This window comes from Acanthochromis polyacanthus, chromosome 20, assembly GCF_021347895.1.
Source record: "Acanthochromis polyacanthus isolate Apoly-LR-REF ecotype Palm Island chromosome 20, KAUST_Apoly_ChrSc, whole genome shotgun sequence".
Classification (NCBI taxonomy): domain Eukaryota; kingdom Metazoa; phylum Chordata; class Actinopteri; family Pomacentridae; genus Acanthochromis; species Acanthochromis polyacanthus.
In genome coordinates, this window is record NC_067132.1 from 3,648,568 (window position 1) to 3,884,084 (window position 235,517).

The window sequence follows — 235,517 nt, forward strand, 5'->3', positions numbered from 1 at the left end:
TTGTGACCTGAGACTTACACTGTTTAAAGTGAAAGACGGTAAATTACACCTGTATATACGATCACTGTGAACACATACATCTGAGCACATAAGCAGAGGTGTAAAAGGGAGCAATCCTTTTTTCATGCCCTCCACCTCTAGCTCTGCTTAGCTGGCTGCTCTCCTTCCTTTTCCCCTTCCCTAATCTTGTATACACGTGGTTGTGTGTGTGCGTTATTCTGATTGGATAATCAGCTGATCATTGACAACTACAGTGGCTCACCTACCCATTGTCTACTCCCTGCTTAAAAGAAGGGCTTGGATCTACATTCAGTCATAGTCATTCTGTTGAACCCAATTCAGTCAGTCAACTCTAGCCAGTCTCAGTTCTGCTACAATGCTTTGATCTGTTCTTCTTGTGTCTAGTTTTCCAGTGCCACTTCCTGTTTGGACTCCTGTCTCATGCTGATCATCACAACCACCAGCACCTGGATTCTGACTCCGCTCTGTCCTTCATTCACTCCGGTCCCATTCCTCCCTGCTGCTCTGGGGTTTCATAGCATCCCTTAGCAGTATAGCATGTTGTGCTTAGTGCTACCTGTGTCTTGTTCTCTCCAGTGTAAGTTATGATTGTCTCTAGAGACAACATGGCGCTCTCTCCAGTGTAGAGTATTCTGCTGTCATTTGTGGCAACGTGTTTTCTCTGTCGTCACGTTTATGCTGTAGTTAGCCGTGCTGCATGTGCTTTAGTTCTGTGATCTGATTTCTTATGCATCAGACAGTGTGTGCTTTAGTTCTGTGTTCTGATTTTCTGTCTATTGCGCTGTGTGCTCAGTGTAATTATATTCTGCCTGGATCACTAACTTTCCTAGCAGTGTATTCTCAGTTCTGGTTACTTCTCAGGTTCTGATAATTCTAGATTCCAATGATGAACTCTGTAGTTTTTTTCTGTAATCCATGTTAGGAGGTCACAAAAGGTCGCAGAGGACCCTCAAAAGATCTGTAGATCGCACTGAACTTAAGGTCCGTCTACAGGATTCTACAATAAGAAAGACTGGGCAAAAAATGATATTATGGGAGAGTTGCCAGGTGCAACCACTCCTGACCAAAAAGAACATCACAGCTCATCTGGCATTTGCAAAAAAAATGTCTGAATGAGCCCCAAGACTTTTGGGTTAACAGGCTGTGGACTGATGAGTCAAAGGTGGAACTTTTTGAAAGACAAAAATGGAGTAATGCTGTTACATCTGGTGTGAAGCTAATACTTCATTCCACTAGATAGAAGAACATGATACCAGCAATGAAACATAGTGGTGGTAGTGTGATGGTCTGAGGACCTGATTGTAACTGATGGAGACCTGAATTCTGCTCTCTATCAGAAAATCCTCCTGGAGAATATCCACCATCAGTTCATGACCCGAAGCTCAAGAAAAATGGTTTATGTAGCAAGACAATGACCTAAAGCACAGAAGCAAGTCCTCCTCTGAGTGGCTCAAAAAGAACAAAATGAAGGTTTTGGATCGGCCAAGTCAAAGTCTGGCTTGCTTGAATCCAACTGAGCTATGGCAAACCCTTGAAAGGACAGTTCATGCTCGTAAAACCATCTAATGTGACCAACAAATGAAAATTATTCTGTAGAGAAGAGTGGCTCAAAGTTCCCCCATGGAAATATAAAACACTGATCGCAAGCTATGACCAACATCTGACTGCAGTTGTTGTTGCCAAGGGTGGCCCAACCAGTTATGAGGTTTAGAGGGGGCAATTACTTTTTCACAGAGGTGATAAAGGTTTCATCAATTTAAAACTGTATTTGGTGTTTTGTGTGTTATCTCTGTCTAATACTAAAATAAGTTTGATGAACTAATATTTACGTATGACAAATATGCAAAAGTACAAATCAATCTAAGTACATGTCTTTTTGTTGTTTTTTTTAATCTCACAGTCCCGGCTTGCTTGAACTCCCAGCAGTAATTGTTTGCTCTCTAAATACATAAGGAGAATTTCCCAGCAGCAAACAAAACTTGAATTAAAAATAGTTGTCATAAACTGAAACTACTTTCAGACACACAGATGTGTGTATGTCATTACGTAAAGCAGCTATATAATTGCAGCTTCTCCTGTGTTGGGCATGGCGCTTTCTTCTCCATCCTGTGTCACCACCCTCATTAAAGTGGCACTGTGCAGCCTCCCTGAGACAATCAAGCCTGCCCTAACACACACGCCACCTATAAATCACCTCGTGAAAATCAATGGGCTTTAGTTAGCCTGGGACCCATTGTGTCCTTGGAAAAGTGTGAGATGAATTGAGATGAAGCAAGAACAAAACAAGAACAACATGCCCCGAAAGGGTTGGAGGAGGAACACACCGACAGAGAGGAGCAGTAGGGTGAGGGTGATAGCGGGTGAAGGGTTCATGACACATTTTTATTTTTTCAAAGCTGACCAATATTCAGTTTGGTAACGATGCATTCCAGGGTAGCGTTCATATTTCAGTCGACTCTTTGCCTCACAGAGACCAACTAAACAGCTGAAAGGTAAGAAAGGATTAGTCATGTGCCATTAGTTTTAGCTCTGTCTGAGACAAGTAGAGGTCTGAAGTTAAGACTACCATTGTGTTAAATCTTCACTGACCTCTGTGTATGCCCAGCTTTCCAGAAAATTCTTCCCAGCTTCCTATTCTCGTGAAATCCTCCTAAAGCCCTTACAAATAAAAAGCTTCTCCCACATCATATCAAACTAGAAGGGCGCTTTAACCATGTATCTTTCATTGAGGCCATTGCCCTATATGTTAAAAATGAAGTGATTCTGCTCCACACCAAAATTTAACACATGGTTCCCTCCTCCATGCTCTACCAGGTTTGATGAAATTCAATCCTGTAGTCTTTGCATAATCTTGCTGACAGCAAACAGACAAAAAAACAGAGCAGCACGGACAACATGCATATACATATATTTTATCTGTGTGGTTTTCTTCATGCTATCTTCAGTGAACATTGACTGAAATGATCACTGATGGAGGTATATTATGACACAGCTTCATAAAGGAACAAACAAAAAAATGTATTGGCTCATGAAGTCTTGTCTGGAATTTGCAAAAATCTTCACTTAGGACCCACTGCAAGTGTATGATGGTGTATTTATCTGCAGAGAACCTGCTCTCTCCTTGTATTTTTCTCTCTTGTTATTTTGCTGTCATGCTGATCTTTCTGCTGCCATCTTTGACCAGTTGTTAAATTTAGCCCCTAGCCTCACCTAGATGGAAGTAATCTGAATAGATTTCAGCTATTGGATGGGATTCCATATTGAAAATGGGGTGTTTAAAAAACAAAATAAATTCTAAAGGTCATGTAGTACAGTATTGTTTATTTTCTTTCTGGATTAAAGCCCCAGGGTGTTGTGTATCGAACAAAATGCAACAAAACTTTGGAATTGTTCGGATTATTAATTTGCATTATGAAATGTGTATACATTTTTTATGTGTTCTTGACTTGTGTACCAGTTAGACTGTTAAAGTAGACTTAAAAAGTCAAGTAAAAAAAAAAAGCTTAAAAAAAGTTAATGAAGCCTTTCACTCCATCCATCCATTCTCTATACACCACTTAATCCTTATTAAGGGCACAGGTGGGCTGGAGTCTATCCCAGCTGACTCGGGCGAAGGCAGGGGACACCCTGGACAGGTCGCCAGTCTGTCACAGGGTTACATATACAATCAATCAATCAATCAATCAATCAATCAATCAATCAATCAAACTTTATTTACAGAGCACCTTTCATACAAAGAATGTAACGCAAAGTGCTGTACAACATTTAAAAACATTAAAAACAAAAAGACCCATCCCACCCTCCCTCCATGTAGGCGCACAACTGCACAAGCACACACACACACACACACACACACACACACACACACCACTGGCTGTAGGGAGACATGGCATGACACTGACGATTGTAGAAAACGCCTCCATTGGGCCGTCCACACCGGGAGGAGCTTTCCTTCGTGGTGTGAGTATTTCCCCTTAGTTTTGTTATATTGAGCATTTTTGGTTCCATAGCCTTAGTTAATTTGGTTTCTGCCCTGCTTCCCCAGTTCTGGTCACAGTTATTGTGTTTTTGGAGTTCTTAATAAAACCCTTTCTTCATTATAATCATTTAGCCTGTCTGTTTGTCTGCACTTGGGTTCTCCACCCCCTCCATCCTAACATACACTTTAAAAGGGTAACTATTGGCCCTGTGTCATCAGGAGACACAGCAATGTACAGCTGTGTGTCGTCAGCGTAGCTATGGAAACTGATACTGTGTCTCCTGATGACGTCCCCAAGAGGAAGCAAATAAAGATTAAAAAGAATGGGACCTAAAATTGACCCTTGGGGAACCCCACACCTAATTTCATGGGTTCCTGAGGAACACTTATCAATACTTACATAAAAACATTGGTCTGTGAGGTAAGAATTGAACCAGTTAAAAACAGTACCAGAGAGGCCGACCAGTTGTCTGAGTCTGTTTAATAAAATCTGATAGTCTATTGTATCAAAAGCGGTGCTTAGATCCAGTAGAACCAACTCTGTTAGTTTTTTACTATCTAAATTCCACCTGATATCATTTAAAATCGCTGTCTCTGTACTGTCTATACAGACAGACAATCACACTCACATTCACACCTACGGACAATTTAGAGAAACCAGTTAACCTCAGCATGTTTTTGGACTGTGGGAGGAAGCCGGAGTACCCGAAGAAAACCCACGCATGCACAGGGAGAACATGCAAACTCCATGCAGAAAGATCCCAGGCCCACCCCGGGATTTGAACCGGGGATCTTCTTGCTGCAAGGTGAAAGTGCTAACCACAACCCACTGTGCAGCTCCTTTTCACTCCAGTAAAGTTAAAAAAATAAAACAATAGAAAGAAATGGGTCTTGTCACTAGAACATAATCACCATTCATTAGTAAAAACACATGGTCATTATACCTTCAATAAACAGAGCTTCATAAAGCTGTGTGGTATACTTTGTAATTGATGCATGTGATCCAATCCAACAGATGAGCTACTGTTGCTCAAATCACTGAAGAAGTTACTGCTGGTTCTGATAGAAAGGTGTCAGAATACACAGAGCATCAGTTTGTTGTGTATGGAGTTGCATAGCTGCAGACCAGTCAGGGTGTCCATGCTGTCCACTGTGCACCCCCAAAAACACCAACAATGGACATGTGAGCATCAGAACGAAACCACAAAGCAAGGGAAGAAGGTGTCTTGGTCTGATGAATCACGTTTTCTTTAACATCACGCGGATGGCCGGGTGCATGTGCGTTGCTTACCTGGGGAACACGACACCAGGATGCACTATGGGAAGAAGGCAAGCTGGTGGAGGCAGCGTGATGCTTTGGGCAATGTTCTGCTGGGAAACTCTAGGTCCTCCATCCATCTGGATTTTATTTTGATATAAACCACCTACCTAAGCATTGCTGCAGATCATGTGCACCCCTTAGTATTCCCTGATAGCTGTGGCCTTTTTCACCACAATAATACGCCATGCCACAAAGCAGAAATGGTTCAGGAATGGTTTGAGGAGCACAACAAATAGTTTGAGGTGTTGACTTGGCCTCCAAAGTTTCCAGAAGTCAATCCAATGGAGCATCTGTGGGATGTGCTGGACAAACAAGTCTGATCCATGGAGACCCACCTCACAACCTCCAGGACTGAAAGGATCTGCTGCTAACATCTTGTTGCCAGATACCACAGCACACCTTCAGGAGTCTAGTGGAGTCCATGCCTCAACGGGTCAGGGCTGGTTTAGCGGGCTAGGCAGCCTGGTGGTTGTGATGTTATGCCTGATCAGTGTACATTCCTTTACATTAATCTCATGGCTTCTGAATGTGTCAGCATCACGTCTGAATGAGCGCCTTCTTTACTTTCCTGGAAGAGTTGCAACTAGCTCAGACATAACATTAGCTGACAGATTCCCAAAATTATGCCACACTTATGAAGAAAATGGTTATAGCATTAACAACAAAACAGAATTTCTTTTGACTGTTTTATTCAATATGATCATTGGAAAGACCTCAAATATCTTTCTACATGTTTTGACCTGCAATAAAAGCAAAATGCATTTAAAAATGGATTACATTCATTATTTTTGCAAAATGCTGAAATGTGGTAAATGCATAGTAAAGCACTGAAAAATAACAAAAGAGAACGTGAAACTGAAGGCACAGATTCAAACTTAAGAACAGTTTAACTGAGGCTTAAAGTGTTCTTCAGTGGAATGAATGCAGGTGTCACTGAGCCTGCTTCCTCACTCTTGTGAGTAAATATCAGCAACTGTATCTGAAATAGACGACCAGAAGTTCCATTTTGTTGACAGTGAAGAGCATTCCACTATCCTGCTCAAATGCCTGTGGTGTCCACCAGCCCACCAGCCTGCTACAGACAATATACCTCCATTAGAGCTGGTGTGCTGACATTCATTGATGGTGTGTCTGGAATTTCCCACTCGCATCTCTTTCCTTAGCTGAGCTACACAGCATATATAGAGCAGAACAGCTTTTTCTGATTCTCAATAGAGAGAAGGGTGTGTTATTGTGTTATTCTGGAAAAATAAAGACAAAGTGGTGTGTAAGAGGGTGTAATTAAAGTGAGTGAAGTACAGCAACAACGTATGTGTAACCATCATTTCCTGCATATTAGAAATGTGGCATCCAGTAGAAGCTGGAACCACGACGACGTGTTGGAGAGGAAGGACAGCTAGAATAGAACAGCAGCATCAGGGAAGCATTCTGAGTGTCTGCGGGGACAAATTTCTTTTCCAGGTTAGAATCTAAATGGTAAAAGAGGTAGCAACAGAGAGGTGAGATTATCTCCATCTTGACGGAGACAAACTATAGGCAACAATTTTAAAATAACAAATATCAAATGATCAAAATGAGAAATAACAGCCAGTGGCACACCTCTCTCTGCATCTGTTCTGTTCTTATATGTGATATATATTATATTCTTACTGGCATACAAATGAGAACAGGTTTATTAGGATTTTATCTGTGTTAAAAACTAGTATGTGTGAGCACAGAGGGCAGGAGAGAAGCAAACTGATGGACACCAGCTGACACTAAGCAGAATGCTAATATGTGGAATGATGTCATCAATATGCTAAGTAGCATATGATGTCATTTAGCAACATTTTGCACCGTTTAGTGATTCAGATTTTAAGCTACTAGCCGTTAGAATTAGTTCTAATAAAATAGCATTACGATCTTGTCCAGCTCTGAGTTTTGGCACTGATTGAGTGATACCAACAAGTGACTCTGAAGTTGCTCAAGATTCTGTATATTTTTGTGAATTTACCTCTGAAAATTCTCCACAAATCATGTTTCTACTCTGTGTGATGATATAAACTTGCTAGATTTGACATTAATATTCCATACTCGGATAGCCAGAGACGATGCATCCAGAAAAGGTGAGCAACAGCACCAAAGAGGCAAAGAAAGCATCAAGCTTTAGAATGAATGTAAAGCATTGCTCTGTATCTGCTGACTGTGTTTTCACTGGAAAATAACACAAATGTAATGCAGCTGTTTTTCTCGTCTCTGTGAAATGAGCTCTGGAGGTACAAAGTGGCAATATGTTATAAATGAAAAAATTATATATAACTCTTATACCTAACATTATCTATCCCCTAAACTACTGGGTGCAGGACTTCTTTGCAGAGGAAGCCAGACCCACCGAAATTCACTGTTGGCCTTTGATATCTGCCAGTTTACTGTCACTTTGCTGGACTTCTCAATACTATTGTCCTCCAAATTTAAAATCCTTGTTTGCTGTCTGGGGCCACCAAATGTAAAACAACTTCCTAAGGAAGGCACTGTAGTAAAATTTTAACTTTGCTTTGGTCTGATCAATATGCAGTCATTACTAATAGTTAACTCTGTTCAGGCCCTGTAAGAAAACATGACACATACAAAGACTCACCAGTTAATAAGGATTAAAAAAATCCACATGGGCTGAATTCAAACGAAACTTAAAACTATACATGCAGAAACACATATTTGCATATTTAAATGTAACACTAAATGTTTGTTTTTTAAGAAACAGAAAGGCAGAAGAAGAAATGCAGATGCAGTGAGTTTGGCTTCGAAGCAGTTTTGGTTGTCGTCTTCTCCTCTCTCTTCATTTGTTCTTTGCAGTTAGTGGTTTGCGGCTGATCTTCTTGCTCTTATCGTTGCTCTTTTTGGGAGGTTCTGGGTTTGCCTGCATGTGTCTGCCATAGAGACTGAGGAGGGGAGAGGAAAGGAGAGAGAAAAGACACTTTCATTATGCACAGACATTTTTTGAACTCACACACCTGAGAGTGCTGATGTAGTTAGATGTCAACAAGTAACAGACGCTGCTAAAAGCCTCCCCAGTGGTTCATGGGCCCGTAACGTTTGTGAAATGTCACAAATGATTGATATAGTCTAGGCGATTTGTGCCAAATTGAAGGTGACATGTTCAACGACATGTTTCATGTTATGAAAGTTAAAACTTGATAACATTTTCACAATTAAAGACCCTGAACATTTCTGGAAATCTTGTAGTGGCTGGGCTAGCTGTTTTACTTTGTGCCATAATGAAATGATGTATTTGCACCATATCTCCTGAACCAAAGTTTATAACAGAGAAAAGGTGAAGTGTGCCCATATTCTGTGGTGGTCAAGGATTACTACGACATAGTATGAGTATGAGTTTGGGTTGCCTATGGACACTTCGGCTGATGGACAAGCCGGGGATTGAGCTGGTAAGCTGACGGTTAGTGGGCAACCTGCTCATAAACTGTCCATTTAAATAATTGATGGTAAATTGAGAGACATTTTGATGAGGTAATTGTATCTGAGTACCTAGGCAGAACTTTGTAATATCAGGACTGTGGCACGAATGTTGTGTAGGGTCTAGAAGCTTGAAGCATGAATCCTCATAAAACTAACTGTTCAGAGTCAAAAAATTCTAAAAATAATCCTCTTAGCTTAACAATAATGTCAAACAAAAAGACTGGCACCAAAGAGTTTACCTGACTGTTTCATCATTTAATCTATTCTTCCCTGTCTCCTTAACAGCCTTTTCCATACTGACATAAAGAAAGGTAGTTTTTTGAGATTCAGTGCCACTAGCAGCCTTTCTTGCACCCATCAATTAGAAGAACAACTTGTTGGTAGTTGATCTCCTCAAGGTTCCTGGCCAGAAAGTAAAAGAACTTTGGTTTGTTTTCAACCATTCTAAAGAAGCCTTTTCATCGCTTCAAACTGTTTCTGTGCTGTTGTCCAAATGTCAACTACACGTATTGCGTAGTGTACAAAGGAGCAAACCAACAGTTTTACTGCTGGATGCCTTCCAGAACCAAACACACAAATCTCCAGTACCCTTTCACAAAACTCCAGTACCCTTTCAACAACTCCAGTACCCTTGTCACAGCAGTAAATTTGGGAGAGGAGACCATTTGAAGGCAGGTAAGAAAGATTTTGATCCATAAGAAACATTTGTTCCCTGCATCCGTTTAGGACCAGGTTGGATGTTTACAACCAAACAAACAATCAATTCTTACTTGAGGACAACAACAGGTGTCAATGACCCACTCATACCACAGAACTGTATTCCTTGTGATGACTTCTACAAATGTTTCTCTTCCTAATACCTAGTAGTTGATACAGAGGAAAGACCTGAGTAGTTTTGAAACTTAAAATTCTGAAACTCTAACATCCCACCAATTAATGTCCCAAAATCTGGACTTAATAATCCAAAATATTTACATCAGGACAAGTACTGAAGAAAACACCTTGGAATCTGAGTGTGTGTGAAGGATGCACAGACACACTCACAAGAAACAAACCTCTGCTCCATTTGTCACATTCACAAGAAGAAGACACAGACAGACCCCTAATCAGATGTGTTTCAAAAGTCTCGTTTATTTTATTGTAGAATGTCTATAGTCAGATTCATAATATTTGGACATTGACTCATTTTCCAGCATTTGGGTTCTGTACACCACCACAATGGACTTGAAATAAAGCAATCAAGATGTACTGTAAGGCCAGACTTTCAGCTTTAATTTGAGGGTATTTACATCCAAATCAGGTGAACGGTGGAGGAATTACAACACATTTTGGATGTGCTCTAAACCTTTTTAAGGGACACATAAGAAATTGGACAAACTAACATGATCATAAATCCAATTGTGACTTTAATGTTTGGTTGCAGTCGATGACAGCCTAAAGTGTGGAACCCAGAGACATCACCAGATGCTGGGTTTGGTTCCTGGTGATGCTCTGCCAGGCCTCTACTGCTGCAGTCTTCACTTCCTGCTGGTTCTTGGGGAATTTTCCCTTCAGTTCAGTCTTCAGCGAGTGAAATGCAGCTCAGTTGGATTCAGGTCAGGGGATTGACTTGTCCACTGCAGAACATTCCGTTCCTTTTCCTTAAAAAACTCTGGTTGTTTTGGCAGTTTTTCTTCAGGTCATTGTCCATCTGCACCGTGAAGCACCTGTCCAATGAGTTCTGAAGCTTTGGCAGAATATGAGCAGATAATATTACCAGAAACGCTTCAGAATTCATCCTACTGCTTCTGTCAGCAGTCACATCATCAATAAATATTAGAGAACCAGTTCCATTGGCAGCCATCCATGCACACAACATGATACTACCACCACCCTGCTTCACTGATGAGCTGGTATCTTTGGATCTTGAGAAGTTCCTTCTCTTCTCCAGACTCTTCTCTTCCCATCTTTCTGCTACAGGTTGATCTTTGTCTCATCTGTCCATAAGATGTTGCTCCAGAACTGGACGGGCTCTTTCAGATTTTTTTTTTTTTTTTTTCAAACTCTAATCTGAACTTCCTGTTTTGAGGCTCATTAATGGTTTACATCTTGTGGTGAACTTTGTGTTCTTGATCTGGTGATTTGTTGTTGAGGGTTTTTCTTGACCAGGGAAAGGATTCTTCTGCCATTCACCACATTTGCTTTCTTCCGAGCTCACCAGTGCAGTCTTTCTTTTTAAGAATGAACCAAACAGTTGATTTGTCTACACCTAATATTTTGTTATCGCTCTGATGGGTTTGTTGTGATTTTTCAGCCTAATGATGGATTCCTTCACTGGCAGTGATGCTCTTTGGACTTCATATTGAGAGTTGACCTCACCAGATTCCAAACACCACACTTGAAATGAAATCTAGACCTTGTATCTGCTCCTTGTAAATGAAATGAGGGAACAATGCACACCTGGCCATGGAACAGCTGAGCAGCCAACTGTCCAATTACTTTTGGTCCCTTAAAAAGGTTTAGGGTTCATTTAAAATGTGTTGTAATTCCTCCACCATTCACCTGATTTGGATGTAAATACCCTCAAACTAAAGCTGAAAGTCTGCACTTGAAGCACATCTGGATTGTTTCATCGAAATCAATTATGGTGGTGTACAGAACCCAAATGCTGAGAATTGTTGAGAATCAAATATTTATGTACCTGACTGTATGCCTGTATTCTCAATTGTAGTAGAAGTCTGCGACCACATATAATGAAATTCCATGCTATATACACATTAACACTGTTCCTTACTTCAGGAACCATACAAGATAAACATATCATGTTTGATATGTTTGTGTCATTGCTGTGTTATTATTTGTTGTAGCAGTAGTGAATAAATGCTTTGTGCATACCTATCACCTGTGCTACCATGTAACTCTTTGTATGGGAACAGGAGATCTATGAAATCTGAATCTATGATTTCCGATTATAAGATGAATTATTTATAATTAAAAATTTAAATATTATTGTTCGGTAAGCTATTCAATATCTGAGTTAGGGCTGCAACTAAAGATTATTTTAATAATTGATTAACCGGTCGATTATTTTGTCATCGATGAATCGGATAAAAAAAACACATTTTTTAATTCTTGATTCAAAAATAGAAGATTTGGACTGACAGAGCAAATAAGATCATTGTAGTGAAGGCTTCATCTTCAACCATCAACAGAGGCCTCATGTCAGTGATGGTCATGTTGAGGATGCTCTCAGTCAGACAGCTGCTTGCTGTAGTGGACATGATGTCTTTCTCATGAAGCTTGTCAAAGCAATTCATCCTGCCTCAGTCCAACACAGACCAGTGTCTTCACTCAGACTTTGTCAGAAAATTAAAACTTGAGGCTCAATCTTCAAATTATTACCACCCCTGTGTGCAAGTTACGTTTATTTATAATGCATATTTAAACCCTGATTAAGCTGATTGAAGTGAAATAAAAAGTATCTCTCACACACACGTGTCCTATCTCTGTCATTAATCAGCTAACAAGCAAACACTAGCATCAGACGAGCTACCAGAGAGACTAACATTACATTTCCTCACTTTAAAACGGAACAAACATAGGATAATGTAGAGATTTAAGGTTTGTGTCCATTAGATGTAACACACCGCATGTGGCATTCTGGTATGGTTGCGGTGTGTTTCCAGCTGCGATCCGGTGTATTTACCCGGAGCTCATTTGAATAAATTAGACTTTTCTTCTACATTATGCAAATTCGATGTGGCGTGCGGAGATCCCACACATCGTGAAACTGTCCTCAAACTTCTAAACTAGCCGTTGGTGAGCTAAAATCAGGACAGATTCAGCTGCTGCAGCTTATTTCTTACCTCAAATACTTTCAGAAATACTTTTTGCTTAAGTGTTTTCAAAATGAAAGGAAAAGTTTGCAGTCGAGTCGCTGTGTTTATCTGAGTCGGCTGCAGGACCATCAGGCTGAAAGCTCGATCACGTGACCACGTAGGGGTTCACTGTTGCTCAAACGCTGTCATGTGACAATGTTGTGGTCTGCTACTGACCGCCCACATCCGTGCCATTTTCAGATGCATGCATTGCCATGTGGGAAAATGGCAAGTCGTGGACATGCTGCATGTTTTTCGTTTTGTGAAGCAGGAAATGCTCCCACACTTTGAGTTCAAACTGTTTTATCTGTGTTGGTCATGTTTCATTTGTTGAATTTACTCCTTTGAAAATACTGCCTCCGCTCTGCCTCCACCTCGCTCTGTTCAACTCGCTCTGCAGGTAGAGTTTTTTTTAAAACTTTATTCAGTCAGCCAGCATTGACAAAGCTCTACAAGTGAAGTAGACGGCTCCGTGACATGGCGAGTGACGCATGAATCACACGACATAACGAATCGAAAATGAAATTCGTTGCCAACGCTTTTAATAATCGATTTTAATTGATTCGTTGTTGCAGCCCTAATCTGAGTTGTGCCATTATTAAAGCTAGCATGCAATTGCCCCAGGACAATGTGCTTGCTCACAAAGCACAGGTGGCAGTGACAGAAGCAACCTTCTTCTTCTTCTTCTTCTTTTCCCTTCAGGGGTCCCCACAGTGAATCAATTGCCTCCATCTAACCCTGTCTTCTGCATCCTCTTCTCTCACACCAACTACCTTCATGTCCTCTTTAACCACATCCATAAACCTCCTCTTTGGTCTTCGTCTAGGCCTCCTGCCTGGCAGTGGGAAACTCAGCATCCTTCTACCAATATATTCACTCTCTCTCCTCTGGACATGTCTGAACCATCTCAGTCTGGCCTCTCTGACTTTATCTCCAAAGCCTCTAACATGTGCTGTCCCTCTGATGTTCTCATTCCTGATCCTATCCATCCTGGTCACTCCCAAAGAGAACCTCAGCATCTTCAGTTCTGCTACCTCCAGCTCTGCCTCCTGTCTTTTCCTCAGAGACACTGTCTCCAGACCAAACAACATGGCTGGTCTAACCACAGTTTTGTAAACCTTTCCTTTCATTTTAGCTGAAACTCTTCTATCACACATCACACCTGACACTTTTCTCCAGCCGTTCCAGCCTGCCTGTACACGCTTCTTCACCTCTTTTCCACACTCTGCATTGCTCTGGACTGTTGACCCTAAGTACTTAAAATCCTCCACCTTCTTGATCTCTTCTCCCTGTAACCTCACTCTTCCACTTGGGTCCCTCTCATTCACACACATATACTCCGTCTTGCTGCGGCTAACCTTCATTCCTCTCCTTTCCAGGGAAAACCTCCACGCCTCTAGCTTCTCCTCCACCTGTTCCCTGCTCTCACTACAGATCACAATGTCATCTGCAAACATCATAGTCCATGGAGACTCCTGTCTAACCTCGTCTGTCATCCTGTCCATCACCACAGTAAACAAGAAGGGGCTCAGAGCTGATCCCTGGTGTAGTCCCACCTCCACCTTGAACTCCTCTGTTACTCCTACAGCACACCTCACCACTGTCTTACAGTCCTCATACATGTCCTGCAACACTCTAACATACTTCTCTGTCACTCCAGACTTCCTCATACAAAACCACAGTTCCTCTCTGGGCACCCTGTCAGAAGCTTTCTCCAGGTCTACAAAGACACAATGCAGCTCCTTCTGACCTTCTTTGTACTTCTCTATCAACATCCTCAAAGCAAATATTGCATCTGTTGTACTCTTTCTGGGCATGAAACCATACTGCTGCTCACAGATGTTCACCTCTGCCCTTAGTCTAGCTTCAGCTACTCTTTCCCATAGCTTCATCGTGTGGCTCATCAGCTTTATTCCTCTGTAGTTGCCACAACTCTGCACATCTCCCTTGTTCTTAAAGATGGGCACCAGCACACTTCTCCTCCATTCCTCGGGCATGTTCTCACTATCTAAGATCCTGTTGAACAACCCAGTCAGAAACTCTACTGCTACCTCTCTGAGACACTTCCATACCTCCACAGGTATATCATCAGGACCAAGTGCCTTTCCACTCTTCATCCTCTTCAATGCCCTCCTCACTTCATCCTTACTAATCTTTGCTACTTCCTGGTCCACAACAGTCACCTCTTCTACTCTTCGTTCTCTCTCATTTTCCTCATTCATCAACTCTTCAAAGTACTCTTTCCATCTTCCCATCACACTATTGGCACCTGTCAACACACTTCCATCCTTATCCTTTATCACCCTAACCTGCTGTACGTCCTTCCCATCTCTGTCTCTCTGCCTTGCCAACCTGTACAGATCAGTCTCTCCCTCCTTAGTGTCCAACCTAGCATACAAGTCATCGTAAGCCCCTTGTTTGGCCTTTGTCACCTCTACTTTCACCTTACGCTGCATCTCCCTGTACTCCTGTCTACTCTCTTCAGTCCTCTCAGTGTCCCATTTCTTCTTAGCTAACCTCTTTCTCTTGATCCACTCCTGCACCTCCTCATTCCACCACCAAGTCTCCTTATCTCCTTTCCTTCCAGATGACACACCAAGTACTCTCCAACCTGTCTCCCTGATCACATTTGCTGTAGTTGTCCAGTCATCTGCAAGCACCTCCTGACTATCCAAAGCCTGTCTCAACTCTTTCCTGAAAGTCATGCAACACTCTTCCTTTTTCAGCTTCCACCATTTGGTCCTCTGCTCTGCCTTTGCCCTCTTCATCTTCTTCACCACCAGGGTCATCCTACACACCACCATCCTATGCTGTCTGGCTATACTCTCATCTACCACTACTTTGCAGTCACTGATCTCCTTCAGATTACACCGTCTACACAAGTAGTTTACCTGTGTGCTCCTATCTCCACTCTTATAGGTCACCCTATGTTCCTGCCTCTTCTGGAAGAAAGTATTCACTGACAGAAGCAACCTAAAATAGCTTTAAACTGTTGCCACATGCACCTTACTCACTCAACCAGGCACCATGTGACGAGGAGGATCAGTAAGAACTTCCAATGATCTGGTCAACTAAGTTAAAATTCAAAGCATCCATAGAAACCAACAACCAGAAACCCAAAGCATTTGCTTGTGGTCACAAGGAAATCCAAGCAGTGTATTTTGTTGTTTGTTTTTTCCTGTCAGTCTGTCTATATGTTCATGTATTAACTGATGGAGCATCTGTTAAACAAAGCTATTGAAAAAACATAAACACAAATAAGCTTATGAACTGATAATCAGACCGTAGTCAATGCATGCAACATTGAAATTGGTGCATCCTAGTTCAACTTATTCTTCTCTCTCCTGCCCCTCATTACCTCCCCCAGCACATGCACTGCCACAGATTTAAATAAACAGTTCCATATGGATAAAACACAGCAGGGTTCCCACTCTTTCCCCGAAATGATTTTCCAGGACTTTTCCAGGACATTTCCAGTCGGTACAGACACACGTTATCACATCATCCACTAACACGTTCCTGTCCCCCTCATTCTTTGGAAGTATTCTTTACTACAGCTGTAACTTGCATTTACCCAGATTGTATCTATATTTATTACTCAGACATTTGATGTGCATCTATGGCTATAATTTATCTATGAAAAATAATTATTGCAGATGTATCATAGAATAATGCAAACAACCACAGATTACAGCGTAACAGTTCACTAGCATGACAAACTGGAATTACAGTGTTCAACTGGGTAATTCCCAACTCTACTTTCTCTTCTCTCCTACTTTCTCTGTTGCAATTGATTTTAAAATATTAGGATATTTTCAATAACTCACTGACCAATTTCCTTTGTTTCTATCAGTTTATTGCTTAACTCAGATTTTCTGCATATCTGGCACCTGCATTTCTCATGAAGATAATGTGTATAATGTGTTTTTCTTCACCCTCTTAAGCCCATATGGAGCCTAATATGGCTCTGCTGGCCTACTGGACAATTTAATGCAAAAATATGGACAAAAATGCCACAATGTGCTTCAACTGTAACAAAATGTGCCCAGAAAATGACAGAACAAAGCCAAAATGTGGCCTTAATACGAACCTGAAAAATACCAAAATGTGCTCTTGGTATGCCAGTATACACCTGAAAAAATGTGATCAGATTATAAAACAAATTACCCAAAAATATGCCACCTAGTGTTCCAAAAGACAGCCCTAAATATGCCAATATCCAGAATATACCCAAATGTACAGCCATGGCCATAAGTTTGGACACAAGTACCATGACGCTTGTGAATCTTAGAAAATACCACAAAATTGTCACTTACAATATACTTATGTTCTGTAATAGACATCAAAACAGACATAAGTCATGCTGTGTCCAAACTTATGGCCATGGCTGTATATTGTAAGTGACAATTTTGTGGTATTTTCTAAGATTCACAAGCGTCATGGTACTTGTGTCCAAACTTATGGCCATGGCTGTAGCTTCATTTTCTGATCAGGGTTTAAGAGGGTAAAGTTTGGTTCGGTGAGGAAAAAATGTGCACAATGACATGTAGACAGTAGCCAGGACAGTTCACCCTCGTGCTCATCTGGTCCTGGTCTCTCCTAGTTCCATCATTTATAACCTCGTTTATTGAGAACCTCTGCCCTCTGATATTCTGTGTTGTGTTTGCTGACTGACATGTTGATTGTTTACTCTGTAGTAATTGGACATTCTTGCTTATTAGCGTGTGCACGCTAAATTCGCATTCTAGTGTCTGCAACTCGACCACCAATTGAGACGTAGGAGGTGAAGTGAGCGATGTCAACGTGACGTCACCATCATACAGCCATGGCCATAAGTTTGGACACAAGTACCATGACGCTTGTGAATCTTAGAAAATACCACAAAATTGTCACTTACAATATACAGCCATGGCCATAAGTTTGGACACAGCATGACTTATGTCTGTTTTGATGTCTATTACAGAACATAAGTATATTGTAAGTGACAATTTTGTGGTATTTTCTAAGATTCACAAGCGTCATGGTACTTGTGTCCAAACTTATGGCCATGGCTGTACGCAGGCGGACTTTTCGCGACAAAGACTTTATCTGGGTTGACCATAGACTGTATTCTATGGGTTTGACCGGCGTCATCGACTGAAAGTTTGATTTCAGACATGAAACGCTCAGCTGCACCTTCCAATTGTTATGGGAAGATGTAGTTTATGCGGACGCCACCACACACCTCGGCAGTGAGGGGGATGAAATGACGTTTCAGTAAAAGTGCGGGCGTTGCAATACCCACACCATCCACACAACAGAATTCCTAATGTTGTTTTCATTCCCTTATTTTCATCAAACAATAAAACAACTGTGAACTACTGAGTGAAATGCGGCCCATACCTGTTAAGCCGCCGCTATGCCGATATCAGAGTTGTGTTTCATCTCGCAAGTTACAGCCAACTCAGGGGAATGCAAATTTGATTGGCTGGTAGCGTCACATGGGGCGCTGCGACTCGAAGCAGAGAAGCGCTACTTTATATATATTATATGCCTTAATGTTGCCCAGAAAATACGGTGACAACAGACATGCATGCGCATAACTTGTAACCCGTATGCAATGACAGGGGTAGGATAAATATTTTTCCAGGACAAGTTAACCGTTTCCAGGACATTTGACCTTTTTTCTCATTTTCCATATGTTTTCCATGACTGGAAAATTGGTCAGTCATTTTCCAGGTCTTCCAGGATTTCCAGGACGCGTGGGAACCCTGCACAGGTGGATAAAACGCGGTCAACAACATTAGTGGCATACAAGCACTGTGATCCTCACCAGCACAGTCGCGGCAGACATTTTAATTGGAAGGAACAGACCAGATATTCACAGAGCACTCATCAACAGCGGACACATACAGCTGTGGACTCTTGTTAAGTAATGATTGTCCTCTTTCACTGTGGTTCACTTAATATCAGCAAATACACATGAAATACCACACATACACATATGCCTCTCACCCCACCTCTGTCTGTCACTTTTTCTCTCCCATGGGTGTCTCTTGCTAGCACAGAAGCTAGAGAGATCATTGGAGAGGAAAAGTCTATTTCTTCAACCCAATCTGTGTTTCTCGATGCAGCCTATTTCCTTAATATGCTGTACTTCATTCTTAGCCTTGGCTTTAAACAAGGTTACTTGAAAAAGGAAAAATGTTTCTGTGCATGTGAATGATCAGGACCTCCCAATCACATCATACAAAAATCAGTCAGTGGAATGCACAGTATTTGTACGGATCGTTCATAGTTCGCTGAATGTTTGTTCAAAGTTTCAGGCCTGACCTCACCATTTCTTTACCATTTTTGTTGTGTGTTTGTGGATGTTGGAACACCCAGCTGTGCCTAAGACCCAACCTTCTGGCTGATGATTTCAGGTTTTTGTGAGGAATGTGGAGGTAATACTCCTTATTCATTATTCCATTTACTTAGTGTAAAGCACCAGTTCCAGTTAAAAGACCTGACTTTCTCACCTCCAAACATGTTTCTGGTCATTGTGGCCAAATACTTCATTTTTTGAGCTTACTATATTTTCTACAAACAGTTGTTTGCACAGATGATCTTAGGATCTGAAGCCTTGAAATTGCTCCAAGTGATTTTCCAAACTTATTCAAGGAGATGAGTTGCTTTTTCAGATATTTGCTGAGGTCATCAGACTTTCCCACCGTGGTGTACAGTAGGACCTTGGTTTGTGACGTCCTCAACCTACGGCGTTTCATCATTACGTTGTAATTGGCTACTTCGAACTAGCTGGCGAGTGGAGCGGATGAACACGTCACCGTATGGTGCTATAAGAGGAAGATGGCTTTGTTTTCATTTGCTGGTTGTATGCCACATTGGAATGTGCTATACGAAGGGGACGCGCAGCAGAATGTGATTTTCAACTTATTGCGAAAACCAACTTATGCCGTGCTGTATGCATGGAATTCTGACCCAAGTCAAAGACCCCCTGCAAGTGTATCTCAACAGCTACATTTAAACTGGCTCAGAGAAATCAGTTAATCATAATTACACAAAGTTTAGACGTCTTACCACTAGGAAACTTTGACTAACAGTTTCTACATGACCAAAACTGATAATTCAAGTTGCTGTATGTATATTTCTGATCCAGCAGACTTTGTAATTTTTCAGAAGACCTATAATGAATCTATCAAAGAAGCCAGAAGGGTGGATCTTGGATGCAGTTGGGTCTCCCAACAAGACAGTGACCATAAACACACCTCAGCAAGCGGTAAAGAAATGGCTGAATCAGAATAGAATTAAGGGTTTAGACTGACATCCCTAAAGTCTTGACTTAACTGCATTAAGAACCTGTGGACTGTGCTGAACAAACAATTCTGTGTCACAAAGCCATCAAATTTTGTTGAACTGCATCAATCCAAGAGAAGTGGTTAAAGATAGAACCAGAAAGTTTCTAGAAGCTTGAGGATGGCTACCAAAACTGCCAAACTGGAGTACAAATGGTCTAGGGACATTGAATCACATAATAATAATAATTCCAGCTTAAATCAAACCAGCTCACACTCACAAAGTCTGCCAGAAACTTGGCTGGCATGATCAATGACCAACTAACCTTTAAGGCTCATGTGGCATCTGTTGCTCGGTTGTGTTGATTCTCCCTGTACAGCATCAGGAAGATCAGACCCTTCCTGTCTGAACATGCAGCACAGCTCCTGCTACAGGCTCTCATAATACCACACATCGACTACTATATCTCCTTACTGGCAGGCCTCCCTTCATGCATGGTCAAACCTCTGCAGGTGATCCAGAATGCAGCAGCACGTCTGGTTTTCAACCAGCCAGAAACACCACATAACACCCCACTGTTCAGATCACTCCACTGGCTTCCTGGCCGCATAAAATTCAAAACTCTGACACTTGCATTCAAAATTATGATGACAACAGCTTCCTCCAACCTGAACTCTATCATTTACACACGTGGACAAAATTGTTGGTACCCCTCAGTTAAAGAAGGAAAAACCCACAATTCTCACTGAAATCACTTGAAACTCACAAAAGTAACAATAAATAAAAATTTATTGAAAATTAAATAATCAAAATCAGCCATCACTTTTGAATTGTTGATTAACATAATTATTTAAAAAAACAAACTAATGAAATAGGGCTGGACAAAAATGATGGTACCTCTATAAAAGATTGAAAACTATTTGACCAGAGTGACATGATTAACTCAGGTGTGTCATTTAATTGACATCACAGGTGTTTCCAAACTCATAATCAGTCAGTCTGCCTATTTAAAGGGAGACAAGTAGTCACCCTGCTGTTTGGTGAAAAGGTGTGTACCACACTGAACATGGACAACAGAAAGCGAAGGAGAGAATTGTCCCAGGACATCCGAAAAAAAAATGATAGACAAACATCTTAAAGGTAAAAGCTATAAGACCATCTCTAAACAGCTTGAAGTTCCTGTGACAACAGTGGCTCATATTATTCAGAAGTTCAAGACCCACGGGACAGTAGCCAACCTCCCTGGACGTGGCCGCAAGAGGAAAATTGATGACAAATTGAAGAGACGGATCGTTGGAATTGTATCCAAAGAGCCCAGAGCAACCTCCAAAGAAATTAAAGGTGAACTCCAAGGCCAAGGTACATCAGTGTGAGATCGCACCATTCGTCGTTGTTTGAGCCAAAGTGGACTTCATGGGAGACGACCAAGGAGGACACCACTGCTGAAAAAAAACTCATAAAAAAGCCAGACTGGAATTTGCAAAAATGCATGTTGACAAGCCACAAAGCTTCTGGGAGAATGTCCTTTGGACAGATGAGACCAAACTGGAGCTTTTTGGTAAGGCACATCAACTCTATGTTCATAGACTCAAAAACCAAGCATACGAAGAAAAGAACACTGTCCCTACGGTGAAACATGGAGGAGGCTCAGTAATGTTTTGGGGCTGCTTTGCTGCATCTGGCACAGGGTGTCTTGAAAGTGTGCAAGGTACGATGAAATCTGAAGACTATCAAGGCATTCTGGAGAGAAATGTGCTGCCTAGTGTCAGAAAGCTTGGTCTCAGTCGCAGGTCATGGGTCTTCCAACAGGACAACGATCCAAAACACACAGCCAAAAACACCCAAGAATGGCTGAGAGAAAAGCGTTGGACTATTCTAAAGTGGCCTTCTATGAGCCCAGATCTGAATCCCATTGAACATATGTGGAAGGAGCTGAAACATGCCATTTGGAGAAGACACCCATCAAACCTGAGACAACTGGAGCTGTTTGCTCATGAGCAGTGGGCCAAAATACCTGTTGACAGCTGCAGAACGCTCATTGACAAATACAGAAATCGTTTAATTGCAGTGATTGCCTCAAAAGGTTGTGCAACAAAATATTAAGTTACGGGTACCATCATTTTTGTCCAGCCCTATTTCATTAGTTTGTTTTTTTAAATAATTATGTTAATCAACAATTCAAAAGTGATGGCTGATTTTGATTATTTAATTTTCAATAAATTTTTATTTATTGTTACTTTTGTGAGTTTCAAGTGATTTCAGTGAGAATTGTGGGTTTTTCCTTCTTTAACTGAGGGGTACCAACAATTTTGTCCACGTGTGTAGGTCTTCACTTCCTCCTGCTCACTACACTCGGCCAACAGAAGCCTCCTGATCCAACCACCACAACAGGGTCGGTCCATAGCTAGACTCTTCTCCTCTGTGGTTGGATGGTGGTAGAATGGGTTACCAAACTCTTCAATCTGCAGAGTTCCTCTCAGTCTTTAAGAAAAGACAAAAAAAACTCAGCTCTTTATTGAACACCCTTGCACTTGACAGACCGCTAAAAAAGGGGAAAAAAGAATCCTACTACATCTACACTCTCTGTAGACACCACAGTCCTATTATCACACCTGAACTTGTTTAATGACACTTATCCAGGTTGTTTTCTCCTGACTAGATGCTTGCTTGTGTCGTATCTACTCTCAGATGTACATCGCTTTGGATGAAAGTGTCTGCTAAATGAAATTGTAGAATAATAATTTATAAAAGAAACAAAATTTAGAATTGTTTGAATGATTCCATAATAGAAAATGATAGTTATAGACACAAACAAATCATGTAGCTTTCTGGTTAGTGTTTTAGACACACAAGGCCCTCCCTGTTTAGAAAAGAGGATGCACAGTGGTCATAGGGAATTAAACACACTGATTATCCATTATACGTCCATGTACAGAACTCAACACGGCAAATATTAGGAGACATGAAGGCAAACTGGTAAATCTGAGCACTCAGTGTAAAAATACTTTAGATACACAGACACACACACATATCCTGAGAACAGCAGCAGTACTCCCAATGATTGTCTAGCTAAATTTGGAATCTCTGTGTATTAGTTTGCCAGTTTGAGGTTCAGAAACTACATAGTGTTAAGATCTTGTCTGCATGTGCAATGAAAAGTGTGTAGCAAACTGAAAGGACATGACATAAACGAAAGGGGCTGAATGATTTTTGGAAAGGTGTGGGTGCTAATGCTCCTGTCAGCAAGCTGTGAAAGCCCTGAGTCTGTATTTGCAGTAAGAAACGTTACTTGCAGATTTTTAAACAAAGGTGTTTTCTTGCCAAAATGGGCATCAAAATTAAACTGTAACAGTGCACTTTGTGTTTCTTCCACCATGCCCGTGCAGGCCAGCTGGTTTGGTGAGAGAAAATGACCAAACAGGTGTTTGTAAAAACAGACTTGTGACAAAGGAAAATTGCATATGAAGTGCAATTGGCAAGATCTTGTCCTTGCACTGTGAGCCTAATTAGACCTCCAGTGTATCACCAGCAGTTGTGTGGGTCGACAATCACTTGTCTCTGCTCCACCCAAACATCTATGGCCAAATCAATATCTTCTCCACCAAAGTAGCTTATGGCTCTTCAAAGATCAAAACTAAAACACAAAATTTTAAACATCTTTTTGAGAACCTTTGATTTTACAGACCCTAGAAAAGCTTGGCCATAATGTCCATGCATCTTACAGTCTATGTTGACATGCCGGTGTGTGCACGCACACACAACACATGCACAGACATACACACAAAGACTCCGTGTATGGTGGAAAACTGTCAGTCTGCAACTGAAGTGTCTTGCATTCTCCTGTCTGCTTCAGTCCCATGTCCACACTCTCAACTGGGAATTAAATGCTGCCAAGCCTCCTCTATGTGCTGCCCATCAAAACCACAGCAGGCTTGTGCAGAGTAGCACACAGAAACAGAGAGAAAGGGAAAGAGAGCAATCAGTGGACAAACTGGTCCCCTGCAGGGGGTAATTCCTTCCTATTTCAGTATGCTGAGAAGTTGGACTCAGAATTTCTTGCCCAGTCGACTGGGCTGTTGGGTCTCAGTGGAGTGGGTGGGGCAGGGGTAGGGGCAGGGTAGCAGGAAGCTCCTGGGAGTATCTGGATGCAACCAGACCTTGGGGCAGTTGACAGTTTTTACCCAGCATGGCTCAAGGGATTCTGACATCAGTCTTTTGTTCCACAACTTTGTTCCAGACTGAGACAGCTCTACTTCTTAAGGATGAATTACCATTCAATTTGGGTATTCGTATCACTCTAGTGATCCCTTAACTTTGCATAGTCTGGTTAAATTTTTGTATATCTTTGCTTATGATCAAATATTTACAAAGCTAAAGACATTCCTATTGGCATAATTTGCATTTTGCGAACAGTAGTGATTAGTAAAGCTAACTCACTCACTCAGCACATTCACAGCACACATTTTTAGACAGTTTATTCATAAGACATTCTTTGTGTTGCATTCAATTGCGCACTTGAAAAGTGACAAAAACAGTTGTCAAGAACGAAAAAAGTGAGCTCTGAGGTAAGGCAATATCCTTTTCGTACTTCTGTACATACAGCCAATCATGTTAGAACAGTTGGGGTGAGTAGCTTTTATAAGCTATCCAAGCTATCAAGATCTCTGATGTAATATACGGGGGGTCCTTGGTTTACGACATCACCGACCTACGGTGTTTTGTTGTTACATTGGAACTGGTTACATGAAATTAGCTGGAGAACGGAGCGGACAAATAAGTTGTCATGCGGTGCTATATGATGGCTTTGTTTACGCTCTCCGGTTGTATACCACCTTGGCTTGTGCTACAATTGCTAACTTTTTGCCCTTCATTTTGGAAGAACTGATGGATATAGTGATTCATGTGACGACTTTGTTTATATTTTCGTCTTTGGTCCGACTTATGGTGGAAATGGACTTGTAGATCAGTAGGAACAGAACTCTGATGTAAGTTGAATACTTGTAGCTGTGGCCTCACAGATTCAATCGGATAAGAATATCATGACTAATGGCATGATGATCAAGGATGTACTTCAGACACATTTTTCAGTTGTCCGTCTAATGGTAGACATACACAGATGTCTATATAGGTTGTGCAGAGGCTTACAATTTACTTATTATACCTGCTATTTGGTGGAAAACTTGACCCAAAGCATGTTTTTTGGGTTTCAAAACTCCTTCTTACCTATGTTTGGGTTCTGGATGCTGCTAAATGACAAGGCACCTCCATTTAATAACTGTGCCTGAATGCATCCCGTGTGAGCACAGATGGGCTTTGAAGGTGCTCCTCTGCTAACATTCTTTTCACGGTATGACTTCTGTGTAGACACAGTGTTAGTCTTGTTAACACCGTATCTGTCAGCACAGGCACTCAACTCACCAACTCATGAAACAAAGAAGACAGAGACCACAAAAGATGAAGCATCAGTTTGCTTCCTTTATCACATATCCCGTCAATGAAAGTGTCTATAATTTGTTATTAGGCGTCTTGAAACACATTTTGACCTCAATTAGACTTTCTGCAAGTTTTCACTCAACTATTGATAATTGCCTATGAAATCATTTTAAAATGCCACATCACCAAAAAAACAACAACTTATTTCTTTAAAACTTAAATATTTTCTTTTATATTTTTCTATTTTTAATGTAACAAATATAGGCATATTTATGTAATGTATAGCAATTCATTTTTCGTTGTAAGACAGTAGAAAAAATAACATTTTACAACACAGAGATCTCCTTTTTGTCAATATATGCCATGTTATTACAGCTCTACGTGAACTGGAGGCAGAAACAAAGAACAGCAGCAGATACTGTAACAGTATGTGCGAAGCTGCTGGAGGAGTTCAGGATATTGGTGACTGATTGTGTATGCTACTTTAAAAAAAAGTGATTACTCATTTAGTCAATAAGTGCCATTGCAGCACAGTTGGTATATTCATAACAAGCTCGCGTTAGCATAATTGTGGGTTCCCAGCATTGATGGATGAGTGGGGAAAAGATCTGCAAGGAAGAAGAGGAATGAAGGAGGGAAATGATCAGGCACTGTGTCAGAAAGAGAAAATCAAATCAGTGTGAAGAGGGAAGAACAATGCAGCCTTCTGAATCTTTTTTTTTTTTTTTTTTTTACTACTAGCGTGTATAATAATGTTATTGTAATGTTAAATTAAACAGTAGTGGAATAAGCTGCAGTATTGGCAATAGTCACAACTGGAGAGTTTCAAAATATTCAGCTCATCAAATGAATATGCATCAAGGTAAATATGTCAGTCTCGACTACGCTTTCTGTGCTGCAGGTCATATCTGAGTATTCCACACATGCATGCTACTGCTGAGCATGTGCACTACCATTCTTGTAGCACAGATGTGGACACAAAATGTGGGCTGCATGTGGAGAGGAAACAGAAAACATGAATAACCAGCAACAAAAACACTATGTCCTTTTCAGGGGTGATTATGAACAAGAGTAGTCACTCACTGTTTAACAATTGAAAAGAAAAAAATCTGCCTATGGTGAAAGAAGTAAATATAAAATGGGATTTGAACATTTCAAATCAAATCAAATCAAACTTTATTTATAAAGCACTTTTCATACAAAAAAAGCAGCGCAAAGTGCTGAAGTAGCGCAAAGTGCTGAAGCAGCGCAAAGTGCTAAGTGCATGTTAGTGTTCAGAAAAACTGTATTAAATAATAAAAGTTTACATACACTTTTAAGGACCAAGTACACCCCCTGTCAAAAGTTTTAGGACACTTTCTCATTCAAATAAAGTAGAACCTGTCCTACAACTTTTGACAGGGGGTGTATTTCATCATATGGATGTGATCAGGACAGGACTCTGATCATACATGTAAAGTTTCAGGCAGTTTGGAGCATGTTCAGGGCATTTACACAGCATTTGAAATTTCATCAAAATTCCATAGGCCGCCACGGACACGCCCTTTGACTTTGGAAAAAGATTTTAATAACTTTGGATCATTAAGGCCTCCTGTATGTACTGGCCCAATTTGAAGTGAATTGGAGTTTCCCCCTAGGAGCAGTTCGCTCTAGAAAAAAATGAAAAATGGGCAAAATCTGACATTCAACGCAAAATAGCTCACTTCCTGTTGGGTTTGGAATGTGGTTGTCACTGACTTTTTTGTTCAGCCTGATGTGCTGCATATGTGTACCAAATTTGGTAGATACACCCCCTGTCAAAAGTTGTAGGAGAGGTTCTACTTTATTTGAATGAGAAAGTGTCCTAAAACTTTTGACAGGGGGTGTATATCAGGACAGTCTTGACTTTACAATGATCATTCTAAGTATGAATTTTCCATGATGGAATCATTGAACCCAATGTGTCTGTTACAAAAAACAATCATACATTTTGGTTCTTTCATGGTGTTATTGATGGTCTTCTGGAAATATGACAAAAGCTGCTGGGTAAAAAATAGATACAGCAATGATAAGATCTCATGTACCTCGAATATGGTGGAAAACGTTCCATCATTTTCATTAGACGTTGCTCAAGGTGAAAAATACATATATTCTCGATTCAGTAACCTTAAACTGAAATATTTCAAGCCTTTTTTGTTTTAACTTTGATGATACAGGCTTAAAGCTCATATCCATGGAAATCTGGATCTCCGAAAAGCTTTCCAAAATCTGCTGGTAGATGGCTGCATTGATTTTGGACTTGATTCTGCTGATGAACCAACACCAGCAGGTAACATGGCATCCCAAATCTTCACTGACTGTGGAAACTTCACACTGGACTTCAAACAGCTTTGATCCTGTGGCTCTCTTCCTTCAGACTCTAGGATGCAACTTGTACTTTCATCTAAAAGGAGGACTTTGGACCACTTAGCAACAGTTCAGTTGTTTCTCTGCTTAGCACAGGTAAGATGCTTCTCACGTTGTTGAGTGTTCAGGAGTGGCCTGAAAATAGGAATTCAACACGTGTACCCCATTTCCTGGACACATCTGTGCTTGGTGACTTCGGATGTTGTGGTTCTAGCCTCAGTCCATTGCTAGTGAATTACATAACATTCTTGAAACTGCTTTTCCTGACCGTCCTCTCAAGTCTGCATTCATCCATTTTGCACACTTTTTCCCTCCAGTTAACTTTCCATTCATATGCGTTGTGAACAGCCAGCCCTTTCAGCAATGATTATGTTCTGGACAGTTGTCAAGTCAGCCAGTATCAATTGAGTCAAGTTCAGTTGGTACTAAGGGGCCTAAAGTCTGCCAAGAAAGCATCGCCCACACCATTACACCACCAACACCAGCCTGAATCATTGATACAAGGCAGGATGGATCCATGCTTTCATGGTGTTTAAACCAAATTCTGACCATCTGAACATTGCAGCTTAAATCAAGATTCATCGGACCAGGCAACGTTTTTCTAATCTTCTGTTGTCCAGTTTTGGTGAGCCTGTGTGAATTGTGGCCTCAGTTTCCTGTTCTCAGCTGACAGGGACCTGGTGTGGTCTTCTGCTGCTGTAGTCCATCTTCTTCAAGGTTGGACATGTTGTGGTTCAGAGATGGTATTCTGCATTCTTTGGTTGTAACCAGTGGTTATTTGAGTTACTGCTGCCTTTCTATCATCTCTAACCAGTCTGCCCATTCTGCTCTGAACTCTCACATCAAGACATTTCCGTCCACACAACTGCAGCTCACTGAATATTTTCTCTTTTTTGCATCATTCTCTGTAAACCCTAGAGATGGTTGTACGTGAAAATTAACGAAGATCAGCAGTTTCTGAAACACTCAGACCAGCCCGTCTGGCACCAACGTCCATGCCATGTTCAAAGTCACTTAAATCCCCTTTCTTCCCCACTCTGCATTGTGCCCATTCAGATTTTTCATGGGCACAACCCACAGACTTAGCTCTGCTGCTTATACCACAAATGCATGTTCCTTACAAATGTAGCACCACTTAAAAAGGAAATGAGCAGGCTTTCCAATGGTATAAGATTTACTGCCCAGAAGCATCATTACAACAAAGAAATTATCTGTCAAACTCATATTTCCTTACTGTTTGTGATATGTTCATTGTTAATATATTGACATAACTTTTTAGAAATCTGTTTTCACTTTGTGATTAGTCTTTTTTTGTAAATTCTTAGTTAAATGAAGTCAAATTAATTTAACTGTTGAAAAGCAACCAGAGGGGAAATCTTCCAAGGGTGGCGTGAAGACTTTTTGTAGTGCATGTACATGTATGTTTTGCCTTGCATTGCTACACTGACTGGCTTTAATGTTTCAGTATGGGATAAGTACGAGCATCTTCTTATTTTAATCTAACTGAAAAACTATGTGCTGTAAAGACAAACAGTAGACATGTGATCCCAGTGGTCGCCTACACTCTTTTTCTCTCTATCTTTGAGTGCTGAAGAGGCCAGAACCCTTGAGAACATGCGATATCCACGTGGCCATGCACAGACACACACACACATACGCACACCAGTGCCCAAGACCATTACATTATGCTTTTTTACAAGCTATATAGAGCACTAACGGTTCTAGCTAGAGATCAACATAAAGATTTCCCATTTATTGTGTGTGTGTGTGTGTGTGTGTGTGTGTGTGTGTGTGTGTGTGTGTGTGTGTGTGTGTGTGTGTGTGTGTGTGTGTGTGTGTGTGTGTGTGTGTGTGTGTGTCTGTGAGTCTGTGTGTGTCTGTGTTCATGTGCTGCTCCAGTGATGAACTGTTAGGGCCAATTAAAGGCAGAAGAAAAGAAGCGAATGGATTCAGATTCCTGATGATGTCTTTATGGAGTTGTGCTATTCCACACGGCTTAATTAATCAAAGCACAGTTGTGTAAGTGTATGAGAGTGTGCATGTGCGTATGCAAAGACAATGAAACTTGGCATTTGCTTTCATTTTCCATGTGTGTTAAATAGTTAAAAACTATGTATGTGTGTGTCTGATAAATGTACAAAGAGGCCAAAGGCCATTGATCTGATAGGGGCCTTCCTCTCACAGCTAACTCATCCTTACCAGAGCTGCCAAGCAATTTAGTGGTATCCTTTACAAGTACTGAAACATGCATAAGAAGAAGAGAACGAACAGTTTAGATAAGGAAGGGTAAGTGGGGAGGGGGAGAAAAAGGCAGAGGAAAGGCATGGGTGGAGAGAGGAAAGGAGCAGAAAAGATCCTAATTAAGATTCATGACAAACAACTAGGGCTTTTAGTCAATGGTGGCAAAGTTCTCTGCACTTATCATTAGTTAGTTACGTTTCCTGCTGACCCACCAGTGCTCTGAGGGACATGTATGTGTGTATGAGAGCACCACTTTACCTGCAAATGAAATCAACAAAAATAACCGTAATAGTCAAATGGCTTCCTCTTACAGTTCAAAGACATGCTTAGGTTCATTGATAATTCTAAATTGTCCGTAGGTGTGATTGTGAGTGTGGCTGATTGATTGTCTCTATGTGTAGGCCTGTGATAGACTGTTACCTGTCCAGGTGTCCCCTGTCTTCACCCTAAGTCAGCCTACAGAGGATATCTGCAAAAGCTGATTTTATATGAATTCTTTATTCTGAATGATGATCTTCCCCATAGGCCAATGCTTTGCATGTCCAAAACTGGCAGCAACTACCCCAACATGTGTCCATGTCAGTAAATGCATCTTCTCAGTATAACAGTACTGGGAAGAAGGCTCAGAAAAGAGGCATCATGCCAGGAATTTGTCAAGCAGATCATGTCAGTAGGTGGTTTGTCCACTTTAAGTCACTCATTGGTGAAAAACCTTCAGTAGACAATGAAAATGAAACTATATCATTAGTACTCCCAGATTTGACATAGAGAACAGGGCCCTTTAACAAAAAAAGAGCGTAGGAAAGCCAAAAAACAATTCTGATCGGTGTAATGTCCGTCCAAAGTGAAAGTGAAAAGTTGCACAGGACTGACTTCAGATGACTAGGAGCTGTGGTTCAGGAAAAATGTATTAATTTAACCTGACACCTTGTTCATGTGCCACATTTACTGTAACCACAATAACTTGTAGCAAGAAATGATAAGAATGTACTTTTCAATCAAGTGCATAAATAGGTACATCGAATACAAACATAACCAATAATGATTTAAAGAAATAACAACAAGACTCAAACCGTGCTGCTGCTCACCAGTGCCACCCAACCCAACAAAAATGCTGTCCTGATCTGATATGACTCATCTACACTATACTGACAAAGATATTGAGACACCCCCCCAAATAATTGAATTCATGTGTTCCAGTCACTTCCATGGTCACAGGTGTATAAAATCCAGCACCTGGGCAAGCACTGCTTCTACCAACAGTTGTGAAAGAATGAGTCGCTCTCAGGAGCTCAGTGAATTCAAGTATGCTATCAGGATAGGTGGCCACCTGTGCAATAAGTCCATTTGTGAAATTTCCTTGATCCTAAATATTCCATGGTCAACTGTTAGTGGTATTATAACAAAAAGAAAGCAATTGGGAACAACAGCAACTCAGCTACGAAGTGGGCGGCCACGTAAAATCACACAGCGAGGTCAGCGTATGCTGAGGTACACAGTGTGCAGAAATCCCCAACTTTCTGCAGAGTCAATCACTACAGACCTCCAAACTTCATGTGGCCTTCAGATTAGCTCAAGAACAGGCATAGAGAGCTTCCTGGAATGGGTTTCTATTAGAAGAATTATGTTTAGAATACTTACAGTACTTATGTTAGAAGAAATATACTTAGGATACTTAGAATAGAATACTTGCTTTTAGATTATCATTAATTTATCATTGAGTGACTGTGAAACATATGTGCCTTTTGAACCATGACTCTGTATGTACTTTAAACCATGATTCTACGTGCACTTTATGGCAGAAACATGTAGACACAGCACATACCGAGAGGTGACCAGAACTAGGCCTTCTAGGTGATGAAGATAACAAAGAAAGCAGACACAAATACCACATGTCTGCCTCTGAAGGTCTTTCTGTTAATATCTTACTGCTTGTGAAGAAAATTTCTTCCATTGTCATCTCATGCTGAGTCATGGTACCACCCTCTATGTTACATGCCTGTCTGAAGCAAATAAAAAGACGCAGGGGAGACAGGCTCTTTGGAGTTGGGTGGCTGATGCTACGGTGTGTACAGCCTCTCTCTCTCCCCTTGCAGCAAGTAAAATACAAGAGCTCGAGTACTGTCTCTCCTTCCTTTTGCTGTCTCTGTGTTTATCAGGTTTTAAACCCAACAGTTTCCATGGCCGAGCAGCTGCACCCAAGTCTTACATCATAATGCAAAGCGTCGGATGCAGTGGTGTAAAGCACACCGCCACTGGACTCTAGAACAGTGGAGACGCCTTCTCTGGAGTGACCAATCACCCTTCACTGTCTGACAATCAGGTGGGCTTGGTGGTTGTCAGGAGAACGGTACTTGAGTGACTGCATTGAGCCAAGTCTAAAGTTTGGTGGAGGGGGGATTATGACCCCTTCCTGTTCCAACATGACTGCGCACCAGTGCACAAAGCAGGTCAATAAAGACATGGATGGATGAATTTGGTGTGGAGGAACTTAACTGGCTGCACAGTCCTGACTTCAACCTGACAGAACACCTTTAGGATGAGCCAGGTCTTCTCATCGAGCATCACACATGACCCAGTACGGACTGCAGAAAACAGTACCCTCCATCCAGGAACTGTACTCTGCTAGAACCAGGTAGAGGGTAGGGAACATCATCAGAGACCCCACTCACCCTGGACATAAACTCTTTTACCCCTCCCCTCTGGCAGACACTACAGAGCCCTGTACACAAAAAACACTGGACACAAAAACAGTTTCTTCCCCACTGCCATCACCCTGATAAACAGCTGAGCCATTCCTACACACCTGTACAATAGACAGTATTCAAAAGCATATGTACAGTATTTATTGCACCATGTACATCATTCTCTGCTTTTTGCACTGCATCACGTAATTTCATTTGTGCTACTGTGTTTATATATTCCTTTCTAGCTGTACATTTCTGTATATATTGTATTATATTTAATTTTATATCACCACTATTTATTTCCTCTCTGCTCCTCTTTCTGTAGCTTCTTTATTTTTTATTATTCTCTTCCATATTCCTAGGGTGACACCAACAGCCGAAACCAAATTCATTGCATGTTGTGTACGTACTTGGCCATTAAAGCTGATTCTGATTGGTGCCTGACCTCACAAATGCGCTTCTGGAAGAATGGCCAAAAATGTCCATAAACACACTCCTAAACCTTGTGGAAAGCCTTCCCAGAAGAGTTGAAGCTGTTACAGCTTCAAAGGGAGGGTCAACTCCATATTAAACCCTACAGATTAAGAATGGGATGTCATTAAAGTTCATGTGCATGTAAAAGCAGACCTCACAATACCTTTAGCAATACAGTACATATACTTGTATGTGTTTTTTTTTCCATCTGTTAATTATAAACTGTCCACTGATCATATCTGTGATGAATGCATGGGATAACACCAAGGAAAATACTTTAGAATATCATAATGTTATTTCTACTTCCAGTAGATAGAAACTACAAGTGGACAGATGTGTGTGTATGTGTGTGTTGACACAGTTGAAAGATGAAGGACATTTAGTCAGGTGTAAATTAAGCTGTTTAAATATTCACACCTGTCTAAAGACTGTTGCTGCTAGGAGTCTGTGTGTGTGTGTGTGTGTGTGTGTGTACATCCTTTCTTCCTCTGTTGTAGTTTTTCAGATATATTTTTCTCACTTACGAGTTTTCACCATCTGTTCACAACAGTGACACATAGACACTAAGGCAATGTCTTCAGCGCGATGGCCATCACAAGAGAACAAACTGAAAATAGCCACAATTAGAGGTATGCTTGTGAAAGTGATGAGGCCAGGCTGCTCCTGTGCATCACCACAGGAATAACTGAGGAATGCTGAAAGTCTTATTTTACTTGTTCAACACAGCAACATGCTGCAGTGATGAACAATAGTGTAACATCACAATTTAGCTGGAGTTATACTTTTGGCTTGAATCTGTGATGTACACACCATATGCTGTAACCTGACTAGCGTTTCCATAGAAATTTAACTGCATGATGTGGTCACTGTCTTAGGTTTGCTCATAATACAAACACAACAGCCCAGTGTCTGGCCTATGCCGCCAGATGCTGTTCTTTAATCCTCATAGTTCTGTCAATCTACGTATAAAGTGAATCATTTCAGGGGTCATACAAACCATCTTCTCTGTTTTGTTGAAATAATTTCAGACTGACTTGTTCAGCAAAAAATAGCACCAGCTCCAACATACCTTTTGGTGAAAAAAATATGCAGACACCTAGCTTCACTTCCTACTTGGATGTTATCAGTTACTTTGTGTCCTTCCCTAATTTGTTATGACATCTGCCTTGACTACTTAGGCTAATACAAAATAGAGAATTAATTCCTTTGCGAATTACTAAGTGTTGTCAAGCTTGTTCTCTATGGTAGCAACTGTTGGGAAGTTAAATTCCACATTCTGCACCAACAAATGTAATTCATACTGTGATCTTGTTTTGTTCTTCTCTCCCTTTGACCTTTCATGTTGTGCTCAGGGAGTGGTTTGGCTTCCTCTGGCAGTCTGATGAGGCACACGATTCCAGATCATCAAAAGCCTGGGCTTTGCCCCACTAAATGCTAGATTGTTCTGCGCCTTTAGTGCAGCAATAGTAAATCCCCAGTGTCTCCAGTGATTCAGCTGAATATTCTACTTGTAGTTACTTTGAAATTCCTATTTCCTGACTACTTGTGATCTCCTGTGTAGATCCGCCTCTGTGCCTCACTGACTTTTTGTTAACTCAGTTCATTGTGCTTCAGCATTCCTTGGTCCCTGTTCACCAGCTGTCCCTGACCAAGTCATCCAGCCCTCAGCCACCACTGTTCATTCTGAGACTTTTGTTATAATAAATCACAACTTTTCGAATAGAAAAGAAATACTTTATTTTCCAAGGGGACATTCTGCAAATTTTACAATAGCCATCTACTGTGGGCTCGCCGGTCATTTCATGAGCAAATGTCCTTCACTGTCAAAAGACCAGGCTCACCAGCTACCTGGGGGGTTCTAATAAGACAGACCTAAAGGTCTGCCAACTTACCCATAAAGACTTCCTGACCCCAAAGAAATTGTTGGTTTTGAAAGAAGGCTTTTGGTCAATGTGACTGACCACACTGTCCCAATTAGCATCCACCTCTGGGTAATCATGACAGTATCTTCTTCTATGTAATCCCCTCACCCATGTTTCCCCACATTTTAGGTCTTTTAGGACCAATATAGACTGGTCCGCTGCCTATGTCACCACTTGGAGCACTTTCTGTCATTCATATTGCCAATTCAGCCATTGCCCCTAGCCTTATACACTTCATGTTCCACACAACTACTATGTCCTCTGAACTGTCGTTAGTAAAAAAAAAAATCATGTTATCTCTGTTGGTTTACTAGGCTTCATCATAAAGAAAGGGCAAGTAAAAGCAAACTCAGCTTAGTTGAGGTGGTGGACAATGGTCCTGTCCCTGCAACCCACTGGCAGCTTAAGGTTTTAGGCTTTGCTAATTTCTACAGGAGAGTCATCAAGAAGTACAGCAAAGTAGCAGTGCCACTCAGTTCAGTTCACATCCTCTGAGGTGCCATTCACCAGGTCATAACAACAGACCTAGCTTTCTTATAACTTACAAAATTGTTTTTCACTGCACCTGTTCTCTCTCAAACTGATCCAGCCAAACAGTCGGTTGTTGAGGTAGATGCCTGCAGTTCTGGAGTCAGAGCCGTTCTTTGTCAAAGATCCCCAAGTGATTGTATGCTGCACCCGTCCCATCTTCTCTTGTTGTTGGTTACGGTTATCCTTCGCTGCACTCACCTCTTTGTGGTCTGTACCGACCACAAAAATCTGTCCTACCTATGGTCAGCTCATAGGCAGGACTTTCATCGGTCTTGGTGAACATTGTTCCTGGAAAGATTCAGTCCTCACCTAACACTCCGAATCCCAGAACATTGAACAGCTTTCCCACCAGTCTGTCTCTTGAACAGGACTCGTCTCTGGTAGCTATTCTCACAGGCAACACCATCCACGTCCTCCCAATCGTCTGTTTGTTCCTGAATCTATCATATCCTCTGAGCTCTAGTGAGAGCCTTCCTCCAAGATCGTCATAATAGAATAATTCTCTCTTGCAACAACGGTTCTGGTGGCCCACCATCTGTGTGTTTGGGGTCATTGTTCTGTTGGGCAATCCAACTGCATCCAAGGCCCAACTTTCAGGCTGCTGATTTTAGGTTTCTCCAAAGAATGTGGAGGTAATCCTCTTTTTCATTATTCCATTTAATCTGTGTCAAAGACCAGTTCCAGTAGCAGCAAAACAACTGCAGATTACAATACTATCACCATTGTGTTCAATGTTATTTTTGGTGTTTTTGGGGTTAAGTGCCTCACCTTCTCTCCTCCAAACAGTTTTCTGGTAATTATGGGCAAACAGTTCAATTTGTGCTTGATTTGACCACAGAATTTTCTTCCAGAAGGCCTTGTCAGTGCAATCAGCAGCAAACTTCATTCGAGCTACGCTGCCGTTTCAGCCCGCATGGTGATGTAAAACACCTATGGACCTGTTGATGGTGGCCAGTTACACCTGTGTTCCAACAGCTTCAAGTTCATTACAGACCTGCTATTTGGTGATTCTGGGTTGATTCTGGACCAGCAGGTCTCTCAGCAGCAGGCGATAGCTTTAGTTTTCTTCCTGATCTGTACCATGCACTTTACACTTTCAAACAAATGTTTGCACAGATGATCTTAGGATGTCAAGCATCTAATCAGCTGAATTACATAACATTAATAACTACTATATTTATATAACAGCAGTTTGAAACAACATCATGATGACTTAAGTTCTCTCTAGCCAGGGTACGCTGGCAACATATAAAAACAGTGACCAGTAAAATCAGTAACATTGATCATCTTATAAAAATCCAACGTTCTGTTAGGAAACCTTGAGAATTTAGCATTCCTTTGGATATTACACATACCACAAACCTAAGTAATGAACCAGACCAAGCACACTCCCCCCGCAATCACAACGGCAGTCCCTGGTGACAGCAACTGGACAGCAATCCAACCAAGCATTTGTTGAATACACTTTATCTAAACAGACCCCTCCCTGCAACCCACCGGGCACAAAGGATTTGCTGCCAACATCCTGATACCAAACAACACAGGACACCCAGAGAAGTCCCATGTCTTCACCCGTACTGGTCTGAACTGTTTTGGTGGTACAAGCATTTGCACAATATTACTCAGTGCCTAATATTGTGCAGGTGGTATCAGATACCAAGATGCCAGCAGTCGATGCAATTAAGAAAGGGCAGTCTGAGTGGTTCACAGCACTATATTGTGTATATTTTGTGTTTTTTTATGTACTGTTTTGTTCTTATCTGGACCACTGTGTCTGTAATAAAGTTTAATAATAAGTTTAATATATGTGGCAAGTTGTGATGCTCTGCCTAATCTGACATTTTTAAGATAGCCAACACTAGGGTTTTAAGCATTTTGTGCTATAGTAGCTCTTCTACAGGATTGGAGCACAGGGGCCAGCCTTTCCTACCTATACACATCAGTGAGCCTTGGTTTAGGTTTGGGTTAGGTTGTCCACGATGAAAAAAAATCAATGCAATGTTTTAACAATGATGGCTGTGCAAACATGCGTGTATGTATGCTTTCTATACAAGTTTACAAATGAAAACTTTAGATAAATTATGGATGTGTTACTGCTATGAATGCTGACTTCAAAGTTAACAGTGATTGATAGCATAGATAGAGTGACAATCCATGATACATGAGTTTCTAAACACTCCATCATCCACCCTGACAGATACAAGTGAAGGGTCGATTTGATCTGCTTGTCACTAAATATAATGCATAAGCTTTCATTCGAACATGCATACTGGAAGTTCCTGGCAGGCAGGGCTGAATTAAACCCTTATGGGCCCTAGTGTTCACACAGGAAAAAATAAATAGATAAAAAAATAGAAAACACATTGTGAACATTGAAAGTTAAAGATAAATTGCCAAATACTGTTGAAATAAGCTGAATACTTGAAAAATACATGAAAGATAAGAAAGAAGCTAAAAAAAAACTAATAAAAATAAACACACATCCTGAAAGAGCTGAACATTTTGAATTTCACTAAACTAACCCTGTTGAAACGTTGCAGTGTGAAAGGTAAATGCTAATGTCAACAACAGCAACAATAATCATAATAACAACTAGCTGATTAAAACCAGCAGACGCAGACAGTGGCAGAAATAGTGATAACACAGAGAGACATGATAAAGTTTCCCTCCAGCAAATAAAACTCCAGTCAAAAACCAAACGTCATACTGCTTAAGTCTTTCACCATGAGCATCAGGACACTGTAGGCTCTTTATAAGTAAGCATTAGAATCACTGACAAATAGCAGGATGTTGTTTCACATTAGTTTTTCCGACACATGGATGGCATTCCCATTACTTACACTCTCATCGACATACACACATAAACTCAGAAGTAGGCGTAAAGAAAACATACATCTTAAGCTATGATAAGTCAAAAGCTGTGGCATTTATCAAAAAGCCAAATATATGTGTAAAAGTTCAAAATCTTATGGCCTGTTTATGAATATTGTCTGTAGTTCTAAATATCTGGATTACCACAGTGTGAATGCCAAAATGCCATGCTTGATAACTAGTCACCCTAACTGGCAAAGAAGATGGATTCTACTATGCTGCCAACGACTGAATAAGTGCTGTGCAGTGGATGCTAAGCTAATGCTAGGTGAGCATGGCCGACAGAGAGCTTGTCCAGTCAACATTTGACATAAAATGAACTAGTGAAAGACCATCTTTCAGTCTGTTATTGTAGAGCACAGGGAATGCAGCACAGCCTGTTCATTTAATATTGAGATAGAAAAGAGTAATACCTGAAACAAAAGTGATCATACAGAAGGAGAGTAACAGCTGCAGGATTGAAACATTTAGATATTCAAATTTTAAGCTGATAGCAACTGATAAGAATTTGCTTTGCTTTTAGATAGATAGATAGTTAGATAGTTAGATAGATAGATAGAGATAGAGATATTAAACCTTTATTAATCCCACAGCGGGGACATTTACAATGATGACAATAACTAAACTAAAACTATTAAAAAAATCAAATTACTGAAGATTTGCCAAAGCTAAAACTAATTTTCAATGAGAGCAAAACTAAAGTGAGCATCAGGTGCCAAATTTGACACTGATAGCAATACCAGGTTTCAGACAAATTCTCAGATTTACAGTAAACAGGGTAAATACTACTATTTGACACTAAACTGTATGTATTTAAACATTATTTAAAACATAACTGCCTTACTGATTTACCTGGAATCAAGCAAATCCCTATATTCCCATGTTAGATGAACAACTTGTTCATCTATAATGCATTTATTGTTTTGTTCATTCATTCTGATTCATGCTGGTAATTAAAAAAATATGTGCAGATCCTAACTCCTGTAAGCAAGTGGCTACAATAAATTATGGTAGTGTCTTTATTTTTTATTTTGATGTGTTTAGAAGTAGCCTAGCAAAGCATTTATTTGTGCTGCTGTAGGACCGTACAGCAAGATGGTCATACAAGTATGCAAACCTAAATTGGACTGGGACATGGTTGAGGCAAGGCCGTTTGTCTCTCACACAGTCACACAGTGCAGGGATCAGTTCCAGGGCATGCCTCAAGCAGCAGTTTGAGGCATTCACTCAGAGGATTTTCAGCATGTCCTGTTGCCTGGAACAAAGAATTAATAGCAGCCTTCTGCTTCACAGTGCAGACTACAACACTTTCTTCTCCACCAGAGAGAGAACTCTTTAGACTTACATATTTGTATTCCAACACATACATGTGTGCACATGCACTTGACACCTGAAATCACAATCGCCTGACTATTTGTTCAGCTAGACATATAAAAGAATTATATTAATCCAGTTATATTCTGGTTTTGTTAGTATGAACTGAAATGGGAGAATCTGAGCCAGTTTCTTGTTTCAGTGTTCTGTTGGTAAAAATGTGTATTTGAGTTTGTACATCAATTCATGAAAGAAGCCAAAAACAATGTTCTATGCTGTGAAAAGCAAAAACCTTCCTATATAGTTTTGATACTAAAGTGACTGATAGAAATTCATCAAAATTAAGCAAAAAGTCTTTAAAAACTAGGTGGTTTTGTATGGTGATCAGGGTTATTCTGATGCCACTATACTTTATCTTTAAAAAGACCTTATAGACTTTTACACACTAATGACCATCCATTGCATTCACGTACGTACCAAATAAGTTACTACAATGGTGATTAAGTCTATTAGTGACTAGTACATCTTGGTGTATTTGGCAGCCTACCTGAGTTTTAAATCTGGCGAGGCATATGTCAAAAAATACAGTGCTTGTGCAACTATTCTCACTGCCAGGAAGTCAAAATGAAAGTTTCACACAAGTTTAAGACCATCGAAAACAAAACAAAGAATCCAAATTAAGTATTATAGTACAACCAACATGTGTGAAATTATTTACAACATACAGAACAAATCCAAGGCTATCAAATGTTTTCAAAATCAAAATTACCCAAAATATTGCACAAGTCAGGGGAACATAGTGACCAGTGCTGTTTGCCCATAACCAAGAACTGGGAGCCATTTAATCAAAACCTGAGAATGACAATCAAAAATCTGTAAGATACAGCGACCAGACATAACATAATGACCACCTGTCTAATACTGTGTTGGTCCCCGTTATGCTGCTAAAACTCCTCTGACCCAGTGGTTCATGGACTCAGGACCTCTGTGGATGTCCTGTGGTACCAGGATGGTAGCAGTGGATTCTGTAGGTCCTGTGGGTTTCAGGGTGGGACCTGCCTAGATCAGGCTGATCCTGGATCATCCCACAGATGCTCAGTTAAATCTGGATCTGGAGAGTGTGGAACCGGGGGAACATCTTAGCACTGTCGTGTTCCCCGGGTCACTCCTGAGCAGTTTTTGTGGTGTGTCGGGGTGAAACGTCCTGCTGAGGGTGGAAACTGGCATCAATGACTGCTGCTGATACAGGGGGTTGAAGGTTTTGGGGTTACTTGACCTGCAAGGTTTAGGTGGGTGGTACAAGTCAAGGTTTCCCAGCAGAATGTTTAATTAAAACAAGATGATCGATGTCATTCACTTCACCCGTCAGTGGTCAGAATGTTGTGGCTGATCGCTGTATCATGTCTCATTGCAAGTGCTTAGTGTAGTAAAATGTTGCCATAAAATAGTGTATATACTGGATCTTTTTTCTTTCTCTGGCCATTTTACGGCTCTGCAATTGAGTGTACAATCCCTCACTTGCTTGCACGAGAATGCAGGTCCTGAGTATAGAAAATACTGCAGTGTATATGCATGGAAATGGTTTGTACTTACTACTTATAGGTCTCTGAGCGAACATATTCAAAAACATGGGAAATTCCAAGCTGGAACTGGTCTGCAATGGGAGTGACCCAGGGATTATTCTCTGCTTTAAACACCTGTTTAGGACCAGTCAGATCCAGATTACCTGCGGACAGGGAGACACAAACATACCAGTTAACTGACACATTTATCAAGTGTCTTATGATTATGTATGAACATATATGATTGCAACCTGATCATATTCACACAGACGCATACATTCCAACCTAATGCTGTGATTGTGGCTACCCTGCAGAGTGACTAAGCTGTCAGGTTAAGGGCACTGGAGGAAGGAAGGAAACAGCACTCATTATTAGAATATGGCAGAAAAGGTTTAATAATTTTCCATCACACATTCCTCAAAGTAATATATAATCTAGACTCAGTAAACATAAACTGAACTCTTTCAAGTCTTTTTTTGTTTTAAATTGAGTGATAACGGCTGACAGCTCAAGAACCACCCCTTGAATATTGTACAGAGGGCCACAGAGATGTCAATAAAGGGCCACAAGACCCTCCCACACAATCCCGAGAAAACCTCCAATCACATAATTAACTTAAAACAAAACACCTGCAGAAAGCCTTTATTTTCTCAGTCTGGTTCAGTACACGCAGCCACAATCATGGGGAAGACTTGACGGTTGTCTAGAAAACAACCACTGACAAAAGGAGGGTAAGACTCGAATGTACGTTGCTGAAAGGGCTGGCTGTTCACAGAGTGCTGTATCAAAGCATACAAATGGAAAGTTAACTAGAAAAAAAAGTGTGGTAGGAAAAGATGCAGCCATCTACCAGTAGATTTTGGAGCGCTACATGCTTCAATCTGTTGAGGAGTTTTTTGGAGATCCAGATTTTGTCTTCCAACAAGACCTTGCTTCTCCCCACATTACTAAAACCATGGCATGGACTACAGCATTACAGTGTCGGAACCCCGTAGAAAGTTTGCAGCTTGTTGTCAAAAGGAGAATGTGAAGGACCAGAACAAGCAACAAGATAAGCTGAAGGCAGCTATCAAGGCATCCTGAGCATCCATTACACCTCAGAAAGGCCACAGGCTGATGGCCTCCATGCCACGACACACTGATGCATTGATTCGAACAAGGGGAGCAACAATCAAGTATTGCCATTGCCATTGCATGCGGCTCTTTCAGCCCTCTGTTGTGGCTCCCTGTAACTTTGGAAAATAAATTGTTCTGCCTTTCAGGCGCGTTTCAATGCATTTTAATATAGAGAGTTTTATTGTGAAATTACCACTCTTATTTTGACGTGTCACTCCACCAGATGTGCTGCTGGGTTTTTTTTCCCCTGGGACATGAGAGCGCAAAGTTGTTGCAGAGAGACAACACGGAGCTTCCGATTCCCACACGTTTCATGCCTTTTTTTGTTTTACTCCTGGAGAAGCAACGTCTGGAGTTTCACATCGTTTTGTACTCAAGAATGGCAAGTCTGTATATTAAAGCTCCACTCCAAGAAAGACACGTCTTTGAGTCAAAAGTACTCATGATAGGGTAATACACGTTACTCGCAAGAACACGGCTCGATGTCCAGGCAATAGGTCAGAGAGTCAGAGGAGTGTCGTCTTGGAAAATAGGACAGCAACTTACCAGAGAAAAGTTGTTAGCTTAAGATAAATAGATTTTACAAGTTAAATAGACATTCACAAAATATTGATTTCCAGCTAACATTACGTAACATATGAGGTCCAGGAGCAAAAATGACATTAAGATAAATATTAGTGGAAGGACACAATTTAAAAAATGAATCTAATTAGAGGCTTTGTAATTAATCACGACTGATTAACAAGAGCATAGAGGTAAAAAAAAGCGATATATGCAGTGTTGTCTTCATTTGAAATGCCAAAATAATTTTGCGGCTCCCGGTGTTTTTTTCTGTGGGAAATGGGTTGAAATGGCTCTTTGAGTGTTAAAGGTTGCTGACTCCTGGCATACATGAACATACTTTTTAGAGTTTCATTGGTCATGAGCCGTAAGCCATTATCATGCAAGTATACACTGTAGATACCTTGAGCAAGGTCGAATGAAAAATAATTAACAATTCTTACCATATTCTAATAACATGAGAGGCACCTGTTATTCTGTTGGATATGCAGATTAAACTTTTGACTTTTTTTATGAAAGTACACAAAAATGTAATTCGAGCCTTAAGACCGTTTATAAAGAAGAACCAAGTTAAAGACAGAGAAAGGAGGAGAATACTTCCTTTTTTGGATGATGTTGGACCCAGTGTTTCTCCTGTGATTTGTGTGCAGAGGTAAATACTCCACGGTTAATGGACACATTAATGCAGACAGATTTAATGACCTATATTCTCAAATTCTCAAAGGGTGAAGAATTAGGGCAGAGTTAGGTTTAAGGTGAAGATGAGGGTAACGGAGAGGTAAGCGTGGTTCTGTCGGAGGTCCTTCCCAAGTAAAGAGAGGGGTTTATTGTTCCTTCCTACTGTTGTCAAGTGCTTGTACAAAGAGAATTTAAAGGAAAGTGTACATTTGTTTCTCTGTTTTAAATTGGTAAGGTCTTCACCTTACTATGTGAAGTGCTTTGAGATGACATATGTTTGAACATAGTTTTTTAAGCCTAAAGAAAGTTGTTGTGCCATTTGTGACTCAGAAATCATAAGCAACCAGAAAATTAATCTAATACCCTCTGAAGTGATGGACAGGCACTGCATACACAACAGCATGTGTGCGCATACATTTGTGTGTTTGTCTGCGTGTGTTCAGTACCGAGTTCAGGAGGCAGAACGGTCAGTCTGTTGCCCTGGATGTGAAGCTCTTTGAGCTGAGCCAACTCCCCAATCTCCTTAGGCAACGAGATCAGATCATTATCTCTGAGACTCAACTAAACGGACAAAAGAAACAAGAGAAACAGAACACACTCACTTATCATACATGATCTCACACTTACATAGATACAATACCACCATTAATTTCTTAAAGCACGAATTTACAAGTCAAGGGTTTCTCCTAATAGTTATTATTTGCAACAGTCTGTAGCAAAATTAAAGACAATAAAATGATAAAACACAAATGGAATAAAGCAGTGAAGAAAATGTAAACAAAGCAAAATATGTTTCCAATTTTAGATTCCTCAAAGTAGCCAAACAGTATTAGCAGCTAATATTACCATAAGCTGAATGCAGTGAAGTCCAGTTGTGATTACTGTTTGAAGGTTAGTACATCAGAGAACCACAAAGCAGTGAACCACAATGAGTTAAGTTAATGCTAAGGCCTCTAAAATTAGACCCTCCAGAAAAACGCAGCCAAAAATCCTTGATTATGCGGGCTAAAATCCTTGATTATGCGAATAAATATGCGGGGTTTTTATGCCATTTTATGCGGGGACATTGCGGAAAGTTGCAAAGTATGCGAACAGTTGTGAAATATGCAAAAATATGCGCGATTCACCTGCCGTCTGGTCGCTGAGTGATGTGTCCTCTAATCAGACACTGGGACTGCTACGGGGTTACTGGACTGACAGCCTGTGCTCTGGGAGGGGGAGGAGCTCACAGCAGCACCTGCTGCTTGTTGAGGACAGTAACTGCAGAATGATCCCAGTTTTCCTGTCAGCCTCCAAAACGGCAGAAAAAGTCACTAGATCTGTGGCTAGTCGCTTTTGACAAAAAAAGTCGCTAGGAGCTTTGGAAAGTCGCTAGATTTAGCAAGAAAGTCGCTAAGTTGGCAACACTGGCGCCGCGCTCTGCATCAGCTCGTGCTTCTAGTGTGTGTGAATGTGTGAACTGATGATGTCAGGCCGGGCGTCACATAAAAACTCACAACTCCATTTATATCAGTTATAGTTTTCTCATTTTATGCGGAAATTGTGAAATCAAGTGGGACCCGCATATTTCTCTTTTTTTCGTGGAAATGTGAGATTCTTGTGGGAATTATGCGCTGTTTTGCGGGGATTATGCGGCCTTTTGGGAAATAATTGACCCCCACATAATCAGCGGCATTTTGGTGATGAATGCGGGAATTCATGCGATTGTATAATTGCGGTTTTTTGGAGGGTCTATAAAATACTTTTCACATCAGCAAGTGAGCAAGGGCTCAAGTGATACAGTTTTCACCGTCCGCTCAGGTCTGGGAGAGTCTATGTGGACCTCTCTGAGAAAGCCCAACATCTGCATACCTACGCTACAAAGTTAATACTGCATATGTCAAACTCTGAGCGGGCTACAAAGCAGTTGCACCCCATGTGGAAATTTTACCCTGTAATTCTTTTCTTTTTTTCCTGTTTCATGTTGTGTTAATTTGGCTTTTTGGACAAGGAGTTAAAAGACTAAATGTAATGTAAAACAAGTGATTGCCAAAGTGTTCACCCCTTTGAAAGTGACTCAGTTAATTCAACACAGGTGTATGAAGCCAGAGGACGGATTAAAGAAAAACTCCAAATTACTGAATTATCATATGGTACGACTGACTATATCATTGAGAAATGGAAAGAATATGACACGTGTTAATCTGAGCAGGGCAGGCTAACCTGACTGTGCAAGAAACAGTGAAAGAGGCCACCAAGACACCTACACACGTGGACAAAATTGTTGGTACCCCTCAGTTAAAGAAGGAAAAACCCACAATTCTCACTGAAATCACTTGAAACTCACAAAAGTAACAATAAATAAAAATTGATTGAAAATTAAATAATCAAAAACAGCCATTACTTTTGAATTGTTGATTAACATAATTATTTTAAAAAACAAACTAATGAAACAGGCCTGGACAAAAATGATGGTACCTCTATAAAAGATTGAAAACTATTTGACCAGAGTGACATGATTAACTCAGGTGTGTCATTTAATTGACATCACAGGTGTTTCCAAACTCATAATCAGTCAGTCTGCCTATTTAAAGGGAGACAAGTAGTCACCCTGCTGTTTGGTGAAAAGGTGTGTACCACACTGAACATGGACAACAGAAAGCGAAGGAGAGAATTGTCCCAGGACATCCGAAAAAAAATGATAGACAAACATCTTAAAGGTAAAGGCTATAAGACCATCTCTAAACAGCTTGAAGTTCCTGTGACAACAGTGGCTCATATTATTCAGAAGTTCAAGACCCACGGGACAGTAGCCAACCTCCCTGGACGTGGCCGCAAGAGGAAAATTGATGACAAATTGAAGAGATGGATCGTTGGAATTGTATCCAAAGAGCCCAGAGCAACCTCCAAAGAAATTAAAGGTGAACTCCAAGGCCAAGGTACATCAGTGTCAGATCGCACCATTCGTCGTTGTTTGAGTCAAAGTGGACTTCATGGGAGACGACCAAGGAGGACACCACTGCTGAAAAAAACTCATAAAAAAGCCAGACTGGAATTTGCAAAAATGCATGTTGACAAGCCACAAAGCTTCTGGGAGAATGTCCTTTGGACAGATGAGACCAAACTGGAGCTTTTTGGTAAGGCACATCAACTCTATGTTCATAGACTCAAAAACCAAGCATACGAAGAAAAGAACACTGTCCCTACGGTGAAACATGGAGGAGGCTCAGTAATGTTTTGGGGCTGCTTTGCTGCATCTGGCACAGGGTGTCTTGAAAGTGTGCAAGGTACGATGAAATCTGAAGACTATCAAGGCATTCTGGAGAGAAATGTGCTGCCTAGTGTCAGAAAGCTTGGTCTCAGTCGCAGGTCTTCCAACAGGACAACGATCCAAAACACACAGCCAAAAACACCCAAGAATGGCTGAGAGAAAAGCGTTGGACTATTCTAAAGTGGCCTTCTATGAGCCCAGATCTGAATCCCATTGAACATATGTGGAAGGAGCTGAAACATGCCATTTGGAGAAGACACCCATCAAACCTGAGACAACTGGAGCTGTTTGCTCATGAGGAGTGGGCCAAAATACCTGTTGACAGCTGCAGAACGCTCATTGACAAATACAGAAATCGTTTAATTGCAGTGATTGCCTCAAAAGGTTGTGCAACAAAATATTAAGTTATGGGTACCATCATTTTTGTCCAGCCCTATTTCATTAGTTTGTTTTTTTAAATAATTATGTTAATCAACAATTCAAAAGTGATGGCCGATTTTGATTATTTAATTTTCAATAAATTTTTATTTATTGTTACTTTTGTGAGTTTCAAGTGATTTCAGTGAGAATTGTGGGTTTTTCCTTCTTTAACTGAGGGGTACCAACAATTTTGTCCACATGTGTACGACTCTGCAGAAGGAGTTACAAGCTTCCGCAGCTGAGATGGAAGAGACTGAAGAACACAACTATTTCCCAGGCTCTTCAGCAGTCATAGCTTTATGGAAGAGTGGCAGACTCATGGAAGGTTCTCTGATCTGATGACACCAAAACTGAAGATTAGGCCATAAAACTAGATGCTATTTTTGGCACAACAAACACTGCGCATTATCACAAACACCCCATTCCCACTGCCAAGCATGGTGGTGGAAGCTTCATGATGTGGGGATGCTTCTCAGCAGCAGGCCCCTGGAAAGCTTGTAAAGGTAGAAGATAAACTGAATGCAGCAAAGTATAGGGAAATCCTGCAGCCTGATGCAGTCTGAGAGAGAAATGCAACTTTGGTGAAGACTTTTTTCTAGTAAGACAATAAGCCGATGCAACAAACCAAACTACGCAAATATGGTTTAAAGACAATAAAGTACAAATTGTGAGGCTGAATACTTTTCATTCTACCTTTGTAGTGTCTGCAGCTGCTTGAAAACTATCAGCCCACACCTTCTGCTTTCGTTCATAATAAATGAGTATTGTTCTACAATTTAGAAAATTATAAGATAATTAAATGCCTTTAAATGAGTGTTCTATCGAAGTCTAAACTTTTGACTAGAACTGCAAATTACTTTTTTTAAAAGGAAAAAAACCCATTGTTTATTAAACTCAGTTTTCTTCTTTTCCTGTTGCCATTTGAGGTATAGATATTTCACAGTTCAGGTACAATACTCATAGCACACTGAAATAGTCTTCTCTACCTTTGGTTCTAGTCACCTAATTGATTTCCTTAACCCTTGTCTTTCAGGATATCCATTTGTTCTGGGAAATTCACACACAGTGTAAACGGTTTCTGCTTTAAATTATTAAACAGTACCTATGAAAACAACAATAATGTCAATAGAAAACTGTTGCACATAGGTACAGCCCACACCTGAAGAGGCTTCCGAAGAAATATCTCAGCTGATTAATTTAGGTGCAGTTAAACGCTAACAAGTAAAGATCTGTTTTATGTTGACTCCAATCCAATAAAAGGGTATAGCTGTCCTATAGGAGGTCCTGTCCCCCTGAATATTGGAAAAGATATGATTCCTTGTTCAGAAGATCTCAGGTTTCTGGCATAATACAAAAAAACAATGTAGTCACAATGCTTTAATACTTTGAAGACTAACAGCAAGATGTTAAACACAATGTTAGAAAACTCGCTGCAGCATTCAAAACTAGATGAGATAGAAAAGAGAGAAGACTGATTGATACCAAACTGTCGAGACTTACAGTTATTATCATGGCAGTCACATAGATATAAACTTACTATTTGCAGCTTGGTCAATTTCCCGATGTCAGCAGGAAGTACCTCAAAATCGTTGTCACTCAAATAAAGAGCTCGGAGAGTGGCTGTAAAACAAAGGTCTGTGTTAGTCTTAACGTTTCAGCAATATGTGTACTTAAAAACTCTGACTGTTGACTGGAGGTTCTGCAACAGGCTGCCACTATCATGTGGCCATTCTATGATGTGGCCTCAGAAGCTAGTATTCCCAGAAATAATTTCTTTGAAGTGTTTGGTGTGACATTGGTCTCTGACATTAGCTTGCTGAAAGCTTTGACCAATATTCCAAGCAAAAAATCAATAGAAGTATGGAATATTTATGAAGAACTGTTTTGTTAAGGAGATGCCTCTGTTTTGTTTTTGTTTTTTTAATGTTATGTAATTGTCAGAATTCTTTTAGTTTTATTTTATTTTTTTATTTTTTTTTCTTCCCTTGTTTTATTTTTCTCTCGTTCTTTATTTGAATGTTTTATTGTAACAAAAGTTTGAAAATTATCGAAATGAACTGTCTGTATTTGCTGTAAATATGTATGTAAATAGAAAATTCACTGTAAATATGTATAATACGCAATTAAAAAAACATATAAATATATATATATATATATATATATATATATATTCCAAGCAAAATTCCTTCAGTTGCCAAATATTTAAAAATTTTCTTACAAATTCTGTCCATGTCAAATCCCACCATAACATTTCAATGGCATTCACATCTGGCCTTTTCCTCCATGCTTTACCCCTGCATTTCTTCTTTCTGAGCCATTCTTTGGTGAATTTGTGTTTAGGACCATACTGTAACAAGGATCATTTGTGGTTCAACTTCAGCTTTTGGTCAGAAGAATTCGCAGTATCTTTAAACGCTCTTTCATATGACTCAGAACTCATAGCTAAATCAGTGACGATCTAGTCCCTGACACAGCAAAGCAACTCCACACCAAAACATCTCTACCGCCATGTTTCACAGTTGGCATGAGACTCTCCTCATTAAAATTTTGTCTCCAGATCTGCCTTCACCATCCTCCCAACCTCATTGCTGGCCTCCCAAAGGGTTCCATCTCAGCCACCCGGCCTCCTGCCCGGCCTTCAGGTGGCTTGAGGTTCCAATGCCGGGGGCTCCATCACCATCATCGCCCTCTGTAGCACCCTCCCACCAGATATTCTTACTTTTGGACTGGCCTCCAGACTGTGTTTGCCTGTTTTGGACTCCTTTGTCTTGTTTAGCCTTGTGTTTTGGCAGTTCCGTTTCTCAGTGCCTACTCAGCTGGTCTTTGTTATTTCATTAGCGTTATTCCCAGTAGCTCGCTTGACTGAGTCACCAAAGCTTCCCACCATATTCTAATGATATGAGATGAATCTGTAATTAAGTTTTTGGCTACCCATTTCAGCCTGAGGTCTTGCTTCCATTACTAGTTCACGAGGAAATCATTGGAGACTCCAGCAAGAAAAGCAACTGTATAATGTAGGTTGTTTTTTTTAATTCCAGTAAGACGTCTTTCTTCTGTTTCATTACCATTTAACTTTCATGAAGCACATAATCTGCCAGTAGTGCACATGGAGACATTAATAGGATTACAATTGAATTAAATGGAATACAGTTATGTCCTAATCAATCCAGAAGAGTTCAAACATTAAAGGTAAACAACTACATTCAAAACAGCAATGTTTTGGAGAATGTAATCATTTAAGTTTTTAAGCATTGCTTTTTAACAGTAAGTGAGGTGCAACTCTTCTGTGTGTTTGTTTGTGCACTGACTGAGGTAGAAGAAGTTCCCAGGCAGAGAGTTCTGGGTCAGGTTGTTGTAGGTAAGGTCCAACACCTCAAGAGCTGGCAACGAACCAAATCCTCTGGGCAGGCTGCTCAGGCGGTTCATCCTGTACTCACAAAGACACATACAAAATTTGTTACAGACAAATAGTTCCCAGGAAAATCCAAATAGAGGACCATCCATCCATCCATTCTCTATACACCGCTTTATCCTCACTAGGGTCGCGGGGGGTGCTGGAGTCTATCCCAGCTGACTCGGGTAAAGGCAGGGGACACCCTGGACAGGTCACCAGTCTGTCACAGGGCTACATATACAGACACACAATCACACCACATTCACACCTACGGACAATTTAGAGTAACCAATTAACCTCAGCATGTTTTTGGACTGTGGGAGGAAGCTGGAGTACCCGGAGAAAACCCACGCATGCACAGGGAGAACATGCAAACTCCATGCAGAAAGATCCCAGGCCCAGGCCGGGATTTGAACCAGGGATCTTCCTTACTGGTGAAAGCTAAATTTGTGGGAATTAGACAGCTAACAACAACCAGGAATAGCCTCTGTGGTATTAGTATGTAGCAGGGCCAGAGATTTGCATCAAGCACTTGATGAAGGCAGAAATGTTGCCACCTTAAAAACATGAAAGTCAACAAGATGTGGATATCAGCAGTAGGAGACAAACGATGACAGGACGGATGCTCAGCTGGACTGTCCTATTAAACTAGGGAATGTGTAATGGTGGGGAAAGAGTTGGGAGGTGTGATAGAGGCAACAGTCCTGAATCTTTTCCATGATGTAAGGGGGACAAACCGTCTGTGTCATGGATGGGTGAGGGCTCTCGCGATTCTGTGGAGTTTTTCCTGAGCTGGTTAGCATATACTGAGTCAAGGCTGGGAAGCTGTCCTTCCACAATCCACTGTGCAGTCTTTGCGATGCAGGTCAGGTCCCTTCAGCTGGAGAACCAGACCACGCTGCAGTAGCACAGAATGCTCTCAATCGTACTCCTATAGAAGGTCACAAAAAGTTGAGGGGAGCTTGGACTTTCTCAGCCTCGGGAGAAAGGAAAGTCCCTGCCCAGCCTTTTCACCAAATGGGAGGTGTTGATGGTCCACATGAGCTTACAGGAGATGTGAAGACTCAGGAACTTGATGTTGGTGACCCTCTTTACTTCCTCTACATTTATGCGGAGAAGCATAAATTGAAGCAAGCGAAAAATGCCTTCAGGAAGCGTGGCATCGCTGCTGGTCAATGGCGTGCTGCCCTTGTAGTCGTTTATGGTCTTAATACCTCTCCACAAGCTGCATGAGTCGTTGGTCTCAAAGTGACCCTCAATGTGCTGCTGGTACTTGCGCTTAGCTTCTCTGATACCTGACTGTAGGCTAGTCTGTAGAACAGAGGAGCTGTATTCATTTAAGTCTGTGCACTCAGCAAACAACTCTCAGTCTGAGTTTTCAAAACAACCTTGTAGCTTTGAATTTGATTATTCCAGACGTGGATAGTGCCTTGATAATGTCCATGGATGTGTACCAGGCATTACTGATGTAAACACACACTCCCTCAACTCTGTGTTTGCCAGAGTCGGTGGTCCTGTCAGCTCAGTAAACAGAACGGCCTGCTAGTTCGATGGCTGTGTCGGGAACGGTGTGGTCCAGCCAGGTCTCTGTTATCACCATCACACAGCTCTCCATGCTGCCGGAGGTTATCCTCAGTCGTATCTCATCCAATTTGCTAACAAGTTACTGGGAGTTGGACATTAAGAGACTCGGTAAGGCTGGTCTGTGGGAGTTAGCATGTAGCCTAGCATGTAGCCATGCTTGTGCGCCGGCCCTCTTGCCCCGTTTTTGTTGTCTTTAAATGCGCTGCCGCCATCACCTCACGGGTTGAAAGACTGCTACTCTGCCTGGCACAGGACAATGTAGTTCTGGTGGAACGGAGTTGATGTCCTCTGGAGTAACGCTCTGACAGTTATTTCTAAATTTCAGCAGTTTGACCCATCCATAATGTAAATGCTCACTCAGAGCTTGCGCAAGTAAATAAAAACTCAGAGCTCTGACCCGCTGTGTCCATGCGTACTGCCATCTTGTGCAGTCAGTGTAATCAGTATCAACACTGAAATATGAATGTTATAATGTTTTCTATTAATCAAACATATTAAACATAAAGGTGCTTTTTCGCATTCTTTTCCTGGTTCAGCTGACACTTTTTTTCTGTTCCTGAGGCTTGACATCTGTCTTGTTCTCTAGCATATTCCTGTTGCCTCACCTATTGCTGACTGTCAGTGACTCTTCTGTTCCCAGGTCTGTTTCAATGTGTGAGTTAGTCTACACACTCCTGTTTCTGAGCCTAATCCTGCATCTTTGAAGTGTGATGTCCCTTCTCTTTCTAAGTCAGTTCCTGGGTCAATCAATGCCAAACCTTAGTCTAGGTCAGCTGACATTTCTCATACTCCTCTGTCTGAGTCTACTTACATCTCCCCACTTAAAGAGTCTAAGACAACTGTCAGCTCTCCGGCTCCTGGGCCTAAGTTGAGACTCCATGAGCATAAGAGAATGCCTCTGCACCTGAAATAGCGCTGCCACTTTCATGTGAATGATGATGTCCATGTTTGAGGATGAGAACTTCACGAGCCTGTTGTGCTACTTGAATAATCTAATGGTCTATTCTCCATCTGAACTGGTTGCTCTGAAGTGTCTACAAATTACTTTCACACTCCTCACTGCAAACAACTTAAAGCTATCAGAAAAAAATGCAACCGTCCTCTGTGATCTGTAAAGTTTTTGGGCCACATCATATTTACTGATGGTGTAAAGACAGCAATGTGGAAGGGTCTGATGGAGGGTCTGATCTGATGGAGATTGATGGGACAACACTATGTGCAAAGAAAATCAGATCCCTCTTAGGTATTTTTCTCTTCTATCATCATTTCATTGAGCGATGTTTGGCTAAAGCTAAGCCATTGTTTGACCAAGTGTCTGAACCTTCTGCTCTGAGCAAGAGACAGAAAGGCAATAAACCTAAATTTAAAGTAGGCCACGTGAGACTGTCACCGTCTGACTGGACTGAGGAGTACAAAGAAGCATTCAGAACGCTGAAAAATCAGCTTGCACATAGTGTCAAGTTAACTCATCCAGATCTTGTTGCACCATTTATCCTTGCAATGGATGCCTCCTTTGATGGCCTTGGAGCCATTCTCTCACAGTTGCCTTCTGATGGAAAGACTGATAGATCAGTGACGTTTGCCAGCAAGACGCTGTCACGCTCTCAGCTAAACTACCCTGCACATCGGTTGGAGTTTCTGGCTCTTAAATGGGCAATTTGTGATAATTTTTTTCCCACCTTCACAGCAGTGACAGATGAAAATCTATTGACATACATCCTGACCAAGCCAAAGTTGGATGCATGCGAACAAAGATGGGCTTTAAACCTTGCAGCATACCGTTTTGACCTCAACTTTGTCTCAGCACAAACAATGCAGCTGCCAACATGTTGAACAGAGCCACTTGTCAGATCATGTGTAGGCCACTGCCTTGTGACTGTCTCTTATGCCTCTTCTCTGAAACAAGTGGGTGGTATGGTGAAAAGGGCTGTACAAGATGCAGTTAGATGTACTTCTAACTGTCACATTAGTTGTTGATCAGTCCAAAGTGGAAACTGTTGCCACCCCAGCTGCTCAACAGAGTTCCTTCACTTCACAGGATGATTTTGCTGTGCTGGCCGTGCATGATTCTGGAGGTCACATGAGAGGCACAAGACCATATATCCCTCAGCTTGCTGGTGTCCGCGCCTTTGCTAAAAAGAGAATTGGTTAATCTTCAAGAGCAGGATAATGTTTTGTTAGGGTTTTCTTCTACATCCAGCATCAAAGGAGACCCACATGGCATGTATGCTCTGGCAAATCAAGGGGTGTGAATAAATGTTAGGTTACATTTTTTGTTTAAGTCTTTTAAGTTCACTTTTAAGTTGTTTGTTGGCTGTATGTGGTCGAGGTATTTTTACATTTTAATCATTATATTTAAAATGTAGCAGGCCAATTTTATTATATGTCTGTAAATATGTTTACTATATAGCTTCTATATTTTCTATTGTATAAATTTAGACAGGTGTAAATTCTTCTTTTTAGTTTTATTAAATTGTAAACCACTATCCCTTTATAATGACTACTGTAAGTATAATCCTGACAGTTTTGAATTAACCCAATACAAAAATAGATTAAAAGAATTTTGTTTTTTTTTGGTTTATTTCTAAATGCAGACTGTCAAATAAATTGGCTGCGACCCCATCCATCCATTGACTGGCTGTGAGCTTCACTGTATAGTGGAGGACATCACACAGTGGTCGCATGAACACTAAACTTTCGTGTTAAAAATCAAAAACAGTGAGTCTCTCTAACCTGCGACCAAATCTGTACATTACACAGTATATATCTAAAAATACATCACCATGTTTAAAAGAAGACTGTGGTTCAGACAGTGAAGTCATTTTTTTTTAAACATACCGTATATGTTCAAAGGGCTAATCCTTCCTCACTTTGTCTGCCCTCTCTCTGCACCCAAACCCTGTGTCTTCCCCCCCATGCCCCTGACCCTGGCTGATTGATACTGGTCTGAGAAAGAAGCACTCCAAACATGGCTGCTTTCGTCACAAATGTATATTGATTTTTCTAACAGCAGCTTCAAGGCAAATTTATATAACCAAACAAATAAATAAATCAACACAGCTGGTACTGATAACATTACCAAAGCCTTGATAAATGTTCTAGCATGTTCTAACATGTCTCAGACTAATATCTAAATCATAAAGTGTTCAGTGGCTCCACATCTGTTGGGTTCAACTTCTAAAGAACAATCTCTCCCAGTGGTTCAAGGATCTATAGCGGCTGCATATCAGTTTTCTCTGTAAAGGTACAAGACTCCAGCAAGGCTAAAGGAAGGAAGTTCACCTATGTGGGCTTTTCAAAGTAAAATCCAATAGTTTGCTAAAAATCCAAACAAAAAACATTTTGATGGACAAACCATCTGTATGCTTGGGCTCATTTACAAAATAGGAGTCTATAACCAGTCACAGAGCTTAGCGAGCAGCTCTAGTGTAATCTAAGGAGGTTTTTTTTGTTTGCTTGTTTTATTTTTGAAATGTTCAGTTAAACAGTCCACAAAAACTCTGGTATTTAGAGGAAGTCGACGGGATTCTGTGAAGTATGCTACATTTTCAAAGTAAAAGCTCAGAGATGTTGAACTGATTGGAGTTTGTGAAATATACTGGCTTTTTAAAAATAAAATGCACTTATATAAATTATACCCAGGGGTGAAAGTAGTTTTCAATTCTTGCCGGTACTATTACCAAAACCCTCATCTCATGCTAACTTCATGCATTTTAAAACAGCAAAGTTAAAATGCAAACAAATCAAAACATATTAATATTTTACTGTAGGCCAATGGAATAGGTAGGAATTAAAAACACTTGAAAATACGGTAAACTTTTTGCTTTAATTGAACACTGATAAACATCCAGAACACAAGGCTCTAAGAACAGACATGAGGTCACGAGCAAACACTCAGAATGGAACTAAACATCAAAACAGATCACCTAAAAGATTTTACACAGAGGCCTAAAGTAGTTATAGTAGTAGTAGTTTCTGATTTTCTGTGGTAACCCTTCTTCACTGTCCCTGTCTTTTCTTTTAATTAAAGAGGTTTTTTTTTCTCTGCATTATGACTTTGACAAAAAAAATCTTGACTGTTTTGTAGTGCTTCTCTCTGTTTTTATTTAAAATATGTATCTGTCAATGATAACCTTTGTAAATTCTGTTGGGAGTTTTTCAACCAGACTAGTTGTGGAAAATGTCCCAGTGCAATAAATCAAGTGCACCTATTTGCTATTTGGCTGCTACTGACTATAACAATCGCTGTGTTACGGAAAGTAGACACGCATGCGCACTCACGTACTGCTGAGTGAACGGTCGATGGCAGGCAGCCGGGCGGCGTACTGGTGGAAGAGCGGCGTACCACCACCAGATCTTTTGCCGGTACGCGGTACCGGACCGTACCAGCTTACTTTCACCCCTGATTATACCTTACGTCGAATTATAGCAGAAGCTGCTTTGGCATACTCAAAACTTCTTCAGAAATTTTCTAGTTTATTTTTATGAACTTTCCATTACACTTAAACCGTCTCTGATTGCTCCCTTTGCATGTTTGCATATTTGGATATTTGGAAACAGGTATTGTTGTCTTAGTCCGCTCCTCAGGTTTTTTGGCTCCCGTATGTTGTGTTTTGCATCTGCTCAAATTGGATCCTCCCTCTCTCTGACAAGATCACTGTCAAAACAATATAACTGAAAAAATAAAGGGCATCACTGGAAAATGTGTCGTGTGAGTTAATGTGTTATACAAGACTACTAGAATTTGTCTGGGGGACTATGATACCTACACATGAATAGACTATTCTGTCAGAATTTTTGACAACTCCAGGAATAGCAAACAGAAGCCTCATAACTACAAGTACACACCTAAAAACTGAAGCATTCAGGTACAGAAATCATTTAAAAGAAGTAACCTCCAATACTTCATCTTGATCACATTTCCAAAGTTATAGTCCCCAGTGGAGCACGTTTCAGTCGTGGGTTTGCTGCTTGTCCTTGTAGACCAACAATCATCGACATTGTAACCAAATAAGCAGAAAGCAGATTAAAAGGCAGAGAGGATTTGATCATGGATAAGACATCAGCTGAGTGGATACACATATATGCTGGTATGTAGAAGCAACTGATAAGAAAATCATTTGGTTTAAATTTGTGTTTGTATGACAAATTAAAATAGGCACTTACAGGGTTCAGTCACAGTGATGCCTGTCCACTGATAAATACACACAAACACAACCAAGAGAAAAATAAACAACGAAAACTGAACACACAGCCTGAATAGTAGTATGAGGCTTAGACTAACCAGATGATGTTTGTTTGTGGATCAATACACACCAAGGCTCCCTTCCTAATCCTTCTGTCGCTGACATCCAGCTTGTGTGAGCCTGCACTCATATCTTAACATATTCATACACTTGGCCAATTTGTCACACACATGCTCAAGCACACAGTCATTTATGGCTGAGGATGGGTTAGTTAGATTAGATTACTCTGTATATATAAAAATAAATGACATTATACTGCATGTACACCGGTTGTCTACATTTGAGTACCTGATCAAAGTAAGAATTACTGGACATGCATCAGTGAAGTGTGTTTCAGTCGAGGTTTAGACATGAAGCCAAAGGCTGACTTAGCCTGTGGTTGGGACACTAGAAAGTTCCAAAACTTATTGGGTGCCTTTAAGTCTTACAGTCAAATTACCCAAATCAAGCAAAAAGCCTCAAAGGTTCAAAATATGCTGTAAAAAATTATAGCTGAAATAGCCCAGGGAGCAATTTTGATTTTATAGTACAGAGACACTGCAAAGATGGAAAGCCAATCTACTTAGTGAGGTAGAATATGAAACCTGCATCTGTGTGTGTGAAGAAAGCAGGAGCATGATCTGACAGTAGATAAGCTTAACCTGAGGCCTGCAGCAAATCAACAGGAGGCAACGCACCTATCTACTGTTCTATCTGGGTGCACAGCTTCCGAGAATGACAAAGAAAGTGTGTGACGTTTATGCTTATGTGTGTATGTACACACTGAAAATGCCACATACCCAAGGTTAAGGTGTTTCAGCTTCTGGAGACTACTGATCTGAGTAGGCAGCTCCTCAATCTGGTTGTTGAACATGTTGAGAACTTCCAGGTTCTTCAGTTCAGAGACGTTAGCAGGCACAGCTGGAAAACACCAACACAAAGGAGAGAAATGACAATCATTAAGCAAGCAGTAACTCCACTCGTTACTGTGGCCCTGCATTATACCAGGCTTTGCAAAAGCTCCGTTACACTCGGTTTCATGATCTTTAGAGACGTTTACAAGACCTGAAAGATCTTCACCATTCTTGAGCCTCTCCGCAACTCTGGACGGTCATCCGGCTGATGTTCAGCTGCTTGGCTCTGTCAGACTTGTTGTGGCCAGCATGAAGGAGAGCAGATATCTCAACTCTTTTGACTTCTATCTTGATACAACTTCACTGGAGAACAAATTTGTATTAATGACACCTGCCTATAAGGTAGAACTTTCAGTTTGTTTAATGGAATTTTTCACTCCGACATGTAAACGTCTCTAAAGATCATGAAACCAGTGTGTAACAGAACTTTTGCAAAGCCCGGTACATGCTGGTATTTGAAGACAACACATTTTGTAGTTTCTTTCTACAATTTTATTCCTACCACAAACCAAAGGCCAAAGGTTTATCAGATTATTGAGCTGATTAATGGAAAAAGAGAAAAAAAAGTTAGTAGGGGAAAAGAGTAAACTACCAGGGCCTGACCTGAATGCTGGCAGGAGGATGAGTGTTGGAGAGGTGAGGTCTAGACATACTGACATGGTTAGCTGAGCCTGTGTGCCTCCGTGTCAAAAGACTTATTTATGCCAGTTCAGATTAGCCTCTGTAGACACACACACACACAGTTTTTTTCTTAATTCCTTTTGTTCTGTTCTTTTTTTGTTATTCTTGACAGACATTTTCTCCCGTATAAGCTTCTTTTCCGCATATACAAGACATTTGATAATATAAATTTCAAGTCCATGCATTTGTAACTTCTATTACAATCCGACGAAGAGTTTCGTTCAGGATTTAGAATGCATCATACTACAGAAACAGCACTAGTGAAAGTCCCCAATAGCCTGCTAATAGCCTCAGACAGTGGACTAGTTTCTATATTTGTTCTGCTGGATCTCAGTGCTGCATTTGATACAGCTGATCACAGCATCTTGTTACAGAGAGTGGATCATATCATTGGGATTAAAGGAACCTCACTAAACGGGTTTAAAACATATTTATCAGACAGATTCTATTTTGTTCATGGAAATGATGATTCATCCACCCACACCAGTTAGTTATGGAGTTCTACAGGGTTTTGTGTTAGGGCCAATACAATTCACTATTTATGTATAAAGTCAAATGAAACCAAGCAGTCAAACTCCAGGTACAGTGGGTATGGAAAGTATTCAGACCCCTTGAAATTTTTCACTCTGTCATTGCAGCCATTTGCCAAAATGAAAAAGTTCATTTTATTTCTCATTAATGTACACTCAGCACCCCATCTTGACAGAAAAAAAAACAGAAATGTAGAAATGTTTGCAAATATATTAAAAAAGAAAAACTGAAATACCACATGGTCAGAAGTATTCAGACCCTTTACAGCGACATTCATATTTAACTCACATGCTGTCCATTTCTTCTGATCCTCCTCCAGATGGTTCTGCTTCTTTATTGGAGTCCAGCTGTGTTTAATAAAACTGATTGGACTTGATTAGGAAAGGCACACACCTGTCTATATAAGACCTTACAGCTCACAGTGCATGTCAGAGCAAATGAGAATCATGAGGTGGAAGGAACTGCTCAAGGAGCTCAGAGACAGAATTGTGGCAAGGCACAGATATGGACAAGGTTACAAAAGAATTTCTGCAGCACTCAAGGTTCCTCAGAGCACAGTGGCCTCCACAATCCTCAAATGGAAGAAGTTTGGGACGACCACAACTCTTCCTAGACCTGGCCGTCCAGCCAAACTGAGCAATGGTGGGAGAAGAGCCTTGGTGAGAGAGGTAAAGAAGAACCCAAAGATCACTGTGGCTGAGCTCCAGAGATGCAGTCGGGAGATAGGAGGAAGTTCCACAAAGTCAACTATCACTGCAGCCCTCCACCAGTCGGGGCTTTATGGCAGAGTGGCCCGACGGAAGCCTCTCCTCAGTGAAAGACACATGAAAGCCCGCATAGAGTTTGAAAAAACACATGAAGGACTCCCAGACTATGAGAAATAAGATTCTCTGGTCTGATGAGACCAAGATTGAATTTTTTGGTGTTAATTCTAAGCGGTATGTGTGGAGAAAAGCAGGTACTGCTCATCACCTGCCCAATACAATCCCTACAGTGAAACATGGTGGTGGGAGCATCATGTTGTGGGGGTGTTTTTCAGCTGCAGGGACAGGACGACTGGTTGCAATTGAAGGAAGGATGAATGCGGCCAAGTACAGAGATATCCTGGAGGAAAACCTCTTCCAGAGTGCTCAGGACCTCAGACTGGGCCGAAGGTTCACCTTTCAACAGGACAATGACCCTAAGCACACAGCTAAAATAACAAAGGAGTGGCTTCAGAACAACTCTGTGACCGCTCTTGACTGGCCCAGCCAGAGCCCTGACCTAAACCCAATTCAGCATCTCTGGAGAGACCTCAAAATGTCTGTCCACCAACATTCACCATCCAACCTGACAGAACTGGAGAGGATCTGCAAGGAAGAATGGCAGAGGATCCCCAAATCCAGGTGTGAAAAACTTGTTGCGTCATTCCCAAGAAGACTCATGGCTGTACTAGCTGAAAAGGGTGTTTCTACTCAATACTGAGCACAGGGTCTGAATACTTCTGACCATGTGATATTTCAGCTTTTCTTTTTTAATAAATTTGCAAAAATTTCTACATTTCTGTTTTTTTCTGTCAAGATGGGGTGCTGAGTGTACATTAATGAGAAATAAAATGAACTTTTTTTGATTTTGGCAAATGGCTGCAATGACACAGAGAGTGAAAAATTTCAAGGAGTCTGAATACTTTCCGTACCCACTGTATGTCTTAAAGACGTAAAAGTCTGGATGACAAAACTGAAGTTAACGTATTTGGCCCTAAGCACCTCACAAACACACCGTCAGACCAGATACTTACTCTAGATGGCATTGCCTTGGTTTCTACTACTGTCAGAAACCAGGAGTTATTATCAACCAGGATATGGCCTTCAAACCTCACAAAGCATGTCTGTAGGATGGTGTTTTTTCACTTTATATCATCAAAATCAGGAACATCCTGCCTCAGAGTGATGCTGAGAAACTAGTCCATGTACATCAGGTCCTCGGTTTACAATTTACAATTTCGTGGTTACGTTGCCATCTCCCAAATATTTATTAAGAAAGTCTTGTTCCATCATTCTGTCTGCAATGTTAAAACAAACTTTGCACTTGAACTAGTTGGCAAGTGGAGCGGACAAAACAAAAACGTCGTCATGCTGTGTGACCAAGACCGATTTGTTTACATTCTCCGGTTGTACACCACATTGGATTGTGCTACATTCACCTTCTTTCGTTTGTGATATTTTTTAGGAAACTTTTTTTCCCTTCATTATGACACCCAAGTGTAAGTCACACTCTTCTGATGGCAACAGAAAAAAAAAAGGAAAGCCATCCCCATGGAAGTGAAATTGGATAGAATAAAAAGTTACTTATGTATGCAAGTTCTGACTTATGGTGAAAATTGTGTTACGTCGGACCATAGGAACTGAATTCCAATTTAAGTCGAGGAGCCCCTGTATTTGTAACTTCTAAGCTGGACAATTGTAATTCCAAATTATCGGGATGTCCCGATAATTCTCTTGAAAACCTCCAGCTAATAGAAAACAATGCACCAGAGCTCTGACAGGAACCAGTAATTGAGATCATACGTCTCCTGTATCAGCTTCTCTTCCCTGGCCACCTGTAAAATCCAGGATAGAATTTAAAATCCTGCTTCTCATGTAAAGCCCTGGAGCAACCCTGTTTGTCCATGATGCTGCAGTCGATGCAAGTTCTCGGTCAGATCCAAAATAAATAAATAAATAAAACAATGGAGGACGCATTTCAGAAAGTTGAAAGGACAAAATTAGGGAAAAAAAGGGGGGGGGGGGGGGGGCAGCTGGACGCAAATGACTAAAGTAGCTGAGACAACATATACTCTGAGTGGCTTTAGAGAAACATGCATATTAAAAACACTAAATTTACAAATATATGAACAATGCAAGCTGCTCCAGATTTCCATTCAATGACACGAGCAGCGACCCGGAAGTTAACACCATGTAAGGCACTGTTAAGTTGGACTTCATCAATTCATTCAGCATTTAGGGACTGAGCATTGCTTAAAAAATTGAAATTCCTTTTGTAAATATACAGGACAGAAGCATTATTTTGTGGAAAGGTGCAGGAACTCGGCAGTCCAGGTCTCATTGCCAGCTGTGGTGTGACAACAGTCAACAGAAAGATGTGTGTCAGTGAGACTGTCAGTAAAAGCCTCCCCCATCCCTGTGGACCACTGAATAGACCTCAATAAACAGAATACCACAAAATCCAGGTGGACAAGCTTACAGTATTTATGAGGTATTCTGTACAATATGGAAAAGTGATTTTCATATGGTCTCCTTGACTCTTTTGGGAGCTGCTGGAATATTAGTGTGCATGTTGGTGTGTCAGCCCTGTTTGAAGACAATGACCTCAGAGGCAGCACTAAGTCTTGGTGTGTGGTGGTGAAGGTGTGCTGCATGGTACACTGGACAGAGGATCCCACAAGTTTTTCCTTTTTCCCCTTTAAGTGGGTAGAGGGACATTTTCCAAATGAGATATTTTCCTATCTGACATGGTGTAACTGTATTTATAGGATCAATTTGAAAATGAGAGAGGAGAGGAAGAAACAAACGAAAGAAATAAAACACAGCACAATTGCTGCTTTCAAAGGCTGGTGGCAGGACGGCACATCTGACCGTTAAATTGCAAGGCTGGGGTTTAGACAGAACCTCAAGAGTGCCTGCAGGTGGGTAACAACACAAATGATGTTATCCCCATTTCTGTCTGATATGGGCTATAAATAACAGAGCAGAGTGACAGGTGATATCTTCCCATCTACAGCATCAGATTAGGAAATACACCAGAAGGTGAACAAGTCACTGAATAATCAAGCACTTCTAAAAAGGTGCATCTCAAATGCTTTTTCCTTATGAAAATAGAAATCCAATGCCCCTCTCAAGAAGTTCGTTGATGTTTTGATGCACCTGGTCCAATGATGTACTGTACCTGAGAAGTTTGTTTAAAGACTAATGTGGATTAAGAAATAGTACATTTTAGTCTCATAATTCAGCAAAATCTTTCTCTATTGTACAGCCTTCTCTTAGTATCTGTATCATCATAAAAATGTGTGTGATGACTGAAAATAAATGATGAATTATAAAATCTAATGAAGTTATCTAATTTCCAGATTTTCACTTTTGAGACTGACGTGTTTGTTATGTTACATCCTAATACATCTGTTTCAATGGACAATGATGTCCAATGTTCCCTCATGGTTTGCTTTTACATTTTGCTTAGAACGCTACTTTCCAGGAGACTCGGTGTAAACTGACAACACAACAGACTAAGTGATTCTGTATTCCAAGTTGCTAGTGTAGTTTTACAACAATACAAAGTTTAAGAACTTTCTTTCATGTGTCTCAACAATAAATTGATTCAAACACATTAAATAAAGCCAAAAAGTGATTTAGTTAATCACTCAAGCAATTTCTATTTAATAACGTTGTAAAAATGCAGGATGAGTCTTTGCTGACCTCTGCTGGTGCAACACAGCATCACATCACTTCACTGCTCTCAGGTGTTACTGAAGTTGTTTCATTCACTTCCATTCCAAATATTAATAAAAAACTGTCGTCACTAATGAAATAATGCAGAGATAGTGCTATAAATACGAGCTGCCATATTTCTGACCTAAACTGTTTCACTATAAGACATTCAATAACACAACAAGAGAGTGTAAATCTCACTCTCACATTGAAGCTGACTCAGGTGTAACACATCAACACAGTACTAAGTACTTACTGGGATGTTTTACAAATGCCCCTCAGAACAAAGCTAACCCTCCCAGGACAGGCACTGATAAACTGTCTGAACCCTCTGACCAGGAGTCACCACTTAACTCCAAAAAATACCACAAGATACCTGCTACTATACCTTAAAGAGCAGCCAAGATAAGAATCAGGGTTCCCCCATATGCACTCACCATGTGACCTAGCTGACACGCACGCATGACTGCACGCATGACTGCATGACACGGTTTCACTGCCTGAAGAAAATGATGCGATATGACTGAAAGCTGCAAATCAAGCAAGTAGAGCTGGGAGCACGGATTATTTAGTTTGCATGGATCATTATCCAGGTCAAGATTATATTTCAGTTTGAGCTGAGCTAAACACAGAATTGAATGTATTTCAATTAGAAATCAAATAAATTACAATGAGTATATTCAACTGGCAAAATATAAGACAGTTTAAGGACTACTTTGTTGCTTTCTAATGGTTTTTTTACTGGCTAGGGAGGTTTGACCTTAGTACAGAGAGACCATAGACTGTATAAGAATGACGGCCATAGTAACCCACTGTGAAAAATGAAGCCAACCCAGAAGTTTTAAAAATCTGCGGTACCACTCCGTCTGACGGGCTGCCTCCAAAAAGCTCCGTAGACCCCAGTTCTACTCAGCAAAACACCAAACCATGAAAGGCTGCTTTTCTACAGCTCTGGATTTATTTATTTTTGTTGTACTTTGTTTTATGGTCACACCCAGAGATCAGCTGCCCAACCTGAAAATAATTCAATATTGAAATTTATATAAAAGCTTTGGTGGCATGAGGGGGCGGAGCTACTTGATGGACAGTCTGGTCTGGAATGATCGACAGATCATGTGGAGGAGGCAGCCATGACACACCAGGAACTAGAGCTTCATCTTCGTTTGATTGAATTTTGATATAATGACTGTTAGTATGACACTCTGTCTGATGTTTTGAAGAAGGAGGATTACCTCCATATTCTGAAACAAGTCTGTGCTGGAAAACCAAAAAATTAAGTTCAAATGTACCAATTTTTACCTCTCCACAGGTGCTTGATGGAGGCCTGCAAGTGGGTAGCTCCTGGTTGTATCTTTGACCACACTTCTTGACAGATTATGCTACATTTGACTACATTTGTTGGCTTTCTGACACAGATTTATCTTTATTTATTAATCTGTTGTCTATGAGAAAGCAAAGGATGAAGGTATCAGCTTACCTGTGAGCTTGTTGTGGCTGAGGACCAGCTGAGTGATGTTAGACAGAGTGACTGAAACAAAATGGAAAACCAAGTCAATAAAGCACTGCAGATAAACAGCTTAGCTTCTTCACTTATACATCTTACTGCTATATTATCTGAATTTGACCAAACCTGTGGGTGTCACTAAAGCAATTTCTTTAAAGAATCACACCTGAAAAACAGCTTATCTTACCTGGAATCCAACCTTCCGTCACGTTCATCTGCCCTCATTACATTTTCTACAGCAGGCAGTAAAAAATGTAAGAAGAGCAGATGACAGTATGCCAGGTCAAGGATATAATCCATTTTTAGTGGAACTGTCATTTGAACAAGACGGGTGTGTGTGCATAACTCCACACTAAGTCTTCATTTACAGAATTAAATTAAATGCATTTCTGGATTATTCCTTGATGAGCTACTTGTCTCGGTGAACTGTGACACAGCTACCTTACTAGAAAAGGCAACTGAATGTAACCAAACAGGAAATAAAATGGTGCATTCAATTTTTGATCCTTCAGTGTCGTTTTTAAATTTTGTAAAATATTTTACAGATAAAATATACATGATTTGAATAAATGTCTTGAATCTTGAATCTCGTGTGTTTTTCAGCTTTCAGTAAAATCCATAACATGCAGTAAAAAAAGACACATGATGCACCAAAAACCATCAGAACCAAATAGTATAAAAACAACTACAAGCAAACCAAGGAACAGATGCAGCAGACTAACTGTCGTATCTAAAATTTTACATACCAGTTTGAAAAAACCGGTATGTACCAATTTTTTCCCATAGAGAAAAAAAAAAAAAAAAAAGAGTATGACCTTTGGAGGTCATTTCTGCAACTTGTCATTACCGTTTAAGTGCAATATATTTTATAATAACCTTGTATTTAACAATAATAATAAAAAATATGTAGAGATAAACTGACCAGCCACAACATTAAAATCTCTAACAGATGAGGAGTATAGCATTGATCGCATTAATAGAATGCAACGTTCTACTGGGCAACAAGATTCCAAGATGGCAGCAGCCTCCTAAAGTAGGACAATGCGTTCTGCCACACCGCAAAGAAAAACACTGCTCAGTAACAGCTCAAAGGTTGAGACAAAGAGCCCAAGGTGTTGACCTGGCCTTCTAATTCCCTTGGTTTCAAACCAGTTCAGCACCAAAACATACCTGATTAATTCACTCTAGAACATCTGTAAAGAAACTCAATTAAACGTGCAGTCTGACTGTACATTTAATGGGGTTTGTCTGTTTGTTGTGTATAAAATTCAATCCGGAACTGGAGGACATTTGATCTTCAAAGTTTTTGAAAAATAAACCTTCTCTTTTACAATTTTCTGCTCTGCATTCATCAATGATAGATAATAAAGTATCAAAGGCTTGATTGGCTCAGCTTACACATCAATGGTACCATTTATATTCCATGTTTTCTGTGTTGTTGCTAACCCTACTCTAATCCATGCTAATGTGATCTTTTTCTCAGCAGTAGAAGCTAGATATTTAGCTAGCTGTTACTGCTGACCACTGATGGAAAACAGTCCAAAGAATGAGTCTGATCCTGATGATATGAGGTAGAGAGAGACGTTCAATCAAGGCTGACAATGTGAGGAAAAGATGGAAAATAGAAGAGAGGACATAGCTTTGCTCTATCCATTCTTTAGGAACACTGTTGGATGATGTTGACTACTAAAACAAGACACAAAATGACAATGACAAGACACAAAATGACAGAGACACAAAACGACCAAAACAAGACAAAGTGCAAAAACAAGGCACAAAATGACAAAATTGAGATACAAAATGACAAAAATGGGACAAAAAAGTCATCAACAAGTTACGCTAACATGTTGTGGGACACATGTTCCATGCATAATAACTATTAATTAAAATATTATGCTGATTTTAAAAATTCCCACAATTCTAAGACATATCAATTAAAAAAAATTCCAAAAAAGGAGATCAAAATTAGATTCATGCCATTTTAGAGGGAACTCCAGACTTGTTTGGTATTTAATAAATGTTTTCAAACATTCTTTTCTCCTCGTTTTTTCTTTTTTTAAAGATTTGGGTTCAGGACAAATACACAACTGCATGTTTTAGTACTTTGTACATGGATTATTTGAATTTGACGTAAATTGTCGTCCTATTCTGGAATGAGCCGTTTAGACATTACACTACAGACATTTGCATTTTTCAGCATAATTGGCATTTAGTTGCAGTGATCCAAAATGATGTTGACTTTCATGTATTTCTGTTACTGTACTACGGAAGCCTGTTTGAGGTAAAGCGACTGTGATGTAGAGGACTTCCTCTACGTGGTTTGTGTCTGCTGTACGTCACATAAAACAACTCAGGAGCAGTGGCACCCATCACAGATTAACACAGTCTGGAGGTGAAATGGATTCATGAGGTCTTACATAGTCCCGGGATGTCCAACATGTTAGAAATCCCCCTGTCGCACATCTCCACCTCTGGAAGGTTCTTATCCCGGCTCTCCTCCACTATTTTCTTCAAAGACTTGGACATTTTTCTGAAACACACCGATCCAAAAAGTGCTTAGAAAAGTCGTCGTTCCGACACCATAACATTTGATTCAAACCACAAGTTCACGTCACCACAACTCTGCTGTTTAACTGCAAGAGGAACTGAGCTGAGCGGAACTCCTGAAGAACTTACCGTCTGTAAAGAGTCGAAGAACACAAAACTTGGCTTGCTTTATAATCCTCACACACTTTTCCTTCACACACCCTACCGGAAGTTTATGTGAGAGGGATTCCTTCCATAATAGGGTATTTCGATTCCTAGATGTTTTCAGCCACGCCTTGTGTCCAGTTCCTCTTCTTCTTCTACCACCACCACTACTACTGCTGCTTCTTGATTCATTGACAAACCAGTTTAAGGTGCAACACCGCCACCTACTGGACCGGAGTTTAGGACAACAAAAACAAATTACTAAATTCTCTCTTCCTTGCATTTTCATTATAAGAAAAAAAGTAATGTTTATTATGATCAGGTCTTTGCAAATTCCATAATTGCCATACAAATGATTGCTCAATGACCATCCAAATTCAATAACAACCACCTTCGAATTAGCTAAACAATGACAAAATGAGCTTATTCATAAATAGTTTTGATTGTGTTCTTTTTATTGAGATAATCATGACAGATATTTCTTTTTTTGAAATATATTAAATTTCATATAGAGAATGACAATTTGTATCTGTGTCCTAGAAATCGATTTTAACTAAGTTCTCCATTACAAAAACACCTTTCCAGATCACATGACCTGCTCCACATGATGTCATTTCCTTCTGAAGAAAAGACTGGCCAGACTCCAAGGCTTTCTGACTTATTTAATATAAAGTAGTGGCTTTATCACATGTCAACAGGTTTACTACAATATCTTTATAAATAATTTTCAATTTCAATTTTACTCATGTTGTTTTTAGGCCTGAAAACAATAAAAATGTCATGTGTGATACAAAAAGTCTGCCGCTTATATATTGACCCAACTTTTCTTTATTTTTACTCCGCCATGGAGGCCGAGCGTCGGCAGAGTTATTTGATAATCAGCCTTGGTTTGTCTGTTTGCAACATGACTTAAAAAATGTATTTGGATGAAAGTCAGAAATGACATAAGAACCGAGTGATGAGATTTTGGCAGTGATGCAGCTTATAGTCTGGATCCATGGATTTGTTAAAGATTTCTGTATCATTGTGAGATAGCAGCACAGCGTCACTGTAACATGACAACAACTGAACACTACATCAGCTACTACAAATCCACTGCTGAGGACTTATCAGGACTTATTCATCAGAAATGACAAAAGGAACAACTGATTAAATTGTGGGGGTGATTCTGAGTCCCATCAAGTCCCATGATTTGGTGTCCGTACATAACATACACATGCATAACACACGCCTGTGCTCAGCACCAGGTCATTTTGTTAGTGGGTACATCTATATTAAATGGACACATTCTATGTTGCTGTGATTTCTGCCACTATTTTTCCAAGATTTCAACTGTCAGAAATGATAAAACAACTAGGCAGCCTTTACGGAGTACTGCACTCTCTGAGTGCTTTTCTTGTGTAGAGACTTTATACATTTACAATACAGTGGGGAAACTAAACCTTTTCTTTAATAGTTCAAACTTTAGTTTATGTGGTGTGGTGAGTAGGATTACTACACAGATGTGGAAATGTCTGTTGGCCACTATGACTGAACAGCAGACTGAAATGGAATTGCAACATTGAGGCTGTTGACAGAGCAGACAACATAATATATTAATGTAGATAGATAGATAGATAGATAGATAGATAGATAGATAGATAGATAGATAGATAGATAGATAGATAGATAGATAGATAGATAGATAGATAGATAGATAGATACAGTGCCTTGTGAAAGTATTCGGCCCCCTTGAACTTTTCAACCTTTCGCCACATTTCAGGCTTCAAACATAAAGATATAACATTTTAACTTTTTGTCAAGAATCAACAACAATTGGGACACAATTGTGAAGTGGAACGAAATTTATTGGATATTTTATACTTTTTTAACAAATAAAAAACTGAAAAGTGGGGTGTGCAATATTATTCGGCCCCTTTACTTTCAGTGCAGCAAACTCACTCCAGAAGTTCAGTGAGGATCTCTGAATGATCCAATGTTGTCCTAAATGACTGATGATGATAAATAGAATCCACCTGTGTGTAATCAAGTCTCCGTATAAATGCACCTGCTCTGTGATAGTCTCAGGGTTCTGTTTAAAGTGCAGAGAGCATCATGAAGACCAAGGAACACACCAGGCAGGTCCCAGATACTGTTGTGGAGAAGTTTAAAGCCGGATTTGGATACAAAAAGATTTCCCAAGCTTTAACATCTCAAGGAGCACTGTGCAAGCAATCATATTGAAATGGAAGGAGTATCAGACCACTGCAAATCTACCAAGACCCGGCCGTCCCTCTAAACTTTCACCTCCAACAAGGAGAAGACTGATCAGAGATGCAGCCAAGAGGCCCATGATCACTCTGGATGAACTGCAGAGATCTACAGCTGAGGTGGGAGAGTCTGTCCATAGGACAACAATCAGTCGTACACTGCACAAATTTGGCCTTTATGGAAGAGTGGCAAGAAGAAAGCCATTTCTCAAAGATATCCATAAAAAGCCTCGTTTGAAGTTTGCCACAAACCACCTGGGAGACACACCAAACATGTGGAAGAAGGTGCTCTGGTCAGATGAAACCAAAATCCAACTTTTTGGCCACAATGCAAAAACGATATGTTTGGCGTAAAAGCAACACAGCTCATCACCCTGAACACATCATCCCCACTGTCAAACATGGTGGTGGCAGCCTCATGGTTTGGGCCTGCTTTTCTTCAGCAGGGACAGGGAAGATGGTTCAAATTGATGGGAAGATGAATGGAGCTAAATACAGGACCATTCTGGAAGAAAACCTGTTGGAGTCTGCAAAAGACCTGAGACTGGGACGGAGATTTATCTTCCAACAGGACAATGATCCAAAACATAAAGCCAAATCTACAATGGAATGGTTCACAAATAAACGTATCCAGGTGTTAGAATGGCCAAGTCAAAGTCCAGACCTGAATCCAATCGAGAATCTGTGGGCAGAGCTGAAGACTGCTTTTCACAAACGCTCTCCATCCAACCTCACTGAGCTCGAGCTGTTTTGCAGGAAGAATGGGCAAGAATTTCAGTCTCCCCATGTGCAACTGATAGACATACCCCAAGTGACTTGCAGCGGAAATTGCAGCAAAAGGTGGCGCTACAAAGTATTAATGCAAGGGGGCCGAATAATATTGCACGCCCCACTTTTCAGGTTTTTATTTGTTTAAAATATCCAATAAATTTCATTCCACTTCACAATTGTGTCCCAATTGTTGTTGATTCTTGACAAAAAATTAAAATTTTATGTCTTTATGTTTGAAGCCTGAAATGTGGCGAAAGGTTGAAAAGTTCAAGGGGGCCGAATACTTTCACAAGACACTGTAGATAGAGCAAAGAGGTGACAGAGCAAAGGGTCATGCTGTGTTGTTTAATGTACTTTTGTAAAGACTATATAATGAATAAGAATGTTATTAAAGTTCAGTTGTGTAGAACCAGATCTACAGATAGTTCACAAATCTTGATCTTACATAAAGGAAGTTAAAGCCCAAGAGTGACTTTGTAAATAAACAAACCCAGCACTTTAATCTGCAGAACCAACTGACCTGGGTGCACATGTGAGAGTCCAGCTGTTTGTCAGGAGTCTTGCAGCTACATTCAGACATTCACAGTCTCTGTGGTCTGGAATGTAGAAATAGAGACCTCTAGTGTTTCATTCGTGTTATCACACCTACACCACTCATGTATGTTCCTATTGCTGTTTGCTTCTATGCTGAACAGAAATGTAAACACTTTTGTTTTTGCTCCCATTTTTTTATGAGCTGAACTTAAAAATCTAAGACTTTTTTATGTACGCAAAAGGTCTATTTCTCTCAAATATTGCTCACAAATTTGTCTAAATCTGTCAGTGAGCACTTCTTTGCCGAGATAAGCCAAGTCAGTCATATGTAGCGATTCAGCAGCCATGTTGACATCACTAAACTTTCTATTAGAAATATTTCAAGCATTGTTGTCACAAAGCAGGATGTGAGGTGGGTTTTATTTGGGTTCCAGCAGATACCTTGGCAAAAAGAGCAACCAAGGAGAAAACTGTTGAATTTGATTTACCACATGGAAAGTTAGGTTATGACTCTCATTAACAAATCAAAGAAATGTGGCAGAGGGTTTGGAAAACAAGAAAGAAGGGGAGGACTTGTTTTATTCAAAGGAAAGTGGGAAAAGTAACAAGGCACTCAAGTGGCAGAAGAAGAGATTTAGTTGTAATCTGGCTAAGACTTGGACACTGCAGACTGAAAAGAGAGATGAGGACTGTGTGTGTGGCCAACTATAAGCTGTGAGGGATGTTCTTCTTCAGTTCAAGCTCTAATCATCCTAACGGAGGAAACTACAGAGACCTAGGAGCTGCTGGACTACCTGTTTTAATCTTTGCTCTCCACTTAACATGGAGTGGAGAAGTAGAAGATTCTCTATGGACTATGAATAACGTCCAGTAGGTGGCAGCAACACGCCAGCGATGTCTGATAGTCTGCCTCATTCAATGAAGAAGAAGAAGACGAAGCAGCAGCAGCAGCAGCAGCAGCAGCAGCAGCAGAAGAAGAAGAAACAGAAGACTAGCATGGGGGAGATGAGGGTGTTGGAGCTGTACAGTGGGATAGGAGGGATGCATTATGCTCTAACGGGTGAGTGAGTCCATGTCACACTGATCTTTACTTCATTTTACACTGTTTTAATTGAACCGTGGTTACAGATAGTCTATTAATAAAACGGACTAAACCAGATCCACTCGTTCCTCTGTTCCTCGTTGACTTCCTTCAGGAATATCTTTGACTTTAACACCTGTAGAACTTTGAACACAGTCCACATGTGAAGAGACCACGATTTACAGAAAGATTTTTCCACATTTCACCATCAGTGTTCATCACATGACACAGTTTGTGTACCAAAATCACATCACAGAGAGCAGATCAGTCAGAACCCGGACCAGGTCCCTGTGTAGACCTGCATGTCTTCACATCAGACAGGAGAACTGTTACACACAGAATAGTCGTTTAGCTTCCAGCTGTTTTAGATGATTTATTAGTACTTTGTTGCAAACCTGCAGCCTCAGACAGAAGTAGGATCCAAAGAGAAGAGAGAGAGAGAGAGAACTAACTTCATTTAATTAGAAATTATCCCAACATGGAGAAGGAGACAATCAGGATCTACAATCCATCCATTATCTACACACCACTTAATCCTCATTAGGGTTATGGGAGGCTGGAGTCTATTCCAGCTGACTGAGAGTGAAGGCAGGGGACACCTGGACAGGTAACAGTCTATCACAGGACTACACATAGAGACAAACAATCACACTCACACCTACTGGCAATTTATGGTGCTCTGCTGAATGAGAGGAGCCTGTAGTACTGTTGGATTCTCATGGAGCTGTAGCATTTAGTTTTCTGTCAGGATTCATTTCCCACCCGTAAAAGAAAGCTCTAGAGATTGATAAATTGGAGACTTTCATGTTGCGCTTAAAATTTGAACATGCAATATTTTTTTCTTCCAGAGAGTGGCATACCTTCCCAGGTCGTGGCTGCCATCGATATAAACACCACCGCCAATCTAATCTACAAGCACAACTTCCCTGACACCCCCCTCTGGAACAAGACCATCGAGGTTGGTGATGGTGTGGAGTTTAGGCATGACTGCTTACATTTGAATAGAACAGTGATTCAGACTAACATGCAGTTCAATCAGTTTGTTGCTTTGGAGTAGACTGGCAACCTTTCAGGGTGTTGGACTGCCTTTCATATCCCATTTTTTACCTGGTGTTAGCCTGAGTTCAGTATCTGGATGATGATATCTGTTCCACGAGTCTTTGCATTTTCAGTCTGTTCTTATTGCCTACCTTCTGGCAAATTAGTTGGTCTGAATGTGTTCACTAGCCAACAATATGGATCCTTCTGTATTTCCATGGATTACAGGCTTTGTTCTCCAAAAGTGAAGCCAAAATATTACTGAAATGGATCAATTTTTGCAAGTGTTGTCACAGCTGGAAAATGGCAGCACATCGCTACTTATGGACAATAGGAAGAGGGGCTGAGGCATTTTTATAAGATGACCTTTATCTTGTGGGGCAGAGTTTTATTTTTTTTCTCCCAAAAAGTGGTAACATGTGACCTGCACACATGGGTGCTCTCTGATCATAATAAAGAAAATGCCTGAAAACAAAGACAGCTTTTGTGCAGAGAGAGGGACAGACAGACTGACAAACGATCGCAGCTCAATAGCTAGAAGTCTTATTGAAAAAGCTCTTCCACCATGTCAACCACAGTCTGGGTTTGAACATGCTGATGTATTTTCATGTACATTCTGTGTATTTTGCAAATTTGATGGCAGGTTTGGGAGATTAACGGTTTCAAAATTTCATCTGAAACCTGGAGGTTGACATAGAGGATATCCTTAAAGTCTGGACACATATGGAAAGATAACAGATGAATTTAATTCACATCATCCAAGGAGGATTCCACTTGGGTTTTCCACAGTGGTGAAGGTGGTTGAAAAGTTTAAAGAAGCGAGCAGTTTCATGGACAAACCCCGTTCTTGGACAGCTAAATGTATCAGAACAAACTAAAGAATTGGTCATGATTGCCCCAAAAATGACTTTCCTATCCCTAACCTTATCTTTCCATATGTGCATCCTTCACGTCCTCTGAGATGTACCAGTTCAACAAAGCCGTATTTAATCTGTGGACGGAAAAAAATTATAGTTAATGAGCTTTACTGTGTGTCCTGACTTTAGGGACAAGCGGCACATTGTGATATATAATTTGTAGAGGTTTTCTGAAAGCTGCTGGAGGTGTTAGACATCGAAAATGATGTCAGAAGACTCTACATGAATAAGCCCAAGGAAAAGTGAGTGTGCTTCAGTGTTTAAGCAATCTAATCATCAGATGGTTTCTGATTCCAATGCAGTGCCTGTGCACTTGCACTTTGAAATAATATGCCTTTTCCCTGATCCAAAATAGTTCTCCTACACAAACTGCATGTTAATATACCAGGTGCTAAGTAAGGCTCCAGGCTCCCGTGATCCTTAATGAGAATGAGTCCATATCGAAAATAAAGGCGACACTGGCCGGCATAATTACAGTAATTATTATTAATTATTATGTTTGTCTGTCTGTTTGTTTTCAGGGCATATCATTGGATGACTTCAATAAATTATCTTTTGATATGATTTTGATGAGCCCTCCTTGCCAGCCTTTCACCAGGTAGATTATGTTTTGTATAATGGACACACACACACCCACACACACACATACTATGTTTTTCTATCTTTGTAGGGACTTACCATTGACTCCCATTCATATCTAACCCCTAACCCTAACCCTAACCCTAACCCAAACAATGGCTAACCCTAAAGAAACGTTTTTGCACTTTTACTTTTTTCAGTAACAACAACATGGCCAAGAAAACACTGTTTAAACTTGTGGGGCCCGAAATGAGATCCCCACAAGTGACATAGTTTTCGGTTTTCCTACAGTTGTGGGGACATTTGGTCCCCACAATATAGCAAAAGCTAAAACACACACACACCTGCTATCAAACACATCAGTCCACATCAGTGAAAAGAAGTCACGATTGTGAGGATTATTCCCATCACTGTCATCAAAACATTCAGTGGCCTCTAGAGTCTGATTGGTGGAGACTTTGTTATCCTGTAAAATCTCATTCCAGTGAGGACGGAATTCTTTCATCATTTAGAATAGTTTTTCACAGAATTCCAGTGAAGAATGACTTGCCTGACCATGTCATTTTTTTCTGCATCTCTAGCCAGTGCCCCTGGTTTTTACACCATGGAACCTGCCAAGTTATTCAGGTTTTTTCTTGTGGAAATTCTAGAGTAAGACCATTTTGGTGAATTACAGTCAGTTACAGCAATGGCATGCTGATCAAAAGCTAAATTGCCATTTTGAGGTTTTTGAGGTTTATTATGAATGGTGCACTTGTCTGAATGGATGCTTTTTAGTTCTTTTATGCTTGAGAGTAAATGGTTTATTCTTCTCTTATTGACAGTATGCAGACCAGTGGTTGAAAATATAATCAAACTCACAGTATGGACAACTGCAACATCCAAATGTAGCTGTAAATTTATGATAAATGTAAAATGCGTCATAACGTATTACTTTAAATGACGTATTCTGTTGTTATTGAGCTTCATCAGAGTAAATTGAATTCTCCAGACCTAAGGGAGTGTGCTTTTCTAGTACAGACCACAGAGTAAACAGCATGTGTAGCAGCAAAAAATGATGTTCTCTCTGTTTCCTTGTTTTTCCTCTGTGTAGGATTGGACTTCAGGGGGACATTACTGATCCAAGAACCAAGAGCTTCCTCTACATCCTTGATCTTCTGCCAAGGTCTCGAATAAGTAGGCTTTTTATTGCCTTCTGGCAATAACAGTTTGAAAAGCAGTGCAGTTTTCTGCCTAGACAAGCTGTTGTTAACTGTAACTTATACTATTCAGTCATAACATTCAAACTATGTGTCTAACATTGTGTAGCTCCTCCGAGTACCAGTAAAATAGCCAAGACCTGCCAGTCCATGGGAGGGTGGGAGTGTCTTTTGGTACCTGGGCAGTGGATCCTTTGGGTCCAGTGGGCTACAAGGTGGGGCCTCTATGGATTGGAAATGTTCCAGCTCGACCAAATAAGTATCTGTTGAGCTTGGAGGCCAAGTCAACGCCTTGCTGTTCATCACAGTGCAGAAACTGGTGTGGAACAACTCAACACAGCTGTATTCATGTCACCTGTCTCTGGTTTTAATGTTGTGACTGACCAAAGTTCTTATCATTAACAGTGTTTTCTGTGACTGCTGCACCAGCAGTTGTTATATTGTGGTCGTGCTTGTCGTAACTTACGGTTGTGAACAAACGCTCGTTCAGGCCTGGTATATCATGGCAGTCTTGAGTTTCCAGTGACTCTTATAACTCTTTTTTTTTTTTTGTGCTGAATCAATGAAACACGTCTTTGCTGTGCATGTGACTTTTTTGTTATTTATAGTTATTGTAGGTCTTCTGAAAATTGAATTGGCTGGGTCAAAATTCTGCATACAATCAATGAAATGTCCCCTAGACATTTTCATCTCAACATAGTGCTTCTGGAAAGTTTCTACCTGCATCTTTGCCCATTCATTTTGATAGGTTTGGTGCAGTTTAACTGAATTTGCTGGCTTTCTGACACAGATGTTTTTTTCAACACAGTTTATAGATTTTTGATGGGGTTTAAGTCAAGACATTTGGTCAGCCTGCAAACTTAATTCTAGATAATGTTGGTCTTTAACCACCTTTGAATCATTGTCATGTTTGAACACCCAACTGCCTTCAAGACCCAACCTCCTGGAAGATGATTTTAGGTTTTCCTGAAGTGTGGACGTAATCCTCCTCCTACATTATTGATTATTCATACAAGTTCCACTGGCAAAAATTCAGCCCCAGAGCATAATACTACCACCATCATGCTTGATGGTAGGTAGGTGTTCCTGGAGTTAAGGGCTTCACCTTCTCCCCTCCAACCATATTTGTGGTCATTGAGGCCAAATAGCTTGATTTTTTTTTTTGTTTCATATGACTACAAACTTTTCTCCATGAGGCATTTTCTGCGTCCATGTGATCAGTAGCAAACTTCTGTCAACGCTTAAGGTGGCACTTCTGGTGAAGGGCTTCCATTTTGCATGGTAGCCCCTCGCCCATGGCGATTTAAAACATGCTTGAGTGTGGACTCCAACACCTGTGTTCCAGCAGCTTCTCAGACCTGCTTTTTGATCATTTTTCTTCCACTCTTGACCATCCTGACCAGTTGTCTCTCAGCAGCATGTTATAATTAGGGTCCGAGCACCGAGGGTGCGAAGGACAGGCGGTGCCAGGGCACCGACTGTCCAAGGCACCAGCGGTGCCAAGGACCCTATTGAAACCCTAGGGTTTATTATTATTATTATTATTATTTTTTTTTATTTTTTATTTTTTTCTCCCGTAAAGTAAATTGGCTTTTTGGCGGCCTTATCATACTCCAAAACGCGTGAAATTTGGCATGCACATCAGGACTGGCGAAAAATTTGATATTTTATGGGAGTTGCGCATGTGCGTGGCAAAATGGCTCTATAGCGCCACCTGCAAACTTGAAAAAGTAGTCATTAGGCCAACTGCCACAATGTTTCATGTACAGCTACAATATTTGGTGGGCATATGCAGAACATCTGGACACACCAAAAAGTCAATTACAGCCACGCCCTAAACCCAACAGGCAGTCGGCCACCTTCAATTTGCTGTAAATTTTTCAAACTTAATCGCTCCTCGGGAAATGACTTGCCTTTTTGGCGGCCTTATCATGAACCAAAACGCGTGAAATTTGGCGTGCACATCAGGACTGGCGAAAAATTTGATATTTTATGGGAGTTGCGCATATGTGTGAAAAAATGGCTCTATAGCGCCACCTGCAAAATTGAAACAGTGGTCATTAGGCCAACTTCCACAATGTTTTATTTACAGCTACAATATTTGGTGGGCATATGCACCACATCAGGACACACCAAAAAGTCAATCACAGCCACACCCTAAACCCAACAGGAAGTCGGCCATCTTGAATTTGCTGTACATTTGTCAAAATTTATAGCTCCTAGTGGATAAGTCTGAGAGAACTGAAATTTGGCCAGTACATGCACCAGACCTTTCTGATGAAAAGTTATCAAAAACTCAACCAGAAGCCAAAAGGTGTGGCCATGGCGGAGCCTCAAACAACTGATCCTTCGCCATGAAACAGGAAGTGGTGTCTAATTCTTCTCAACATGCTCCAATCTGCCTGAAACTTTACATGTATGATGACAGTCCTGTCCTGATGTCATCCACATAGGGATATTCATTGACAGTCATAGCGCCACCTTGTGGTTTCAGGAAATAGACATCTTTTACACTTTCATGCCCTATTGTTACCCGGTTGATCATATTCACTTCAAATGCAGTGACAACAGCCTAAACACATTGATGATGCATCCCAGTGAAAATGGTGACTTGTCATCAAAGGGCGTGTCTGTGGCGGCCAAACCAATTTCGATGTTTCGCCATGAAAATTTAACGATTCATATCTCAGCTGAACAACATCCTATCTGCCTCAGACTTCACATGCTGGATACCAGGTCCAGTCTGAACACATCCACACTCATAAATTTTGAAAAAGTCATAGCGCCACCTGTTGGTAATAGTAAGTTTAAGGCCTTATATTTTCAGGTACAATGGCCCCAAACTTGGTGATATCATGCTGGAAATTGGTCAGTCGAGTCTTCACCTCTTGACAATCACACACTGTGAAGGGTGTGACATTTCATGCAACGCTGTTGCCGTAGCAACCAAATATCGCCATGAAAAACAAAGCCCTTTCTGACAGGTTAGGAATACTCCAATGCTCACAAAAATTACCACACACATCACCATTGACCCAAGGAACAACACTGTATGCATCTCGGCACTGCACATGCTATAGCGCCCCCTACAGTATTTTTAACAAACAGCCCCCCCAGCACGTTTCACCTACATCCATGAAATTTGGGAGGCTTATAGAGCACATCAGGACGCACAAAAAAGCCTCTTGGAGCCATGTCCTAAACCCAACAGGAAGTCGGCCATCTTGGATTAATTGTGAGATTTTTGATGATTTTTCTCATTTTTGAGAGTTAATACCTCCTAGGGGATAATTCCAGGAGACCTGAAATTTTGTCAGTCCACACAGCAGGACTTGGTGATGAAAAGTTATCAAAAGTTTAACCAGAAGCCAAATGGCGTGGCCATGGCGACCATCAGCGTTTTGATGCTTCGCCATGAAACAACAACTGCTGTATAACTCTCCTCTGCATGCTCCAATCTCCCTCAAACTTTCCATGTGTGATCACAATCCAATCCTGATCACATCTACAGGCCAACAGACACTCTCAGTCGCAGCGCCACCTGATGGAGGGACAGTAAATGCTGTATAACTGGCCTCTACATGATCAAATCAGCCTGAAACTTTTCATGAGTGATCAGAGTCCAACCCTCATCACATCCACTGTGTGAAATACACTCTGAGTTACAGCGCCACCTGGTGGATAGACAGGAAATGCTCTATAACTGCTCTGAACATGCTACAGTCTGGCTGAAATTTTAAATGTATGATTGGACTCTGGTCCAGATGCGATTCAGAGGCCGACATACACTCTCAGTCACAGCGCCACCTGGTGGACGTGCGTGGATTCACGACCAGCGTGGATGCGAGGACCCGTCCATCGCTGCTTGCAGCTTTAATTATTATTATTAGGGTCCGAGCACCGAGGGTGCGAAGGACAGGCGGTGCCAGGGCACCGACTGTCCAAGGCACCAGCGGTGCCAAGGACCCTATTGAAACCCTAGGGTTTATTATTATTATTATTATTTTATTTTTTTTTTTTTTCTCCCGTAAAGTAAATTGGCTTTTTGGCGGCCTTATCATACTCCAAAACGCGTGAAATTTGGCATGCACATCAGGACTGGCGAAAAATTTGATATTTTATGGGAGTTGCGCATGTGCGTGGCAAAATGGCTCTATAGCGCCACCTGCAAACTTGAAAAAGTAGTCATTAGGCCAACTGCCACAATGTTTCATGTACAGCTACAATATTTGGTGGGCATATGCAGAACATCTGGACACACCAAAAAGTCAATTACAGCCACGCCCTAAACCCAACAGGAAGTCGGCCATCTTCAATTTGCTGTAAATTTTTCAAACTTAATCGCTCCTCGGGAAATGACTTGCCTTTTTGGCGGCCTTATCATGAACCAAAACGCGTGAAATTTGGCGTGCACATCAGGACTGGCGAAAAATTTGATATTTTATGGGAGTTGCGCATATGTGTGGAAAAATGGCTCTATAGCGCCACCTGCAAAATTGAAAAAGTGGTCATTAGGCCAACTTCCACAATGTTTTATTTACAGCTACAATATTTGGTGGGCATATGCACCACATCAGGACACACCAAAAAGTCAATCACAGCCACACCCTAAACCCAACAGGAAGTCGGCCATCTTGAATTTGCTGTACATTTGTCAAAATTTATAGCTCCTAGTGGATAAGTCTGAGAGAACTGAAATTTGGCCAGTACATTCACCAGACCTTTCTGATGAAAAGTTATCAAAAACTCAACCAGAAGCCAAAAGGTGTGGCCATGGCGGAGCCTCAAACAACTGATCCTTCGCCATGAAACAGGAATTGGTGTCTAATTCTTCTCAACATGCTCCAATCTGCCTGAAACTTTACATGTATGATGACAGTCCTGTCCTGATGTCATCCACATAGGGATATTCATTGACAGTCATAGCGCCACCTTGTGGTTTCAGGAAATAGACATCTTTTACACTTTCATGCCCTATTGTTACCCGGTTGATCATATTCACTTCAAATGCAGTGACAACAGCCTAAACACATTGATGATGCATCCCAGTGAAAATGGTGACTTGTCATCAAAGGGCGTGTCTGTGGCGGCCAAACCAATTTCGATGTTTCGCCATGAAAATTTAACGATTCATATCTCAGCTGAACAACATCCTATCTGCCTCAGACTTCACATGCTGGATACCAGGTCCAGTCTGAACACATCCACACTCATAAATTTTGAAAAAGTCATAGCGCCACCTGTTGGTAATAGTAAGTTTAAGGCCTTATATTTTCAGGTACAATGGCCCCAAACTTGGTGATATCATGCTGGAAATTGGTCAGTCGAGTCTTCACCTCTTGACAATCACACACTGTGAAGGGTGTGACATTTCATGCAACGCTGTTGCCGTAGCAACCAAATATCGCCATGAAAAACAAAGCCCTTTCTGACAGGTTAGGAATACTCCAATGCTCACAAAAATTACCACACACATCACCATTGACCCAAGGAACAACACTGTATGCATCTCGGCACTGCACATGCTATAGCGCCCCCTACAGTATTTTTAACAAACAGCCCCCCAGCACGTTTCACCTACATCCATGAAATTTGGGAGGCTTATAGAGCACATCAGGACGCACAAAAAAGCCTCTTGGAGCCATGTCCTAAACCCAACAGGAAGTCGGCCATCTTGGATTAATTGTGAGATTTTTGATGATTTTTCTCATTTTTGAGAGTTAATACCTCCTAGGGGATAATTCCAGGAGACCTGAAATTTTGTCAGTCCACACAGCAGGACTTGGTTTGGAAAAGTTATCAAAAGTTTAACCAGAAGCCAAATGGCGTGGCCATGGCGACCATTAGAGTTTTGATGCTTCGCCATGAAACAACAACTGCTGTATAACTCTCCTCTGCATGATCCAATCTGCCTCAAACTTTCCATGTGTGATCACAATCCAATCCTGATCACATCTACAGGCCAACAGACACTCTCAGTTGCAGCGCCACCTGTTGGAGGGACAATAAATGCTGTATAACTGGCCTCTACATGATCAAATCAGCCTGAAACTTTTCATGAGTGATCAGAGTCCAGCCCTCATCACATCCACTGTTTGAAATACACTCTGAGTTACAGCGCCACCTGGTGGTGGATGGGCAGGAAATGCTGTATAACTAGTCTGAACATGCTCCAATCTGGCTGAAATTTTACATGTATGATTGGACTCTGGTCCAGATGCGATTCAGAGGCCGACATACACTCTCAGTCACAGCGCCACCTGGTGGACGTGCGTGGATTCACCGACCAGCGTGGATGCGAGGACCCGTCCATCGCTGCTTGCAGCTTTAATTATTATTATTTTTTATTTTTTTTTTTCTCCCGTAAAGTAAATTGGCTTTTTGGCGGCCTTATCATACTCCAAAACGCGTGAAATTTGGCATGCACATCAGGACTGGCGAAAAATTTGATATTTTATGGGAGTTGCGCATGTGCGTGGCAAAATGGCTCTATAGCGCCACCTGCAAACTTGAAAAAGTAGTCATTAGGCCAACTGCCACAATGTTTCATGTACAGCTACAATATTTGGTGGGCATATGCAGAACATCTGGACACACCAAAAAGTCAATTACAGCCACGCCCTAAACCCAACAGGAAGTCGGCCATCTTCAATTTGCTGTAAATTTTTCAAACTTAATCGCTCCTCGGGAAATGACTTGCCTTTTTGGCGGCCTTATCATGAACCAAAACGCGTGAAATTTGGCGTGCACATCAGGACTGGCGAAAAATTTGATATTTTATGGGAGTTGCGCATATGTGTGGAAAAATGGCTCTATAGCGCCACCTGCAAAATTGAAAAAGTGGTCATTAGGCCAACTTCCACAATGTTTTATTTACAGCTACAATATTTGGTGGGCATATGCACCACATCAGGACACACCAAAAAGTCAATCACAGCCACACCCTAAACCCAACAGGAAGTCGGCCATCTTGAATTTGCTGTACATTTGTCAAAATTTATAGCTCCTAGTGGATAAGTCTGAGAGAACTGAAATTTGGCCAGTACATGCACCAGACCTTTCTGATGAAAAGTTATCAAAAACTCAACCAGAAGCCAAAAGGTGTGGCCATGGCGGAGCCTCAAACAACTGATCCTTCGCCATGAAACAGGAATTGGTGTCTAATTCTTCTCAACATGCTCCAATCTGCCTGAAACTTTACATGTATGATGACAGTCCTGTCCTGATGTCATCCACATAGGGATATTCATTGACAGTCATAGCGCCACCTTGTGGTTTCAGGAAATAGACATCTTTTACACTTTCATGCCCTATTGTTACCCGGTTGATCATATTCACTTCAAATGCAGTGACAACAGCCTAAACACATTGATGATGCATCCCAGTGAAAATGGTGACTTGTCATCAAAGGGCGTGTCTGTGGCGGCCAAACCAATTTCGATGTTTCGCCATGAAAATTTAACGATTCATATCTCAGCTGAACAACATCCTATCTGCCTCAGACTTCACATGCTGGATACCAGGTCCAGTCTGAACACATCCACACTCATAAATTTTGAAAAAGTCATAGCGCCACCTGTTGGTAATAGTAAGTTTAAGGCCTTATATTTTCAGGTACAATGGCCCCAAACTTGGTGATATCATGCTGGAAATTGGTCAGTCGAGTCTTCACCTCTTGACAATCACACACTGTGAAGGGTGTGACATTTCATGCAACGCTGTTGCCGTAGCAACCAAATATCGCCATGAAAAACAAAGCCCTTTCTGACAGGTTAGGAATACTCCAATGCTCACAAAAATTACCACACACATCACCATTGACCCAAGGAACAACACTGTATGCATCTCGGCACTGCACATGCTATAGCGCCCCCTACAGTATTTTTAACAAACAGCCCCCCCAGCACGTTTCACCTACATCCATGAAATTTGGGAGGCTTATAGAGCACATCAGGACGCACAAAAAAGCCTCTTGGAGCCATGTCCTAAACCCAACAGGAAGTCGGCCATCTTGGATTAATTGTGAGATTTTTGATGATTTTTCTCATTTTTGAGAGTTAATACCTCCTTGGGGATAATTCCAGGAGACCTGAAATTTTGTCAGTCCACACAGCAGGACTTGGTTTGGAAAAGTTATCAAAAGTTTAACCAGAAGCCAAATGGCGTGGCCATGGCGACCATTAGAGTTTTGATGCTTCGCCATGAAACAACAACTGCTGTATAACTCTCCTCTGCATGATCCAATCTGCCTCAAACTTTCCATGTGTGATCACAATCCAATCCTGATCACATCTACAGGCCAACAGACACTCTCAGTTGCAGCGCCACCTGTTGGAGGGACAATAAATGCTGTATAACTGGCCTCTACATGATCAAATCAGCCTGAAACTTTTCATGAGTGATCAGAGTCCAGCCCTCATCACATCCACTGTTTGAAATACACTCTGAGTTACAGCGCCACCTGGTGGTGGATGGGCAGGAAATGCTGTATAACTAGTCTGAACATGCTCCAATCTGGCTGAAATTTTACGTGTGATTAAACTCTGGTCCAGATGTGATTCAGAGGCCGACACACACTCTCAGTCACAGTGCCACCTGGTGAACGTGCATGGATTCGCCGACCAGCGTGGATGCGAGGACCCGTCCATCGCTGCTTGCAGCTTTAATTAGCATTTACTACCTGACTGTGGTACTGATACAATTACACTCTGCACTTTATACTTTGTAATTGTTTGCAGAGATGATTTTGGACTCTGTAGCTATTTTGAAATCACTCTAAGTAACTTACCTGACTTGTTCAAGTCAATAATTTGCTTTTCCAGATTTGTGCTGAGTACCTCAGACTTTCACATTGTAGTGTTTCAGGTTGAGTCTGATGAGTGTAATAGTCAGTGGGTGGCAACACTGGAAACCACCATAATATACATAGTCTTTTAAAGTGCATGTAAACTGTTGTTTAGAACTGTATATTGTAGATATAGCTATCCAAAGAAATAGGTTATCCAGATCTTAATCTTTCACGTCTTTGTTATAACTGTTTGTTATACAAATCTTAGATCTCATCAGATACTCTGAAGTACATAGAAGTGAATGCAAATAAAGAAAAGGGGAAAATACCATCACTTAACTCATGGCAAAATTACAAGGGGCAATCATCTCATGAAGTCACTGCTGAAGTTGTGCAGAAATGTGTTCCTTGGCATCCGTTTTTATGTTTGACTTTGTTAAAATATACCACGCTGAATCTGCTCAAATGTTACTCAAAAGTGTCTTATTGGTTGTGGTAGTTTGGTGTGCAGTGGACAGGGTGTGGGATTTGAAGTCCAAACACAGCTTTATTATGATGCCATGGATCGCTGTTTTCTGTAAATGAACTCTCTCATTGTTTCTTCCCCTTGTTCATATACCAATGTGTGGCTAGGCTGTCCAGGCTGCCCCGCTTCATCCTCCTGGAAAATGTGAAAGGCTTTGAGACGTCCTCAGCCAGGTAATGATGGGAGTAGAAAAAGTCTCTCAAAAGGCTTGAAGATCATTGTATTAGTAGGAAACAGCATGCACAGTAGGCAAGTAGCATCGACATCTTGTAAACTACCCTGTCATCAACAGGTACAGTGCTGTGAAAAATATTTGCCCCCACCAACAATATTTCTGTTCTTGCATATTTGTCACACTTAAATATTTCATATCATCAAACTAATTTTAATGTAAGACAAAGATAATCTAAGAAAACACAAAATGCAGTTTTAAATGATTTAGTTTATTGAAGGATAAAGACCATCCAGCCCCACTTTGCCCTATGTGAAAAAGTAATCTAAAAGGCCACGCCCATGTGTGATTACTGCCAGGCTTGTTGAAACTAAACATCAGAAACTGCTGTACTCAAGGTATCTAATAAACCTCTCATCCAACAGGGAAGAGGGCTCTATTTTAATTCTGTTAAATCTAAATGCAGCCTTTGACCATGCCATTTTAATTCTCCATCTGGAATCCTGGGTTGGCATCAAGGGTACTGCACTTAGTTGTATTATTGCCTGGTCACCACAGGTAATTGATCTTCCACGACAACTGAAGTCATCTGTGGTGTACCACAAGGTTCTATTTTAGGTCCAGTTTGATTTTCAATATATTTGCTTCCATTGGGATAAACCATCCAATAGCACAAAATCTCTTTTCATTGCTGTGCAGACGACACGCTGATACCGGGCTTTGCAAAAGTTCTGTTACATGGTTTCATGATCTTTAGAGACGTTTACATGTCGGAGTGAAAAATTCCATTAAACAAACTGAAAGTTATACCTTATAGGCAGGTGTCATTAATACAATTTTGTTCTCCGGTGAAGTTGTATCAAGATGGAAGTCAAAAGAGTTGAGATATCTGCTCTCCTTCATGCTGGCCACAACAAGTCTGACAGAGCCAAGCAGCTGAACATCAGCCAGATGACCGTCCACAGAGTCGCGGAGAGGCTCAAGAATGGTGAAGATCTTTCAGTGATCTTTCAAGAATGGTGAAGACCTGAAAGATCTTCACCATTCTTTAGCCTCTCCGCGACTCTGTGGATGGTCATCCGGCTGATGTTCAGGACGAAGGAGAGCAGATATTGCAACTCTTTTGACTTCCATCTTGATACAACTTCACCAGAGAAAAAAATTGTATTAATGACACCTGCCTATAAGGTAGAACTTTCAGTTTGTTTAATGGAATTTTTCACTCTGACATGTAAACATCTCTAAAAATCATGAAACTGAGTGTAACAGAACTTTTGCAAAGCCCGGTATACCTTCTGCTGAGACCTGGTCACCCAAGAAGCTGAGCTGCTCTATCAGATTGTCTCACAGATATCAATGGTTGGATGACAGAGAATTTCCTACAGCTCGACAGTTCAAAATCAGAAGTACTTTTATTCAGTACCACACATAGAAAATTCAGTCTCGGTTGGTCCACTGTCAGCCAACATAAAACCCACCGGCAAAAATCTGGGAAGTTGTTTTTGATTCCAATTCAACTTTTGAACACCACATTACAGAAGTCATCCAGTCCTGTTTCTTCCATGTCCCAGCCATCTCCAAACTAAAAACAGGTCTTTCACACTCAGATCTGGAAAAAGGTACTCTTGCATCTCCTCCATCAACCACAAGGCTTCTTACTGGTTTACTGATCCTCGCTTACATCCACTGGCTCCCTGTTTGTTTTAGAATTAATTTTAAGATTTTTATTTTTTGTAAATATTTTGTCTATTCTTACAGTCAAATTGGTTTTGGACTTTATTTCATTGTTCATTTTATTCTCTTTTACACTTTATTTCCTTATTTATGGATTTGTTTTACTTCTTTACTGTTGTTAAGATTATTATAATTTTTAGCTTTTTTCCCCAACTTCCCAAGCAGTCTGCTCTAAACAGTTCTATAGTTGGATTTGGGCACCCACAGACCAAATTTTGATCGTCTTTTTAGTCGGCACTGTTCTCCTTCTGACTGGCGTGTAAACAGGGACTAGCACAACGAGATACACAAAGATGGCAAAAAGCCGGAGAGCCACAACACGTGTGTCATTAGTTAAAGTCCAGACTGAAAACCTTAAAACAGCAATTCATGTTCAAAAATCATCATGTGTTACCGGTGAAAGACTGATCAAAAGCTCTGGCAAACATTTCCCTGCAGTTCTTGCTTGCCCAACCAGTTCTTAGGTTTGTGGGGGCATGTACTTTATTTACAGGGGTGACATAGGTATATAATCATTATTTAAAAACGGCATTTAGCATTTTTGGGTTATCTCTGTCTAATATTTAATAAATCTGACCATTACTTTGATTTAGAAAATTTACATCTGAAAATATGAAAAAAATAGAAGACATCAGGAAATACTCTTTAACAAAACTGTACATTGTGGTGAGTGGAGCATTTGGTGAATGCCTCACTGACACGTCAATATCAACTTTTACTATTTCTCTCTTCATCCTTTGAATTGAAAAAATATAAGTACATCTATAGACAGGCACCACTCTATCCAGAAAACAGCACGGGGGTTTAGTAGCTTTGCTTTTTGTATTTTTGTTTGTTTGTTTATGCCAGAGGGAGACCGGAAAAACAGTTTATTTTCAAGTTCAAGCCGTCTTTGATTATGAGTGAGTTGTAATATGAAGCCATCATAAAAAGTCCCATCTTTACATAAAAAGTTGGTAATGCAGTACTCAATTTGGGATGTTTTCTGGGCTATATTTAGTTACTTGTATGAAGCAAAATGTATAAAATGCTTTTTATTATGAAATACTTTGTCTAAAAAGTGAAAACATGGGTTTTTGTTAAGCTTTTATCACTGATTGGAAAGTTGTGGCACATTGCCCAGTCCAAGTGTAACAAAGTTCTGGAGTTAATATTGTGCTGATTGAAGAAAGAATGACCCAAAATCATTTTATGCTTTCATTCTTTAGGGAACGCTTGGTGATGACGCTCATGGAATGTGGGTACGAGTTTCAGGAGATCATGGTCTCACCTACAAGTGTAAGGAAGACATACTGTAGAACTCATCTGAAGATATGTGTTAATAAATGGAGGGAATAAAAGGTGTAAAGTATATTTGTATTTTTCATTATCCAGGTTGGAATCCCTAATTCAAGACTGCGTTATTTCCTGATTGCCAAGATTTCAACTGGACAGTTGAGCACCCAGACAAGTTTAAAGGTGAGGCTTTCAGACCACAGGCCTGCTGTCATGAAATAGATCAAAGAACCCTCTGTGGTAGTCCCCAGTAGTAGTATACCATAACTAGTGATCAGTTAGTGAGGGACAAAAATGTATGCAATTAAAATGACACAAAATGGGGGAAAAGTGAAGGGATTATTTTCTGAATCTTCTGAGTGTCCTTCTGAATCAACTAAAGCCTTGGTAACCATCAAAAGAAAGTTTATTGTTGTATATCTCAGTGGTTTATGAGCCATTTTCAGATGTAGAACCTGATGTTTCCTTAGGCTGTTAAAGTGACACCTCTCTGTATATCAGACATGGGTCGCTGTCCTTCACGGCTTTGTTCAGACTTAGCCAGACACGGGGAGAGAGCACACAAATGTATCATTCATGTGAGATTCGACACAACTTGAAGTGGTTTATAATGAATGATAATACAGTAATAAACAAAAGGTCAAATCTAAAACTAATACCAAGCTAATCAGGTTGTGGAGACGGTGGCCGTGAAACCAATGATTTGACTAAAGCTGATGAACTGTGTGTGCACAGTGGGACTGGCAGTTAGATCCTGACCTGGATTGATTTTGCCTGTTGAAGATAATTTATACTTCTGAATAATTACTTAGATTACTGTTGTTGTTCCACGTGTGCTTTGAAAATGTTCATATGGATCCTGCTGCTGTTTGATGCTGCAGGTGTTTAAGAAACTTGGAGGAAAGACTCCTACAAACAGCTGGAAGCAACATGTTAAATTTAAGGTTCTGTTCAGGTTCTGTCAAAAACAAACAAACATACATTACATTGATTATTGGCAAATATCTTTAACCTAAGCTGTAAGTCTCTGTCTTCATTGCAGGAAAGTTGTATTTTTAGGACATTTCATTTTATAACCTAATAGATGACACACTTTAGAGCAAAGTGAATCATCAGCTGTAGTTCTAATCACTTGTGAGAAGTTAAGAAACCATGCCACTAAGAAAATATGATTAGCACAGCTTTGTAGATCACCAAAAATGACAACTCAAGTTGCTGTATATATTTTTGATCTAGCAGATTTAGTAATTGTACAGAAACCAATAATAAATATTTGAAAAAAAAAGATTATTTTTTGTGACAGAGACACAACAGTTCTAATTCCATAATAGAAAATGAAGATTTATAGGAGTCTTTGGAAGATTAAGACCACCGTGATATACACGGGCTTACAAGTGTATGTACACCTTTGTTCACAACTGTACATACTTAGCAAGGTTCATAATTTTGATTGGTTAATACTAGTACAGAACTATACTGTCTGAAATCGTACACAGACACTAACTAATATACAAATATCTCACCTTAGATTTTAGATGCCTTTCCACGTGCTGCCAAGAGTGATTCTGCTGAGCAGCCCAAAGTTGTGAGTCCTACCTGCCAATGTACCAGCAAGCCAGAGGAGAAAACGCAGAGCAGAGGTGTCCTGTATAAACTAGAGACACAAACGGAGTCTGAGAGGAAGATGAATCAGAACAGTGATCTGTCTGTCAGAGAGATCCAGGACTTCTTGGAACCACAGACGAAAGTCAACATGGAACACTACCTGCTTTCTCCTAAAACACTGCTGCGATATGGTCTTCTCTTGGACATTGTTAAGCCCACATGCAGGAGGTCTGTCTGCTTTACTAAAGGGTGGGTATATTATCGTTCATCTAATTGTCGCCATTTTCACTGGTTGCTTCATCGTTGCAATAACAGAGTCTTTTTTGCTCAAATACGAGCATTCAGAATGAATTTAAAATACAAATATATTCTGTATTGTTGTTGTTGTTACATCATCATGCTGGAAAATTCCTCTCCTGCTGAGCCTCTTCAGACTGGGACTCATCTTTTCATTTAGTATTAAGTATATTTCATCAGTTTGGCTTTGCTTCTGTTGTATTCATATGTTTAATCGCCCTGAAACCTTTTGTGTCTGAGCAGCTCCATATCAGTTCACTCCTCCTTCTTAATTTCAGTCAGTCTATGTGCTCTGGATCTATGTAGTGAAGCAGGCAAAGGTGGATTTGGGGTCGAATCGTGCACTTTGTGATATAAGCATGAAAACTGGTGCGAGTGTTTCTTGCAGGTCACCATCTCAGGAAAAAGTGCTGGCAATGGAAAAAATTCAATATGGAGGCCATTTTTCAAGATGGCCGCCCAATGGGTCTCTGTGATATGGTTTTTGCTCTAATATTCCCCCCACGGTGGGTAATCGCATGAAATCCTTCATTTTTTTGCTTTTTTTTTTTAGGTGTATCCCAGATATTGCTTTGTTTTGTTGAATGGACTGCTTTAGCTCGCAGGGCTGTTCATTGTGATTGATTCAGTCACAAAATAAGTCAATTCATTGAATAGCCTCATGCCGGATGATAAAATGAAATAGGTCACGTGATTGTCCACCGTGCTTATAGGCCTTACGCAGAAAGGTGATTTAAAAAAAAATTAATTTACAATCGTGACTAAACGTCCAATTTTAAGGTCTAAAATATTGTCTGTGTTTTATCGGAGGCCCGTTTGGCGGCCATCTTGAAAAGTGGCCGCCATATTGAATTTTTTTTCATAGCGAACACTTCTTTCTGAAAAGGTGACCTATAAGGAACATTCATGCCAAATTTCATGCTTATATCACAATTTGCACCATGGTTTGCCCAATCTGCTCCACTAATGTCAGGTATGCTGTATTCCATCTGATGTGCACAATTTTTTCTTTGGTTACAGAAGGAAGGACGCATGTAGCCTTTATGATTTAGCTTAAAAAGGCGTAACTCCAATCTTTTCATAGTTGGTCACTTTTATGCTGATGATGCAGTACTCCTAACTCAGTGTCTATTTTATCCATAGCTATGGGCGATATGTGGAGGGAACTGGCTCAGTACTGCAGGGTTCAGTGGAAACTGAGGTAGGTTTTGATTTCTGTACAGCTATCAACTGTCATTTTTAAATTTTTATTTAACCAGGTAAGTCAGTTCAGAACTGATTCTCATTTTCAATAACGACCTGACCAAGAGGCGGCACAAGTCTGTGATAAATTGTACTAGTTTGCAAGTTGGTTCATAACTGTTGACAGTGATTATAGATCCTAGCTGCTGTGCTGTGGCCTGGCTATGTTCTGACTCAGTCTCAGCTCAGTCATGGCTCTGTTGCAAAGTAGGCAGTTCTTGTTTTGGACGGCTGGTCTGCTCTAATCTCTATAATGCACATTTCCCAATGACTCAAATAACTTATCCATTGCTCTTAGTATATTGAAATCAAAGCCTACACTCTCTCCATCGTGAAATTCCACACCCAGAAGTCGGTAAAGCGATGTCGGATGGAATAAAAACCTCTGATTGGCTGGGCGGGTAAAGCGTCTCTCTGACTGGCCGAAAACTCTGTCAATCTCAGAGCATAGAATTTATACACAGATCGGATCGTTTTGTAGTTTTGCACCAAATATCTCAGCGGACCGGAAGTACGATTTCTGATTTGCACCTGTAGAAAACAGAGAATGTGTGACTCGTGGGGAGGATTCGAGTGGTTGTAAGTAGCAATTTGTGTTCGTGTGTTAGGGGACACAGCTATTTTCGTGGTAAATTATTTCACATACTTATTGCACAAGTTCACATTCAGATTTGCACATATTCAAATTCTCACCTCAACTTCACTTCATACAATACAGGTGCACAAGTATGTTTTGCACTTAGTGTGCTGCAACAGTAGGTGCAAAATGTGAGCGAGTCAGTGTTGAAATATGTGACTTGTAGAAAAGGATTTGTGCACCTGTGAATATGATTTGTGCACCTGTAATTACGATTTTGTGAAAGTGTATTTTTGTGTTGTATTTGTAGGAAGAAAAAAATCGACACACACAAGAAATTATTTTACAAGTACACAACTCAGAGTGTGGGAATTCAGATTTGCTGATACACATACAAATTCAATGTACACAACTACAAATTCGATGTTACAGGTGCTCAAACATTTTGCACCTGAAATACCTCCATATGGATGAGGCTGCTTGGAGAGAAGGGCCAGATGAATACAAAGTGGTGTCATCGGCATACAGGTGGATCATGGAACTGCCAGCAACTTTAGCTATGTCATTGATGAAAGATTTTTTCCTTTCCCTACACATTAAAATGTTGTTGGATTTTTGTGTGTTTCTTCTCATGTTGCCAACTGCTTGCTCATATGGAATCCAAAAGCTACTTTGGATTGTTGGGTTCTCTGTTTAAAATATGTGAAGTGCTATGAGATGACATATGTTGTGAATCGGTGCGATATACATAAAAAGTATAAATACAGTATACCAGTAAAATGAATAAGCATGCAGAAGGAGTGCTTGGTGCCTGGTGGACCAAGGGTTATTGCACAGCTGAAGTGTGGAAGCCAACAGGCCTTGTGTTTCCCTCAGTCATGAAACCTCTAAAATATTGCTGGACTAGTGAATGTGAAATGACTAACATCATAGTATGAGTGGGAAGTTGTCTAAACATCTTCACACAATGAGTACAGAAGATCTTTTCATTCGCTCTCAGATTATGAAGTAGAATTGTAACTTGACTACACTTAAGTCTTAGAAAAATATTCAGCCTGTGCCTTAGTAATGCTGTTTTTGCATGATAACCCTGGTAAACATAGGTACACCCCCTGTCAAAAGGTTTAGGACACTTTCTCATTCAAATAAATCAGAACCTGTCCTAAAACCTTTGACAGGGGGTGTATATGCTATGAATTTGTTAATGTAAAAGTTCTTCTGCATTAGTGGAATATAATTTTTTTTACAGATTTAGCAATTTCTGTTTTAAAGTGCAAATTCAGTCACTAACCATTGAAGGATGTGGAATACTTAGCCATGAATAACACATTACTATCTCAGTGAGCCGGCAGACCAATAGCCATTTTCCAGTAGTTCACTGATGGCCTTTGTGTGCTTTGCAGGTTGAAAATGTGTTTACGGGTCTGGAGCAGTGCTCTGAAGAGGAGAAACTCCAGTGGCTGTCAAAATTAAAGCTCCGATATTTTACCCCCAGAGAAGTGGCCAACCTCATGGGCTTCCCTCAAAGTTTCTGTAAGTCAAAAATCCGTAATTCATTAAAGCTAAATAATGGCTTGCCTCTTTTTTAACAGATTTTTTGTTCTGTATGTCTTTTAAAATTCTCATTGGTCATCTGTCGAGGAAACTGCAGCATTTTTACACTCCAGCGTTGTAAAAAGCGGTTCATAGTGTTATCTAATGAGACACAGTGAAGTTTAACAAGAAAACTGTGGCTAGAGTGGAAATTTCCACCATCAGAAGCAGTGGATGTTACTTTAAATGGCAGGTAACACCTATAGAACTATTATGATTTTTAGAATTTCCCCTGTGTAAAAACTAATAACTTAATGGTTATTTATGTGCCATGTTTCACTAACCTATAGAGATTTGGTTTTTGCTATTTATAAAACCGATCCAGTAACTAGACTTCAGTGAAGTAAGGGTTTGTCATAATATTCAATTTATAATGTTCTTTTTTAATGTCATCTGACTCCCAAAAGAGAGAGCGATAAAAGAAAGTACACACTTGTTGGTGAGTCAGACAGAGGGAGTGTGTGTTACAAATTTCACTGAATAATGAAGTCTGAGTCAACATTACCAACAACCAAATAACATGTAGTATTGGCAAATCTGTTTCATTCACTTGTATTCTGTATGAAATGGCAGTAATCCCAATACTGCATTAATATGAACATACACACGTGGACAAAATTGTTGGTACCCCTCAGTTAAAGAAGGAAAAACCCACAATTCTCACTGAAATCACTTGAAACTCACAAAAGTAACAATAAATAAAAATTTATTGAAAATTAAATAATCAAAAACAGCCATTACTTTTGAATTGTTGATTAACATAATTATTTAAAAAAACAAACTAATGAAACAGGCCTGGACAAAAATGATGGTACCTCTATAAAAGATTGAAAACTATTTGACCAGAGTGACATGATTAACTCAGGTGTGTCATTTAATTGACATCACAGGTGTTTCCAAACTCATAATCAGTCAGTCTGCCTATTTAAAGGGAGACAAGTAGTCACCCTGCTGTTTGGTGAAAAGGTGTGTACCACACTGAACATGGACAACAGAAAGCGAAGGAGAGAATTGTCCCAGGACATCCGAAAAAAAAATGATAGACAAACATCTTAAAGGTAAAGGCTATAAGACCATCTCTAAACAGCTTGAAGTTCCTGTGACAACAGTGGCTCATATTATTCAGAAGTTCAAGACCCACGGGACAGTAGCCAACCTCCCTGGACGTGGCCGCAAGAGGAAAATTGATGACAAATTGAAGAGACGGATCGTTGGAATTGTATCCAAAGAGCCCAGAGCAACCTCCAAAGAAATTAAAGGTGAACTCCAAGGCCAAGGTACATCAGTGTCAGATCGCACCATTCGTCGTTGTTTGAGCCAAAGTGGACTTCATGGGAGACGACCAAGGAGGACACCACTGCTGAAAAAAACTCATAAAAAAGCCAGACTGGAATTTGCAAAAAATGCATGTTGACAAGCCACAAAGCTTCTGGGAGAATGTCCTTTGGACAGATGAGACCAAACTGGAGCTTTTTGGTAAGGCACATCAACTCTATGTTCATAGACTCAAAAACCAAGCATACGAAGAAAAGAACACTGTCCCTACGGTGAAACATGGAGGAGGCTCAGTAATGTTTTGGGGCTGCTTTGCTGCATCTGGCACAGGGTGTCTTGAAAGTGTGCAAGGTACGATGAAATCTGAAGACTATCAAGGCATTCTGGAGAGAAATGTGCTGCCTAGTGTCAGAAAGCTTGGTCTCAGTCGCAGGTCATGGGTCTTCCAACAGCACAACGATCCAAAACACACAGCCAAAAACACCCAAGAATGGCTGAGAGAAAAGCGTTGGACTATTCTAAAGTGGCCTTCTATGAGCCCAGATCTGAATCCCATTGAACATATGTGGAAGGAGCTGAAACATACCATTTGGAGAAGACACCCATCAAACCTGAGACAACTGGAGCTGTTTGCTCATGAGGAGTGGGCCAAAATACCTGTTGACAGCTGCAGAACGCTCATTGACAAATACAGAAATCGTTTAATTGCAGTGATTGCCTCAAAAGGTTGTGCAACAAAATATTAAGTTATGGGTACCATCATTTTTGTCCAGCCCTATTTCATTAGTTTGTTTTTTTAAATAATTATGTTAATCAACAATTCAAAAGTGATGGCCGATTTTGATTATTTAATTTTCAATAAATTTTTATTTACTGTTACTTTTGTGAGTTTCAAGTGATTTCAGTGAGAATTGTGGGTTTTTCCTTCTTTAACTGAGGGGTACCAACAATTTTGTCCACATGTGTAGATCCTAATATTGTGACCCTTCATCTTGTTACAGATTTTATGCTTTAGTAGAACATTTTTTTCTTGAACTACTGCTAATCCTGTTTTTATATACAGCACTGGAAAGAAAAAGAAAAAATCAGTCTGAATGTGTGTAAGCATTTAACTAAAAAAAGCCCCCACAGCCCTATGGCATTGTCAGAAATGCCCACAAATAAAATGACCTTACGCTGAGCACAGGTGTGTTCTCCATGTGTATGTTATGTACGGATACTGAATCACGTGACCTAAATATGTAGCGGGGAACTGATGGGACTCAGAAACACCCCCACAGTTTAATCAGTTGTTCCTTGGATCATTTCTGATGGATAAGTCCTGATAAGTCCTCAGAGGTGGATTTGTAGTAGGATCACAATCAGCTGATGTACTGTTCACTGGTTGTCATGGTTACAGTGACGCTGTGCTGCTATCTGGCAATGATACAGAAATCTTTAACAATCCGTGGATCCAGACTATGAGCTGCATCACTGCCAGAATCTGATCACTTGATCCTTGTGTCATTTCTGACCTTCACTGAAAATTTCCTCTAAATCCGTTAGTCTGTTTTTGAGTAATGTTGCACATAGACGGACAAACGTACAGCCATCATCACATAATCAGTATCCGTACATAACATACACATGTATAACACACACCTGTGATGATGTGCTGTCCTCAACTCAACGTCATTTTGTTTGTGGATTCATCTATATTAAATGGACACATTTTTTGTTGCTGTGATTTCTGATCAATAACTAATCAATAACTAATAAACAAATGCTGCATTTCTAAAAAATAAAATAAAATAGGAATGAGCAGCCTTGGAGGAGTACTGAGCTCTCTGAGGGCTTTTCTAGTTAGTAGGATGTCATTGCTGAGTTTGAATTCCTTCTAATGTTTTTTTCTTCGTGTTGTGTCCTATTGAGCTTTTTAGTGATACTGAATAATTCCGTAGCACATTGTTTACTTGTGTTGCTTATTTACCTAATTTGATTTAAATCTGTTTTGCAGCCTTTCCAGAGCAGATCTCGACCATTCAGCGATATCGAGTGTTGGGAAATAGCCTCAATGTTTTGGTTGTGTCCAGACTCCTACAGCTGCTGGTCTCGTAGCACTTTGGACATTCTGGGGACGAGACCTTTTTGCGAGTGAGTGAGATTATATCACTGGGTTCTCTGGCTGGTGGATGTGTTTAATTATGTGTTATGTTGTTTTCGTTGGGGATGCTAAATGGTCAAATGTTGGTTACATACATTTCTTCCATGGAACTTCAGACGGTCGCCATCTCTTTGACCTGAATGCTTGTTTTTTAGGAGCAGAATTCTTCTTTTTGTAATTTTAAATCTAACATGATTATTTTGTGCTGAAATGCACTCAAGGTTTTTGTATATATAATTTGAAGTCATAAAAATCTTGTATTTCCGTCATTCATCCACTTTGTGCATCTTTTGTTTGCCTCCCTGATTCTCCATATGTAATTTCTGCCTCAGAATAAATACCATTTATGAAAGTACAGTTTGTATTTGTTTTTAGTAAACTTAAACTGCCGTTGCTTAAAAGAATTATAGTGTCTGTTTTCCTGTACATCAAGGGATTGACTGCAAGGAGCACCACTGGACACTAAGCAGCTTACAGAAGCTCCAAAACCAAACACCTGTTGTTTCAATACATAACTGTGAATATAGAAGAAGGACACTGTTAGGATCCATGTTGTTCAGCACATGTCTAAATAACTTTAAGAGAATTAGACTCAAATGGCCAAATAGTTTTACACCTGAATAAGAAAAAGAAAAAAATTACTTTCAATTATCAAAGAGCAATATTCAGACAAATACAACAAAAAATTTGCAGAAATGATAAGAAAATCTAAACATATAATAATTGTTTCTGTAAACTGAAAAACAAAGACAGAAATTGAGCAAGAATGTCTTAGAGTGTAAATCCTGTTTAAACACATACAGGCTTTACTGAAGTTAAGACACTGTGTCTACTCACAGATTAATTGAATGTCGATCATCTCTAACTAATACAGTGTTCAATACATGTGAGTACACCCCTGTGCAATATCACTGAAATGTCAAATGATTGAAAATTGTATCACTTCTCAATAACTGCATTATTTCTAACTTGATCAATACAGTATTTCCTGTTGTGAACAAAAATGAAGACTATACTGAAAATGCAGGCACCAAAGTAAAAACTAAATACACCTGTGACCACAGTAAACAAAATGAGCAACCTGTGATTTTCAGTGATCCCAAGTGCATGAACATGGTAGGAAGATGAACTGTGAATAATATCCGCTCTGCATGTCTTATAAAACTAAATGTGCATTTTATTCATTAACTGGAATAAATTATAACTCAGGATACTGTTAGTGCAGAATGTGTTTAAATATACTACTAGTCAAAGGTTTGGACACAGCTTCTCATTCAGTGGCTTTTCTTTATTCTCATGACTTTGCAATGTAGATTCATATCGACAATGACTTAAGCTGGCATACAAAAGTGGCGAGTGTGCATTTCCTCCATCAACTCAGGCTGTTTGGTGTCTGTAAAAATATTCTGTAGATTTTCTACAGACCAACAACTGAGTCTGTTATGGCATGGCATCATCAGCTGGTTTGGAAGTTGGCCTGTGAAGTCAGAAGCTCAGATACTTAATCCGTTACAGACAGCAGGAAAAGTCATCAGAAGTCCAGCACCTCTAACCCTCATGACCTGTTTGAACAAATGACCCTCAGAGAGGCCCATAATATTTTATCAGACACCTCTCATGCGCTGCACCCAAAATACATTCTACCAAACTCAGGAAGAAGGTACAGGGCCCAACTATAAAAACACAATCGATTCATCCCTCTGTCAGTGAAGCTCATTGGTGAACAGAAGGACAGGAGGCCCGTCAGGTCATCCAGATAACTTGTAACACTGTAAGGGTCGTATCTATTATTTTTATATGCATAATGCTGAGTTTGCACATTGCACTTTTGTTATTAACCAATGTAACAATACATTGCACTTTTTTCTCTTATTTTTATTCTGGATGTTTATTTTATTTTATTGTATGAGTGAATGTGTTGACTGTGCCGTAGACCCCTCTGTCTAAGGGAGGAAAACAAACAGACCGTGACCTTGATTTGTATTCTAGATTCTTCCAAACAGCCACCCTTTGCACACTCTTGGCATTCTCTCAATCATCATGAAAATAAAGAAAAACCATTAAATGAGAAGGTGTGTCCAAACTATTGACTGGTAGTGTGTATTGCTTCTATATTTCTGCGAAGGTAACGTGTCACTTCCTGTTTTTCTGACTATGCTGCTGTTTACAGCTGTTCACGGCTCTTTCTTAGATATCGTTAAACATTGCACTAAAACTGTCTGTATAATCAGCTACCTTCAGTTTACTACACGGGCTTGGTGCCAAATGAATTACCGTAATTGATCTTAAATAGAAGTTGGTGTTTGGTGTTGATCTGCTAGATGAGCATCTAACAAGCTAGAGATGGCCTCTGTTTCTCCCTCTGCTTCTCTCTTTCTGTCTTGCTCATGGTGGCGTATATTTAGCTGCTCACCCGCTTCTTTTCGTGGTCATGGTACTAGTAATAAATGTACTTTGTTTGCAGTTTTGGAGCACAGCTCTGTACCGTGTTAAACAACCTAGTAGCTGTAGCAGCTAGTCAGCCCCCGGGAGCTGGGTGTTGTGCCAAAAAATGATCTTCTGCCAAAAACTGATGACTGCTCTGTTTATGTACATCTACAGCTACTTGTATGTGGATCAAATGACCTTAACATGCAACTTCAGATATCTGTATCAGAGGTGACAGCATACTGCATTTACAAGCAGTAGAACCGGTGTACTTGTGTGAGGTCAGCAGTAACAGTAGAGCCAGCCAGAGGATCATCGGCTGCTCACTGCCTTCTCTGGAGGACAAACTCAGTTCCCACTGCCTCAGTAGAGCATCAGACATTCTTAGGACCAATCCCATCCTGGACACTATCTGTTTGACCCACTCCCCTCAGGTAGACGTCCATCAAACCACAAACAGACTGACAACAACTTCTACCCCGGACCACAGGAGAACTGAACTCTGAGTGCCTACGAGCAAGTGAACTGAATTTAATTGAATCTACTCACTGTTAATTTACTCACTGTTATGTTTACAGAATCACAAAATAGCTACACTTTTGTAACCTTTACCTTATGCACAATGTATTTGTTTAAATAACTACACGTCTACCTACACGACTGTTCAAAGGTTAGGGGGTCAGCCAGGCAATTCCATGTTTTCCATGAAAGCTCCCACTTTTATTCATGTGCTAGCATAACTGAACAAGGGTTTTCTAATCATCAATTAGCCTTTCAGCACCATTAGCTAACACAATGTAGCATTAGAACACAGGAGTGATGGTTGCTGGAAATGTTCCTCTGTACCCCTATGGAGATATTCCATTAAAAATCAGCTGTTTACAGCTACAATAGTCATTTACCACATTAACTATGTCTACACTGGATTTATCATTCATTTAATGTGATCTTCATTGAAAAAAAAAATGCTTTTCTTTCAAAAATAAGGACATGACCCCAAACTTTTGAACGATAGTGTATGTTTACATACAACTACACCTTGCATGTAATTTTTGCACTATTTTAAGCCATTACTTTTTTGTATATGTTCAGCAATGTAGACCATGCAGAAATGCAACAGCACTGTTGTGGTAGTTCTCCATACACCAAATAAGCTCTCTTTGAAAGAATAAGCTATCCCACTGTCTACATAGATACACATATAATTTTCTACTAGATTTTTATATTTTATATTTGCACATCTCCTGTACTTTTAAAACTGACAGGAATGCTTCTTAGGTGTGTTGTACACTGCAATGAATTAATGATATTATATTTTGTTCGCTCTTTTTTAACCGATCCGCTCACTACATGTCCTCAGATTCCGTGTTTCAGCCAGCTGGTTCTCATACCCACCTCATCCCACTCTATTTAAGCCTGGTATTAGCTTATGTGGGCATACAATTGTTTATTTTTTGCTATAAACTACTAAAACACAGCAGCCTTGAATGCAATAACAAGGCAATAAATGGCACCGATTGACCTACAGTTAATTGACAATTGCCGAGTGCGTGTATTAATGCATACATGTAATCAAGACAAACACTGGCTACTGTTTTATATTTTACTACATAATTACATGTTTTTTCATAGTTTTTGGGGCTGCACAGTAGCGCCGTTGCCTTGCAGCTAGAAGATCACCTGTTTGCATCCTGAAATCTTTCTGCATGGAGTCTCCATGTTCACCTGTACATGTGTGGCTTTTCTCCAGGTTCTCCAGCTTTCTCCCACAGTCCACAAACATGCTGAGATTAATTAGTAACTCTAAATTGCCCATATATGTGACTGTGAGTGTGATTGTTTGTCTCTGTGTGTAGCCCTGTGATAGACTGTTACCTGTCCAGGTGTCTCCTTCCTTCACCCTCAGTCAGCTGGGATAGACTCCAGCCCCCATGACCCTAATGAGGATTAAACAGTGAAGAGATGATGGATGGATGGGTTTCATAGTTTTCTTGCAACATTGTAAAATAGTACAGGAAAAGAAAAAAAAACACTCGAATAAGCTACGCGTCCAACACAGTATTAATCAAAAATGTTGGATGTGGGAGAAAAGACTTGGCTGACTTCAACCAGTGCCAACTCATAGCCAGATGACTGGGCTGCAGGTCATGATGGTCATAATGTTTTACCTTGAAAATATAAATCATTGCATTTCAGTTTTACAATCCAAATGGTTGCAAAATATCATCATCAGCAAAGTTGATCCTACAGTTTAGTAATAATGATTTTAATAGGAGTTCATTCGTCGAAAAAAATGTGAATGTTTCATTAAGAAATCAGAAATCTGCTGAAATCATGTGTGCTCATTTTAGCTTACATTGATCAGCATTTAACCCACCTGATGTCTATAAAGGACATGCACACAATCACATGAAGCAGGTTACTCATCTCCTACAGTCATGTGAGACGCATTCGCACTCAATAAGAAACCACAGTTAAAGTCTAATAAAGTAGTTAGCCAACTTTGGGAAATTGAGATGCACTTTATGATTGTACTGTCGGGTCAAAGTCTTGGGAGTGGGCATTAGAGTGTGGCAGCGCATAAAACCCCTTAGTTGAAGTGTTTAGAGAGTTCAGACAGCACTTCTCCTTCCCATGGCTGGGATACGGGGCCTGGCATGGCTGTTCTTCACTCTCATTTTCCTTCTTGTAGGACTGCAAGGAGAACCAAAGGACACAGCGCAAAGTAGAAGGAAGAGGGACGTCAGCGATGACCAGTGAGTCGGGCTTTGTAGAGATCAGAGGGATGGATGAAATGTATTACTCATATATTGCTAATTATGTGTAAACATGTTCTATCATACTGTCAAATTCTGCAGAGGATGAGGTCTGTCCAGGCAGAGTCTCATAGTGTCGCCTGATTTGATTGTAGAACCCCAACTCTGATTGATTAAATGCAACTTTCTAGGGCTCGCATGCTGTCAGATAATGGCCATCTGGTCTTCACAACTGGTGACAATAAAGAGATCCGCTTCCAGCCTTCAGCATCAGGCCGGGTCAAAGTGGGTAATGAAGACCTCATCCCGCTTTTGAGTCAGGTAAACCACATTTTTTTCCATTACTTTCAAACATCAGCCTACTTGATGTGATGAAATATAACAGAAGTGCTTCTGTATGTTTGTTTTTACAAGAAATCTATCAATCTAAATTGTGTTAAAAACAGAAATAAAATTAACCTCTAACTTCATTATGGCATAAATCAAACTGCATTTTAAAAACATTCTTTCACTCACCATCCCAAGAATAACAGCAAAAAAGACGGGACTGTTAAGAGAAACAGAAATGAATAACAATAAAAATGATGTGTGATCTGCTAGTCTTAGCACATCAGTTTATTCATAAAAAGAAGATAATCATTCCTAACTGTCTCATTACAACTTCTTATCACTTTTACACAACCATAAGCTTCCTGCTACTCATATGAGATGGTTAATAATTCACAGGTTAGGAAGCACAAACAGCACGGCCAAAGATCTGCAAAGTCACGTCCAGCCTGAGCTTATTTTGTTTTACTGCAACCAGTGAAGAACTGCTGAATATCATTTCCCATCATTGTCTCCCCTGGATGTCTTTTAGTTGTCCTCTGGAGACATGGTAGTAGAGTCATTAAAATCCCTCTAAATAATTCACTCCAAACTCACAACACTAAACAGTGATTAAAGTTATTTAATCAAAAATAGAATTAATATCTTTACTTTCTGTTGTGTGACAGCAGTAAAATGCATACTCACCTTCTACTTCTTCAATACTCAGGCTGTGGTATGTGAGTATGTGAAACAGATAATTGATATGAAAGTTGCAACAGATAAAAGCTGTGTTCATTTCATGCAGATGTATCTTGTCCATGTTGGTTTTGTGGTAAGGCTTTTGATATGACATTAGTTATCTAAAATAGTTGAACCAATGGTTGCACCAAACATATGAACCTTTTTTAAACCAGGAGAAATCCCAGTGAGATTAACTACCTCTTTTCTAAGGGACTCCTAACCACAATTACAAAATTACACGGTTTAAACAGAGTTAAAACACGAGCAAAAAACAAATAAAAAAGATTAAATTTACAAGCAAGTTATGAAAACCAAGTGCATGTTGTGGAGGCGGCCTCAAGAACTCGCAGTTTGGATTTAAAAGCGCTCAAGGAGATTAACTCAGTTAATTTCCAGTCTTTCTGCAGCAAATTCCATTCAAAATATGCAGTGTAAACAAAAGCCTTTTTACCCAATTTAGTACAAGCATATGGAACTGAAAGGAACAGAGAGAGTAAAGATCAGAACTTTTCTGTGCAGTTAAGAACAAATGTACGTAAGCAAGCAATAGTCCAAGTATTGCCTTATATATGAAAGTCTACAAATGATGGATCATTCTGGGGGCTAAAGCAGCCATCCAACCAATATTAAAACTTGCAGTGGTGCGTTGACACTTTACAGTTCGTAATAAACCTCAGAGAAACATGGTAAACACTGTCAACTATCCGAAGACATTCATTTACAAAAGATCTCCGTAATCCATCACAGACAAAAAAGTCTTAGCAACAAGCTGCTTTTTTGCATAAAAAGAAAAACACAACTTTTTTCAAAAATAAATAGCCAATTTTAGCCTCAGCTTCTTCACGAGTTTCTCTGCATGTGACTTGAAAGTGAGGAAGTCATGAGTCCAGACACCCAGGTGTTTATATATATCAACCACCTCTATTTCATTTCCCTCTGAGGGAATCATCTGTGGTTACTTCCTAGAACTGGAAAACAATATTAGTTTATGCACTAAGAGCAAATTTCAGGTGAAGTAATGAGTGCTGGGCAGCAACAAAGGCTTTCTGTAGGGATTCAATGACCTGAACAAGAGTTGATCCACGGTTCTTTAAAGAAACAACTTTCTTAGCTGAATAATACCTTTACCACCAAACATCACTGGAATAAACGTTCCTTACCATCACAGTGTAAATGGGTGAATAAAAGCACAAAGAAAGAAACTGTCAACTCTTCCAAAAGTGAATGTCAAAGGGTTTTTGGTCTCCACATGGTCCAGTTTCTTGTGAGGCTGGGATCCAAAACAAGAGAATGTGATACAGTCGCTGAAATTACAGGATTTAGTATATTCTATACATTTCACTCAAAAAAAGTTATGAATAATAATGTCTCTGTTTAAACTGTCTGATTTTAGATCAAAGTCAACAAAGAAGACATTAAGGACATTAAGGATAATGGAGGAGCCCTTCCCCCGGATATCACCAACCAGCTAAACCAGCTTGATACCAGAGTAGGATGAGGTCTCCTTTTCTTCATATTTTAGATTCAATTTATGAAGCCACTGCCATGAAACATATACCCATGTTTCTTCTTAGGTGTCAACACTTGAGAGCAAAGTGACTACACTAGAATCGGTAAGAGGTTTAAAAAATGTTTCTGTCATGGCACAAATCAACGACTGTTTCACACGTCATGTTTTCTCCTGTTTTCTCCTGCAGACAGTCCAGGCTGCTGCTTGCAACAGTAATCCCTGTCAGAATGGAGGAACTTGCTTGACTTTATTAAACTCATACCACTGTGTGTGTCCCACCAACTGGGCTGTGAGTCCCATAGTATTGTTGTAGTGTTGCTGTTATTGTATTATTGAATATATGGTATATGCTGTATTGGTAAAATATATCTCTATACAGACCAATAATTCAAGTAAGAAACAAAAATTTGAATTAAATCAGTAGCTGAGGGCAGAAGACAGGGGGAAAAAAAGTCTGACTCCTCGAGACAGGCCTTTAAAATTAGGTGTTGATGATTAATCTCAAAGTCAGTTCAGTCGACAAGAAGTTTTCGTGACTTATTTTAAAATACATTTGCATTTAATTCTATTATCAAAACCCCAAAGACATAATGTGAGCATAGGATTTTAGTGACTTGTGTCCTTATACCAAGGACTTAAACTGGGATCTATACTGTAATTGTTAGGGTGACCTCACCGGGTCATTAAAATTTTGTCTCATCAGCAGTAAGGGTATCAGTATTGTCCTGATTCTGAAAAAGATGTCTGTCTTTCTCCCATTCTTTCTTCTGTCTCTCTATGCATGTCTATTAGGGTCCAAACTGTGCAACTGATGTGGATGAATGTAAGGTGTATTCAGGAACATTGCAGGGTTGTCAGAATGGAGGAAGCTGCGTCAACACCCCTGGATCATTCACGTAAGTCTTAAGACCCATCCTCTCACTTACACATTACCCTTTTGTAAATTTCTTGTACATTTGTGCAAGATCTAAACTGTTCACTGATCAGCAAGGATAGGTCTGTCCAGATGCTTGTATTACACTCATTCTAAAGTTCCAAGAATGGCTTTCAATCAAAGATCTAACATCCATGACAGCCACTGACAGTCAGTGCTACTTCTACCCTTACTGTATGTTGTCTGAATAATGTTTCTGTTTATGTGCAGTTGCACTTGTTCTCCCGAATGGTCTGGGAAACTCTGCACTGAGCGTTACGATGACTGCAGGAATGCAGGACAGAACCTTTGTGTACATGGCATATGTATTGATGCAGACCGGGTCGTAACTGGACAGGTAACTTGTCTGAACCATCATTTTGATATATAACAGTTTAGCACTTCAAGTTTTGCAAAGAAAAACTGCAAAAGTATGTTCCAAGAGTTTGGTAGAAGCACAGGTTAATATGAAACAAAATACTGAGCATCCTGCAGTCTGATTAGGTCAGTTGAAATGCTGCTCTGAGAGGTCATTAAAGCCGGTCTGTCTCCTCTACTTAATGCTCTGATAATAGGCTTGGGCTGGGTTATGCACACATGCCGTATTTCACAAAAGCCATTAACTATAACAGAATACTTCAAAGATTATGCCATGAATAATTTCTTATTTATTCGCTAACTTTAAAGAATTTTCTCATGGCTACAGATAGCTCTTTAGGACTCTGGCTTTATCACAGTATAATTTACATTATAATATTATATATCATCTGCCTTTTATCACAATTCATTGTTACATCACTTTGTTATCCCATTTCACAGCCTAAATACCAGTGCATTTGTGAGAGCGGCTGGCAGGCTTCCTCTGACAACCCAGCATGTGTGGCTGATGTAAACGAGTGCAACCTCTCCAACAAGCCCTGTTCCACTAACCCTCTGGTTGACTGCTACAACACTCAGGGTTCCTTCTACTGTGGAGCCTGTCCCGCTGGTAACACTCGCTATCAACTCATACTTGGCTATGCTAGCTCACTAATATTTGCCATATTGGGATAAGAACACCAGCTGGAGAGTTGGTATATTCAGGTAAAATAATCAGGTCACAGCAGTAACAGTAAATGTTAAAAGAGCTGATTAATATAGTATGGTTGTAGCCAGAAGTTTGGAACAATATCTTATAACTTTGCAGGGATGAGTGTACAGGTGTTCAGTGTTTTATATGTTAGCATGTCAAGCATGTTAAGATGTGGGCATTAGCATTTAGCCCAAGGTGTTGCTGGGCGTGCAGACACTTAGCAACCTGGTCACCACAAATTTACCTTCCTATACTATGCTACATTAAATTACATTTTGTTGTATGTAAAAAATGTAATTTCTGTCTTGTTACATGGTGATAAAGGCAGCCAGTTTTAAAGTACGACAAAATGTAGGTTTAACGTAACCCTAACCGCCTTTTGCAATAGATGAATTGGAACGTAGACTTGTGTAAACCAGCTGAAGAACTATCACTGAAAATGTGACAGACTGAAGAAAAAGTAAAAACAATGAACAAATATTTAAGACTAGAAGTATGACATTTTGTCCAAAGATGCTAAGTCTTAGAGCTTTAAAATTTAAATTAACTTTCAAAGCATACTGAAGCTCCGATTTACCAGTTTTGCCTGTCCTAATTACATAACTAGACCAGCCCTCAGTAGATGGCAGAACCATGCCCATGAACGGACATACACACACACATACATACTTACCAAGCCAGCCAGCCAGATACCGAAGCGAATGCAGTAACCCCACTGACGTACACGTCAGGCGTGGTTAATTACATTTGGGGATATTTTCTTCATACTTTCTTCTTCTTCATGATGTTGGTTGTTTGTTGAGATGGGACTTTTCAATTGTATGGTTTCATTTAGCAGCACTTAGTTTTTTAGCCAGTGTGGCGTACATCTGAGAGTAAATAAAACACAAGCAAGGATCTAGTCAGGATTAAACAACCTGGGTAAGAGCCACAAAGCAAGTCCTGATTTATCACCCTGGTAAACAACAGAATGGAGGAGAATATTCTATATCTGTATTATCAATAATGCATATTTTTTAAATGGAATATGAAGTCTATAACATGTAAAAACAATGGTCGTCCCCAATTCACAAACCCCACTCTCCTGGTTGAAAGCCCGGTGACTTAAATCACTACCATGCCTTCCTTCTCTGAATCTGAAATTTATTCATCTTTATTTTACCACATTTCTGGAAACATTGATATACATTGTAGTAGCGGCAGTAGACAATGGACCTATTCTGTCATTTATTTAGAACATGTTGCACTTCTACCCAAGATAGGCAAAAAATGATTAAACATTTTATACGTACTAAACTTGACGCTTAATGTTGTATGGATCAAAACAGCTGGTTCACATTGTTGGTGCTTTGGTCTGCAGCAATATTAAGGTTGGTGGTAAGTGTCAAACTAACATTCACCCAAATGACAGGACGCAGCAGAGCACTGATCAATCCTATTCACTTCACCTGCTGTGGCTGATTGGTGTGCAGTCATACAGTACATGAATAAAGAAAGTGAAACAAATACTCTTCTTCCTCTTTCTTATGTCTTCTAATATGTCTCAGGTTGGCAAGGCAACGGCTATAGCTGTCAGGACGTGAACGAATGTTTGACCAATAATGGCGGCTGCTCCACTACTCCAATGGTGCAATGCCTTAACACCATGGGCTCCTTCCACTGCGGATCCTGCCCTCCAGGTACGAGAGGAGAGAACATACCTACAGTTCTGTGAATTCTGTATGGCTGCCAGAGATGGTATGGCCTGGATACCATGTGATAATGTCTGCCTTTTCACATTCAATTCACTGCTGGATTTGCTTGTTAAAAGCTTAAAAACTATTGAGGTCCTGATGGGATCACACAGTTTTGAGGGAATCTTATGACATGATGACATCTCATCCACCACAGATTCATCTTGTTGCCTATCTAACGCAGGCATCAGTTTGGTTCAGTCTTGGTGGTTCACGTGAAAAACCTCTGAGGTGGTCATTGATCAAGCAAGGACAAGTTTTCTCTCCAGGATCGGTAGCAAAAGCCGAAGCAGATGATATGTGCAGCTTCTTCAGAGAGCATCAGACAACCATGGGACCTGAGGCCCTCAAAAGAAGCCATAAGTCTGGCTTTCCCATATCTCCCCATAGAGAGTAAAGGCACTAGGATTCTTTCATAAATGCCATACAGAGTTGAGACTTTGCAAGTTAAAAAATCTGGATAATCCTTAGAGAAACACAATGATGCAATCAATAGGCCTAGCAACTGGAAGACCAGCCTCCTGCTTCTCTGCAAGAGAGAAGACACTAAGAATATCATACCTTCTGTAGGGAAGGAAGCAAGGTGAGCAGCTCCTGCTGGCAGACACCAGACAACTCTTTGTAACTGACTTTAAGTCCCTCCATGGCCTTGCTCCTTTATATTTATCAGAGCTTTTAACTATCCATCCCTGCAGAGCCCTCCAGTCATCCTCGCAAATGGTACTTGATGTGCCTAGGTCCCTTTACCAGCAGTGGGATGATTGTTGATTTGCTGTTGCTGCTCCGAGACTCCCACTTGAACTTTGACTTATCTCTGACCTGTCGCTCTTTAAGTCAAGACTCAAAACCCACCTTTTCAGATGTGCCTTTGACTCTGAGAACTGTTTTGTTCTCATGTTGCCCAGAACGCCTCATTAAATGTTACTGATTCATCTGTGCTGCATTTTGGTTTTATCTTTTTATTGTTTTTATGGCTTTTATGGTTTTACGGTTTTACGGTTTTATGGTTTATATGGCTTTTACGGTTTTATGGTTTTACGGTTTTACGGTTTTATGGTTTTTATGGTTTTTACGGTTTTGTGATAAGCAAATCGTATTGCTTTGTTTTATCATGCTGTTGGAAAGCACTTTGGTCTTCTTTTATGTTGTAAGATGCTCTATAAATAAATTTTGATTGATTGATTGATTGAACTGGGCATGGACCAGTGTTTGGGAAGAATTCTTTTTAGGGCTGGTATTTTTTTCTAACCCTAGCATTAACAGCAAGGGTTAGACTAGATATGACCAGATATTCAAAAGGTCCTCTTAGCTGCATTGACATGACCATGAAATTCTGGCAGATAAGAGCTGTCGTCATGAAGTTTTTCACACTTAGGGGCCGTTTACACGAGGACGCTTGCAGGTGAAAACGGCAAAATATTTCAACAAAACACCCTACCGTTTATACGAGGACGGCGTTTTGGGGGCTTGAAAACGCAAAAATTTGAAACCGGCCTCCAGAGTGGAAAAGTTGAAAACGCTCCGCCTTTACGTTTCCGTCTAAACAGCAAAACGCAAAACTTTGCCGAGATCTGACCACGTCGCGTACGCGATTACGTCACATACGTGCTTTGGTTTGCCGGCCGGTACAAGGAAGTAAACAAAGATGTGTGATTATTTCCATCCTTTGTACCTTCAAGCAACTCTGGCAGCTCTATGTACACTACAGGAGTCGTACCAACAAACGTACAGAATCTGTACAGATTCCATTCATGAACATTTACCGCGGCGGAGATCCGAAAAGGGAGATAGTACGCATGCGTGTAGACATGGCAGAGTTTTATCACAGCGCCACCCAGCTGCCTGGCATGCATATCCAATCGAATTCCACACACTATAGAGTCACCGTATATACGCAGATTTCCTTCAAAACCGCTCGTCTAAACGTGAAATGACAAGACGCCACTTTTGCGTTTTCTGTTAGGATGGTCCTCGTATAAACGGCCCCTTAGGTGTTCTTTATAGCCACTCCATGCCTAGCCCAGAAGTGTAATGATAGACCACCATTCTGGTTCAGGTTAGGCACACCGTTCCTTCCAATCTCCCCCCTCCGGATTTCTCCATCTTTGCCCATGTGAGTGTTGCAGTTCCTCTTCCTGGATAGCAGCCCCTTTTATCTATATCAGACTGAGTCTCCAGACACTCACCAGGCCTCGATCTCCCTCTTCTGATCAAGATAGTTCCACTCCTTATCATCAAATTAAATGAGGTTCTTTGAACTACATACCCCTAAATATATTTAGCTGACCATGGTGTTCAATGCTGGAGTCCTGCCATGTTCAACCGATTCTAAAGTTTACCAGTCAGACTCTGTACAAAGGTTAAGAAAGGTCGATGTTAAATTTCTCTACAGGGTTTTAAAACTGATAGTGAACTTGGACTGTTAAAGGGAAAAATCAACATTTAAATGTGATTGTTTTCTGCTTGGCTACTCATCAGTTCTTTTAACATTATAACCTACCAGGCATATTTACTAACCAGCCCAGCAGTGTGTGATTGTGAAAATTAGAGCACAACACATCATCCATCTGATTATGCTGGGCTTCATTTGAGCCAATTATTGTTGTATTACACTAAACAGAACGAGTGGCAAAAAGTTTTAGTATTTTAAAGCAATCTGCTATTCAGGGATGTTGGGTGTCAGGTGATCAATACATAAATTTAGCTTGGAAAATTAATTTAACTGTTTCATGTTTAGCTTAACACATACAATACAGCTGAACAGATGTTATTTATTTATTTAGGATTTGTTGACCAACAAATGTGCACGTAAGGGGCTCCCCTTATCTTGACCAGTTGAGGACAAGTTGTGCTATACAAACACAAATTGTGCCTAAGTTTACAGACTCCTCTGATTGTGCAGGTTATGAGGGAGATGGAAGAACATGCACACAGACCAGTATTTGTTCTTCCAACAATGGAGGCTGTCACCCATTGGCTACTTGCTCCTCAAGCCCAGGTAACACAAACATACGCATGACTTCTTTTGCTGTATCTGCACCAGCTGCATGGGAAACATTATTTGCATTTAAACTGATTACAGAGAATAATTAAGAATCAAAAAAATCTGATGAATGACCTTTTAGAGCATCCAAAGTGTTATTTAATGAATTAGGAGACTGTTTGTTCAACTTCATGTATGAGACGTGTAATATGACCGTGTTTTCTTCCTCTTTCCGCTCACGTCTCCTACATCCACCAGGTTCAAGCCTTCCTGTATGTACCTGCCCACCAGGCTACACAGGGAACGGTTATGGACCAACGGGGTGCACTGAAACCAGCCACGTTTGTGACACCAACAACCCCTGTGTTAATGGGCAGTGTGTGGTGAGTGTGTCAACGTATGCATTGGAAATTGCTTAATTAGATGTACATTACAACCAATCATTAGGTGAGAGATGGACAGACAACGTGGCTCAGCAGGTGAAGCCTTAATCCTGTCACCTCCTTCTCTCTGTTACATTATGCTTTCATACAAACTCAGGACTTGGTTGTGGCTTGTTAGACCACTCCTTATGAAAGACAAGTGCAGCTACACTGAAACAGACGTCAAGTCACCTGACAGCCCATCGTGACAATAATCACAGATGAACGATTACATGTGTTCTGTGTGATTTGCTACATGGATGTTTTTGGATCAGTTTATTGTAGTTTGTGGCTTTTCATGGAGTTGTCCTTTGATATGATAAATTAAAGGTAAAATTAGAAACATTTTTCTCTTTCAAAATTTAAAATTTCAACCCGAGAGTGTTCCTGGAGGACATAAGACTTTTATTTACATTTGGGACATTTTTCAACATTTTTAATTTTCTTGTTGAAATTGAAGGTCAATGAAGTTACCATATATAGTTCTTTGCCTTCCAAGAAATGTATAAATAATCACTTAGCACAACTACTCAATCACAAACATGTGAGTTTCGTCAGCTAACCACAGTTGGTTTTGACGTTTCGACTGCAAATATGGAAGAGGGCCGAGCCGCAAGTCCGTCTTTATCCAACTTTGGAGAAAGAGAAAGTTTGATACGTTCCAGGCCTCCGCTGATTGGTCAAATGCTAAGATGTAGTGTGCTGTAATGTGTACTGATCTGATTGGCTGGGTGAAAACCACATGCTTCTGTACCTCACTGAGAGGGGGGAGCAACGCCATATTTAATGTGTGCGGAAGTTACTAAATATGATCACTTGCCAGATGATTATAAATCCAAAATCAAATCCCTTTGTAACATCAAACATACGAAACATATTTTACTGCTGTCACAGGAGACCACCTCAGCTCCTGGATACATTTGCAAGTGCAACTCTGGCTGGGAAGGAGAAAAATGTGACCAGGATATTGATGAGTGCTCAAGCAACCCCTGTCAACATGGAGGAACCTGCAGCGACAGCGTTAACGGATTCACATGTACCTGCACTGCCCAGTGGACCGGCCTGTTCTGCCAGACCGCACAGCAAGGTATTGGCTGGACAACAAGTCCAACAAACAATAACTCAACACTTACACAACAGCACTCTAAAACTACACATATAAAGACAATATGGAAATGAGTGAATACAGAATTGTGGCAATGAAAGTACAGCCATGGCCATAAGTTTGGACACAAGTACCATGACGCTTGTGAATCTTAGAAAATACCACAAAATTGTCACTTACAATACAGTACACAACTCCTGAGAACTATATTAAGTTTCATATTTAAAAAAACATCAAAAGAGTTTGGTGTCATTTTGTTATTCTTACCAAATTCGGTTGTGAAAGTACTGCATTTTTTTTTGTTATTTTCTTCTAATATTATGTTTTGGGAACAAAGTTGTTCCAATTGTTGGAATTTATTGATAATATTATATCCCTTGTTGATTTGTTGACTAATTAAACTGGTGCTGTCAAAAAATATTAGTTATGTTCTGTCATAGACATCAAAACAGACATAAGTCATGCTGTGTCCAAACTTATGGCCATGGCTGTATGCAAGTTTGATTCTGAAAGTATGTCACAGATAAGCAGACGGAATAATTGCTGAGATATCTGTGGAAACACCTGTGAGAACGGTTCAGTTAGAATCACTTTTGAAAAACAGTTTCAAATAAATCTCTGTGTACGGTCGTGTATAATTAGTTATGTGACAATCACTGTTAGTCTGTCCGTTAACAACAATAATTTATATACAGCCATGCTGTGACCTAAATATGTAGCGGAAGCTACCATGCAAGGCGCTAACCACGACCCATTAGGAGCAGTTAGGAGTTCGGTGTCTTGCTCAGGATCGAACCAGCAACCCTTCCGTTACAAGACGGCCACTCTACCCACTGATCCATTAGTCAAAAATGGACAAATTTTCAGGGAAGGTCAGAAATGACACAAGGAAGAAGCGATTAGATTTAGGCAGTGATGCAGCTTATAGTCTGGATCCTCGGATTCATTAAAGATTTCTGTGTCACTGACAGATAGTGGTGTGGCGTCACTGTAACCATGACAACAAGTGAACACTACATCAGCTGCCTGCTGATGATCACATGATTTTGATCCTACTACAAATCCACCTGTGAGGACTTATATGACTTATTGAAAATGATAGAAGGAACAACTGATTTCATTGTAGGGGGGTTTCCCATCAGTTCCTGCTGCCCGCTACATATTTAGGTCACATGATTCAGTATCCGTACATAACGTACACATGCAGAACACACGCCTGTGCTCAGTACAAGGTCATTTTGTTTGTGGGTTCACCTATATTAAATGGACACATTCTATGTAGCTGTGATTTCTGATCGTCAATAACTAATAAACAAATGCTGCATTTCCACAAAAAAATGCTGTATTTGTGACAATGCCATATGGGGGAATGAGCAGCCTTGGAGGAGTGCTGCGCTCTCTGAGTGCTTTTCTTGTATTGAGAATGAAGTCTGTAATTCAGAGCTTTTTTAGGAGATTCTTGAACTACTGCGCTTTCAGAAAGATGGTCATTGCAGCTCTGATTAATGGTACTGTGGCTTGTTCTGTACCTTCCTGTTTCTGCTTAAACTGCATTTCAACATATTTTTTAGTCAGTCACTGATCTTCCTGCATCCTTCTCTGTGTGAAAAATCTCAAAATCAAATTTTTAAATTCCTTTGACAAATCTTTTCTACATGGAGCCATGGTGCAGACAGACAAAGCCTGTATAGCTTTGAAACTGAGAAAGTTCTGATGTTTACAGGCTGTTTTACAACCATCTTCATGGAATCAGACAAACTAGAGATCACAGGTGTGCTCAGTTTAGTTTCAGTCTGACTTCCTGGTGTTTTCACTGTTGTTACCTTAAGTTTCTACTTTGGGCTTTGTATTTTCAGTGTGGTATTTCTAAAGTATTTGTTTTCGATTGGTCAGAAGTGGAAATATTCTACATGTCTGCTTTAAAATTATGCAATTTTTGATTAGTATAACAAATTAGCATCATTTGACGTTTAGATGTGTACTCTGTTGGCGTCTGTCGCTCTCCTAATCACTTGTACTTAACAAATTACAGTTTTTATAGAAGGCTGTGATTATTGCAAGGACAACATAATACATATTTATATTGTTATTACATAATTTAAGCATGGTAGGGAGCAACAGCATGCATGATTTCTGGTTCATTTTCAGTGTAAATGCTAAATGGTTTGCACTCATGCAGCGTTTTTCTACTTTAGTGGAATGCAAAGTGCTTTACAATGTGCTTCTCATTCATCCATTCACACACTAACGGAAGTGTCATACAAGGGCTTGGATCAGGAGCAACATCAGATTCTCAGGGACTCCTTGACGAGCCACTAATGTGTGGCTGCTTGGCTCTACAGACCTTTAATGAAGATTTTAGGTTTTTTCCTCTTATGTCATGTATGTCAAATATTTATGATGAGCCACAGCTAATAAAGACAGATGTTTGTACATTTTCCAGTACTTTGTTTGATTTGCAGCAGGTCTAATGCCATAAAGAACTAATGTAAGTGTGAATGTGTGCTGCAGCGTGTGGAGGTTGGCTGACTGATCCTGCTGGTTCCTTCAGTTACCCCAACAACCCAGGTCAGGATCAGTACGATCACCAGGTCAGCTGTGCGTGGATCATCCGTGTTGATCCAAACAAGGTCAGTTGCTGTCTCTCTTATTGAGGTAAAAGACATTTCAGAAGTTAAAAACACTTTCACTCTCAGTTTTGTGAACCAAATTTGACTGAACACATGAAATGGATGTAAGCTAATAGCACTACAAACTAAAACAGAATGGGTGAAATGAGCTTCTTTGGCATTGATGAATGAGAATGAGATTTTAAATGTAGCATACTGATCTCTTATTTCTTGTGTTCCCCTCTTTAGATTCTGCGTATCACCTTTCCTTTCTTTGACATCGAGAGCGGCACCACATGCCAATATGACTTTCTCCAGATTCATGATGGGGAAAGCGCCTCAGCTAACATGCTTGGAAAATACTGTGGTCAAAATAACCCAAAGGAGCTCTTCAGCTCCCATAATTCCCTCTATTTTTGGTTTCGCTCTGACCAAGTTTCCAATGCAGGTGGCTTCACAGTTTCTTGGGAGTCTCAGGACCCAGGTAAGAGCATTTCATCTGTTTTCCAAAGAAGCCTCTGTTGACCACCACAGTAAGGTTATGTTACACTGGCCTTTATAATTTTGAAAAACTATCAACAACTATCAAGCCTTAGTCTTGGAGTTGAACAACAGCCTAGTGATATTTCTAACAGAGCATTAGAAGTCTTTTCCAGAGATGAAAAATCAGACCAGAAAGATTTCTTCAATAATACCTTTATGGTCAAGTGACTAGGTGGAAGCCACTCTGCACATGACAACCTACATAGTGTTTGCCCAATGGCACTTAAAGGACAAACACTTAAGTCTTTAGGCAGAACTCGGCTGGGGGTGTTTTTCAGCAGCAGTGAAAGGTAGACTGGTTAGAACCGAGGAAAAGACTAATGCAGCAAAATATAGAGAGACAGTTGAAGAAACAATCTTCAGAACGCTTAGTGATCTAAAACTGGGATGAGAACCACAATGACACAAAGCTTACAAACCAATGGAACCCTTGAGTGGCTATGGGGCAATTCTCTGATTGTCCGTGAGTAACTCAGCCAAAGCCCATATTTAAACACCACAGAATGACTGGAGAGATCTAAAAGTGTCCATTCATCGATGTCTCCCCTCCAGTCTGAAGGAGCTTGATGGAGTCTAGAATGTGCTGCTTTAGATGTTTGAATAAGGCTCATCTTTTAAACAAATGAGCAAAAACATCCAAAAATATTGACTTGTTGGGCGTAAATGGATAGAAATTATGCCAATTTTATTCATTCAAAAAATAATTTACAATAGTATAAAGTGGGGAGGAAGTAAAGTAATCTGAATACTTCCAGATATAACCTTGTGTAGTAATTTGGAAAATGCTCATAAAATGGACTCTGTGGGAACTAAAACAGTTTATTAAACCAGTTATGTGTTGTCTATAAGTGTTTTGTTATCTTTTTTTCCTGACATATCCCATGTTACAAATGGTCACACTTTGCTCTCTAGCTGGGTGTCTTCATTCTTTATTATTTTTGTAGAGTGGAAATGTGAAACCAGAGTGAAACTATCAGCAGCCAACTGCATAACACGCTAACACAAATGGATACGCACTAGCATCTGTGTCTCCGAGTTTAAAACTATTCAGAATCTTATGAAGATTCATGCTCTGGGCAGATCCACTGGTCATCTTGATTTCAGTGAAACTAAGCGATCTTGTTCTAAGGTGTAACTGTTGCTAATGCTGCTCCTAAGAAGTTTCACAAACTTACATTCAGATGCATCTCATGTTCTACAATGAACTCCAAACAAAGCCATGTAATGCTGTAGTCACTAAAAATGTTATCAGTAAACATTCAACACAGACGTAGTACAGAGAATATAAATTTGATTTACCAAAATCGAAAATCAACATTTTTTGTCTTCTCATGTTTACAGAACACACAGTCAACCTGAAAAATAAATAGCTTTTGCAAATTGGTTATTAATAAACAGCATTTCTAACAGATGAAGTTGCTTTTGACAGATAAACGAATGATTGATATTTCCTTCACATCCTAGTGTGTGGTAGTGAACTAACTGCCCCCTATGGCAACATTAACTCACCTGGGTATCCTGGAAACTACCCACCTAACCGGGACTGCTACTGGACAGTGACAGTGGAGCCCGGCCTCCTCATTACCTTTGCATTTGGGACTCTAAGTCTGGAAGATCACCATACCTGCAGCAATGACTACCTTGAGGTGGGAAATTCCAAGTAGCTCTCGTATGTAAATTCATTGAAAAATATTGAAGGTTGAAGGACACACACAATTTTCAAACTACTTGCCAAATGTTGTGTAGGTCCTGAAGTACTCAACACTTTTGGTTTGTTCGCTATTTTTGTCAGACTTGATAGTGCTGACTCAATGCAAAAACCTGAAAATGTAGCTTATGCTTACAATTTTTGCTCTATTGTCTTGTGTGGTCACATGTTGTAGATCCGGGACGGTCTTCGACCCGAAGACGGAGTTTTGGGCAAATACTGCAGCACAGGATCACCACCCCCTTTGAAGACCACTGGCCCAGCTGCATGGATCCATTTTCACTCTGACCATGTTACGTCTGACCGAGGCTTCCACATTACGTACACAACATCACCAAGTAAGAAACTGATGATACCAAATAAGGCAATATATACAACATATCACCACGCAGTATACACACTGTATGAATCAATAATCAATCAGAAGTACATATGCAACTGTCTGACATGACGTTTATTTTTAAATGATTTAATACATGAGAGCAGCATATCAGCTTTAAAAAGATCTGTACAAATCTGTATTCTGTTCTTTCATTCTATTTATCGTAAATACCACCAACCTGGACCATGTTGTAATTAAATTCTTTGCCCATATCTGTAAATACCAGCATTTTAGGCTCTTTTTTTGCTGTTTCTTTGCCTAGCACAATTTGCCCGACTGCCACATGCTCTTTTGTACTATGTGTATGTAATGTGTGAGCTACTGGATACCTTAAATTTCCCCAACAGAATGAATAAAACATATGTGTATCTACTGTATATCTATATATCTACCTACTCCAGTTGTATTAGCCACACAATTTCGACCTAAAATTTGGTCAGCCAGGATGTCCAACACTTTTCAGTTGTCATCTTCTGCTGTTCCCATGGTGACGCGTTGCAATGAAACATGACGCTACTTTTGAAGGAAAGGAATGTGTGAAAACATGTGCACAAGTTCGCCTAAATTTGGCATATGTATCATGTCCGGACTTCAAATAAAACCTCTTGGAGCCGTAGTGTAAGCCCCACAGAAAGCCAATCATTTTGAATTTCTTATTGAATCCATGTCATGTGCCCAGCTTTTACCATTTGCAGTAATTTCACTTCATATGCTGTACACCGAATTTTGGTGTTTGAACATGACAAAAGAAACAGTTTGAACTGACACACATTCAGATCTATTCCAGTTTTCAAATGCTTTATAAAAGTTGAGTGAATCATAGTCATGATCTGATTTACTTGAAATGTACATTCTATTTTCCATGTATGATATACAGTAATGTAAGCTAAAATTAGTGGGTGTTTTCCAATGCCAGATAATGTACACAGGAAGGGATATGTTAACTCCCTTGCCCAACATTTGATTATAATCCCATCAGATATGCCCACAAATACCCGTTAACTTCAGCATATCCCATGGTGCCTGAAGGTGCAACAACTCAATCTTTACTACTTGCATCATTAATTCTAAATTCAATTTCCACTTTCTTTACATATTTTAAAGCCAAAGCCAAAGCAGAAAGTATTTTATCTCCTATCCCTACCAGGATGTAATGTGGATTCCTAACCCTGGTGTGTTTTGTCTTAGGTGACGCAGGTTGTGGCGGTACATTCACAGAAAGTGAGGGTGTCATCATTTCCCCTAACTGGCCCAACGACTATAATCATAACCGCCAGTGTATCTATTTGATCAAGCTGCCGGAGGGTGAGACGGTGGCCCTCAACTTTACTAACATGAATATGGAGAATCCAGGCAACTGCACTTTTGACTATGTGGAGGTAGGATGTGTTAATAACTTAGTTTCTTAAAGCTGTGGGTAGTGCAACCTCTTCTCTTTAAGCTTCTTCCCACTCCTCCCCCTTAAGAGTACCAATGTTCACACCCAACTTTTGACCTAGTTTTAGAGGTCCCATTTGTGCTGTTTTCTAGTTGTTGTAGACTTGGATTGTATAATAAAAGCTGTTAACATATGAGGAAGGCATTTGCTCCTTTCCATTCCTGAATGACATACGTAACTAACCAATAGTCGTCTAGCTCAAATTTCTCCAGCTCCTTCCCCCTCACTGCCCATTGCTTGCCAGGTGAACCTTTCAGAAGGAGCAACTGCCTCACAGTCCAGCAGCTGCTCCGCTGTTGGACTGCAAGAGCCTCTCCCAACATTAGAGGAACTAAAGACCCAGCGGATTTGTTTTGTTTTAATATCATCACAACAGCAGAGCAATCCTTTGTGTTAGCACATTGTGTGGTGAATGGGGCTAATGATAGCATCAGCTTTGATGAAATGCCTACAGGTCAGAGCTCTGGCAGAACATCATGACCACCTGCCTAATGCTGTGTTGGGTCCCCCTTTTATCATTAAAAGTGGTCTGAACCTTTGGGTCTGGACCAGAGGACCTCTCAGGGTGTCCTATGGGGTCTGGACCAGGATGTTGGCAGTGGATCCTTTGGTTCTCTGGGTTGTGTAGTGGAGCTTCTGCGAATCAAACTTGTTCCACTGCATCTTGTTGATGTTTGATCAGAATGGGGTCTAGGAGGTTTGCAGGTCAAATCAACATCTTGGGTGATTGTCATGTTCCTCAGGATGTTTCTGATTGTTTGATGTTTTCGTGATGTGGTGAGGTGCATTTTCCTGTGTGGGTAGACCAGTGACCTTTAGGATTTCCGTTAGCATAAAGGAGTGTGTTTGTTCTGGGACAATTATTATTTGAGTGTCTAAGTCTCATCAACACAGACGCCAAAGTCCAACGTTTTCCAGCACAACACCACATACCGTAGAACCAATAAGATCAATGACATTAGCTTCACCTGTCAGTGGTTTTAATGTTGTGGCTGATCAGTGTATACTGCATCTGAATGCAGCCATTTAATGTTTCTGTTGTCAGACAGCAGATCACCAAGTTTTCTGTCTGCCATGTGTAGTAAAAATATTGAAGTTCTGCAAATGTTGGAGAAGCTACCACTTAGCTGAGTGTAGTGTTGGGATAATCATAGGATGGTTATCAGTTTTTAGACCAGTTCTGTGACTGGAGTTAAGAAGGGAGATACCGTCTGTTTTAAGGTTTACTCAGACTTCCCAAAGATTCAACACAATCACAAAGAGAGATGGAGAAAGTGGGCTTTCTTGTCTGTTTCTCCTACACAAGGGATTACTGCAGCAGTAATAATCCTACTATGTGTGATCTTTAGATGCGTGCAGGTTGCTGAATATAACTGCATAAAAACGTAATTGGTTCTTTTCTCTGATTGCCTCTAACTTGTTTTTATTTATTTATTTTTACAAAAAACAGTTCACATTGTTATAATACTCCTTTTCAAAAGCTACTCTTTATTTAGTTTTATGTGGATTTTCATTGTGAAACGTGTTGTCAGAGATCCTTCTTTTTTCGTTTTCTTGGTGAGATTGTTGCTGCTTCATTTACACCTCTCTACCCATTTGTTCTCCCTCTTTTTATTCCAGGTACGTGATGGTAGTATGGAGACTGATCCTCTGATAGGGAAGTACTGTGGGAACACCCTACCAGCTCCTATTCATTCATCTTCCAACTATCTGTGGATTCGCTTCAGGTCTGACAGCACTGTCAGCCATGGTGGTTTCAGGGCGGTCTACAGCGCTGGTGAGATGTCACACATTTACACACACGCCACGTGACATTTTATGTGTTGTTTGCTCTGTAATGTTTCCTATAGTGCACCTTTTTTTTGTTTAACAATGTTTTCATACTTCACACTTGCATCATAGGTTCATAATCATGCAGAATAGATAGATCATGTAAGTGGGATTTACGATATTTTACTAATGGTAAACTGAATTCAATATTGTTTTGAGGTTTCTTTATAATTTGCAACTCATGCTGCTCATTTTTAATTCGACCAAACTTTTTAGTAGATTACTGAACCATAGTTCTCTCTCCTTGCGCTTGGGATTTTGATGTTTGATGTTAAGTTGTGAATAGTAGCTTAATGGTATAACGCACTTACCAGTCAGAGTCAGGTAAAGATAAATAATAGATTTTTTTAGTATAGAAATTATATTTATTTTAAAGATTTTTTGTGAATATGTTCAGACAGAATAAAACTTAACCAAACTACCAGGTTTAAGACAAGGGGTTTTGGTCAGGGGCTGTGTGTTTTAGTGCTGTGCTCAAATTTACTGACAAGGAAATGGATGAGAATCAGTGAATAATGATGAAATTATTTATCACAGATTAATGGAAAAGTTTGATTCTGCGGGGTCCCCCAGGGGTCAGTTCTCGGCCCTCTAGTGTTGTCCCTTTATATTCTACCTCTGGGGTCGATATTTAGGAAGCATGATGTTCCTTTTCACTGTGTCCCTTCTAAGGAATCTCTTCATGCTGCATTTAATTGCACGAGTGATTAAAAAAAAAAAAAAACATGGATGGACTCACATTTCTTATGATTAAATGAAAACAAAACTGAGATTGTCCTGTTCGGTTGCTCTGACCTGGTCCAGGTCCTTACCATCTCTCTTGGCCCACTAGCACCTTATATACGATGGCAGGCTAGGAGTCTGGGTGTTATTAATGGATGATTTAAGTTAGACAAATAGATCCAGAAAAAGTTATCCATGCTGTTATTACATGCCGCTTGGGCTACTGTAACTCTCTGTACGTCGGCATTGACCAGTCAGAACTCGGCCGTCTGCAGCTTGTTCAGAATGCAGCAGCTCGTCTCCTAACCAGGACAAAGAAATGCGACACATAACGGTGGTGCTTTCCTCACTTCACTGGCTTCTGGTTAGGTTCAGGACTGATTTAAGATTCTTTTATTTGTTTCTAAGTCTCTGAATGGACTGGCCCCAGAATATTTATCTGATCTTATTGAGGTGCATCCACCCTCCAGAGCCCTGAGGTCAGCTGACCAGATGGTTCTGGATGTTCCTCCATCCCTCATGAAAACACGGGGAGATGGAGCCTTTGCAGTTGTGGCTCTCACGCTGTGGAACTCATTGTCCCTCTCTGTGTGGTCTGCGAATAGCCTCTCCATTTTTAAATCACGTCTTAAGACCCACTTGTTCACCCTGGCCTTTGGCTGAGCAGACTCACCTCTGATGGATCCTTTATCTGTTCTATTGTTTTTGCTTTTATTATTTTCTTATTGTTGATGATTTATTTTACTGTAAAGCACTTTGGTTGGCCATATGTGCTATATGAATAAATCTTACATTGACATTGATTCAGTACGGTTTAATATTCATCTATTCCATTAATCACTCTCTAACTATTGTCCTTCCCTCTCCCCAGGTTGTGGAGGAATTTTATCTGGATCTGGACGGATTCGCTCTCCTTTCTACCCTAAACCCTATCCCCACAACAAGGTCTGCGAATGGGTCATTAACCAGCCAGAGGGCTATGTGGTCACTCTCAACTTCCTGTCATTTGCCATTGAAGAAGGAACCTGCCAGTATGACCATGTTCAGGTAAATTAATCTGAAACCAGTTCACACTATCAAATTATTTATACCACAGCACGAAACTTCCTGTTATTCTTGTTCATCTTGGATCTTCTTCTTCCCTCCTTTTGTTATTATTTCAGTGTATGAAAAATAAGGACAACAATTCAATATAGATACTATTATATGTAGTATTTACATAAAATAAGCAACCAGATGCTGCACACAGTCCCAATGCACAAACATCCTTGCTGCCATGTCCTTGTCTTCACTGAACTATAACTGAACTATAACTATTTACTTCAGTACAAATGCCAGGAACTTGTATTCCTTTTTCTGCTGCTTTTTATTTCTGATCCGCAATTTATATTACAAACACTACAAAGGTTAGTATATTACATGAAACCTTCAGACTGTCTTGATGTATTTGATCATGGAAACATTTGATCCTCCTTGTTGCAGTTCCGCCAGATAAAAGCGACATGTTTGAACACAACCACAAACAAATTCAGCTTTTTCAGTCATTTAAAATTAAATTAAATTATCAGTATGGATAAAGTAAATCAGATGTTGACTTTAACATAAAATAACCTTTTGTAGATTTTTTGAAAAGCTGTCCAACAGTCTGTAGCATCAGCTTACTGACAGTGATAACTATTCTTCCACGCAAAATTCCTTCAGATGCAACATAAGATACAGACGTAAAGGGGATACTATGACATATTTAAGGCTTTTCTTGTCTATATATATTAAAATTATAGCAATATTATATATTAAAATATCAAGAGTGCATTTTTTTACTTTAAGCAATGTCAGATGAAAAATATCAAACGTTTTCCACCATATTCCAATTGTATGAGATATACTTGTATCATTAATGGCAGTCTGTAGTTCTGCTCTAATGTTCTTTTGAAACAGAAATTCTCTTTGTTGGCACTCTTTCCATGCAGGTAAAAAAACACCTGCCATCAAAGACAGCTTTGGTGTCACTAAAAAAGTAATAATACTTTTTTCAGTGTATGACATGCAGAATTGAAGGACAGGTGGAAGCGGATCAGTTTCATTTGTGTTTCATGTATGCCCTCATTTTTCTAGGTAAGGGATGGCCCCACCTCAAGCGCTCCTTTGCTGGGGACATTTTGCGGGATTGAGATTCCCCCAGGCTGCAGACCACTCAGAGATCCATGTACATCCAGTTCACGACCGACTCCTCTGAAAACAATCATGGTTTTGAAGCAGCCTACGACTCTGTCGGACAGGGTGAGCGTGCATGAGACATGTTTCAGAGACTGCAAAGCCAGAAATAGTCATATGAGCTCACTGCAGACACTTTAACTGCTTCAAATTAGACAGATGCACCTTTAAACTCAGTTTTTTAAAGACCACTGCTAATGAAGTTTAGATTTGTATTGAGAGAAAGAGAGAGAAGCACTTAACTGGCTGATATCAAACATGTATAGTTTAATTTACTTGTGACAAGGGCAGTAAGATGACGATGAGAATTAGGACAAACACATCGTGAGGAATTGCACTATTGAAGACAAACAAGGCACACAGACTTATTACCAGCATAACACAGGAGATACAGTGCCTATCATAAGTATTCACCCCCTTTGATGTTTTACCCTTTTATTGCTTTCATAAATCAATCATGGTCAATAAAATTTAGCTTTTTTAACAAAAAAAATTATTGGAAAAAACTCTTTAATGTCAAAGTGAAAACAGATTTCTATAAAGTAATGTTAATGAAAGAAAATTATATACATAAAAATAACTGTTTGCATAATTATTCACCCCCTTCAAGTCAGTATTTAGTAGATGCACCTTTGTTAATTACGTTTAAAATGTTTTAACATAAACACTATTATTTGTGCGGGTCCATCCTACAACATAAAGTGAACTGGCTGTAACAAGCACCGCCTTTCACCCGTTCATTTTCTGTGAAGTTTCCCTGACGCAGATAAAGATGCTTAGCTGAAGAAATGTGTGATATCTGGAAGCGTGTTAAGCTGTATGTTGTAATGCCACTAATGGAACTGTGCAGTTACAGCAGCCGCTGTTTGGGAACCTACATGCATTGATTTGGTGAATATAAAAATGCATAAATATGTTTCACTTTTTGCAATCATCAGTACATTTTGTGCAGAAGACGACTGGTCAAAAGATCCCTTTTGTGGGAGCATGCACAGAGCCTGATGAAGAAAGCCTGGGAGGCATGAAAGCTGGTAACCGCCGTTATGATGCCCAGTGTCTCTGACTGTCAAGTCAGCTAACAGACAGAAAGCCTGGCTATGTCAAGCTTGCAGCCTTTCTGGGGTGCTACCATTTACTCACCTCATGTCATCCAGCAATCCTCAAACCAAAGAAAATGGAGCAAACCACAGTCCTTTCCTCACATATGTACAGTGTGGGGACTTCACCAGGGGTGCCGAGATTCCCCACAAAACGGCAGGCAGCTTCAACGATAAAAATGTGAAATTAGTAAGAAAAATATCCCACAAATAAACAAAAAAGCCTTCTAACTCAAGTGTAACATGCAAACAAAGCAACAATCAACAGAACAGTGGGAGAGCAGCAGCAGATAAACCTACAAAAAGCAGACAGTAATGAGCTGGACTCACCATGCTGCACACAAAGCTTTTTTTTCAATCATATATTCCTACTCACTACCTCTGGTTGTGGAGCTTTCATACACATAATCACTTTTTTATGTCGATAGATCTCTAATGTTGACCATTTGTCCTCTTTGTGCCAGCTTGTGGTGCTACTCTGACCAGCCCCTCAGGCACTATTACAAGCCCTGGCCACCCCAACAACTACCCCCATGGTGTCAACTGTACGTGGTACATCAATGTCGTCCCCGGCAACTTGATTCGACTGACGTTTGAGTCATTCAACCTGGAGTACCATCCTATGTGTACCGAGGATTACGTAGAGGTCTACGACGGCAGCACTGTGGAGACTGGAAACAAAATTGGCAGGTATATGTGACACACACACACACACACACACCCACACACACACGCACACACACACACACACACACACACACACACACACACACACACAAACACAAATCCGGGGTACAGAGATACAGAGAATATCTCCTCAATGAGCACGTTGTTAAGAGCACACTATTATTAGTTACAGTTTCTCCTTCATGCCATTTTAAAGTGAATTAGTGGCTCTAATTAACACAGGTGTGTGTGTGTGTGTGTGTGTGTGTGTGTGTGTGTGTGTGTGTGTGTGTGTGTGTGTGTGTGTGTGTGTGTGTGTGTGTGTGTGTGTATAAGAATGGACTTGCTGTATTTCTATTCTTTCTTAAGCATTTGTCGATCAAGTTCAAGAAAAATCTCAAGGATTGTCAAAGTAAACTGGATAAGTCTGTTTATAATTTGGAATGCCACAACAAAGGGTCCGGATACTTTCTAGCAGCACGTTTAACCATTCAGGATATTACTGAGTGCAGATTGACAAAGAAAAAATGTCAATGTCATTAAATTAAAATGAAAACCACAACATAACAGTGTGCAAAAAGTCAAGCTGTGAATGCTTAGTGAAGGCTACTTCTTTCTGTTTGTCAGGTACTGTGGACGGTCCGTGCCTCCATCCATCACGAGTAGCAACAACCAGCTCACCCTGCTGTTTGTGTCTGACAATGGTCTGAGCACAGAGGGATTCTCTGCCAGCTACATCTCTCTTAATGCCTCCACAGGTACACACAGTTTTAACCAAATTTCTTCTCAGTTTTTGGTGAATAAATTTGAGGCTGTTAACAATTTTTTGGTGCACCCAGGGGCATATGGAAATATGCTTTGGTTCTGATTTAACAGGAAAAATATCCTGTGAAAATGTAATCACTTTTGTCAATAAGATCATGTTTAGGATGACATTAGATCAAACTGCAGCATCCTCATTCATTACAGTCAGCAGTGTCTGGACATCAAGACATTTAGGAAAAAGAGCAGGTTCATGCAGAAAAAAAATACATTTATGAATCCTAAAATTTATTGCATTACATTGTTATATTACAGCAAGTGCACTTCCATGTGTGGGTTTGACAGAAATCATGGCAGAATGTGGATCTGCTCATGTTTTCAGACAAAATAACTGAGCTGTCAGAAATCTGGTTAGTCACTGAGCAATTAATCAAGCCTTGAAACTTCCTCTCAAACTGCAAGTAAAACTGACTCACACGGCAAAGCACACATTCATGAGGAAGACTGTAACATTCACATCACATTTATCTTATCTTACTTAGAAATTATAATTTGATTTAGTGGGTTTCTGTAACATAGTTAAACTCCAAACTCCAGCACAGCCACTCAAAGGAGCACTTTATTGATATTTGGCTAGTAATAAGCATATTTAGGTAGTTAGTGTGACTATTTATTCACCACTTCCTCACTTATACAAGGCCACATTAGATGATGGTGTAACGTTACATTACCATAACAGCAACAGAAACATGTAAAAGATTAATTGTAAGTCATACTACGAGCAGAGTTCTGACAGTATGTTGATAATTCTGTCAGTCTGAAGTCTCCACAAAGTGCTCCAAGATGCTTTCACTGAAGAAGCCCGGATAACAGTTGCACTATTGTTTTCAAAGCTCCACATTTTTTGTCTTTGTCTAAAATAATTTCACACTATAGATGATTGTGGCCGAGGTCTTTTAGCTGAAGCTTAAGCTCCAGGGAAATCTGCTCTTTGACCAGGTGGAGCTATTAGTGAAATGCTCTACAAGTTGTTGTCTTTGATGGTGTTGGTCCAGGTGACCAAAGAACCCACAAAGAATCCCAAATCCCCTAAAAATCATTGCTTCAAACTTAACACTGCACTTACTCTGGTCCCTGGAGGTAGATAATTAGGTGTTTTTGAGAACATATAGAGTGTACTTTCTTTGGACAGAATATACAGAACAGAATTTCTAAAACTACATCTTTCTCTCTCGTCAGACTGTAGCGAGTCCTTCACCTCCCCTACAGGGTCCTTTTCTTCACCCAACTACCCAGACCCCTACCCCATCAGCAGAGACTGCATCTTCAAGATTACTGTGCAGGTCAACATGCAGATTCTCCTGAACTTCACAGATTTTGAGGTGGAGGGCTCCTCACTTTCCTGCAACGCTGACTTTGTGGAAGTCAGGTAAGGAAAGAAAAAGGTGGTAAAGGTTGGCTGTCTTTTCTAAGGAAGACGTATTTCATGTTTCTGCAGAATGAACTTACAGCCTGCCAAGAATCAAACTGCAGTGCAGTTTCATGTATAAAGTAAATGTGTATATTTTCAGTCACAGCATTGTAATGCCTTATCAGCATTTCTTAAACCAGAAACTGAGGCTAAGTTCATTTTGGAAGAGCAAAAATTATGGAGTGTTCCCTTATTTTCTTAGATCATATACTCTAACAAAGGGCACACACAAATGTATCAAAGCATTACTTATGATTTCTGTGTGAATAAAGCCATTCTAACTGGACTGTTCTGATGCAGAAATAAGATTTTCACTATTGAACATTGCCTTTTTTATGATTAGATTTCTCAAACGTTTAGGTGATCTCTGATCACAATCATTCAGGACTTTTTTCCAACCACATTTCTTTCTAGAAGATGATGGTTCTCCTCTATCCTTCAGGTTTTAGTGATGCACTGGACGGTTCTTAACCTGATTTTAGTAGTTTCATCTCCTTAGTTGTTTTCTTTCTTGATGCAGGCCAATAATTTGACCCTTCTGAGACAGATGAACATCCTTTCCAACATGGTTGTTTAAAAATGAGAAGCTCCTCCCTGCATCAGCTAGGGTTAAAGAAGTTGTTGCAGCTGAAACGTATTCATCACTGCAGTAATTATCCAATGCAAGGCTCTTACCTATTTATTTGGTTAAATCCAGGTGGGGACTTTTTTTGTTTTGTTTTGGCTGGGCAGAGTATTTACATGATAAGAATTTGTATTGTTTCCTACTCCTATTTCCAAATGATTAAAACATTGGATACATGATGTTGTTTTTCAACAAGGAAGGTACAGATTGTTTCTACATGAACGAAAAGGGAAAATTTGAGAAGACAGATGAACAGCTGACAGAACATGACTAGCCATAACTGAGCTCATTTCCAGTTTTGTGGTACCTGTTTTAACCACTCCACTGTGAGATGCTATGAGGTGTGTGATGCACCTGTCTTTGTTCATTCAGACCACTGATGTTTTGAACTTCCTCTGTCTTGACCAGGGATGGTGGTTATGAAACGTCTCCCCTGATTAGTAAGTTCTGTGGAACTCAGCTACCTCCAGTACTCGTGTCCCATAGCAACCGTTTATGGGTTAGATTCCACTCTGATTCCATCGTCTCGATGCGTGGATTCTCCGCCCACTGGGATGGAACACAAACTGGTAAGAGGTTCATATTTTTGACCTGCTAGTCTTTCCTGTGCTGTTCTAAACTGCTGAAATTGCTGCAGTTGGTTGACCACTCCAGGATTTAAACCAGCACTGTTTGAATATTAGCTGCAAATAGTCAAATATAGGGTGTGACAGGATTGCTTTTATCTTCATCACCTACCTATGTATGTGTGCATCAACATTGTACATGCATCCCTTAAAATACTTTTATGTATCACTTTCAACACAGCACAAATGTCAACTGCAAAGATTCTGACACCTTGTCAAATCCACATTATGCCGATGAAGACTCAGAGTTGAAAAACAATAAAAAGGGAAAATATCTACGGAGAGTGAACGAACTTCTTGTGCACACCATATGAGAAAGACATTTTCCAGATTCCAGCACCAATATTGAGGCAAAAACATACAGTTTCACAAAACAACTTTCTCATCCACTTTGCCTACATTTTCACATCTTGGATGAAATGGAGTTGTTGCTAAACATCTAACTTTTATTCACACATTAATTACATGGAAGTATAAATTATTCCAACTATGAAGACAGAAATGATCAAGATTTTTAAAAAATCCAAAACGTCTCACACACAGTCTAGGTATACACTACCCAAAGTACACTATCAAAAGTTTGAGGTCACCCAGAAAATTCCATGTTTTCAGTGAAAAAATTAGCCGAGCCGCGCTAGACAACCCACGGCAACGAATTTAATTCTCTGCCAGGGTGGGTCTAGTTACCCTCCATAAGGCTCGAGGCTGGATTCTCCTAAAACTGGCCGGACCAATCACCATGAAGTGTAGAGTCAGAAGGCGGGCGTAACTAAGTGACGACAGAGGTGCGACGATTCTGATAGAAACAACCGGCGCACAATAAACAGTTATCTTTGGACTCGGCTTTGGCCACAGCCCTTAAAGATTTGAAGCTAAAATTCAACTTGAAAGATAAACAAAGGACGGCACTGAAGTGTTTCATTGAGAAGAAAGACGTATTTGGACTTATGCCGACGGGATATGGCAAATCCTTAATATACCAGTTGGCTCCGCTGGTTGGGAAGCTAATGGGACTTAGCCACAATCCGCCGGTGCTCTCGGAACTACGTCAGCCTATTCGTTGCATTGATTGGTTGTATACCTACCCAATTGCTGCAGAGGGATTTGATAGACAACCTTTTAGCCCGCCTCCCTCCCTGTCGAGCTTCCCTAGACCCTTGTGCCGTCAGAACATGGGGTCTAGCACGGCTAGGCTATGAAAAAATGCTTTTCTTTCCAAAACTAAGGACATTTCTAAATGACCCCAAACTTTTGAACAGCAGTGTTTGTTTGCTGCAAGGAAACCGTTTGTTCCACAGCAGCAGCTCTCAAGTTGAGTCTTGAGCTCCATCACAGCTGTCCGGATATTTTAAATTAGTTGTTCGTAAAGTAGTAGTTTGATTATTATCACACAGGTAGAGAAATTAAGTACTTACAATATTAGAAAGTAGATTCCTAAGTCATTTTTTTTGGATTAGATTTAGTCTTCTTTTCAGTAGGCCTGGGCTCCCTTGCAAAAGAGCTTATAAATCTCAGTAGGATTTCTCCCATTAAAGGTTAAATAATAATTTAAAAAAATGTAATGTTCAAACTCACTAGCATGGCAAACACCACATATTTGACTCTCCATCACTGTGATTGGTATGTTCCAGTGTGACCATGAGGAGCATTAGCATGAAAGTGACCTGTGTCTGAAAGTTAGAATGCTGCCATCTTAACACACTGATGTCTATAAAGGGCCTTTTCCTCTGTTTTTGTTGAAAACTAAACTAAAATTTTAAAAAATCCGTAATCAGCTCTTTGGCTTTATTAGCAATGAGCTGACGGTTGTTGTCTGCACACCACACTGCATGGTTCTGTCCTCCTGATATAATGTGGCTGATGATGGTGGAATGCACTCATGAGTTTCAAAACTTCAAAGTCTGTCAGCTTAGATCCTTAATAGCACAGTTTGCACGACACAAGTTTTATTTTTCAATACCAGATAAGACTTGTGTAAAATTTACAGTTTCTCGCTGAACCCTTGCCCATTCAGCTGATCGATAAATAAAGCATTAGCAACGTGTTTTCAAAGACCCATATTTTAATAATGTCTTTGCTTAAAATGTTTGGATTGAAAATGTTCAAAAACATACAGCACCCTCCATAATTATTGGCACCCCTGGTTAAGATGTGTTGAAAGCCTTAAAATAAATTCAATTTTTATTGCAGAAGCATACTCTCACACTGAAAATTGTAAAAAAAAAAGAATGTATTATAGGAGAAGATTAGCTGCAGTTTTGTTGGCAAAAGGGGGTTGTACAAAGTATTAACATCAGGGTGCTAATAATTGTGACACACATGATTTGATGTAAAAGAATTATTTCTTAATGTGTGATTTTATTTTCCCCACTGAATAAATGCACTTGAATTAAAGGTTGGATTTTCCTCTTTTTTCATTGTGGTCCTATATTATTTAGAAAAAAACAAACTGAATTTATTAGAAGCTAAAGAACACATCTTAACCAGGGGTGCCAATAATTATGGATGGCGCTGCATGCATTTTATGAAATTACAATCCAGTATTGTCTCTATTTAAAGTTATAATCTTAATAGCACTTTCTAGTTCTTTGCTTGAAAATAATAAAATGTAAGCGTTCAGCAGGTCAGCTTCTTTGAATCAAACATTGAGCTGTCATAATTGCACATTTTATCTTCTTCTGAATTTGATTGCATTCCTTTTTCTAAGGCTGTGGAGGGGTTCTGACAACTGCGACTGGAGTGTTGTCCTCTCCTAACTACCCGCTGCCCTACCACCCTAGCGCTGAGTGCTACTGGACCATCAGAACCAGCCAGAGCAGCCGACTTCTGCTGTCCTTCTCTGATTTCAACCTGGAGTCCAGCTTAGGCTGCTCTTATGATTACCTGGCTGTGAGTACCGTACCTCTAAAGCATCCTGCAGTAGTCTTAAGATAAATAATTTACACTCTGAATGTTTGACTTCAGAATACCTGAAACTCAGTGGAAAAGAAATGAAATGCTTTTGACTTGTGGAGCATTATCACTGCAAACTTGGTCTTCTGGGCTCCTGCATCATGACTGAAATTTTGCACAATGTTGCATCATACTAATTGGAATTCTCTGTCAGTTAAACATGAAAATAAGCAGATTTTTGCCTTCTCACCTCATAAGTAGCATTATAGCTCAATACCTCACAAGCCTAGTTTAAGTTGACCCTTTTTTAAAGATTTTTCTTTCTTTGTACAGTTCTCTTTATCAACATAAAGCTACGCACAACACAATCTACTAAAACAAAACCCTTCATAACCCAGAACACTGACTACATTTGCCACCCAGCAGCAACCACCAGTCATCACTCAGTCACTTAAAACAACCAGTGGAGACTGTACTCTAAAAATTCAGTTGAAACAAAAACCCTTCCACCTGTGTTACAGTGCAGTGTTTGGTAGTGGAGAATAGTTTTCAGACAGCCCATATATTTGCATGTATATTGCATCCAGTATCACTCTTTGGTCTTCAAGTGCAGTTTCTTTTTGTACAGTCACAGCCATAATACTAAACAAATTCTAAAAAATATGATTGGTTCCATAAATATAAGAAATTTTGAGTATTGGGTCAATTTCGTAGAATTTTGTTTTGTTAGTTTTTTCTTGCAAACAATAAACAACAACAAAAACATTTGTATTTGTGTCTGTCTAATGCAACCACACCTTCTGAAACACAAAAAAGATCTTTCACAAATATTTCATACAAGATTTGAGATTGTGTACCATTTTAAGGGAGTCCTAAAACTGTGTGTGTGTTTAGGTGTATGACGGTGACAGCAGCAGTGATCCAGAACTGGCCACGCTGTGTGGCAATCAGCTGCCCAGTGCCATCGACTCTTCCAGCAATGAGCTCTACCTCAAACTCCGTTCAGACCACACTGTCGGCACCGGAGGCTTCCTGGCATCGTACACCACCAGTATGAAAACACACACGTGAAAATAGAAAATTCAACCGAGACGTAAATGTGTTTAAAATGGAATTTACTCTGTATTTTTGTTCAGCATATTGTGTTGTTTAGTAGTGTTTGGTTGTTTTCAGATTGTAAAGACATCCTGATCTCGCGTCGACACAGTGGACTGGTGGAGTCTCTGAACTTTCCCAACAATTACCCATTAAACTCCCAATGCAGCTGGACTATCAAGGCCAGCTCTGGAAATACCATCAGTTACACTTTTACCTCCTTCCAGCTGGAGAGGATCAACAGCGCCTGTAGCTATGACTACATTGAGGTACACAACCGCATACAACCTACCCAACACAAACAATGCCTGATCAACATTTCCACCAAGCTTGTTTGTAGGTAAATATGTTTAGGCTTTGTACAGATTAAATGTATGTATGACTAAATGTGCTGTCATTATCTAAATGAAGGCATGGGGACATTTACTTAGTAGAGCAAAATACGGCAGTATGACAATGGCTGGCTCTCTGCCCGCATAAAATTCATAAGTCTGACACTTGCATTCATAACTACGATGAAAACAGCTCCCTCCTACCTGAACTCTGTCATTCAGATCTACTCTCCCAGCTTCCAACAAAAAGCTCCTGATCCATCCACCTCACCAGGGCTGGTCCTTAGTTGGACTCTTCTCCTCTGTGGTTCCCCGGTGGTGGAACGAGTTACCAAACTCTGTTCCATCTGCAGAATCCATCTCAGTCTTTAAGAGAAGACTAAAACCAGCTCTTTACTATACACCTTTGCACTTGACCTTAATAAAATCCTACTATGTCTGCACTCCCTGTAGACACAACGGTCCTATTATCACACCTGAACTTGTTTCATGTCTCGTGTCCGGGTGTTTTTCTCCTAACTCGATCTTTGCTTGTGTTGTTCTACTCTCAGATGTACGTCTCTTTGGATAAAAGTGTCTGCTAAATGAAACTGTAGAATTGTAGGATTGTAGACTGCATCTTGTTTGTTGTCTGTTGGATGAACTGGTAACCTGTAAAGGATGTGCCCCACCGCTCGCCCGATACCAGCTGGGACAGACTCCAGTTCCCATGATCCACTACAGGATAGAGCAGGTTTAGCTCAAGGATGGATGTGTCGATGTAATCTAACCTGTAGAAAAATAAATACTGCACAGATTTCTTTCTAATTGTTTTTTTTTTTTTTACTTTTTTGAACAAACCAAAACATTTTCACAAAACAACTGATTCCAAAACCATGTTCTTTATGTTGTTACTTGTTTGCTGTCACTGCATGTACAGACACACTTTCAGTGACTGTATTACACCCTCTACTCATACATCTTTCTCCAAATGTTACCGTCCTAGCTCTACGATGGGCCCGACCAGCAATCCCATCTGATTGGTAGATTCTGTGGAAGCACCCCACCTCCAGCCAATAGCAGCACAGGCTCAGCCCTCACCCTGACGTTCAACTCAGACTCCTATACGTCCATGTCTGGCTTCCAGATGATGTGGTTCCAGAATGGTAAGAAGGAAATGCCTGTTTTTTTTGTGAGATCAAACGGACCGACAGATCTGTACTATACTAAGATTTTGGAATTAAAATACAGAAGGAGTCAATAAAATATGATGTTCTTTCAGTAACACTGGGATGAGCATTTTAAGGGCTATATTGTTGTTAATCACTGGCACAAGTCACCACGCAAAGGACGAAGCAGTTGTTTTGTAAATAAGACTAGACTGTTAATTCCTCCGTCAATTTCAGTTTAAGACCTGCAAAAGCAAGTAAAGTCAATGAGTAGTACTCACCAAATTATTACATTTTTACAAAAGAATTAAACAGTTAAGTAAATCTACATGAAACAATGAAATCTGTATTTTTTGTTCATATGTATTTTTGAATGTATGCCCCTCATCTCACCATGCAGCAGCAGCAGAGACACCTCTAGATTGTGGGAGTGTTTTTGGTGGTTATTCAATAATTAAATACCTCAGGATGAAGTTTATGCAGCTGCAGGACATCTCACTGTTTCTGGATATTGACTGAGAATTTTGGAATTTGACCAAGTACAGTTTGGAGAGCCGTTGTGCTTTAAGGTTTATGTTTCTAGCATGTCAAAAAAATCTGTGCAGTCTTTTTATTTTTTAAATTACAGTCAGGTCTGTAAATATTTAGACATTGACACAATTTTCAACATCTGGGTTACTTTAAGTGCAGACTTTCAGCTTTAATTTGAGGGTATTTACATTCAAATCAGGTCAACGTTGGAGAAATTACAACACATTTTAGATGAACCCTCCACCTTTTAAAGGACCAAAAGTGATTGAATAGATGGCTGCTCAGCTGTTCCATGGCCAGATGTGTGTAATTCCCTCATTATCTGTGGATCTTTTCAGGTTCAGTGGTCCTTCATCTTGTGGCTAAAATAATAAAACACTGTCGTAGTCAAACTGTTGCGCAAGACAGACTTGCACATTTCTTTGAACTCTATTCTCAGCGTGTTTGGAGTATATGTTAAATTTTGATAATTATGTGGAGGACTCCTTGACATGAGAACATTTTTAATGCACAGATCCATGTGTGTCAGAGTGTAGCTCCGCTGAGAGCTCCCACATATCATATGAAGATATTCACCGAACCAGAAAGACACGGAGACTGTAACTTTTTACTTGCAAGGGTAACAGCACAGTGTAACAAGACACATTAGTGCGAGCTACAAAGACTGCTCCCATACGAAGTTTATTTTATACACAAGCAGAAACGAAAACATAGCATAAGATAAGAAATAGCTCGAGTTACACAAGGGGGTGTGCTAAGCTGTAAGAGTGGAAATATACTGACTAGAAGAGCAAGATGTGTGTGTGTGGGTATGTAATGAAAATTATTATATAAAGACACTATATACAATCAATTAATGCCCTCGGGCTTGATTATGATAAATGTATTTACAAATTCAACTCTAACATTCCCTCCTGTTTATCATGATCAAGAAGTGTGAAGCTCAGTTAACAACATCTTGTAAAAACATTTTCTGCTGTCACATCATTAAACTACACTTCAACATCATCATTCTCATCATTAGAGTCACATTGTGGTTCTTCCATTTCAAGTGCAGCATAAGCAATAATAGAAGTAGTTATCATTTTAGAAATCATGGATCTCAAACATGGTAAAATGCAGGTAGCAAAAATGCAAAATAGTAACAAAATGCATATACTTATAACTACAAATCTTTTAATAGTCTGAAAAATACCACCAGATGTAAACCAAGAGGTAAAATCCCAGCCTGGAAAAATACCTTTGTCTTGGTTTCTTAAAATGTCTATTTTAATCTCATCCAATTTCTGTCTGATTAAAGTGTAATTGCCTTTGTGATCAGGGATGTATGTACAACAATGGTCATTAACAACTTCACAAACTCCTCCTTGTGCTGCTAAAAGAAGGTCTAAAGCTATTCTGTTTTGGAGTGTCATTTGTTTGATAGCCTTAAGTTCGGGATCGTTTTCTAGCTGATCAGTTATGTCAATTAGTGCGTTAGTGAGATTATTAAGAGAAAACCAAAGTTTATTTACACTTGCGGATAATCTTGATGTACCATATGAAGGAACTAAAGACATGAGAAAACGTTTTGGTTTACTGAAAGCAGGTTGTTGTTCTTCTTTAGTTTCACGGCTTTGGATTCGGTGTGTGTGTATATATGTCCTGTTCTCCAATTGTTGGTCAGTAATGACAATTACAGCAGGTTGCAAATGAACTAAGGTACAAGTACCGCACCAATCAAATGGCAAATACCAATAAAGAAGTCCTCCACATTGCCACATCATTTCGGGTGGAGTGGAGATTTTTGGTCCGAGATTAAAGGTTGTTATGTTTCTTCCAGTCCTATATTTATCTTCAGAAAACCACCAAGATGTGTTAAATCCTGCAACAAAGGGAACTGATGATAAGATAGCAGACGAGTTACTGGAAAGTGATATTATATGGATGCAATTAGGTGTTCCTGGTAAGTGATGCCTGTACATATCGCCACAGGTGCGTTGGAGACACAATGGGAAAGGAATGTTAGTTCGTAATGGTGCAATTCCTACACCTAATGTGGTGTTCGTAGCCTGTGAAAAATTAGTGGGATCCAGCCATTTTTCCTCATGAATAGTACAATTTGGAAACCAGTATGACATGTTACCAGTGAAATTTTTTAGCATTCTGAGTGTACTTTCACCAAATATACACATTGTTTCTGATTTATTAAGTCCTATAGGAGTGAAAATGGTCTGATGTGTAACATGATGAGGTAATTGTGAGCACACGTAGCAATTGGTGACATTATTCTGTCGTGCTGTAAAATTCATAGCTTTATACCAGAAGTTCTGTTCCCAAGTCGCTGCCATGGAGTGTTCATGGGTCCTTTTAGTCCTGTGAGTTCCTGTAGAGGAGAGAGAGAGGAAGAGGAGCCACAGGAGTGACAAAGTCACCCCTGCGACTAGCAGAAGTCGCCAGAGAGCCATTCTAAAGTTGGGCGCGGATTAGTTGGGTTCTTCACCGGATTGAGACGTCAGCACCCTATTGTGCTACTGACCCCTTTGTATCGGACTTCCACCGCTACCCCGTCGGTTGATCTGGCTCTGCTTCCAGTCGTATCAGCTTACAGTGCGATTGGTGGATCCACGAGGGCCGTTCAGCAATTTTTATTGCCGTGGGTGTCGTCAGCAGTATTTGATACGGCCCTTCCCACCGAGGCGACTTCCAATTCTTTCTCCTCAGGACTCTGATCAGGACCCAGTCTCCAGGCTGGAGCTTCTGTGTAGACAAAGGAGAAGAACACTCTGGCAGATTATTGGAACTCTGAACTTCTCTCGTTTTTAACATATGCATCATCCAATCTGCTAAAGTTACTTCTCTCTCACTATGATTCAGTGGATTATTGTTTTGTGGAAGTGGAAAAGGTCTCCCATGCACTATCTCAAAAGGTGTTATTGTTGTGTCTCCTGTAGGCGTAATTCTCATCCACAATTTAACCAAGGATAAACAATCTGGCCAAGGCCTCTTGGTTTCTTCCATAGTTTTGGCTAGCCTGTTCTTTATTGTCTGATTCGTACGTTCTACAAGGCCGGCGGATTGTGGATGATATGCGCAGTGATTTTTTAGTGAAAAACCCAATGCCTGTGAGCAATGTGTCATGATTGCATTTACAAAATGTGTACCATTATCTGATCTAATTATGGCGGGAATACCATACGTTGGAAAGTAATGGTTGCAGAGAGCTTTTGCTACAGTTATGGCTGTTATCTTTGGTTGGGTATATTTCAACCCATTTTGAAAACACATCTACAACCACTAAACAATACTTTAGTCCTTTTGATGCTGTTAGCTCAATAAAGTCCATATGAATTGTGTGGAAGGGGTGTTGTGCTGGAGGAAACTGCCCTCTCTTTGGTCTCATATTCCCTTGCGGATTGTTCTTACAACAAATTAAACATTTCCTACAGTATTCCTTGGCAAAGACAGAAAAGTTCACAGCGAAAAACTGTCTCTGTACCATGTATACCATCCCTCCTGTTGAGACATGGGTTAGACCATGGCTCACGAGGGCGGCTGTGGGGAACAGAGAACGCGGAAGAACGGGCTTATTATGAATATGATAAAGGCCATTTTGCAAAACAGCTCCACGTCTGAGCCAAGAAGCTTGTTCAGCCGTGGGAGCAGTGTTTTGTGCGTCCGCCAAGATGTTTAGGTCTACTGAGAGGAAAAGGTCATTCCCAGAACATTGCGTGCCAAATGAAGCTTGTTTTGCAGCAACATCTGCAAGGTTATTACCCCGTGTTATGGCGGAGTCGTCCTTTTGGTGAGACTTACATTTACACAGCGCCAATTTAGCAGGACACTGAATTGCTAAGAGAAGATTTTTCAACAGAGAGGCATGTGTAAGAGGTTTCCCACCAGAGGTTTTCATGCCCCTGTTATTCCAAATTCGAGCGAAATGGTGGACAGAAGAATACACATATTGACTGTCTGTGTAAATGTTAAGCGATTTCCCTTCAAACATCTTACAAGCGTTAATGACTGCTAGAAATTCAGCCGTCTGTGCAGAATACGTGTGTGGCAGGCGTTCTGCTCTTAGGACTGTAGTTACTGTTGTTATTGCATAACCTACACAATTATTTCCTCGAATGTCTCTAGAAGCAGAACCATCCACAAAAATATCAGTAAAACCAGATTGTGGGAGATCAAAAATGTCAGGTCGTGGCTTTGTTTCTTCATTTGTCGTAGTCACACAGCAGTGTGGATCTCCATCGCCTTCAGTGGGCAAAAGCGTACTTGGATTTAAGGAGCTACATCTATGCACAGTTATATGTGGCTGTGACAACAATGTAGAAGTATAGGCAATGTGACGGGCATGAGTCAGAAACGGAAGATTTGCATGCAGCAGGACTGCAGCCACAGAGTGTGGAACATGGACGGAAAGTGGGTGACATAAAATAATATCTGCAGAGGCAGAAATCGCAAGAGCAGCTGCTGCACAACTTTGTACACACTGTGGGAGACCTGCTGCGATATTATCTAAGCGTTTAGAATAATATGCTACAGGCTTAGGTGTATCACCATGTTTTTGTGTAAGAATAGAAGTCATGTGCCCATTTTTGCAGTTAACAAACAGGTCAAACGGTTTGTTGTAGTCAGGTAGAGCCAAAACAACATCAGTTTGCAGGGCTAATTTCAGATTTTTAAAAGCTTCCTCAGCCTGTACAGTCCAAATAATCTCATCTGTTAACGACATGTTCTTGCCATATATTAAATCTTGCAGTGGCTGTGAGAACACTGCGTAATCTGGAACCCAGGATCTGCAAAAATTACAAAGTCCTAAAAATGACATCATTTGTTGTTTTGTTCGCGGCTTTGGAGCATTTTGGATTGCAGTTTTTCTGTCAGTGAGTAAAGCTTTCCCATGTTTTGAAAGATTATGGCCCAAATACACCACCTGCGGAGCCCACAACTGAAGTTTGTGTAATGAAACCTTATGACCTGTTTCATGTAAGTGTCGTAACACTGCCATCGTTGTCTGTTTACAGTGTTCCTGCGTGTCTGCAGCCACAAGAATATCATCAACATACAACAGAATTTGGCTGTGTTCTGGAATTTGAAATGTTGACATGGAGCACCTGAGAGCCTGAGTGTATATGTGGGGGCTTTCTGTAAAGCCTTGTGGTAATCGTGTATAGGTGTACTGTGTACCTTCAAATGTAAATCCGAACCAGTGTTGCGAGTTTAAATGTAGTGGTACAGAGAAAAAAGCATTACTTAAATCTATAACTGAAAACCACTTTTTATCTGAAGTTACTTCATTTAATAATGTATTTGGGTTTGGAACATCAGGTGTAGTTTTCTGTACAGCATCATTCACCGCTCTCAAGTCTTGAACCATCCTCCATTGTCCTGTATGTGCTTTTTGAACAGGGAAAATGGGTGTATTGCAAACATGCTTTTTTGTTTTCACAATAATCCCTGATTTTTCCATGTCTGCAATAACAGGTCTTATACCTTCTATTGCTGCTTGTTTCAGCGGATATTGAGGAATTTGTGGTCTATAAGAGGTGGCTGCTTTTACTTCAACAGGTGGAAAATCTCTTATCAGTCCAACATCTGTAGGGCTGTTAGACCAGAGATCTTCGGGCAGATTTTTTAATTCTGGGTAATCCTCTAAAGACAGACAAATTAAGGATCAGGTTTCTTTTTCATCCAAATGTGTGGATGGTGTGGTTTTCACACGCCACCCAAGAGGTTGTCTCATGAACCCATAACGTTGACCTTTTTGCCAGTCAAAATTTGGAATGGGTTCATAGGTGTCGGCTTGTGCTTTCCGCAACAAACCCTCAAGTTGATGCCACTCCATTGTTGGAGCTTTGGACAGAGAGACATGTGGAGTATGGGGAATTTGTCCCCTAAAGAATTTCAGTTGTTCGGGTGAAAGCAGAACAGAAGCTACCCCATTTCCTCTTTTATCTAGATAAACGTGTTGAAGGGTGATTATTTGAGGGGTGGTTTGTGCGGAGAACCATTTGTCAAAACTATGATCGGGTCCTGGTGTTGTTTTGTATCTAATGGTGACATGTAGCCCATCAGGACCACGCATTTGTGTCTGTGCAGGCGGATGTGCATTTTGGATTTTTTTTAATAGTGTTTGTGCTGGTTGTCCTTCAGCATGCTTAGAAATGTCATAAGTCCAATAATAATGTAGGGGTTTTTTGCCCTGCATTATATTGAGTCCGCAAGAGACGACAGCTGAAGTCATTCCTTTTTTTGTAGGAATAACACAAATTTTTAATGCTGTCATTACATCTCTGCCCAATAGATTAACTGGGCAATTGCGATCCACCAGAATTGCTGAGGTGGTATACACTCCCGTTTGTTTATCCCGTATTTTGACCGGGTTAGAGAGTGGATGATGACCTAATTGACCATTCGCTGTTTTGACTAGGATTGTGTTAGTTGAGAATTTTACTCCAGGAGGTGGTGCTTTTAAAACTGTTCTACAGGCTCCTGTGTCACACAAACAGTCAAATTCTTGGCCATTTATAAATAATTTTCTATAGGGCAAATCTTCATTTACAGCTAATGCTTGTAGTGCTGCGAAAACATCTACGTCTGGGGTGTCTATGGCGGTCTGCATCATAGTTTGATTTTTATTTTCTACATGATGGGGTTGGCTTAGGGAGGTGTTAACCCCCTCCTCCAAGGAGCTTGTAAGTAGTTGTCAATTTTGTGTGCTATTTGGATTATATACACGCTTTCCTGTATGGCAATTGCGTGCAAAGTGGCCTGTTTTGCCACATAGATAGCATACATCATCTGAGGTGGCGGGTCTACCTCCTCTACCCCTGCCTCTACCACGGAACTTCCCTCTGCCTCTGAAACCTCCTCTGCCTCTGTACGCTCCAGAGTAGAGTACTGTGGAGGTTGGCGTTTCATCAGAAAAATACGCAGCCGCGGGTTTAGTTAGTTTTTTCTGAATGACAGCAGTGGCATGTACTGCCCAATTTACAGCTTCTTCAACTGCGCCTGTATTTTGTCCAACCCAGTGTTTCTCTACAAAATTCTTCACTGAAGGTTGGAGCCCAGAGATAAATGCCCTTTTTAGCTGTTGTTGATAGGGTCCAGTTCTATCATTAGAAGGGTCCATGCCACAGTGAGCCTTGTAAACCTTTTCCAATCTATGCCTATAGTCAACAGGCTCTTCTCCTTCCTTTTGTTTACAGTGTGCTATTTGTGTAAAATCGGCTTTTCGCATGAATTCTGTTTTTATTCTGTCCATTAGCGCATCAAATGCAGTTTTTAAGTCTCCACTATCATGTTTCAAAGGATCATGGTTAGTACCATATCCTGTGAAGTTCCCTTCAACACGACAGAACTTAGAGCCCAAATAGGTTCTAACCAGTTGATGGCATTCAGGACCGTTTAAATGGTGGCTTTTTCTTAGACCTTCTAAGGACTCTACTGCACCTGCAGGATCTTCCTCTGGTTTTGGTATTCCTGCTAGTGCTCGGTCAATGTCTCTGCCTGTCCATGGTCTGTAAACTAAAATAGTCTCATGGGTGTCCTGAACACCTTCAACAACTGTACCAAAACGTGGATTTGCTACCTCCACCATAGGACACAACTCTCCGTCACTTTTTGGGGTTCTGTCTTCAAAGTCATCATCTGTGCCATTGCCATAATCAGCTGGTTTATATGGGGCCAAGTTTGGGTATAGTTCAGGTTTTTTGTCAGGTTCTTCCCTAATCTGGCTTCTAAGTTCATAAGTTTTTGTCAAACCACGTCTTTGTTTGAGGAAATCGTCTCTTTTTTCTGCAGAGGTCTTTTTCTTTGGTTTAACGACTATTGGTTCCTCTGGCGGTGTCGGCGCGCTGGAGAGCCCTCCCTGCGCGCTAGGGAGCCCCCCCCGCGCGTCCCCACCACCAGTGGTTTGTTGCCTTGAATGAACCTGTGTCTCCTCATCTGGATTAACCAGTGCTAGAACCTTTTTCTGTTTCTTCTCATTTTTATTTTTCCTTTTTTCTGCTCTGAGTCTGCTCTGTTCTAGCCATTTATCTGAGAGTCTGTATTCATCCTTTCTGCGCTTCTTCTTTTTATCATTTTTTGTCTGGAGGATTTCAGTTTTTAGTTTAGTTTGGAGTTCTAGGATTTCTCTCTCATCTAGTTTGCCCGAGAAATTATGTTTTTTCCTCCATCTTTTTTGACTCACTTCTCCTGATCCTTCCGCATATTTTTCCATAAACTTCTCATCGCCTTCTAATTCACTGTGTTTTTGTCCCATAGCTACTTGTTGTCGAGTTCTCTGGCATGAGACAACGGGAGGACACTAACACATCCTTCTACTGCAGATAAGCTGCAGCGGTGTTAGTTTTTATGAGTCCAGCTCGCCCTTAATCCCTTTGTCACCAGTACGTCGTCAACAACAAGGAAAATAATAAATCAGAAATTCAGCAAGGTACCCTAGACCTTATAATGTGCTTGAATTTCTCAATCACTCTTCACATTCACACCGTGTACACCTTGCCGACGGAATCTCTTTCGTCATGTCGGCGGAATCTATTTTATCATGCCTTACGGCGGAATCTTCACACTCACACCTGTGTACACCTTGCCGGCGGAATCTATTTTATCATGCTAGCGGAATCTCTTTCTCACCCGTGGTTCTGATCGGTGTCACTTCCTGGATCGGATCCTTGGATTCACACCCAGCGCCGAGGGACCGCTTTTCCTTTCACCGACCTGGCCACGAATTCACGTCCCAGGATTTTCAGATCTCGCTGCTTGGCGACGATCGCTGTCGACAGACTTCGGTGTCGGCTCTCCTCGACGTCGGGAAGGAATCCTCGGATCCGGCTCGAAGGACCAAGTTATATGTCAGAGTGTAGCTCCGCTGAGAGCTCCCACATATCATATGAAGATATTCACCGAACCAGAAAGACACGGAGACTGTAACTTTTTACTTGCAAGGGTAACAGCACAGTGTAACAAGACACATTAGTGCGAGCTACAAAGACTGCTCCCATACGAAGTTTATTTTATACACAAGCAGAAACGAAAACATAGCATAAGATAAGAAATAGCTCGAGTTACACAAGGGGGTGTGCTAAGCTGTAAGAGTGGAAATATACTGACTAGAAGAGCAAGATGTGTGTGTGTGGGTATGTAATGAAAATTATTATATAAAGACACTATATACAATCAATTAATGCCCTCGGGCTTGATTATGATAAATGTATTTACAAATTCAACTCTAACAAATTCAACTCTGTTTGGAGTATATGTTAAATTTTGATAATTATGTGGAGGACTCCTTGACATGAGAACATTTTTAATGCACAGATCCATGTGTTAGATCATCCCCTGCATCTCCTTCAAACACCGCGCTCTCCCCTCATGACAGTAGTTGTAGGTTTATGGAATGAGATTTCCCAGGAGGATACTAACTCGTGTCTGAAGTTGCATGTATTAATACTGTTGTTTAAATATACTGCCAAGACCAGATGATGAAGTTTGGATTTTTGGACATGTCTTCTATCCAGCAGTGACCGCTGATCAGTTGACTGTTCAGTCAGAGTAATTCAGTCTTTATTTAACTTTGGAACACTTTAAGGCCTCATTTACGGTACAGCCGAGAAAGAAAATAAGATAGGACCAATAACAAGTAATTCAGATAAGAACAAAAATTTAATGATTAAAGACAAAATTTATACAATAACAAAACCATTGGAAAGTGTAGACAGCATTTTTGCAAGGTTAGTTGGGTTCATCAGGTCAAAGGGGTCATTTAGTGACTTCATGTGTCTCCCTGCAGGTTGTGGCGACGAACTCTCTGGTCCAAGCGGCTTCTTCAGCAGCCCAGGCTACCCGAATAGGTATCCAGAAAACAGAGAGTGCTTCTGGTATATCACCACATCACCTGGCAGCAGTATTACCCTGACCATCCATGAGTTTGACGTGGAGTTCCACCAGGACTGCAGCCTTGATGTTTTAGAAGTAAGATGTGGATGTTTCTCATTGCCAGGTTTTGCATCCATGACAAGCTTGTTGCTACATTGCTGTTGGTAGTTTTAAAAAAAGGAAAGTTACATTTCTGTAATTTTGCATTTTTAGGACAGATTCTCAAGAAATGTACATGGAGCACAATAAAAAGTCTTTATAAAGCAGAGCTCTGTCCATGAACTTTCTCTGAGGCGACAACAGAAAAGAACATGACTCATCTGAGACACATGAAAGTTTTAATTATTTATTTATTGTGTCTAACTTTTAATATATTTTACCTTGATAAACCAGATTATTTCTCCGTCAGTAAATATCTTTGCAGTTGTCCTTTTGACCATTCTTTTTGGCTTCCCCTCAGGTGTATGGAGGCCCAGACACATCAGCCCCTCAGCTAGCAAAACTCTGCAGCACCACATTAAAGCCAATGCAAGTCTCCAGCACTGGCAACCTGATCACAGTGCGCTTCAAGTCTGATGCCTACATCAGCGGCCGAGGATTCAATGCAAGCTGGGCTGAAGTCGAAGGAGGTGCGAAGGCAAACCTATATGATATACACTACTACTGAACAGTTTGGGCTCACTTAGAAATGTCATTTTTGAAAGAAAAACAGTTTTTTTCCAATGAAGATAACATTAAATGAATGATAAATCCAGTGTAGACATAGTTAATGTGGTAAATGACTATTCCAGCTGGAAACAGTTGATTTTTAATGGAATATCTCCATAGGGGTCCAGAGGAACATTTCCAGCAACCATCACTCCTGTGTTCTAATGCTACATTGTGTTAGCTAATGGTGTTGAAAGGCTCATTGATGATTAGAAAACCCTTGTGCAGTTATGTTAACACATGGATAAAAGTGTGAGTCTTCATGGAAAACATGAAATTGTCTGGATGACCCCAAACTTTTGAACGATAGTGTACCTCTCACCACTGTACTATAAAATACCACACACCTATGAGGACAGCACCAGAAGACGACAGAGTGGTGTCATAAGCTTCTAACATTTTAGGAATGATGATAATCAAAATAAAGATATATCTTTTAAAGGCTAATTCAATGTAAAAATGTATTTATATAGACATAGAAATAGTTTAGGATAAGGCTGTCATCTTCACCACTGGCAGATGTGCAGTTTTCTAACAACAGCCTGTAACCTGTAATGAACTGTCTTTGTTCCTGCAGGCTGTGGAGGTCCTGTCACGGCTCATTCAGGGGAGATCCACTCTCCTTTGTACCCAGACAACTATCCCCACAATGTGGACTGTTCGTGGGTCATCACAGTAGATCCCGGCCATCGTGTCTTGTTGAACTTCACAGACATGGACGTAGAATTAAGTGGCAACTGCTCCTTCGACTACGTAGCAGTGAGTGACTGTTTTGTGTATAGTTCACAAATCCAGAAAATGCTAACATTACAAAGAAACACCTAAAGCTGCTAAATGTGAGTTTCTCCACCAGGTCACATAGATTAGTCTACTGAAGAAAAGCTGTTTGAAGCAGCAGAAGGAACCTGAGTGACCAGAAGCTACAGTAGCTACAGACTGCTGAATAAGACCTTACATCTAAACAGTAGTTAATTAATTTGTCAGTTTGCTTGTATTGAACAATATTGTTCAGCTTTTATTTGTGGATGAAAAACAGTACATCATAATATATATAGAACTATTACAATGAATTTTTGGTTCTGTTTCATCATGACAAACAGGTCATAAACCACTATTTTTATCATAGTTTTTGTGAGCAAAAATTAAAAAGATTCCAAGACATAGTGTCAAAGCACCTTCCAGCCTTTATTTAATTTGTTTTTCCAGTGATGAATATATGAAAGTACTAGCATGTAGGTCAGGTAGAGGTTAAATAATGGGACTCCCCAGCATACAGTGGAATTGATGCAGTCTGTCTAGGGAATGGGGAATTCAGAGCTGTGGAAAAGTATTCTTTATTAACCACTGAGCATTGACTTTAGTGCTTTGAATTGAGTATTTTGAATTGAATTGCAACCTACGCAGTTTTACTAAAACACATATCCATTCATCTGTAGATCTATGATGGTCCAACAGCATCTTCTCCCCTGCTTGCCCAAGTTTGTGGGACCAGTGTTCCTCCTCCCGTCACCTCCACCCAGAACATCATCTATGTTCGCTTTAGGTCAGACACCAGCCACAGCCACCACGGTTTCAGTGCTCGCTTCTCAGAGGGTGAGTCTTCTTTAACCTTTGTTTTAAGTCCACTGAACACTACTGTAATATCACATCTGTTCTTCAATCCACTGTTCTCTTTTTATACTTACTGTACATATGCCATGCTTCAGTTGCAGATATAATGTGTTTCATTTTGTCTTTAGTCGACGTACACACGTGGACAAAATTGTTGGTACCCCTCAGTTAAAGAAGGAAAAACCCACAATTCTCACTGAAATCACTTGAAACTCACAAAAGTAACAATAGATAAAAATTTATTGAAAATTAAATAATCAAAACCAGCCATCACTTTTGAATTGTTGATTAACATAATTATTTAAAAAAACAAACTAATGAAATAGGGCTGGACAAAAATGATGGTACCCATGACTTAATATTTTGTTGCACAACCTTTTGAGGCAATCACTGCAATTAAACGATTTCTGTATTTGTCAATGAGCGTTCTGCAGCTGTCAACAGGTATTTTGGCCCACTCCTCATGAGCAAACAGCTCCAGTTGTCTCAGGTTTGATGGGTGTCTTCTCCAAATGGCATGTTTCAGCTCCTTCCACATATGTTCAATGGGATTCAGATCTGGGCTCATAGAAGGCCACTTTAGAATAGTCCAACACTTTTCTCTCAGCCATTCTTGGGTGTTTTTGGCTGTGTGTTTTGGATCGTTGTCCTGTTGGAAGACCCATGACCTGCGACTGAGACCAAGCTTTCTGACACTAGGCAGCACATTTCTCTCCAGAATGCCTTGATAGTCTTCAGATTTCATCGTACCTTGCACACTTTCAAGACACCCTGTGCCAGATGCAGCAAAGCAGCCCCAAAATATTACTGAGCCTCCTCCATGTTTCACCGTAGGGACAGTGTTCTTTTCTTCGTATGCTTGGTTTTTGAGTCTATGAACATAGAGTTGATGTGCCTTACCAAAAAGCTCCAGTTTGGTCTCATCTGTCCAAAGGACATTCTCCCAGAAGCTTTGTGGCTTGTCAACATGCATTTTTGCAAATTCCAGTCTCGCTTTTTTATGAGTTTTTTTCAGCAGTGGTGTCCTCCTTGGTCGTCTCCCATGAAGTCCACTTTGGCTCAAACAACGACGAATGGTGCGATCTGACACTGATGTACCTTGGCCTTGGAGTTCACCTTTAATTTCTTTGGAGGTTGCTCTGGGCTCTTTGGATACAATTCCAACGATCCGTCTCTTCAATTTGTCATCAATTTTCCTCTTGCGGCCACGTCCAGGGAGGTTGGCTACTGTCCCGTGGGTCTTGAACTTCTGAATAATATGAGCCACTGTTGTCACAGGAACTTCAAGCTGTTTAGAGATGGTCTTATAGCCTTTACCTTTAAGATGTTTGTCTATAATTTTTTTCGCATGTCCTGGGACAATGCTCTCCTTCGCTCTCTGTTGTCCATGTTCAGTGTGGTACACACCTTTTCACCAAACAGCAGGGTGACTACTTGTCTCCCTTTAAATAGGCAGACTGACTGATTATGAGTTTGGAAACACCTGTGATGTCAATTAAATGACACACCTGAGTTAATCATGTCACTCTGGTCAAATAGTTTTCAATCTTTTATAGAGGTACCATCATTTTTGTCCAGGCCTGTTTCATTAGTTTGTTTTTTTAAATAATTATGTTAATCAACAATTGAAAAGTAATGGCTGTTTTTGATTATTTAATTTTCAATAAATTTTTATTTATTGTTACTTTTGTGAGTTTCAAGTGATTTCAGTGAGAATTGTGGGTTTTTCCTTCTTTAACTGAGGGGTACCAACAATTTTGTCCACGTGTGTATTAACAAAAGAGGATGAGTAAAAATGAAATGGAAGGTAGAAGTGCAGAAAAGAAACAAACTGTCCTCCACTGAGTGTCCAGGGAGCAACTTAAGTAACTATAATAAATAAACCATATTAATACTATCATATACTATAGTAGGGCTGCACAGTGCCTCAGTGGTTAGCACCATCGCTTCACAGCTAGAAGATCCCCGGTTCTGGCCTGGGATCTTTCTGCATGGAGTCTCCATGTTCTCCTGTACATGTGTGGCTTTTCTCCAGGTTGTCCAGCTTCCTCCCACAGTCCAGAAACATGCTGAGGTTAACTGGTGATTCTAAATTGTCTGTAGGTGTGAATGTGAGTGTGATTGTTTGTCTCTATGTGTAGCCCTGTGACAGACTGTTACTGTCACGGTCTCAGAGAAGAACCTAAACAGAGAGCACATGGTCGAGGTCGAGGAAGGTTTCAACATGTTTTATTGGGGAAAAGGAGTGAGGGAGTATGGGGGGAGTGAGGAGCCAGACCAGGGAGGAGTGCATGGGGAGGTCAGGAGGGGTCCTTGGAGGGTGAGGTGAGGTGGAGACCAGGGAAGGGGTGACGGAGCTGGTGACGGAGCTGGGGGCGGGTGAGCAGAGGAGGGGTTCCGGTCGGGGAGGTCCGGTCGGGGAGACTCGGAGGTCCGGCCAAGGGGGTCCGGAGGTCCGGTTGGGGAGACTCGGAGGTCCGGTTGGGGAGACTCGGAGGTCCGGCCAAGGGGGTCCAGTCGGGGAGGTCCGGGGGTCCGGTTAGGGATCACGAGACAGGAGGGGGACCAAGGCGGGGAACCAGAGGGTGACACGGTGCAGGAGGGGTCCAAAAGATCATTTTGACCTCCTACATGAATTCTCTTCTTTCAGTTTTCACACATTACATTAGTCAGCATATATTCCATGACCCATTGTAGATATGACCATGGACAAACAATGCAGACCATGCTACTTTATTTGTCTCACAGCTTGTGGAGCAACCATTATAGCAGACGACGATGGTGGAGCCATTACATCGCCAAGGTACCCAAAAAGTTACCCACCCAATCAGGACTGTACCTGGATCATCAGAGCACAGGAACCATGTGAGCTGCCTTAGTTAAGGCCAGAAAAACTAGTGATGTTCACTATTTTTATGTTTTATCGTATTAACCCATGACTTTTCTTTTGTGGGCAGTCAACCATGTGACTCTGTCATTCACTGACTTTGAGGTAGAGATGATCTACTCCAACTGCTCAAATGATGCTGTGGAGATCCTTGATGGAGACAACGACCAGGCGCCGTCCATAGGTAGTTATACTGGATGTGTGCGCATGCGTTGTCATGTCTCTCTAGCAAAGTTCACAACCAGCAAAAACTGAACAATTCATAGCCAAAAAAATTGGAAATTATCTGCTTTCACAGTGGCTATGGCTATGCTAATGACTGGTGGCTAAGTTAGGAGGCAGCCACTGATTACCAGAGATGGAGTCAAGAAAACAATAACTAATAAGGTTTTAAGATATGGATCTTAATGGACAATGAAGGTGACAGAAGAGGTAAAGATTAACAAAACAGGGAAGAACATACATGACTGCAGGAGATGAAACAAGCAGTTATTGACCTCACAGTAAACAGAGGAGAGTATGGTAGCATTCTCTGGTACAATCATCCATGTCCAGTCATAGAATTCCTTATTTACTAGGCTTGTATAGTCTCATTGTGTGATGTACTGTGATATTTTCAGCAGAGTATTTTAAGGTAAGCTGTATTATCTTTATTACAAGAAGTCAACAGCTTGTAATTCAGTGTGGTCCAAACAAAATCTGATATAAATTTGTTTTCAGGGCGCTACTGTGGCTCTGGAGTACCTCACCCAGTGACATCCTTCAGCAACGCTTTGGTGGTCAAGTTCACCTCTGACCACTCTGTCCCTAAAAGAGGATTCAGAGCTACCTACTCAGCCTCCACCTCCGGTAAGACGTCCTTGGACAAAGTGCTCAATTTTAGCTTCACATACTTGAAAACTCTAAATGACTGTGTTCTCATGTGTACACATTAGTACAAACAAAGTCACCAAGAAACCTAATGTTTTCTCTCCTCCTCCACAGGCTGTGGAGGAGATCTGGTGATGGAGAGTGGTGCATTCAACAGTCCTAACTATCCAGATCCTTATCCACCTAATGTAGAATGTGTGTGGACCATCACAAGTTCTCCAGGAAATCGGGTCCAGCTCTCATTCATGTTAGTCAGTGTGGAAGTTCATCTTCAACCTTTACCACATACACTAGTACTGCAACTGTGATGAGATATTTTAAATTTGAGGGTTACTTAGTAGCTTTTTTATGAAATAAGCCACTGGTTTTTAGCAGTATCGCATAGTCTCCTTCAGCAAATGCTCAGATATCATATAGTTACCATAGTTCTGCTCATAATAAGTGACCGTGTGTGTGTATAGCTTAACTATAAAATATTAGATAGTTTAGCTTTCTTAAATTTTTCACAGCACAAGGGTTTTTTTTTAAGTGAACTTTAATTTATAATATTGAAAACATATTTCAAAGATTTAAAAATGTCAAAGGTTTGACATCAAAGGCCAAAAAAAGATGGACAGTTGATAAAAAAATTCAAAGCCATTTTAGAATAGAATAGAATAGAATAGAATAGAATAGAATAGAATCACTTTATTGATCCCCGAAGGGAAATTCAGTTGTCAGAGTTCCTATCTGTTTAATTTTGAATTGAATAGCCTGACTGCTGATGGCAAGAAAGATTTCCTAAATCTTTCGGTCTTGCAGCGCAGGGATAGGAGCCGTCCACTGATGTTTCGTTGTTCATTGAGGCAGATGTGAAGTGGATGATCCATGTTTGTCAGAATGGCCTCCATCTTGCTCAGTGCCCGTCTCTCCACCTCATCCTCCAATATGTTCAATCTGATTCCAACCACAGAGCAGCTTTTTTAATCAGTTTGTTCAGACGCCTTGCATCCTTCTGTTTTATGCTGCCTCCCCAGCAGACTGCAGCATAAAACAGGACACCTGCTACCACAGACTGATAAAACATCTGCAGCATCTTACTGCAGATGTCTAGTGATCGAAGTCTTCTGAGGCAATAGAGTCGGCTCTGGCCCTTTTTGTAGATGAAGAATTTTGGGCATGTTCCTGTAAAATTCCTTTCAGAGCAAACGAACACTACCGTTCAAAAGTTTGGAATGACTTAGAAATGTCCTTATTTTTTAAAATAAAAGCAGTTTGTTTTGTCCAATGAAGATCACATTAAATGAATGATAAATCCAGTGTAGACATAGTTAATGTGGTAAATGACTATTGTAGCTGTAAACAGCTGATTTTTAATGGAATACCTCCATAGGGGTACAGAGGAACATTTCCATCAACCATCACTCCTGTGTTCTAATGCTACATTGTGTTAGCTAATGGTGCTGAAAGGCTCATTGATGATTAGAAAACCCTGGTACAGTTATGTTAGCACATGAATAAAAGTGGGAGTTTTCATGTAAAACAATAAAACTGTCTGGCTGACCCCTAGCATTTGAACGGTAGAGTATGTAATGCTAGCAAAACGCTGAAAATGCTTTATTTGTGTTTACATTGAACTGCCTGGGGTTAAAAACTTGGGAAAGAATTTCATAAAAACGTAAGTGTATGAATATAAAGATTAGCACTTAAGTGATAAGATAGCCAAGTCAGTGCTGCTGGTCAGAAATAGCTCATCACAGATGTATAGGATTGGTAAGATGTTGGCCTATTTGTAACATCAGGCAGCATCAGTATATAGTGAGAATATTGGGAAAGACGTTCTTCAGGTACAGGTATTACTGGCTTTAAAAATCAAGTTTTAGTTGAGTTTTGGGCTTTTCATGAACAACCAATGGAGCAAACTTCTCATTTCTATCGTAGCTAACTAATTAGTAGGACACTGATGGCGTGATGTTAGAGTTTCTTACCTTTGAGTATTCTGGATGCATATCTTTTACAGTGACATGGCCAGCAGGATGATTGGTGCACATTCCCTCTTTGAACACTTACACATGTGTATTAATCTGTACTTGATACCTGAAGGAACTTCTATCACTAAATATCAGTAACAGTCTTCTCATGTTCTGGTCAGTGTGTTTCACCTCCAAGGAGACTCTGGCTGTCAAAACGACTATCTGGAAATCAGAGAGGGCACCTCCACTGGGGCTTTAGTCGGTCGCTTCTGTGGAGACTCGCTTCCCTCCAACTACACCTCTGTGCTTGGTCACATCCTGTGGGTGAAGTTTGTCTCAGATGCATCAACCAGTGGAGCAGGATTCAGAGCCACCTTCTCACACTGTGAGTGTCTGAGCATGGAAACACTTCAGTTATTTTCCTATATGATGTCGAGTCAATGATAGTTTTGTTATGTAAATGTTGGCAGTTGAATTGTTGTGCTAGCCAACGACATGCTGTAACTAAAATAATGATGTTAAAAACACACTGAACAATATTCAGAACTATATCAAACTCTAAGAAATCAGAAATGGGTGATTAAATGATGCATAAAGATCTAATTTAAGCTCTGAGCCTAAACAAGTAGACCATATTTCCTCTGATGCTGTGCTATAAGATCAACCAGTTGACTTTATATAAAGAGGGAGAAGCCCTCCATAACATGACAGGTTTCCTGAACGAAGCTCAGTGTGGTAGCTGCATCAGTACCATCATGATTCCCTGCTAATCCAGAAATCTAAGAGAATGAAGTGTGAGTGGAGCTGAGGTGGTCCACACAAACATGTCTGGACAATGTGACTGCACTTTCCTTACCTTCAAAGCAGCTATACCCTTATCTATGTACTGTTTTACACCTCAATGCAACTTTAACAGGTGAGTTAGATAAAATCCCATGGAGCCCTGGTTTCCAAGTGAGGTCTAGATCTTTTTGAAGTACCTCATAAAAGAAGACAGTGAGTCCTGGTAGTCATTTATCAGGTCCATGTGTTAACCCGTGGCTTTGATGTATCAGGTCTCAAACTCCAGCACGTGTGTTTTACACTTACACCAGTAGTCATGAAGAATAAAATGGAACTCACCACCATGCCACGCTCCTGCCGTCACGTAGTCCTCAAAATATGTGTTTTTGTTTGTTAGCTGTTGTTTTTTTTAGCAATATTTGGCAAGAGAATCCAGCTGATAGTGAATAACAACCTAACTTTAGCTTTCTCTGTTTCTGCTCAGTGTATGGTATTGATGTGGTGGGGGAATCTGGTCAGTTAGCATCCCCACTGTATCCCAGTACATATCCAAATAACGCAGACTACCGCTGGACCATAACTGTGGACGGGGACAGCTTCATCCAGATCCGCTTCTTGGACATGGACATCGAGGACCTGTATGACTGCTTCTATGACAAGCTGAAAGTAAGTCTGTGCATGTTGTGAAATCACAATTTACTGCAATAACTTTTCACACAGTTGTGTTCAGGTGTCGTGAATTACATTGTAATGTCAGTGAAGTGACACTGATTCATATCGGCTGCTTTATTTTGTATCTACATCTAACAAATCATTGTTTGGAAATCGGCTGTTATACAGTTGTTCAGATGCACATTAGAAATAATGAAACATCAGTCTGGATACTCAGAATACTGAGAACTGAAGAGTTTGTTGTATTCCCTTCCCAAGCACAGTAGTCAGACATAGCAAAGAATTTTTGGAGCATCTGGAACTTGATATTATCAATGGAAAGCATATTTCTATTACTTCAATCACAACATTTTTACTGATGAATTATAAAGGTATGGATGACCGGGAATCTCTTCATATAACCTTTAGTTTTCCAGGTGCACATGCAGTTGGTGTACATACAGCCATGGCCATTAGTTTGGACACAGCATGACTTATGTCTGTTTTGATGTCTATTACAGAACATAACTAATATTTTTTGACAGCACCAGTTTAATTAGTCAACAAATCAACAAGGGATATAATATTATCAATAAATTCCAACAATTGGAACAACTTTGTTCCCAAAACATAATATTAGAAGAAAATAACAAAAAAATGCAGTACTTTCACAACCAAATTTGGTAAGAATAACAAAATGACACCAAACTCTTTTGATGTTTTTTTAAATATGAAACTTAATATAGTTCTCAGGAGTTGTGTATTATCACCCAAACACTTCAGTATTTTGTGGTATTTTCTAAGATTCACAAGCGCCATGGTACTTGTGTCCAAACTTATGGCCATGGCTGTAGAGTACAAATGTACAGTCCATGTGTTTTTTTTTCTTTTTTATTATGGACTGCATGCAGACATTTGCAGAGGGGTCCATGCACAGTGCAAGACTGCGACATGATCTCAGAAAAAAGTCAACTTTCCTGTAAGCCTATGGTGTATTCCTACTGTACAACACGTTTGTCAGCAGTGATGGATCTCTTGGTTTAGCTCTGTCTATGAAGGGTTTTTTGCTGTGCAGCAGTGTAACAGATACCATGTGGGCCTGGAAGAGCCAATTTTGTCCATCTCCACACTCATTCATAGACAATGTCATCAAAAAACAAACAAAAGAGGTGCTGGTGAATGTTAGGATTAGAGAGAGAGAGCCTTGGTAAAACTGTGGTGGGATGATGATGGCGCAAACAGGTGTATGCTGATGACTACTCTGCTGTCTGTCCTTGATTTTCTCTTCAGATATTTGATGGCCCTACTGTTGATTACTACCCCCTTGGGACCTTCTGTGGTATGGCCCTGCCCCATCTTCTGAGAAGCACAGGAAGCACCGTCACCCTGGAGTTCCAGTCAGATATAGTGAATGGAGGACGAGGCTTCCTTGTGGAATGGATGGCTGTGCAGACCTCTGGACCACCACCCACTATCGCACCAGGTGAATCACAGCAGGTTGTGCCCTTTACATGTACACACTGCAAAGGTGGAGGAAAATTACAAGAAAGATGGCAGAAATTAAGGTAGAAGTACACAGGTAGGATTGTGAAAGCCTAAATATTATGACATCAGTAGGCATTATACTTGAACTCATACTTTGAAATTGTTAATAAGCATGTGTAGACCAAATACTGTTCAACAACACTGAGCTGGGAAGTTAGTGTGATTGATACTGTGTACATGTAGTGTGTGTGTGCACAGCATAAAATCCATGCCACCATGTCAGGCAATTCAAGTGAACACTAAAATCTTGTCTCCAGCTGTGTTTAATGTTGATTAGAAGTGTTATATGAGTGTGTTTGGAACATGTTTTTATTATACAATTAAAAACAACTTTCTGACACCTTTATAATATAGAGATCAGGTATAATATCTGAGGTACTGATGTAGTTTGGAAAACATGGAGCGCTTTTTGTGATTTCAAAGAAGACTGCTTTTAGGAATACCCACATGTTGTACCTGGAATCTGCTGGAGGCATCCTGCTATAGTCTGGGGGGTCATCATCACTAATGCTTCTGTTATCACTGGGATCACCTTTCCTTCACCTTCCACATCTGTTCCAGTTGTTCCTTCAGTCCCCTGCTACTATCTGCTGGACTGCCTTTTTGCACAGTCTGCACCTGAGGTCCTGTCTGGTGTGGTACATCCCTGTTTCTATGGATTTGGTGCTCAGGGCTTGATGTGCTGCCATGATCAGAACCTCTGTGCTGTGCTGTGGATTTCTTGGTGACACCCACCCTCTCTATCTTTTGTTATTGCATCCTATGGAGGGGTTTGGTCTTTCACAACAGCCCCTCTTCCTCCCCATCACTCTCTGTCTTTTGCTACCTGAGGCACCCTCTGAGTAGGTCATCCTGAGTGGACATCTTCATGGTGTTTTCTTGGATACTTCTTGCTTCATGCTGGATTGTGGCTGTGGCATTCACAAATCCTCAGAAACAGATTTTGATGATTGTAGAGTCTCAAGGTGCTGGATTTTGAGCAGAACACTCCATGCATTGTGATCAATTTTCCTATCTTGACATCAGCTTGCATCCATCTCCTCCTGTGGCTGTTTCCTATTCCAGCTGGGTATGGGTGGACCAGTAGGACGTACACACTGATGCCTTGTGTCTTCTTTGTCCTATCGAGCTGATTTCTCGGTACTTGTCTTATTTGGCTGTGCCTGACATCTTTGCGTTCTCATCATTGGTCCCGTTGGCCTGTGGGATACCCAGGTACAATCGTGAATAAAAGTTTGCATACATTTGAAGCCCATGAATATCATCAGGTCTTCAATTTGTAATGACTCCTGCAACTCTGAATTTTCTATAATGCAATGGATGAAACCCATGCATTTTTGTCATAAAAACAATTATATTTTGGTTATTTTCTAGATGTAATATAGATTATCTAGGAATATGACAAAATCTGCTGGGTCAAAAATATACATACATTAAATTTACAGTTTTGTCAGAAATAAATCTCTACCCACAGCCACCACCAAAGAGCACAGAGTCTTAAGTGTTCCCATGCTACTGGAGGATTAAATACTCTTGCTTCATAAGACCAAAAAAATCAGTTGAAATAAAACAGCAAAATATTAATAAATTGCACGTGACACTAACGACAACATTCCTTCTTTTTCAACAATAATGTAATGTAGCTCCAAAGCAATGCATTGTTAGTGGTGGTTCCTTGTCAAATTACATGTTGTATGTTAATGCTTTTAATTCCTCTGTCTTTTATGCACCTGCTACATTACTATGGTATTAAAAAGCTTCTGTTTCTTCCTTAAGAGAAATTATCCACTCTATTTCATGGAACCATAGAACTTGTGAACAAATTCCATTTCTTCAGGGGGAGCGATAACAACCAGTGATAACCTTTATTGGAGTTGTCTGACCTTCAGTTCTGAAAGCCTAAGTTTACTTTCATCATACGAATACACTGTTTTCGTTATTGAATAAAGGTAAAATAAAAGCTTACTTCACATTTACTAAGCAAGAAGCACATGTATGTGTTGCAGATGTACAATTCAGTTCTACCTAAAAATACAGATACAATTATTGTTGATGGATTTATTCCATTTTTTAAACCATGTATGGCATTGTGAAATCTAAAATAACCAGTGTCATTTTTTGCGTCGTGTGTTTGTTAAGGTGCATGTGGTGGACTGCTGATGGCAGCAGAGACTCCTGGCTTCCTCTTTTCTCCTGGCTGGCCTGACAACTACCCTCTCAATCAGGAGTGTACCTGGCTCATCCACTCTCCAAACTCAATTGTAGAGTTCAACCTCTTGTCTGTTGACATAGAAGACTACCCCAACTGCTTCACTGATAGCGTTGTTATCAGAGATGGTAAGTCAGGAATCAACTCAGGATGACACAATGAAGACAAATAAAAAAAACACTGTTTTTTGCATGACCCATGCTTGGCAATGAAAATCAGGATATTACAGCCGGTAAATAATTCTCTATAGCTTTTCATATTAAGTAAAGAGAAAAAAAATTGAAAATCATAGGTTTGAGAGTACCACTTGGTTGTAAGAGAAAGAAAGAAGTAAAAGGCCTCTGATGTCCAGGTAAACACTGGTGTTACAAAATGAGAGAAACTTCCTCAGTCCTCAAGGTACAAGCCTTGTTGTGTAAAGATAATTAAAAGTCTTTTCTACAGACACAATTAAACCAAATGTCCAGAAAGATCATGAACTGAGGCCCAATTTTGCTTTACATGTGTCTGTAAGGGTCCATGTGATGTAAATTCCCATACACACCCCTTTGCAGACGCTGGTTTTCAGCAAAGGTCGTGTAAGGGCATCAGAGCTGCCTTAACCTAATGGTAGGCCCTGGGGCTGAGAGGTTTTGTAGGCCCCCCTACTCCATCGTCCCAATCTACATAAAAAAAAATGCATCAGTTTTTTTTACGACAAACAACTGTGAGGTTTCCTTCTTTAGCCAGAAAACACCAGCATACTTTTATTGATCAACTTACATGAACACAAAATGCACTTGTATAACATCAGTACATGCTTTACTTAAAACCAATATGGGTGAAAGATTGAAAATCTCATATGGAGATCACCTGACATCACATGTGTGATGTCAGGTGTGTGATGTCAGGTGTGGAGTCCACACTGATAGCAAAATACTTTGCTAGTTTTACTCTGCTGGTAATTTCATCCAGCACCTTCTGTCCCATCAGCTGTATGAATTCCTCACACACATTCAGAGAGAGATGGGATGGATTTCCTTTGCCAGCGTTTTCATGTTTTTCAATGTGAGCTTTTAAAAAGGGATCAAACTGGCTGATCAGCTCCATGCTGCCCAAATAATTTCCATTGTTGATGTCTCCAAACTTGTGGCTGTCTCCCCGGAAAGCTAGTCCCCTCTCAGCTAAATACTTCACAACAGTAACAACCCTCTGTAGAACCTGTGCCCAATAATCACACTCCTCATCAAACTGTTTTCTAAGTTCTGAGTCCACTGTCCCACCCTCAGCTGTTTGATTGATGTAAGCAATCATGGCTTTTCTGTGGATGTCAGAGGTTTCATGTTCTGATATACGATCACCTGCATGTTTCCAATCAGAGAAACCCCCACTAACAAATGCAGACTTTTCGTTGCTCTCGCCAAAAATCTTGAAACCAAAACAAAACACGCTATACTGATGGTTAATAATAAAGCCACTCTCTACTTACATATTCCCCGTTACTCAGTTTGCGGTGGAAATATGTTTTTGAGAAAAATCTTCTCTGGTGTTTGTATGTGCGCTCTGATGCACGGAGGTCGGCATTTTTATTTTGACACGTCTCTGGTCCCATTTTCGCCCAGTAAGCGCGCGCCTGCCGGTCAATTTTGTTTCCCCAGAGGCCCGGGTCGCTGCTGTAAGGGCCACTGCCGGACTCGTCTCCTCCTCCCTGATCCTTCTCCTCGTCTCCTCCTCCCTGATCCTTCTCCTCCTCTTCCCCCTCGTCTCCTCCTCCCTCTTCCTCCCCCGCTACTCCCTCTTCCTCATCCACCGATCCTCTTCTCTTTTCCTCTCTCACTTCTACCTGCGCGAGCCCCGCCTCGTCTGCTGCCTCCGGTAAACTCAATGCCGCTGAATAGCCACCACCATCCGTTTCGGACGGTTTAAAGAATCCTGTTAGCTTTGGGATGCTCTTAAGTAATTGCTTTTTCTGGGTTTCTTTGTCCCGAAACACCTTTCTTTTGTGAGCGCCGCTCTCAAATTTCTTTTTCCCCGTCATTTTTCAGCTGTCACTCAAGGGGGGAAAGTTAGGTGGACTTAACAACAACAGTAATCAACGAGAGCGGGGCGGGTCTTACCAGCCACGAATGTGAAGTATAAAATGATTGACAGAGAACTTGACAAGCAACAAAAACAATGCGACTTTTCCAGCTCATTGATAGGCCCCTGAACTTGGTAGGCCCCTGGGCTTCAGCCCAGGTAAGCCCGTGCATTAAGGCGGCCGTGAAGGGCATTCTCCATTATCCAGACCTTTATGATTTATCATTAATAGAGTTAGAATTAGAGTACAGCTGTCAGACTTTGGAAGTAGTTTAATTTGTACATGCGTTCCTTTGACTGTGCCTAAATACAGAAGGAAGTTCCATATTTCCCAAAAAGTGTGTACCTTCCCAACCTATTCCAGTAGTCATAGCACAGGAGAAGTGTTGTGTCTGACCACCAATCATTGACAGCCTGGCTGGAAGTAGCTGCTATGTCGTGTAAATAATGTAAAGTCAGAGTCAGTTTCTCAGAAACAACCATGGAAACCTGCTGTGTCCTTCTGTGTTCACCATTAAGAATATGTGGAGTACAGTGTTTTAAGAACAGAACTATATTGTGATAAGTCTGTTTGCTCTTGTGGATGTTTTATAATTTCTTTCTATGTGTGTTCCCAGGTCCAACCAGTCTATCCCCCATCCTGGCCAAAGTGTGTGGTCGAGATCCTCCAGGTCCTCTCCACTCAACAGGAGACTCCCTGTTCATCCACTTCTCCTCAGACGGTCTGACCAGTGGCCAGGGATTTAATGCCTCCTACTCCAAAGGTTGTGCACCAGAAACAAATCTATATTCATTCTATCAGTGTTACTCTCACTATTCTACTGTTAAAAAGACCTCCAGACATGCCGATAGTCATTACATAAATATTGCATTGCTGTTTTCAGCACAGCAGTCATTTTGGCACAATTCATGCCCTAACATAGCTGAGAAAGAGTTCTAGAATTAAACTGTCTGTAAATATACAAGCTGCTGCTTTTGAACTTTGGTGTTGATGTGGACTAAACAGACAAAAGGCAGAGTCTTGGTATGCTATTTTTGTACACTTTATCCAGAACCAGAATACATGTTTCCCTTCTTTATAGGTATCCAAACTTTTACACCAGAAAAAAACAACAATTTGACAAGAGCACCTACTAAGAAACCTAGCATTGTTCCCGTGTTGTCTTTTGTTTCCCTCACACTTCCTGTCCAGACTCTACTACTGCCGTTCCTCCACAACAACAATAACCATCAAACTCTCGTTGTCTTTTCAGGCTGCGGTGGATTAATGCATGTAGACAGAGGAGTGCTGAGCAGTCCCCACTACCCTAAGAACTACCTGCCTGGTCTCAACTGTAACTGGCATGTGATGGTGACACCTGGCTTTAAGGTTTCTGTCGCCTTCCGAAGCTCCTTCCAGATTCAAGGCTTTGGAACTGAATGCAGCACAGGAGACTACCTAGAGGTAAATATATGTATGGAAAGATTTGTAGTTTTAACCCAAATCCATATGGCTACAAGGCAGGCAGCTGTGGATCAGGTGGTGGAGCAGGTTGTCCACTAATCTCAAGGTTGGTGGTTCAGTCTCCTGCCCCTCCATACATGTTCTATGAAGTGTCCTTAGGAAAAATGCTGAACCCACGGTTGCTCCTGATGGTAAACACCTGGCATGGCAACTCTGTGGCTTGAATGAGTGAATTAGAAACACATTTTGAAGTGCTTTGAATACCACTGACAGTGAAAAGCTCAACCGTTTACAAGTTATGGATAAGTTTTGCAAATTAGCATCCACTTGTTCATTTGGTTTTAAACTGATATTCTGAACACAAAATGCTTCAAACTGGGAAATCCCCACTTTGGATATCCCCATACACAGGAAAATTCAAACTGTTCCTGTTTTCAGACTTAAACTGCTCAGTTAACATGTATTTGAAGTCTGGTGTTACTTATTTTATCAGGTATGTAAATGTTTGATCGTCTCTTTTGTATCTACACTACCATTCAAAAGTTTGGGGTCAACCAGGCACTGTGAAAACTCACACTTTTATTCAGCACCATTAGCTAACACAATGTAGCATTAGAACACAGGAGTGATGGTTGCTGGAAATGTTCCTCTGTACCCCTATGGAGATATTCCATTAAAAATCAGCTGTTTCCAGCTACAATAGTCATTTATCACATTAACTATGTCTACACTGGATTTATCATTCATTTGATGTTATCTTCATTGAAGAAAACCTGCTTTTCTTTGAAAAATAAGGAGATTTTAAGCGAGTCCAAACTTTTGAATGGTAGTGTATGTTCACTAAATGTTGGTTTTCATCTTTACTTAAAACTTGAAAGCAGACTACAGAACTGCATGACAACAGAAGAAAATCAATTTAGAGAAAGTCACTATTAAAACTAACTCATGTTAAATTTGATCAGTTGGCCACCAGTTGTAAAGAAAGCAATTTTAAGAAGTTCATAAGAATATTTCACCTGTTAAAAATATGTGAAACAAGCAAAAACATAATAACCGCATAGTTATTATTATATTACTTAATAAAATGACAAATATTCTGTGTTGAATCAGTTTGTTTGAAACAAATTCTGAAATATGGTCCTGTTTCAGTCCCACGTAAAAATACCCATTATCGTGTATGTCCCCATACCTCTTAGAGACCACCAGAGCAGAAAGTCTGGGGTATTGTACTGTAATGTGCTAATGATGCAGGCTGACAGTCATCTTAACATGTGAATAATATAGATATATATATTAATAGAATGAACACAGCCCCCGTATCGTAGTACTTTAAACAGTCAATTCAGCTGAGGAGCAAACCTTAAAAATGTCAAACTATTTATATAAAAACTGCTTTGGTGCAACACCTTTATATTATTTCAAGTTTTATTTGTCGTCTGTCTCACTGAACGGTTGGTAAATGTTTTTTTTCATGTTAGTATTCAACCAGTGTTGTCTCCACAGGTCAGGAATGGTCCGGATGCATCAGCTCCACTGCTTGGAAAACGGATCTGTGGTGCAAGTCCCCCATCCCCCCTCCAGGCTACTGACAACCATGTTTTTATCACCTTTGTCTCTGATGCCAGTAATGAGGCCACCGGTTTTAAGCTGATGTTTGAAGCCCACAGTCAGGGTATAGTCACCACTCTTTCTTTGGATTTTTTCTGTCATGGTAGAAGTTATCAAGGATCAAATCCAACTTAGACACTTTAACAGGTTTATTTACAGATTTAACAGAGCAGAGGAAAATCTGTAATGGATGCTGCCACTCCACTGAAACTAAAATTTTAAAAAACCCAATAGTACGATAGTACGGCTCCTGCAATGCACTCACTCAGTTTATGTCCTTGAGAGAAACTTATATAGAAAGAGTATATGGTTAAATGTAGTATGTGCTTTCCCTAAGAAATAAAGTCTAAGTATATGGTGTAATTAATAGAGTGTTATTACACATAGATACATAGTTATTGCACCAAAAACTGTGATGAAGTGTGATCATTAGTGATTATAGTGGCTGTTGGTGTCATGTACACAATCTCAACTATTTTGATAAATGATTATCCAAGGCCATTTTTTCTGAAGATAAAGTTTGTTCCTGCCTCCTGCAACAAAGTATGGCACCATAAACAGTCTATGCATGTTCGTGTTTTTGATAAAACCCTGTTGGATCATACACGGTATGACCTTTTCTTTGCCGAGATACAACCTAAAGGGTTTTTGATTTCATGCGTCTTTTATTGTTTCAGGTGTCAGTAGTGAATAACTACCTATTAATCTGCTTTAGTTCCATGGAACTTCCCCAAGAATCATTATCATACTATAGCTGTCTATACATCCAAGCAAACAGAAACTGATAAGAGCAAATAGCCAATACACATACTGGGTAGGTGTGCACAGTGATGCATTTACTATTGTAAGTTTACAAAGTGCCTGAAATTGTTTGTTTTATCAGCGGTTCCACTTTGACAGTAATTAATTTCACTAAAAACATTTAAGAAGGCATTTCTCTTGGCTTAAGGAATGGAATGTGTTTTTGATCAGGGGGAAGAGGATATGGGCTAAGGCTAATTACAAAGTAGTGCAGTAAAAACTTCTCCTTTCTGTTTCCACAGCGTGTGGAGGCTTCATTGAGTTGAATGATTATGATCCTCCAGGATACATCACCTCACCTAATTATCCTCAGAACTACCCCAAGAACATCGACTGTATCTGGGTGATCACTGTGCCTAACGGAGAGGCTGTCCGACTTGACTTTGAGGATGAATTCTACATTGAGCACAAAGACAGGTACAACTGTTCATTGCTCTTCAGGTCATTGTCTGGTTATTTTTACATGTTTTTCTGCTAATTACTGCTAAGGTTTGTACCTTTGAGTGCCATATCTCGTTTCATGCTTTATTGATAAATGCATTGAAAATAATTTGTATCTGATAGAAGCTCAGCCTGTTTGCTCCAAATCAAATATCTGTCGGTGGAGTCATGACTGAACCCTGCCCTGTCTTTGGAAGTGTTGTCAGATCATGACCTTAACAAGTCATTGATGCATTCATTCATCTTTCTCTCAGTTGTGAGTTTGACTACTTGGAGCTGCGTGACGGTGCATCATCCAACTCTGACCTAATGTCCCGGTTCTGTGGCAACACCCGGCCTTCTACCCAGTATTCAACGGGTTCCTCCATGAGACTCAGGTTTCGTACTGACGCCAGCTACACACACAAAGGGTTCAAGGCAAAGTACTCAATAGGTAAGCAAATTACGGTCATCACATTACAGTTTCTAAAGTCAGGGTTTGGGTTTCGAGCGTGTCAAGGAAAAAAATAATCTTTCAAATCCTAATAGCAGTTTTGATTGCAGATTTCCTGGTTCTACTTATATTAACAGAGATGCAGCAAAACGTTTAGTATTCATATAAGGATTTTCTTTTCATTGAAAAAGCAGCCAGACACTAATATTTTAATCTCTAATTCTTTACAGCAATATGTGGCGGTACCTACATAGGCCAGAGCGGTTCAATACACAGTCCTGGTTTCCCAGGATCCAACTACCCTGATAGCTCCAGCTGTGAGTGGTACCTGGAGGGGCCCACAGGACACTACCTCACTGTCAGCTATGAGAGCTTCAGTCTACAGGCCAGTCCATCATGCGCTAATGACTATGTGGAGATCAGAGAGTACAATGCCTCAGGTGAGAAAGAAAGAGGACTGGTTCTCTACACTACCAGACTAAATACACTAAACCATTTCCACCTATAAAACATCAACATAACAAACATGTAGTCAGTAATAACTGTCAACTGTGGGCTCTTTGGATACAGGACACGTGGGATCATTTTTGAAAAACAGTAAACTTTGTGTGAAAATTTCAGAGAACTCTAATAAAAATGTACATTATTTCCTCCACCACCTAATCAAAATGACATTGATTAGATAACAGCTCTATAACAGTGACTTAGGAACTTGAATCCTCTCCTAAGTGTCCTAACACTTCTCTGCTGTATATCAACCAATAATATATAATAATAACGCCTATCACCCGATACGGGTATTACACAAAAAAAAAAAATTTCAGATGAGTAAAAAAGATTCTTGTAATAGCAAGGCTGTGCCTAAAAAAGACGACACTAAACGGCACAAGATAGTGTCCCTTAGCGAGTAATTTCCATATAGATCGACGGGACAGCAATGCTGACACGGTCGTAGAAATATCAACCAAGTTTTATAATATTTATTCTTATTTCATATCTAACCACAGCAGTACTCGGGAGCCGGTTCAGTGAATGTGCTAGTATGCAGCCTTCCAAAATTGGATTTTTAAAAAAAATAGTTATAGTTATCTAGTTCTGAAGAAAACTCATACACACAGCACACATGCATACTATTTTATTTTCTATTGTCCTGTTTGTGTAGGGCGCCTGCTGGGCCGACACTGTGGCACCAACCTTCCAGCTTCCTTTGACACGTCTGACAGTTTTGCCTATGTCAAGTTTGTCAGTGATGCCAACGAAACAGCAGCTGGCTTCAAGCTGTTGTTTGAAGCCAGCGTTGAAGGTACTGTGATTTTCAAAAACTTTCTGGAAAGGTTTGTTTTCTGCATGATCCCAATCTACAGTTTCTAAATGGATAAAGTAGACATGTAAGTACTGTCAACAGAGATGGTGATAAGACAGCTTAGAATACAGCTCCAATCAAGTTCTAATATCATTATAAGCTGTCAAAAAACATTTTAGTCTCTCATAGTCTTATATAGCTAGTCTCATTTAGCTAGCACCCACTACGGTATGCAGAATATTTTTTGAACGTACTAATGAACAATGTTGTAGGGATGTATTTTTAGTTATTAGAATAGTATTAGCATTGGAATTAGAATTAGCATTGATATTATGGCAGAGTGTCAGAGTTCACTAAAATGGAAAAGGATACAGGAAGATTGGTGAGCAACAAAAAATCAATTGAAACGAGGTTGCCAGAGTACTCAGGAGGTCCAGATCCATCCATAGTGTTACTAATCAGAGCTGCAGTGACTCTCCTCCTAAAATGACGCCATTGTCAGTGCACTACCTGGACAATGTAGCTCTGAAACACAGAGAGGTAAAAGCTGTAGACTTGACACTGGGCTAATCAATGGAAATCAGTTTTTGTGAGAGCTTAGACAATGTGAAAGATTGGAAAAAAATGACAACCGCATGGAGAGCGTCCACCCTCACTAGCTGTTTGGCACAAAATTACAAAATGAAACTTTGCTGAAGAATATTAAAAGAAGTGTGTTTAAGATTGGGAATACATTCCAGATGAGAGCAAAATAAATTTGCTCAGCTGAGATGGGGTCCAGCGTGTTTGGCATGAACCCGACTAGGACTACTATAGAGAATGCATAGCCCTCACAGTGAAGCACAGACGTAGGATTGTGATGATAGAAGCCTGCATGACAACAAAAATGTAGAGCAGATGAAATTTATAGATGGCACCATGAACACCTGTAGATATACTAAAATACTTGCTGGCAAGACCAATAACAATCTGCAGAAACTTGGCCAAAAAAGAAACTAATGTTCCATCTCCAGAATGAAGGGCTGCGTCCCTCACTCTCAGACATGCACGGACCTCAGCTGACATCCACTTGTGTTTGTGTAGAGTGTTGCTGGATCTGAAGTGCACCAAATAACATGTTTAGACAAAATCCTTTGAGCTTTTTCAGACTTGGCAGCTACATATCAAATGACAACGTTGTTTTTTCTCTTCTTTTTTTTCCTCTTTTCCAAATTTCTTTGAGGACTTAGAGAAAGGCCCACTTTCTCACTACAGCTTTAAGTGCTTTTCTAATATGTGTGTGCTTCTTTTGTGTTCCTTCTGCTTTGATTGGGAATGTTTACACTGTAGGAGAAGAAATGAAGCCTTATTTTCAGTCAGTGTAAGCCTGAAATCATTCATTATTTTAGTAGCATCTATTTTATTGCTTTGATTTATTTGAAGCCTTGAATATCCTACTGATAAAAGTAAAGGTTGGACACTGACTTGTAATTAGTTAAACATTACTATCTGCCTTTCTTAAGTAAGAGTTTTATGACAACTTTAATTTAAAAGCCCAATTTACAAGAAGATTTTCTTCATTTTAGGCTTTAGAGATAAACAAGTGCATAATTTTCCCCCAAAATGTTATTTCTCATGTTGATGTTCTCTCTGTTTTCTCTTCCTTATCTTCTAAAAGTCTGTGGAGGCCAGCTGAATGCTCCCTCAGGGACCATCTCCTCTCCAAATTACCCTAACCTTTACCCACACCATCGGGTGTGTCGATGGGAGCTGGTCGTGGCAGAAGGTCGCAGGGTTACACTCACCATCGATGACATGCGGCTCGAAGGTTATGGTACTTCCTGTTTACATGACTACATTGATGTGAGTCTCCTTTTGACACTATTTCTTTATGTTTTATCAGTTTACATTTTCAAATATTGATTACTAGTTTAAATATTTATGTAATTCTATAATAAGATGTAGTTGACCATCACAGGAATTTACTTTGTGGTCATTTACATTTTGAATGCTTTTCACACCACAAATGCATTTAGTTCACCTCAGATACCCATAGTAATGCTCGGCGAATCTGCAGCAGATGTCTTAAACCACTGATAAATGTCAAAATTAATACTGTTGATATGAAACCAAATGATTGCTCTGAGGCAGGGTTGGTTCTACCACTGACTGCTTTAAAGGCGTCAGAAAAGTGTTCATATCTTAAGTCATTGTGTGAAACAAATGAGATTAGTGCTATAGTAAATGACCTGCCTTTACATAGCGGCTTTTAAATCTTAGCTAGGTTTTACCAGATTGGTGACAGCTGACAGAAAGCTTTTGATAAATTAAATAACCACACTTTACAACTCCAGTGAATCTAAAAGCACCTCAGCATGTACACTAGAAATGTGGCAGCTTTGGTCAATGGGCTGCAGCAGCAGAAGACCATTTTGGTTCCTCTCCTGCCAAGAACAGAAATTTAAGGCTGCAGTGGTGATAGAAGCAGTGAACTAGTTTACCTAAACTTGACAGGTAAAGACAGAGGTCTGATGAAATTCAGTTTCTGCTGAGGCTGCAGATGGGGTAAACAGCTTAAATCCATGACCCCAACCTGCCTCTGGGTCTCTTAACACCAGTCAGTCACTGTTGTTGACCATCTGCATCTCTTTCCATGAACAATTCACTGACTTATCAGACCTATATCCAGTGGCTATTTCTGCAGCATTGTCTGCCATGTCACCAAAAAAAGTCATCTGCAACAGGTGTCATGAACTTGATACTGAGGTTAGTGTACTCCATAGGACTGCCAGTCATCACAGATTCACAGCAAGAACGTGAAGCTTGCACTGATGTCAACACGGAGCAGAGTCTGCAAGGAATGTTTCTAAGATATTATTTAACCTGTGCCACGAGGAACTGACGCAGTTTTGAGAGCAAATGAAGGCTCTGCTCAGTATTAAAATGATGTTCTTAATGAAGAGCTCTGTGAGTATAGGAATGCAACATTAGGAATCTGGATGAAATGGATCAAAACTGTACTTCAAGACAGTTGTGAAGTTTAGACAAGTATTGAAGTCATATCCTGTTACATGCAGAATTCCTTCTCTTCCAGGTGTTCAATGGGCTGGCGGCTGATGCTCCTGTACTGAAGAGGTTTTGTGGTTCAGTACAAGCGGGTACTCAGTTGCGCTCCTCTGGCAACACCATGGCTATTGTGTTCCGCACAGATGCTTCTACGTCCAATGGTGGCTTCATGGTTTCTTACTCCTCTGACGAGCCTGCAGGTTAGACGCTCCCTTGAACAAGACTAAAACTGAACTATGATCTACAGTATAGTACTTTTATGATCATCATATTCATATCCATGTGGTAAGTTCTTAACGTCCTTCCCCCTGGAGGACCTTGTGTTCTAGTGTAACCGGTGATCAGGTGAATTGTTGAGGTTTGTGTACACTTTGCTCCCTTTGTGTTCCAGATGTTCCATTCACAGATTCATCAGTAACAGGCTTGTCTGTGTGTGAGAAGTGTGACTAGATAAAGATAAAGGAGACCTTGTGAACATCACTGGTTCATGCAAAGTGTAAATCTGTTCCATATCATCTACCAACACCAAGCAAAATGTGCTGACCATAACAAAAAAAGCTCAACATATTTATTGATTTACATGACAGGATTCAACACGATGTAATCCAATGATATATATACTAGACATTAGGCATCTTACTCATTGTGCCTCTGACCGCCTCAACAGATGTCCTGCTTCACTCGTACAGGTCTTGTTCTTCCTGTCAGATGTTTAGCACCTAGTGACGGTTCAGGAAACACATCATGTCAACTGATGATAGTCACAACTTATGATAGTTGCCTTATAAAGCAAAACCCACAGCACAGAAACAAGTCCATTGTTGTACTGCGTGTTTCCCTGTGCATTCACCATAACAAATATAAAGCAAAGCTTCAAGCTTACCTCTAGTTACCAACTCATTCCTCAAGGGAAGGCTGCTACTAAGCAGGGCATGACATGGAAAATACTATCTATACCTTAGAAAAAAAATCATTAAATATTGTCAGGGTCAACATGGAGACAAACAGAAATCTTCTCCATCATTCAACTTCATCTCCAGGAAGAAACACAAAGCTATAGATTTATAGCAAAACAAAGAACTCTTTTTCATTGGTTAGTAATGACAAAATCTGAAAAAGCTAAGCCCATGGAACCTTTCCAACATGTTCCAAAATCATCAACACAACTACTATTACAACAGCCTCTTATGGGGCAGATATTGATCACATTATCAAGAGCAGATAAATTCATATTGTTGACGTTATGGTGTGAAACGTCAAGTAACGCCGACAATACATGAGTACTTGGTACCCTTTGGTCAGACCACTTCTATCTTTAAACATTATTTTGATCTCAACTGCACACCTGTCAAAGTACTTTAAAACACCTTTGTTTTGTTTGATGCTGCTATAGTAGGCATATGCCATCATGACACCCCCCTCCACACACACACACACACACACACAAAGTTTCTAAGTTGTTTGAGTGGATATTTTGTGCAACACATCCCATCAACATGAACTTCCTATCAAAGCCGCAGCAGAATGTAAATGCAGAGTAAAGATGGACATTGTAAGATAGGAATCTACGGAGAGTGATTCTCTTTTGGAGCCAGCACCTAGTGGGCATTTGAGGGACTGTAGTTTTTGTCACAGGCGCTGTGTTAAACTATTGAAGTCACATTTTGCTCCCAAATGATAGAAATCTCACAGTGAATGTAAGCTTATGAGCTTATAAACTTTGTATGCATACAATGTAGATTGAACAGATAAATGAGTGGCTGTGTCAGAACTTTCTTCAGTTAAATAAAGACAAAACTGAGGTAATGGTTTTTGGAGCCAAGGAAGGGCGATTAACGGTGAGCCTAGAGCTTCAGTCTCTACAGTTAAAAACTGCAGACCAGGCCAGAAATCTGGGTGTGGTGATGGACTCAGAACTCAGTTTTGGAAAACACATTAAAGCACTTAAAAAATATCTCAAGAATTAAAGGGCTGATGTCTCAGCAGGACCTGGAAAAGCTAGTCCATGCATTTATTTTCAGTCGGCTTGTTTACTGTAACAGTATCTTTACAGGTCTACCTAAAAAAACACTCAAACAACTGCAGCAGATTCAAAACTCTGCTGCCCGAGTCCTCACTAAGACCAAGAAAGGAGATCATATCACTCCAGTTTTAAAGTCCTTACACTGGCTTCCTGTCACTCAGAGGGTAGATTTTAAAGTCCTGCTGCTGGTCTACAAAGCTTTAAATGGTCTAGGACCAAAATACATCAGAGACCTCCTGACTCAGTATGAACCACCCAGACCACTCAGGTCATCTGGATCAGATCTTCTAGTTGTTCCTAGAGTAAAAACCAAACACGGAGAAGCTGCATTCAGCTTCTATGTCCCATATATATGGAACAAACTCCCAGAAAACTGTAGATCAGCTGAAACTCTCAGCACATTTAAATCCATTCTGAAGACGTACCTGTTCTCAGCTGCTTTTGATTAAGTTATTTTAAATCTTATTCTATGACAGTTACTTTAAACAGCCCTTGTTTTCTGACTCTTGTTTTTGATCTTTTTACTGTTCTGACCTTTTTTTTAATGATTTCATAAATGTTTTCTTTTGTTTTTCTTTTAATAATTGTCATCTTCTGTCTTAATGTCTTTGTAAAGCACTTTGAATCGCCTCGTTGTTGAAATGTGCTATATAAATAAATTTTCCTTGCCTTGCCTAGTTGAGGCTGATGAGGTGCACTGAATGCAGTCTAATACAAGAGTCCTGCCATAAGGACTTCATGTTTAGTTCTGGTTGGTTCCTTATTACCAGGATGTTGATTCAGCTATATGATTATTATGGAAGGTATAGTTTGTGTTTCTATGATGTACTCCGTCCTCATTGACAGAAGTACACCATTAGTGACGTGTGTTTACATTTTGAGAATCGGTCTGTGATTGTAATTCCTTTTCTATGCTGTTTTTTGGTAGAGTGTGGTGGAGTCCTGGACAACCCAACAGGCGGAAGCTTCACTTCCCCTGGTTACTTGGTCTCCAACTACAGCAACAACCTCAACTGTGAGTGGCAGATTCAGAACCCACAGCACATCAATTCCTCTGTTGTGCTGCTGATAGAAGACTTGCACCTGGAGAACCATCAGCCCTGCGAATTGGACTACCTCCAGATCCGTTTAGGTGAGTGTTACACAGATAGCATTGATTTTAGGATGCACTAAACATACAGTGCTCCAATTTTTTTCCATGAGTAGCACAGGTGCTTCCTCCTGAGAATTTAAAGATCATCATTTAAACTGACATACAATTCATTCAGACTTCTTTCCATTGTAACTGTATTACTGATATATGCTTTGATAACACATTGCCATTTTAGTTAAGTATCTATTATGCCGTTGTCGAGCTTTATCGGTGTCTCATGTTTGAAGTTTGAGAAGCTTTGAGAGCAGTACATAAAACACACAGCATTTCTTTCTACTTTTCTTACAATATTCTAGCCCTGCAAACTGCATGAACCATTACAGTTTTAAAGAGCAGGTCTCTGCCTTTTCAACACAAGACCACCTTCTGATTCATTGAGTGAGCTGTCCTAATGACAAATGTGGGGCTGCTGTGATACAGACGGGCCATGCAGACACTGATTCATACTCACACACTCCTATTCCCTTCTGGGTTTTTTTCAAAGATTACAAAATAATAAAATTATAAACTACAACAAATGGGGAAATACTTTTTGTATCATAGTTGACATTTTTGCTGTTTTCAGGCCTAAAATCAAGATGGCCGCCTATAACCAAAAACCACAACATTTTTACAGAAACATTCTTATAAATATAAAATACATGCAATTGAGTAAAACTGAAATATAAAGTTATTTCTAAAGATATTGCAGTAAACCTGTTGACTACTTTATATTAAATAAGTCAGAAAGCCTTGGAGTCTGTCCAGCCAGTTATTTTCCATATAAAATTTGATTTATTCCCAAAACAGAAATATCTTTCATGATAATCTCAATTTAATAAAAAAAAACACAATCCAAACTATTTCTGAATCAGCTCATTTTATTATAGTCTAGCTCATTAGAAGGTGGTTGGTAATTTAGTTATTTAGTTGACATTTAAGTGACATCCAGTCATTTTTTTTATTTATAAGTGATTGTTTGCATAATAAATAATTATGGAATTTGTAAAGACGTGATCATAATAACTATAAACAACATTACTTTTAATAAAAATGTATGCAACATATATCCCATGGGCTTCTGAAGTTCTTCAAATATACATTGACCCACATAGTGCCTTTGAATCTGGGCAAGGTTTTAGAACGTGCTTTGTGATGTGTTAATTGATGCAGAAATTCATGCAGTGACTGCGGAGGAGATGCCATGTAAGGTGCTTAGACACATGTCACAGATATTCTAGTCCTACTAAAACAAACAACAATTCATACTGCAGATTTGATCCAGCTCAAAATCAAGACTGGATTATGTATTGCCCAATTTCAGAAACCTGTGCTTTTGAGCAGTCAGTTTCTTTGACTTGATTCATGGTTTTATGTGGGTGACTCGTTTCCTTACAAGCAGGGAACGTTAAAGGCATGCAGCTGAAAGAGGAATTAGACATATTATTATAGACAAAGAAAAATAGGTGGAAAGAGATGGATGAATTACAAGCTATCTTTATAATTAGCCTTTGTGTAACTTTGTGCTCTACCCTCTCAGGTGACTCAGATGGGGAGCTGTTGGCTAAGCTTTGTGGGCATGCCATCCCCGAAATTCCTATTGTGGTCTTTACCCCAGAGCTCTGGGTCCATTTCCGGACTAATGCTGTAAACGGAGACGTGGGTTTCAAGGCCACGTACTTGTTCTCTGGTAGGACAGACGCTGACAGCTTCATTACTTTAATGTGCCTTAAATTCTGTTAAAATATCAGGCATTGTTTCTAATCTAGCAGTCACAATGTTAACAAAAATGTCCTTCTGTGGATCATTCTCTCTGCAGAATGTGGAGGCTTGCAGACAGGCCAAGGAGGGATATTAGCCAGTCCTAACTACCCCAGCAGCTATCCCAGTCCCAGTCGCTGTGCTTGGCTGCTCGAGGCTCCAGTGGGCCACACAATTAAGGTTAGTCTGTTACATGGTCTGTTGCATTGACTGAATTTAAAGAATAAAGGAGGGTTCACATAAATATACTGACTGCAGTGTTTAAATCATAATGTCTTATAAAAATACAGATTCATACAATCTGATTGAGATGCTGTTGCACTGAGAGACCTAAATTACCTCCACGGTAATAGAACAGGACCAGGACCAGGACCAGGAACGTTGGCTGAATGAAATGGCCAGACTTCCTGGCAATTACAAGCTTAAAGATGTTGTGGATCTTTCCCCATATGGTACCATTATCAAATTGAGAAATCTAACCCATTTTTAATGCTTTAATGTACCATACCTAATTTCAGACCCTTTTTCAAATATATTATCATAGTACACACAAAAGCCACTTTGGTAGAGCATCTATTATTCCAACCACAATGATAGTTCCTGGATGGGGGAAGTTTACATTACAAGCATAGGACATGTACCCTACTTCTCTCTCAATTTGTTACTGCAGTAAACATTTCCCTTATCGTCTAAATCCAGCCTGTCAAACTCATCTTAGTTCAGGTTCCACATTCAGTCCAATTTGGTCTCCAGTGGACCGGACCAGTAAAATAACAGCATAATAACCTATAAATAACCACAACTCCACATTTTTCCTTTGTTTTAGTACAAAAATGTACATTCTGACCGTGTTTGCATTTCAGGAATTATGTTTTTACAAAACATCATGGTAGCCCTGACATTTCTTAAGAAAAATTATTTCAATTTCATCAGCATTCACCCTCAGTTTATCATTTCCACATTACAACTTCTAGATCACAGAGTGTCCACAAAGGAACACAACATTTAGTCACCTGGAACTGAACCATGGAGGATTTTATTTTATGATCAAAATGACAAAAGTCAGACAAAAAAGACAAAAAACAACAAAAACAAGATAAAATATTACAAAAATCCGACACAAAATGACAAAAACGAAACACAAAATGACAAAAAAATGAGACAAATGACACTAAACAAAACAAAAAAGACAAAAATTAGGCAAAAAAGTTACAAATGGCCAAACGACAATAACGAGACAAAAACACAAATGACAGAAACAAAACCAAAAATGACAAAAGCGAGAACAAAGCACCAAAAAAGTAGACTAACAACACAAGTGAGACAAAAAACTACAAAACTGATACAAAACAAAAAATAAAGCCAGTAGTGCTTCTTTCTTGTGGTTTAATACCTCCTCAATAATTCTTGTAAGAGCTAGGATGTGCACAGTAGTTGAGCAAGATTGCCTAATTTAAGCAATCTCTTGTCCAAAACATTCTCAAATTCGATCAATTGGAGCTTCTCAGTGTAAATAGTCGATTTATGACAACTATCAACTGACCTTCAGCTCGTCACTATTCAGCGGTACTAATGAAATGTATGAGTTTGTGGTTCATGGTGTGCTATAGTTGTTTACTGTAGCTGCTGAGACAAAAAACATCATTTGCATGCTCAGATATTGCTGAGGTTGTTTCACAATAGGGCTTAGTAGTCACCTATATCCAAAAATCTTTGATCTGGACTCCCCTGTCTTTCTGCAGCTAACCTTCAGCTACTTACATTTGGAGCCCCACGACACATGTAAGTGGGACTCTCTCACAATCTTCAATGGAGGATCCCCTAGTTCCCCCATTATTGGCCAGTATTGTGGCAGTACATCCCCAGGAATCATCCAGTCAGGGTCCAACAAAGTTGCTGTAGTTTTCCTGGCTGACCATCGTATTTCCCACGGAGGATTTCTGGCCTCCTGGTCTGCTGATTCTTCAGGTAGGTTCACACCAGCCAATCAACCTTCTAATTGTCGTAGAAGTACAAACACTCAGGGGTACGTACATGCAGCACATTGATTGTTTGCATATGTGATCACCTGACAGAGTAAAACATTCACTTGGGCCCAGTAAATTGTATTTTATGTCTAAGGCTGGTTTTGGTGCATGATGGATGATATTCATACCTTTATTGTAACAGGAAATACAAAGACCCAGGCACAAACACAGAGGACACAGCACACAGAATAAAAGTTTAACAGTTTGTTTGAACGGTAATGTAAGTCACAGGAATATAGTACAGAGAACATCAGAAATGGTGTCATGGCAACGACTGCTGGAACTCCACTTACCGGATACACACACAAGAAAACTACCAAAACTCAGGAGGGACACCAGACTGCAACACAAAGTCCTGAAAACTCTTCAGACTTAATCATGAGAAACTAAAGGTTGTCAAGGCAGGGAGACTAACCAGAACCAAGTAAGACAGGGCTAGACAAGTTATCAGGAGCATACGATACAAAAACAACAAGTGCACTCAGCGCCATACACGGAAAGCCAAATTACAAGACAGAGCATGTACGATCAGCAGCACAGAACACGATGTCTGTACAAGCGACAGCAAGAGAACGCTACTTTGAAAGGGGGATGCAACAAGTTGAAGGACGTTAGTCAAACAATACTATTGACACACACAATACAACGTAGGGCATGCTAAGAAACTAACTACATAGCTGACAATCCGTGGAGAGTGGTCAGGGGGATGTGGGTCTTTGGGTTGCAGAGTGAACGCAGAGTGGTGGTGGTGGTGAGGGGCTTGGTGAGAAGGACTGCCAAATGCTTCCTCATTATGCTCACCCATCTTTGTTTTCCATCAGGCTGTGGAGGGGTGATCCATGCTGAATCAGGAACAATCAAATCTCCAAACTATCCTCAGAACTTCCCAGCCAATGTGGAGTGTTCTTGGCATATCATTGCCAGTGAGGGAAACCACTTGGAGATGAGCTTCAACAGTGATTTCCAGATTCCAGACAGCACTGGGACCTGCCAGCACAGCTATGTCAAGGTACCAGCGTAAAGCTACAGCAGACCCAGTGATGATGGTGGTGGTGGGGGGGGTGAATGGTTAACTCCCACTGTCCGCTTTCAGCTCCTTCTGTTACCTACGTGTTACTGTCTTTAAAATCCCAATCATTCTGTTTATACTTTCAACTTTTATTTAAATCTGGAGATATCGTTTTGGATACCCTGTTAAAACATTAAAGCAGCTGAAAAGCACAGTTAACAGAAACAATAGCAGAGTAGTTTGTTATTATGGTTTTAAAAATTAAGCAAACGATACAAGTATGTTACATTTTAGTGTGTTTTGTAAAATTTATCAAGTGTATGGAGCACAAAGACTTAAAGCAGTTTTCCCAAATTTAGCGTTTGCACACAGGACTTCACACAGCAGCCAGTCACTTGAATAGGTCAAATTAGGAAAGGAGGATTAGTTTTAGCAATGAAGAGATATATGATGTCAAGTTGCTCTATGAATAAATAGAACCCAATGCCTGTCATGTTTTACTGTTAGAGAGGCACATTTCACTTTTGGCAAGACATCTAAAGACACAGGGTAGCGTGATTAACACCTAAATGATGTTTATGTGTATAATTTCAACCTTAGAGCAAGAGAATGTGAAAGTAAACAGAGTGAAAACAAGACAGTCACAAGATAAAATGGAGCTAAGTGGGGAAAAGACAATGGTCTGACACAGGACAATGCCCGCACTCTCCTTAGTGAAAATCCTCACAGCACAACCACCACCCCTGCAACCTCCTTACAAGACTCTTTTCGACTTAGAAAGCCTCCTATACATCTACCAGCTCTGAATGTTAATGCACTGATGCTGAGATGCCAGCATGTTTGACAAAATGGCAGTTTCTGATGCCCTGGGAATGAGAACAATAATGGCTACAAAAATTCTGATAAACGTATTGATGCAGTTGTGTCCAGGATCCTGTTTAGCTTTAAAACAATGTTCTGTTAAAACAGTATACATGTTTCTGCAGGTGTGGTCAGGTCGGACCCAAAATAGTGAGGATCTGCTGTCGACAAGCTGTGGCTCAACAGCTCCGGGACCCGTCGTTGCTCCACATAACATCATCACAAGCCGATTCCAGTCCTCTGAAACTCCTGGCAGAGGTTTCTCATTCTCTTTCAGCACAAGTAAGAACCAAGCAGCCAAGACCGCTTCATGTTCTGGTGTTAGTAAAACCATAATGGTTGTAATAGTGCTTCCATCCATCCATTTTTTCCTTCCAACACTTAATCCTCTGTTGGGTCGCGGGGTCACTGGAGTCTATCCCAGCTGGTTTAGGGTGAAGGCAGGGTTCACCCTTTCCAGGTCACCAGTCTGTCACAGCCATACAAAGGGACATTTACAGTAGATAACTATTACTTCCACTGACAACTCTCTGAACAGTGATGTTTCCAACTTTTCACACATCTCAGGTGATCAGGACATTGTGCTCCTAGAAAATGGTTTCATACCCTAGCCCTAGTCTATGCCACGGAGTTCCTTGGACTTCCTACTTGTTTTTTGTTCTGATGTGCTCTGTGAGTTGTAGGATCTTATTGTGTAGGTGTGTCCCTGTCAAAACTTTGTGCATGGATTATTAAATCAAACAGGATGAACAAGACAGAAAATGTCCGAATACTTCTGTAAATACATGCTTTTGGTGGTGTTTGCACTTTGTCACTATGTCATAATGAGGGAAAATGACAGTTTTATTCATCTACAATTAAAATTACGCGTCTAATTACTTTTTGTAGCTTACTGTCTCAGTTTTCAAAAGACACGGTTTGAGCTTAGATAGACACAGCATTGCTTCAGTGATATGTCTCAACACCTAATGTGTTCTGTTCTTTAGGGTGTGGTGCAAACTTCACAGCTTCCGCCGGTCGTGTGGTTTCTCCAAATTATCCAGCAAACTACCCTTTCAACTCCAACTGCGACTACGTCATAGATGCTGGAGATCAGATTGTGGTTGTCCTCTTCTTTACGAAATTTGAAATAGAAGGCAAGTGTAAACATCAACAGTATGTGGCGTCACCTGTAGAGGCTTTTGTATAATCTCAAGATTGGCCAGCCTCCTTTTTGAAACTTGAGAACATTGTGCTAGAAGTAGATGTTCTAGAGTGTCTGTTGTTTTGATAACCAACAGTCACTGACGTGTTATGTTCCTATGTTTTATCTGTTGTCTAGCACACGAAGCCTGTGAGTATGATGGTCTGAAGATCTATAGCTTGAATAATACTGGGACTGCTATTGCCACTTTGTGTGGCAGCAGCATCCCAGGACCCGTCGTCACCTTTGGCCCCATGTTACTCAACTTCTACTCTGACGATGTGATGTCCAAGGCTGGCTTCATGGCAGAATACAGAACCATTCGTAAGTAATTAGGAGGAGAAATGATTTATATACTGAAACAGGCAAAATTAAGCTCTAATCACTTGTGATATAAAAAAAGAGAGAATATGGGCTCAAAAGAGCCTGTTAAATGAATCCAGTGTTATACAGCTGAAATCTAAGCCAATTCTATTTTCTGTTACTATTATTCAGTTCACTTTTTTGTATAGTTATTTTAACCATTTAAAGAACCCTCCAGTAAAAATTTCTTTCACCTCTTGAACACATCCATGTGGTGTTTTTCATATGCCAGAATGAGCAGGAATGAAATCAACATTCGGTGCCGTGGCCTAACATTGCCATCTTGAAACTGTAGTGAACTAATAGACTCAAAAACACTGTGCTTCACGGGCCCGTATTCGGGCCGAAAATGGCCGGCTGAAGTTTAACGGCAAAAGCATTTTTAGCTTCAAACGGGACGATAGAAACACTATACATCCATGGAAAGCTTAGAGTCTCATGAATCCGCCGGTATAAACCGCTTTCAGATGTGATTACCACAGCGGGTAATATAAACACATTTCTAAAACAAACAACAAAAGTTTAAAGGGACACATGAAGGGCATAACTTACGTTTCGATGGTCTTTTACCGGTCAACGATGAAAATAATCCACAAAAACCGGCCATAATCCAAGAGTAGTCATCCAGACAATACTAGCAAGTATCATATTTTGTCCAAAACATGTCTAGAAATAAGTAAATAATCCACAAATAGCTCGGCTCCGTGCGCGTCCACGTGGCGCTGCGCGTTCCATAATTCACTGCATTTTTATCCATAATTTTATGAAGCTTTCTGTAATCCTCACGATCTCGGTCAGAAAATGGCGACTGAACCCTCTGCTTTCGATCCCAACCGCATTTCAACCAATCAAGTGACTCATCGCTGTCTCCGAACCCGGAACAGCCAACCGTTGCCGAGACCGATGGATCTGGTGACTCACATCTATTCAGTAAATTCAGAGCAAAATGACGCCGGAGGAAACGTTTGACTGACAGGGCATGTAGCCAATGAGCTTGCGGAATAGCCGAGAGGCGGGTTTTAGCGGCTCTGTGTGTTTTTTCACACCTTCGGCTCTCCTGCTGCAGCTGCTTTTCTCTGTCTCCGTCTGTGCCTCTGATTCAGATCAAGATCCACACTGAAGCTTATCTGAAGTGATTTTTTTAGTTCTTTATGAGTTTTTGGAGTGAAAATAGTGTGAAAAGGGGCTAATAAACGACCATATACCATTTTTTCACAGGGTGTACATAGGGTGTCCAAAATTGACATAATTGGGCATATTAGTACAAAAACATGTGTGAAACACTCATTTCTTGTAGTTTTGCTCTGAAATTTTGTCCTGAACTATGTAAGACCCCAGGCTGTTGCCTTGTTGTGTTTCAAGCTCTCACAGTGCTGCCACACTAATTTTCAGGTGTTTTATTAGGGAAAAAATTTAGGCGTGAATAAAATTTCTCCTAATTCAGTGTGTTCCAACATAAATAACTCTGTGCCAGTAGCACCTAGAGTAATTCTGACTGCACTGGGTGACAATGCAGGTTGTCAGCTTTCAAAGGAGACCCCAGCCATGCCTGTACTCCAAACAGTTCAAGAACAGCATTCAATTTCCTTTCTGTACATCTTCAGTAGAAATTTCAGGGGAAAATTGACCGCAGGTTAAAGGGTTAAGGCTTCCAGGGTTTAATATGCAACAAATCTAAGGAACCAATCAGTCTGCTTGCAGAGTAGAGAATTCTTTATCATTATTCTTTCTCAGGATCCGTTCATAGCATCTGTCTGGAGTTGTAGGTGAGGAAAGCAATGGTGTAGAATTACATCTAAATCAGTACAAAAAGGATTAGTTTCATGAAAAGTTCAATGTAATTTGATACACAGAAATTAGTTTTAAGGAGTTAAAATAAATAAATGACTGGAAATAAAACATGTTAACCATAATAGAAATCTTGGACTTTTCTACAAACATTTAGTAACAGGTCTGAGTTTTTAATTTTTTGTTTTCTTCCCTATCTTTTGCAACCCTTTTGCCATTACTAGCTAGAACCAAATGAGAACATGTGGCCTGAAGAATAGAGAGGGGCATTAACTGCTAAAGAACACAGTGTAATACACAGTGACCAAGTGTTCATTTGGAATGTTGTTTGCAGACACTTCTGCACTTGTCATGGACTTTTACATTCTGGACTTGTCAGGGCTCTACAGAGGGTTCTCTGTAAAAACTGTGGGTCATAATCTTGGAATTCATGACCATCTTGTTCCTACCTTTTTATTCTTGATGGATTTGATAAATAAGGCCATTTTAAAGGAGAATTAGCTCCTATGTACCTCAGGAGAGTGATGGCTAACTCTGCTAAAGACCAGTTTTCAAAATGGCCGCAGACAGCTTCTTGAAAAACAGAAAATAAAACATCTCTGTCACCAGATGATCTAGAAAGATGATTTCCACAAATTCTGCCATGAAAAAATCCACTGAAATGGTTACTGAAGGTCACGGATTTTAGGATTCTGACCCTACTATATGCAAACCTGCTGTATAGAAGCATAAAAACAGCAGAGACAGATCTGCTGAGTGTGACTCAACAGCTTGTTGTCCAACAACTTATTCATTTGTTGTGATTTAATCACCGACATACCAAACTGACAATAAGGAGTATTGTTTCAGTGCTCACTTTTCCTAGAGCTAATTAAAATCTGCAAAACCAGGTTAGCTGTGCAGCATTAGTAATCATGGGGATCTAGCAGGTTAAACGGGAGCCATGCTCTTGTCGATGAAAAAATGAACTGTAGGCTCAGCATACCTCGCTAACTCGTTAATCTCGTGTCAGATAACACACTGACATACTTCTAGTAGCATGAGTAGAACTACATGTGCATTCACTGTCTGTATCAAAGTCTGCAGCAGTCACTGCACATAGACATGAAAGCCATAAACTGGCTTTTTCCTTTCTATTCCTATTCTCCAAAAAAACATCAGTATCATTTTAGACTTTGATGGACTACCAGTCTCGACTCATTGGATTGGCTTTAACTTTGATCCTTGTTTTCACTGTGCCACAGAAGGTTTTCAGCACCTCTGGAGAGCTTTTAAGACACGGTTTTATGTGCTCTGACATTTTTAGTAAAAACTGGTTGTGTATGTACTGTTTGAAGAAATCAGAGGGCCTCCAGTCTTGGTAGGTGTAGCTAGCTTTGTCCTGTAAAGTACTCTCCATATCAGAGCTGAAACTAAACTGATTAAGAAAAGAGTGGTGTAAGGATTGTCATGTACTAATAGCAGGTATGTTATTAATTCTATAAATCTGTTTGTTTGTTTGTGTGTGTGTGTGTGTGTGTGTGTGTGTGTGTGTGTGTGTGTGTGTGTGTGTGTGTGTGTGTGTGTGTGTGTGTGTGTGTGTGTGTGTGTTACAGCGTGTGGTGGTTATTTCAGCAGCACTGCAGGTACAGTGAGCAGTCCAGCTCTCTACATAGTCAACTACCACCACAACATCAACTGTACTTACCATATCGTGACCAGACCCAACACGGTGATCGCTCTCAAGTAAGACTACATCGACCACAACAACTGGACAGCAGAGAACAGAAAGTGTATCTGAGACATTAAAACAAATAAGTGACTCTTGCAATATACACCAATCAGGCGTAACATTGTGACCACCTTCCTATTATTGTGTTGGGCTCTTTTATGGGGTCAGAAATGCTCTGAACCTTTGGGTCTGGACCAGAGGACCTCTCAGGGTGTCCTATGGGGTCTGGACCAGGACGCTGGCAGTGGATCCTTTGGTTCTCTGGGTTGTGCAGTGGAGCCTCTGGGAATCAAACTTGTTCCACTGCAGCCTCTTGATGTTTGATCAGAATGGGGTCTAGGAAGTTTGCGGGTCAAATCACCATCTTGGGTGATTTTCATGTTCCTCAAGATGTTGTGACTGATGGGTGTATACGTTGCTGTTGGTATGTATACATATCCAAATCTTTCACAACTGAATGCAAACATATTTTGCATTCAAAAGAGACAAACCTGAGGCAAGCAGATGAAAAATAGAACATTTAGTTTTGATTTTTACGTGTTTGTGGAAAATTCTACGTGCAAATTAGGTCAGCACCTAAATCTGTAAGTCAACACCTTTTCTGTTTCCCACTGGACTTGATCTGGATCAGAGTTGTTTATCTGTCCATAGTACAAACTAGTGGTTGCACTCAGGTCAGTCCACTAATCTGTAACTGTGTGAGTGTGACTACGTTGGTGCAGCTGTGAAATCCTTCAAAAACAGGCTCTAATGTTGGACTCTAATGTCTCCTTTTAGGCCTTTATGCCCTCCTTTCCTCTCTCCACAGGTTTGACACCTTCGGTCTAGAGACATCTACTAATTGTCGCTATGACTATGTGGCAGTCTATGATGGAGAGGACACCTTGGCGCCCTTGCTGGGAAAATTCTGTGGTCCAGTGCTCCCACCTGATCTGCGCTCCACCACCAACCAGATGTTCATTGTCTTTAGGACAGATGTAACAGGAGATGGGATTGGCTGGAAAGCTTCTTACCATGAAACCCTTGGTAGGTCACAAATACTGTATGTTTGGTGCAAATTGTAGGTTGAATAGCTACAGTTTATTAAGTTTGTATTTACACTCAATTATCCATAATGACAGAAGGAAATAAAAATATCTCAGGAACTTTGACCATGGGCTGGGGTGAATATTTCTGAAATTGGTGACCTCCTGGGATTTTCACGCTCAGCAGTCTCAAGAGTTTGCTTGGAATGGTGTGAATAAAATCCGTCTATTGAGTGACAGGTCTGCAGATGTAGACTCTGTTGGTGATGGCCAGGTTGTGTGGAGTGGACAGAAAGGCTGGATGTACTTTATGGTATCAATAACAATCAATAACAAGACTGAAGAAACCAGTGTTTGTTTCTGAATTACCTGCAGGTCCAGCTCAGGGATGTGGTGGCTTCATGTCCATGCCCATGGGTATGTTTGGTTCTCCAGACCCAGACCTGGATGGTTTCTATGAGTCTAACATGAATTGCCTGTGGACTATTGAGGCACTGGTCAACAAGGCAATCAATCTGACATTCAGCTCCTTTCAGCTTGAGCCCGACGCTGACTGCCGCCACGACTATGTCCAAGTAAACAAACTGCATGTTTTCTTTCACTAGAGCATAGCTGTGCTGTAGCTACAGAACTGTGATGATAGGTGCAACTGCATCAGACATCAGTAAACTGGATTCATCTGATTTTGCAGAATACTTTAATCTGCGGACTGTTGATGTAAATTATGGCTTACGAAGGAGTGATCACTTTATTTTGTATTATCTTATTAACTAAAGCTATGGATTTGCTGCTATATTGATGTACTTCTGCATTTCATAAAATCAGATGTAATAATCAGAATCACTGTGCACTGACAAAACTACTATGACAAAAATGTCCCTTTTCTCTTGATGTGTTTATTGTATGTGTATCTGTTGTCAGGTGTATGATGGTGACAACGTTAACTTCCCTCTGGTTGGGACATTTTGTGGAAACTCCATTCCAGCTTTCTTTGTATCAAGCGGAAACTTCCTGACTGTTCGCTTTGTTAGTGATGGCACAACGCAGTCGCCAGGCTTCAATGCTACCTACAGAGCTATACCATGTAAGACACTTTCTACTCTTTCTGTTGAAACAACACTTACGTTTTGTCTGAAAAGCTGCAGACACCTGGTAGATCACATAAAATCAATCCTTAATCCCAAAATGACTGTCCAAACACCTAACTCTGATCCAGAACGAAGCAGCTCGTCTGGTTTTCAGTCAGCCAGAAACATCACAACCCCACAATTCAGATCGCTTCACTGGATTCCTGCCCACATAAAATTCAGAACTCTGACACTTGCATTCACAGCTAGAATGAAAACAGCTCCCTCCTACCTGAACTCTCTCATTCAGATCTAAAACAGCTCAAAAAACAGCTCTTCACTCAACACATTTGCACTTGACAGACTGCAAAAAAAAGAAAAGCAAAAGAATCCCATTACCTCCCACACTGCCTGTGCTATTATCTCACTTGAACTTGTTTCATGTCTCGTATCCGGGTGTTTTTTCCTGACTAGATCCTTGCTTGTGTTGTTGTACTCTCAGACGTACGTCACTTTGGATAAAAACATCTGCTAAATGAAATTGTACAATTGTATCTGCAGCTGGCTCATTAAAACAAAATCAACCCAATGCCAAGGATACAGTGCTGTGGGAAAATATTCAACAAGTTTTAACTGATGGTTCAGTTCAGATGCAAAAAAAAGGGCTACAGTGCAAACAAGCTTGTTAATGATTACCAAAACCAGGCAGACAAGCAAAACACAAGGAGCAGAAGTCTGCACTGCACAGCCAGTTTCACACAGAACACAAACAAAACCCCAGTAAGTGTTAACAAGTATCATGAAGGTGGTTATCAACTTTCTGTTATTAACGCAGGCTTTCTGCTTCTGACTCTGAGCACATAAAAGAGGATGTTAAAGATGCCATGCAACAGGAATGCTGGTAGAAAACTGTTCCTTGTGTGTTAGTGTATTTACTGTACTGATCAATGCAGCCGCTTGTTTCTAACTGACTTTGTAACTGTCAAACTTTAAACTTCAGATATTTAAACATCATATTGTTTTGCATTTGGGTCTGATGCTGTCCCGTAATTCAGGATATAACTTTAATTTACTGGCGGATCAAAGTTAAATTAATGCTACTGATTGAAAAAATAAAACCGTTTTCTGATCTGTGTTCTATCAGCTGCAGTACCAGCAGTGGAAATGGACCTGGCAGCAAATCAGGACCAGACAGGAAAAGATAATTTTGCCATTTCTAAATCTGAATCTGAACAGCAACACAAGTTCAGTCACTGATATTATTAATGTACAGCTCAACAGGTTTACAGATAAAACATATTCCTTCAATTGAGATTCTGTATCATTCATAAAGGGAGATGCTGCGTACAGCTGATTTAAATCTGAACTGTGAATGAAGCTCCTCAGCATGTGTTACCATGGAGATCTAACCTTTGTGAGACTGAAAACCCCGAATTTAGGCTCAACAGACCTCGCTAACTCTCTAACACTTGGAAACGATGACACGCACATTGAGCAAGTACAGATGTTAAGAAGGTCGAAAGCAATTTCAAAGTCATTTCATTGTTCTGTTGGCTTTTGTAAAGCAACAGAATCATAAAACAGAGACTGAAACACAAAAGACTTGAACTTGTTGACCTCAAGCCTTGTTACCTTTTTGAACTATTTGTGTTTATTCATGAAAATACATTATGGAAACAGGGCTCATGTTAAGAGACTGTTTTTGAACATTTTTCCTAACAAACTGCACGAGTTCAGCCAACACACATATGTAGAGCTACACCACATCATGTGATGCATGTCAAGTGACACCCATAACACATGAACAGGAAAAAGAGGTATTCAAAGCTTTCTCCACCTCCATATAACAAGCAAAATGAGTACTATTTGTGGTATTTAAAGTACATTTTTCTGTTTGTAGGAGTTTTTTCTTAGAATTTATCACATATTGTACATTTCTTTGTATTAGTTAAAACAGATGACTTTCATACTTTGATGAGGATGCAGATAATTCCAAAGGGTTTTAGTACTGTAGTGTACTGTCATTTTTTGCATGTTCAAAATGTCTTTATGGTCCTCCCTTCCTGCAGTGATCTGCGGTGGGACTCTGAATGCCACGACCACAAACCAAACCTTGACCACGCCCTCCTTCCCCGGTGCCTATCCACCTTTCACCTCCTGTCGCTGGATACTGGATGCTCCAGTCCAGGAAACCATCAAAGTGTCTGTCCAAACATTTGTCCTCCAGCCCAGCCAGAGCTGCTCCGAAAATTACCTCGACATGAAGGACTGGCCTGTGGTGAGTTCAGACGGACACTGGATCAAAAATTGCTCTGTCTTAAGCAGCAAAAACTGTACCAACGGGACACATACGCAGCGGTTATAACGAGCAGTTTTGTGATATTCTGAAACATGAACCATTACTACTCCATATTAACCAGCAGTCACTTTCACACAGCAGCCATTTTCATATCCAGCCTGCTTACAGATGCAGTGTCTCCTCTGCTTTCTGTCGCCTTTCCATTGTCTGACATGGACTACATGTGACACTGCTGTTGCCTGAAGTTGTTTGCCTTCTTGCCACCTTAAAAGTTTAATCTTGGTGAGGTTGTCTTGTCAACCAAACTGAAAGGATACACCTGAGTTGTTTGACTAAATGTGAACACACCAGGAAGATGCTCAGAATCATTGCTGAAAACCTCAGGTACAAATCCACTCTCATAATGTTCATTCTGAAATGATTGCTGTGTTTCCAGGGAGATTACGGGCAGTCACATAAATTCTGTGCATCAGACAGACATCCACCGGACTTCTACAGTTACGGCAGAACGATGCTCATAAACTTTAAATCTGATGACTTCATGGCGGGAAATGGCCTCAGTTTCACCTTTCAGATTGCTGGTAGGTACCTGTAGTGAACAGAAAAACAGAAACTGAACCAAAATGTCCAACTGAGGGAGGAGCACTATTATTTAGTTGTACTTATACATATTTTAAATGAACAAATGAGCTTCATATGATTGCACACTGCTTACATGTCTGCAACTTTACTTGAACGTACACTGACGTATGGAAACCTCGACCACACATGCCAGCTGAGGGTATATTTACACCAGAAACACAGCTTTTCTGAGTGAGGAAATTATTTTCTCCTCCTGTCTCACATCGCGTGCTTGTAGAGCACCTGGTGATAAATCACCTGTAGACAACCTGATTCACATCCTTCACACGTGGAAGTGTCCATAGGCAAGAGCCTGAACGCGAAGCTGTAGCTAATGGCAGGATAGCACCCTGCACTGCAGCTTGGCACTATGTGACTGAGAAACACATTTAAGGAGCTTTAAGTACCACCAAGGTAGAACAGTGCTATGTAAGTGCAGACCATTTACATTTTGGTTTAGTAAACACTAGGAAGTAGTGGCAGGCAGTTTAGCCTTATTTTCTGAGGTTTTGATATATCTGTTTTTGATGTTTCTTTCTGGAGGTAAGGCCAATGTACCTCAGTGCTTTGGAGGTGGAAGTACACCACCGTTCAACAGTTTGAGGTCATCCAGACAACTTCATGTTTTCCATGAAAACTCCCACTTTTATCCATGTGCTAACATAACTGAACAAGGGTTTTCTAATCATCAATGAGCCTTTCAGCACCATTAGCTAACACAATGTAGCATTAGAACACAGGAGTGATGGTTGCTGGAAATGTTCCTCTGTACCCCTATGGAGGTATTCCATTAAAAATCAGATGTTTACAGCTACAATAGTCATTTACCACATTAACTATGTCTAAACTGGGTTTATCATTCATTTAATGTTATCTTCATTGGAAAACTGCTTTTCTTTGAAAAATAAGGACATTTCTAAGTGACCCCAAACTTCTGAACGGTAGTGTAATTTACATCAATTTCAAAATGCAACTTTTCCTGTTTTTCTGGAGAAGTCACAGAATGCACACACAATTTTCATTGCCTCCTTTTCCTGAAGAAATAGTTTGAGTAAAAACTGCATGATAGGTTTTGAAATGATTAGCATGGCAAATACTGAAACTGAGTTCCTGATCAATGCTCTGACTTTGGTTTCCAGATTGTAGCCGAACCTATGAACAGGAATACGGTTACCTGAAGAGTCCAGGCTGGCCTGCCACTTACCCCCTCGACATTGATTGCACCATAATCCTAAAGGCACCACAGGACAGCTACATCTCCTTCTTCTTTGACAGCTTTGATTTAGAAAGCCATGTCGACTGTCGTTTAGACTATCTGGAGGTAATGAAACCAGTGCAGAGATACACACTTTCAGAGACTACCTTAATCTTTTAGTTTGTGCATATAATTTAAACCTTCTTCACTGTAGGCAAATATCACTATGCTTTGCGATAAAAACCACCCTTCCTTAGAACTAAGAGAGTCAAACAAGTTATAGGTAGGATATACAGGGGGTCCTTCATTTACAACGTCATTGTCTTATGGTGTTTCATCGTTATGTGGAATTAATTGAGGAATGGAGCGGATGAATAAGTCGTCACACAGCGCTGTACGATAACCTTGGATTGTGCTGCATTCATTAACTTTTTGTCCTTCATTATGGCTCCCAGTGTAAGTCAGACTCTTCTGATGCTGGAAGAAAAGGAAAGTCGTCTCCATGGAAGTGAGATTAGAATAAAACACTGGGAACAGAAACACCGACCAACATGGGTCAAGATGTAGAAACAGGCTAACATATTGTAGCGACCCTCTTTGATGAATGAGTGAGACTTTATCTGGTTCTCTGCTGGTTTATTGAACCTTCGCACAGGATACTGTGGACCACAGCCAACGCCAGAATAACTAGAAAAACCCATAACTTAGCTCCATAATAACTAAAAAAACTCCATAACTTAGCTCCAGAATAACTAAAAAACTCCATAACTTAGCTCCATAATAACTAGAAAAACTCCATAACTTAGCTCCAGAATAACTAAAAAAACTCCATAACTTAGCTCCATAATAACTAGAAAAACCCCATAACTTAGCTCCAGAATAACTAAAAAAACTCCATAACTTAGCTCCAGAATAACTAAAAAAAACTCCATAATTTAGCTCCAGAAGAACTAAAAAAAACTCAGCTCCAGAATAACTAGAAAAACCCCATAACTTAGCTCCAGAATAACTAAAAAAAAAAACATAACTTAGCTCCAGAATAACTAGAAAAACCCCATAACTTAGCTCCAGAATAACTAAAAAAAACTCCATAACTTAGCTCCAGAATAAGTAGAAAAACCCCATAACTTAGCTCCAGAAGAACTAAAAAAACTCCATAACTTAGCTCCAGAAGAACTAAAAAACTCCATAACTTAGCTCCAGAAGAACTAAAAAACTCCATAACTTAGCTCCAGAATAACTAGAAAAACCCCATAACTTAGCTCCAGAATAACTAAAAAAAACTCCATAACTTAGCTCCAGAATAACTAGAAAAACCCCATAACTTAGCTCCAGAATAACTAGAAAAACCCCATAACTTAGCTCCAGAATAACTAAAAAAAACTCCATAACTTAGCTCCAGAATAAGTAGAAAAACCCCATAACTTAGCTCCAGAAGAACTAAAAAAACTCCATAATTTAGCTCCAGAAGAAGTAAAAAACTCCATAACTTAGCTCCAGAATAACTAGAAAAACCCCATAACTTAGCTCCAGAAGAACTAAAAAAACTCCATAACTTAGCTCCAGAAGAACTAAAAAAACTCCATAACTTAGCTCCAGAATAACTAGAAAAACCCCATAACTTAGCTCCAGAATAACTAGAAAAACCCCATAACTTAGCTCCAGAATAAGTAGAAAAACCCCATAACTTAGCTCCAGAATAACTAGAAAAACCCCATAACTTAGCTCCAGAATAACTAGAAAAACCCCATAACTTAGCTCCAGAATTACTAGAAAAACCCCATAACTTAGCTCCAGAATAACTAGAAAAACCCCATAACTTAGCTCCAGAATAACTAGAAAAACCCCATAACTTAGCTCCAGAATTACTAGAAAAAACCCATAACTTAGCTCCAGAATAACTAAAAAACTCCATAACTTAACTCCAGAATAACTAGAAAAACCCCATAACTTAGCTCCAGAATTAGCTGGATGCACGTAACGCTTTGTTTACATTTTACCCAGAGTTCTAACTTACAGCGAAAACTGACTTGCGTGGATCAGTAGAAAATGGAACTTCAGCACAAGTTGAGGACCTCCGTATAGTATATTAGGATTAGTGTTGGTATAAGCTACTATATCATTGCCATAGTAGTAATATTTCTACATTGCGTGTGAATGTATGTTGGCCTGCTCCTACCCATGTGTCATCTGTCTGATTCTTGTGATCTTTCTGGGATGTGTCATTGACTCTGCTGTCTGTCAGGTCCGTAATGGCAGTAAATCAGACTCACCGCTGATTGGTCGGTTCTGTGGCAGCACCCTGCCTAACCCCATCTTCCCACAATCCAACTTGCTACACTTACGCTTCAAGAGTGACTTTTCTAAGAACCGAAATGGCTTTGAGGCCACATGGACATCCTCTCCTCAAGGTCAGAACTGAACTATTTATAGAATAGAATTTAGTTTAACATTCATTAAGCGTCAGGTTTTCATTCCAGCCATGTGGGTGTGAACAACAGACTTCTGTTGTTGCTGCATAAACCTGGCACAGCAACAACCAGGCTGTGTAGAGGGGGATCTATTATAGCCTAGCTTAGCTAGACTGTATTCCCGTTATAAGGGATATACGGGAATACGGTCTAGCCCTCCTCCATTGACACATTTTGACAGGTTGTCAAGCTCCGAGCAGATCAGACCGAACCAATCAGAGCACCAGAGGCGGGAGTTAACGATGCGACCGCAACAGAGCGAGGTTTCTCTCGTGCGCTTTCCTCTGTTTTGCACGGGCTGAATTTGTCCTTAAAACCTCAACAAGAAGCAGCTGTTAAAGCTTTTCTTTTTAAAAAGGATGCATTTTTAATTCCGGCAGGCTGTACGGTAGAATGCGTAATGCTGCCCTCCACTGTTGAAAGGGAGAGCTTAGATTTTCCTCAGGACCCCTGTACGGGGAAGGAAGCTGTTAAAACTACAAAACATCATGGCGGAAAGGCAATTGTTAGGTCGCTTAGTGATTGCGTCACACATGCGTTACACTGATTGGCTCTCTCCAATTCAAGCTGTGATCGGTAGTCCCGCCTCTGGGCTAGATTTGGTTCAATGGAGCAGTTCCAGACTGACTTCATGTGTATTTGTAATACACAATATAAAGGCTGTCTGGTCCCCAGGCAAGATCTATTACCCCACCTTCAATGCATAATCAAAAGTCCTGCTTTATGCATGAAGATCAATGAAAATGAGATATTCCTCATACATTTCCCTTAAATAAACATATCTTCCTATTTGTTTACCCTTGCTTAGCTTAAGCATTTTTCTTCAATCTGTTTTTGTTCTAGGTTGTGGTGGCGTTCTGTATGGAGATCACGGCTCATTCTCGAGTCCAAACTACCCAGGAACCTATCCCGATAACACTCACTGTGAGTGGAGCATCGTGGCTCCCAGAGGTCGCGTGGTGACCGTCATCTTTGTCCAGATCAATATTGATGACCCTGGAAACTGTCAGAATAACTTCTTAAAGTTGTATGATGGACCGGACGCCTCTTCACCGCCAGTTGGGCCTTACTGTGGAATGGTACGTAATTCAAGAAAACAGCCTGTTCCTACTGTAGCAGTTAAGGTGATGTTTAATCCAGTCAGTTTAATGAGGTTTAGTGACCCCAGCCTTAAGGCCTCTACACACTGTGTGATTTTCCCAGATGAAAGATAACAATCATAAGAGAATGGTGATGATATCTTTAGTCTTGTCTCTAAATCAGTGGTCCTACGTCGCTGTGAGACAGGTTCAAGGACGGCTGTTGTCATGGTGACCAAAGACAAGCTGCCATAAAATTCTGACCATGTCATAAATTTGATGTGATCATCTCACAGTGTGATGCTGCTGGACCTACAACAACTAACTAACCAATAGAAAAACAGGATGAAATGACGTACTGATCAGCACCACACTGGAGATAAACCCAGAGAGATGATTTATGACGACAAAACACATCAAAACAAGCATGTGGGATTTAAACAACAAAGACAGCCGAGTAGAGTTGTGGCAGCTGAAGCCTTTTTAACGTGTCCTCCAGCTCGAACCACAACCGAACAAAAAAGGATAAAACATAGAAGGATATAGTGGCAGAATTAGCCTCTTTTTCCGAGCCATGACCGACCATATTCTCCTCCTTCTCCCTTTTTTTGGGATTTCTCTCCAAGCACATATTATTATGCTTCGATTGGTTATTTTTCATGGATGGACGCCACACATTTATGACGTTTTATTCTTGTATATTCACTCATTGTAGGCTGTGATTCGGCTGCGTTTTCATCATGTAATCTGCACAGAGCAAACTTTGCGTCGTGACCAAAGATTGTTAGATTCATGTCGTACAGTGGAGCAAGCTGTAAAGTTTAAGAAATAAGAAGATTGTTAAAATTGCACATAATTTCACAAGGATTTTCTAACCATCAATGAGCCTTTCAACACCATTAGCTAACACAATGTAGCATTACACACGTGGACAAAATTGTTGGTACCCCTCAGTTAAAGACGGAAAAACCCACAATTCTCACTGAAATCACTTGAAACTCACAAAAGTAACAATAAATAAAAATTTATTGAAAATTAAATAATCAAAATCAGCCATCACTTTTGAATTGTTGATTAACATAATTATTTAAAAAAACAAACTAATGAAATAGGGCTGGACAAAAATGATGGTACCCATAACTTAATATTTTGTTGCACAACCTTTTGAGGCAATCACTGCAATTAAACGATTTCTGTATTTGTCAATGAGCGTTCTGCAGCTGTCAACAGGTATTTTGGCCCACTCCTCATGAGCAAACAGCTCCAGTTGTCTCAGGTTTGATGGGTGTCTTCTCCAAATGGCATGTTTCAGCTCCTTCCACATATGTTCAATGGGATTCAGATCTGGGCTCATAGAAGGCCACTTTAGAATAGTCCAACGCTTTTCTCTCAGCCATTCTTGGGTGTTTTTGGCTGTGTGTTTTGGATCGTTGTCCTGTTGGAAGACCCATGACCTGCGACTGAGACCAAGCTTTCTGACACTAGGCAGCACATTTCTCTCCAGAATGCCTTGATAGTCTTCAGATTTCATCGTACCTTGCACACTTTCAAGACACCCTGTGCCAGATGCAGCAAAGCAGCCCCAAAACATTACTGAGCCTCCTCCATGTTTCACCGTAGGGACAGTGTTCTTTTCTTCGTATGCTTGGTTTTTGAGTCTATGAACATAGAGTTGATGTGCCTTACCAAAAAGCTCCAGTTTGGTCTCATCTGTCCAAAGGACATTCTCCCAGAAGCTTTGTGGCTTGTCAACATGCATTTTTGCAAATTCCAGTCTGGCTTTTTTATGAGTTTTTTTCAGCAGTGGTGTCCTCCTTGGTCGTCTCCCATGAAGTCCACTTTGGCTCAAACAACGACGAATGGTGCGATCTGACACTGATGTACCTTGGCCTTGGAGTTCACCTTTAATTTCTTTGGAGGTTGCTCTGGGCTCTTTGGATACAATTCCAACGATCCGTCTCTTCAATTTGTCATCAATTTTCCTCTTGCGGCCACGTCCAGGGAGGTTGGCTACTGTCCCGTGGGTCTTGAACTTCTGAGTAATATGAGCCACTGTTGTCACAGGAACTTCAAGCTGTTTAGAGATGGTCTTATAGCCTTTACCTTTAAGATGTTTGTCTATAATTTTTTTTCGGATGTCCTGGGACAATTCTCTCCTTCGCTTTCTGTTGTCCATGTTCAGTGTGGTACACACCTTTTCACCAAACAGCAGGGTGACTACTTGTCTCCCTTTAAATAGGCAGACTGACTGATTATGAGTTTGGAAACACCTGTGATGTCAATTAAATGACACACCTGAGTTAATCATGTCACTCTGATCAAATAGTTTTCAATCTTTTATAGAGGTACCATCATTTTTGTCCAGGCCTGTTTCATTAGTTTGTTTTTTAAATAATTATGTTAATCAACAATTCAAAAGTAATGGCTGTTTTTGATTATTTAATTTTCAATAAATTTTTATTTATTGTTACTTTTGTGAGTTTCAAGTGATTTCAGTGAGAATTGTGGGTTTTTCCTTCTTTAACTGAGGGGTACCAACAATTTTGTCCACGTGTGTAGAACACAGGAGTGATGGTTACTGGAAATGTTCCTCTGTACCCCTATGGAGATATTCCATTAAACATCAGCTGTTTACAGCTACAGTAGTCATTTACCACATTAACAATGTCTACACTGGATGTATCATTCATTTTATATTCTCGTCATTGAGAAAAAAACTGTTTTTCTTTCAAAAATAAGGACATTTCTAAGTGACGGCAATCTTTTAAACAGTAGTGTACATAAGCCTTAATATTAATATCACGCATGTCCACATATTATATTTATAATTCCAATTAATGATGAGTAATATTTCAGAGATCCTGTGTTTGTATCTACAGTGTGTCAGTTAGGACTATGATTGACAGTTTTAATGTAACAGTTTGGAATTTGTTTCTCCTCTGTGTGTTTGTTCAGGAAAACAACATCGCTCCATTCACTGCCTCCTCCCACCAGGTCCACATCGTTTTCCAAGCTCAGTACGCCACTCTGCCTTCAGGCTTCAGACTCACCTGGAGCAGCTGAAAGAAAGTCCTCCTCCACACACACACACACACACACACACACACACACACACACACACACATGTTTGTACTTCTATCTTAGTGAGGACATCCATAGGCGTAATGCATTTCCTAGAGCCTTACCCTAACCTTAACCATCACAACTGATTGCCTAAACTTAATCCTTACCCTAACCCTAACCAAACCTCAATTCATACCTGTTCTCTAAAAACAAGTCTTCACCTTCAAACATGGCTGTTTCAAAGTGAGGACCGGCCAAAATGTCCTCACTTTGTAAAAATGTCCTCACTTTGATAGTTAAATGCAGAAATTGGTACTCACCATGTAGCAAGTACAAGTACACACACACACACACACACACACACACACACACACACACACACACACACACACACACACACACACACACTTCTTAATCATGTTTAAATGTAAAGATTTGCTGTGCATTTTCTGTGCAAAACAATGTGATTAATAAATCCATTGTATGTTTGAATAAATACCTGAATGAAAAAGTTTAAAAAGTATAGTAAGGTGGTCATTTCAGCTGATTGTATCTTTCTCTGCTCAAAATCAATGTATTATTTAAAAGAAAACATCCTTTTTCTACAAAAAAAAATGAGAGAATATTTTGCCGTCATGTTTGTCTATTATCTGATGAAGGCATTTATTCTGAGTTTACTGGAGGATCTTTGCTGGTTGCATCTAAGAACTGACATGTTTACCTGCTCCAGTCAAAATCATCTAGAATCTAGAGAAAATATTCATAGGAAGTAAATTAAATCAACACGTTTGCTCTTGTTCATCTAGTGCTGTATGTTTCTGAAAAAGAAGTTCATGGAAGCCTCGAGTAGTTCTGATGAATGCGTTCCACCTAAATAAACCTATTCTCTATGCAGAAATTATACTGATGGTACTCGACTGTAACCATGTTTTCTTTGTATTTGTGTGCTCTGAATTCTTGTAACAAAGAAATGTGTTTCTAATAACTTCTGGTTGGAAAAGACATGAAAACCTTTTGTATAGAGAAGCACAGAAAGTCAAACCAGATGGAATACAGCATGTCTGGGAGTGTATTCGTTGCATAAAAGGGCTAAAAAAAATAGGCTCAAATGTTGTTACACAAATATACACAATCTGGACTAAAGTAGAAATCAGTAGTAAAGGTGGGAAATAATTAAAATCACACAAAAGGAGGTATAAAGACAATTTACTCTGTTAGCTCCTGGATTTGTAATACCTACTTTTGGTGATGTAGTCGTATACTTCTTCTATAAAAACTACGGTGGCCGAGAGGTGCAAACCAAATTTACAAAATGTAAAACACTTTTACAAAGTTTAAGACAAATTTACAGTTTGGAAAACATTTTTACATATCACAAAACAAAATTACAAGTTCTGAAACAAATTTACATTTCAGAAAACAATTTAACAAGACGCAAAACACTTTTACAATCTCCGACACAAATTTACAAGTGGGGAAACACTTGTGCAAGTTCCGAAACAAATTAACAAATGAAAATCAACCGGAAAGGGAATGTCCCAACTCCGGGGTTGAACCGTAAGTGATAGCGAAGACCGGCCAATACGAGTTATTGTTGTTGTTGAAGTTGATGGAGTTTATCGTGACCCAAGATGGACAGCGAGCGGGTGATGTTCTGCCCATTTTGTGGGGAGCACATGAGCCGCTTAACGCGGTTTTGTTTTTCGTGTGGTCGGTCTTTGGAGTTTTTAAGTGGGGCAGGCCAGACCGACAGACCAGATATGCTGCAGCAGTGTGTAAGATATTTTAATGAGGGACACTCGTACGCTGTAATCGTGGATCTGATGTCATGTTTACACGGTGTTCACATCAGCTTGAGGTCTCTGAAAAGCAAACTGAATGAAGCCGGTTTATATCGCAGAAAGGATTACTCCAATACAAACGCCATAATAAGGGCCATCCGACTGGAACTTCGTGGACCTGGACAGCTGTTTGGCTACCGCATGATGTGGCAGGTACTTAAACAAAAATACAATCTGCGAGTGAAGAGGGATCAAGTGATGAATTTGCTCCGGGAATTACATCCTCGAGGTTGTGAGAGGAGAGCACGCAGAAGGTTTGTCAGAAGAACCTACCACTCCATGGGACCGAACTACATGTGGCACGCGGATGGTTATGATAAACTTAAGCCATTCGGTTTGGCTATTTCAGGCTGTATCGACGGATTTTCACGTAAAGTAATGTGGCTTGCATGCGGACCGACAAATAATGACCCAAGTGTGATCGCTCACCACTTTCTGTCATGTGTGCCAAACCTTGGTGTCACTCCCATGAGACTGAGGACTGATTGCGGCACGGAGAACGGGACCATGGCCGCAATTCAGTGCACCCTACGCCACCACCACAGTGACTACTTCTCTGGAGCATCCAGCCACATGTATGGCTCATCCACAAACAACCAGAGGATTGAGTCCTGGTGGTCCATCTTCAGAAAGGGAAGGTAAGTAGCCTTCATCAAGTCATTTAGTTATGTGTAACCTTTGATTTTATTCATTTAAACACATGTATATGCTTAAAATTATAACTTATTATTTTATTGATTTCTATAGGTCTCAGTTCTGGATGGAGCTATTTGCAGACCTAAGAGATGCTGGATACTTCAATGGGAGTCGTGAGCACCAGTGTCTACTGAGATATTGCTTTGGTGATGTTATCCAGAAGGACTTGGATGAGTGTGTGAGATTGTGGAACAGTCACAGGATTCGCCCCTCAAGAACAGCATCATGTCCAGGAGGTGTGCCCAATGAGCTCTACTACTTACCACACAGGTAATACTTTGGTGATAGACTGAAGTTTGTATTTGTTTTCCTTTTATCTTAAATTTTAATAAATGTAATTATGTCTTTGTTTAACATAGGTTTGGCTCCAGAGACTGTGGATTTAAAATTGAACAAGCTGAACTGGATGCCTTTCCCGAGACTCACCTGACAAGAGCTCCATGTGGGGACGCCAGCATGCAGGAGTATTTGGACTTGGCCATGGAGAACGGTTATTTACAGAAGCCAGAGTATTGGCAGTCTGCAACTGAACTGTATCTAAGACTGAAAGAAATTGCTGAGCTATGAATGGAAGAGACATTTATTGTAATGGTGCAACATGTACACAAAAGTGTCAGAGTTTGCCACCTATGGCTTCATCAATTCAATGTGGGAAATAGATGAATAAAAAAACACAGCAAAGTAATAACCTCTTATTACATTTTACATATAGAACAAAATCTCCTGAAATCTTTTTGGATTTTTTTTCTCATTCTAAAATGAATCTGAATAAATGAATAAAACAGTGGTTCATAAACAACCACAGTTTAAAATCATGGATCTAAAACAATTGACTGAGACCTAACCGCACCTTTAAGTGCATGAACAACAACAGCATGTTTAGAACAAAACATTTTTAGAGTCTAAGCTCTAGAGTTCAACCAGTCATATTGTTTAAAAACAGCCAAATCCTGGACTATTTTGAATTCCAAAGTCCATTTGTGACTTAAACACACTGTATGAATCCAGGAGTGGCAATTTCAGCAAGTTTGAGCATGTATTTGCCATCGGGAATGGAGAGTCATCCAGGAACCATATTTGTGGCAATGGTTCCAAGCCAGAAGGGGGAAGTGATGTCAGCCCAGTTGCAAACATCAAAACATCCTCCACAGACACAGCAGTCTCACCTTCTGCAAAGAAAAAAATGTTCAGATATACCATGGTAATGTAGTTTTCCAGGTATTTACAAAAAAAAAAACATACAAACCTTCACAGTCAAGGAGGTAGTCTGCCCAGTAGGCCAAAGTTTGACTTTCTTTTAGACTCCTGTTACTCCCTGAAGGACTGAGGTCAGGTTTGAAGAGTCTCTCAAGTTCCAAGCCAGTGAGTCGCTTTGCAGAGTGGCACAGGACAGGGGTCAGCAAAGAAGGGTGTTGCCGTAGTGCAGTAAGAAACTGAAGGGCTGAAAGACCATCTCTGAATCTACAAAGTGAACACAAACACTTTCACTGCTGTGTAGTGCTAACTGTATTCAAATTATCTAAAGAAAACTGTTAGAGGTTCTCTTCCAATCCACCTAAACAAATGAAGAGTTCATTTGCAAAAACTGATAACCATTTTTATAAATTTTCAGAAAACTCGTTTTATATTGTTTACTTGAGATAATATCAATCAGACTGACCTTGAGTGCATTTGACTCAGTAGAAATTAAAAAAAAAACTTGTGTTACTACAGTGACTGACTGATAACAGATATACATGCCAAGAGGAATTTCAAACAAAAATATCACACAAAGAAAATGACATCATTAAAAAGGTGTTCTTACCTGTCAATTACAGATGAGTTGCGGTCAATAATATACCATCGGAGGTAGTCTGCCACAACTTCTTTCTTCTCCCCCACAGCAGCCACATGTCTCAGACAGCCCGCTGTCTGTAACATTGTGCTGTGTCTCATGATACATTCCTGCAGAGCATCCAATGAAGCAGCATTCTCAATCTGAAAGACATTAAAAAAAAGCATAAACATCCCAGTAAGTAACTATTTCCTCACATATTTTTATTCAGTGATATACACATCATGGTGTAACCCTACCCTATCAAAAACTAATAAATGAAGCCAATACTGTGTATGTAGTATAGGAAGCAAAAGTGTCCTAAAACACTACAGGAACAATGTATAAGTACGTCCTGCCACACTGTAGCTTTATGCTATTCTCACCTCTTGCAAAGCTTTCCCTATTTCTTCATCAGTTATTAAATTAACTGTTGCTTTGAACGAAGGCTGGCCGGCAAGATAATGTACAAGATCTTCTGACAGGAAATGGGGTCCTGGACCTCCATGTACAACCGACACTGCAATCATCTTTCCTGCCAGGAAGTATTCATCCTCCCTAACAGCTGTGAATGAATATATATTGCAAAATTAAACACAGAAAACAAAATAAACTTTAAGATAATGAGGAAAAAGCTTATGCCATGTGATATACATGTTTAATTATTATTAACCAACCATGTAGTAGAGTATGCATCTAACACTATGCATACCATTTGCATTGTAGACCAAGAACCGATGTCCTTCTGGTCCATCAAAAATGGGCCGGTCTTTCAGGTGTTTCATTAGCAGAGTTAAAAATTCTCTTCTTGGACCACCTGTGTCAATTCCCTCCTCAAAAACACCAGCATCATCAGTAAATCTGACCAGCAGGTCACAGGTTTCAGAGTATGTTGTACGCTTGAAGCCTCTGACAGCTCCATCCCAAACATTAGCCCTTGAGATGTTGAACCTGCTGACCTTTGTGTGATCAATAGGAAGTGACAGGTTTGCCACAACATCAGGTAGTGTGATGTTCATCTCCTCCCTGTAATGACAGAAAGTGATGTAATTAATGGATACAACATATAGTGCATGCTTTTAGAACAATTATCTAAATACCAGTAATATTACACAATAAAAAAACTGGAATGCCACAGTCAAAAGTTCATTTTACACTGCTGTGTGTTGGAGATTCTCCACACTGACTGCAACCAGCTCCTCGTCCTCTTCCTCAACACTTGGTGCATACAGGTCTGTGTATTTACTGTTGGGAAATTAAAATTTTGATGTTAAAACATGTTACAAACAACTTTCTTTCTGATGAATTAAATAGAAATTATGTGTCACTATCATTTTTACTCACCCGTAGCAAGATAACTTGGCTGGATTACTTTCAGGTGGATCCATATCCTCAGTATCAGATAATAGTATCTGAAAGCAAATTAAAATGTCTGAAACAAGAACACTGAAAGTAAAAAATGCCAGGCTGCCACAGTCTGCCCTATTACCTGTCCAGGCTGAATTGTTGCTGAATGTCCTGGTGGATCTCTGAAACATGATTAAAATGATAAAATTATTACATTACTTATTACCGTCCTTCGGGCCTACAATAATCATCTAGGAATGAAACAAATACAGCCATGATTCCAATTGGTTGATTACCACAAGAGAGGACCTCAAATTAAATCTGTTTGTCTCCCTGACAAAGGCAAGATGCTAAAATGTACTGACCTTTCATCTTCAGCTTTGTGTTTGGGAGTACTTTGGTTTCGTGGTTCAAAAACCTGAGAGGAAACGCATAAATTTATCAATTTGTAATAGCTTCCATAAATGTTCCCTTACCATATACTGTATATACCAACAGTGAAAGGTTTGCATTGTGTCATAGATGAATCAATAAATATATTCATACATATAAAGGTATTACAAAAAATAAATAATTGGTGTACCACAGTGTCAGCTCGGTTAAATTCAGCTGTGCTCCTTGATGTGATGATAATTTCAGAATCGCCATCAGAGTCTGAGGTATCACCCACTGCTGAAAAAACAACAAATTCAACAGATCATGTAGATACTGTAGATGTGTCCTTCAGTACAGTCTAATCTAAAATATATAAAAATATTGAATCATGAGATCCACTAACCTCCTTTAAAATGTGTTTCCAGGCAAATGAAAAAGGTGATCCTGCCGTATGGCCTCCCAAGTTCCCTTTTATAATCATCCAGTTTGAACGGCTTTTCCGACCCAGGCACATGGACCACCTCTGAGCAGTCTGCATACAAAAGGACATATGGTCCTTCTTGCATGTCTTTGTTGAATGTTCTCATCTTCTTTACAGCTTGCTTGAGAAGATCAGGTGCTTCGACCTCTGGGTCAACAAATAACGGGAGTGTTTTCCCTCTTAGAGGTTTTAAATCAGTTCCATCATCTCTATTTGGCACCATCAACCCAATGTTTATCTAAACATGATAGGATAGATAAGGTTAATTTCATGTATTAAGCATGGGTAAAATATAACCCTGTACATATGCTATATGCTCTAAAATACATGCACAGCAAGATTTTAGTCTTTCTGTTAAACTTAATTCAGTCTCTCCAATAAATCTAACATGATACCGATCTACTTCTGAGCCATCTCGAGTCAGTCGAGTATCGATAGGCTAAGGCAGTCAGTTCAACATACCTGGACGTGTTTTCGTTCTTTAGCCCGAGGTCTTCCTCTCGGCCCGTAGTTACAAGACTGACGCTCCTTTGACTTGGAGCTTCTGTACTCCAGGAAATGCTTGTATGATGGACACGATTTTTCTCCTGAAATTAACAAAGCCACGTTTCAAAACAGAAAACTGGCAGCCGCTAACCAATAGCGCTATTCACGCCGCTACATGCTACACTTACCCTGTTTAGCATTAACAGGTGGTTGGGATGTCTCTTGTGCATTCGTTTTGTCTGCCCCACTTAAAAACTCCAAAGACCGACCACACGAAAAACCGCGTTAAGCGGCTCATGTGCTCCCCACAAAATGGGCAGAACATCACCCGCTCGCTGTCCATCTTGGGTCACGATAAACTCCATCAACTTCAACAACAACAATAACTCGTATTGGCCGGTCTTCGCTATCACTTACGGTTCAACCCCGGAGTTGGGACATTCCCTTTCCGGTTGATTTTCATTTGTTAATTTGTTTCGGAACATGCAAAAGTGTTTCCCCACTTGTAAATTTGTGTCGGAGATTGTAAAAGTGTTTTGCGTCTTGTTAAATTGTTTTCTGAAATGTAAATTTGTTTCAGAACTTGTAATTTTGTTTTGTGATATGTAAAAATGTTTTCCAAAATGTAAATTTGTCTTAAACTTTGTAAAAGTGTTTTACATTTTGTAAATTTGGTTTGCACCTCTCGGCCACCGTAAAAAACACCTTAAGGCTTGCCCGTGCCATTTGCCTGTTCACAGAATAAGCTGTATCAGTATTTTGTCCAGACTTCATCTCATGGAGCAAATGTGATGCTTTACCCTTATAAAACTCAGACCACATCAGATCAGTCACTGAATGGGAGCTAGCCAGTTTCTGTGATTAGATCATCAGACTTTCAACTACAGTTAAATCTCCCATTTATAATATACACTGATAAGAGTTTTCCATTGGATAATTACTACAATGATGAATACGTTTCAGCTGCAACAGCTTCTTTAACCCTAGCTGATGCAGTGACGAGCTTCTCATTTCTTAAACAACTGGAGAGAAGTAATTTGTCTTCTGTCTCAAACAACAAACACACTCAACAGTAGCAGCATTAAGCTAACGATGTTTGTGTTGTGTTTCATGTAAACAGCTGCCGTGTGTTGTGTTAATGTAATGTGGTATGTTTAGTTAATAAAACTGTCAGTGGAGACCTTAACATAATGCTTAGAAAACGTAAATGTGATGAAAACAGTAATGTTAAGGTTCTGTGTTAGTAGTTGTGAGTCTGATATTAAACTGGATCTAATCACTGACATGCTGCTGTGAAGGGATGAGTGAATGATGTGGATTTGATGGGGTTAAAATGAAGCAGACAAAACAATCCTAAATTCTTAAAGACTCATGCTGCCCAGAGGTTGGGTTTGATTGTTGAGATGCTCTCAGTGGGTTTTAAAATCGGCCTGAGGAATATGGAGGGACTTTTCCTGTGAAACTGCATTCTGACTGATATTCATTTAGAACACGTCTGTTTCTGCAGAGGATGGCCCGCTCTGGCATCAATGATACAATCCAACATTGAAGACATCCATCCATCCATTCTCTATACACCGCTTTATCCTCACTAGGGTCATGGGGGGTGCTGGAGTCTATCCCAGCTGACTCGGTGAAGGCAGGGGACACCCTGGACAGGTCACCAGTCTGTCACAGGGCTACATATACAGACACACAATCACACTCACATTCACACCTACGGACAATTTAGAGAAACCAATTAACCTCAGCATGTTTTTGGACTGTGGGAGGAAGCCGGAGTACCCGGAGAAAACCCACACATGTACAGGGAGAACATGCAAACTTCATGCAGAAAGATTTGAACCGGGGATCTTCTTGCTGCAAGGCGAATGTCCTAACCACTACTTCACTGTGCGGCCACATTGAAGACAGATTAAGTAAAAAAAATAAAACTTTCAGAAGGATTGTGTTTATTTCTGATTGAGGTCATTTGCGTTATGTTGTTGTGGTTTTTATGTGACGTACAGACCAGGATGAAATGTGTGTCAGAAGAATTGAACTTGGAAAGCTGGAGTTGTTTCTCAGCTCAGTCGTGTTCTGCAAGAGTTCAGGCCTTAGAGAACAATCTGCTGAAGTAGTCTGCCTGTCCTGGATAAGCAACTGAAGCACCACACTTCAATAAATGATTGCAAGACATTTTTCACTATATTCAACTGAGGGCACTGAAGTCAAAGTAGCAAAACATCAGGAGTTAAAAGGAAAGTTCGTCCAACTGAAAATATGAACTTCTTAACCAAAGTTGATGCAACATGTGAACCCTTAGTTGAATGAACTAAAAAATGGTGTTGCAGCTAGTTGCTTTACTCTTTAAAGTTTTCTCAGCTTTTCTTTTTTTTTGTTTCTTGTTTCTTGTAACTGCTGATAATTATTGATTTTACATCAGCTCTTTGGTGACCTGAATGATGATTTTAATGAGTCAGCAGCAAGTACAAAACAAAAAGAGAGAACAACTATTATAACTTCAGAATGGATGGTTTTTATCCCTATTCAGCATATCAGGAAATGTTCCACTCTTATGTCTGTATGCTGTCAGCAGCCTTACATTCAGAGATGCTCAACATGTTTCCTTCAGACAGAACAAGGCTAACTGCTTCTCAGTGTGTGTTGTGATTTATTTTTCTTTTTGTCTTCTTAGTGTCTTCTGTTGTTTTGTATGTTCTTTCTTGTTGGCTTTATTGTGGAGTTTGAATGAATTTCAAAGCAGCTTGAGTTTCTATTGACATTGCCATTCTCAGACAAAACTTTGCTGTTTGAAGAAGCTGGAGGACTGTATCCTAGCAACAGCAGTGACCCCTCCCCTCTCCTACACAGAGCGGGTGTTCACCTGTACACCTGTAGCCCCCTCCCTTTGCTACATGCATTCCTCCTCCCTTCTCATTGTTTCCAACCACCTGAGCTCACCGTGGCTGAAAAGCAGCAGCTGTTTCTCACCAGTTCTGTTTAGGAGTCGAGTGGAAACTAACCGATCATTTGGTTCCAATGGATCTTGTTTTGTTGCTGTTGCTGGTGTTTGTTCCTCCAGCTGTTCAGTGCTACAGCTCAGGTGTGGTCCTAGACAGCTGTGAAGACATGAAGCCTCGCCACAGCGGGTTGAGCCCACAAACAGGACTGTCGCCGTTCACTGTCACCACAGAACACAGCAGCTACAGACCTGGAGAGGAGGTCACAGGTAAGCTACGAACTGATTTAAACCCACACAATGAGGCTCTATACAGTCGTGTACAGTTGTTAGACATAAGAATCTTGAAAGCTTTCACAACTTAATCCACCAAGGACAAATTCTTTCTCAGTCCTGTGGCCCTGTAGCTCCAATAACTAAACTCTTCTTCACTCTTGTATCTCTCTGTGCAGAATGTTTGTAAGTTTCTTTTTAATATGTGTGTTTATTAGATTTTTTGTTTGGAAATTACAGCAAATCAAGCAGCAAAATATTATTTCATGCAACAATGCAAACATTTCCTCCCTACTGAAGTTTAAGAAAAATGTGTTAAAACAATAAAAATAAGATGAAAGTAAAGCAACCAACCAACCAAACAAAAAACACCTGAGGTATGATAGAGAGTATGTACATATCTATGAACACTTTCACTTTAATTACACTCCTCAGTTATAACACTGAGGAGTTTCTATGGTGTTTCTCAGGACATTATCTCCCCCCCACATGGACGTTCTACTCCCTCAGGACTTCCCCCTGCTGAAGCACATTACCAACATTGGCATCCTGTCTTAAAACACGTGTAGAAAGTCTCCAGGTGTCATCAAAGACATACTGTTTCCATCTAATGATGTCTGTTATCTTTTCCATTGTCATGTTTGATGCCGTCTTTTTAATCCACTTTCCAACTCTTGGTCCATCAACATTTTACCAATTAAGAGAACTGATGCGTTTAGCTTGTAATATACACATATCTACAAGTCTAGATTCCTTTCTCTGGAAGTGTGGGATAGTTGGATATACACCCAGAAGGAAAAAAATGGGGTCCAGTGGTAACTTCTTAGCTAATACTTCATCAATCATATTAATAATATCTTGCCAGAAGGGTTTCACTTTCACACATTCCTATATGTGGTGATACTTCGTTCCTCTCGCTTCCTTGCACTTAAACATATATCAAGGATGTTATTATTAAACAAGTGCAATGTGACTGTATGTATACATCAACCATTTATACTGAATAAGTTTCAGATTGCTGTTTGTTGTTTGTTTCTGAGCTTTCATACATGCCCCTTGCAGTCTGGAAGTGATATTTCATCACCTATATCTTCTATCCATGATCTCAACTCAAACATTTCTACACCGCTCTTGTTTTATTCAGTTTCTTATTCTTCTTGGACTCATGAACTGAGGACTGAGCTCACATTCACACACACATGCCCATCCACCCCTACAAGCCACCTCCACAAGCTTCCCACTAGTGATGCACAGTGGGCAGGAATCCCATGCGAAGCGCGCCACCGATGGCGCTGCAGCTGCATAGGAGACCGACTACTGTGCTGAGCTCCCTGTCCAATTACCCCCCACCCTTATCCCATCTGACCTTGTCTAATGTCATGCTTTGCTTGTTGCGGGTTTGTGTTTTTCAGGTTCCTTCTCAAATTGAATTTCCCAACCTTGGAGGTTTCATTTGGTATAGCGAACCTTTTTTTCATTTTACCCTCTGTTATCCCTACCCCAATTCCAAAAGTCTTTTTTTCCTTTTCCTCAAGACAGGCGTGCTCCTAAAGGTGCAGCAGCCTGAGATGGCAGGGCAGCTCAAATGAAATTTCATTGTATATGAAAGTGTGCAATGACAATAAAGGATTGATTGACTGATTGATTGATTGATTGATTGATTGATTGATTGATTGATTGATTGATTGATTGATTGATTGATTGATTGATTGATTGATTTTCATGTCTGGTACAGCTAAAGCACATTACCAGAAGAATACAATGAACATGATAAAAAATTCAGCTGATTCCATCATACTTTATGTCCTATCTGACATGCTTCAGCTTCATTGTATTCCAGGGTCTATAAGAGGACATTTCATGTCATCAGCAGCACTGCTCATGTAAAGGTCTAGAGTGGTTTCCTGCTGACATTCAAGCTGTAGCACAACTCAGAAGGTGTCAGCTCTCACATAACGCCTAAAAATAAAGAATTATGTGAAGCCACAAGGCAGCCATCTTGACACTGCTGGAAATTGTCATGAGTGAGAGACAGGTAGTGGAAAAACTGAAGATCTCCAAGACAGCCATTCATTACACCAAGAAAAAACAAGACCAACATGGTTCAAACTGCTAGCTGGTCAGGAAACGTCTTTCTACCACCAGATGACCGTCACTCATTCGTTCCTGTCAGGAATCATCCTCAGACCTCCAGGGACCTAAAAAATGAGTGAACACTGTGGAGAAATGGGACTTGTTTGACAAGGACAGTTGGAAAGCGACTTGTTGAAGCTGGTCTGAAGTCCCACAGAGCAGGAAGAAGCCCTTCATCAAGTAGAGGCAGAGGAAAGCCCCGTGACTCTTTGCTGGGATCACAAGGATTGGACTGTTGATGATTGGGCTAAGGTTCTCTTCAGTTTTCAGTTGATGTCCACTTCAGCCAACTTACTGGTTAGGAGGAAGCCTGGAGAAGCTACAAACCAGACTGTCTGTCCCTACAGTAAAACATGGGGGTGCATCAGTGACCATCTGGGGTAGTTTCAGTTTGGGTGGTTTGGAGTTTGGAGCTACTGTTGAAAAGAGTCTTCTTCCATCAGCTAGAAAACTCTTTCCTGCCTCCAATGACTGGATTTTCCAACAAGACAAGCCTGGATGGAGAACCAGAACATTGGATCCATGCCTTGGCTGCTCAATCGCCAGATCTAAATCCAACTGAAAACCTGTGGAAAATAATCAAATAAAAAATGGAGAACCACAAACCCCACACAAAGCAAATTATTTAGAATTAGTGCAACAGGAATGGGCTGCTGTGACAGCAGAACAATGTCAGAAGCTGATGGAGAGCATGAAGAGACGCATGGCTGCAGTCATCAGCAACAATGGTTATGAATCAGTACTAAGTCCTGTGTGGATCATGAGACTAAAACAGACAGAGAAGAAACGACGATGGAGTCAACGACTTCTTCGCACGGCGCTCTTCGCAAAAGGATATGTAGCAGTTTGATGCTATGTGGGTCCCATGTTTGATGATTTGCCTCCAGGAATCTCGGTCTGAGGCAGCAGCTTCCCAGGAGTGTGTTGGGATGTTAAAGGCAACAAGGTCACGTTTGAGAACATCCCTGTATCGCAGCTTTGGTCTTCCTTGTGGGCGAGGAGCATGTGCCAGTTCCCCATACATGATCTGGTTGGGAAGACGGTCTTTATCCATGCGGTGTACATGACCTTCCCAGCGTAGTCGACGGACACGGATGATGGTGTACATGTCCAGACTGCCAGTCATCGTAAGTACAACTGTGTTTGGTACCCGGTCCTTCCATGATATGCCAAGGATGGAACGGAGGCATCTGAAATGGAAGGCATTCAGGCGGTGTTCTTGCTTGCGGTAGGTAGTCCAAGTTTCACTACCATAAAGAAGAACGCTGAGGACACAGGCTTCGTATACCTTGACTTTGACTTTTACGGACAAGCTGTTGTTGTTCCATACACGAGAACTGAGTCGACCAAAAGTAGTTGCGGCTTTTCCAATTCGGGTGTTCAGCTCAATGTCCAAACAGAATTTGTTGGAGATGGTGGAACCCAGATAACAGAAATTTTCTACTACTGAGAGGAGGGTCTCATCTATGTGGATATGAGGAGCTGACAGGGTGTTTTGACCGAGCACTACTGTCTTGCCGAGACTGATTATCATACCAAACTCTTTGCAGGCTGCAGAAAAGGAGTCACACATACTCTGGATTTCATCTTGGGAGTGCGAGACAAAGGCCGCATCATCTGCGTACAGGAATTTGCGTAACAACACCTTGGAGATCTTGGTTTTGGCTCTGAGGTGTGACAAGTTGAAAAGCTTCCCATCTCTGCGTGTGTGGAGCAATACACCGGAGGGTACTTGGAAGGCACGTCTAATCAGGACAGAGAAGAAGATGCCAAACAGAGTGGGGGCTAGGATGCATCCTTGTTTGACTCCGCAGCGAATGTTGAACTCCTTTGATCTGGTGTTTTCAAACTGGATTGTGGCTCGCATATCGTCATGAAAAGCCATAATGATAGCGAGTAGAGTCTGAGGGCAACCAATGCGTTGAAGAATGGTGAACAGTCCCTGTCGGCTGACATAGTCGAAGGCTTTTGTTAGGTCAATAAACACCATGTAGAGTGGCTTTTGTTGCTCAATGCATTTCTCCTGGAGTTGGCGAATACAGAATACCATGTCTGATGTGCAGCGGCCAGATCTGAAACCACACTGACTCTCAGGAAAGACACGGTGGGCTACTAGTTAGAGTCTAGGTAGGATAGCCCGTGCCAACGTCTTCCCAACAATGCTCAACAGTGAGATGCCTCTATAGTTGTTGCAGTTTCGGCGATCTCTTTTATTTTTATACAAATTGATGAAGTTGGCATCTTTCAGATCTTGAGGAAGGAGCTGTTTTTCCCAGCATAGTAGAAAGAGGGACAGGCGTTCAGATTCCAGGGCTCCTCCACCATATTTTAGTAGTTCTGGTGTGATGCCGTCGGCTCCAGGGGCCTTGTTGTTCTTGAGAGCTTTGATAGCCAACTGGACTTCTTTCAAAGTTATTGGATTGTCAAGCTCATCCATGACAGAGAGCTGTGGTAAGGTCTCGTTGATAGCACTGATGTTGACATCGACCGGGTTGGCATAGAGTGAACTGTAATGTTCCACCCAGCAGTCCAGTTGTGATGGTAGATCATTGATCAGAGACCCGTCTACAGCGAGCAGCGGTGCAGTTTTCTTGGCGTTTGGTCCCAAGGCTTCTTTAATGCCACTATGCACACCTCTTATATTGCCAGTTGCAGCACATTTCTCAATACAGATGCTAAGGTTTAGCCAGTACATCTGTAAGGCAGTGCGGGTTAGACGTTGAACGTCACTCTTGGCACGCCTGAGTTTTACAACTGACGATCTGGTGCAGTGCTGAGCGACAAGGATCTTGGCTGTGCGCTTGGCTTCAATGGCTGGAGCAAGGATGTGAGCAGAGTCAAGAAACCAGTCGGGTTGAGTACGCTGCCTTTTGCCGAAGGAGCTTAGAGCTGACTCGGTGACTGTGGACTTGATGTTAGACCAGGCTTGCTGAGGGTCTGTTGCTGGTGGATTAGAGTTGAATTTATCCACCAAAAGCTGCTGATAGGTAGAGACACAGGTTGTGTCAGAGGCACGGGAAATGTCGACCCGAGCTGTTGGTTTGGGCTGAGCTGTGTGGAATTTCTTTGACTGCAGCTTGATTTTACAGCGAACAAGGGCATGATCTGTATCGCAATCTGCTGAATGCATACTGCGGCAGTTCATGACGTCACTCAATTGCCTCCTTCTGGTGATGATATGGTCAAGTTGATGCCAACGTCCAGAGCGAGGGTGCTTCCATGTAACCTTGGAGCGAGGTTTACCGGAGAAGAAAGAAGATAGAATACAGAGATTATTTCTGGCACAGAACCCCAGGAGGCGCTGTCCATTTTCATTTAGATTCCCCATGCCGTGGGAGCTGATCACATTTTGCCACGCTTCGTTGTCAGACCCGATTCTTGCGTTAAAATTGCCAAGAATAACAACGTTGTCTACGTTTGGAGTATTACGTAAGGTGTCCTCCAGAAGATTATAGAAATCATCCTTGGCGTCCGCAGTAGAGCATAACGGGGGAGCATAGCCACACAGAAACGTGGTGCAGCCTGCTTCAGAGCCCATACGGAGGGTGGACAGGGGGGGAGATATGGGGATAGGCTGTGTGATACAGTCCAGTAATCTGTTCCGAACCGTGCATTAGCCTCTCTCCATCTGGATAGCCAGTCCAGAATATGGTGTAATCAGATTCCCGGATCTGACCATCTTCATTAAGCCAAGTCTCGCTGAGAGCTGCGATGTCGACGCCGAGACGGCCGAGTTCTGTGTTGATAATGGCGGATTTACGAGGCTTTGGGTTTGTGAGGTCCAAATTAATGCCCATAGATCTAACATTCCAGGTTGCTAGAATTAATGTAGCAGTAGCGGGATGATGACCTGGTCGCGCCTGCTTTGCATGCGAACCCTGTCGAGCAACGACAGTCTTTTTGGTTAAAGACTCCCGATTTGCCAGTCGCTGAATTTGTGAAGAGCTGTCCATGTACAAGATGACGTTGAACGCCAGGGCAACAAGGTAATGAGTAAATGCTTGCCCATGACAAAGACTCATCTCTGGACCTAGCCAGTACCTAGTTCTGGCGGAATGCAAGTTGCATGACAGCCAGGGTAAAGGAAGGTTGCCCCGCAGTGATCTCCTAACTGGATCTGGTATTTGTCAACCGGTGACTCTTGTGAGTTCCTTCGCTTGTCAAAGTGCTGTAGGGTGCCAGGGGAACATTATGATGTGGCTGCCACAACCATACAACTGCTGACTCCTGCTGCCGGGTCAGCAAGTGGGTTTAAGTCCCACTATACCACTTTTTACCCATAGTTGGGATCTGGATTGGTAAGTGCCAGGACGTATCCACACACCAATGGGCCTGCACACTGTACCTCTGGGGCTCCAGATTGGTCCGAGATCCCCCACAGTTTAGCCTGGGGCCGCAGGGTACCCAGTTGCCATGGTGTGCCACGAGGAGGCGCTGTTGGAGTCTTGACTGGTAGATCCGTAAAGTCACCAGGAAGGGGCTTATGCACTCGACCCTTCTTTCCACCCTGAAAGGGGTTAGGTGACGCCTGCAGCTGGAAGCGAGAAATACAAGCAGACTACACTACACTATGCTACAGCACTACAGACTACAAGCCCTGTGTTAAAACACCACACCACAAATGTCTGATATCAGCTCTGAAATTAAACTCTTATGAGTCATTATCATTATATTTGTCTAAACAAATATACCTTTAGTGGTACCAGGCATTAAAATGAACAAGAAATTTGAGAAAATAAAAGTGGTTTAATCATTTTTTCTATGACTGTATAGTTTGAAGATTCATCAGATCCAGATATGAACAAATCATGCAGTAATGAAATTCAACCTTTATCATAACAATGTCCTATAGTTGCTGTCTCTAATGAGCAAGTAATAGGAGTAATAGGAGATGTAAGTTTCAAACATTTTAGCCTCTCCCCCAAGACAATGAAGTTTTGTTTGTGGTGACCATGGGGTGGACGCGGCTCAGATGACTGCATAATCTACGCTACACGGAATTAAGAGCTTTTATTGTGTTTTTCTTTTATCTTTATTTATTAGTTTACATTTCATCAACATGGTTAAAGAAACAACTGTAAATATTTGTTTACTGTGACGATTGCTTAAACCAGGGGTCAGCAACCTTTAACACTCAAAGAGCCAATTTGACCCGTTTCCCACAGAAAAACACCGGGAGCCGCAAAATCCTTTTGGCATTTAAAATGAAGACAACACTGCATATATCACTTTTTTTTAAACCTCTATGCCCTTGTTAATCAGTCGTGATTAATTAATTACAAAGCCTCTAATTAGATAGATTCATATTTTTTAATTGTGTCCTTCCACTAATATTTATCTTACTTGGTTAATGTCATTTTTGCTCCTGGACCTCATATGTTACGTAATGTTAGCTGGAAATCCATATTTTGCGAATGTCTATTTGACTTGTAAAATCGATTTATCGATTTATCTTAAGCTAATAACTTTTCTCTGGTAAGTTGATGCCCTATTTTCCAAGACTCCTCTGACTCTCTGACCTATTGCCTGGACGTGAAATCGAGCCGTGTTCTTGTGAGTAACGTGTATTACCCGATCATGATTACTTTTGACTCAAAGACGTGTCTTTCTTGGAGTGGAGCTTTAATATACAGACTTGCCATTCTTGAGTACAAAACGATGTGAAACTACAGGCGTTGCTTCTCCAGGAGTAAAACAAAAAAAGGCATGAAACGTGTGGGAATCGGAAGCTCCGTGTTGCCTCTCTGCAGGGGGAAAATCCCAGCAGCACATCCGGTGGAGTGACACGTCAAAATAAGAGCGGTAATTTCACAATAAAACTCTCTATATTAAAATGCATTGAAACGCGCCTGAAAGGCAGAACAATTTATTTTCCAAAGCTACAGGGAGCCAAAACAGAGGGCTGAAAGTGCTGCATGCGGCTCCGGAGCCACGGGTTGCCGACCTCTGGCTTAAACAGTACAGGAACTGACAGTTGATCACATTCACATCATTACTGGTTAGTTTTTACATCCAGTAATGCACAGTCTGGTTGCATCCTCTTTGATAGGAGATGCAAAGATTGAAAAGGTTCAGACTTTTTAAACATTTTAAATCTTTGGCTTCTTCTCAATTAGTAATGCCAAACGAGACAATTTAATGCCATATTTGAGGTATGAAAACTTATAATAGACACTTTCCTGCATTCTTTGACATTTATAAATCAAATAATAAAATATTTAAGTACATAGTTCAATCATTTATTTACTATGAAAATCATTTGAAGCTGCCCTAATCTAAAGGTTTATAAAGTGCACAGAAATGAAACACTATTTGTTTTAGTGCAAATGAAGTATCCTAACATCTGAATCAACCATCAGAAGGGATTTATTAACTGGAATGTTTTTTTGTTGTTGTCATTGTTTGTCCTCCCAGTCCAGCTCCAGGCCCCAGCCTCCACTCCATTCACTGGTTTCCTGTTACAGGCCAGAGAAGTGGGCGGGCGGTCCCCTGTGGGTTCCTATGCCGTGGCAGCCGGGCCCGTTCAGCTTCTCACCTGTGGCCAAACACCTGTGAGTTTCCTGTCATACAGCGGTTTGTGGTGTTGGCAATGTGCAGGCCTGTGGCAGACAACACAACATCCCACCACCTCTCACTTACACACGTGGACAAAATTGTTGGTACCCCTCAGTTAAAGAAGGAAAAACCCACAATTCTCACTGAAATCACTTGAAACTCACAAAAGTAACAATAAATAAAAATTTATTGAAAATTAAATAATCAAAAACAGCCATTACTTTTGAATTGTTGATTAACATAATTATTTAAAAAAACAAACTAATGAAACAGGCCTGGACAAAAATGATGGTACCTCTATAAAAGATTGAAAACTATTTGACCAGAGTGACATGATTAACTCAGGTGTGTCATTTAATTGACATCACAGGTGTTTCCAAACTCATAATCAGTCAGTCTGCCTATTTAAAGGGAGACAAGTAGTCACCCTGCTGTTTGGTGAAAAGGTGTGTACCACACTGAACATGGACAACAGAAAGCGAAGGAGAGAATTGTCCCAGGACATCCGAAAAAAAATTATAGACAAACATCTTAAAAGTAAAGGCTATAAGACCATCTCTAAACAGCTTGAAGTTCCTGTGACAACAGTGGCTCATATTATTCAGAAGTTCAAGACCCACGGGACAGTAGCCAACCTCCCTGGACGTGGCCGCAAGAGGAAAACTGATGACAAATTGAAGAGACGGATCGTTGGAATTGTATCCAAAGAGCCCAGAGCAACCTCCAAAGAAATTAAAGGTGAACTCCAAGGCCAAGGTACATCAGTGTCAGATCGCACCATTCGTCGTTGTTTGAGCCAAAGTGGACTTCATGGGAGACGACCAAGGAGGACACCACTGCTGAAAAAAACTCGTAAAAAAGCCAGACTGGAATTTGCAAAAATGCATGTTGACAAGCCACAAAGCTTCTGGGAGAATGTCCTTTGGACAGATGAGACCAAACTGGAGCTTTTTGGTAAGGCACATCAACTCTATGTTCATAGACTCAAAAACCAAGCATACGAAGAAAAGAACACTGTCCCTACGGTGAAACATGGAGGAGGCTCAGTAATGTTTTGGGGCTGCTTTGCTGCATCTGGCACAGGGTGTCTTGAAAGTGTGCAAGGTACAATGAAATCTGAAGACTATCAAGGCATTCTGGAGAGAAATGTGCTGCCTAGTGTCAGAAAGCTTGGTCTCAGTCGCAGGTCATGGGTCTTCCAACAGGACAACGATCCAAAACACACGGCCAAAAACACCCAAGAACGGCTGAGAGAAAAGCGTTGGACTATTCTAAAGTGGCCTTCTATGAGCCCAGATCTGAATCCCATTGAACATATGTGGAAGGAGCTGAAACATGCCATTTGGAGAAGACACCCATCAAACCTGAGACAACTGGAGCTGTTTGCTCATGAGGAGTGGGCCAAAATACCTGTTGACAGCTGCAGAACGCTCATTGACAAATACAGAAATCGTTTAATTGCAGTGATTGCCTCAAAAGGTTGTGCAACAAAATATTAAGTTATGGGTACCATCATTTTTGTCCAGCCCTATTTCATTAGTTTGTTTTTTTAAATAATTATGTTAATCAACAATTCAAAAGTGATGGCTGATTTTGATTATTTAATTTTCAATACATTTTTATTTATTGTTACTTTTGTGAATTTCAAGTGATTTCAGTGAGAATTGTGGGTTTTTCCTTCTTTAACTGAGGGGTACCAACAATTTTGTCCACGTGTGTACCTCTGGAAGATTTATTCATTTGTGATGTTTTGCTCTATTTGACCTTTATGTTTGACACTGACAATTACTCCACGGTAACTAAGACAGGGGTTTTCCTCTTCTTTTCTTTACATTAAAATATACTATATCACACAACACAACACACTTTCTCCTTGAAAATTTCACCTCAGTAATTCATAATGTCCATGCTAGTTGTGGTAAACTCACAGAGAAAGAAGGGTTTCTGGTAGAAAACCACTGTGATGTATTTTGTACTCATCGTTTGACGAACATAAAAGTATATTTTGAGAATAAAGAGGTGGCAGGTATTTCTAGCATTCTTTCAGAGCAGAGATTTACTACTATTTTGACTGTAAAGGTGTCTGTAATATTTGGTAAATTAATCTTAGTTTGCATACTGCTGTTGTTTGGGTACTGACTCTTTCCCTATCATTTTATTTATTTGTTGACTTTTTCCATAGTGGTTCAACAGATTGGCCAGATAATGAGGATGCTTCTGTTGGGTTTGGTAGCTTAAAGCTGGCTTTTCTGTGTGCAGTTTGCATGTTTTCTCTGTTCCTGTGTAGTTTATTCCGGGTTAATTATACTCTGAAAAGTGGCCCTTTCAGAGTGTATCATGCAGTGTCAGCATGGATAAGCTCAAGCTCCATGTGAATAATGTAGGTATAGCTAATGGTATTGTCAAGGGCATTCTGTGTTCCAGTGTAAATAAAATAGAATAGGTTGGATTATCTTTACTGTCCGTGTGATAGACTGGCAATCACGAGGTCCATCATTACGTCATTTCAGCAGCTCACATGGCCCTTCTCAGTTGCACAGTTTTCTATGTTGTGCACCACCAAACAACACGGACAGAGATGCGGAAAACTGGTGGAAGAACAGGAGCTCTAAGCAGCAGAAATTTAGAAGTATAGGCATTTATTCATCACACAGAAATCACCATGACAACCAGGTTATGAACAGTTCATGGTGTGAAATTAAAACTAACTGCTGAAATGCAGCGATTCAGTAAGATGCCATGCTGTATGTGGTGTAAAGGATGGCAAACTTCTTCTGTTCCAGTTTAGTTCTGTGGTAGACATGTGTTTGCGATACACTGGCCCCTGCAGTTTGGGAGCAGACCCATGAGTATAAAGCCACGCACATTCCAGCACATTTCCAAGCGTCTCATTTCCGTGTGTCACGTTCGTGTGGAAAGGATAACCCAGCCTTAAGTCAGCTGGGACAGGTTGTAGCCCCCCCGCAACCCTGCAGAGGATTTAGTGGTGTCTAGAAAATGCAGTAGATGGATCTTTTCCTTCAATGCAATTTGCAGCGAAACTGGTCATTGTTGTAGTGCATCATAAATGAATACAAAGTGCATAGGTAGTAGTGGGAATTCAGGTCCAGACAGTTAGTGAGTGTTTGACAGAGTTCAGTGTTCACCCATGGGTTCTGAGTTTGCCGTCATGATGGGCATCAGTGACCTTCTGGCCACAGCTCCTAACACCTTCCTCTACAGTGGAGGCTTTGAACACCACCCACTCAGATTGAATGTTACTGGTCTCCTCTGGGAGGCTTGAGAGATTCTTAGAAGTGTAAGCTGAAAACCACACATACAGAGACTTCACCCTCACTTCATGTCTGGATTAACCAGGACTGTCTGGCAGCCTTCCCCACCCTCAGAACAACTCAGCAGACATCTCTGCTGTAGTCTTCACCGGAGTGTCCGAGACATACAGGTGAGCATCGACCTTTGCCCTGAGGTGATCTGATACCAGGTACACTTATGAGTCACCTTATGATTGATCATGGTGTTTATGGCCAATCCAGGATTAGTACAAAAGTTCAATAATAGAACACCACCAGGGTTTAGATCAGACAGGCTGTTCCTCCCCATCACATTGCTCCAGGTTTCTCCATCATCGCCCCTCATGAGTGTTGAAGTCTTCCAGTAGAACTAGCGAGTCCACAGGCAGAACTCTTTCCAAGACCTCACCCAGAGATTCCAAGTCCAGGTTCTCTGAGCTGCTATTCAGTGTGTAAACACCGTCAACGGCTGCTCAGGGGGGCTGCTGTGCCTCAGCCGGTAGAGAGGGAATACTTGAAATGACAATTTTTACATTTTTTTGATCTTTAATTAGCCCTGTGACAGACTGGTGACCTGTCCAGGTGTCTCCTACTTTCGCTCCAAGTCAGCTGGGATAGACTCCAGCCCCCCATGACCCTGATGAGGATAAAACGGTGTTTAGATAATGGATAGATGGATGGACGAATGGATCTTTAATTAAATTTTTTTCATTGTACAATTTCATTGAACATTAAAGTGGCAGACATTCGAGAAGAGCATGAACTCGTATGTGTGTGTGTGTGTGTGTATGTGTGTCTGTGTGTGTCTCCAGAACTCAGCTATATCTCACACATCAGAATCTGCTAAGACCTACATTCAGGTGAAATGGAGATCAGAAGCATCAGAAGACCTGAAAGCTATTCAGTTCCGGTAAGGTTTATTTACTGCCATGCTTTAGTTTGCATCCAATGTCTTTCCATGTTGGGTCATTGAAACTGTTTTTGGATGTTCTGCAGTGCATCATTTGTCCAGAACTACAATACCTTCTGGGTTGGTGTAAGAAGCCCTACCCTGACCTTAACTAATGACTCTAATGGATCTCTAAGTCCTGCAACTACCAGCACTTCTAACACTACCCCAGCAGCAACCACGAAAGAAGCTGCACCACCTGCTGTAAGTAATAATGATCAGGGGTGAAAGTAGTTTTAAATTCTTGCCAGAACTATTAGTAATAATTCCGGACCGTTCCGGCTTACTTTCACCCCATTCCGTCGATGCTAACCATTGTAAATCCTGTTGAAAGTTTTTCAGAATTTCACGTGTAATTTATTGCTCGCCCCAGTGCAATAAATCAAGCGCACCTATTTGCTATTGGCTGCTACTGGCCATAACAATCGCTGTGTTACGGAAGTAGACATGCATGCGCACTCACGTACTGCTGACTGAACTCCGGTCGATATCTATGGATAGCAGGCAGGCCGGGCGGCGTACCGGCGTACCCATAGATACCGGTGGAAGAGCGGCGTACCGCCAGCAGATCTTTTCCCAGAACTGCGTTCCGCCACCAGATCTTTTGCCGGTACGCAGTTCCGGACCGTTCCGGCTTACTTTCACCCCTGATAATGATGGTTACAAACAGGCTTTTAAACAACCAAACCAGAAAGTGACCTGACAGATCCATCAGCCTAATACAACACAAATTGTAAATGTTCAAAGAGTAGAAAACAAACTGACTCCAAACTGCTCTTTGATTTCAGTTTTGAAGCAGCATCCATCAGCACTGAGACTCATGAAAGTCTAATATTCCCTTTCTGGCATTTTGCATCTCATCTCATGTTGGTGGTTCAGAATCCACTAATCCCAGTTTATTGCAGTTTGGTGTGTCCCTGTCAGTGTAGCTAATGTGGTGATATGGATCATACTGGCTTTGCATTTGGAGAGTTTTGAGGAAATGAGGTGTAGCACACACTGGCATGTATCTAAAAGACCTTTTTTTACATGGATCATTTTAAAGGTTTGTTTGCCTGCTGTGCATGTGTGATTCCAGTGAACACAGTACTGCAACATGGGCTAACATGTAAATGAAATACAGAAGCATGTCCTGTACTCCTGCACTCATTTAGCCAAGCTGAGGAACAGTTACATGTTTGAAGAAGAGTTCTGGGTGTTTTGAGTTTTGTGCATGGAATCTTCGGTTTGCCTACCTTTGGATTCATAACATAATGTACTGTTAGTCAGGGTGCTGTGGGTGGGTTGTTCTCCTATGACATGTTTGTCCAGCTTTAATTTTTCTTGTGTGTTTTTGTAGCTGAGTATCTCCAGTGCAGACTGCGGTGTGAGTAAGGTGTGCTTCAGTCAGCCTTCAGACTGTGATCCTGCCATCAGTGCTGGCTGTTATTTCTTGTCGGCTACGATGCTGTCTACCAGTGGTGCAGCCGTCCACTATGAGATGTCGGGATCTTCTAATGGTTACATCTCTTTTGGATTTTCTGATGATCAGATGATGGTAAGGTGAAGACAAAATGCTTGATTCTAGAACAATTTTTTCATGTTTCTTAACAAATGCAGTAAAGAAGCATTTTTGTTTTAATAGTACACATCTGTGAAAAATATCTGCAATGCAATTACTTCCTTACATATTTTATGATCAGCACAAATTCATTCACCAACGACAGTGAAATATTTTCCTTGACAGCATTAGACTTTGCTGAATGACGCCATAACCATAAATCACAACCTTAAAAGAGTTACTATAGATGTTCAGACATGTTGTTTATTCACAGTTTGCTGCTGACGACACATCCTGATATACTGTCCCACAATTCATGCACTTAATTCCAGTTCATGTATCTGTTCACTTTCTGAGAATCCAAGGGGCACCAGTGACATATCAACGACCAACTGAAGACCAAGATTTTCACATTGCAGAGAGCTGTATTGTTTGTTAGTTGCTCTGCATTTCAGATTTGGCCAGATTTGATTTTTTCTAAATGTGATTCACTCTTTGTGATTGTCTTGACTTCCTTCTTGTAGTACCTGTTTCAGGCAAAAGAAATCTTATTTGAGCCAAAACTAGATTGGCCCAAATTATTGTTGGGAGTAAACAACAAATTCAAAATCAAATTCTTTGGAAATTACGAAGCACATTTTTACTTCTTTATGTGGGAGGAAACTTGTTGATATAATGCATTGAAGTTAAAGGAAACACACAACAGAAACAATGTGTCTTGTTTCTTGAACTCAGTTCAATTTTATTCATATAGCACCAATCACAATTCAGATTATTTCAAGATGCTTTACAGAACCCATAAGGCCTGAAACCCCTAGAGCAGCCCGAAAGGAACAGTGGAGTAGGTAGAAACCTTGAGCAGAACCCGGCTCATATAGGGGAACCCATACAATTTAAAGCGTACTACTCCTGCATGCTTCCTTTTGTCTTTCCTCAGGGAGATGATGACATTTATATTTGTGGGATAAGCAGTGATGGACTGGTGTCGGTGCAGCATGCCTTTTCAACTGGACGTACAGCCCCACAAGCACTGCCTCTGGTACTGAACTTCTTCTCATGCCAATGATTTACTGAAGGACATGGTCAGAACATGAGCTTGTCAAACTGTGAAATATTTACTGTTCTGTTACTGCTAGGAGTGAGCATTCATTTGTTTGGCTTGACATTAATTATGAATTCTTACTGTAAAACAGGGAAATGTTACTGATGTACAAGCATCAGTGCAGGACAATGTGATCAGATGTTCCTTCACTTCCATGAACACTATTTCTACTCAGAGGACTTCTGGCTTCAACAAAACCTACCACCTCATGTTTGCCTATGGACCCAGCAACAACGGTAATGAAAACAGGGTGGAGGAGGAATGAACATAGTAGAATAGAATAGAATAGAATAGAATAGAATAGAATATATACTTTATTGATCCTTAATAGGAAATTAATTTGCAACAACAACATGTTAGCATAGGAGGTGAGGTGGGACTGAGCTGACGAAGGTGCCAGAGCTGGTAGGGGAGGGGCAAGCTCGAGAAGATGAAGGTAGAAGTTTGGGTTGGAGGAGATGGTGGACCTGGTCACTCCAGTGTCAGCATGTGCAGTAGGAGGAATGTAAACAGCGATGGCGATGATCACAGTGAACTCCCATGGCAGATAGCATGATCTCAGACTAACTGCTAACAGGTCAATGTCCTGCTACAGATCTGTTCTTTGATGGTAACAAGTGCAGGGTTCCACCATCTGTCAGTCACAAGCAGAGCAAGTCCTCCACCTCTCCTCTTAACACTCGTATAGTCCAGAAGCCTCTGACTCTGTTCTCGGTAATACAGTCTTTCAGCCATGTTTCATGTAAAACATGAGACTGCTTTCCTGTTAGAGTCTTTGGCTCCTGATGAGTGTCTGAAGCTCCTCCATCTTATCACCCATAGAGCCAACATTTCCAATAATAACAGACAGAAGAGTTGATCTATAAGCCTCTTTCCAAACTATCTCTCCCTTTCTCCTGTTCCTTTTTACTCCAGCTCACCTCTCTACGTCTCTTCTGTAGTAATTCCTTTGGAATGTCATGTTTTGGATATCTCAGTGAGATCAGAGGTTCCTGTTGGGAGTAAACAACAGTTTACAGCTGGCTCTGTTACTCCACAGGTAGAACTCCACCAGGTCTTCTCCACTCCATTTCCTCTTCTCACTCCAAGATAATCAAAAATAAGTAGAATAAAAAAAAAACACTTAAATCCCAACGATTGAAAAAAAAAGTTTGGCATCAAGAGAAAACAAACTACACTGAAAAAGACAGGACTAAAAAGCTGTTGTCACAGGCTGCTGCATCACCACCGCATCCTTGTTTTCTTTCAAACTCAAAAAAAAGGTACTGCTACTAGAGCATGGGTGTCATGTGTCTTTCAGAATTAACTCAGTCTTCTATCCATCCATCATCTGTATACCTCTGTAGGGTCATGGGGGGCTGGGGTCCTTAGAGTGAAGGCAGGGGACACCTGGACAGGTAACAGTCTATTACAGGACTACACATAGAGACAAACAATCACACTCACATTCACACCTACAGACAATTTAGCATGAGAACTGGAGAACCTGGAGAAAACCCACGCATGTACAGGGAGAACATGCAAACCCCACACAGAAAGACCGCAGGCTAAGAGGCAAACTCAGGACTTCCCAGCTGTGAGGCGACAGTACCAACCTCTGAACCATGTTTTAATTGATAGTTGTTGAATTTGTGCTGAAGAACTTAAACAATACACGTGGGGAGTTAATATCTGCACATAAGAAATAATATAATTTGCTTGTAATGATGTTGTTTTTTCACACTGACGCTTTTGTCACATAAATCTGAGAAATAGTGGAGATTCAGTGGAGGGAGTGTCAGGCAGTCAGATCAGTGTGACGAAAGTTTTAAATACTTCTGAAAAACTATGTAAAAAGGATTTCAAAAATAATGCCATGCATAGTTTAAATGCATCCATTAATTTTAAGAACCTCTGCTGCAGTTTGACCATTTCAGCCCAGCTCTTGTGTTTTCTGAAGACTGGCTTTTTTTTTTTTTTTTTTTTAATTTTGACATCCCAACATCATTTTAGTCTGTCAGTCCCTCACACAGCTGTTTAAGTTTCATATATATACAAATTCCTTTAGTCTTGTGTCTGAAAAGTGGCTTAATGCTTTGTTACTGTTAATAAGAGTATGTAGAACTGCTCCAGGACTGCTTTACATGTGAATTAGCAGGCATTGGAAGATGCAGTAGATTGTGGATTCTTGACATGTGCACTTTCAATGTGACCTCCAAATATCATCTGTTTAATCTGTCTGTGCTGCAGGACGAATCCAGTTCCATACGGGTACTTTCACCAGCACTGACAAGGTGGATATTTCCAGACCTGGGCTTGTCCAGAAAGCTGGGAGGCCTCACATTATCAAAGCACATGGTGAGACTCTGCCCAGAGAAGTTTAACAGTAAAACTAAACACTTTCCTTATTCCGTTATAACAGCCAGATATCAGCAGAGTTTGTTTGACACTTTGACAGCCATTCAATAAAAGCTCTTGTGAACAGTCGATGTGTGATGCTGTGATCAGCTGGTATACCACCAAACTAAAATATTTCAACTGATCGATGCAGTTAAATTTATTGTATTTATGTTCCAACAGATGAACTGTATGTCAGATGGTCACATAATTGCTGATTCTGTAAGAGTTTTACAAAAAAAAGGTTGGATATAGGTTTGGAGTTGGCAGAAACACCTGGGTAGTAGTCAGTTTACAGCTGGCTCTGTTACTTCACAGGTAGAACTCCACCAGGTCTTCTCCACTCCATTTCCTCTTCTCACTCCAAGATAATCACTTTCTGAGTAGTAGTTTTATTATATCTTTTATCATTTTTGCCAGACATATTGTTTGTATATACAAGCTCCAGCACGACTACGTTAAACTGAGTACAGTATTATAGAACAGTTCTGTTTTAAGAATACTCATCAAGTTTCTTCACGTTTTTGTACAGCTTTGCATATTATTTACAGATATTATTGCAGTTTCACAAAACTAAAATGTATTATTTTTTGTAGTGTGTGAGTTTAAGGTGTGTGTGCTCTGCTAAGTACAGTGAGGAATGTAGTGGACTTCCGTGTCCGTGCCAGAGGCAAACTACAACCCAGGTGAAATGTTAGGACAAAAGAAAGAGACTGATTCTGGGTCAATCAGACATCATGTTGTGTTTCAGGAGCTCTGATGCTGATCGCCTGGATGAGCACAGGATCACTGGGAATGATGGCAGCCCGATATCTGAGAGTGGGCATCGACCAGAAGCTGTGCGGCAAAGATGTTTGGTTTGTGGTGAGACTTAATGGATAAAACAATGCAACAGGTGTAATTTTTGGTATAATGTGTAGTTTATCCCACACTTGATCATTTTGACACAAAAGTCAGTCTTCCTTTCATTACTGAGATGCAGAAATGGACTTTTCAGTACTTTATATATGGCCATGTTTATTTCTGATGACAGACTCAATCAAAACATATTTCTGGAGAGATTCTGAGCCATTCTCTTTGCTGGAGGGGTTGTGTTGCTCTACCTTCCTCTTTGACGTCATCTGTGCAAAATGTATTTTTCTTGGCCATCATCTGACCAACTAATGTGTTCCCAACATTCATCAGTGTTCTTTTCACACATTTTAGTAAAGTTTCGTCTTGAAGGTTTGCATTTAAAGCAAGCAAAGCTCCTTCTTACACTCTGAATTGCCACATAACCTCTGATTTCTACTGATAACCTCCTTATCAAGTCTAAAGCTTCCCCTCTCTCTGTTGTTCAGAGGCAGATTGTATGAGTTGTGTATAGTCTGTGGTATCATTTGAGGATGACTGGCTGGTGTGGCTTGTTCTATACCTCCTGATTTCTACTGCAACTGTGTTTTGACAGATTTTTAGTTGGTCAACACTCTTCCATCGTCGTGTTCTATGTGCTTGTTCTCTACAGTACTATGTATTGTTTGTGTTTCTCCAGGTCCATGTGGTATTGATGGGTGTGACAGTAGCAGCCACCATCACTGCCTTCATCCTCTCTTTCTCGTATGTTAAGGCATGGTCTGGGGTCAGTACACCAGCATTGCTAGTACTCATCCTTTTTACAGCCTCTTGTGGTGATTTTTGGAGGTCTTGTGGTGTCTTCCATTTATGAAACTGAATGTACAAACAGAAACTTTTCACACTCTCAAGTGGTTGTTTATCGTGCAGTACCGTTCAAAAGTTTGGGGTCATCCACACAATTTCATGTTTTCCATGAAAACTCACACTTTTGTTCATCAGACATGGTGCAAAATTAACAGAAGGTATGGTCCAGACATCGAAAACAACACCATTAGCTAACACAATGTAGCATTAGAACACAGGAGTGATGGTTGCTGGAAATGTTCCTCTGTACCCCTATGGAGATATTCCACTAAAAATCAGCTGTTTACAGCTAGAATAGTCATTTACCACATTAACTATGTCTACACTGGATTTATCATTCATTTAATGTGATCTCCATTGAAAAAAACAGCTTTTTGTTTCCAAAATCGACAACATTTCTAAGTGACCCCAAACTTTTGAACGGTAGCGTACATCTTTTTCATCCAGTGACACTAAAAGTTTGGTTAGCTCATAGTTGGGGTAAAATGGCTGTTTGAATGAGGAAGAGGGGTCTCCACTATCATAATTACAATGTTACCCACTTTTTCACAATCATGGTTAAAGGAAACCAATATCAAACTTTCCATTTCATGAATGTGATACAGTCTTGTACAGACAGCTCTTTTCCCACTGAAGTCACATCTAGATCGGAGATTGTCATAGAACATTCTTGAAACATCTCTGCAGAACCTTAGATTTGAACGGTATGTTGACGTGACTAAATGTGTATTATTTTCAAAAACCCATAATTCTGTCTTTCTGCTATCCATAGAAACTTGAAAACAAGGTTTATTATATTGGATTAAGGGACTGCACAGTGGATCAGTGGTTAGCACCTAGAAGATCCCCAACCCTAATGAGGAGTAAGCGGTGTACAGATAATGGATGGTTGGATATTGGATTAAACATTTTTACAAATGTTGAGGAGTAGAGGACTCATGTGCTGTCAAGCACTGTATCTTTTCTTCACTATGGATGGATAGATACTTTAAGTGTTCAACAGCTTACATTAAGATTGGTATAAACTTATTATATTACAATATTATAAACAAAACACTTCCAATTTTAGAATCTATAGAAATACTAAATGTAATATACAGTATTTACACATTAAAGGCACAGTGATTTAAAGTGAGTTCAGTGATCTAAAGTGACTGTTGTAGTAAAACTACATAAGTACAGTATAGACATCCCATAATCACACTGGATCTGTCTTTATGTGGTCCATATGCAGATGCAGTTTGTCATTCTTCTCTTCATTTCACTACAAAAAATAAGTTCACCATTGAGTATGTAATGAACAAGGACGCTCGCAAATAACAAGAAGCATGTATAATTTCTTTTTATAAGACTGCCTTACAGTAACTTGATCCATTTGGGCCAAATAGAACAAACTGAAAAGACAAGGCTGGTAGTTTGAGTGATAGTGGGCTTCAGTTTATTCGATTATTTTGCTTAAAGGAGCAGTTTAAAGAGATACCGTCTGTTGTGTTTCTCGCATGCTCTCCTCAGACGTGTTTAATGTTTATCGGTGTGACCGGTGACTGACAGTGATGCTGGTTGTGGTTTTCAGGGCGTTCATCCTGTGCTGGGCTGCATTGTTCTGATCCTCTCAGTCCTCCAGCCCATACTGGCTCTGCTGCGCTGTGGACCCCAGCATCCACTGTAGGTCAACATATGTGTGATTTAACAGGTTCTCACACACATCAAAACACTAGAAAGAATCTCCTATAGAGTGAACTGTCATTTTATTTGAGTTCAGCAATTTTTGGTGTACCTAACAGACAATTATTTCAAAATCAACACATATTAATATGCCACTAAATAGCATAAAGAAAAAAAAAACTGTTTTATGGAAAATCCAGTGTTAAACAAGGATTTATCTATGTGTGAACTAAGCTCATCAGTGACATTACTAAAGCTGCACTAAGCAGAAATTTTGAAAAGGCAAAGAAAGAACTAATAAATTGAAAAATAAAGCCCTCCTTCTTCAGCTCCACCCTCTCTATGTTAAGCCCCTCCCACCAGACAAACATCATCACATGCACACACTACTTACATGCTAAAATAGTCAAGGCAAAACTCTACATTTTCTCTTAGGTCCTGTGAAAAAAATTTCACTCTTCGTCCTTCAAAGTTTGCTGTAGTGAGATGTTTATTGGTATTCCAGAATATGTTGGACTGACCAACACAGAGCTTAAGAAGGTAAGCCCATCCAGAACATTTGGAGAGTCCACATTCTATAGGGAGGGTCAGAGAGTAGGGAGGGAGGCCGTATGGAAACAAAAGGGTGAACAGCGGTTAATTTGAGTATGGTTGCTAATCAGTAACAGAAGGTAAGACAACAAAGAACAGAAGGTAACTGAATCAAGAGGTCTGGTAGACAACAAAAGGTAAGAGGAGGTCTGACAGACAGAAACCAATAACAAAAGATAAAAGAATTGTGGCTAACTGTGGGAAATGGAATGGTTCAAAAGTTTGGGGTCACTTAGAAATGTCCTTATTTTTGAAAGAAAAGCTTTTTTCCCCAATGACAATAAGATTAAATGAATGATAAATCCAGTGTAGACACTGTTAATGTGGTAAATGACTATTGTAGCTGTAAACAGCTGATTTTTAATGGAATATCTCCATAGGGGTACAGAGGAACATTTCCAGCAACCATCACTCCTGTGTTCTAATGCTACATTGTGTTAGCTAATGGTGCTGAAAGGCTCATTGATGAGTAGAAAACCCTTGTTCAGTTATGTTAGCACATGGATAAAAGTGGGAGTTTACATGGAAAACATGGAATTATGTGGGTGACCCCAAACTTTTGAATGGTAGTGTGGCTGTTGAATATTTTGTTTAACTTTCTGTTCCATTTTTGTGTCCCACCAGTTGGGCTCAGAGTTACTGTCTCCAAGTTGAAGAGCAAATATTAATTATTAGTAACACAAGTTGTTTCAGGCCACACTTGACAGCTGTTTGCTCTCACACAGACAGCCTTGTTGCAGCAGCGATATAATTTCATATTTTCCCTCTTGTGTTTGTCAGGAGAATTTTTTTCAACTGGACACATGCCTTAAATGGACTGGCAACTAAAGTTTTATCTGGTAAGTCCTCATCTACATTATTCTTGCATACACTTTTTCATGTAAAAATGTTCTAATGCAGATATACTGCCTGCTTGTAGTGGCAGCCATATTTACAGGCCTGAAGTTGATTGACAGCACTATCAACCAATGGCTGATGAAGGTGATGGGTGCTTTAGTTGGATGGGAAGTCTTGTTCTACATCCTGTTGGAGGCCCACTTAAAATGGAAAGTTAAGAGTAAAGGTAAATATGCTTTATTTTTTTAAAATTGTTAAATGGCTCTTGATAGCTACTAGATTATTGTGCTAAAAACAAAAATGTATTTCTCTTCTGAGCACCAATTATAATTCAGACAGGGCACTTTGTCAGATTTAGTCATCTGTTTTGGAACAACATGTATTTGTGTTTGGCCGTGACTCTGTTTGAATCTGAGCAAACATGACACAGACCCCCCAGCAGAGATTCAGAAATAAGTATGCCTTTGTATTTAGTTCTAGGCTTCATACAATAATCAACTGTTTAACTAATAAAATAAATAAAATTGAATTTATGAATTAAATTGAATTCAGATACACAAAGTTCATTTCTATTTAGCAAATTTCTCCTGGTTAATGGCATAAACTATTCTCTTTGCTTTGGATTCCAGATGCTACAACCACACTACTGGAATCCAACACGGTAAGACCTTAAAGTCTACAAGAAAGAAACAAACACAAAACACACCGATAATACAGATGTTTTCTACTGTACTTTGAATTGTTTCGTCAGGTTACAGTTGCTGTTTTACTGATGGCTCTGTTCTTCTTTGGAAACCTCTCTGTTCTGGTGGCTCTCCTGGTTGGAATTGGGATGTCATGAGCGAAAGAAGAGTCAAAGGAGAATTCCTACAACATATATAACATATATAAACATATTTACGAAACTAGTAGATGCATTTTTAGAGCTCGTCTGGTTTGTGAGTCCTTTCTCAAATAATAAAATATACAATTCATTATGAAGCCACATTTAACTTTAAATGTAGACGGAGATAGTTTCGGCTGCACAGTTTATATGCGAGTAGCCATGCGCTGATGTGTTTATTAAGAAGAAAGTTGTAGATTGTCATTATAATGTACCTGTACATAAGACTGTCACTTGTATTATGCAAAGGCTACTGCTTTGGTCTGTAGTTTACTCATCCAGACAGCAAGGCAATATGTGACTGTCACGAACTGGTGTGTAGAACCCAAGCAGCAGGCACAGACAGGTGGGTGAAATTAATAATGATTTAATGAAAATAAGAATATATGAACGGAAAAACTCTTAACGGAGGCAGGAGGAAAACAACGGGGAGGAGAAAATAAACTAAACCAAGGGCGGACCCGAAGGCTGAGGTAAACTAACATAAAACTAAATTACGGGGAAAGGTGACTCACAGAATGTCCAGAGATTGTCCAGTGTCTGACGGGCGGAAGAGGGGCAGAACAGACAGAGCCAAGGAAGAGATGTTGAAATGACTTTTGAAAATTTCCTTCTTGCTAATAAATGATATGAGTAGGGATGAATGTTTTTCATCATTTTCTTTTGTTGTTAAAAAAAATTTTTGTTTATATTCATTATGATCACGTCTTTACAAATTCCATATTTATTTATTATGGAAACAATCACTTATTAATAAAAAAATGACTGAATATCACTAAAATGTAAACTAAATAACTGTCCTAATACCTTCTAATTAGAAGGTGGTTGGTATTAAACAATAATAAAATGAGCTGATTCAGAAATTGTTTTGTGTTCTTTTTATTGAGATAATCATGACAGGTATTTATTGTTTTGGCAATATATCAAATTTTATATGGAAAATAATAAATTATATCATTTTCAACTAAGTTCCCCAAAAACACCTCTCCAGGAAGTGTGTTAATTCCAGGTCACATGACCTGCTCCACATGATGTCATTTCCTCTTGAAGAAAAGACTGGCCAGACTCCAAGGCTTTCTGACTTATTTAATATAAAGTAGTGTGTGAGTCAAGTGTGGATTTATGGCATATCAACAGGTTTACCACAATAACTTTAGAAATAACTTTCAATTTCAATTTTACTCAATTGTATATATAATATTTAGAAGAATCTTTCTGTAAAAAATACCACATGGTGTTTGTTATAGGCGGCCATGTTGATTTGAGGCCTGAAAACAGCAAAAATGTCAATGGCGCTAAAACTGGACTTTTTATTCTAACTTACTGATTGTATTACTTACATGTGGAGCTCCGGAGGTTTTCAAATAACAGCCACAATGCTCAACAGTTTTCGGATGTTTATTTACAGTACAGGACATTCATGTACAAATCTATTCCCATAGTAACAGAGCTTATCATTTCAGGGACTAAAATCTACAGTAGGAACCAGTGAGTTTGTCTGTATCGTCGTTTGCATGTTCAAGTTGAAATGATGCGTCAGTGACTGCGTCAGACTAAAGAGGAGTATGTGACATGGCTCTTTAAACAGTACACAGAATAAAAAAACAAAAACTCCAAAATATTATGTCATAGATATCTGCAAACACAGAAATGCCTGAAATAATCATAATAATAATAATAATAATAATAATAATAATAAACAGCAAGAGCTAAAATCATGGCACCAAATACAAAATAAAGGAAAGATCCAAACAGGGTGGACTCAGAAGAAGCGGGTTCTGTTCAGAGTAAAGCATCACAGATGAGGACATGACACAAGTTAACAGCCATTTGGTTCAAACATCACAAAATAAGGTAGAGTTTTGCTCACTGTTTCTATTAAGTGCGACAAACAACTGCAAATCATCCGTCCAGTCATCAAGACACATGCAGAGATTCAGTGACTGGAGCTGGATATGAGCTGCATGTACACACCTAATACACAGCACAGAGGAGCTCATCCTTATACGACTGATACAGTAGGAGTCCTACCCTAGGTTTTTAGTCTTATCCTGGGTTTGATAGCCTTATCCTGGGTTTGATAGTTATATCCTGGGTTTTATAGTCCTATCCTGGGTTTGTAGTCTTATCCTGGGTTTGATAGCCTTATCCTGGGTTTGATAGTCTTATCCTGGGTTTGATAGTTATATCCTGGGTTTGTAGTCTTATCCTGGGTTTGATAGCCTTATCCTGGGTTTGATAGTCTTATCCTGGGTTTGATAGCCTTATCCTGGGTTTGATAGTCTTATCCTGGGTTTGTTGTCCTACCCTGGGTTTGATAGCCTTATCCTGGGTTTTATAGTCCTATCCTGGGTTTGATAGTCTTATCCTGGGTTTGATAGTCTTATCCTGGGTTTGTTGTCCTACCCTGGGTTTGATAGCCTTATCCTGGGTTTTATAGTCCTATCCTGGGTTTGATAGTCTTATCCTGGGTTTGATAGTTCTATCCTGGGTTTTTAGTCTTATCCTGGGTTTTTAGTCTTATCCTGGGTTTAATAGTATTCAGGTTTGAGGTTATTTCTGTCACTTTCTGATGATCTGTTAGCAGCTGAGGTCTGATTCATCCCCATCTCAGCCACTCTAGAAGGTTCGGGAGCCTAGATCAGGGGTTAACATGCCACTAAATCCTGGTGTCTAGCAGTGTTTGTCAAAACCAGGTGAAGGACGTCAGGTCTCTGAAGCCAGGATGAGATATTTCCACACAGAAAACAAGACCAGGAACCAGTAACTCATGCTCGCAGTGCTGCAACCAAAAGGATGGTCAGTAAAACCACTGACAGGGTCAACAATTACTCTCTGTAGTCTGATTACTTTAATCCATTACAGATTACATTTATTACAAAACTTTTATTAGACCTAAACCTGACGTATAGAAAATCATCTTGATTCCAGTACTTTAGACAAGTGAGAGAAAAACTAAACACATGTACACCTGAAAGCCAGAAAACTTTTCCATCTGTGAGTCTGGTATTACACACGTGGACAAAATTGTTGGTACCCCTCAGTTAAAGAAGGAAAAACCCACAATTCTCACTGAAATCACTTGAAACTCACAAAAGTAACAATAAATAAAAATTTATTGAAAATTAAATAATCAAAAACAGCCATTACTTTTGAATTGTTGATTAACATAATTATTTAAAAAAACAAACTAATGAAACAGGCCTGGACAAAAATGATGGTACCTCTATAAAAGATTGAAAACTATTTGACCAGAGTGACATGATTAACTCAGGTGTGTCATTTAATTGACATCACAGGTGTTTCCAAACTCATAATCAGTCAGTCTGCCTATTTAAAGGGAGACAAGTAGTCACCCTGCTGTTTGGTGAAAAGGTGTGTACCACACTGAACATGGACAACAGAAAGCGAAGGAGAGAATTGTCCCAGGACATCCGAAAAAAAATTATAGACAAACATCTTAAAGGTAAAGGCTATAAGACCATCTCTAAACAGCTTGAAGTTCCTGTGACAACAGTGGCTCATATTATTCAGAAGTTCAAGACCCACGGGACAGTAGCCAACCTCCCTGGACGTGGCCGCAAGAGGAAAATTGATGACAAATTGAAGAGACGGATCGTTGGAATTGTGTCCAAAGAGCCCAGAGCAACCTCCAAAGAAATTAAAGGTGAACTCCAAGGCCAAGGTACATCAGTGTCAGATCGCACCATTCGTCGTTGTTTGAGCCAAAGTGGACTTCATGGGAGACGACCAAGGAGGACACCACTGCTGAAAAAAACTCATAAAAAAGCCAGACTGGAATTTGCAAAAATGCATGTTGACAAGCCACAAAGCTTCTGGGAGAATGTCCTTTGGACAGATGAGACCAAACTGGAGCTTTTTGGTAAGGCACATCAACTCTATGTTCATAGACTCAAAAACCAAGCATACGAAGAAAAGAACACTGTCCCTACGGTGAAACATGGAGGAGGCTCAGTAATGTTTTGGGGCTGCTTTGCTGCATCTGGCACAGGGTGTCTTGAAAGTGTGCAAGGTACGATGAAATCTGAAGACTATCAAGGCATTCTGGAGAGAAATGTGCTGCCTAGTGTCAGAAAGCTTGGTCTCAGTCGCAGGTCATGGGTCTTCCAACAGGACAACGATCCAAAACACACA

At 40.3% G+C, this 235,517-nt stretch overlaps 7 protein-coding genes across 9 annotated transcripts; 4 read left to right on the forward strand and 3 right to left on the reverse strand.

Moving 5' to 3' along the window:
- Positions 1-5,993: 5,993 nt before the first annotated feature.
- On the reverse strand, positions 5,994-68,517 carry rsu1 (Ras suppressor protein 1). Its single transcript, XM_022204828.2, has 9 exons — positions 68,324-68,517; positions 68,065-68,177; positions 65,621-65,671; positions 58,355-58,475; positions 50,660-50,778; positions 48,889-48,971; positions 44,128-44,242; positions 41,358-41,490; positions 5,994-8,239 (listed from the first exon to the last, which is right to left on the reverse strand). The coding sequence occupies exons 2-9, from the start codon at positions 68,171-68,173 to the stop codon at positions 8,137-8,139; spliced, it is 834 nt and encodes a 277-aa protein (XP_022060520.1). The 5' UTR covers positions 68,174-68,177; positions 68,324-68,517; the 3' UTR covers positions 5,994-8,136.
- A 4,306-nt stretch (positions 68,518-72,823) lies between these two features.
- On the forward strand, positions 72,824-98,288 carry trdmt1 (tRNA aspartic acid methyltransferase 1). The gene is made up of 11 exons (XM_022204829.2): positions 72,824-72,952; positions 73,822-73,931; positions 75,450-75,526; positions 76,601-76,672; positions 86,128-86,193; positions 89,135-89,204; positions 89,301-89,384; positions 90,730-91,055; positions 92,247-92,304; positions 94,326-94,455; positions 97,787-98,288. The coding sequence occupies exons 1-11, from the start codon at positions 72,889-72,891 to the stop codon at positions 97,885-97,887; spliced, it is 1,158 nt and encodes a 385-aa protein (XP_022060521.2). The 5' UTR covers positions 72,824-72,888; the 3' UTR covers positions 97,888-98,288.
- A 4,616-nt stretch (positions 98,289-102,904) lies between these two features.
- On the forward strand, positions 102,905-198,393 carry cubn (cubilin (intrinsic factor-cobalamin receptor)). The gene is given in 68 exon segments (XM_051940038.1): positions 102,905-103,116; positions 103,308-103,437; positions 105,560-105,655; positions 105,741-105,779; positions 105,864-105,965; positions 106,469-106,572; positions 106,821-106,947; positions 107,409-107,577; positions 109,209-109,340; positions 112,297-112,392; positions 112,636-112,760; positions 113,694-113,886; positions 116,416-116,534; positions 116,763-116,997; positions 118,521-118,702; positions 118,940-119,102; positions 120,335-120,525; positions 122,205-122,361; positions 124,009-124,184; positions 125,253-125,316; positions 125,319-125,417; positions 126,913-127,138; positions 127,742-127,872; positions 129,116-129,305; positions 130,381-130,541; positions 133,306-133,487; positions 134,385-134,541; positions 134,664-134,854; positions 135,903-136,062; positions 146,378-146,559; positions 146,924-147,092; positions 147,749-147,930; positions 148,608-148,764; positions 151,531-151,647; positions 151,740-151,853; positions 152,390-152,518; positions 152,654-152,786; positions 154,671-154,876; positions 155,759-155,940; positions 157,216-157,408; positions 159,610-159,807; positions 162,355-162,501; positions 162,991-163,181; positions 164,685-164,853; positions 165,833-166,007; positions 166,286-166,464; positions 166,695-166,904; positions 167,627-167,767; positions 169,425-169,609; positions 170,841-171,012; positions 173,764-173,967; positions 175,508-175,657; positions 175,787-175,908; positions 177,471-177,696; positions 178,577-178,764; positions 179,751-179,907; positions 180,612-180,761; positions 180,947-181,132; positions 184,555-184,684; positions 185,479-185,696; positions 186,071-186,270; positions 186,617-186,779; positions 188,832-189,040; positions 189,498-189,642; positions 190,822-191,003; positions 193,123-193,288; positions 194,192-194,427; positions 197,383-198,393. Coding segments are annotated over 68 exon segments (10,890 nt in total). The 5' UTR covers positions 102,905-102,994; the 3' UTR covers positions 197,491-198,393.
- On the reverse strand, positions 137,199-145,456 carry LOC127531243 (uncharacterized). Its single transcript, XM_051940030.1, has 2 exons — positions 145,222-145,456; positions 137,199-139,335 (listed from the first exon to the last, which is right to left on the reverse strand). The coding sequence occupies exon 2, from the start codon at positions 139,041-139,043 to the stop codon at positions 137,589-137,591; it is 1,455 nt and encodes a 484-aa protein (XP_051795990.1). The 5' UTR covers positions 139,044-139,335; positions 145,222-145,456; the 3' UTR covers positions 137,199-137,588.
- A 172-nt stretch (positions 198,394-198,565) lies between the features above and the next one.
- LOC127531407 (uncharacterized) lies at positions 198,566-200,615 on the forward strand. Its single transcript, XM_051940742.1, has 3 exons — positions 198,566-199,969; positions 200,079-200,297; positions 200,387-200,615. The coding sequence occupies exons 1-3, from the start codon at positions 199,122-199,124 to the stop codon at positions 200,592-200,594; spliced, it is 1,275 nt and encodes a 424-aa protein (XP_051796702.1). The 5' UTR covers positions 198,566-199,121; the 3' UTR covers positions 200,595-200,615.
- Positions 200,590-205,228, reverse strand: LOC110967929 (G2/M phase-specific E3 ubiquitin-protein ligase-like). 3 transcript variants are annotated; one of them, XM_051940739.1, is made up of 13 exons: positions 204,718-205,228; positions 204,506-204,630; positions 203,966-204,281; positions 203,771-203,859; positions 203,553-203,605; positions 203,330-203,369; positions 203,185-203,252; positions 202,996-203,085; positions 202,553-202,866; positions 202,227-202,405; positions 201,832-202,004; positions 201,274-201,488; positions 200,590-201,196 (listed from the first exon to the last, which is right to left on the reverse strand). In XM_051940739.1, exons 3-13 carry the CDS (start codon positions 204,264-204,266, stop codon positions 200,961-200,963), a joined length of 1,758 nt encoding a protein of 585 aa, XP_051796699.1. In that variant the 5' UTR covers positions 204,267-204,281; positions 204,506-204,630; positions 204,718-205,228; the 3' UTR covers positions 200,590-200,960. The 3 variants fall into 3 exon arrangements, with proteins under 3 accessions (XP_051796699.1, XP_051796700.1, XP_051796701.1); XM_051940740.1 differs by lacking the exon at positions 202,227-202,405 and having other exon boundaries at positions 202,800-202,866; XM_051940741.1 differs by lacking the exons at positions 200,590-201,196; positions 201,274-201,488; positions 201,832-202,004 and having other exon boundaries at positions 202,016-202,405.
- Positions 205,229-207,491: 2,263 nt separating this feature from the next.
- On the forward strand, positions 207,492-232,062 carry zgc:163022 (putative ferric-chelate reductase 1). The gene is made up of 15 exons (XM_051940431.1): positions 207,492-207,740; positions 216,291-216,427; positions 219,818-219,873; positions 220,718-220,844; positions 222,010-222,207; positions 223,148-223,249; positions 223,404-223,548; positions 225,542-225,649; positions 226,440-226,552; positions 227,220-227,306; positions 228,960-229,051; positions 230,423-230,481; positions 230,562-230,705; positions 231,109-231,140; positions 231,231-232,062. The coding sequence occupies exons 1-15, from the start codon at positions 207,551-207,553 to the stop codon at positions 231,318-231,320; spliced, it is 1,680 nt and encodes a 559-aa protein (XP_051796391.1). The 5' UTR covers positions 207,492-207,550; the 3' UTR covers positions 231,321-232,062.
- The last annotated feature ends 3,455 nt before the right edge of the window (positions 232,063-235,517 follow it).

Bases quoted from the DNA above. Each gene is read 5' to 3' on its own strand.
- rsu1 (XM_022204828.2), bottom strand. From the start codon at position 68,173: ATGTCCAAGTCTTTGAAGAAAATAGTGGAGGAGAGCCGGGATAAGAAC. The intron at 65,672-68,064 runs GTAAGACCTCAT...ATTTTGTTTCAG, and splicing joins GTTGGACATCCCGGGACTAT to TCACTCTGTCTAACATCACT. The intron at 41,491-44,127 runs GTACTGAACACA...CCCTGTCCGCAG, and splicing joins CGTTCTGCCTCCTGAACTCG to GTAATCTGGATCTGACTGGT.
- trdmt1 (XM_022204829.2), top strand. From the start codon at position 72,889: ATGGGGGAGATGAGGGTGTTGGAGCTGTACAGTGGGATAGGAGGGATG. The intron at 72,953-73,821 runs GTGAGTGAGTCC...TTTTTCTTCCAG, and splicing joins GATGCATTATGCTCTAACGG to AGAGTGGCATACCTTCCCAG. The intron at 86,194-89,134 runs GTAATGATGGGA...TTCATTCTTTAG, and splicing joins TTTGAGACGTCCTCAGCCAG to GGAACGCTTGGTGATGACGC.
- LOC127531243 (XM_051940030.1), bottom strand. From the start codon at position 139,043: ATGGCTCTCTGGCGACTTCTGCTAGTCGCAGGGGTGACTTTGTCACTC.
- LOC127531407 (XM_051940742.1), top strand. From the start codon at position 199,122: ATGGACAGCGAGCGGGTGATGTTCTGCCCATTTTGTGGGGAGCACATG. The intron at 199,970-200,078 runs GTAAGTAGCCTT...TGATTTCTATAG, and splicing joins TCCATCTTCAGAAAGGGAAG to GTCTCAGTTCTGGATGGAGC. The intron at 200,298-200,386 runs GTAATACTTTGG...TGTTTAACATAG, and splicing joins CTCTACTACTTACCACACAG to GTTTGGCTCCAGAGACTGTG.
- LOC110967929 (XM_051940739.1), bottom strand. From the start codon at position 204,266: ATGGTGCCAAATAGAGATGATGGAACTGATTTAAAACCTCTAAGAGGG. The intron at 203,860-203,965 runs GTTAGTGGATCT...TTGTTTTTTCAG, and splicing joins GGAAACACATTTTAAAGGAG to CAGTGGGTGATACCTCAGAC. The intron at 203,253-203,329 runs GTAATAGGGCAG...ATTTGCTTTCAG, and splicing joins CAACAATTCAGCCTGGACAG to ATACTATTATCTGATACTGA.
- zgc:163022 (XM_051940431.1), top strand. From the start codon at position 207,551: ATGGATCTTGTTTTGTTGCTGTTGCTGGTGTTTGTTCCTCCAGCTGTT. The intron at 216,428-219,817 runs GTGAGTTTCCTG...CCCCACCCTCAG, and splicing joins TCACCTGTGGCCAAACACCT to AACAACTCAGCAGACATCTC. The intron at 222,208-223,147 runs GTAAGGTGAAGA...GTCTTTCCTCAG, and splicing joins TTTCTGATGATCAGATGATG to GGAGATGATGACATTTATAT.